General features: G+C 41.4%; 3 protein-coding genes and 1 pseudogene across 5 annotated transcripts; 2 read left to right on the top strand and 2 right to left on the bottom strand.

The window, feature by feature from the left end:
• Nucleotides 1-62,503: 62,503 nt before the first annotated feature.
• On the bottom strand, nucleotides 62,504-145,055 carry LNX2 (ligand of numb-protein X 2). 3 transcript variants are annotated; one of them, XM_053672833.1, is made up of 11 exons: nucleotides 145,007-145,055; nucleotides 144,125-144,581; nucleotides 95,059-95,571; nucleotides 82,145-82,392; nucleotides 80,770-80,969; nucleotides 79,688-80,056; nucleotides 75,634-75,774; nucleotides 72,074-72,251; nucleotides 69,172-69,403; nucleotides 67,324-67,482; nucleotides 62,504-65,505 (listed from the first exon to the last, which is right to left on the bottom strand). In XM_053672833.1, exons 3-11 carry the CDS (start codon nucleotides 95,463-95,465, stop codon nucleotides 65,370-65,372), a joined length of 2,070 nt encoding a protein of 689 aa, XP_053528808.1. In that variant the 5' UTR covers nucleotides 95,466-95,571; nucleotides 144,125-144,581; nucleotides 145,007-145,055; the 3' UTR covers nucleotides 62,504-65,369. The 3 variants fall into 3 exon arrangements, with proteins under 3 accessions (XP_053528808.1, XP_053528807.1, XP_053528806.1); XM_053672832.1 differs by lacking the exon at nucleotides 145,007-145,055 and adding an exon at nucleotides 144,892-144,985; XM_053672831.1 differs by lacking the exons at nucleotides 144,125-144,581; nucleotides 145,007-145,055 and adding an exon at nucleotides 143,684-143,774.
• Nucleotides 145,056-145,218: 163 nt separating this feature from the next.
• LOC119064937 (DNA-directed RNA polymerases I and III subunit RPAC2) lies at nucleotides 145,219-146,763 on the top strand. Its single transcript, XM_037166849.1, has 2 exons — nucleotides 145,219-145,302; nucleotides 146,190-146,763. The coding sequence occupies exons 1-2, from the start codon at nucleotides 145,277-145,279 to the stop codon at nucleotides 146,566-146,568; spliced, it is 405 nt and encodes a 134-aa protein (XP_037022744.1). The 5' UTR covers nucleotides 145,219-145,276; the 3' UTR covers nucleotides 146,569-146,763.
• LOC119064938 (protein POLR1D) lies at nucleotides 145,219-189,395 on the top strand. Its single transcript, XM_037166850.2, has 3 exons — nucleotides 145,219-145,302; nucleotides 171,909-171,983; nucleotides 188,308-189,395. Exons 1-3 carry the CDS (start codon nucleotides 145,277-145,279, stop codon nucleotides 188,573-188,575), a joined length of 369 nt encoding a protein of 122 aa, XP_037022745.2. The 5' UTR covers nucleotides 145,219-145,276; the 3' UTR covers nucleotides 188,576-189,395.
• A 35,665-nt stretch (nucleotides 189,396-225,060) lies between these two features.
• LOC119064941 (60S ribosomal protein L18-like) lies at nucleotides 225,061-231,971 on the bottom strand (annotated as a pseudogene).
• Nucleotides 231,972-250,174: the final 18,203 nt, after the last annotated feature.

Raw genomic sequence — 250,174 nt, 5'->3', positions numbered from 1 at the left:
TAAAGCTATAATGTGTGTACAACGCCTGTCCAGAAAGTACCCAGCCATGCACTGTGAAAAACAGAGGCACTTATTGAATAAGATGCCGGATACAAGGAACATTGTATACAGTACAAAGACGCCTCAGTCCCCTTCAAAGTAGGCACCTTGGGACATCACACGGTTCTCCCAATTGCCATCAGCTGCCCTGACATATTTTCCTGAATCTCATCGACAGTCTGAAATCTCTTCCCTTTCAAAGGTGATTTTAGTTTTGGGACAAGGCAGAAATTGCAAGCCACCAAATCTAGGCTGTAGAGGCGGCTGAGTCACCTGGGTGATTTCATATTTCACCAAAAAAACTCTGTACAAGATGTGATGCATGAGTGGATACATTGTCGTGAGGAAGCTGCCAGTCACCAGTTGCCCGCAGCTGTAGCCTTCTGAATCATCTGAATAGTTTCTGCAGAGGAATGTTCAAGCTTAATGCAAAATTTGATGCAGGTTCCTTGCTCGACTCGCTCATTTTTTTTCAATTTTATTCATTTTCAGAGAGGGGAAGGAAGGGAGAAAGAGAGGGAGGGAAACCTCCATGTGAGAGAGAAACATCAGCTGGGGTTGCCTCTTGCAGGCTTCCAACCAGGGACCAGGCCCCAAACCAGTGCGTGTGCCCTGACTGGAAATTGAGCCTGCGACCTCTCAGTTCACAGGCCAGTGCTCAGTCCACTGAGCCACACCAGCCAGGGCATGCTCAGTCATTTTGAATGTGTTGGCCACACAAGACACATGCTCACTCAACAGTGTCTACTGCCCCCACTAAATAGTACAGTGAAGTCACCATGGTTCACACATGCGCATTCCAGTCCACTCTCCTTGGCTGCCAGGTTACATAGATGTCCGCAAACTGTTCTCGTTATGTTAACAATGGCTGGACTTTTCCCAGACAGACCTCGTATGTACATTAGTAATGATATAACATACACATACACATGTACACAGCTTACTTTTCCAAGCACTTTACATGTATTGACCCAGTTCTCATGAAAGCTCTGGGACTGAGGCAAGAGTGGTTACGTCACTTGTTGAAGACCATAAGCTGAGAGCCGGCAGAGCCGGGGTGAGGCCCTAGGTCTGTCTCCAGGGTTCATGCTCTTACCTGCTGTCGATAAATGATTATTCAGATAATATCGTGGTCTGTTATTTATGTAGTAATAATAATAGCGATTTCTTATTATTCTCACATGGAATATATACTTAGGTCTTACTGAAAGTGAATTATTATCCCAGAATTTTCTTCACTTCTCAAAAACACTGCTATGAAGGCAATACTGAAAGTCACCTACTATGAAGGAATATTTATATTAGTATTTATTTAATTCTCAAAATTCCTTGTGTGAAGTGTGGAGGACAGAGCTCCACAGTGAGAGTCAGAGGACCTGGACTGTCTAACTGCACGTTGTACCTCCTGAGCTTCCTTGAGAAATTAATGTTGATCCTCTGGACCCTGGCCTCTTCATTCGTAAAGTGGAGCAGTAGCATCGCAGAATTGCAAGGATGAGAAAAAACATATTAAAATAATTGGAAACCTTAGAGCTATATACAAATGTGGGATGTGGTTAATCTCCCGACCCCTGGTCCCCTCAAAATACTTCTGAGCATTATTGTGGCTGAATAATCTGAATGGCTTTGATCCAGAAGCCCTATTTCGAGTGAGGGTTTAGAAGGGATCCCTAAGTTGATTCTGAACTATTTCCAGGTTATGGGGCTGGGGCTGAATGGGCAGTTGAGCTCCCTGCTCCAGGGAGGACGGACTGCTATTAGCTGCCTTTGATGAAAGTCCAGCTCCAAGTTCTACGCTTGGTGGCTGGACTCAGTCCTCACGACAACGTTGGCGATGAAGTGCTACCATCCTGTCTTTATGGATGGACATCAGCCCAGAGCACGAGCCCCTGAGCACAGACACGGATGGTGAAGAGGCTGCTCCCCAAACCCAGAGCAGAGCCAGGGGCGGGACAGGCAGCCCGGGCACCTGCAGTGCTGGGGCAGAGCTGTAGCAAAGGTGTCTGGACACACACTGGTCAAGTGGTTAACAAAAATTAGACACGGCAATATCATTGCCATTATTGTTTGAGGCTAACATGACAAAGTGCGGTAGGATGGGCAGGTTCAGGGTTTCCATAAACTGGCGGTATGGAAACACTGCAAACCAACCATTAATACTGGGTCTGCCCAACAAGACAGCCTTCTGCTGGCCGGGAGGGTTGGTGCCTTCACATCTGACGGTCCCTGCTGTCACGGTCACCTCGCCACCCCTGATCTCGTCTCACTCACTACAAAAACTCTGCATCCTCTCCCTGTCTTCATGCTGCCTTCTCACCTGTGACCTCTCTCCGCCTTCTTCTCCTCTGTCACCCTCCACCCCCGCCCCGGGGGAATTTCCGGTCCACGTGGGAGGAGATGGGGTTTTGACTGGTAGATCATGTGGAACTCTTACAGTTAACATCTTAAGCCACTGCTGACTTCCTAACTGCAGGGCTGATGCCACAGCGCCCTCTGCTAAGTGCCACATTCCTTCCAGAAGTTCTCAGCCCAGAGCCCAGCTGCTGGTGTGGACCTTATACAAGTATATTTGAGCTTTTCCCGCTGTTCTTTTGTGTGGAGGTGGGAAGTGGGAGGAAGCTGATGAAGAGAAGGGTGGAATGTGGAGGACGCGGGGCGGGGTGGGAGTGGTGATAAGATAGAATTTTGCTTCCAGAGGCACTGAGGCCTATTTGAAATACTGGTGCCTGCATGGAGGGCACAGCCCACCCTTTCTTGTGCTTTCAGGGGGCTATTTAAACATCATGGTCCCTGTTTCAGAGCTGCCTCCTATACTGGTGACACTCCTGCTTTGCAGAAGCGGTGCTTAAAAAAGAAAGTAGTAATTATTAATGGTACGCCCAGATGCGGGGAACAGAAGGAATTCTATTTCCACTGCTTCGGGGGGAACTGGAGCCCTCTTCATTTCTAGCTGAAGAAAGGTTTGGAATAATTAAATGAAGACTTTAAAATCAAACTGACAGTAACCAGAGGGGAGGTGGAAGGGGATAATGGGAGGGAAAGGGGGAAGCGGTTTCAGGAACATGTATAAAGGACACATGGACAAAACCAAAGGGGTAGGATGGAGGGTGGGAAGTGGGGTGGGGAGGATGGAGACAACTGTACTTGAACAACAATAAAAAATATGGGAAAAAAGAAAACAAAAAGACGTCCATGCTTTTGAAATCCCCCCCTAGCTTGGGTTTCGGATCCCTATTCTGACTTGGCCCCTTGGTACTCTAAGCCTCATCCTGCCCATGGAAACGGGGTGGGGAGGGGCAGGGAGAAGTTGTAGATGGAAATATTTGATCTTAAAAGCAAATGTTTCTTCTCAACCTTTGGAATTCATTGCCTTCTCCCTTGTGCCTAGTTCAGCAGTTAATCTACCAGAACCCGTAGATTTAATACCAAATTCTGAGGACCTGACTGCAGCTGAACAGCAGACCCCAAGCGAGACCAGCCTCAGGGTGGTCAGCTGTCCTGCTCAGCCTCTGGACCCACAAAACCAGGAGGGGTAGTGAGATGCCGGCCCTTCGAAGCCACTAACTTACGGAGCAGTGTGTTATAGAGTGAGAGATAACCAAAACATAATCATTATACTGATATTAAGGAAATATTACTCTTTTAGAAAGTATAAAGGTAACAGCAAAATCTAGAAAGTTATATATATCCTCTGAAGCAGAAATCCTACTCCTTTAATATTATCTGAAAAAATTATTCGACAAGCAAAAAAACTGTAAGCCTGAACACTGTCCATTGTAGCATTATTTTTGTTAAAACTTACAAATCATATAAGGCAGCAAAAATTCACGCTAGGCTTACTAAATTACGATGTACCAGTACTCGGGCCTATCCATCTGCTCTTTGAAATGACCCAGCCGGGTCCCTCTCCTGCAACGCGGCCACTCAGCGGGGAGCGGGGCTGCAGAAGCCGGCTCCATGGTCTCACCTCATCTGTCCCCGCAGCCCGGAGACCAGACGGCATCAGCCGGCAGGCGTCCCTGGGGCAGGCTCGGCCTCTGTGGACGGCCACACCGGGCGCAGGAGGCCCCAGATTTGCCCACCACCTTGTTCACTGGGGACAATGTACTCCCGAAGGGGCCACTCCGAGGCTTGCCCTGGGAGACTGGCTTTCTGGGCACAAAAATAGCCTTGTCAGTGAAGAAGACACTGGGATTGTTGGGTGAAAGGGGCCTTTGATGGTGTCTGAAGAAGGCCGGGCTGTGTACAGGTGCTGCCAGTGCAGCCCCTGTGCCTTAGATTACGGTCCATGCCCTGTTTTTGCAACTCAGAGCTCTGCTGGGCATCGCGACTTATGATTATTGTTCTCAAAACCCACTTGAAAACAAGAAGCCCCTCTTAACCTGTACATACAGCTATTATCAATTGCTAATAATTGCTAATATAATAATAACTCCTATGTAGTCCTTGTCAGTGAGCTCACAGCTAGAGGGGATGGAAGTGGACTTAAATCCCACTCTGTCTGACCCGAGAAGCTGAGGTTAACTACGTGCTACGGGCGCTGCAGGGGGTGTGTGCCTGGCTCTGTGTTAGGTACTTGCCATGCCATTTCTCCTTCTTACCATCACCCAGAAGATATTCTATGTCTCCATTTTCCAGATGAGAAAGGGGCTCAGAGAGGCCCACGTCACAAGGCTACAAACCGTGGGCCCAGAATTTGAACCCCGCCTCTCCAGCTCCTGTGCCGGCTCTTTTCCCGCTGCCCCACGTGGCCCTTCAGGCAAAGTCAGCACCAGCGTGGAGGCAGGAATCCACCCTGCACGAGCCAGAGGTGAAGTCATTTTGGAGGCAGACGTGGGATGTTGTAGCCGGGTGAAATGTTTCACTTGCAGGTTTTCCAATGCCAGGGTCTGTGGACAGCCAGCTGGCTTGGGGTGGGTAGTACACGAGCCCTGGATTTGGGGGTGCTCTACGACCCCCTAGATTTGTCTACAGATGAAGAAATGGAACCCCGGAGGTGACTTCTGGGTCACAGAACCTGGTGGTGAGGGACCGAAGCCCCCAGACACACCTCTCCTCTCAGCAAAATGAATCGTTCTCCCCTGGGAGCCCAGAGAACTGCTCTGATTGCTCCCTCTGCTTCCGTATCTGGTGGGCAAGCCTGCGTTTGTGCAACCTTGGCACCGATACACGAGCTCTGGCTTCTGGGACGGCGAGCCGGGCACAGGCTCCTGACGCCTGTGCTTTCCTGTGCGTTCACCATCCCAGAGAGAGCGGAATGGTCCCGTGTGAGTGAGTGGGTGCAGGGCTCGGAGGGCCGGGGTCCAGAAGCCTGTTCATCAGTTGGAACATTCTCCTTGTAGGAAAACAGGCCTTCTGGGTGTATTTACTCCTAATTCGGTAACTGCCTCAGTGCCAGGGAAGACATGTAGGGAGAGTGCAGCTACCAGGACCCCACACACCTGAGCAGCTGAGGTGAGGAGCAGAGGAGAGAAAGTCAGGTTTCCCTGGGGAGGGAGGTGTCGTCCTCCTGGAACTAGACCCGAGAAGGCCTGGGGACTCGTGGGGACCCGTCTCCCATGTGCCCACCACGTGTGGGGGCCTGCCCACAAACGGCACGATGTAGTCACTTCTGTATTTAAACAACCAAAGCCGAACACTGTAGAAGGGGCGTGCCCAGGAGATGCGGGGATGGCAGCCACATTGTTTAGCTTTCGCCCTCACGGGTCTGTGGTGATGGGCACGGGCAGGCCCGGATCCAGCCTGTTTGACATGGAGATGGGCAGCTGCTGAGAGGCTGAGGGCTCAAATCCCGCTTGTGCACGGGCTTCGCAGCACGGGCAGCCCCCGGTGGGCTGGCACAGGAGCTCTCCACAGCCCCCCTCAGGACTAACCACACCAGCCAGACGTCCTGGCAAAGGGAGCACATTCCCCTAGTTGCTGCGAGTGGAGCTATTTCCGTCGAGTGGTGTTCATGAAGAGGCATCTCGCACCTGCATTACCACCAAGCGCTGGATCTGGACCGACCCCTCCCTGTCTACCCTCTTTCTAACCTGTTCCCCACCTGGCAGCCAGAACGCGTGTGTGCGTGCGTGTAAAATATCACGTACGTATATCACCTACGATTCATCGTCATAACTGCCTTAAGTGTCCGGTTCGGTGGCATTGAGCACATTCACGCCGCTGTGCGACCATCACCACCATCTGCCCTTGGAACTTGTTCACCTCCAGTGGAGCCTCCGTCTTCACTGCGTGGCAACTCCCCACGCCCTCCCCACCCAGCCCCCGGCAGCCGCCTTCCTGCTTCCTGCCTCTGTGAACCTGCTGCGCTGGGTTCCCCACTTAGGTGGGGTCGGCCAGTATTTGTCTTTTTGTGTCTGGCTTGTCTCATCTAACTCGATGTCCTTGAGGTTCACCCACAGTCCCTGTTTCCATGGCACTGCCTCCAGGGTCCCTTCCACACGAGGAGGGCAGGTCAGCCTCTCCCGAGGCTCCATCCTCGTTCTTCCTGGCACCGCTCACATCTGTCACTGCGCATCTGGTTCTGTGTGTGAGACCTGCTCCTGCCACTCAGCTCTACACCTAGGGTTTTGCCCACTCTGTGTTCCTAGCACTTAACAGAGTGCCTAGACGCGTGACAGTGCGTGCCCAACAGATACACCTGTAATGAAATAATGAGTGTTAGAAATGGCACAGGGATGGAAGCAGCTGACTCAGATTTGAACCCTCGTTCCAAGGCCCTTGAGTGAGGCTCTGGGCTTTTCTGGGTTTTAGTTTCCTCACCTGCATCAGGGCCGATGGTATCAATCTTGCAGGTGTGTTGGGAGAAGGAGGGGACTCCAGCAGCAGCATGGCGCCTCACACATAGTTGGTGCTCATCAATGCCACTGCCCTTCTCTCTCAGCACCACCCCAGTCTGATGAGGGCTGAGGCTCCTTGTATGTTCCTTCCCGCGAGTGCTCCGAATTGCACTGCTCAACGTGAGGGAGCATGTGCCCTGGACAGAAGGAAGATGGGAAGGTTATGAGGCTCTGGGCTCCTCATGAAGCCCAGAGAGCCTCTGTGCAGGTCCTGAACCTCCTACCTTGTCTTCATCAGCAATTCTACTGCCTGACCTTATTCGGAGCCACAGATACTGAGGTCAGTGGGGATGGGGCGGAGACACAGAGGGTGGAGGGGCAGCTGGAAATCCTCGGAATTCAGGAACTTGGCCACTGAACTCTCCCATCGAGAGGAAGACTCACTATGATTGTGTAAAACAACCAGTGGTTGGGGACATCCTTTTCTTTCGTCCCTGTGCTATTCCCAGCCGGCCGAGCTGGGGCCCACAGCATTAGCCCCCCTCAGAGAGCGTTCCCCTGGGGCGGTCCTGGGCATCACCAGGGCAAACGTTAGTGCCAACACACAGTCCATGGCAGAGTGATTGCTCCCACTGGAAATGCTGGCATGGAGCCCAGCAAGCACTGGCCAGGTGGGAGGAAAACTATAAACTTGTTTTTCTAGATTTAGACACTTCTTTTCAGATGCAGTGCCAAAAATGGCCCTCAAATTATATGGGACACCTCCCCCAGGATTTCCTCTTCAAATATCAGCTGGGTCAGGTTCCATCTATGCAAATCGTTTTCAGCATTTATTCTGCTTTTCATTAACATAATGTCTCATGGGCCTTCACCCCAGCCTCTCTCTGAAACATTTCAACAGGCAAGAGAAAGAAGCTCAGCGGGGGATGGGAAATGCCTGCCTCTTTGTAAAAGAGGAAGACTTTTATCCTTCTCTGTTGTAGACCACTCTGCCTGGTTCTAGGAATTGTATCTCAACCCCTTGTGGCTAAGAGTGAGGGACAACCTCTGGAGTGCCAGCCGAAGGAGACAAAGCTTGTCTCTTGTAGCAAACGCTGCCTCAGTTTCCTCTCCCTGCCCCCAAAGCTTGGTCAGAAGTCAATGCCAGGTAAGACCCCTCACAGTGAGGGGGGCAACCTAAGCCAGACTCAATCACCTGGGAGGCCTTCATGGAAGGACTCAGGGGGCTGCAACAAAGAGCAATGAACTCTCACCCCCCGGCTTTGACAAAGCCCGAGTCCCCATGTTCTCTGGGAGCAGCACTTCCTGGCTCCAATCCCCTTAAGCCTGAATACCTGATGGGGAGAGGTGCAGCTCCTTGCCTTGCTAGAGCTGTGTCCTGGGGAAAAATCAGGCATCACAAAGACTTGCTGATAAACCTGTGAAATCTGCTCTGCTAAGAGTGCTTTCATTCATATGTTAAGGGTTCGAGCAAGAAACCCTAAAACTCTGTTTCTGACAGACTCTGACGCCCTCAGATTTCTTTGAAATGTTATCTGCTGTTTGATCCTTGCAGCCCTGTATTCCTGTGTATTACAACCCAATAAAAGGCCCTGGAGGAGGGGGCTTGAGGCCTTTTTCCCCTGAGAAACTGGCCACTGCCCACAACCTTTTTCCTCTGGGAAAGTGGCCACTTCTCCTCCCCAAGCAGATCACATCATGTCTCAGTCATATTTACTCTCATCCATGGCGGCTGGGGGGACTTGCGAGGAAAGTCGCCCCCACACTCCTCTCCTCTGGCTGCGGTATCATTGTGTGCAGTAGCCACATCTCAGAAGATTTATTTTTCAATTAAGAACAAAGAAGAGCTGAGTTTAACTAACCCTGGACTGAGAAGCCCTAGAACTTGAAGGGAGTTCTGAGTCCCCCCTGTAGCACCCTCTCCACAGCGCTATTGCCGTTATCTAGGAAAAGGCCCCCGAATGCCACTTTTTTAGTTTGTCACTCAATTTGTGTACACACATGGACCGCCTTGGATTCTGCACGGGGTGCCCTCAGCTGACCTGTCTCCCAATCCATTCTTTCTTTGTATCAACACCATCCCAACACTTGGTAGTGTGAACCCTGAGAGGAAAAAAAAAGACACCTACTAAGAATGACTCCTGGTGACTGACTGGACTCAAATTAAAAAACAAAACAAAACACACCATAAAAAAACAAAAAATAAACAGAGGCCACCAAACAAACAAACAAAACAAATCAAACCAGGGGTTACCAGCCATTTCTGCACAGGGGCCTCTCACTCAAATCATACTTCACCGAGAAGCCAGCACTCAGCTATGGGTCTGAACTGAGCTGCACGACTGCCCTGTGCTTCTGCTGGCTGAGCCAGCCCTTATAAAGGAGCTCCTGGAATCCTGTTAAAACCAATAGGACTGGAACTTTCCCCATCCAATCAGAGCTGTGCAGTGCCAACCAATCAGAGGAGCTCTACTCTGACCAGTCAGGACAGTGCCTTTTGGACCAAACTGCAAAAATGTGGAGTCTTACTTGCATGAAGATGAACCAATCAGGGACCAGGAGTGGGGACTCCTGTCCATACAAGCCAGCTCTCCTCTGGCTCCAGAGCACACTTTTCTTTATGTTGAAGATGGAGGACTTGCTCCTTGGCTGGCCCGAAACACTTAGGATGTCTCAGGGGAACAGAGTGGAGTAGACCATTGAGGAGCAGAGCAGAACTGTATACCTGCAAAGGGGCTTAATCCCAGGGCCTCCTGGCCAAAAAGCTGTGGAACACCCATGCTGTTTTCACAGCTGTGCTGTTCCATATTGAGTTGTTTTGCCCTGGATAGAGTTTCCTTCTTCACTGTACTTCAAATTGGAGATTCCCGTTGGCGTTGAATGGATGCCAAACACCTTTGGAACATACAGGGAGGCACTCAACCAACACTTGGGAAGTTGAATTAATCTCATGTTGTGGGTGGGAGGTGGGATTCTGGCTTTGGGGTGCATTTGTGTCTGAAGTGGTAAAAGCAAATGTATAGAACCACATAATAGAATATAATCTCAGAAACAAACACGCGTGCAAGAGAAAAAGAAAAGACTGCACACTCTCACTGTAGCATTCAAAGAGGTTATCTCTGGGCAGTGGCAATTATAATTGGTTTTCAGTTTTTATGTTTTTTCAAAACATTGATAGGAGCCTATATTACTTTTTTAATTAGAACAAAACAAGCATTTTATTTTCTTATAAAAGTACCCTTGAAACTGGTTAATTTTTAAGTATTCATCGGGCAATAATTCTGGAGGAATTAATGAATAACCAGCTCAGAGCGAGGCCTCGGAGAGATGAGCTCAACGTCTGCATCTGTGAAGAAGAAGGGGCCATGGTGCCTCGGGACGGCACCCCCAACATCACAGCTCTCCTGCTGACGGCTTTCTGAGCCTTTCACGCACAGCCTTCTGCCACCGCCAAGGTCTGACACAGAGAACTCCAGGCAGCCCAGCAGCTGGAAAAGCTCTGTTCCTAAGCTTTAAGGTGACAATCAAACCTCTATTATCAGTCCCCATTCAGTCAGGAAAATGGAAACATCTCCAAGTATTGAAAGTGCAGGAAACTGGTTTCACTGGTGTGAGGGCAATAGGGGTTGTGAAGCTGCAGAGAGAGCAGGCCTAGCAGGAAGCCACCAGCACCTCTAGGCAGGCAGGCAGGCAGGGACAAAGGGAGCGGACAGTGGGTGACCCTGTGGGAGCTGGGCCTTCCTGGTGAGCCCAGAGCTGTGGAGGAGTGTGGAGGACAGGGGAGGAACGGTCTGGCTTCTTCCTTCCTCCTCTAGTCTTCCACCAGCACTTCCTGTGCCAGACCTGGCTGGAAGCCACTGAGCCAGAAGCCCGTGGTGATGTGAGGGTGCACAGGCTGCCGGCCCACCCACTCCCTCCCTCCTTTCTTCCCCACATGCTAGCAGGACGTACTTGAAGCAACCAGGTAATTTTTTTCTAGTCTACAGACCTGCCTAACTACAAAATGGAATTATTAGCTTAGTTTAATTGGAACTCCTGGAGATGTTTATACATGAGGGCCCTGTGGTTTCAGCACGCAAGTCACTCACAGCCCTGCTTCCAAGTTCCACCCCACGGGGAATGGCCGGGGAGCCCAGGATGAGAGGATGAGCTTAATGACAGTGGCGCTGGCTTGAAAATCAGTCCTTGCCTGGACAAAATGTGGGCTTTCTCCTCCCTTTCCCCAAATCCCGAACTCAATGTCCCAACTTAGCAGCTGGGGAAGGAGCAGGGGAACTGCAGGCCCTCAACTCAGAATCCGGTGCGTGAGGGCACGACACCAAGACAGAAAGGACGCTTCTCCCTCACTCCAGGCAAACAGATGCGAGAGAGGAAGGCTGGAGCCTGGTTTTGTTCAGCGGCGCAGGGACCTTACCCCTACGGTGGATAAGGGTCTCACCAATCTGATTTCTACCTGTGCTTTGTGAGAGAGAAAACAGGGTGGTACGTAGATCTTACCTTATGAGCCAGGGAAGGAATTAAAGAAAAGAAGGAGAGGGAAGGCCTTCTCCACCCCACACTGGACAGCCCCAGCCTTGGAGCTGAAGCCACAGGTGAAAAGAAAGCCAAGGTATCTATTGTCTTGAGTACACTGAGTGAGAGAACGTAAAATCACCCAAATCTCTGCAACTGAGGCATAACCTCTAATTGACCTCTTGTTTACATTTATTTCCAGTTCCTCATTTGGTCTTATTCTTGATAAATATAATCATGTATATGTACAGTTTTATATTCTGTTTTTTAAAACTAACACTGTATCAAAAATATTTTTACTCTTTTTAAAAAAGATTTTATTTATTTTTAGAGAGAGTGGAAGGGAGGGAGAAAGAAAGGGAGGAGAAAGATCGATGTGAGAGAGAAACATCAATCAGTTGCCTCTTGTAGGCTCCCCAACCAGAGACCTAACTTATAACCTAGTTACGTGACCTGACCTGGAATCGAACCAGTGACTTTTTGTTTTGCAAGACGATGCCCAATCAACTGAGCCACACTGGTCAGGGCAATATTTTTACTTTTTAAGTGTTCCTGTAAAACCTTATATTAATAGGTTTTTAGCAGTTCATTTAATGGTTGTTCCAAAATGTAGATGAAATTGTGTTTCTCTACACTGTAAAAATACAGTCACATGTCTTCTATTTTTTTTTTTACTAACTGCCAAAGCACCCTAGGCTCTTCGAGCAGAAAGTCCATTTTGTCCCTTCAAGATTCCCTGCCTGCCCAACTTTCACTCAAGTTCTCCAAGGACATGCAATCCCTTTTTATCTCCAAAGAAGTCCATATACCAAGCCAACAAAACTGGAGACCCAGCTGTCCGGCACTGCAGTTTCCTGGGCTGGCCACAAGGTGTCACTGTTGAAGAGTAGTCCTGTTCACTCCACCAGGCAGTAATTGTCCATCCATCCAAGGAGGTCCTTGCTGGTCCAGCCCCTTGTAGCTCACCTTTCCACTCCCAGGCACTACTCTCTAAAGACATAGCCACTGGCAAAGACTTGGGGGTCTTGAGACACCTCTAAGGTCCAACACACTCTTCCAAAATCGATTCCACTATCAATGAGGCCCCTGCTGTGAGCTTGCAAGATGAGCCCTGACTCTCCTTTCCTCAGGAAAACTTTATTTCAGGTTCTTGCTAATTTCCTTGCCACTAGGTTTGAGTTCCCCTTTTGTACCTGATATACCTTTCTAAATTCAAATCTGGGGTGACAGCGGATGGACTGTCGACCCTGGTTTCTTAGGCAAACCAGTCTACTTCCTCCCTGGTGGACTGCCCTGCAAATCAAGAGGTATGTTAGCTTTGGCTACGTTGTTTGGGAAAACAACATGATTTGTGTCTTCTTTTCTTTGGGAGAGCGGATGCCCCCCTGCCCTGTGTGTATAGCAGACCACTGATACTTTTTTTCCCAGATGGATGATCTGCTTCAGCATGACTTTCTTGAGTTGTCTTCAAATGTCTCACTAAGTTCAAGTCTCACCTCCAAGCCACTCTGTGACCTAATTGTCACCTTATTGCTGGACTTTAGGTTGTTGACATCTTTTAAATATTATGATAAGTAATGTTGACTTAGGTTAAAAGATGGAAAATTGCCACGTGTTTATCTCCACTCTCTCCAGATGTGTTATTTTTTTTAAAAAAGAAAAGAAAACAGTAAGAAAAAATGTAGATACTGGGGAAACGTACCATCCACAGAGAAGAAATGTTGAGACATTCTGCCGCGATGGAAACAGTAGCAGTCTGGCTCTATGTTCCGGGCATGCGCAGTGCTTTCCCGTGCATCACGCCCGGTAAAACCGCGTATGCAGCAACCCTGTGAGCTGTGAGACGGGGGGAACTGGATGAAGGGAAAGTCAAGCTGCACTTAGTTAGCCTCCTGCTTCACACAGGGAGAGAGGAGGAGGCTCTGCTAATAAATCGCTGGATGCATTTCCCCAACCGAGTCTAAGCTCAAGCTGGTCGCTGGACGGTGGTGAGGGTGAGACGAGGGGATGCAGGACACCACCTCCAAGTGGGGCGGCCTTCTGCTGTGCGTGATGCACTCAAGGGCAGAGTCAGGGAGCTGTGGAGGCCCCCACAGAAACCGACTTCTGTTCTTCAAACCCCGAGAGTTCGGCCTCCCCAGAGCTCCTTCTGGAGGGAGCTGAGGGGAGAGGGGGTGCAGACCCTGCCCCACCCAGCCCCGACTGCAGCAGGGCAGGGGCTGGACAAGGGAGCTGGCAGGGAAGAGCCTTGCATGTTGTTTGCCGGGGTTCTCACTTGCGGTGACTCCCAGAGCCCACTGCAACCTCCAGTGGCACCAGGACCTACTGCCACCCCATCTTCCTTGCCTGTGTCAGGGGAACCCCTCTGGAGTGGGCTTGTCTTTTCTCCTGATGAGTGCTGGGGTGGAAAATTACAGGATTCCATAGATCGGTCTAAGGCTCTTCATGATTTTGTTTTTACTGCCTCTTTATCTCCAGTCCGGAGCAGTGTTACCCACCGCTGGCCATACCTGTACTGGCTCAGCCATCTGCTGGAGGTGGAGTGCCCTTCACACAAGGTTCTGGTAGCCCGCCTGCCAGACCTGGCTCAGAGGAGTAGCTGGCACCTAAATGCCTCAAAGTGGGCCGTGGTGTGGTCCGGCCATTTCTCCAGTGCCCAGCAGGGGCAGCTCTTGTGGACAAGCCCCTTTTTGTTCTTTAGAAGGGTCACTATGCAGTTGGCTGGTGATACTCTGAATCAGAAACTTTACAATCATCACGTGCAATTTGTCTGCTTGAAAGAGGCATACATAAACCTTGGCATAATATATGTTAGTTATTGTTATTTAGTTTTATCTCCACTGCAAAGCAGAGGGGAAGTTCTTAGATTGATGATGGGTAGCGGGATTTCAGGCTTATAAATAGGAGCTTCCTGAACACAATGAATGATACATACGAGGCAAAACGAGCCCTCTGCCACCTGCGGCCACACACGACCCAGTTGAGGGTGTCCGAGATGTGTGCCACGTGTAAACTCACAAAAACGACACACCATTCCTGGGTATTTGTGGAGAGGTAGCACCTCGAAGGAAGGAAAGGACCCCAAGCAATCAAAACAAATGCCTGCCTCCCTCTAGGACGGAACGGAGACCGTGCCCCTTCTGCCTCTGGACGCCTGCGCACAGGAAGTGCTCAGTAGGGAGAACCACGCAGTGTTATCTACTCGATCATTTCATGTCCTTGGGCCTGTCTTTAGGCTTTCTAGTCTCTTTTATTCTTTTATCATACCACTTTGATGTAGTTAATCTTATATTTTATGAGAAAAATCAGTCTCAATTTATAAAAGTGACTTTGCTATAAATGCTGAAGGGGTGGCTCATTTGAATAAAGTTGTAAATAGCATCATTGCTTTAGTATTTGTCAAGGTAGAAAATCTGGTTCACGTGGAAGCCACCTCCCCCACCCCACTTCCTTTTGTGCTCCAAATATATGCCAACAATAGACAAAACAACTTTGAAAAACAGCTGAAATGCATAACCATTTCAAAATCAAGGTAAACATGTTCTCACACTGGAACCGGATACAAACATATATTATCACATGAAATCACAGGTCTTCGGGGCTCGGGGTCCAGAAACTGGCAAAATTGGCCACGGGACTGCCCAGTAGCACCACTGTGGTCAGTCACACTGTGGTCTGTGTGAGTGGCCCCCTGGGGGAGCGCTCCCACAGGCCAGGAGGCCACCGCCTCCAGAAGAAGGCAGGGTCTGGAGCAGCGGATAGAAACGGAGAAAAGATTTAGAACACTGCTCGGGACTGTGGTCAGCATTGAGCTGCCTGTCTGCTGGAGTAATCATTTGTCATTTGTGGCTGCTTAATATTTTGACCACCTTCCTCACAAGGTGACAATTCTCTATATTGTGTTGCTTTTCCAAAGTGGAAGCTAGAAAATCTGCTTTCCTGGGATTCCTGCGATTCCTGGGAGCCGGACTCCAGCCTCGCATCCTCACCTCTGCTGGGCGCATGAGCTCCCATGAGGGTGTGCACTTGAGAGTGAGCAAGGTGCTATGACCCCCAAAATCCACTGGCTGAAACCCTAATGCCTAATGTGACTTGTTGGGAAATAGGGACTTCAGAGAGGTAATTAAGGTTAAATGAGGTCATAAGGTGGGATCTTAATCCAGTAGGACTGATGTCCTTGTAAGGAGAGGAAAGGCCATCTGCGGGTCACAGGTCAATGTTGTTACTGCACAACATTGGGCCCAGGGGCAGCGCCGCCCCAGGACCAGCCTGGCTGCCTCCAGGCTGGCTGGAGCAACCTCTCGGGCAGGCCTGTAGCCCATCTGCACACGGTGGTTGTAATGCTCTGGAGAAATTTGGCCATGAAGGCTGCAGGACCCAGCGGATGCCCCCATGTGCACACAGACTCCGGGGCTGTATCTGCAATGATTTGCAAGATGCAACTGCCAACCAGAATAGGAAACCTGGTTTTAAGCAAATGTACATTTTAAATTTCGATTGCAAATATCTTCACAAATAGGACAACCTTAGAACATTTCATAACATGGTGCGATGCTTATTCTGGTACTTACCAGGAAGCAGAGCTGACACTTCAAATTGCAGCTTATTCTCCAGAAACAAGGACTTCTTTTGCATCCCACGAGTGGCTGTGACATGGTGACAAGACACCCCAGCACTGGCCAAAACCACAAAGCTTCATATTTTTGGACGAGTGTGGATATTTTCAAAATAACTCCAAACCCGAAAAGTCTTCCCTCTGTCCATGCCCAGCTCATTTTCTGTGGTCCCTTTAGGTCCTCTTCGCCCTCCTGTACTCAAGCCCTTGGCTCTGTTTGCCTTGGGCTTCCTCCTTGTAAGTGAGACACGGCATGCATGTCCCAGAGCTGCCTTTGCCGTGACTAGTGCACAGGTGGCAACCACGAGGCCTGGGGACTGAATCCAGCCCTCCGCCTTGTTTCATCCAGCCCGGCACCTTGTTTTTACCCGATGACAGCACCGAGCTCTCCCTTAACTATTAAGGAGCAGTTACATTTGTACAGTTGTAACATTACATTGGGCCCTTTGAAGGCAACCTCGAGGCTGATGTGGCCCCCGGTGAAAGTGTGTTTGACACCCCTGCTTTGGAGGGACGCTTCCTGATGCACCTGTGAACAATTCCACCTGCCTGGCTTGTATTTGCCATCGGCTGCAGATGATAGAGTGTTTGCTAAATGGTTCTTAAACCAGAAAAGTAAGTGTTGTTTGCCTAACAAGAAGTCGGGAGGTGGGCAGCCTGGGGTTTGGTTAACACAAGGGTGCTGCCGAGGACCAGACTCTTTTCTGCCACCCTCAGTGGGACACACGAGTTTCCTGTGTCGACACGGCATTGGCTTCTCATTACATCATCCAAAGCATCAGGGAAAGAGGGGTCAGAGGTAGGTTTTCTCGCCCACCCATTGTGCTTCCCCACCGCACAGACGGCCTCGGGCCACGTGCGCAACCTTGGATTAGACAACGGCAGGGAGGAGCCTGGTTTTCGGATGGCCGACGACTCACCCCCATGACTGAGCACACCATCGACCGGATACAGTGGGGTTCCATGAGCAAGAAGAGGAGGGGCGGTTCCTGTTAGGTAACCAACAGCATCTGTGCTCTCCCCGTCAGCACCGTGAGTCGCCTTCCTTGACGCCTTTTCCTTACAGGTGCACCGCGCTTCCTGAGGGCAGCAGAGGCCCCGCCTTCTGTGTCCTTATCGTCCCCTTTTAGAGGCCACTACAGAGGCCTGTCCCAAGGGTGACTAAGTAGAAGTTTTTAAAAATGTGTGTTCAGCCCTGGCTGGTGTGACTCAGTAGATTGAGCGCTGGCCTATGAACTGAAGCGCTGCCGGTTTGATTCCCAGTCAGGGCGCGTGCCTGGGTTGTGGGCCAGGTCCCCAGGTCGGGGCGTGTGAGGAGCAACTGATTGATGTATCTCGCACACACTGATGTTTCCCTCCCTCATTCTCTTTCTTTTCTCCTCTCTCTAGAAAATAAGTTTAAAAAGCCTTTAAAATAAATACATAAAATAAAAATATGTGTTCATTTTGGAATACTATCTAGCAATAAAAAAGCTACAGGTATTGTAACAACATGAATGAATGCCACAGATGACCAGAGAATGTTACACTGAGTGAAAGAACCCAGACACCAAAGGCGCACCCTGCATTACCCCACTGATGGGAAGGCCCAGAGCAAGGGAGGAAATTTGACGGCGAAAAAGGTCAGAACAATGGTTGCCACTGAGGAGCGTGGGGACACCTGAGAGGGGTGAAGGGAAATGTCTATTTTGAGGTAAGTTGTGGATCGCAAGAGCACGTTATTTGTCCAAAGTGTACGAGAAGCGGCCGGCGCTCATTCCGGTGAGTGCACGTTTGACCTGCGTAACTGCGGGGGAGGGTTAGGGACAGGGAGGAGATAGGAACCGCAGTAATGCTGCTCATCGTGGGAGCTGGGCGGCGGGAACATGCAGGTCACCATCTTCATTCTGTTTGTTTACATACTGGGTTTTTAAAAATTCAAAATGTTCAGTATTTTCTCTTATCTCCTTCATTCCAACCTGACCTTCAGTTTGTATCTCCTCTCTCTGAGCCTTTTCTCCAGAAAAGGGCCTGGTCAGCAGCCCCTCGCTGCCCCTGGCATCCTGGGGAGGAGCCTGCGGTGCTAACTGAGAGCATCGGGGCTCGGCAGAGGCCCGGGGACAGGCTCCGTCCCCGCCGTTCCACGGACCCTGTCTTTGCAACTTGTATGCTTTGGGCTCCTCCAAGCGAAGATGGCCTCTCTCCTGTGTGCACAGCCCCTAGAACAGAGCCGAGAGTGGGTGCTTGCCAAACGTTTCGTGAGTGAACAAATTAACAGGAGAGTTAACCCAGTCAATTGTTGTCACAATGGTCTGTGAACTGTTTAAATGAATAAATGCACTGTAGGCAGAACTCAGTTTATAGATGGACTCTACTCCAGAGATTTGTTAACTGGACTTCTTTTTTTTTTTTTTGAGGTGTAATTGACACGAAACATTCAGTTAGTTTCAGGTATACAAGGTAATGGTTTGATATCTGTATACACCACAGTAAGTGTAGTTACCACCTGCCGCCACACAAAGTTACCAACTTTTTGGCATCTCTTGATGACCTTCTCCTGAGTGAAGTTTTCAGACAAGCCACAGGGATGGTGGCCTACTTTCAATCATAACGCACAACACCGTTGCCATGAAAAATGCTTCTTTGGTGCCTTGTACTTATCAACACTAAGGGTAGTTCCAGAACTTCTACCCAGAAAAGGGCTTGAAGGTCTTAGTTAGAAGCAGTACAAGTTTTTACTGAGATTGCAATGTAGGTAGCTCATGTTGGGTGTTGAATGGACACACTGATGTCTGGGAGCAAGGCAGCCGAGTGTGGTACGTATGCGGGTTGGCAGCTGCTTTTAGACCCAGCAGATACCCCTGGCCATGGCCGGCTGGGCAGGACATCGTGCGGGAGCAATGGAGGCTTGTCCCAAGGGTAGTAAAAGGAAGCTCTCAAAAACTGGAAGCAGGGCCTTTTGCCAACTGAATGTTCGCCGTGTGCTTGCTATGTCCCAGGGGCTTGATGTACGGTTCATCATCTCATTTTACTCTCCAAATTTTGCAAGTGAGAATGACGAAAATACTTCCTTTTACCGAGAGGGGGACAGAGGCTTGCAGTGTGGTCCTGCTCGGAGATGTACGGTGCACTCGCTCCCTGAAGACACCTGGTACCCTGTGGCTCAGGCCCTGAGCACCGTCCGCCAGCAGAGTCCCTCCTCTGCCCAAGCACAGTCGCTGCCGCACTGCAGTGTTTGCTGTGGGGGCGAAAACCCCACCCCACAGCCTTGGGAGGCTGTCGAAGGCAGCTCTGAGAGTGCCTTCCACACATGTGACAGGCCAGGCGTGGCTCCGTCACTGTCCTCTCGCGGAGGGAGACCCCGTGGATTCATAGCCTATGGCTGCTGTGACAAATTAACACAAACCAAGTGTTTTAAAACAATGCATTTTTTTCTGTGACAATTCTAGAGGCCAGAATCCATAAACCTGTGTCCCTGGGTTAAAATCAAGGTGCTGGGCTACATTCTTTCTGGAGGCTCCAGGGGAGCATCCATTTCCTCGCCTTTCCAGCTCCTGAGGGTCCCTTCCTCCCATCACCCCACCCCCCCTCTGCTGTGGCATCTCCCACTGCTGATCGTGACCTTCCTGCCTCCCTTGTAGGACACTTGTGATTACACGTAGGGCCCAGTTGGATCATTCAGGGTGGCCTTCTCATCTCACGATCTTCACCTCATTCGAGTCTGCAAAGCCCCTTTTGCCATTTAGGGTGGCTTTTGCAGGTTTCAGGGATTAGGCAATGGACACCTTCAGGGGCTATTATCCAGCCGACCCCACCCAGGGTCCATCCAAGGATCCAGGGCCCTGGGTCAGCGTCAATAGGCCAGGTAGAAAATTCACTTGGAAATGTAAACTTCAAATATCATTTGTAAAACTACAGAAGAGACAAACCATCTCTCTGCCACTTCAACAAACCAACCTTTGGCCTGGCTGGCGTAGCTCAGTGGATTGACCGCTGACCTTCGAACCAGAGGGTCATGGTTCCATTCCCAGTCAGGGCACGTGCCTGTGTTGCAGGCCAGGTCCCCAGCAAGAGACACTTGAGAGACAGCCACACATTGATGTTTCTTTCCCCTTCCTTTCCCCTCTCTCTAAAAATAAATAAAATCTTTAAAAAAACAGCAAATCAACCTTTGACTTTTTCCTGTTTTCCCTCCTATTCTTGGCTCAGTGGAGACATGCTCTTATGTAATTGCGGTGTTGGATGAATGCAACTTTCTGTGCTGCTTTTTCCACTTAATGTCATTATTAAAGATGACAAAGTATTTATAACTATAACTGAGAATCTACTTCAAATTATTTTCAATGTAAGGAGTGCATAAGACTTCTTTAAAACACCAAGGGCCACTGAGAATAATGGGGTGCAGTAAGAGTGCACCCCAGTGTTCTGATAGGATCTCTACCACCATTTCTCCCCTAAAGCCAACACTAGGGTCCCAGCCCCCACCCCCAACACCCTGCCCCCAGGACAGTGTAAGATGTTTTAAATAGAAAGCTTTAGAAGTATGTCTAATTTTTCTAAAGAGGACATACAAATGGCTAACAGACATATGAAAAGATGCTCAATGTCACTAATCATCAGAGAGATGTAAATTAAAACCAATGAGATACATCTCACGCCTATTAGAATGGCTTTCATCAGTAAATCAACAAACAACAGGTGCTGGTAAGGTTGTGGAGAAAGGGTAACCCTTCTGCACTGTTGGTGGGAATGCAGGCTGGTGCAGCCACTGTGGAAAGCAGTAAGCAGTTTCCTCAAAAAATTAAAAGCGAATATGCCTTTTTACCCAGCAATCCCACTTCTGGGAATATATCTGAAGGAACCAAGAACACTAATTTAAAAGGACATAAGCACCCCTATGTTCATTGAAGTATTATATACAATTGCCAAGATATGGAAGCAGCACAGGTGTCCATCAGTAGGTTAGTAAAACAACTATGGGATATTTACACAATAGAATACTACTCAGATGTAAAAAGAAAAAAAATTACCATTGTTACAGTATGGATGGACTTGGAGAACATCATGCTAAGTGAAATAAGCCAGTCAGAGAAGGACAAATACCATACGATTTCACTCATATGAGGAAGCTAATGAACAAACTGAATTAACAAGGAAAATGGGGAGAGACTCACAGACAGAGAGCAGGATGATGGCTGGTTATGGGGTGGAGAGATGGAGCAAAAAGGAAAAAGGACTCATGGACGTGGACAGCAGTGCGGTGACTGCTGGGGTGACAGGGGTACGAGGGGACTAAATGGTGATGGAAAGAAATACAATAAAGATTAAATTTTAAAAAATGGAACTGCCTTATGATCCAGCAATTTCACTTCTGGTTATTTATTCAAAGAAATCCAAAACACTAATTCAAAAAACATATGCCCCTCTGTGTTCATTGCAGTGTTATTTACAATGGCCAAGATGTGGAAGCAGCCCAGGTGTCCACCAATAGACAATTGAATAAAGGAGAAGTAGTGCACATACAGAACATTCCTCGGCCATAAAAAGAATGAAATCTTGCCATCTGTGACAGTATGAATGGACCTAAAGGATATTATGGCCAGTCAAATAAGTCAGACAGAGAAAGACAAATCCCCTATGATTTCACTTATGTGTGGAATCTAAAAGACAAAATAAATGAGCAAAGAAAACAGAAAGAAGCACATAGACACAGAGAACACACTGAAGGCTCCCAGATGGGAGGACGGGGCTCGGTGGTGTGGGCAGACGAGGTGAAAGGGACTGAGAAGTGCAAGCTGCCAGTCATACAAGTGGATGTGAAGTGCAGCCCAGGAACGCAGTCGACGACATTGTGGCAGCTCCGTAGGGTGCCAGGTGTGGACTAGACTTATTGGGGGTTATGTCGTACGTTACATAAATGTCCAATCACTATGCTCTATGTTGGTATTGTATACCAACTGGAACTGAAAATAAAATTTTAACGAAGAAATGCGTCTAACCCTTTCATGTCATTGGTAAGGTTTTTGCCTTCTGCTGGATGAAAGCATACATAGGAGGCACATGGATGGTGGGGAAGAGAAGGGGAAATAACTGCACTGGAGGAAACACTGAGCAGACACTAGTCTGTGTGCGAGTAAATGTATTTCCAAGCTCACGCCAGCCCAGCCGCTGAGCCTGGAGGAGGCTACAGGGCTGCCCGCTGTCTGGGCCTCTCAGACTTGAAGTATTTCTTGCTGAAATAGCAGCTGCGTATGCCTCCCACTGAGAAGAAAAAGACAGCTGGCTCGGAAAGTGCCCTGAGAGTTTACTCAGTTCTTGCAACCAAAGGTTATTCTGAATCTGCCATTTTCTCATTTTAAATCCTATACAGGTAAAGCAGGAGCAAATTTTCCTGTGATAGGAAAAAAAACAACAACCCAAACCTTGGGCCTGTGGTTTCAGTAATTAGCTCAATGTGCTAATGAGAGTCTTCAGGGAGAACAGCAATAATTAATGGGTGAATTTCACTTTAATAAATGTATAAGCAATTTTCTAAATGCAGGTGGTCGAGTCCGCCCTGATGGCTCCACCTAGAGCCACTCAATATCGTAAGTGTCTGAGAAAAGTGGTTAATTTGTAAAATGCTCCATGATCCTGATTAGAAGAGAAGTAATGCTTATGTTTGCTTTCCAATGTATTATTCATCTCGCAGCCTGAGAACTCCATCCCCACCCCCATGGTGTCCCAAGGCTTTTTGCTGCTCTATTGTCCTGAATGGGAAGACACCACTCTCCCTCCTGGGAAGGGTGTTGGGCTCCCCCATCTGCAGTAAGCTTTCTTTAGCGCTTTCTAATCCCAAGGCCAAGGCCAGCCCAGGGTCTTTATCATTGTTTTCTAAAACCCTAAGGGGTGTACTCCAAGCGAGATCACAGGCACTGTCAGAGAAGGTGCGGTCCAGGAAAATAGGTCACTGCACAGCCGTGCATTCTTTAAGAAATAACTTGCTAACCGTTAATTATAGATGTTTAAAAACACCTGTGAAGCCAGGGAGCTAAGAGAAGTGAATTCCTATCACCTTCTGACCAACCTGTGGGTTATGTTTGTTTTCCTAGTTTCAGGTGAGCCTGGGCTGATTGGAGTCGGGCTTTCTGGCCTTCAGAGCTGCTCTCTCCAGTGGACCGAGGACCTTCCTGCACGCAGCCGGTGGGCGGGAAGTCACAGCTGCAGAGCCGTCAAACTGATGGGACCAAGGGACCCGAAAAATGACAAGAAGTCATAATACACAATAACCCTTACCTTGATGCTAAAATCTCAGTTTAACAAACCTTCTATTAGCTAGACTAAAACTAACCACGAAATCCAGTTCAATGGAAATGCCTTGTCTGTGATTTGCCATTTTAAGAACCAAAGTGGGAGCCCTGGCGTGTGGGGCACAGTTGGTTGGAGCATCCTTTGGCAACAAAATCGCTGCAGGTGGGATTCCCCGACAGGGCACGTGCCTGGGCTGCAGGTTCCGTCCTCGGCTGGGGTGCCTGCGATCCCTGGGAGTGGACAGGACGTGATTGACTGATGTTTCTCTTTCCCCTCCTCTCCCACTTCCACTGTGTCTAAAAAAGCAATGAAAAAATGCCCACAGGTGAGGATTGAAAAACAAAGAATTGAAACAGGGAAGTGCTCCGGTTCATTGCTATTGCTTAGAAAAAAAGAGGGAAATGACAAGAGTCTTTGTACCTGGATTGAACTCCTACCTCACTGGGCGGTTCCCACCCTCACCGGAGGCCCAGTCCCCAGCAGGCCCACAGCCACCTGCGCTGATCTTCAGGAGGTGATTGGGAGACTGCACGTGCCTCCGAAGGGGCCCCACCCCACTGGTCTTCGTCTGACACTCCCGAAGGGGAGGCAAAGTGCCACCTTCTAAGGACACTTTTATGTACGTGAGGTGGGTATTTTTCCCCCTCAATACATAATGAATAGCAAACTAAGTGAATTAGATGTTAGGACCTAATAAGCAGATTCTGAATCCAGCCCAAATGTCCAGTACAGCTGCACAATCTGTGTGGTCCAAGAATCCCAGGGCTGAGCTAAGACCAGAGTGGACTTTGGACTATCAAGTCTTTATAATCCAGATGAGAGGGGAACGGCTCAGAGTGGCCGCATGAAACAGCCCCCAGTCCCCACCTACAGACGGAGCACACATGACCCAGGGGAAGCTGAGACCTGCGGCTGGCTTCTCCTTGCTCGCCCCCAGTGCTCAGCCTGCGGAACCGGCTGTCATCGCTGGGGGCTTGGCTGCATTCGCGCCTGGGAAGTAAGCAGTCTGTTCGAGGTAGACGAGCGCATCGGATGCAGCGAAGTGAGGAAGCCAGCGTGGCCATGTCAGCACACACAGCAGCTGTACTTAGATGTGACTTTGGGGTCCACTGGAGCGGCCCCCTGACTCATGAATCCTGGGAAGGCAGGGGAGAAGCGATCCATGTCTCATTGTATAAACGAGCAAAGAAGAGAAATTCAGGCCCGATTCCCTCCCATGACATTAATTATCGGGAATTAGGTAATTTAAAAAGTGCTTAGAAAATTCCTTCTAAGAGTTAGAAGAAAGAGTGTCTGAAGGGCCAGGAGCACATCCACCACCCCTGCCCTGCGCTGGTCAGATTTCCCTACCGACGCCAGGCGAGCCGGTCTTCTCTGTTAGGAGAGAGGAAGGGCCGCTGACAGTCGGCCTCCACTGACGGGCTGTGTCAGGTGCTTCGCGGCCCAGTCCAAGAAGCCCTCGGGCCCACGTGCCATTGAGACAGAGACCACTTACTAAGCTTCTCCTGGGGCGGCGCTGAAAACACCAGGGGAATTGTGCGGGCCCGGGACACCCTCCACCGGCTGTACCCAGATTTCCATCTCTTCAGCGATTCATTCATTTATTCAACAAATCTTTGATTGACCACCTCCTTTCTGCCAGGCACTAGTGTTGGGAATAAAATAGTGAGAAGAGGGGATGCGGGTCCTGTCTGCATGGAGGGCACCGTGTGGTGGTGGAGAGCAAATAAAATGGTAACGGCCACAGAAAATCGAAGGAGTAACTAAGGTCTCTGAGGTCCAGCTGAGGCCAGGACCAGAGAGGCACAGGGTCTGGATGGCAGAGAGACCTAACAGAGTCAGAACACCCAAAGCCCAGTCCTGTCCCTGTCACTCTCCAGCTGTGTGACTTTGGGCGGGTACACTGAGCGTACCTGCGCCTGTCTCCTCAGCTGCAGAATCGGTTATAAATCTGCCCTGTGGGGCTGCTGTGGGCCTGCAGCGAGTGTGCGGCATCCCGTGCCCATGGTAACCGTCGGCTGGCCGAGACTTCTTGGCCAGGAATTCAGTTTGTTGAGGGCAATTCAGTTTATTTGGTGAGCAATAACACCAATCTAAGCAGCAAAGAAGGCTTGGGTGTCTGTCATGGATATAAGGTAGCGGAGTTCAAGAATTAAAGCTGGTCTTGGGCAGGAAGGTCCTGCAGGTCAGTTGAGTGGTGGTCCCGGCCCCCAGGCCTGACCCCAAGGCTCCATTTTCATTTCCTGAGACAGCAGGTGGGGAGTTCCTGGGGTGGCGAGAGAGACAGTCCTGTGCTGAAAGCTGTTGGAAGTTCTGAAATCAGAAAGTTTTCCTAATGTTTCCGCCTCATCTCTATGCAGAACGAGGTCAATCCAGGTCACGTTCACTCTGTTTCTGAGCCCTGCTACTCAGAGGAAGACAGGGCCATACGTATTTTTTTTTCTGTCTTAATTCTCACTGGAAGCATAAGAAGTGAGGACGCCTATCCTGTGCATGTCTGTAGGAGAGTTTAAGTTCATAGTTTAGGTTTTAAAAGTGCAATCTGAGCCCATTAGCGAGAGATTGGGCTCCTCACATACACAGGAAAACAGTGCATTAGCCTATTTCCTTCCTGTAAAGACCTGTAAAAGCCAGTGTGATTTGTGCGGAATGAGGTGGTGCAGTCAGCCAGCAGCTCCAGCAGCCCCAGCGGCCCTGAAATAACCAGATGGGGTCAAAGAAGGGCTGGGGGTGGGCAGGTGGGGAAGTGAGACCCTGTGCCTGGTATGGGATGTGAACTATTTTATCTTAATATTCAGTCATCAGATAGGGTCACCATGATCCCCATTTTATGGATGGGGAAGCTGAGGCTCAGGCCACTTACAGAGCCAGAGGCAAAGGGGGTGGTGGAGCCCAGTTTCTGCTGACTCCCACTAGGACTGGAGCAGCCTCAGAGAACAAATGCCCTGGGGAGAGCACAGGGCCGCTCAAGCAGACACACCCGGCTTCGAATCCTGCCTCTGCACTCACTAGTGGTCTTGGGTATAGTTCTTGAACATCGATCTCGACATGTGTGACCTCGGTTTTCTCAGGTAGGTAACTTTGCTTCATAGGGCAGTGGGGAAAATGAAAACAGAAAATGCACCAACGTGCTTATCCCAGAGCCTGTGTCTTGGCCTAAACAAACAAACAAGCAAACGCAAGGGCCCCAGAGCCTTCCCCCGCTGCCCTGGCGGTCTCTGTGGGGAAGCTTCAGTCTGCTCAGCACAGGTCCAGGCAAGGCAGGTGGAAAACTCACGGAGCGGCAGCTTCCTGCTTATTCCCTAGACTTTTGCCTTCGGATCCTGATCTTCCTCATCTGGGAGCAGAAGTTATGAAGTGGCCCACCCTTTAGAGCACTTCGAACTCTCAGGGTCAGGGCTGATCATGATGATCGGCATCGTTGGGACCCTGGGTATAATGAACTCACCATATATTTTGCCCAGGAACCATGCCTTTGAAAACTACTATTTGTAATTTTGCAAATTGGATGGCTCCAGTTGGTCAGCAGCCAGCTAGGAGACTTTCAAAGGAAAGCCAAGAGGGCCCTGGACCATGAAGTCTGAGCATCCCAAAAGTGGAGTGGGGACAAACCACCTCCTTGAGCGTCCTTTGCTGCTGAGTCAGTGATACAGACTCTGGGACTGAAACAGCTCTTCTTAAGATGTTGAGACCTGGTTCGTAACTGCCTTCTCTCCCTTGTCCTGTTCCATGACCGGAAAGCTCACCTGGATGGTCTTTGAAAGAGCATTTATTTATCAAATGCTAACTCTATTCTAGGTGCTGTGGAAGAGAGAAAGGAGGTTATAACTTCTCTGCTGACCAGAGAGTCGAAGATGGCTGTTTGCTCCGGAGAAAGAAGCAGGCCATTTGAGCTGGGAGGTGGGAGAACAGCAGGGAGGGAAGAAGAGCGGGGAACTGTGTTGACTATGGCGTGGACTGAGGAGGCTGCTGAGGACCTCCTGTCTTCTTTCAGGGGCTCAGTGGCTCTCGGAGGCAGGAGGCATGCATTTTTGTGGAGGAGCACCGATTCTGCAGTCCCAATGCCCAAATGGTCTACCAACAACTGGTTTGCAGCTGGTGGATGTAGGAGAGTGGGGGACACCCACAGGGAGAGGAGTGGGGGCCACTGGTGCGTGCAACTACCGTGCATGCGCACACACACACACCGTGTGGTTGCCTGCACTGGTGCAGGGGGCAAAGCGGTCCTGCGGGAAGGACACAGGTGAGGGGCCTAAGATACCAGCAAAGGGTTCTCGCCTCTGCCGTTGGCCTCTACTCTGCTGGCCATGGGAAGAGCTCATCTCATAGATCCCTTCTGGCTGATGCGTACCTTGCTGATACCCCATGATGAAGCTGGTGCAAATTGAGAGTCATTGTGATGTGGATCAGAAGATGCCTGCAGCATTGCTACACATCCTGCATCTGTTACCAGTCGAGTCCTCTTTTGGGGTTTTTTTTAGTAATTTCCATGTTGCCTGAACTTCTTACAGGCTCTGCATTCTTTAGAGATCCAACAGATTCTCTCCTAACTGCAGAGAATCTGGGGGCTTCCTGAGGTAGACCTGAAGGCAGCACCCAGAGGGGAAAGGGTAGGGCTGGTTGATGGGCAGTCTTGGAGTGGTGTCCACAGAGCAGTCTGCTCACAGGCCCTGTGTCGGACTGCAGCATGGCCTTGGAGCCCCGTGCACTACCTCGTGAGGCCTCACGAAGCACCCACCTGATTATTCACTCAGCACACACACGGCTTCCCACTGGGCTGCTGCTTGAGGCGATGTTTCCAACTTACCTCCTGTCGTGAGGAAGCTCTAGGGAGCATAGTGTGGGACTCTTTCTTCTGAAAAGAAAAGTCACTGACTGCGTTGTAAGGGACAATTATGTCATTGATAGCTGATTTAGGAGAAGTAGACGACCTCTGCTGTGGACAGTCTCTTCATAATTGGGTCCTCAGTGACCCGGGAGCAATGCACGACACCCCTGTGAGGGAGGTGCCATTTCCACTGGGAGGCTTTGAGCAACACAGAAGTCATGGAGCCACGTGGTGGATGGACATTCAGGTTCAGACCCAGAAGGTAATCTGAGCACCTCTTGAGGGCACTTCTCTAAGCCCAGTGATGCTGAGGAAGACTCTCCCAGTGTGCTGCCTCCTGGGGAACCGGCACACTCCCAGGCTGTCCAGTTGGTAATTGTCCAGAAAATTTGAGGCTGTTGTCTGTGGAAGCTTTTCACCTGTGGGGTTTATTATCCTGTTTGGAGCTCCTTTAAATTAAGACAATCCATGCCAGCATGGTACTCTCATTGTTGCCTCTGGTCTGTTTACTCCCACTCTCTTTAGCGAGGAAAACGTTGTAAACTGCATCCTAATGGCCCAATTAGTCCTAATGCTGCGTAGTGTTGACTGTTTAGTTACCACCGTATTGTGTACAGAACTAATTGTGGTGAAAGCAAATGAATGGTCAGGAAACAAACAGGCTACTAGAAAATAATTACTTGGAGTGTCTCTCTTTAGTACCTGTGCAGCGGATTTCATTATAGTCAACAGCCTCTAAGCTGCTCGAAATAGTGGTATTTGTCATTTTCATAGAAACTTGATAATGACATTAATTTATCTTAATGGCCTGTTCTATTGTTATAAATAGTAAAATTAGCTTAAATTGTCTTGCTTTTGCTGGTTTTGGATGGCTGCAGAGGGCCTGCAGCAGCAGACGAGTAGATAATTTGGTGTGCTTGACAGATTTCCAATAATTTGTTATGTGGAGCATGAGTAATGCTAGTACCATTAATGTTCATTTTCCTCTAAATTCATTACTGCCCTTTTCCCTTTTATCTTTTTTAATGTCTGGGCCATTTTTCTATATTTCAAGTGGAGCCACAGAACCTATTCATATTCAGCTGGCTATTAACATTCTGCACATAGCAAACCTCCCACAGAAATGACTCCTCAGGAAATGATAAGCCTGGTTGCGGTTTCAGACAGAAAAACAGGAAAAATGGGGGCCTTCCTGGTCTCAGGGCCTGGGTATAATTAAGTCAAATGTAATTTTAAAGAAATTTAAATGTTTTTCATTTTGTGGCAAAGGTAAAACATACTCGAGGCAGAGTCAAAGAAGGCGCGGATGCATTAGGAACGCGCAGGCCGCCGGCCCGGTCGCTCCGGCTTCCACACCACGTGGCCTTTCATCCCAGGCAGCGGGCAGCGTTTCCTGCCCCTCGGACTCTGATCAGTCCCTGCGAAGGGTTACGACTAGTTTCATCTGTCTAAGCCGATACGTTGACAGAATATCTGGAACAAATGTAAAGACTATTTGTCACCAGCAAAACTGCTAGAATTGGAGTGTATTCACTCTCAGTTCCAAATCTTTGCGTAGATTGGAAAAGACCATGGAATCAGTTGCTTCCATCTCTCAGCATTTTTCCAAAAGTCTTCACTTTCTTTCATGTCATTATATGAAGGCTACCGAGTGCTGAATAGGCTGATTAGACCTTTCTGTCATCTCAATAATGTGTAGGTTTGGTGAACAAACATGAAAAACAACGTGTGCAGCCATTATCCTGGACAAGGGAAAGGCCCCTGGGGCCAAAGCTTTTTTTTTTTTTCCCCCAACTTGGCCAGAAAGGATGTGGAAGGTCAGCCCTCATAGATGTGAATTCTTAGCCTGAGAGCCACAAGCCACCTCTACCCCTGGTTAAAATGCCTCTCGAGGGACACAGTGAAAATATAAGCATGATTAGCAAGAAAACAGGCTTTTATATTATAAACTGTGTCTTTTTGAAACGTAAATGTAACAAAAAAGAAAAATTGACTTTCTTATGGTATTTTGTTCTCAAGATGAGGGTGGTTCTCCTTTGTGTAACTGAGCAGAACCGGTCCCAGTGAGGGGCGGCGGGGGGCGGGGGGCGGGGGCGGGGCACCGCTAAGGAAGGAAGAGGCGCTGAGTCCCTGGACATTTCTGTCAAACCAAAAGTCTCCAAATGACGACTTTCACACTGAAACAGCAAATAATCATTTAAATAACTTTTTCTGTTCATGAGACAAAATGATTTATTTTTTCCACGGATACAAACAGGTTTTAAAAGCAGCCTGTTCAATCAGATCACCCAAATGCACTCTCAAGTGCATGCCCAGGCCCTTCAAACCTTGGGGAGAAATGAAAGATAATGTACTAATAATGTGATGTATCGGAGGGGCAATTCATAAAATATTTACCCTAAAGCAGAAAATGTGGCTGTCTGCCTTGTTCATTTATAAAATAATAGTTTAGGGGAATTAGGTACCAGCTAAACCCCTTAGTCCATAGGGTGTGCTTCACCGAGAGTCCATTAGACTGGGTTATGCATCTGCTAGGAAGATGCAGCCTGTCAGAGGCGCATAATGCATCACGGAAGGTGAATGGAATTAGGCAATTGAATAATTAGAGTAGTGCCCACCAGCACAGCTCTCAGTAAAGGGTGCAGAAACTTCCATTAGAAACCTCCATTTCCATGGTTAGAAATCCACTGGGGAAAATTTGGCTGGTGTTGGAAGTTAGTGCCCATTGGGGAACTAAGAGGAAAGAATCTCCTGGGCGGGTATCCTGGTACCCAAAACCAATGTTGGGTGATTTGGGAGCAATGATACTGGAGGGACTTGAGCTCTGCCCCCTACCCTCACCGAAGTCAGTCTCCCAGCACCAGAAGTGTTGGAACCCAACGTCTCCCTGGAGAGGGGGCAGTCTGACCCGCTGCTCTGCCCTCAGGCTTGGAGCACTCAGAGGCGCCTCAGGAAAAGGCTGTGCTGCGTGCAGCCTGCACGGGCACCCAGCCGCCCCTGACAGCCACAGCCCCAGCATTCAGCACAGTGCCTGGCGCACAGGGCTGCTCAACAGTATCTGATCAGCCAACAAAGGAATTACTATGGCGTTTACTGAATTCAATGAGAAACAAGACAATACAGTAAGTTGCAAACAAAGGTGGCCCACCCTTCTGACAACGTTAGACAAGACAACCTGATGGACTTTGACAAGACAAGGTTAGAAGAAGAGCAGGCGCAGCTTTCTGCAGATCCATTTTGACAGGAAAGTAAAGTTTCTGCGGCTGCATTCTTTACTCAGCAAGTTTTTTTTTTTTTTTTTGAGTAGCTACGATGTGCCAGGCTGTGCTAATAATGGGAATACAAAGATGAGACACAAGAGCCTGTCTCCAGGAGCTTCGTGTGTGTGGAACACACCGTGCCAGAAGAGAGGGCTATTCACACAGAAAGCACTGTGAGCGGCACCCTCAGGGTGTCTGGGTGCCCACAGAGTCTAAGACATTTGCATGTGGTAAAACCTGCATAAACATTCTAATGTCTGTTTTAATTCAACAGCATCTCACTCTATTCTGAAAACTATTACTGGAAAGAAAAAAAGGTTTTTATTAAAGATATGTCTACATAGCCCTGGCTGGTGTGGCTCAGTGCATTGAGTGCCAGCTTGCCAACCAAAGGGTCACCACTGGATTCCCAGTCAGGGCACATGCCTGGGTTGTAAGCCATGCCCCCAGGTGGGAGCACATGAGAGGCAACCATACATTCATGCTTCTCTCCCTTTCTTCCTTCCTTCCTTTCTTTAAAAATAAATAAATACAATCTTTTTTTAAAGATATGCCTATGTAGAGAGGGAAATGCAAATTACTTGACCCTCTGCTCGGGTAAGTCTGAATTCATGGAGCTGACAAGAGCCACCTCACGGGGTTCCAGGGATTAAGTGAGAGACAGGATGCCTGCCTGTGCTGTGAACTCTAAATGTACACATTCTAGACGGGGCCCTCACTCTTTACTGGAAGTTCAAACAAGTTCGTGTAACTTTCAGTCATGAAACACACATGCATATATTTTACTGTACACCACACACATTTGAATTAGGTCGTGCTGGCCTATCTCACAGGGGAGAGTGAGACGTCATTTAAGAAGCCTCAGGTAATGCATTTGCTCTAATTCAATGACTGTAACTAGTGACACGGCAGGTCTCAAACTCAGGTCTGCCCTGCACAGAGGCCCTTGGGCAGCAGGCGCTGAGCGGCCCGCACAGAGGGAGGCCCTGGGAAACAGGGAGCATGCTGGCTGCTTGTGTGCAGGCAGGTTCCATGTTCAAATTCCTGCAGAGGTGCACTGAGGGCCAAACGCCTCACAGGAGATGCTGCTGGGGCCGCTGTGTGACAAACTGTCTTCAGAGAGCAGGCCCTGCTCTCAGCTCCCTAGGAGGTCCGATGGCCCCATTGTGGGGTAAGTATTTGCTTTATTAATGACTTTGCCCAGAATCTCTCCCAAGTGGTTCAATCACCCTCGAGGTCCTGTTCAGTATAGAGACGCACTGACATCTCAAGTTACCTTCACCTTTGGTTACCTTGCCTCCTCCCCGCTTCTCCTCTGAGTCTCCTGACCAGGTGCCAGCGCTCACTCTGTCCTGCCGCCTCCAAATCCTTGTACTGTCACCATTTCTGACTTCTCTGTTGCCAACCGTCTCATATCCAACTCCTTCAAGTCAGCTTACAGACATGCTCAGCCTACCCAGCCCCCCAAATATTTATCTTTTCCCTCAAAAAACAATCTTTCAATCATTCTGTTAGGTTCTCAGGTACTGCCTTAACTCTCTTACCTCTCAACTCCATTGCCTTTCCTGAGAGAATTCACTTCTGTTCTTCAACCCGAGACACGCCCGCCACTAGGCAGCCCCCACTTCTGCTGGAGTCACTGACTACTTGCTACCCCAGGTCCACTGTCTGCCCCCACCTTCGCAGTGGTGGGTATCGTTGCTCTGGCCCTCCCCTTAATTAAGGCTCTCTTCTTCCTCAGCCTCCCCACCCTGCTCTCTTGGTTCTCCTGCACGAGCCTGTCTATATTTACACTGATTCCTTCTCCAGCCCTTGACAATGGAATGTCCCCAGGACTTTGTCCTGTGGCTTCAACGCTATATGCTCATCAAGGGCCATATCGTCTACTCCAGCTGCCATCTGTCCGCTGATGGCCTCCAGATCTATGAACGGATCCCATTTCTCTCAGTTTCCCCCTTCTAGTATTTTCTTCCTTCCTTCTCCTAACATTTTCCAGTGCCTGCCATGTGTCTAGACCTGTGCTTGGCCCTGGACACAAAGAAGGAACAAAGGAGAGGCCACTCCAGTTCCAGACCGTAGTGTTCCTTGCTGCCTGTGTCACCGCCTCGTGATGTCCCTCCCACAAGTGCCTCAAAAGCAATACACCATCACCCAGGCAACCCAGCCTGACACTCTGGAAAGCTCACTTTAACCTCTCTCTCATACTCCACATCACCCAACCCCATCCAGCCTCATTTCGTAAACGTGAATTCTCCCCGCTGTCTTCCTCCCTTCTCCCATCGTTGCCTGTTCTGCGCCCTCCCGTTCCCAGAGCGGGGCTCCTGCAGGAGTCCGCCTCCCGCTGGACCTCTCGGCTCCAGGCTCACCCTGTTTTCCACATTGTTTTCCAAATATTCTTGCCTACTGCAAAAAAAGACGCTGCACGTCTTATAGGTGTCATTTGAGGGATATATATACGTATTTCTTCTGTGTATAAGCCTTACGGTTGAATTGCCAGGTCACGTTGTCTTGTGTATGTACAGCTTTAGTAAGTCGTGCCAAATGGTTTCTCAAAGTGGTTGAATAACTTTTCACTCTTATCAAACAATGTATTGGAACTTTTCAGTTGCTTCCTATTCTCATCAACACTTGACATTGTCAGGCTTTTGATTTCAATTATTCTATTGACTGAGCACAGCTTTTTCATGATATTTTATATAATTTCAAAATTTTCATAGCAAAATTTTCATTTGTATACTGATATTCTGAAAGTTATTCATCATGATAATTTCTTCTATTTATTAAATGCCAGTAATGTAGCCCCTTGTACATTTGAGATAGCTAAACATTTTTTTAAGTTGCTTTTAGCAGGGCTTTAAAATCACAACCATTTAAGCAACGGGGTTGGGCTCTGCCCTCACTGTGTCCTGAGAGGAAAACCGGCACCTGGCCAGGGCCAGGCGGGGCGGGGCGGGGCCTGGAGGGGCAGGGAGGGGCTCGGCTCTGCGCGGGTGGGGGTCGGGGTGGGGGGTGCAGCGAGCAGAGCCACTGAAGCCGCTGTGCAGCTGGGGGCACGTTTGCCAAAGCTCTTCGTAACTCAGTTTCCTCACCCATAAAATTGGGATAATAATAGAACAGCCCTCATTAGGTTGTTGATAGGATTAAATAAATTATTGTACTTTGAATAATCCCTGACAGTTAATGCTCATTCAATATTAGCTACTATTGTCACTGAATTCTTCAATGTATTAAAAGTTGCTTCCTTTCCATTGTTTTCCTATTCCAGGTTTGCCCTAGTAATAGCTCTCATAAGGTTAAGTACATATCTGCAATCCATGCTTTATTTTATTGCTTTTTTTTTTCTGTTCTTAAGCCAAACATACAGCCTTAAGACTGTCATTTGATAATATATTTTATGATAATCTCAGACGTGAATCTCCTGATTCTGCTTTCACTGCCTTTCCCCAGTGCAATACTCTTGCCTAATTATTTCTCCAGATGGATTTTTAGTGTAATTCCTGTGGAAACTTTAATTAGTTTTTGAACTCTAACTAACTGCAGAAGTTTTTTGATCTTCTCAGTTTCAAATCTTCCTAGCCTGAAACAGGACCCGACACCCCAATTTTCAAATCTCCTTTTATTTCTCCTACAAGAATTTTATAATTTTCTTTCAATAGACCTTGAAATGATCATACCAGGTTAATTGCCAAGTGTATTCTTTAAAACTTTTGTGAATGGTATTTCCTCATTCACTGTTTTCTGTTTACCCCACGTATATTAGAAAATGATTGGTTTTGCGGATTTGTTACAGCACATCACTTTTGGGAAGTCACTGATTATCCCCAGTAACTTTCTGGTTGGTGAGAGAGGTAGAAAATCACAGAGGGAAGAGCACGGTCTTTGGAGCCGATGGGTCAGCCTATACACACACCTTCCCCTCTCAGGACCTGTGACACTTCGGGGAAGTTTCCATCCTCTCTGAGCTGCAGGGTCTTCCTGGGTGATGGGGGTAGTAATGCCTGTGGAGGGCTTGTGCTGGAACTTCAGACCTTCTTTCTTTCTTACAAACCATGTAAGCCACTGGGTATATACCCAAAAGAATGGAAAGAAGAATCTCAGATACGTATTTGTACATCGACGTTCACAGCATCATTATTCACAATAATCAAGACGTGGAAGCAGCTCAGGTGTTGATGAATGAATGGCTAAATGAAATGTGGTGTATACATACAGAGGTATGTTATTCAGCCTTAAAAAGGAAGCAAATTTGGACAGGGGTCACAACATGGATAAACCTGAAGGACATTATGCTAAATGAAATAAGTCAGTCACAAAAACACAAATGCTGTCTGATTCCACTTACATGAGGTACCTAAAGTAGTCAGCTTCCTAGAGACAGAAAGTAGAATCGTGATGGCCAGAGGCTTGGGGAAGAGGAATGGGGGTTGTTTTATGGGGTCAGAGTTTCCGTTTTGCAAAATGAAAATCATTCTGGAGATGGATGGTGGTACTTAATGCCATGGCACTGTACGCGTAAAAATGACCAAGATGCTAAATTTTGTAATGTGCATTTTACCACAATTAAAATAATAATAATTATTTTTTAAGTCACGCAAGCTGGAGTTGGCATTCTGGAAGCACGTCTTTAACAGACAGGAGTTCTCAGTAAAACAAAACATACGCTATGATCACAAAATGTAGCGCACAAAGCCGCAAACAAGTTTTTAAAAAAATATACACATTTTACAGCTCTTGCTATGCAGGGAATCATATTTTCTCCTTTCTTAATTTAGCAAGTTGGAGAAAACATAAGTTTTTCCACGATCTATAGTCGGGTGGGGGTGGGGCTGAGTGAAAGGAGGGCATGACAGTACAAGTGTATTATAGTCTTCTTTATAACAGTAACAACAAAATCAACAGGTGGTATTTATTGAGTTTGTGTGCTGAAAATTTTGTAATCGTTGTTTTACTTAATATTCATAGCAACCATTGAGGTCAGAATAATAGCAAAAAACCTGAGGTTTAGGGACAGGGCCAGTGAGAGGGAGAGAGAGAGATATACCAGTACATTTCATAGTTTCTGAAAATAGGCTTCTTCACTCTGCAGGGTACCTGGGGTGTTACTCTTTCTTAGTGAACCTTTACAGTTTTCCAATTAAAGAGGAGAGAATGGGTTGTTCTCTCCCACATTTAGTTTGACAGATCCCATCAAAGAAGACTGCCGGTCCTGGCTTGAGCCACATGCCCTTTCTCGAAGCCATCACTATAGTCGAGAGAGGCAGAGTAATAGAATGGGCCCAGTGAGAGATGGGCTCTTAAATCAACAAACACCCTTGTCTAGTACCTGATTATAAGGGAGATGCATCTGATCTGTCACCATTAACATGCACCAGTGACAAAAGAAAAATAGATAAATTGAACTTGATCACAGTTTAAAAACTTTGGAGCTTCACTACAAAGTAAAAAGACAACCCACAGAAAAGTGGACAAATGTTTGTTCATAAGACATCTGACAAGAGACTTTATCCAGAAAATATGAACTCTCACAACTTAACAAGCAAAAGTTAACCCAAAGGATTCAAATATACATTTCTCTGAAAGATGCACATGGCCAACAAACATGAGAAAAGATGATCACTTCATTAGTCATTGAAGTAATACAAGTCAGAACCACAATGAGATCCACATCACACCCACTATGATGGCTATAATAAAAGACAGACAATAATAAATGTTGTCAAGGACGTGGAAAATTTGAACCCTTACATATTGCTAGTGGGAATATAAAAGGGTGTGGCTCTTTGGGAGAACAATTTAACAGTTCCTCCAAAAGTTAAACATGGAGTTACACAGGACCCAGCAATTCCACTCTTAGGTTTATACCCAACAGAATTGAAAGCATAAATTCACGCAAAAATTTGTACGTGAAGGTTCATAGCAGCATTATCATAACAACCAAAAAATGGAAACAACCTGAATGTTCATCAGCTGATGAATCAACAAAATGTGGGACATCCACACAATGGAATATTGTTCAGCCACAAAAAGAAATCATGTACTGATACATGCCACAGCATAGGTGAAGAAAAAAATGCACTTAATGCTAAGTGCAAGAAGCCAGTCATAGGAGACTACGTAGTGTATAACCATGTCATGCACAGAAGCATTTTATTTTTCTTTTTAGCAGTTTATCATGAAAGTTATACATAAGATTACTTTTTTCCCTCATTTTCTCAACTGTTTCTCCTTATATTTTTCCTTTTTATCTTCTCTTGACAAGATCTGGCTTTGTGTTCCAGGATGTTTTTGCAGTCTTTGTCCAGTATAATTTAGTGATAACTGCCTTGCTAGAACGGGTGCCATCTGGACGCTTGTGTCACTAGCCTCCCCCTCCTCATTCATTGTAAATGACATGTTTCTTCCTGTAAACATGAACTACATTGTCAGTGTGCTGACCTTTGTCATGTCTGCGCACAACCTGAACTTCATCATCCTTTTGGGTGGGTTTGGATAGAACCTTGTACTTCTGTCTGAACTCTTTGGAAAGAGGAAAATACATGATCTTCCTGCGATTTTGGCAAAGAGCGCTGAAGTGACTTTTTGTGGCTCGCGCTCTGGTCAGGAGTCACAAAAGGACTGACCCATGTTGGCTGCTGATGCGTCAGTGGTGGTTACAAAAGACCTGACACATATTAAAAAGACCCCGCAAAATATTGACTAAAGTTCATGGATAGAAAATGCTGTAAGTACATCAGTTATCTCTGAATGACCTCAATGCAATTCCAACCAAAATGCAAAAGGCTTTTTCAAGAAGTTTAGCAAAACTGAATCTAACATTATGTAAGAGTAAAGGACCAAGAGCTGACAAGTCATTCCTGAAGAAGGAAAAAGCAAAGCAACTCTGATATTAAATATAAAGTCTTATTATACAGCTGTTACTATTGGGGAAAAAATGGAATTGAATCCATGTGAGACACCATGCACAAAGACCAGTTTTGATGGAAGAAATATTTAAATGTAAAAGGCAAAACCTAAATATAGGAGAGTATCATAGTGACATAGGCATAGAAAGAATTTCTTTTTAAAATTAAATTTATTAGGGTGACATTGGTTAATGAGATTATATAGTTTTACAATAGTTTTCAATTGTATATGATCTATATGTTGCATTGTGTACTCAACACCCCAAAGCAAATCTTCATCCATCAATGTGCATTTCATCCTCTTTACCCTTTACTTTCCTACCCCCTTCTCTCTGGTAACCACCATACTGTTGTCTGTGTCTGTGAGTTTTTGTTTGTTTGGTTTCTGGTTTTTTCATTTGCTGCTCTCAGTTTTATATCTCACATATGATTCTTATGGGAAATCATATTATTCTTAACATTTTCTGTCTGATTTACTTCTCTCAACATGATATTCTCAAGGTTCATCCATGTTGTAGCAAATGGCAGTATTTCATCTTTCCTTATGGCTAAGTCATATTCCATTGTATATATGAATCACATCCTTACCTGATTAGCTAGCCGAAGGACACTTTGGTTGTCTCCATGTCTTGGACACTGTGAATAATGCTGCAATGAACAGAAGGGTGCATATATCTTTTTTTAAATCCACACCCAAGGATATGTTTATTGATTTTAAAGAGAAAGGAAGGAAGGAACAGAGAGAGAGAAAGAAAGAGAGAGAGAAATATTGATGTGAGAGAGAAATATCGATTGGTTGTCTTCCAAATGCACCCTGATCAAGGATGGAACTTCCAACCCAGGGATGTGTCCTGACCAGGAATCAGACCCACAACCTTTTGGTGTATGGGATGATGCTTCAACCAACTAGCCACCTGGCCAGGGAAGGGGTGCATATATCTTTGTGAATAAATGTTTTCAAATTTTGGGGGTTAGATACCCAGAGAAGGGGTTCCTGGATCATATGATAACTCTACTCCTAATTTTTTGAGGAGACTCCATACTGTTTTTCATAGTGGCTGTACCAGCCTACATCCCCAGCAGCAGTAAATGAGGGTTCCCCTTTCTGCACAACCTCTCCAACACTTGTTATTACTTGTCTTGTTGATAATAGTCATTCTAACAGGTTTGGGGTGGCATCTCATTATAGTTTTGATTTGCATATCTCTAATAGATAATGAAGTTGAGTCTTTTTTGGTATATTTGTTGGCCATTTATATGTCTTCTGGGGAAAAGTGTCTGTTCAGGTCCTCTGCCCATTTTTAAAATGGCCTGTTTGTTTGGTGTTGAGTTGTATAAGTTTTACATATATTTTGGATATTAACCCCTTGTTGGAACTTTTGGTTGCAAATGTCATCTTTTACTTGATTGGTTGCCTTTTCCTTTTGCTGGCAGTTTTTTGTTTTGTTTTGTTTTTACTCTGCAGAAGACTTTTAGTTTGTAATAGTCCCATTCATTTATTTTTGCTTTTACTACCCTTGCCTTTGGGGTCAAATTCACAAAAGTTTCTCTAAGATCAAGGTCCATAAGTTTTGACTTATATTTTCTTCTATGTAATTTATTGTTTCAGGTCTTATATATAGATCTTTGATCCATTTTGAGTTAATTTTTGTGTTTGAGAGGAAACAGTAGTTTACTTTCATTCTTTTGCATGTGGCGTTCCAATTTTCCCAGCACCATTTATTGAAGAGGCTTTCTTTTCTCTGTTGTATGTTTTTGGCTTCTTTACCAAAAATTATTTGCCAATATAGATGGGGGTTTATTTCTGGCCTCTCAATTGTGTTTTATTGGTCTGTGTGTCTGTTTGTCTGACAATACCATACTGTTTTGATTGTTGTCTCTTTGTAGTATAATTTGAATTTAGGGAGTGTGATACTTTTGATTTCATTATTTTTTTTCAGTATTTTTTTAGTTATTTGGGGGTCTTCTGTGGTTCCATACAAATCTGATGATATTTTTTTGTTCTGTTTCTTTAAAAAATATCATTGGAAGTTTGATGGGAATTGCATTAAATCCATATTTTGCTTTGGGTAATACGGACATTTTAACTATGTTGATTCTTTCAATCCATTAACACAGAAGATTTTTCCATTTCATTGTGTCTTTTTCTCTTTTAAACTTTAAAAATTTTTGTTTATTCTATTACAGTTGTCCCAATTTTCTTCCCTTGCCCTCCTCTGTCCTGCCCCACCCCCCACAGTCCAACCCCACACTGTTGTCCATGTCTATAGTCATTCATACATTGTCCTTTGACTACTCCCTTCTCTTCTTTCCATCATTTCCGCCCCCCCTTCCTCTGGCAGCTGTCAGTCTGTTTGATGTTTCCATGTCTCTGGTTCTGTTTTGCTCATTAGTTTATTTTGCTTATTAGATTCCACTTATAAGTGAGATCATATGGTATTTGTCTTTCTCTGACTGGTTTATTTCACTTAGCATAATAGCCTCCAGTTTGGTCCATGATGTTGCGAAGGGTAGGAATTCCTTTCACTCCGTCTTTTTCAATCTTTTAATAATGCTTTGTACTTTTCAGTATATGGATCCTTCACATTCTTCTTTAAGTTTATTACTAGGTATTTTATTCTTTTTGTTGTAATTGCAAAAGGAATTGCTTTTTCCATTTCTTTTTCTGAAATGTTTTTGTTGGTACATAGGAATGCAGTAGACTTTTGTACATTGATTTTGTATCCTGCCACTTTACTGGATTGGTTTATTGTCTCTAATAGTTTTTTGGTGGAGTCTTTGGCATTTTCTATTTAAAAAATCATGTCATCTGCAAAAAGTGACAATTTTACTTCTTGATTCCCAGTTTGGTTATTTATTTTTCCTTTCTCATTGCTAATTGCTCTGGTTAGGACTTCCAGTACTATATTAAATAAGAGTGATGAGAATGGGCAACTTTGTCTTATTCCTGATTATAGAGGAAAAGCTTTTAATTTTCACCATTGAGTGTGATATTAGCTAAGGGTTTGTCATATATGGCTTCTATTATGTTGAACTACTTTCTTTCCATACTCGTTGAGTATTTTAATCACAAAAGGATGTTTTATCTTATCAAATGTTTTCTCTGCATCTATTGATATAATCATATTATTTTATCCTTTAATTTGCTAATGTGGTGCATTACATCAATCAATCCTACTCCATTCTAATGAATTTCTTGCCATTTTAATGTTCAGAGTTTTGATTTTCTTCTTTTTCTTCAATAAGCCCCTTTAACACTTCACGTAATAATGGTTTGGTGATGATGAACTCCTTTAGTTTTACCTTGTCTGGGAAGCACTTTATCTACCTGTCCATTGTTAATGATGCCTTTGCTAGATAGAGTAATCTTGAATGTAGGTCATTGCTTTTCATCACTTTGAATACTTCTCACCAGTCCCTTCTTGCCTGCAAAGTTTCTTCTAAGAAATCAGCTAATAGTCTTATGGAGAATTCCTTGGTAGGTAACTCTCTTCTTTTCTTCTCTTTTTATTTTTTTAAGGATTTATTAATTTTTAGGGAGAGGGAAAGGAAGGGAGAAAGAGAGGGAGAGAAACATCAATGTTTGTTTGGCTCTCACATGGCCCCAACTGGGGACCCAGCCCACAACCCAGGCATGTGCCCTGACTGGGAATCAAACTAGCAACCCTTTGATTCACAGCCCATGCTCAATCCACTGACCTACACCAGCCAGGGCGGTAACTGTCTCCTTTTCTCTTGCTGCTTTTAAGATTCTCTCTTTATCTTTAAACTTTGGCATTTTAATTATGATGTTGTCTTGGTGTGTTCCTCTTCGGATCCAACTTGTCTGGGACTCCCCATGCTTCCTGGACTTGTACATCTATTTCATTTGCCAAATTGGGGAAGTGTTGTTTTATTATTTTTACAAATAAGTTTTCAATTTTTTACTATTTCTCTTCTCCTTCTGGCATCCCCATAATTCAGGTGTTGTACATTTGGAGATGTCCCAGAGGCTTCTTAAACTCTTTGTTTTTTTTAATTCTTGCTTCTTTTTATTATTCTAATTAAATGCTTATTTCTTCTTAATGTGCCAATTTTTTTATTTGAATTTTGCCTTCCTCCCCTTCACTGTTGGTTCTCTGTAGATTTTCCTTTAATTCACTTAGTGTAACCGTCATTTCCACCTTTATGTTTTTGCCATACTCAGTGAGTTCTTTGAGCATCCTAATCACCAGTGTTTTGAACTTCTGAGAACCTGATAGGTTGGTTATCTCTGTTTCATTTAGTTCTTTTTTGGGGAGGGTTGTTCTGTTCTTTCATTTGGGCCATATTTCTTTGTCTCCTCAATTTAGCAACCTTCCTGTGTTTGTTTTATGTGTATTAAGTAGAGCTGCTTTGACTCTGTCTTAGTAGCATGGTCTGTTGTAGGAAAGCATCTGTCAATTGTGTGGGGCAGAGGTTAGGTAATCGCCAGGGTGGGGCAACCCACTTCACCGCTTTGTGGCTCTGTGCAGGGGGAGGGCTTGGAGAGAGGACAGTGCCGTTGCCTGGCTTCTAGAGGCTTGCCTGGTACTGGCCCCTTTTCCAGCCACTTCACCCACTTCCCATATGTGACTAGCACCCTTCTAGCTGTTGCCCTGGTGCAGAATCCCAGAGTGGGTGGGTTTGCATATGTCAAAGACTCAGCTGACCCTTTAAGTGGAGTCTCCTAAATATGTGGCAGTTTCTTCCACTGTCCCACCCCCCACTGATTTTTACGGCCAGAAGTTATGAGGATTTATCCTCCCAGCACTGGAACCCTGGGTTGTGCAGTCTGGCCTGGGGCTATGACCACTCCTTTCCAAGGTATTTCCCCCAACTTTTATCTACCACGTGTGAATGTGGGACCTCCTGTTCTGTCACCGCCTCTGTGCCATGCCACCTGTGCTCACCTTTCTGCCTGTTTATTCATCTCTGCACCTCCTACCAGTCTGGATTAATGTGGCTTCTTCAAGTACTTTTTTGTTGGACTTCCATACAGTTGGATTTTCTCACAGTTCTGGGTGTTGTTTCGAGGTTTAGTTGCAACTCTGTGGTTGTGCAAGGAGGTGAAGCTTGTCTACCACACCTCCACCTTGACCAGAAGTCCTCTGTCTCTATATATCTTTTGATCTCACCATTTATTTCTTCTTGACCCATTCATTTTTAATAGCATTTTATTAGATCTTCACATATTTGTGTGTGGGGTGTTTACTTCTTTTTTGCTGTTGATTTCTGAATTCAAGGCATTGCGGTCAGAGAATATGCTTGGTGTGATCTCAACAGGGAAGAATTTCTTAAGTTCTCCATAGTACTAGTTATGAATAAAAAGAGGCATATGCAAAACTACATTCAAATTGAGAACTCCATCCATAAAGACAATATAAAAATAATTAAAAGGCAATTCCCATAAAATGCACAGTATTATCCCAAATTTGCTCTTAAAACAGCAAAGGGCATTCCTGGAAACACAAGTGAAATTCATATAAAGTCTAGAGTTTAGTTAATAGTCATATATAGCAATGTTGATTTATTTGTTATGGCAAATGCACCTTGTAATGTAAGATGTGAACATTAGGGGAAATTGGGTGAGAAGAAGATGGAATATTCTTTACTGCCTTTGCAGCATCTGTCAATCTAAAATTATTCCAAAAATTAAAAAACTATTTTATAATCTGGGAATCAATTTTTATAATATATGTAATCAATAAAGGATTGATTGTAAAGAACTACACAATAGCAAAAAGAAAAAGTCATATTACCCCCCAAAAGGGGCCAAGGTAATGAACAAACATTTTTCAGAAAAGAAGTAAACAGCAAATAAACTTAAGATAACAATCTTATCTTAATAAGCAGACAACTGTAAATTAATGCAACAGAGCCATCTCAGCTTAATCAACCCTCTTATGAGCTGCTGACAGGAGCATAAAGTGGTTCACCCACCCAGGAAAAAATATGGAGGCTGAACAATTCCTTTTCTAGGTACATGCCCTAGAGCCACTGGTACTCTTGCACCTGGTGCCAAGGGGCATCTATAAAAATGTTCAGAGTGACACTGCTCTTTATAGACAAAAACTGGAAGTGACTGAAATGTCTATCAACGGGAGAATGGATAAGGACATCATGGCATGATCACAAATGTAATATTACACAGCAGTGAAAAGGGGGTGATTATCGGCAATCTGCAAAATATGGGTGAATCTTGGGAACAATGTTAAATAAAAAAATCTCAGAAGAGCCAACACATAGCATAATATTTTATGAAGTTCAAAATCAAGCAAAATTCAACTTGATATTATAAAATTATAACTAAAAAAAAAGAAGGGGAGTTGGGAAACAGAAAATTTAGGATAGTGGTTGCCCCAGGGTTGAGGATGAAGCAGAGGAGTGGGCTCGAGGAGGGAAACTCAACTGCTTTTAATGACCTTGGAGACTTCATAGTTTTCAGGTCAGGTGGTGGGTTCATGGTTGTTTTTTGTTTTAATTATGCCTTACCTTTTTTTTTCTTTAAGATTTTATTTATTTATCTTTAGAGGGGAAGGGAAGGAGAGAGGGAGAGAAATATCAATGTATGGTTGCCTCTCATGCGTCCCCTGCTGGGAACTGGCCTGCAACCCAGGCATGTGCCCTGACAAGGAACTGAACCGAGGTTGTTTGGTTCACAGGCCTGTGCTCAATCCAATGAGCTACACTAGCCAGGGCTATGCCTTATCTTTTTAAAAAATGTATTTTATAATAATGCTATTACGGTTGTCCCATTTTTTTCTCCCCTTTTCCCCTCTTCCCTGTAACACCTCTTCTACCATCATCCCCCCATCATGCCCGTTGCTTAGTTTATGCCCGTGGGTCATATATACAAGTTCTTTGGCTTCTCCATTTCCCATACTATTCTTAACCTTCCCCTGTCTATTTTGTACCTGCCATTTATGCTTCTTATTCCTTGTACTTTTTTCTCCCATTATCCTCCTTTCTCTCACAGCTGATAACCCGCCATGTGATCTCCATTTCTGTAATTCTGTTCCTGTTCTGGTTGATTGCTTAGTTGGTTTTTGTGTTTTTAGGTTCATTTGTTGATAGTTGTGAGTTTGTTGCCATTTTACTGTTCATATTTTTGATCTTCTTCTTTTTCTTAGATAAGCCCCTTTAATATTTCATATAATAAAGGCTTGGTGATGAAAGTGCTTCCCAGATAAGGTAAAGTTAATTATGTCTTATCATATGAATTATTTTGTATCTATTAAATGTTACTCAATTAAAAAATTTTAAACATAGATTTGAAAAAACAAGCAACGGGCAGTCCACACATTTCCAAAATTTAGGATGATAGGGTTTTCATTTGTCAGTTTATTTTTTTAAGCTCCAGTGTTTCTAGAGGAAAATGGGAACCATTCATGTCTTCAGGAGAATATGTAAGCACCCACATGGCTTCTCAGTTGGAAGTTATGCCCAGAATGTAGAAAAGACTGCTGATCTCAGTCACTGTATGAAGAGGGAATGGTGGGTGGGGTATGCAAGTGCCACTGAGCTCTTACCAAACCTTCACCAGGAATGGCGAGTGCCCTGCTAGTGGTGCTCTGGGAGACACCGAGATGGGCGGGGCACGGCTTTGTCCACAGGGGTCTCCACAGGAAACCTTCTGGAGACACGGCTGCATACTGAAGTGCCTGGGATGGTCAAGAAGTGCTTCCACACGCTGAGCCCTGACCTGGACCCCTACAATTCCCAACTCGGCACCCACTCAGCCCTGTGTGGAGATGTCTGCCTCTTCCACACAGCCGCTGTGCGAACTGACGAGGACAGCAGGTGTGTACCTTGGGTTATCCCAGGATAAACACGCGGTTTTCTCATGCACCTGACAAGGACTCCAGAGCTCCTTTCTGGACACAATCCAGATTCTCATGTCAACCTTTAGGAGTGCCCACAGGAAGTGGATGTCACATGCTCACAGAACAGGACAATGGGGCCACTCCCTCCCTTCCTGTATATGTTCCGCTCCAGTGTGTTAATATAGTTGAAATCTGCACTAGCAACCAGGTTCATATTGAATTTGGGGCTGTCAAGAATTTCTAACTTTTCCCCCATCTTGTACTTATGCAATTATTTATTTGGACTTAAATGAGACAATTTATCTTTTAAAAGCTCATTATTTTAGTTCCAACTGACTAAGGTTTTTTTGAATCCTAATATTTGGTCACTTACCCTTTTAGCTCTCCTGCCTAGCTTTGTGCCATTTTGAGGTGAAAAGTCACCTAGGGGGACTCCAAGGACAGAACTGTGACCTCTGATATTAGTCTCTTCTCAGTTGCCTTGACTCCAGGTGCATCCATGTTGTTGCAAATGACAAGATTTCTCTTTTTTATGGGTGAACGTATTCAGTATTCCTCTGTGTGTATGTTTTCTTTATCCATTCATCCTCAGATGGACACTTAGATTGTCTCCATATCTGAGCTATTGTACATAATGCTGCAGTGAACATGGAAGTGCAGGTATCTTTTCGAGTTAGTATTTTCAAGCAGCCTCACATCCTTTTCCTTCATGGCTGCAACAATTTGCATTCCCATCAACCGTACACGAGAGTTACCTTTTCTCTGAATGCTCGCCAGCACTTGTTATCACTTGTCTTTTTGGTGACAGCCATTCTGACAGGTGTGAGGTGATATCTCATTGTGATTTTAATTTGCATTTCCCTGATGACAAGTGAGGTTGAATATCTTTTTAGGTACCTGTTGGCCATCTGTCAAGAGTGTTATTCTTACTAAGTGTCTGCACTGAGCCAAATGCCCACTACAGTCAAACCTTGGGAAGTCCATAAGAGCTTCTCACTAATTTCCCTGGAATCTTCTACTATGTTCCAGGTATATTTCTATGCCACTCACCCTCTTCCCGACATACATGGGAGAGTGAAATAAGGAGTGAATGTATGTGAAATGACGTAGCCTCAAATGGCACCGGGAAAGTGCCTGACACAATTGAGCTTCCAAATGAGGAGAGGCTGGGCAAGCTTTCTCCTCTTATGCCATCTTACTACTACCTGAACTCTTTTAATCTCTATCCCTCGTGGGTCTTTTCACCACCAGCACCTTGTTTAGACTACTTTTAAAATTTCTCCCTGATATCCAGACCCTATAAAGATGAAATTTCCCAAAAGCAGGTGATTTGGATTGGGGGGGGGAGAGTGAAAATGGAATGTCCTAAGCCAAAGTATTCCTAAAGTCCCCTCCCAGCAATGGGACCACACACAGAACTCGGGAGCAGGACTGAGAGGTGCCAACTGAGGGGAAAGAGTGGAGACCCCCCCATCATGAGTCAGTAATTTCCACTCCAGGTGTGTCTTCCAAGAAGGGGCCAAGGAGATGCACTGTGCACGTTACTTTACTTAATTTGTACACCTATAAAGTGAAAATGATAATACTTACTTTGTAGGGTTTGCTTTGCTCTAGGTCAGTAGACCAGATTCTGCTTTTATCTCTGTCCCTTTCCACCTTAGTGTCTGTAGAAAATGCTCCATCTCTCCGAACTTGAGTTTCTTCATTGGCAATAAGGAGGTCCACCTATACCTCCTCTAAGGACCCTTGCAGGGGCTGAATACCAGGAGTCAGGTAATTTACCAGAGTTCATTTTTTTATTAGAGTAACATGCAGAGGGAGGTATGGGTAACCGTTTGTTAAATAGCTGAGTTTTTATTTTGAAGAAACACCTACTGCACATTGTGTGTAGGAGGCAGGTTTGCTTTGTAAGAATTATTTTCCCATTTGAAACCCAGAATCTTGCTCAAATGGCTTTCCAACCCATATTGTACTGAAGTGCCTTGTTTGTTCCATTAACTATTCACAGAGTCAACTGGGGAACTGTTGTTATTAATTTCAATGGAAAGCTAAAATGCAGTTCATTTTCTATAATTGCAGGCCCGCGGTCTAAAGAGCCAGCAAAAGCTTTTAATCTGAGGCATTTTTAGAGGAGTATGATCAGAATTACACTGAACATCTTTTGAAGGTACATAATTATGAAAGCCTCAACAACATTGACATTCAAAGAGCTCTATACCATAGATGCTAAACTCACATGCAGCGAACAAGCCAAATTGCTGCCTTAGTTACTCAGGATGGAGAAATACCCACGTGAAGGTGGGCAATGTTTGCACACCTAGCTTTTCTAACGACGTGAGCTCTTCATACGCGGGAGGGTGTCCACCCACTCCCTTCATACATGTAGGGTTTGCGTAGCCTCAGAGAGCCTGCCCTCCTGCTTGGGCCTGCCTCTCTCAAACTTGCTTCCAGGGACAGGGAGCTAACTCTGGGGAGCACGAGAGGGTGGGCACGTCCTCCTCCAGCCACCAGAGGGCTGGAGAAGGCATCCAGCTCCGTTCCCCTCCCCTCTCCCCACCCCACCCCCAAGCACCTTCAGGAGGTGCTCAGCTCCTGGGTTTCTGACGCCCTGGCCACTGAGTGGCCCAGAAAAAACGAACCAGTCTGTCAGCTGCTATCTTCTTCCAGGCTACTCCTGAGCAGCAAGCATGTAGCCCAGGGCTGGCATTCGTGGTCACAATTCAATGGGGACAGAGTCCCAAAGGAAGAAGGGCAGGAACAGAGGGAAGGGGAGTGATTCTGGGCGACCACAGGGAGCCACCTGGGCCCCGGGCACCATTACCGTCGTCAGCTCCAGGACTCCGAAAGAAGGCCCACAGGTGGTGAGAAAGCACGTGCAGGAGAGAACATGTCTACTTTAATTAAAAAAATGCAAGCCATTTCACAAATACACCCGGCAGACAGCTGCTCAGCAAGGGGAATGCAGAACCAGCGAGGCATCGGCCTTGCCCCCATTCGGCACTGACACCTGGACCCCAGATGGAGGGATGACTGGCGTGCTGTGGGGCAGAGGTGAGGGAGTCAACATTCTGAAGGGGACAGTCGGAAAAGGCTGTAGGGAGGCAGAGAGCAGGGAACCGGCTTTAGCAGACAGAGGTCCAGGGTGGAGGGCACCGGGGTGTGGGAGGGGCTGACAGCGCAGAAGCAGCAGATGCAGAGGAACAGGGACAGGTCCCAGGTGGAGCTGGAGGGTAGTGTGAAGCTCCAAAGGCAGGCTGGGCCGGTGAGTGATGGGTCCCCTGTAGATATAAGTCTGACAAAAGAATCTGAACTCTATTCTGTGGCCATAATGAGCCAGCAGTGGTTTTGGAGGTCAGATGTGCAATTTACCTGGTCCATTCTGGGCCTTTGCGGTATCCATAGCCAGAAGAGTAGGAGGGGGAAGTTCTACCTCAGCGCGGCTGGGAGATGGGGAGGCAAATACACACCCCACCTGTGCTCCCTACTCCCACGTGGTTCCCCGGGCAGAGGGCGGGGAGGGGGAGGGGCACCCTCCTCAGTGTCTTTGGGTGGTGGAAAGAAAATATCAGAATTCTATTTCTTTTTCCCCCAAACTAAAAAAATTAAACTTTACAAGTAGTTAAAATACAGATTGATGCCGGCATCCTCAGTATACCAGATGGGCCATGAAAAAGAGAGGTGGTCCTCAAAGGGGTGTCAGAGGGGACCCTTACAGCTCCATTTGTTTTCCACATGTTGTGACTTAGTGCATTTTGGATGCATCCAGTGAAGTGGATTTCAGAATTTTATTATGTAGTGTTAACTAAATCAAACTTCTAAAATGGATGGGGGCATCCCTAAAAAATGATGACTGCAAAGAAATGGCAGATGGGCAATGTCGGTGACGAAGGCACAAGGGAGCACAGAGGACAGGACTGAGCCGAGACCTCGCTCCTCCGGAAAGAAGCCTTCATCAGCCGCACCGCAGGAAGGACCGGCGAGAGTCTCACCGGACCCGACAGTCTTAGGCCACCAGCACTTATTTTGGGAAAGCCAACAGGCCCATATTTGAAGGGAAAGATGCTTTAACAATAAATGGGAATGTAGTTGTGTGTGTGTGTGTGTTTCCAGAGGAAATGGATGCTATTGGGAAAGCATTTTGAAAAAGGAAAGTTTGGGGAAATACTCGCATCTGCACCCTAGAATGAAACGCAATTCTCTAATGATATGAAATTCTACTAAATTTCCTTACAGCGTTTTGAAACCACTTGTCCAAAATGTAAAATTGCAAGACCTCTGGATTAGCACGCAAAAATTGACAGCCATCAGAAAAGATGAAAACTTGCTAGCTCGATTTTAACAATAAGCTTTGTGCAATTGGTGGTTGGCCATAGAAGGGCATGTGTAAGCCTAGTTAACAAAGTCCTTCCACAGGAATTGAAGTCTCGGACAGGTGGCTTATTCATCTGTGACAGCCAAGTGCCAATGGAAACTAAGTTCTAGAACCAGTCCTTCCAGATTCTGTATCACAAAATGCAAAATTCAGGTGTAGAAAAGAAAGAATGATATGTATCTAATCAGATTGCTTCAACTAAAAGCTATTAATAGAGAGAAAAGATTTTTTTACACTTTTAATAAATGAAAACCATTAGAAATAGTATTTATTTAATTTTTTATTTTTCTTATTTTCATATTTTATTCTATAATGAGCATATTATGTATTAATAGAATTGTATATACTTATTCATGTTTTAGGGAAGGAGGGGGTGAGTGCTCCTAATTCTTTACTGAGGGAGGGGGTATACAATCTTAAAAGTCTGAAGAAACCTGCTTGGATGAACAACATAGCTCATGCCATTCTGAGCTCCCCTCGCGGTGTTCCTGCCTGTCCCCAGTGCCATTCTGCCCAGGTAGCAGGAACCCTTGAGGGAGCAGCTACCTGAGGCCCAAGCGTGGCCCCCTGGGGCACTGTTTCCATCTTCCCCTTGCTTCCTGGCCACATCAGATGGGGACAGTAGTATTGTGACCATAGGGAGGCAAATGTCAGACAGGAAGACAAAGGCAAAGGCAGGTGGATTTCTGACCCTCGGTCAGCCCTCACAAGCAAAGTCAAAGGGACAGGAGCCCCTAGCCGGTGTGGAATCTTCCCACGAGGGTGGGAATGTGGGATGGAATGTAGCACAGTGGATTTAAAGCCCCAGAAGCTAACCTCTGTGTGCCTCAGTGTCCTCTCCTTGCGGAACTGCAGAATAACTGCTGTATTCAGCCTGGGGGCTTTTGAGGAGCAAATGGATAGGTACGTGCATGTAAACACTGCTCAGCACATAGTCAGCTTCCAATAGCTGTTAATGTAATTTCTCTTAACCACAGACACCAAATAATTTGTTTTCAGGTTGAGATGTGGCATTTTTGGAGTTCTCCAAATCTTTACTGAATTTCAATGTCAAGTCTCAACACATGCAGTGTCTGAATCCCAAAGCGCCCTTGAGAATTTCTGCAAAGATATGTAATGGCAGTCAAGAGCAGGAACTGACAAGACCTCCCACGAAGTTCTCCTGTTTAGGAATTGAAGTGGAAAATTGGAAAGTAGCTCAGATAGAAAGGATGGGCTGAAATAAGCTAGTCTGACACGATGAACTGAGAATGCCAATCTTTTCCAGTCAAGGATAAGTAAGAGTCAATCAGAACACAGATTTCTCTCAGTTTGCAACCTAGCAAAATTCCTACTCAGTAAAATTTTAACTTCTGACTTCTCCAAAGGTCTGGCAGAGTCATACATATTTACTTATTTTCCATCTGACTTGGCTACTTGCACTGTACACGTCCCAAATGGCAGGGCCTTGCTGCTCGTGTTCGTGTTTGTTGGATGAGTGTTGGCTGCACTGGCAGAGGGTTTTCTCTCCTGTGTTTCCAGGGAGTGCAGCGTGGCCAGGGGACTGAAGTGCAGGGAGGTGGACTCTTGCTATGGGCAGCGGGGTTGGAAGGGTACGTGAGGGTTCTGGTTTCGGGTACGTTTTCTATTTGCCAGTTATGTGCAAATAAGTTGCTTAACCTCAGTTTTCTTCATTTATCAAATGCGACTCTACGCCAAACACACATCACATTGTGAGAATTGAATGAAAAGTTTGTGATGAATGCAAAAAGAGTGACAGCAGCTGTTGATTGTGCTGCTGTAGACGGATGCAGGGGTCATTGTGTCCGACAGTTGTCACTTGTGCTTCTTGAACATGTAGAGCAGATAAACACTAGCAAATCTGCCTCAAAATGAAGCCAAAATAGGTGAACAAAAATAAATAAATGACTTCCTTGTGTTTCTAGTACAGAATCATTGTATTAATTTCAAACTACAGGGGTTCTGGCTAACAATGGCCACTCTTCTCACCTGCAAACTTTTTTGCAGGTTTACTGCTATTGTGCTATGCTCTATGATGGAAATTTTCAAACACTCCCTTACTCCCGCTATTCCCTTACCCTTTTTTTTCCTTCTTGGTTTGCTGGGGTGTTCAAAAGCAGATACTAGACTTGTGTTTCTTCATCCACAAACACTTGCACATTCTGCCCAACTTCTTGCCACAGCAGCCTGCACATGCCTCAGCTGCCTCAGCCTCCACTCCTTAACCCTTCACCACGGGTCTTCCCCACTCTGTGCAATCTGTGCCCTTAAAAGTCACCAAGAACATTATACAGAGTCCGCTTCTCAATTTCCACCCTCCATGTCTCTGAAGCCTCTGCTGAATTTAAATCTGCAACAATGCGCCAACACCACGTGCTGAGTCTGGCTGGCTACGTACCCAGAACTCGGAGGAGGCTTCCAAGGTGCCCCTGGGCCACCGAGGGGCAGCCGCACAGGCTGCTGCCAGCGCTGGGGTATAGGATGCATGTGCAGAGGAAGGGCTGAGGGGGGAAGGATTCGGAGGAGTGGTGCTGGGAGCCCTGCTGCAGCTGGCATGCGAGCTGGGCCTGGAAGGATCAGAAGGGCTTGGCAGGCTGGATGAGACATTCCTGGGGGTGGGGGTGGCGGAGGAACCGCAGGAGCTGAAGTCCTGTTGCCAGAGCTTAGGACCACGTCTGGGGAAGGGAGACTCACTTCTGTGATGAAGGTGCATGGGACAATCTGCCGATTAGCGAGTGGTGTTTAGAACACACACACAATATCGGGAGTAAGTGAAAGTTCAGAGAAACTTTAAAGGTGGACAACTCACTTTTAGCACGATTCTTGATAATTCCCAGGGATGAGTAGGTGTAGCCCAGGTCTTTTAGGCTAGTAAGTGGCAGTACAGACCTAAGCCTGCCTGTCACTCGGCACTGTGCCACACAGCTGGCTTCCGCCTAAACCAGCACCGTGGCCCTGGCCGGGTGGCTCGGTTGGTGGGAGCGTGGCCCTGTGCACCACAAGGCTGTGGGTTCTATTCCAAGGCAGAGTACATACCTAGGTTGCTGGGTCCATCTCTGGTTGGGATGCTTACAGGTACGGCCCCTCCATATTTCTCTCCCATGTCAGTGTTTCTCTCTCCCCCCCATCTCTCCCTCTAAAATGAACTTAGCCTGGGCGAGGAATAAAAAAATAAGAAAAATAAAACAGTACCATGTGAGTAGGAGAAGCATCTACCAACGCTTTTGCTACAGAGCAGAAGGGACAGAGCTGGTGTGCTGTTACCAAGCAAGAGCTCACTGTCCACACGCATAAAAGCCAATGCTGTGGCACTGGCTTCCGAGTAGAAAGCCTTCTTGAGAAATCAGCCAGCAAGGAGACAAGGCTCAAATCCGTCTCCCCCATCCAGGGTCTCAGCACGGGGCCCTCCCGAGCAGCAGACCCTTGGCTTCTGAATGGGTGCTGGCACTCGGGCTCCCGTCACAGCCCGGTCTTCTGGTTCCATCGGTGTGCGGGACTTTGGCTCTGGTGTGTTTTGCAACATTTCCCCCTCTGCCAATGCTTTGACTGCTTGACTGGTAGTTTTGTTCTCTTGGCTCTGAAAAACACTCAGTATCTTATAAGAAACAAGACAGGGCCAGTCTGAGCTGGTTGGCAGTTACGGTGCCATGAGCCCGGTGCCCATCGTATTGGCCCGGCCGCCCTGGAGTGACGGCCTCCGAAGGGGAGAGAAGCGTCCAATAACCATTCAACAATCACGCACGGCCCCGCGTACCACTGACCTTGTGGTGCTGCCCTGGAGAGGCTGCGCCTGCGCAACCGTCGCACACATTCTCCGCCCACCTTGGTTCGCTTTCTCCATAGCACCGTCATCTAAAATTACATCACGGGTTGCTTGTTATTCTCCTCTTCAGGACGCCAGGTCAGGGGCCGCCAGTAACTCAGTCTTGTTAACCGATGGATTCTGGGCACCTAGAACAGGACTTGGTACATAGTAAATGCTAAATATTTACGGGGTAAATGGAAAAGATTAATCAGTGTTTTGTGCTTGCCTAACATTCATTTAAATATTAAAACAAACGAAGGGATACTTTTGTTCTTTTCACAGTCCGGTTGGAAAGAGGGACACGTGCTGACTCTTTCTAAAAAAGCAATCACATACAATTAGACTCACCCAAGAGTGGAAAAACCTGAAATGAAGGAGAGAGGCCCCCGTCATGGAAGCATTCAAGCAGAAGCTACGGGGCCATGTTATAGAGGTGATTCTTATATCAGAAACATGGATAAGGACCTTCCAACTCTAAGGGTCCATGATTTCAGACCAGTGCGGAAAAGACTGTGGGGACTAGGACATGAGGATATGAGGACATCATCCCCTTTGGAACGACTTCTGAATGACAGGAGACAAAAACTCATTTTCTTTAAACCAGGGGTGTCAAACTCATTTTCACTGGGAGCCACATCAGCCTCACAGTTGCCTTCAAAGGGCCGAATGGAATGTTAGGACTGTACAGATGTAACCACTCCTTAACTAGGGGCAAGGAGCTCAGCGCTGCCACCAGGTAGACACAAGGTGCTGGGCTGGATAAAACAAGGTGGAGGCTGGATTCGGCTCGCAGGCCTGGTGTTTGCCACTTTACTAATTACCCACAGAATAAGCTTTGCTCCTGTGAGCGCCCACCAGTGTCCACAGGTGCCCACCTGCCCCAGCACAGGCTGGGACCCTGGGAGCAGGAGCCTAGCCTACACTGTCAAGAGGCTGGGCGAGGAGCGAGTCTGACCCTGAAGGCCTGTGGCACTGAGACAGGAAACAGGCAGAGAAGGGGCAAATCCACACAACTGAGGTGTCACCTCCCTGGAAGGAGAGTCAGTGCGGCAGGTTCGCAGGGTGGGTGTGCTCAACACATCCTAGGACCTAAGGCACTCTTACATTGGTTCTAGAGTTAGTGGGCCAGAGAAGGCTTTTTGATATCTAGACAGTGTAAAGAAAACCTTTATTTTCAACAACTGCCTTTGCCTTCAGAACCTTGATACTGGACACTTGCTGCTTCGCATCCATCAGATCCTCACAATAGCTCTTTCTAACCTCACCTCTCTTGAGGTCACGTCTGCAGGCAATCCAAGGAGGGGCTGTGATTGGGTTCACCTGAAACTGAAAACGGCTCAGGAAACAAGGTGAGCACTCACAAAGGCTGGCAAAAGAGCCCGACTTCAAAGCAGTACTTGCAGGTGAGTGAATGGAGCACAGGTGCAAATCTCTAAGTGGCTGGCACATAGCCGCCGGGTGCAGACGCCTTCCCTGTGGGAGGCAGGCACACTGCCCCGCTCAGGGTGCTGACAGGTTTCCCAGGCTAGTCTGCTCCTGCGTGGGCTTACACTCAGCAGCTGCTACCTCAGGCCCATCACAGCCAGTAGGCACTGCACTGACGTGTACTGCTTTACTTCTAAAGAGTTTTTGTGTTGCCATAGCAATTCACTGGCAGCTTAGTTAAAGGAATAGATTTGTACTGTGAAATGGCAAAAGAGCTTTCGATAAGAACCCCGAGGAGTTGAGGCCCTTCCTTTAGAAGCAGAGGAGAGAGATTGAAGAGGGAAAGCTTGATCGTGAGTTCCTAGCCAGTGACCAGGCAGCACTTCACCAGGTTGGTGTAGTCTCTATGGCTTATTGCCAAATGTGGACAAATGGAAGAAAGTCTGAATTACGAAGGATAGAGTTTGGTGTTTTAAAGTATTCCAGAGCCCCTCGATGCACTGTGCACATAGTGTGCATACAGTTGGTGATGAATAAATTCTTGTTTAAATGGCTGCGTGGGAAAGAAACATATCAGTCAGTTGGACATGCCTGGGTATTCTTCAAGTCCTTACGGCAACCTGAAGACGGTACACTTCTACACGTAGCATAAATATCCCGACCTCTATTCATTGATTCTTCTTTTTTAAAAAAATCGTGACCCAAAGATACAGTTACTGGTTTTGGGGGGAGGGAAAGTGGGGGAGTGGGAGAGAAAAGTCAATTGTTTGCCTCCCATATGCGCCCTGACTGGGAATCAGACCTGCAGGTCTGTGCCCTGGTGGGGATCAAACCTGTAACATCGTGGTGCACAGAGTGATGCCCTGACCAACTGAGCCACGTGGCCAGGGTGTCAATTCTTACATAACATGCCAAGTTAACCTCTACTCTAAGCACTCAAATTCCCAGTGAGTTAAGTCTGAATCGGTGGGGCTCTGCTATACTGTAACATGGGAACTTCCGGTGTGATGAACTAGGTGACACACCCTTTAAAGCTGAAATTCAGTTTTGTTAACTTCAAATGTAATTTTGACCATCCACTTATCTGACGAAAGCTTCAAGTACTGGAGGGACCACAAAGCAATGGCCACTTTAATAAACAAGAGGATGGAAATCAAGTCTGGAAGTTGTAGCAATGGGATGTGCTGCTCCATGGTGTATCCGTGAGGAGAGTGTAGCGGCTCGGAGGCGGCCAAAGGGCCCTCGCTGTCTGAAACCTGCGGGCACCGTGCAGTATGTATCTTGAGAAAATGAACCCTCTAAGTCTGCCTTCCGGCTTTGTCTGTAAAACGTCTTTGGATTTGCAACACAAGTTGCATTTGCTCTAGAAAACTGGTGACAGTAAACTTGCTTGGACTGCCTTTTCCCTCCACCCTCCAGCCCCCCAAACGAGAAATTGCTTTAGCGACCCAGCTTGGAAATGGGTGACATGATGGTGATGATGTTGCTGCATCTCAGGCTTTTATGAAATCTTCCCTTGCATCTGTACTTCAACTTTATTGTGCAGGTTAACATGCTGCCATGAATCCATGAATCTCTGAGTTTCTGTGTCCTGCATGTTCTTTGTGGATGTTACTGTAATGTTGAGAACTACCACGAACTGTGCTTATTTCAGTTTTTCTGTATTTTACATAGTTCAGAAACTAAACAAATCTTGACTATTTAAAAAATGGAAATAACTAGTAGGGGGAAAAAAGACAAGGAGGAAGGCCCTAGCCAGTGGGACATCAACTCGCAAAGCTAAAAGTCACCGGTTTGATTCCGGTCAGGGCACATGCCTGGGTTGCAGGTTTGGTTCCTATTCAGGTGTGTGAGAGAGGCAACCAATTGATCTTTCTCTCTCTCTTTCTCCCTTCCTTCCCCTCCATAAAAAAAAAATATTAAAAAACATGTTAGACTGTAGGGTGCCTGGAGACTAAGTCCCCTGCATGGTGCAGGGAGCGGACAAACTCAAGACTTCATGTTAAGTATGCACAAAGAAAAACTGGGGGTAACCACTAAACAAACAGAAGCAGATTTATAATTCAGTGAAAGGAAACATAAAGCACAGAGAGTAAAGTAAGGTGAAGAAAAAATAAAACATAAGTGGACAAAAGAACTGGCAGAAGAAATTTCAAAATCAGATAGATTCTGTGTATATATTTGCCTACATTATAATGATAAACTTCAGTAAATCACATTGTTACAAATTTGAAGAGTCACAAATCACAAGAAGATATCTGCACCACAGATTATCCACTCAGTATTAATATCCTGAATTAAAACATTTCTAAATAAATAAGAAAAATGCAAACAGCCTGCTAGAAAATGGTCAAACAGGACTTCTGACCAAGATGGAGGCGTAGGTAGACACACTGTGCCTCCTCACACAACCAAAAGGACAACAAATTTAAAAACAAAAAACAAACAGAACTGACACAAAATCAAACTGCATGGAAATCTGACAACCAAGGAATTAAGAAGAAATATCCATCCAGACTGGTAGGAGGGGTGGAGATGGGCAGCCGGGTGGAGAGGACTCGTGGCAAGGCAGTGGCTGGTGGACTGGGCGGTCCCGCATTCACATTCAGATAAACTGGGAGGAACAACTAGGGAGCAAGACAGATTGCACAACCCAGGGTTCCAGTGTGGGGAAATAAAGCCTCAAAGCCTCTGACTGTAACCCCCTGTGGGGGTTGAGACAGCAGCATGAGAAATTCCCAGCCTCATAGGAGAGTTTGTTGCAGAGACCCACAGGGTCCTAGATGTACACGAGCCCACCTAGCTGGGAATCAGCACCAGAAGGGCCCAATTTGCTTGTGGGTAGTGGGGCAAGTGACTGAAAACCAGCAGAGAGTGCAGCAAGCAGCACTGTTCCCTCTCAGGCCCTGTCTCCCACACGCAGAGTCACACCAGTGACCTGGGTTGCCCCACCCTGGTGAACACGTAAGGCTCCACCCCTTACTACATAACAGGCAGGCCCAGACACCCCCCCCCAAAAAAAAAAGGCCTAAATGAAAGAACAGTTCAAAGCTCCAGAAAAAATACAACTAAGCAACGAAGAGCCAGCCAACCTATCTGATACACAGTTCAAAACACTGGTTATCAGGATGTTCCAGGAACTCACTGGGTATTTCGACAGCATAAAAAAGACCCAGGCAGCAATGAAGGTAGCATTATGTGAAATAAAGAAAGGTCTACAGGGAACCAACAGTGATGGAAAGAAAACTGGGACTCAAATCAATGCTTTGGATCAGAAGGAAGAAAGAAACATTCAACTGGAACAGGATGAAGAAACAAGAATTCAAAAAAATGAGGAGAGGCTTAGGAACCTCCAGGACATCTTTAAATGTTCCAACATCCATAGAGTTGCAGAAGGAGAAGAGGAAGAGCAAGAAATTGAAAACTTATTTGAACAAATAATGAAGAACTTCCCCAATCTGGCACAAAGAAAGATGTCCAGGAAGTACAGGAAGCTCAGAGAGTCTCAAAGAAGTTGGACCCAAGGAAACACACACCAAGGCACATCATAATTACATTATCCAAGATTAAAATTAAGGAGAGAATCTTAGAAGCAGCAAGAGATAAGGAGGCAGTTACCTACAAAGGAGTTCCCATAAGTCCGTCAGCTGATTTCTCAAAAGAAACCTTGCAGGCAAGAAGGGGCTGGAAAGAAGTATTCAAAGTCATGAAAGGCAAGGACCTACATCCAAGATGACTCCATCCAGCAAAGCTCTCATTTAGAATGGCAGATAAAGGGCAGATAAAGTGCTTCCCAGATAAGGTCAAGTTAAAAGAGTTCATCATTATCAAGCCCCTATTATATGAAATGTTAAAGGGACTTACTTATGTAAGAAAAAGAAGAGAAAAACTATGAACAGTAAAATGACAACAAACAGCTATTAACAACCACACCTAAAACAAAAACAAAAACAAACTAAGCAAACAACTAAACAGAAGCAGAATCACACAAATGGAGATCACATGGAAGGTTATCAGTGGGGGAGTGGGAGGGGGAGAGAGGGGGAAAATGTACAGAGAATAAGTAGCATAGATGATAGTACATAGAAAATAGACAGGGGGAGGGTAAGAACAGTATGGGAAATGTAGAAGCCAAAGAAGTTATATATATATGACCCATGGACATGAACTAAAGGGAGAAAAATGGGACAACTGTAATAGCATAATCAATAAAATATATCTAAAAAAATAAAACAACAACGAAAGAAAATGGTCAAACTAGTTATTCACCAAAGAGGACACTAGAATGGCTGCTAACTATGTGAGAAGATACCCCATTTCACCAGTGATCAGGAAAACTCTTCATTGAACTCAAATGAGTTGCATTTCACCGCCACCATTCTGGTGGGTTCTTCTGTGGAGCTAGTGGTGCATGAGCCGGGTCAGAGAGCAACTCTCCCAGGGGCACACGGAGGCTTATTTCTGAGGGATCACAGGAGCATTGTCAGTGATGGCAAACAAAAAAATAAAAGTAAAGGAAATAAATGCCCATCAACTAAAGAACAAGTATAAAATTGTCACTCATTGAATATACAGCCATAAAAATGAACTTGAACTACATACGACAAACACGAATGAATCCTACTGAAGCAAAAGCAGTTAGCTGCCAAACAGCGTACAAGCATGGTGTCACTTCTATCAATGCAGGCACAAAAAAACTGTATTTGAAGGCTACACAGGTCGTAGGAGTATGAAGACACACACGGGAAATCAGAAAGCCAGCGATCCGAACGCCAATGGGGCTTTAACAGCAGTGTCTGTTTTCCTTAGCTACGTGGTAGGTACACAAATGTTCATTGTGATTTTCACAACTTTTTGTGTTGGGAAAACTGTTATAAATTTTAAAATAGTGAAAAAAGGCAGAAAATGGAGACATCTATTCCAAGAATTTTACTATGAAATAGCAGAGTTGAGGGAGAGTTTTAAAAAATAAGCTCCTGATATTATTAGCCAAGGAAGGGTTCTACTTCCTCGCTGGCGCCCCTTCACTTCCCTGACAGTTCGAAAATGACAGGGGGGAGAACTCCCCAGCCCTTGAATCCTTGAATGTGGGCTGTACATAGTGACTTCTGTCCAAAGAGTACAGTACTGGGGGGGACTGAGAGGGAAGAGTGACTTTACTGTGGAGAATCCTGACAGGCACAACTAGGGCGGGTGACCAAGGTCAACACTGAATCCACAGTCACAGATTCTGTCGAGACATACACTTGATACGACACAAGGAAAACGGCACTTCACTGCCATCTTCCTCCCCCAAAGCGGGAACCACAGTCCAAGCATGAGAAAGAGCAACAGACAAATCCCGGCAGAGGGCCTTCCACACCCCTGAATGGTGCCGCCTCAGAGACCTGCGCCCCTAAGGGGAGTCTGGCCAAACGGCACAGCCCAGGGGAGCCCATGGAGGCAGGACAGCCAGGTACAAGGTGGTGTCCGGGGTGGGATCCTGGCACTGGGAACGGATGCTGGCCTAGATTCTTCCTCTGAAATGCCTCGGGCTCTTCAGAAGGTATAGAATCTGATATTTAATGTCTTTTAAAAACTGCTGAGAGTGGCCATCAAGCACCCACTTGACAAGTGTTTTCTGCCTCCTAGTGCACATCCATGAGCAAAAAACATGGATGTTTTTTAAACCTTAAAAAGGTTTTATTAAACCTCTTTTTCTCTTAAAGGTTTAATAAAACCTTTAAGAAAAAAAAAATGCTTGCCCTAAGAGGTAGTAAAGATTTCCCACTGCCTGAGCCAAGTCGGCCCCTATGGACACAGGAGGGCAGGGGTGGGAGGGGCGTGGGTGGTGGTTCAGATCTGAGACAAGGAGGGTGGAAGGTACAGTTAAAGAACAGGCAGGGGTCACGCCAGGAGCCTTTTATGCCATACCAAGCCCTTTGACCTCCTCTCGCACGGCGGAGAAGCTCTGACAAATTTTCAATAGTGCAAGGATATGATGAGAGTGATGCTCAAAGTCAGTGTTTAGAAAAGTTACTCTGATAAGTTTAGACCGGAAAATGGGAGAGAAAGTCGGCCAGTGTCTGAGGATACAGTGTTAGTTGGAGGAACTAAGATGAGGTACCTGAAAGCAATAGGATATGCAGACTGTGCACTGAGGGAGCTACAGCCTTAGGGCTTCAGTGGTATCCAAAACTGCCAATACAGCGGTAGTGATTAGGTAGGTGTCAGAGCCATTAAGACATATGAAGGGAGGCCCCCTAAAATAAAACTTATTTATAAAAAATTGTGTACTTATTCTTACATGTTTAAACTTCAGTCACCTTCAAAGTGCTCTCCATTTGACGCAGTACACCTATAGAGACGTTTTCTCCACTGCTCAAAGCAGTTTTTGAATTCATCTATTTTGATGTCTTTTAGTGCTTTGGCTGTTTTTTTATTCACCTCTTTTATATAAACAAAACATTTCCCTTGAGGACTTTTGTTCACCTGGGGAAACAAAAAAAAAGTTGCTCAGGGCGAGACTGGGTGAATGGTAAGGGTGGGGCACGAGGTCATACTGTTTTTGGTCAAAAACTGCTGAACATTCATTCACTCACTCAGTGCTTGGAAATCACCCATCATGAAATGGGCAAATGTGTTGAAAGAAAAAAAATTCACTGAAGCCAAACACAGCCTCCCACAACAATGCCAGCTGGTGCACTGATACAGATATACTCCTAGGACACTTGTCTAGCAAGGGCCCTGCCCTCCAGAAGATAATCCTGGTTTCTTGCACAACCGTGAGGGCTGGCTGAAGTTCCATCACCAGGAGGATAACTCTCTCGAAAGGAAAGTGGAAGTGGAGGTAAGAGCGAGCTGAGATGGGCCCACGTTCAGGCTACACTTCCAAATGCGGGCCGTGTGAGAGGCGCAGAGGGCGGGCACCGTGGGAAGTGGCAGAGGGTGCAAGTGTGTGCACGGGGGGCAGCATGCAGGTGTGGGCCGGGGTGCTGGGGGCTCGATGGGACTACAGAGTTGTCTGGAACCAGACTAGGAGTCAGACACAGTGGTCTTGCTTTGAACTCAATTTACGAAAAAGCCAGGGACAACTTTCTTTCTTTTAATTAAATAATTTCTTAATGAAGGGAATGATCAAAGTTCCAGAAGAGGAGCCACGTCAGGACCGCCTGGCTGGTCAGTGTGGTGCCAGGGAACAGGCGAGGAGAGCGCAGCGGCTGCCGTGCGACAGAAAGGCTGGGAGGGCCGCACGCCCCTCGGTCTCCTGGTAACCATGTTTTAAAAAGTAAAAACTGATGGGTGAAATGAACTTTAATAATATAGGTTGTATAGTTCAATATACCCAAGGTATTTTTTATTTCAACATAAGTAACTGGTCGCATTTTAGGGAGGTATGCGGTCGCCACATGCCTGGAGGCTCTGCACAGGCAAAACGTGCAGGAGTCAGCGGGGGTCACGTGTATTCTGCCTCCGCGAAAGAGGCCTGGAAGGTGGACGAGTGACCCTGAGATTTCAAGCTGGGGGTATTGTAATGATGACAGTGGCGCCACGAACAAAAACAAACATCACACACTGAGTCAACATCTACTGTTCAAGAAAAGATACAATGTTGCTATTATGGAACCGATGACTTTTATTTCCATGAAGAAAGATTATCACACCATTATTTAAACTTAACTGAAAAAATCCTGAAATAATTTAAACTGAAGGCACAGAACAAATTGAAATATTTAACTACTTATAAGCTTCAAATGACAAAATTCAAATTCAAATGTTTCAACAGTAACAATAAACTATAGACACATTTCCATCACCAAATATCATTCTGACCAAAAGCTATATAGTCTTTTGTAATAAAACCAAATTAGCTTAAGCTGATTTCAAGATTTCCATGATAAAAATACTGAATAATATTGAAAAAAGTTTCTTCTTTCAAAATACTTATTATATCATTGGATTCAATAAAAGTATTTTATATATAACAAAGTAGCAGTTTGGATATTTGTTGATGGATGACTACTCCCCAAGGAATGACACATTCTTACAAAATGTTTAAAAAAATAGCAAAGTGGGTTACAAAATTCTACTTGGAGAGCATGAAAAAAAAACTTGTTTGGTGTCAGGGCATCGAAACACTTCAATATCAAATTGCTTCCAAAGCCAATCACGACGCGACAGTAATGTACTGCACGGGGCATTCCACTGCCTCGGTCATCTGTAGGCTACAGTGTGGCGAAGGGGTGGAAAAAGCTGGCAACAACTATTGACAACAACATCTCTTAGTTATTCAAAAGAGATGTATTTTAAAAAATCATTATAAAACTAACTGGAATAATCAGTGACATGCTAGAATACAATGAGCCCCAGCAACGCAGCTGCTGAGTTAGAAACGAAGTCGCCGCGCTGCAGAACACAAAGCGGTGTTCGGAAACTTGTTCTCCAACCATCGACCACGATGCCATGTGTGACAAAGGTCACTTGTAAATTAGCTCAGATTCTGAACTCGGTTTCTAATGACACTTTTTTCAAGTATGCATAATATTAATACGGTAGGAACATTTTCCTCTTATTCACTCCTTTATGTGTTCAAAAGACAATCATACTGAATAAAGGACAAACAAAATGGGCTGGTCACAGTTTTCAAAAACATCTCAAAAATGAAATAGCCTAATGACCAAAAACTGATTGAAAGATATTCACATCTAAAACTTACTATTTCAGATTAAAAAAACACAGAGCTTTTTCTTAAAACAATTAAGTTCATAAGTAAAGAAATAATGTGGAAAAATGAGTTCCTACAACACTCAGGAATCTAAGCAGAATAAGATAAAAAAGGTGTAGCTTCTCTCTACTTAGCTGTGATATATATGTACTGAAAAGCAATATGGTTTTAGCTTTATCATCTAATTTAATTGCATAAATCACCGAAACATTTCCAGCTAAGTTTGCTGATTCAAGGATAATACAAACTCTAGAAAATTATTCTCAGCAAAAACTGCTTCAAACTTTTCCTATATAAAACATTCCTTTGGAAGGGAATCTTTAATGCTTTTGGACTGTTCAAGTAAATGCAGCTTTTAACCATCTCCAGCAGTAAACTATAATTATCTCCCAAATTCCCATTGCTGGGTAAAATTATCTTTCATTCTCTACTATTCTAATAATGGTATGTTATTTTTTATAAATCTCTTTTGTGGTGTTAAACTTGTATTTTCAACATCTATGAACACTGAGAGACTGAAGAAATAAACTGGAAAAATCACTTTGCAAGCAGCCTGAAGTTGTGAAATGTTGGCACCTACGAACAATGGGAGACAGTTACCACCTGCATTTAGAACGTATCCATTCGCAGCACTGGTGTATCAGCAAGAGCAAATGCTACTGCTAGTCTCTTCACCAACACTGGCCTTGGGCACGTGTAACTCCTCTGTGACTCAGTCAGCGAAAATAAAGAGGCACCAAAAGTCCTCTAATCTAGCCGGCTGGATCACAGTTTGGGCAGACTTCATTGTCGTTGGTCACATTTTGAAAATATGAACTCACAGGATTAGTGGAAGACTGTTTCCAAGCTGAATGAAATGTGGCTCACTTGGAAAACCACTTAAATAACAACGGAAGGACAATGTTAGTGGTTATGGGCCCTGTAAATACCAGCTTTGTCAGTGGCTCTGAACAACTGGAAACATAATAAAACTAAAGAGTTTTCTTTCCAAAACCTATGAAAAGAAAGATGTTTAACTCAGAATTAATTTCAAAATCTACACCAGGCTGCCAGGCCAGCAAATAACGGTCAGAGTGACTTTGTTCCTCTGCTCCTTCAACATGGGAACGAGTGCAGAATGGCTCATGCCCACTGTTGACAGGCCATTCACGGCCACGATCATATCTCCGCATCTAGAAAAAGACAGAAACAGAAAAAGAAACACTGTCATGATTTTCGTAGTATTAAAACCAACACCCTGAGATTTGTTTAGCAGGAAAATCCCAGTTTCACTGAATGTTAACCGCCAATGACTAAGGTGTACTATCTACTCTGAGACACATCTGGAGTGATCTTTTAATCCTGAATGGGTTTTCCATGGCCAATCAAAGACAAGCCTGCACCACCCTCTGCTGTAGCTGGCGGGTGATTTCAAGGACAAGAAGGTAACTTTCATATAAGAATAAACACAATATAACTAGGTGAATAAATCTTTTATGATGTTTTATTTTTAGTTTGTAATGTGAATATGCTATTTTATTGTTAGCTATCTCAATTTCCCTTTGGAAGTAGGTGTAATGCAAATTACGAACTAATTAACCAAGACCCAAACTGGTTACTTTAGCTAAGACAATGGTTAATTCATTTTCTCCTACTCTTTCCTCATAAAATAATGCTTTTTCCATTTTATAAAATAATCTGATAAAGGGCTGATCTGGAGCACACCAACTCTGATAGACTTTTCACAATATTATTTTGATGTCACTTGCTGTTCGCAAACACCGTAAATTCTCCAGCTGTACAGCATTTGATGTCACCATTTACTTTTTGACAACTGGTTCCTTCACCAAACACTAGGCACTAAAAACTTACAACCACCCACATCCTCTCTTGATACAATATCTTATTCTTCTTGCAGCACCTGAGCTTTGGAAAAAAAAAAGTGGCTGCATGTCGACCGAGCACGTCCGTTCTGCCCGGTGGTGACAACAGGCAGAGGGGTTCATGGGAAGGGTCCGGAGCCAGGCAGTCCTGGGTTTGAACTGCAGTCAGCCACGTTCAGCCATTTGATTGTGGGCAAGTTTCTTAACGCTTCTAAGCCTTAGTTACCATATTTATAAACCAGGACTAAACAACACTGTTTAAAAACACCTCAGAGGGTTAAGGGGGTGCAGTAACACATACAATCAATCACAAGCACTGGTACTGTGCCAGGCACACTGCCAACTACCAAACATTTGTTCGTCAAATATTTATTGAGCCCTGGCTGGGCGGCTCAATTCACTGGAGTTTCATCCCATATACCAAAAGGCTGTGAGTTCAAATACCCATCGGGGGGTGCATGAAAGGCAACTGATGTTTGTCAATCGATGTTTCTCTCTCTCTTTCTCTCTCTCAAATCGATAAAGCATATCCTCAGGTGAGGATTTTAGAAAGAAAAATGTTTATTGGGACTTTAGTACATATGCAAGGCACTATTCTGGCTGCCAGGGATATAACAATAAATGTAACAAAATCCCTTCCCCGTCGCCGAGTGGAGCTTGCATAAACACAGCGTTCGGCAGACCTCAGCGCTGTGGAGAAGGACAAAGCAGAGCCATCCAGTGACAGGACCGGTCCTGAGTGGGCCGTGGGGCAAGGCTGCTCCACACTAGTTGCCCCAAAGTGTGTGCGGGGCAGCGACTGATGCAGCTGCACCACAAGATGAGTGAAAAACGGAGCCACGAGTGGCCAGACGGTTTCGGCAGTGCTCCAGTCTGCATTTGAGCTGGAAGATTTTTTTTCTGCAGAGGGCCAGGCGGCAAACATATGTTTTAGGCTTTGCAATCACACGGTCTCTGTCACAGACTCAGCTCTGCCACTGAGGCTCAGGAGCAGTTGCAAGACAACACGTAATGAGCGAGTGTGGCCATGTTCCAGTAAAACTCCAAGTACAAGAACAGACAGCTGCATTTGGAGCTGGCCCCTGGCCTGGGCCATGTCTATCACATCAGCAATACAACAAGACTCACTTTAATCTTCCGTCATAATAAGCAGGTGTTCCCAAGACAATGGTTTTAATGAAGAAAGGCTGATTGGTGTGGTTCTCTTCATATCCACCAACAATGCTGAAGCCCCAACTTCCCAAGTTGCTCCGTCGTAAAACTATATCATGGCAGCTGTGAAGGGAACTGCAACCGAACACAAACATCGGGCAACAATTCACTTTTGTTAGAGCTGCTACACCACGTCATACTACCACCGACAGAAAAGGGAAAGGGCTCCTTCATTTCCTTCTGAAGGCACTGTTTAGCCCACCCACTTTCCAACACAGATGCAGTCCTTGAACACACACACACACACACACACACACACACACACACACACACAGAGGATTTAAATAAACTGGGTCATGAGTTACACCTCAGAAATTGTGTGAGATGGTTCTGAGCCTGTACTGTCAACAGGTTCTCTGATCTAATGCCCATTTGTATCTCCAAAATCTGCCTCCACTGAGAGGCGGTGGTGCGGGGTCCAGTCCCACTGCCTTTAGCACTCGGGTGAAAGAGATGAGCAGCGAAGCAGATACCCCCAAATGTAAGATCCCTCTTTTTAATCTACACAAGGAATTAAAAGTTGTGTCTTTTTCCTCCTTCACTTAAAATGCTTTCACTTTAATAGTGACTCTAACTGACAAAATAGGAAAATCAATCCAGGAAATAGTAACAAAAAAATCTATTTCAGTTTTGCTGCACAGAATAAACAGATATGAAGTAGTTAAAACATCTTGTCATAAAAAAAAAAATCCCTACAAGGTCCCCATACACAGCATCCCCACAGGTCCCTGAGACATGAATTCCACTACAATTTTAGGCCTCTTTTTTTTTTTAAACCAAGAAGATAAGTCAGCAAGCTAGATTATGAACAAATAATCTAATAATCCAATTGGATAATCCAACACTATGGAATAATCCAATGACATCCTTGCTTCTTTGTTGTTCTTTCTGTGAAAGTGCTTTATAAGCCATAGAGCACTATACAAATTCTAGTTATTCCAAATTTATTCCAAATAAAGCTAGATAGCCCAGAAACTGGCACATTTTTATTCTTTATTTTTATTTTAAATGAGTAATTTTCATACTTTGTTAAGAGTCAACATGTTTCATCATCGTTCAGGTTTAGGATTCTTTTATATGCTAAGACTCTAAATTTAAACTGATCTGAAAACAAAGACGGTGACGTGCAGTCCTCCCACCTCAATATCAAACTGTGCAATAAGCCCCTGGAGGCCCAGGTGCTTTCGGGACCAGACTCCGTGCTCCCAATGCCTTGGCCGGTCAGTCGCAAAGCAGTGAATTCTTCACAACTGTGGTCAGCAGCAGCCACTCTCAAAACCAATGACTGGACTTAAGATTCTTATGCCCAATAAAAACTGAGTTTACACCCTGCTATTTTAGGAGAGTTAAAAGGATTAGGAACATAGGGCTTTTAGAAAAATTTCTGGGATGGGACAAGGCCTGCATGGGAGGGCTGAGCGTGGGTCAGAGCGAACGCCCACAAGGGCAGCTTTCCTGACCAGGAGATGGAGAGTCCATCTCGTTCGTGGCTGCCCACTTACCAGCCTTAACATAAATTGGACAGATGGCTTCATACATTTTTATAAAGTTATGTCTTTTAGCTTAGTTCTTATTATTAAATTTATTTTTAAAACATAAGCGCCTAAGAAAAATGACCATTCTCTTTTGTAACTTGATTTGATGTTGCTACTTTTTTCTAACCAAAGCCTTCTTTCCCCCCTAAGTGAGTGAATTTACTGGGTTCCACACTGACAGAGGTTGTCATTATGGTTATTCCGTAACACACAGAAAAGCTGTCAGTACCTTGGAAGCCCAAGCCACATGACCCAGGATGGGGACCAGCTGGCATCATACTCGTTTTCACTGAACGTGCTTGGTTGCTCGTCCGTGGCCTGCGTGGCCTCCTCAACAACTTGCACCTCAAGTGCTTTAAGCGCAACAGTGGGGGATGCAGCACTGGCTTTCAGCATAGCAACAGCCTCACTGTGACTTAAACTGGTCAGATCAATGCCATTGATATTCAGTAATATATCACCTGTTGAAAGGACGAGACAAAAAAAATACGGTGAGCTACCAAGTGATTATTCTCCTGCAAATTCTCCTACTGGTAAACTAATCAACAAAAGCTGGTTTCAGTGTCTCAGATGAGATAACATAAAGGACCATTTTTTACTTCTTTGTGGTTTTTTATAACACTGAAAAAAATCTAATTCATAAAAAACACTCCACAACAATTTAAAAATTTATAATAATTTCATAGCATATAGAAAGAAGGGTGGCTTGAGGCACCGCGACTCACCCAGAAGTCCACACCCTGAGCCCTGGCGCGTCCCTGGGTTAGCTGGGTACAGGCCCTGGCCCGTGCATTTCTCTTCTCTGAGATTCCCTGATTTCTGCTGTTCTTCCCAACTCAGAAATTACTTGATACTTTGCATTTAGAAATAAATATTTATATTCTCTTTTAGGTTATATTTATACAGTCTTATACATAGAGACAGCCCTACACAGTTTACTCAGTGCAAACATGCTGCAACATGTAAAGAGAGGATGTCTTGGGCCCACACAGACGAAACTTGTGGTCTGAATATTTGTCTTGCTTGAGAAAGAAAAAAGTGTTTGTTCCTCTGTCAGGCAATATAACAAAAAGGCAGTGAGGACTAAAGAAAAGGTCGGGGAGGGAAGGACTCCTCCTCTGGGAGGCACGCTTTGTACCCAGACAGAGTCCTGAAAATCCTCCTCTCCTTAAACATCATTTATTTTTCAGATTGTTAAAGTAAAGCATATGCTCATGGTAGAAAATTTAGAAAACATAGTAAATAACAAGAAGGAAATAAAATTGCTCCCAACTCTATTACTGGACAAATAACTTTAAAAAACAGCAGCCTTATTAAGATATTATTCATATAACATTCAATTCATTCATTTAAAGTTACAGTTTTATGGTTTTTAGTATAGTCACAGAGTTGTACAACCACTGCACATCATTTTAAGATGAACCCAGAACACACGCACCAGTCAGCAGTCACTTCCCTTCTACCAGCCCTAAGTAATTGCTACTCTATGTTCTCTCTGTACACCTGCCCATTCTGGGAAGTTCACATAAATGGAGCCAACACGTGGTCTTTTGTGACTGACTGGCTTTTTTCCATGGGCATAATGTTTTCAAGGTCCACCTAGATTGTAGCCTGCGCCAACACTTCATTCCTTTTTACAGCCAAATAATATCCCATCATTTTACCACACTGTATTAATCCACTCACTAGCTAGACATTTGGGTTGTTTCCACTTTTTGGCTATTACAGAAAACACTGCTATGAAAGTTCACATACAAGTTTATGTGCCGTCACATTTTCATTACTTCAGGAACAGAACTATTAGATCACACAGTAACACTAGGTTTCACTTTTTTGAGGAACTGCTAAACTGTTTTCCAAAACAAGTGTACCATTTTACATTTCTGCTGGCAGTGTAAGAAGGTTCCAATTTCTGCATCCTTGCCGATGTTTGTTTCTGCCTGCCTTTTTTATTATATTCTCCCTTGCAAGTGTGAAGTGGCTTCGATATGCATTTCCCTAATAACCAATGACAATGAGTTTCTTTTCCTATGATCATGGCCATTTGTATATCTCCTTTGGAGAAACGCCTATTCGGATCCTTTGCCCATTTTTCAATTGGGCTATTTACCTTTTTATTTGTTGAGTTGTAAGCGTTCTTCATGTACTCTAGATACAAGTCCTTCATCAGACACATGATTAACAAATATTTTCTCCCATTCCTTTTGCTTTCTTGGTGGTATGTGTCTTTCATCAAATTTGTAATTCTGATGAAATCCAGTTTATCTGTTTTGTTGCTGCTTGCATTTTTGGTGTCAAGTCTAAGTCCAAGGTCATGAATATTTACACTTATGTTTTTCTCTGAACATTGCAGATCTTACATTTAGGTCTGAGACCCATAGTCAGTTAATTCTTACATGTGAGGCAGGAATCCAACCTTGCTCTAAAAAAATAGCTTTTAAGACTGCCTTTCTACGTGAACAAACCAAGTGTATGCAGAATGCTGTCCTTACCACTCCCACAATACAAATTATAGAGTATTGATGCACAGCATAAACTTGTAAATGCACCACTAATCCCTAAAACTACCACTTTTTTTTTAACTTTCGTTTTTTAAAGATTCAAGTTATTTATTTTTAGAGAGAGGGTAATGGAAGGAGAAAGAGAGGGAGAGAAACACTAGTGTGTGGTTGCCTCTCCTGCATCCCCACTGGGGAGCCAGCCCGCAACCCAAACATGTACCCCAAGAGGAAGCGAACCAGTGACCCTGTGGTTCGCAGGCTGGCACTCAATCCACTAAGCCACTCCAGCCAGAGCCCCACTACCTTTTAAAGTTTGTGGTCTGCCCCACTTCCTCTGTGAGCCCCTCCTACTTTATTTTGAGTCACGTTTGTATTTTGGACCTGGTCCTAGGCTGCCACAACATGGGCAACAGAAATCTCTTAAGAGTCTTTTCCAATGTAAAATAATCCAACACTTTGAATAACTTAGAAAACGCTAAGCTTCAGCATTAGGCATTTTTCTAACCTTATAAAGAGGCTTTTTGTCTACTTACACAAAGGACATTTGAAAGGAAAAAAAAGTCATGTCCATACGTACGAGGCTGAATTCAGGGAGAAGATGCGGCGAAGCTGTTGCAGAGCCTGTCTTACCTCTCTTGATCCTGCCGTCGCGTGCGAGGCAGCCATGAGGCGGCACGCTGGTCACAAAGATGGGCAGCTCGCCACTCTTACTGCCTCTGCCCCCAGCAACGGTCATTCCGAGGGACTCGTGCGGCTCCTTCTTTACAGTGATGTGTTTTTCCTGGCACGTAACACACTGGGTAAGATCCTAATTCATGAGAGAAAAAATTCATTGAATATATTCACTGGAATAAATAATATACAGCAAAGAGGACAGTTTAAACTAATGTAAAAACTTGTGTGGCCACTGCAAGTCATTTTATTTATCACTTACTATAGAACTGAAAGTAATACACAATCCCTCATAAGTACAAAAACTACAACGATCACTGCGCGTCACCATGTCAAACTTAGGACTAGCATATTTTTCTATGAGTATTTAGTTATGAAACTGAAGCAACTCAGGACTGTTGACACGTGCAGGTTAAAGTAAAATAGGCACATCATTTGTGCAGTTACCTAAACTCCAACATATGGTCAAGTCTATAAAAGTAATGCATTTGAGTTTTAAGATTCTAAAGATGAGCCAATTAACTTTTCTTCCATCTTTCTCCCATATTCTTTGAAAGAAAAATCGACAGATTAGTACAAAAGTAAAATGTTTTTGCCAACTGCAGAAACAAGCTACAGATTATCTTCTGATTCTTACTGATGAGGATTATCAGAATAATCTGTCATGAAGCAGCTGCAAATCCACCTTCAAAACCTTATGAAAAGCTAAAAGGATATGAAATAACCAAATTTTTAAAGAAGTTTCTGACAGGGAAATAAATTTCCAACAAACTACATCCTTAAGGTAAAGCTATTTTTAGTGACATTTGTTATTGCTCCTTATTACTGTGATACTCCTGGAAGAAAAGACCAATACATCACTCATATTTCTGAATTAGAATCCAATACAAAACAAGGAATACATATGCAATATTAATATTAAGATAACAATAGCTAACCTTTACTGAGGGTTTACTATGTGCAAAGCTAATGACTCTACACGCATGATTTCACTTCTGTCTCCCACTGTCCCCCTTTATAGACAGGGAAATCACCTCAGAAAAATCATGGAAGTTGCCCCAAATCATACAAGTGACTGCACTGGAATTTGAACTGATGTGAGTTTTACAAATATACATATTAATATAGGGTTTGTATGTGTTCATGTAGTATGATGCACTATGTATGTCTATGGTTTATACACACCCAAACCACCATCCCGCTAAATGTTGACAGTGCAAGGTAAGGCCTCGAAGGTTTCTAACACTTACCAGCTATAAGAGAATGTTAGAAATAATGAAATAATTATATTAATGTTATTAACAATGCTAACAATGGAAATATATGAATTATATTTCCAGAATTGTAACATTTCCTTTAGCAACATAAAGTCAGAGTTGACATGCACAGTCCTGTTACCCAGGTCCTGGAATTCTAGGCCAGGTGCCCCCCACTGGTCCTGGAATCCCTGCAGTCCTGAAATTTTATCAAGCGAACTGTCTGTGGTACATAGCACAGCATTCCTGGAGAATGTTATGACCTAGTAGAACACTTGTAAATGTCTTAGGTGGTCTCCTATATTGAAGTATCAAATCTGTTAGTATGCTCCAAAATTGGGCAAAACCATTTCATTATGAAGACAAGTCATGTGAACTCAGCCTTGAGTGCATTTACTGAAGCATTTCCACTCTCAGGTGTCTCACCATTTAAGGGTGGTGCTTTTATTCCTGAGAGCTGGCATGAATGCATCATTTTCCTCAGAACCAAACCTAACTTCAGGGATCACACCCAGTGAGCTTCAAGGAACCGCCTCAGGATTCAGCACCGTTTGAACGTCTGTCTGAGCAGCTACTAAGAAGCTTAGTAGCAGACTGAGGTATACTTTACTTTTAATGATTATAGTCACATGAACATGTTGTTTTGGTGAACTTTATGTTTGCTTCCCTAAGAGACTTTTATTTTTCCAAATCAGGATTTTACATAACAAGAGGAAGAGTAAATAGCCAAATTAACACTTAAAGTACTTTAATGTGGCTATTCTACCTAACTAGGTTTGCAGAGTACCTAGACTAAGAATAAATTCAACATTGCTATTTAAAACACCATCGCATAAAATTAAAGAGAAGAAAAATTAGCAGAGTTAAAAGAGAAAAATATATGTACCCCAAACAAAATGAAGTAAGCAGTTATCTATATGAATGTTGAAATGATTAAGTAGAGTTTTTAAAACTGTCCCATGCCTTAAAACTATGTCAGACATTTATATCTCAAATTATTGTAGAATTCAATGACAGAAAAGATTCAATAGTCAACTTATGGCTTATACTATCTATTCTTTGGAATATATATCTTATAAAGCAAGGAGAAGCTATATGAAACAACTCCTATCAAAAATTTCTATTCAAAACACAGATTCCTTTATCATAGTCTCCATTATGAATGCAAAATTATAGGTTTCCTTCATACATTTTGGTTTTTATTCAGAAATGAGAACAAAGTCTGTGGTTGTACTTTCACGTGAAGTATTAACTAAACCAAAGGCCAGTGAGTGACAAGTCTGTGCTGAAGCTCAGAAAACCAGAGAAGTCCGACGGCCCCCAGAGACTCCGGTCTTTAAGGAATGCTTTCCTAGGGCGCCTGTGACACTGCACAGGCAATTACTTTCTCAAATACCGAACTTAACATTAAAAAGCCATCTTGGCACATAGGGAATTTCTATGGTTTTTAAGCAGACTAACAGATAAGTTTTTGTTTGGTAACACAATTTAATTTTACTTAAGGAAAGTGACTGTCTTTGGAAGCTCACAGTAGCTTCTATGTTCAAATGGTTGGATGAATATCCTCGTTGAAAAAATCCTGGCCTACCAGAAACTTAAGTGAAGGATCAAATGAAGAACATAATATCAAAAACGCAGTAAAGTACCTCCCTTTTTTGCTTTCTGCAACTAAAGTTAGAGTATCAAAATTCTCAGTACAGATAAACATGTCTTAGGAATATTACACCAGTGAATATTAAAGAAGCTGTAAAAATGCTCAACATATTTTAAATAATTCCCATATAAACTATAACATAAAAAGAAATGTACTATACTAGTACCTACCAAAATGTATGATTCATAGGTTTAATAATCCCATATCTAATTCTGTTGTTGTAGGCAGCCTGTTCAATTGCTGAGTATAGACCTGTCCATCACTGTCTTCATTTTGCTTTTTTGGTCAGATAACTGTTACATTAAATGAGCAACCAAAACAAAGCCCACTCTCGAGCAGGACTACACACACAGAAAATTTCTTGTGGAAGATCAAACACTTCTTGTCAATCGCCTGGCTGAGGGACTCTCCTCAGAACCCGTCCCCACTGTCTGAGGACCTGAAACGACAGTTACTCTCCAAGGCAGCAAACATCCACATTTCACATCCTCAACACCCATGCTCACCTTCTCCAACAGAATAACGGCCCTCGTTTAAATTTTACCAGCTTGTAACAATGATCCTTGGAGGGCAGAGAGATTACAACACACACACACAGAACACCTCACCTTATGTGAGCTGGGCCTGCTGTAATATAGCGCCTGTGCCTGGTGCTGGCTGCTGCTCGGAACTCCGGCTTCTCGGACAGCGTTACCCGGCTGGGCCTTCCCTGGTCTAGCAATCGTTAGATTCACCCTCTCCCCACTAGCCTGGAGAAAACACAGACATTACCACCTGTCGTTAGTGACACTTCTCACTGTAAAAATTATAGGCAGTATAATTTCCAATGCACTATCGTTACAGCAGAGCCTCGGCTGGGTAGTGACTGCAAATACCTGGTGGTGAGAGGAAGAGGGTTTGTCTAATGGGTTAAATATGTGAAAACTTCTGCAGTTGAGTATCACACACATACAGCCCTTAGACAAGCCCCACCTGCAAAATAACCAAGCAAAGCAGTACAACTGCCTGTGTTCTCATCTCCCCTTATTTTCTTGATTTTTAAAAAATACTTCCCTTTCAATATCAGCCTTGGCATTGAGAGGGAGATGGCAAAGGAAAGAACATAGAAAGGAAGAACTGATTTGAAACTTGATTAAAATCCCTTGTAACTTTTGAAATCAATGTCATGGTGGCTACTTTGGAAGTAATAATCAACAAAACAACACACAGCTTTGTTTCTGCTTGAACAGATCTGAGGACAAAACAGGACATCAGCTTAGACCAGGGTGTCCAACTCATTTTCACCAGGGGCCACATCAGCCAGTTGTCTTCAATGGGCCAAATGTCATTTTAGGACTGTATAAATGTAACTACTCCTTAACGAGGGGCAGGGAGCTTGGCGCTGCTGCTGGGCAGACACAAAGGTGCTGGGCCAGATGAAACAAGGTGGAGGGCTGGATTCTGCCCCCAGGGCTTGTGTTTGCCACCTGTGGCTTAAACAGTCCTGAAAAGGATTATAGAGATCCTGTATGACAACCTATGTACGTCTTATTACACATATACACACTGTATTACATGTGACACAGCCATCCACATGTCCTTAAGTATTACCGTACTTACTTTAGAGGCTCATGACTATTGTTTTAAATTTAAAGGTCCATTATCTATATATTTATATTTTAAACACAGATTCATATCTAGTATATATTTTAAATGTTACTTAATATTTATTTAAAATTATGTTATCTTTGCATTTAATGTATAGGCCTAATTTATTTAATGCTGATTCTTGATCATGACCACAATTCCCAATTTTATTATTATTATTCCTATGGAAAAATATAATAGCCTACCTTCAAGGAATTATGGCAGAAAGAGGGGAACTCCCCCATAACTATAGTCAATAAGTTAAGAAATAAAGTCAAAAGTTAATAAATAAGTATATAGCCAATAAGTTAAGAAATATAGTCAAAAGTTAAGAAATTACTCTATTTTTAGTTCTTAAATTAGAAAATAAGTGATAAGTAACTTTAGGGTCTCAATGAAAATCACTTTCCTATTGAAGCATTTTATTAAACTAAATAGTTTCAGACAGGTTCTTTAGAATAACTGAAAGACAGTCAGCATGGCCAGATATCCAAAGCAGAGTGTAAGGACTTGATCTAAAGGATAAATAACAAAACAGAACAGTTAGAATCCTGATATTTACAGTACAGATTATTTAGATCACACAATGTGAAGTGGTGAGATGCTCCCCTGTCTGACTTCCTTTCAATGAATAGGATTATTTTCATTCAGCTTAATACCTCATAACTACCAAACACTTTATAATCAGTATTTCAACTTCACTGGAAAACCCGTTTACACAAACTTTAAACGAAAATAAATCACTGATCTTCCTAGATTGCTTAAAAGACAAAATTCTTTGCACATCATGGAAGTGGGCATTTAGGCTTCAAATGCTGAACAAACATTTGCATTTAAACTACCTTTATTATTATTATTTTTAATCTGTATTTTTTAAATTGTTGTTCCAGTATAGTTGTCTCCAATTCCTGCTCCCATACTCCTCGCAGTCCAGCCATCCCCACCTCCCACCCTCGATCCTACCCCCCTTTGGCTTTGTCCATGTGTCCTTTATACATGTTCCTGAAAACCCTTCCCACTTCCCCACCCCATTACCCTCTCCCACCTTCCCTCTGGTTACTGTCAGTTTGTTCTTAATTATAATGTCTCTTGGTTATATTTTGCTTGCTTATTTGTTTTGTTGATTAGGTTCCACTTACAGGTGAGATCACCTAAGTGCCCATCAGTAAATGAATGGATCAAAAAACGACGGTACATTCACACAGCGGAATACTACACAGCAGAAAGAAAGAAGGAGCTCTTACTGTTTTGCAACAGCATGGATGGAAGTGGAGAGCATTATGCTAAGTGAACTGAGCCAGGCGGTGAAAGATCAACTAAATTTAAATAGGCTGTACATCTCATACTCCAGGGTTTCAAACACAGCAAGAGCTGGGTTGAAGACAAGATTTTTTAAAATGCAGGATGCCTAAATGACAACACCCATAATTCATAAATAAGTAGCATGCCTTGTTGCTGGGAGGATAAATTGGTATGATATTTCTGAAGGGAAGTTAAGCAAAATGTCTTAAACTTGAAAATGAAATGTAAGTTACAGAACACAACATGCCAATTACACAGCTATTAAAAATCATGATGTGTGTCGCCCTGGCTGGTGTAGCTCAGTGGACTGAGCATGGGCCTACAAATTGAAGAGTCACCAGTTCAATTCCCAGTCAAGGCACATGCCAAAAAAAAAAAAAGAAGGAAAAATCATGATGTAAATCTACACTTATTGTCATGATAAGTCCACAACATACTGCTGACATAAAGAAAAAGCTGAAGCCCTGGCTGGTGTAGCTCAGTGGATTGAATGTGGGCTGTAAACCAAAAGGTCAAGGTTCAATTCCCAGTCAGGATACATGCCTGGGTTGCAAGCCAGGTCCCCAGTGGGGGACTTTCCAGAGGCAACCACACATTGATGCTTCTCTCTCTCCTTCTCCCTCCCTTGTCCTCTCTCTATAAATAAATAAAATAAAAATAAATAAATAAATAAATATCACAGTGGAAGTGTCTTCTCTGGACAGCAGCTGGAGGGTATCCACAGATGAAGGTCCAAATGCCGCCTCTGCTTTCAAGAAATTTCAAGGCATACAATTTCTTAAAATCTCAAGTCTATGAACTAAGACCAATAAATGAATCTCCTCTCAATGCAAAATGACTCTGTGTTTCTGTAAGAGTACATCAAACCAAAAAGTTAAAAAAAAGAGCAAGTTAAAGAGGATTGAGACTTGGGTTTTCTTATAGTCTTAAATTTTCATTGTCATTTGATTCTATGTAGTATGCACAATTTTAGTGACTATCAGCTTACTTAATTCCTTATGCTCAAATATATTAATGCTTGATTTCCTTTGCAGTGTTTTCTTGTGCTTTAAAAAAAAGACATTTTGTCTTCCACCTTGGTCTCTGTAGGCGGAACCCACATGGGGTTGAATTCCATGGCAGGTTACAGAACCTGAAATCTTCTTTGGATGGTTTCAAATTTATCTATTTCAATGTTCTTATGACAACATGGTTTTCTATAATAATAACTATCCTTACCTTCTCCACAGGGATACAGTCAGGAGAAGTGTTATGTGTTTGAAATGCTTTAAATTCCTTAAAATAAAAAAAGGAATTATAGAGATGAGTTACTCTTAATAAAAAATGACTTTCCCTCTATTTTTATGGATCCTGAAGTGAAGAAGGAAAATTAAGAGACAAGGTAAGTTAGAACCTTAATAATCAGAGCTTCTTTGAGCCTCTTTTCTCATCTGTTAAATGTGGACAACACCATCTGTTATGATGGAGCCAAGAGAGCAAATGAGAAAATGCACGTGAAACTTTAGACACTTTATAAATAACCAGCCCGAAAGTTCAGGGAACACCATATTTAGAAGAAATCCTATCTATAGTGAAGTTATACTACTGTGGATTTTGAAGAATTCAGATAGCCATGCTTGGTTTGTCCAGTGAAATATAAAATATGCCCTAGATTCTTATGTTATTGGCCAATGAAACAATCATTGATACACGGTAGGGAAGGCCAAGCACCTGGAAAGCAGGTCTCACGTTTACCTGAATGATCTGCGCGGCCAGCTCGGGAGTCCCGTGCTTCAGATCGTGCCCGTTGATGGCCAGCACGCGATCGTTGCTGCTGAGCCTCCCATCCTGTGCGGCAAGCCCCCCTTCCAACAGGTCAAGGATAAAAACTCCGGGCTCGTCTGTCCTTCGTACGAGTTTGATGCCGAGCTGCTCACCGGAGTCCCGTTTATGAAGAACCACATGGAAAATCTCTTCTCGTGGAGAGTTCCCATCAGAATGGTTATGTGCTCGGTTACCAAAGCGTCTCTCTCGAAGCACAGTGAGCTGCAGGGCGCTGCAGGGCTGCGAAAGGACAGCTCTGGCGTAATTGTGGGACACATTACTAATATCATAGTTGTTGACCTAACAAAAAGAAAAATTATGACCAAAATGTGGCAATCTTTTTTCCCCAATCTGTAGAAATAACATTTCCCAAAGAAACTAACATTGTGACATGTTATACAATCATTAGTTACAAGGAAATCTACTCTAAAAACACCCTAAAATTAACTTACAATGATTAGCATTAAGTAGAGAATAACAGTTAGGATCACGGGGTTAATGAGCGTCCTGAGTTGGCATCCTTGGTTCTGCCATGTAACTCGTTTGAGTGTGTGCTTCCCCGGGTGTGCAGTGTATCACACAGGTGGGGCTGAGGTGGGGCAGGAAGAACAAATGCACTCCTGTATATGGGGACACAGGCCACATGACAAAATCCCAACCTGCTTTACATATAAAAACCGCAAAACTTATTTTTATATCATTCGGGTTCCCCAGTATCACAATTTTCCAAGTTTTAAATTTAGAAATATTCCCTGGCTGGTGTGGCTCAGTGGATTGAGTGCTGGCCTGTGAACCAAAGGGTCACCAGTTCGATTCCCAGCCAGGGCACATGCCTGGGTTGCAGGCCAGGTCCTCAGTAGGGGACGCACTAGAAGAAACCACAACATTGATATTTCTCTTCCTCTCTTCCTTATCCTTTCTATAAACAAACAAACAAACAAACACAATCTTTAAAATTAAAAAGCATGTGAAAAAAATAAAAAGGTGCAAATTAACAGGATTAAAACTGGTACCTGAAGAATCTGGTCTCCAGCAAGGAGTCTTCCATCTCTGGCGATTATCCCATCCCGATAGACTTCCTGAATAACAATGTTAATCAGTGGTGTTTCATTGCCACCCACAATGCTAATTCCTAATTGAATATAAGGGTTAGAACGGTGAATTTCAATCGTGGTGATTTCGCCTTCTGGTAAACCAGGTGGCTGTTGTGTGGCTGCCAAGTTAAAAATGAGAGAGAAAAATAGATGGAAAGAAAATAAATGTTTTATATTTTGATGTTCTTCTGGTAAATAAGTCATCTTCTGTTAACAGATGATTAATAACCGACAATACCACTGGATAAGAATAACAGAATGACAAAAATATCTATGTTAAGATCATCTAAACACTTCCTCTTCTGAAGGTGATCAGTATATAACCAACCAACAGCTACTATGTAACAGATCACTAGGGAAGACATAATGATCCGATAAAAAAATACTAAGAGAATGTCATCTTGTCCTAACTGATAAGAGAAAGTCTGAACCATGAAACAACTGTAAACCACGCAAGGCAGTATGAAGACTGACTCTGCGGTATGTGATCACCATGGATGATGAAAGAGTCATCACGTCAGCTCTAAGAAGAGGTGGGTCTTGAGCCTTAGGAGGTGGAAAAGAATTATAGCACTAGCAGGGAAAATGGAGTATGTTCAGTAAAATCTGGAGTTTTGTAAGAAACAATCAAATTTAAAAGCCAGCTACTGAGATACACCCCAGATCTAGGACCCCAGGCTTCCTGCTCGTTCCCAGTGGGTTGTGCAGTCGGACGAGTGGCTGCTGCCAGGGGACTGCGGCGGTCACAAGCGAGGCCTTGAAGACACACAGGTACCCACCTCGCCACTTCTAGGCAGTATGAGCTAGACCAATTAATCTCTCAAGACTCAGTTTTCCCACCATTAAAAAACAAATTTCATATTATTATTACAAGGATTTAATCGCCTAACTTATATAAGGTGCTTGACACTGAGCCCAACACAGAGCAAGCACTTAATCTGAGGTATTATTTTTGTCATGTTTGACGTTATTGATTTCTTAGTCGAGAAGTGACAAACTTCTGAACACATGAGCTGACAAGAAGCATATTAGTGTTTAATGAATTCATGGACTACAACAGAAGAGGGGTAAGAAGGAGTACCTTCTCCCAGGGTAAGCTCCATGTTCTTTTTCTAAAATGCCAACTGTTAGACTTTTAAAGGGTGATTTTTGTGGCACATAAATTATATCTCAATCAAGTTATATTTTAAAGAGCAAAAATGCACGTTGGAAAAATCATAGGGAACAGAAGGAAAGAAGCAAATGTCTGATTTGAAAACATGAAAAATAAAAGAAAGAGGTAAATGGCACGTACTGTCGGCAACGGCACTCTCCTCAAAGGCAGGGTTGTCCAGGCCAGGCTCCTCGGTCCACGCAGGAAGAGAGGCTGAGGTCAGGCTCCGCTCGGCGGGCCCCGGGCCTGTCCCTGAGCAGTCTGGTTCGGGTGACAGGGTACCTGGGAGATCTAGTAGAGTGGTTCCATTCTCGTTCTCAGTCTCTGCCTGAGTTTTACTAGTTTTTCTTCTCTCTAGGGCAACTCTCCAATGAGAAGCTCCTGGACACCTACAAAGAGAGCATCAGACAGTTTCCATGCACAAGCACCAAGAGGTACCCACAGCAGTACATAATGCCTCTTGAACTCAATTCTTACCACTCCACACAGCCAACTTAAGACAAGGCATTGGCATAAACAGGGTTTGGCATATATCTCAAAGAATACTTCAACATAAAATTGTATTCAGCTATATGCTAGTACCGGAAACGCAGAGTATACAGTATGGTTGACTCTATACTGCAGGACTTATTCTGAAATTCTGATTACAACCCCTTTTTACACGTTAAATGGCTCAACCACAGCGGTGGAAACCAGCAGTCTTCCTCCTTAACAAGCCTTTAAATGCTTAGAATTTAAGTGCCAATATACCTCTACACTCCCATGGTCAATGTGACACATTTACTCACCAGTGGACAGCCATGCATGTGAAGTTTTACCACTCACAGAAAAGCACAGCAAAAGCCCAAATAACTTTATTATAGGCATGGAAGGAAGTTAAAAAAAAAAATATATATATATATAAAATCTCCTAGTTTGTAAAATTAGAACTGCAACAGTGGAATTCAGATATGCTATGTAGGTTAAAAATATATTCCAAGTACTTAGGAAACTTACATAAGCATCAAGAAATAAGAACTGTTAACTTGCTTGTTTTTATTTATTTACGGAAACAAAAGGGCAGATAGGTGCTTGCTTAAACATCTAAATAAAATTCTACACAGACTAGAAATGTCTTTTCCATTTGACCCTTTTACTGGACAGCATGCGGCTGCGCAGTCTGAAGGGTGGGAGAAGGACAGAGGATCAGTGAAGGGGTGTCAGACACACATTCCCACGGCCCAACACGACGACTCTGACACCACGTACTTCCATGTTGGGACAAGAAGGTACAAAAAGGCAACAGTTTTATGTCTAGGATTGTAGATCTTCATTCACTGACAATATTTTTTAAAATGTAAAATTTTGATAAAAATTGAGTATGGGATTCAATTCAATTAAAATTGAAAGCTATCCCTTAACTATAATAAGAATAAATTTTTCCTCATGAACTGAAGATTTAAGTTCTGGATTTCAAGTTCTTGGAAAGGATCATTGCAAAGTTTCTTTACTCAACTTTCTCTCACTGCTTATCTTCTCGTCCCCGTGCGAAGAAGGGGCCGACTGACTTTGCTCACTGCGCTGCAGTGCAGCACTCCAGGGGGTGTTCCTACAAAGATGCCACAAATAGTTTTGAAAGCTGCATCACCAAAAAAGTTATTTTTGTAAGTAGATTTAATCAGAAATGCATTTTGAAAATGTTTTACTCAATACAAAATTTGAGGCAAAAACTGGATCATAAAAAATATTTGTGACTAAACAGATAAAGATTTAATTCCCCAAATATATGAGAGTATATCATACACAAATATACACATGGCCAATAGCTAGTCTTCAATGGAAAACATGAACCAGGAACAGGAAATACAAAAACAAAATATGAACACCTGGGAATTAGCTTTGCTAATAAAAAAAATCCTACAAACTAAAAAATTACAAAGCCTAACATAGTTGTTAAGTATGCAAAAATAAATTTAAAAAGAAAACCTGAAGTTGTTAGAGAAGTAAAGAAACAGGTACACTTAAATTCCCAATGGGACAGCAAACTGCTAATAGGAACTAAATAAATTTACTTTAAAATGATATCATATAAAAATATGAAAGAATGATCTTAACCAGCATTGGAGGAAATTATAGAGAAAACCTTTGGGAATACCCATATTTCAGTAAGATGGATCAGCTCAGTAGATTGAGATAGAAGAACAAGACAAGAGGAGACGAAAAGAGAAATACTTCGAAGCAATCAAGGGACAGAGGAGTGCCACCAAAGAAAAAGTGACTGATAACACACACAAGGAGCAAATAAGAGAAGGAGCAAATAAGAGAAGGACCAAAAAGCATTACTTTGATTAAGCAATGAAAAGGTCATGGACAAAGCTTAGGAAAAACACTTTCAGTGATGAGGACAAAAGCCCAAGCTATGATACCAGCATTTCTGCTACTGCAATACGAGCATCTACAAAAACTATACAGTAAGAATTACAATGCTTAATGAATAAGAAGATTGGGAAAGACCATTCAAAACCTGTGCAGGGGAATGGCTGCTATCAGGGATGAGGTTTCTTTGGGGGATGTTGGAAATGTTCTGAAAATTAAGACTGTGATGATGGCTGCATACTCAGGTAGGGGCTGGCTGAGAACCCAGGGCAGGGCAGCAGAGCCTGAGGGTGGGGTTGGCTGAAAGGGCCTCCAGTGAGACAGCAGACCATTTGGGTGGGACTGGCTAAATGGGAAACTGAAACTCAGAGTTGACTGTGGACTACTGTGGGGGTTGCCAAGGTGGAAGAAACTCCCAGTCTCACACAAGGGTTTGTTGGAAAGTGGGGCTAGAGCCCAGCAAGCTGCATTGTTCCCTCTCTGCCCCCTCCCCTATAGACTGCACCACAGCACAGCACAGAAGGTTGCCCTGCTCTGGTGAATACCTAAGGCTCCACCCCCTTACAACTTAACAGGTGTGTTGGGATAAAGAAATATGGCCCCAAATGAAAGAACAGAGCAAAACTCCAGAAAAAGAGCTAACCCACAAGGAGATAGCCAATCTATCTGATGGAGAGTTCAAAACCCTGGCAATCAAGATGCTCACAGAACTGATTGAGCTCAGTCACAAAATGAAGAAATGAAGGCTATACAAAGTGAAATAAAGGCAAATGTACAGGGAACCAACAGTGAACGGAAGGAAACTGGGACTGAAATCAACAATTTGGAACAAAAGAAAAAAATAAACATTAAACTGGAACAGAATGAAGAAACTAGAATTCAAAAAAATGAAGAAAGGCTTAGGAACCTCTGGGACAATTTTAAACGTCCCGATATCCGAATTATAGGGGTGCTAGAAGGAGAAGAACAACAGCAAGAATTTGAAAACTTATTTGAACAAATAATGAATGAAAACTTCCCCAATCTGGAAAAGGAAACAGACTTCCAGAAAGTTCATGAAGCCCAGAGAGTCCCAAAGAAGTTGGACCCAAAGAGGAACACACCAAGGTACATCATCATTAAGTTACCCAAGATTAAAGATAAAGAGAGAATTCTAGAAGCAGCAAGAGATAAGGAGGCAGTTATCTACAAAGGAGTTCCCATAAGACTGTCAGCTGATTTCTCCAAAGAAATATTGCAGGCTGGAAAGAAATATTTGAAGTCATGAAAGGCAAGGACCTACATCCAAGATTACTCTATCCAGCAAAGCTAGCATTTAGAATGGAAAGGCAGATAAAGTGCTTCTCAGATAAGGTCAAGTTAAAGGAGTTCATCATTACCAAGCCCTTATAACATGAAGTGTTAAAGAGACTTATCTTTTGAAGAAGATAAAAAACTATGAACAGTAAAATGACAACAAACTCACAACTATCAACTGAACCTAAAAACAAACAAACGAACAAACAAAAACCAAATACTAAGCAAATACAACAGGAACAGAATCAGAGAAACAGACATATGTAGGGTTTTCAGTGGGGGAAGGGGAGGGGAAGAATGGGGGGGAAGATACAGGGAATAAGTAGTGTAAGTGATAGGCATAAAATAGACAGACAGAGGTTAAGAATAGTATAAAAAACAGAGAAGCCACAGAATTTATGTGTACAACCCATGGACATGAACTAAGGGGCAGGGGATGCTGGAGGGTTGGGTGGTGCAGGGGGGAAAGAGGATAAAGGGGGAAAATTGGAAAGACTGTAATAGCATAACCAAAATTACGAACAACTAAAACCAATGCAACTTATTAAATGGAATATTTAACAATAATAATACAAACTGCAATTGGCATTGGGGAATATAATTTGGATTATTCAAGCAGGTAACTCAGTGTAGCAGGAGGCTAGTGTACAGCATATTACCAATGAATAAAAACAATAGAGAAGAAATACATGCAACATTTAACCAGATCAGGGTAGGCGTGTGCTCACGCAATGCAGAGGGCAGTGGAGCTCTGAGGTGGTGGGCCACTGGAGGCAGTATGAACTGCCGCAGGCTAGGCTGTATATCTTCCCAGGGAGGGAGATCTATTGCAGGTGTGTTTTTAAATTTTCTTAAATAAAACCAAAAGGTTCTTGCAGCAACCTGAGCCAAACTGAGGGACTTTTCCTTTCCTGCTTAAGGCTATACTTCCATTTCCATTAGTCTCTCTCTCCTTATGGAGGAAAAATTACATAAAATTTATGATATAGTGGCATCATTCCCTGATACGACAATGATTCACATTAGGACACATACAGTGTAACGGAATATACTATATTATGAGTGGCAGTGGTGGGTTACAGTACTATAAGTAAAATAAAATGATGCATGGTAAGTCCCAGCACAATGAGAAGTACTTAATGAAACTGAAAGAATATGAGCATCCTAAAAATAAGACAAATGGTAAGAAATAGTTATAGATTAAAATATGCAAAAATCAATTCAAGTGACATCAGTGAAAATCGTAGATTAAGGGTATTTGAGAAGACTCTCCTCCATAAAGCAATGTGAAAAATTTTTCAAACACAACTATTTCTTAGCTTTTGAAATCAGCCAAAGTTCTATAGCAATCCAGAGCACATTTTTTTCAAGAAAAATATGTGAATCTCAGTAAAAGCAGTGAGCTTTACGGCATTTGAACTTGCCCTGCCCCCATCCCCCTCTCCCTAGCTCCACAAAAGCCTGGAAAAGCATTCACCCAGAGTCACAGTGATATCAGAGGTTTGGAAGCCACTGGAGGGGTCGACTGGCATGCCTTCAAAGCCTCATTCCTAGAGAACTGTCATTAACTGAACTTGTGGTTACATGAAGACCCCACTTGTAAGGCTGTCTTTAACTAACCTGACTTGGAGCCCACCTCTCCACTGGGGGAATTTGTTGAAAAAAAAATTAGAGGCAATTGTTTAAGATTGTGGCTGTCTGAGGGGGTCAAACAAAAGGCTAATCAAAAGCTTTAAAACAAACAAAGCCAGGGAAAGAAATGTCCACAGGGATTCTGATACGTCTAGGCTGTGTGCATGTGTAGGAAACTGATGGGAAGGCACTAAGCTCTCACTTATGGCTAATGCTGACACTCTGTGAAAGCCAAACTGAGGGCTAAGGAGGAACTGTCTATTGACTGAGTGTATAAAGTGTGCCCACCATGAACACAGAATTCTGCATGAAGATTGGGAAATTCATTGGTTACAGGCATTTAAGGAATCCTCTGTCCTACTTATTAGCTGAGCAGTAAACTAAGCAGAAATTATGTAGTATTAGTTTAAAAATGTTAGTGAACAAACAACAATATATAGCAAAACCAAATCCCGAAGCAAACTCACAGTTATAATAGAACCACACCTAAAACAAAAGCAAACTAAGAGGACAGCTAGATCAGGAGCAGAAACATAGAAATGAAGATCACATGGAAGGTTAGCAACAGGCGAGTGGGAGAAGGAGAAGGGGGGAGAAGGTACAGAAAATAAGTAGCATAGATGGTAGGTAGAAAATGGGGAGGGAAAGAATAGTATGGAAAGAATAGTAGGGAAATATAGAATCTAAAGAACTTGAGACACGTGGTCATAAACTAAAGGGGGGGAATGGTGGGGGAGGGAGTGTGCAGGGTGGATAGGAATGAAAGGGGGGAATAGAACAACTGTAATGGCATAATTAATAAAATATATTTAAAAAAGAGAAAGAAAGAAGAATATGATTTCCAAAGTTTCTACATTATATTATTTAAAATGTCCAGTGTTCAATAAAAAATTTAAAAACATGCAAAAAACCCAATGAGTACAGCCCATACACAGGAAAAACAGCAGTCAACAGAAACTGTCCTTGAGGAAGCCTAGATATTGGCCTTAGAACCAGACAATGATTTAAATAAAATATAAATGAGTTCAAAGAACAAAGGAACCATGCCTAAAGAACTACAGAAAAATAAGAGAATGTGTCACCAAATAAAAATATCAATAAATATAAAATAAATTATTTAAAATTTTATTATTTATAAAATAAATAATAAAAAACCAAATAGAAAGTCTGGATTTAAAGAAATACAATGAAATGAAGAACTCACAGCAGATATGAACAGGCAGAAGAAAGATCGGTGAATCTGAATTAGGTCAATTGAGATTATCAGTCTAGGAATAGAAAGAAAGAAAAATAATAAATGGATACAGCCTAAAGAACCTGTGGGATACTATCAAGAATATTAGATATATATAATGGTAGTCCCAAAAGGAGTCAGAGAGAAAGGGATAGAAATAATTTTTTAATACAAAATGACCAGAATCTTCCCAAGTTTGATGAATCTTGAAAGCAGCAAGAGAGAAAAATCTCATCACATAGAAATAACCCTAAATAAGATCAGCAGCTGATTGTTCTTCAGAAACCATGGAAACCAGTAGACCATGGAAGACACATTCAAACTTAAAAAAAAAAAAAAAGACTACCAAGAAGTCTATATCCAGCAAAACTATCCTTCAATAAGAACTGAAGACTTTCCCAGATAAACAGAAACAAAGAGTTGGTTGCTAGCAGACCTAGTGTACAAGAAATATTAAAGTCTTTCAGGCTTTAATATTTCAGGTATGAAAGGACTTTAGACAATACCTAAACCCATATAAAGAAATAGAGTACTAGTAAAAGCCACTATATAGATAAATATTTTTAAAAACAGCATAGAAATATTTTTGGCTTACAGATTTTCTTTTGCCCTACCTGATTTAAAAGACAATCACACAAAGTAATAATTATAATTCTGTTTTGATAGCTATATAATGCATAAAGATGTAATTTGTATAACAGCACAAAGGAGGGAGGAAGGAATGGAATTATATGCAAGTTAAGTTTTTATATACCAGTGATGGCAAACTAGTATTAATGTGAACTGTATTATTAAAAATCACAATGTTAATTGTAATCCCCAACACAACCACTAAAAAATAATTTAAAAAATCCCAGAAATAACAAAAGAATTAAGATGATATACTAAAAAATATCTATTTAACACAAAAAAGGAAGAAATGGAGGAATAAAGAAACAAATAGAAATGATACAGAAATAGCAAAATGGCAGACATAAATCTTAGCTGATCAGTAATTACATCAAATACAAATGAATTAAACACTCCAATCATAAGTCAGTGATTGGAACAGATTAAAAAGAAAACATGATCAACTATATGCTGTTTACAAGACATACACTTTTGATTCAAAGACACAAATAGGTTAAAATTAAAAGGAAAAAAAAAGATATACCATGCAAATAGTACCTTAAAGAGAGCTAGGTGAGTATACTAATTTTAGATATAATAGATTTAAAGACAAAATTGTTTCTAGTGATGAGAACATTTTACAATGATAAAAATTTCAATTTATCAAGAAGTTATAATTACAAACATAAACACAGCAGACCCTCAAATACATGAAGCAAAAATTACAGAATTAAAGGGAAAAATAGACAATTCAATAATAGTAGTCTAAGACTGCAATACTCTACTTTCAATAACAGATACAAAACTAGGCATACAAACAACAAAAAGAAGATTTCACATCACTCTAAATCAGGGGTGTCAAACTCATTTTCACTGTGGGCCACATCAACCTCGCAGTTGCCTTCAAAGGGCTGAATGTAATTTTAGCACTGTGTAAATGTAACTACTCCTTAACAGTTAAGTGAGAGTTTGGCACTGCCATCAGGTAGCAACAAGGTGCCAGGCTGGATAAAACAAGGTGGAGGGCCAGATTCCACCTGCAGGCCTTGTGTTTGCCACCTGTGCTCTAAATCAATAGACCCAGCAGATACCTATAGCAGTGGTCCCCAACCTTTGGCACTGGGGTCCAGTTTGGTGGGAGAGAATTTTCCCATGGACTGGTTGGGAGGGGTGGGGTAGGAGAACAGGAGGTGGAGCTCAGGTGGTAATGCAGTGAAGCTTTGCTTGCTCCCCCACCATGGATGGGTACTGGTCCACAGCCTAGGGGCTGGGGACCCCTGACTAACAGAACACTCCACCCATCAAGAGCAAAATACACATTTTTCTGAGTACACATGAAGCATTTTCCAGAACAGACTATATGTGCTAGGCTATAAAAAAAAAACCCAATAATACTGAAAAAACTGAGTCATACACAGTATGTTCTCCAGTCACAATTACTTCAAAATGGATCAAAGACCCAAATGTAAGAGCTAAAACAATGAAAGTCTTAAAGAAAACATAGGTATGAATCTTTGAAATCTTAGAGTAGGCAATGTTGGTTTTTTAAAAAAACTTATTTGAGAGACAGAAACATCAATTTGTTGTTCCACTCATTTATGCATTCGCTGGTTGATTCTTATATGTGCCCTGACCAGGGATTGAACCCACAACCTTGGCATGTTGGGATGACTTTCTAACCAACTGAGCTACCTGGCAAGGGCCAGCAATGGCTTCTTAGATATGACACCAAAAGCATACACAAACAAAGGAAAAATTTAGCTTAAACTGAGATTCATAAAAATTAAACTTGTTTGTCCTTGAAAGGACATAAGAAAGTGAAAACAAAACTGACAGAACAAAAGAAAGTATTTGCAAATCGTATATTTAATATGGGTCTATAACCAGAATATACATAGAATGCTTACAACTTAGAAAAACAGAACAATCCATTATAAAAATGGACTAATAATTTTGAGCATCTGTTCATGTTCTTACTGGCCATTCAAATATCACTTTTGGAGAAATATCTATTCAAATCCTTTGCCCACTTAAAATCGAAAGGCTTCACTTTTATTTGTTTTTCTTTTCAGGACCTTTATTTTTATTATTTTTGTTATTCAAGTACAGTGGTCTCCATTTTCCCTTCACCACCTCCCTCCTGCTCCACCATCCCCACCTCCCACCTACCCCCCTTTGGCTTTGTCCATGGGTCCTTTATACATGTTCCTCGATGACCCTTCCCTTTCTTTTCCCCATTATCCCCCTCCCTCCTCCCCCTCTGGTTACTGTCAGTTTGTTCTTTATTTCAATGTCTCTGGTTATGTTTTGCTTGGTTACTTGTTTTGTTGATTAGGTTCCACTTATGGGTAAGATCATATGGTATTTAACAATTCTGTACATATTCTGGATACTAAACTGATCAGATATATATATATATATAAATATACACATTTCACATCATATATGAGAAAAGAATGCTGATAAGAATGTGCCAAACTCAAACTTTCCTCTAAGCTAAAATGTGAATTTAAAAGAACAATCTTGCCTCAGACCACCCTGACCTATAAAGGCTCCACAACCATTTGATGACCTAGGAAAGATCTTGGCATGAAAAAAAAAAAAAAACCTGCTTTAAAGGGTTCCTCTATAGTGTACACACTTTTTAGAATACTGTTAAAATGTAAGTTTTTTCAGAGGAAACAAAATGGTTCTGAACCTTGCCATAAACTGGGACACAATTCTCAATTTAAGAACAAAAATATATCATTTACAATTCCCATAAGCTTTAAATGCTGAATTGTTGAGGGTGAGGCAGGAATGAGGGGTAGAGCAGGGGAGAAGGGATGTTTTATAGTTGATGGTACTTGGCAGAATTTCACAAAGTAATTACTAAAATGTTACATGCTTAGTACACAATATACAGAGTATTTCTTAAAAGTTTTAATTCTCCTTTCAAAGATGGGCACTTTCCCATATTTTTAAAAATTCTTCATGGTTTTTGTCTTTCAACGCCTGGCTTATTTCACTCAGCATAATGCTTTCCAGTTCCATCCATGCTGTTGCAAAGGGTAGAAGCACCTTCTTTCTTTCTGCTGCATAGAATTCCATTGTGTAAATGTACCATAGTTTTTGATCCATTCATTTACTGACATGCACCTAGGCTGCTTCCAACTCTTGGCTATTGTAAATTGTGCTGCTATGAACATTGGGGTGCACAGGTTCTTTTGGATTGGTGTTTTAGGGTTCTTAGGATATAATCCCAGCAGTGGAATTGCTGGGTCAGAAGGCAAGTCCATTTTCAGTTTTCTGAGAAAATTCCATACTGTTTTCCATAGTGGTTGTACCAGTCTGCAATCTCACCAGCAGTGAACTAGGGTCACCTTTTCCCCACAATCTCTCCAACACTTGTTGTTTGTTGCTTTGTTTATGATGGCCATTCTGACCAGTGTAAAGTGGTATCTCATTATGGTTTTAATTTGTATCTCTCTAATAGCTAGTGATATTGAGCATCTTTTCAAGTTTCTCTGGATCTTCTGTATGTCCTCAAATACCCTATGATCTCACCTTTAACAGGAAACTAAACAACAAAACAAACAAGCAAGCAAAATATAACCAAAGTCACTGAAATAGAGAACAGGGGGACAGTAACCAGAGTGGAGAGGGGAGGGAATTTCAGGGGAAAAAGGGGAAGGATTTACAGGAACTAGTATAAAGGACACATGGACAACAACTAAGGGGGGTGGAAATGGGAGGGAGGTGTGGAGCATGGGGAAGGTGGGCCGGGATGGGAGTAAAAGACAAAAAACTGTACTTGAACAACAATGAAAAAAACAGTAAAACTAAAAAAAAATAAAGGCAGTTACATACTTAAAAAATATTCTTCATGATTTAACCAACATATAATCAGTTAATAACTAAGAATTTTATTTAAAAACACATTCATCTTTCATAAATAGTTTACTTTTAGCTGTAGCCAAAAATGTCAGCTGTTCTCAAACTGAAGATTTCTTCAAGATAGAATTTCATTCCAACAGTGAAGGTAATTTTAAACACAAAATTACCTGATTTATGCAAACCACTCCTAATGTTATATTTTTACTATTAAGAGATTTCCAAATCATGAAAATTCCAGAAAAAAGACACATGATAGTCATAACTTTTATAGAAGAATCATTGTTGTTGGTATTGAAGTTTTATGCATTTCAACAAAAATTACCAATTCCCAAAAAATGAGTGAAACTGTGTACAAAGAGCCACATTCATAATCATATTCTGTGCCTCATGACATCACTCTCATTGCTAGTTTCTCTTGGTTTTAAAACATGGCTGCAAATATTTTTATGTCCTCCCATCACAAATTGAAGCCTATGCCCCCTCTCCTTATACCTGGGTGGACAACTTCAAATAGAATAACAGCGTAAGAGATGCTATGTGACATCAAGGCGAAATCATACAAGGCCATGCAACTGCTGCTTATTCACTAGAACACTGAGTGTCATGTAAGAACTTGAAATACCCTGAGGCTGCCAGGCAGGAGAAGCTACCTATAGGCTCTCCAGCTGACAAGTCCTAGCTGAGCCCATTCCTTTAGTTACCTCCATCGAGGTGTCAGACATGTGAATAAAGAAGCCATCTTGGAGGTAGCTTTTCCAGTTCCAACTGTTGCAGTTCCCTGTCTTTTAGTTTTTCCCAACTGTGGCCTAGATATAAGGAAAAAGGCAAGCCATGGCTGGTGAACCCTGCCTGCCTCCATGACTCACAGATGCATGAACAGAATCAAATGCTTGTTTCATGTCACTATATTTGGGGTGGTTAAGTTCCCAGCAATGGAGAACCAGAACACAGCTTAACAATGTTACTGAACAAACATTAGGTGAGTGTGAACTCTGGACAAGGGAATTCAAAGACTGGTAAAGACAAGGTCCTTGTCCTGAAGAAATTTACAACCCAGCAGTAGACTCTAACCTACTATCTATCAGTTTACAGAGACTGCTTAAGAACTAGAACAGTACCTGGCATATAGTAGATAATAAATATTTGCTGAATGGTCAAAATGAACTACATATTATTTAGCAGTAAGTGATGGATAATAATCATTTGTATCTGAATTTCCACATTTTTAATTGAGAAACTAGAGAAAGGTCAGGCCATTAAATACATATCTATTCAATGAGATATAAAAATTGTACTTTATAATTTACCTTTTTATTTATAATAATTAATAGTTACTCTTAGGTCTATATATCAATCAAGTCACCCATCTTTTCAAACCATTCATATTTTTCAATGTATCTTTCACAATATAGGCCTAAGACACTTTGGAAATGGTTAAATCAGTAGCTCAAATATTAATAAGCACACTTGGAAAATGGAACTTTCAACTAGGCAGAATTACTTAGCTTTTATCAGTCTATAACTGAAAGAACAGTTTGCAAGTTCTGAATTTTTACATCACCAACATAGATAGCTTGATGGAGGATACTAATGATACTTCAACTATATACTGGCAGACCTCAGAGAAACTGTGGGCTTGGTTCCAGGCCACCACAATAAAGCAAGTCTCACAATAAAGCGAGCTACATCTTTTTGCTGGTGGAGCATCCTGCCTTCAATTTGTAAAACAAAACAAAACAACAAAAAAACCCCTCATGACATCTGTAAAGCACAGTAAAGCAAAGCACAATAATATGATGTATGCCTGTATTAAACTCTTGTATACATTTTAGTAAAGAGAAATCCCTAAAAATTTATGAAATTTTTATCACTGTTATCAAAATAATTAGCAACTGAATTGATACTCTGCTCACTTCCTTTAACATTGCATGAGTGATGTTCATGCAATGAACAGACTCACAAAAGAGTCTGTTTGACCAACAGACTCGTTTGTTTGACCAACCTTTTAATAAAACCTAGAATTACTTCTCTCTCTTGCTTATTTTTCACTTACCTGTTTTTAAGATGTGCCTCCAGATCACAGCGTTGCATTACATCTTGGCACATGGAAGAAAATGGACATGACACTAATAATTTGTCCAGGAGTTTATGAACTAGAATACTAGACTTCTTACACAACTTAAAGTGAAGTCTTTTGCGGTCCAATGGACAGAAATCTTTCTCTTGCAAGAAGTTTCTGAGGCACTTGCAGCAGAATGTGTGTCCACAGGGGGTATCTAGTGGCTGGAGCAGAGGCTGAAGGCAAATATGGCAGACCAGGTCATCATCCACCTCATTCTGGTAATTATACAAGTGATTCTCTCTTGTCCAGTGCTGCTGGCCACATTCAAAACACAGAGGATTGAAGGAGGAAGAGCAGGTGTGGTCCATAGACACCATCTCATCACCTGTTGTTCCCATTTTGAATCAACCGAAGTAGGTTCTGTGTCTTCATTTGTTAGATTTCCACTTCCACTTCAGGTTTGTCTTCCTTTAATAGACGATATTTGACTAAAACCAAGGGTTTCTAAATGAACAAAATAAACCAAAAAAAGTAATTAATATCTATCAGGATAGGCTAAAAGTATCAACAGAATATTACTAGTCAACTTCTGTTTTAGTAAAAAAATAAATAAAATTTAGGTCCTGTTGGATTTACAGTAAAGATGATAAAGTAGAATATTAACTGTAATTTTAAAATATTATAAAAGTTTTTTCAAAAATCAAAGCAAAAAACAAATCAATAAAATTTATAACAGGTAATGAATTAGTCATAAAATGTAAAAATGAAATTAATTTACTAGTTGGCTAAGAATGCCTTACACTGCCAAGCTCTCTATGAAAACAAAATTGTGATTAAAAGCAAAGATGCCATATATAACCTGATGTAACATAAGAAACAATTTGCTTTACTAAGTGAAATCCCCAAATATATCACAGCTCAATATTTTTAAAAAATATTTTGATTATGCTATTACAGTTGTCCCATTTTTTTCTTCCCTTTATTTCCTTCCACACTGTAACCCCCTCATCATTCCCCCACATTAGTTCATGTCCATGGGTCATACATGTAAAGTCTCTGGCTTCTCCATTTCCCATACTATTCTTAACACGTTTTCCCTGTCTATTTTGTAGCCATTTATGCTTATTTACTTTACCTTTTCCCCCATTCACCCCCCTCCTCTTCCTCCTCTCTGATAACCCTCCATGTGATCTCCATTTCTCTGAATCTGTTCTTGATCTAGGTGTTTGCTTAGCTTGTTTTTGTTATTTTAACTTTGGTTGTTGATAGCTGTAAGTTCATTGTCATTTTACTGTTCATATTTTTTATCTTCTTTTTCTTAGATAAGTCCCTTTAACATTTCATATAATAAGGGCTGGGTGATGATGAACTCCTTTAACTTGACCTTATCTGAGAAGCACTTTATCTGCCCTTCCATTCTAAATTATAGCTTTGCTGGATAGAGTAATCTTGGATGGAAGTCCTTGCCTTTCATGACTTGGAATACTTCTTCCCAGCCCCTTCTTGCCTGCAAGGTTTCTTTGGAGAAATCAGCTGATAGCCTAATGGGAACTCCTTTGTAGGTAACTGTCTCCTTTTCTCTTGCTGCTTTTAAGATCCTCTCCTTAATCTTTAATCTTGGGTAATGTAATTATGATGTGTCTTGGTGTGTGTTTCCTTGGGTCCAACTTCTTTGAGACTCTCTGAGCTTCCTGGACTTCCTGGAAGTCTATTTCCTTTGCAAAATTAGAGTTGTTCTCCTTCATTATTTGCTCAAGTAAGTGTTCAATTTCTTGCCGTTCTTCTTCTCCTGGCACCCCTATGATTCGGATGTTGGGACACTGAAAGTTGTCTCAGAGGTTCCTAAGCCTGTCCTCATTTTTTTGAGTTCTTGTTTCTACATTCTGTTCTAGTTGAATGTTTATTTCTAACTTCTGGTCCAAACTGTTCATTTGAGTCCCGGTTTCCTTCTCTTCACTGTTGGTTCCCTGTATGTCTTCCTTCATTTCTCTTTTCATAGCCTTCACTTTTTCCTTTATTTTTTGACCATTTTCAACCATTTCTGTGAGCATCCTGATTACCAGTGTTTTTGAACTGTGCCTCCAATAGGTTGGCTGTCTCTTCAACACTTAGTTGTATTTTTTTCTGGAGCTTTGCTCCGTTCTCTCATTTGGGCCTTTTTTTTTTTTTGGTTTTGGCATGCCTGTTACATAGTAATGGGTGGAGCCCTGGGTGTTAACCAGGACGGGGCAACCCACATAGCTGTGCTATGGCGCTGTCTGTGAGGGAGGGGTCTGAGAGGGAACAGTGCTGCTTGCCCCACTCTCTTCACACTTTCAGTCACTTCCCCTGTTACCCATAAGCAAATTGGGCCCTTCTGGTGCTGACTCCCAAGAGGGTGGTTTTGCCTACATTCTAGGACTCTGTCTGTCTCTGCAACGAACTCTCCTGTGAGGCTGGGACTTTCTCCTGCCACCTCAACCTCCACAGGATTTTTCAGTGAGAGGTTTGAGGCTTTATTTCCCCATACTGGAACCCTGGGTTGCATGGTTTGTCTCACTCTCCAGTTGTTCCTCCCAGTTTATCCATAAGCAAATGTTCAACCTGCCAGTGTGCATGTGAGCCGCCATCTTGCTGCAAGTCCTCTCTGCCCCAGTTGCCTGTCTCCACCCCTCCTACTGGTCTGGATGAATGTTTCCTCTTCGACTCCTTGGTTGTCAGACTTCTATACAGTTCAATTTTCTGTCAGTTTTGGTTGTTTTGTTTTTAAATTTGTTGTTCTTCTTTTGTTTGTGAGAGGAGGCAAAGTGTATCTGCCTATGCCTCCATCTTGGCTGGAAGTCTCTAGACCTCAATGATTGTCTTAAAGCCAATTAATCTACATAGTATGCTAATAATGTAATTTGAGGTATATAGCATGTAATACATTGGCACTGGCAATCCCAGTCATGGTTCTTTGCTTCTGACTGATTTTATGCATTTATAAGACTAAAGATTATACCTTCAAAATGTAGTCTCAAGCATAATTCAGTGTATGTTAAAAAACTGACCTTTGCTCTGTTCTGCTCTATAAATGGGGATCAATGGATTTCAAAATATGTATGATTTTAATATTCTCTCCATATAAGACAGATTATAGAAAGATAAATCTGCATAGTGTATAAAAACAACATCTATGCAAACTTCATAAAATATAAGAGTATTTGGGTTGGGATGGGAGTAAAAGACAGAAAACTGTACTTGAACAATAAAAAAAAAAAAAAGAGTATTTAATACCACAAAAAGAAAAACCTGCTGTTATATTCCAAAGTATTATTTTGCATACAGGTATCGTTATGGTTTTCTAGAGTTGCACTTTTAATGCATAAATATAAATAAATGAATTGAAAACATTTATACAGATATGGAATTACTACTACCCATGTATAATGCACGTCCTTATTTTTCCTTCAAAAATTTAGGCAAAAAGTACTCATTATACATGGAAAAATACAGTAATAAGAACTCTGAGGAAGTTATGCACAGGATGCTATGTGAATAGAGAGAAAGGTGGGGAGAACTGGCATCTAAGTTTGGCTTTATGGCGGAAAAACTTTCAAAAGGGGAAGAATATGAACTGCTGAGTTGTGACAGGAATGGACAAGGGCATCTCAATGCTAAGTCACAGGAGCTTGAGAGTGCACATACACTCAGGGAATATGGAGCAGATCTAGACCCCTGAGGCAAAGAAAATGTAGCTGGGGCAGAGTAATTATAAGACTCAGTGTTCCTGTTTCAAGGACAACAAGGCTAGAATACCATGCTAACACCACTCATATTTGTTTTAATGCTAAAATTAAAAGTAGTATACGGTACCAAAAGAGGAAACCAAAGAAGTAGTATTTGTTTACATGCTAACACCACTAGTATTTGTTTTAATAATAAAACTCTCCTCCAATCAGATATTTGCATTTGCATTGGCATATTTATTGAAAAACAGCATAACATCTTAACAGATTTAGAAAGAACTGTTACGAATTATGACAGGGTGAGAGAAGATTCAGATGGGATGGGTGACTATAAATAAATTGTGTGTTTTTAAAAACTACTTAGTATAATGACAAGAGTAGCCTGTGATCAAGACTCCTACCACTGCCAACATTAAGAGAGTAGACACTCATTGTATTTTGCAACTGATGGGGATTCTTTACCCTCTGAGCATCATTAAATTTTAAACATCAGGGAAAGGTATGTGAAATTAAAGAGAGAAATATTATTTATCTCAGGCAGACTGCTGCTTCAACCCAGGTATTTAACACAAAATGTTTACAGACTTTTTTCTACTTGATTAGCAAAAAAATTTATATATCCTTTGGTCTTCTTTGTTTGTGGTTATTCTAATTATTCCTCTCCTCAAGAAAATGTACTGCAATTCTAGCCTCCCACATAATGACTAAGAAAGCATTTCTCTTTAGACTATTATGTTTTAGCTGTTTTATAAATCTCTAAATAACTTAGCTCTTTGATTATTTTCATGTTATCACAAAATCTTTTCAAGAGGATAAAGAATTTGCATGTTCCCATTTCAAATACCGAATAACAACTGCATGATCTCCAGCCTGAAATACCTCTGTTACCTCAAAACAAACATTAAATTAAAAGTTATCATGGGTAGACCACTAACACGTGTATATGAATATTGATTAAAGACCTGCAAGGCCATATAGCACAAGGATTAAGAACATACGCTGGTGGCTCAGGCACTCAGTGGGGATTCAAATCCTCCCTCTGTCAATGACTAGTTTTGTGACCTTACTAAATGTTACCTTCTCATCTGTGGAATGGCAGTAATAATAAATATATGTGTGTGTGCACCTGACACATCATAGGTGCTATATAAGTGTTAGCTATTATTACTATTATAAAGAGTTTAAACAGATTTTGATTTTCCCCAAGCCATACAATGTAAAATTACATACTAAGAGAAAACCAAAGGTAAATCCAGTCCTTTCTTGCTTCAAAATAACCCAATTGTAAATTCGATAATTACAGAGACAAGGTAAAGTATTTCATGAATGCCTTAGTGTGAGTTTGTCAAGGATAAAAGTAGCCGGACCCTGGCTTTCCTCCCAACCCCTAGTCCTAGCCTCTATTCCCAATCCAGGCAGATGGTTTTATTTCTGCCTTGTGTGCAAGTCCTCTGCAATACCCTATACTACTTCTCACACTGTAGCCCCCACTTCCATCCCTCTTTAAGAGCAGGCATCCCATATGGGAGAAGTTCAATAAATGCAGAATGACCAAGTGGGTGACAATATGCTTGCTCACTCTTGGTAAGTTCAGGTGACCAGAAATACATCTGTGTAAATTGAAGGATATGCCCATGTTTATATAATTTTGATTTCAGATATTCTATGAGCACAATTAGAAATATTAAAATACAAGTAAATAGTCTAAAATATTTTCCAAAATGTAAAATGTAGCTTAGTGTGTATCTTTACAAACTACATTATCTGTTTAGCTAATATTACAAGAATAGTAAAGACATGGAAATTATTAAATTGGCTGAGAATATTATAACACATTTTAAATAGTATCTTGAAATAGAGCCAGTTCAATGAAAAGGGAGTTATAAAACATGGTTTACTACCTAATCCAGTTATGAGTAACATGCTTGCTTTTCCTGGATTATGGTATAAGAAGATCTGGGTACATCATAAACTCTAAGAAAGAAGTACGGTTTTCACAGTTAATTTGCCCACTCCAAAACTACATACCATTCAGATCATTTCTCTTAATGTTATTTTTGATTCAGAGTGAAAGAGTCATCACTGGCCCTAACTTGAGAGATCCAGCCCAGGATAAAAGATGATGAGTCAAGTATTACTACCAAGTACAGTTAGATGGGAAACACCCTTTGACTCCCCAATGCCAAGAGTCTAGGACTACCTCCTGCTCTGGTGCTCCTCCTGATAAACTCCTATTCACTCTGGGGTCAACCTCCACCTGCTCTGTCCAGTCCTATGTGTCTCCTTCCTACTTTTGGGTTCATCTCCCTTAGCCTTCTGCTGCTCCTTACACACACCTGCATTTCAGCAATCACTACATTTGCATGCACTCTTACTATCTTCTCACTTCTTTGAGGGTAAAGACAAAAGTGTCTATTTTATTTCTTCTGTTCCCAGTTCTTGGCACATGTTATAATGCGTAAGCATTAAAAAAAAATTGTTCTCAGGCTCATACTTGAGTGTAAAATGTAGATTAGTTCTGAAATGTGCAACTGTATGGGAGGTGGGCAAAGGTAGGTTTACAGTTGTGAGTATACAAAAGTTTAGTCTTGTATTGTTATTTATTAACTATTGTATTATTTCCATACAGACAACTATAAACCTACTCTTGCCCCACCCTACATAAATATAGAAGAGAACACATTTACAAGCACATTTATTTGCGGCACTGCAAAACAGCTGACGTATTGGACTCTGCCCTGTGATTACAAAATATAACCTATCTATCACTCCCTTTAATCTTCAAATATCTGAGAAAAAATACTTGATATGAACACAAGAAAATGTTATCATATTATTTCATATCAGCTTTGATAGCTGTCTTTGCATAAAGCAGTGGTCATCAAACTTTTAAACCTAAGGGCAAACTTTTAAACCTAAGGGTTCCTTTATTCACCCTGGACAAGCTTGACAGTTTCTTTTTGCTTTCTTCTTTTTTTCAATCCTTACCCAAGGACATTTTTTCTTTGCTTCTAAGGAAACAAAGAGAGAGAAAGAGAAAAGAGAGAAACATCGATGCAAGGGAGAAGCACCAATCAGTTGTCTCCCATATGTGCCCAGATCAGGGATAGAACCTGAAACCTAAGCATGTGCCCTGACTGGGAATTGAACTTACAACCTTCGAAGGTTACAGGACAATACTTCAACCAACTGAGCCACACCAGTCTGGGTAACCTTGGTAGTTTCTTAAAAAAAACTAACCTGCAACCATAACACAATTCAGCAACCAAGCTCATGAATATTTATCCTAGAAAAATGAAAATTTATATTTGCTCAAAAACCTCTACAGCTCTATTTGTAATTTCAAAAACTAGAAACAATCCAGATGTCCTTCGACAGTTGATGTTTACAAAACTATGGTACATCCATATTATGAAATATTACTCAGCAATAAAAAGGAATGAACTATGGATACTCATAAAAATCTGCATGAATGAATCTCCAGAGAATTATGTTGAGTGAAAAAGCCAGTTCTAAAAGGCTGCATGCTATAATTGTTCCATTTATATAACATTCTTGAAATGGCAATGCAATTAATTTAATTAGTTAAATATTTAAAAATTCATTTGTTAATTAAACAATAAACCCATGTTTACTTTTTTTATGAAAAATAACTTTTTTCAAAATAAACCTAGTCAGGAGAGAGCCATTGTTTTACATTTTTGCAAATCTGAACTCTTAAATCTGTTTTTGTTTTCAGTCTGTTTTGAGATCACATGCCAGGTACCCTCTAAAAAACTCCACAGGATGAGAATGAGAGTGAAAAAGGCAGACAACGCCTTAGGAAAACAGTTTTGACCTTGTGGACCCAATGAAAGAGAACAGGGGGTCCTGGGACACAGTCTGAGAACCTGTACAGAGCACTAAAAAGTAACAAAATAACCAACACTATTTTCAAAAAAGACAAAACCAAAAAAGGCAAAATGTTGAGATGAGCCCACTTTGGAGGAGTCTGTCCCTCTTGGAATAAAGTTCTCCCCCTGGAATCTTTTCCTACTGGAAGAAGAGTATCTGGATATTTCACTGCATAGAAATATTTAGCATATTACAGGAGAGCCTTACATAAATTCTATACATGAATCAAAACTATTTCCTACTGCCTGTCACTTGGAAAACTATCAAATACCAGTTTCCAATGATTCCATATTTATAATCTATAATTCTCTCATTTCCACATAAAATTATAATTGAGCATACTTAGCTATTTATCTACTACCCCATTTTAGCAAGTGAAAATATTTGAAAAACCTTTAAAATTCTTAAGATGCTACTTGTGGTTAGATGTACTCTATTTAATAATCTAGGAAACTGGTAAGTTAGGCAAACAATGTTAGAAGCTATGACACTTAGGCTTTAAGCTCTATGCCAGTCGGACAGCTGGGTCACCACAGCTCATTCTTTCATTCACCATGTATTTATCCAATGTCTTCTATGCACTGGTATGAGATATATATAGTTTTCTGGTTTCTTAGTTACCTGGCTATACTCTACCAGCTATGCTTAAATAGTAACTGACCACACACACACACACACATACATATACACAGTTTAAATCTAGCTCTACAATTTTTACAATTCTGTAGCTTTTTACATGCAATAAAATACTGCAGAATATTTACTTTTTTCAAGATTTTATTTATTTATTTTTAGAGAATGGAAGGGAAGGAGAAAGAAATGGAGAGAAACATCAATGTGTGGTTGCCTCTCACATGCCCCCAAATGGGGGAGCTGGCCTGCAACCCAGGCATGTGCCCTGACTGGGAATCGAACTGGTAACCTTTTGGTTCACAGGCCCGCACTCAATCCACTGAGCCACACCAGCCAGGGCATGTATACTTACTTTGTAGTCTCAACATCTGTTAGGTATTGTTTTTGAGAACTTTAATAATCTCTTAAACATTCTATTAAAAAGTTGTGGCTAGTAGAGACATAAATTTCATAAATCTTGTCCTACCTTTAGTTCTTCTAATTTTGAACCATGAGATTATGGTAAAAAACTTTTTTTTTTAATGCAAAAAGATAAGGACAAAGACTAAACTGGATTACCTGCCCAATTCCTGTAGGCTGAGATAGTTATACTAAAGTTATATATTTTTAATTGTACTACATTATGTTACTTAAGAATAATTTTAAAACAATTGATATAAAACTATTTCAAAAGGAAATACACCATGTTAAATACTAAACATCTCCATATAGCTGACTATTCAGCCACACCTCTGCCAATTAAGGAGGACCTCTGTGAAAAGAACCATATTCCAGGAAGGACATTCCTGTAGCATGTGGGCTCTTCTCAGCAGCATTCCTCACCAGCCACCTGAGTTGGGGCCATTTCAATGCCTTAGAGAATGTCACATACCACATGTGTTGTACAATATGTAAAAGATACTATGTGAGTGGTGAGGGAAAATAGTTTTCGCTGATTTGGTTTCACTGCATGTGAAGTTTATCTGCTAGACATTAAATACATCTTCATATTCCATCCAGATGCAAGGCTTTATATTTTAATAAAGCAAAAAAGAATCTATTTTCTTTTCTAAAAGATAAAAATCTTTCAAACTTATAAAACACTTTAAAAAAAATTCCCACAGTAAATTTAGAAAACATCTGTTTTCCAGTAATTGATAAATGCTTATTTTCAAGGTCTTTTCACTAATTTCTACAACTGTGAGTCATAATTCCTCAATTAACTCTTAATTATGAAAGGCAGTAAAGGGCCTCAAAAAAGCACTGATTGTGCAGTAAGACACCTGAGTTCAAAGTGTGGTTCTGCCACTCACTCGCTAGCAATGTGACATCATAATGTGTCATAGCACGTAAATGTCTACAAATCTCAACTTTCTTGTGTATAAAAGAGAAAGGGTAGAATTACTGTGAAGCTAAAGATGTTAGGCTGCCAGAAAAACCTTTTATAAGCCACAAAGCCTCATAACACAATTTAAGATTAGACTGATGATGGTAACAAATGATATAGATAAGAATGAACAAGCTGGACTGTAGGGCAGACCCCTCCCACTAGACTGGTCATTAGGAGGCCTGGATTAGACTCTAAGCTCTGCAACCAACAGCCAGGCCACGCAGCTCAGCACTCCACCTCTTTAGTCATCCACTGTCTTAACCTATGTGTTAGTGGACACTACTAGATCAATTCTGAAGTTCCTTACAGACCCCAAATTCCATGATTCTTCCCCCGCCCCAAAATAGAACAAACTTTTTTCTTTATTGGTACCCAGCATTGTGATTACTATAAAAATTATCTAAATGCAAAGCTTATCAGGAGGGATTTTCTGTGAGCGTTTCTCTCTCTCTCTCTTTTTTTTTTTTGGTCTGTTTGATCTTCAAAGTACTGGACACATTAAATATCCTGACCTGAAATGTTTTATCTTTGCAGACAAGTGTATGCAGGAGAGTAGTGCTAGATAAATTGTTGAACATCTAATTTTTATTATAGTCTTATGACATAAGATAACAATGCTGTAGGACAAAAATAACTTTCTTTCCTGGTTCCCAATAAGATGCTATTTAGAAGATGCTGCTACCTTGTTCTAAGGTACTAAAATGGTTGGTTGGTTTGCTTTTTCTTTTTTTAAGATGAGCACAATAATTGTTAGTAGTATAGATAGTTTTAGATGGCAGATTTTGCTTCAGAGTCAATCTTATATTTTTCCATAAAATCCCTATAGCTACAGAAAAGTAACAAACTTTTCAGCCTTATTTCTCTCAATACATGCGAAGATATCAGCAAGACATTGCTATTCTGTGATCAAACCTACACAGTAAAATAAATGAAATGGAACCACAGTCAGCATAGGCTTTATGATGGTGGTACCACTAATAATTAAGATTCAAGGACTTCATTATCTTAACTATGGGAAAGATATAGGAAATTTAAATGCTGTGGTTTTCCAAGCTAATCAGTGACACCAATGCTTAAGACATGTATTAAGATGCTAAATTTGTTCCAGTTGTAACTGTACACACACACACACACACACACACACACACACATAAATTATCTGATCAAAAATGACTTTGGGCCAGACTTCAAAAGATCACCATTGAATGGATCCAATCTCTGCTTTCACAAGATTAACCTAAGCAGACATTGGCATCATGGGAAGAACCAAAGCCTACGTAGCCTTGGTATTTATCCAGAATGAGTCACTTGTGTTGCCAGAGGTCCTTCTAATTTATTAAAATAACTTTTCTGAGTTATGTACATTGTAGTTCTAATACTGAGAAAAATTAAAAGAAAATCCTTACTATATTGTTACTCATCACCCAGATTCAGATATAACACAAACAAAATAGCCCTTCAAAAATATAAATATCTAATGTTACATGACTAGAAATAAATATTTGTATTGTAAAGCCAGAAATACAAAGAGGCGGTATTATATTAAATCACTAGGATGATTAACGATGCACTGCAAATTATATTACTTCCCTATGTTTTACAAACTGATTGATTCAAACAAAACCTCAGGTTTTACATGTTATGTAGTTATTAGCTGCCTTTTTAACATATCCATTAGGAAACTTTTACAAACAAAATATATTCAAAATTAAACTAACTATTCTTCTTCCTAACCTTCAAACCTGACCTCCAATTCACCCTCCATCCTTCCTCTTTTCCATCCATCCATCCATCCATCCATCCATCCATCCATCCATCCATCCATCCATCCATCCATCCATGTGTCTGCTGTCCACATGCTTCTCCATCCACCCTCCCCCCTTTTCCCATCCATCCGTCCCTCCATCCACTCAGGTTGTTACGAATATCCTATGTGTCTGGCACTGTTATAGAGCTGGGAGTTCAGCACTGAACAATGATAAAAATCCCGGCCCTAAAGAAGCTTACATTTTGAGTGGGGGTGGGAGTCTCTAGAGGATAAATAGTACACATGAAAATGAAATGAAATATGTAGCATTTTATATGGTGAAATGTGCTACAAAGAAAAAGAAAGCAAGAATGGGAAGACAGTAGTGGGAGGACAGCTTTTCAAATAGGATGATCAGGGAAAAACTGACTGTGAAGGTGGCACTTGAGTTAAAACCAAAAAGAAGAAAGTAGAAAGCCACGCAAGTATCTGGTGTAAAAATGTCTGTTATAGACAAATGAAGTAAGTGTAAAGGCCCTGAGGTAAAAATATGGCTGGTGTGTTCAATAAACAGCAAGGAAGCCCGTGTGAGAGAACAGGTCAGAATGGTAACTGGGCCTTACTAAATCTTGTAGGGCTTCAAAGAACTTTGGCTTCTACTCTACAAACCTTAACAGGGTTTCTCTGGATGCTATGTTGACATTAATCTCAAGGGGCTAAAAGCAGAAGCAATTAGAAACCTACTGAAATATTCCAAGCAGGCGGTGATGATGGTATGATGATGGTAGATTGAACCGGGGTGGACAGAGTTGAGATACTGAAAAGTGACTCAATTCTGGGGAGATGAGATATCTATATATCTGTATCTATATAGACACACACACACACACACATATATATATAAATCACAGACCAATATGATTTGTTGATGAATAAACAGTGTGCATGGTTTGATGGTAGGCAGAGAAGTCAGGTATGGCCCCAAGGTGTTTGGTCTGAATTGGAAAAACAATTAACATAACTGAGATGCGCTTGTCTGTAAGAGAGTAGGCTGAGTGAGCATGCTCAAATTTGAACATGTTAAAGTTGTAATGCCTATTAGACCTCCATGTAGAAACACTGAGTAGGCATAAATATGCAGGTGCACGTCAAGGGAAAGGACTGGCCGATGATATAAATTTAGGAAGCACTGGTATACGGATAGTATGGAAAGCCATTACCTCATCAAAGCCATTAGTACAGTGTGGATGAGTGTAAGTAGAGAGGGGCCTGAGGACGGAGCCTTGGGACATTACAACATTATGAGCCCGGAGGATGGGGAGGAACCAAGCTGAGGAGGAGGAGTCTTTGTGGCTAGGAAGAAAATTAGGAGCGTATGTTGTAGAGAAACCAAATAAAATGTTTTAAGCAGGGGGAATGACTGACAATGTTAAATCCTGCAGGCAAGGAAAATAAGATTAGGCCTGAGAATTAAACATTGAATTTAATAACATGGAATTCACCAGTGACCTCACCACAGAGTTTTGGTGGAATGGTGAGAATCGAACCTTCCAGGAAAAAGTTTAAGAGAGAACTGGAAGAGAGGAATTAAAGCAAAGACAATTTTTGTGAAATTATGCTGTATGGGAAGGGAGAAATTTGTATTCTAAGAAGAATTGAGACTATCAGAGGTCTCAATTTAACAAAAAATTAATGCAGTGGGAATGCAGACTGGTGTAGCCATTGTGGAAAACATGGAGTTTTCTCAAAAAATTAAAAATGGATCTGCCCTTTGGTGCAGGGATTCCACTTCTGGGAATATAACCAAAGAAACTCAAAATGCTTATTCAAAAGAATATATGCACTCCTATGATCACTGCATTTTTGTTTACAACTGCAAAAATCTGGAAACAGCCCAAGGGCCCATTAGTAGATGAGTAGATAAAAAAGCTGTGGAATACTACTTGGCCATAAAAAAGAAAAATAAGATCTTACCTTTTGCAATGGCATGGATGGACCTGGAGATTATTTTGGTAAGTGAAATAAGCCAGTCAGAGAAAGACAAATACATATGAGCTCACATATATGTGGTATCCAGTGAACAACATAAACTGATGAACAAAAAAGAAAGAGGCATGGACACACGGAACAGACTGACAACTGTCAAAGGAGAAGGAAGTCAGGGGCTGGATGAAAGAAGGTGAAGGGATTATGCAAAAAAAGGTACATATGCATAAAATATACAGATGCAGACAATACTGTGGTGACAGCCAGAGGGAAGGTGGGTAGGTGGAGGTGGGCAAAGGGAGAGAAAATAGGGACAGAAAGAAACTTTGCCCGGGGTGATGGGCCCACAATGCAGTGTGCAGATGGTGTTTTGTTGAGTTATACACTTAAAACCTGTATGACTTTGTGAACTAATGTAACCTCAATGAATTCAATTAAAAAAAGATTAATTCACAAAATGCCATGGGCAATGTTAAGGATTTGGGTCTTCTATAAACAACAACAACCAAAAAACCTATTGGAGGATTTAAAGGAGAATGACAAGATGAGATATGTATTTCAAAACTTTTCTGGATATACTGTAAAAGAAGAATTAAGAGAAGTTTGAATGAACTGGGTGAAGTCCAGTTAAAAAGCCATTAGAGTAGTCCAAAGGAAAAATAACTCAAACTAGGACAGTAGCAGTGTGCAGGGAAGGATTTGAGTGTGATTCCAAAGGTTAAATAGATGAATTAGATATTGGGTAAGTGAGGGTGACAGAGAAAGGCTCCCCAAGCACTTGGCTTATAAAATAGTCAATAGTGCCCTTCACTAGGGATTGGTGACAGAGATAAAGAGTTGGACTTTGGACACATTGAATGTGTTGTGCCTGTCAGAGACGTTTATCTAGATAGAGGTCTCCAAGTCTGGTGATGAGAGGACAGGTCTGAAGTAGCGATATGTGTCTGGAAGTTAGTAATATAAGAAGGCAACTGAGGGTAAGAAAAGTAGGTATGAGGTCATCTAGAAAAATATTACAGAGTGAGAAAAGGGATAAGGACCAGCAAATGTTAATACTTATCCATTTCAGGTTCTGAATTGTACTTCTGTAACAATAAACATTCAAGGTAGATTTTCAGATATAACAAGATTAACATATAATACAATTTATCTTGATCTTAAACTTGTTAACCTAAATCTTTTGCCCAAGAAACAAGATCAGACTGATTATTAGGCAGATAAAGACCAAAGAGGTTCCTAAATTATACTAACAAGATTGAGATAATATAAAAGACCTACAAATGTAAAACTATTTGTGGGGAGAGGGTATTCCTTCAGAACTTGATAAAGCAAAACACATATCTCATTGTTTCAAAGACACCATTAACACGCCCAAAATCAAACGCAAGATCATTTCCACCCAAACATGGTCCTCCTGCAGTGAATGGAATCCCTAGCTCTGGTCACAGAGACACTGAGCCAGGAACTCAGAAGCAATCTTTGATACTGCCCTCCTGACCACCTTCTAATCCATGAAGTAATCTTGCCAATTTTCCTCTGCATCATATTGCTATGACTTAACTCTTTAACTTCTATTTCCTACCACCATCCTCATGATTTCACTTTACTCCACAGATTTTCTATTGGTTCCTTGAAAGAGCCATGCTCTGTTTTGATTCAAGACCTTTGCGAATATTCCATCTTCCTAGAATACTCTTTCCCACTATCCTCTCCGAGGCAACTTTTTCTCATCTTTCCGATCCTGGTTTCTTCAAAAAACGAAACAAAACAAAAACCTTTGACAATAGTACTGAAGACTAGGACTGATCCCCTCTTATATGGTCTTATAATAATACTCTATGTGTTTCACTCTTAGTACTTATCACAATAATTACTTACATGATTATTTAATATCTGTCTCCCCCACTAGACTGGAATCTCTGTAAGTGCTGGGCCTGAAATCTGCTCAGCATTATAATCTTAGCACGAAGCACACTGCCTAGCATGTATGGGGTGACAGATAATAGTTTTAAGTAAATCCTTAATTCTAAATTACTAACAAAGTACTCAGCATATCTAAAGGAGAGAAAGAACTTAGGCCAGGTCTCTGACTTCAAAAACCCTATGTCACACAGAATGCCTCTTTAGGTGGAGACAGGAGGGGCCTAGTTGACAGGACAGAAAAAAAAGGAGGGATGGAGGGTCCAATGGAAATATAATGTGCAGGATCTAGAAACCACATTAAGAAAAAAGAAACAGGTAATATTAATTTTATATTACTAATATAAGATTAGTAATATATTTTATTTAATCAAATATACCCAAACTTATTATATCACCATGTAATATCTTAAAAGTTATTAATGGGGTAGCTCACATTCTGATTTAAGTCTTTAAAATCAGTATTTTATACTTACAGAACATCTCAGCTGGGATGAACCACATGCCAAATGCTCAAAACCACACAAGGCCAGTGGCTACTATAATGGACAGCACAGATATGAGTATCTATATTTATATGAGGAGGAAGAGTATATATATACATGTATACATTTTTTAATTAATGAAAATTTAATTTTTTTATTTTATTGATTATGCCATTACAGTTGTCCTATTCCCCCCTTCATTCCCCTCCACCCTGCACACCCCTCCCCTACCATTCCCCCCCTTTAGTTTACGACCACGTGTCTCAAGTTCTTTAGATTCTATATTTCCCATACTATCCTTGCCCTCCCCCCTATCTATTTTCTACTTACCATCTATGCTACTTATTTTCTGTACCTTCTCCCCCCTTCTCCTCCTCCCACTCCCCTGTTGCTAACCCTCCATGTGATCTTCATTTCTATGTTTCTGCTCCTGATCTAGCTGACCTTTTAATTTGCTTTTGTTTTAGGTGTGGTTCTTAATAACTGTGAGTTTGCTGTCCTTTCACTGTTCATCTTTTTTATTTTCTTTTTCTTGGATAAGTCCCTTTAACATTTCATATAATAAGGGCTTGGTGATGATGGACTCCTTGAATTTGATCTTATCTGAAAAGCACTGTATCTGTCCTTCCATTCTAAATGAAAACTTTGCTGGATAGAGCAATCGTGGTTGTAGGTCTTTGGATTTCATGACTTGGAATACTTCTTTCCAGCCTCTTCGTGCCTGTAAGGTCTCTTTTGAGAAATCCGCTGACAGTCTGATGGGAACTCTTTTGTAGGTGACTGTCCTCTTATCTATTGCTGCTTCTAGGATTCTCTCCTTTATTTTTATCTTGGGTAATGTAATTATGATGTGCCTTGGTGTGTTCCTTCTTGGGTCCAACTTCTTTGGGACTCTGAGCTTCCTGGATTTCCTGGAAGTCTATTTTCTTTGCCGGATTGGGGAAATTCTCCTTTATTATTTGTTCAAATAAGTTTTCCACTCGTGGCTGTTCCTCTTCCCCTTCTGGTACCCCTATAATTTGGATGTTACAGCGTTTAAAGATGTCCTGGAGGTTCCGAAGTCTCTCATTTTTTTAAATTCTTGTTTCTTCATATTTTTCTGTTTGGTCCTTTTTTTCTTCCTTTTGGTCCACTCCCTTGATTTGAGTCCCAGTTTCCTTTCCATCACTATTGGTTTCCTGTGCAATTCCCTTCATTTCAATTAGTTTAGCCTTCATATGTTCCTCTAATTTGTGACTAAAATCAACCAGTTATGTGAGCATCCTGATCACCAGTGTTTTGAACTGTGCATCTGAAAGTTTGGCTATTTCTTCATCGCTTAAATTTATGGGCTCCGGGGCTTTGAGATCTTCTTGAGCCATTTTTGGTCTGTTTTTGCCAGTTAAGTATGAGGAGTAGAGCCTTAGATGTTCACCAGGGCGGGGCCGCCCAAGTCTTTGGGTTGTGATGCTGTATGTGGGGGTGGGGTCAGAGTGGGGCAATTGCGGCCCCCTCTGCTGCTTCCCGCTGCTGGGGCCTGCTCCTTCGTGGGTCTATCTGCGTGAATGTGTGACCAGTCAGCCTGCCGCCCTATGCCCTCGCTGGGTCTGCCCGTTGCAACCCCACGCCTGGGATCCGCAGGCCTGAGTCCGTCTGACCAAGTTTTCCTGTGCAACTCTGCTCTGCCAGCTGCTAGCTTCGCTCCTCTTACTGGTCTGGCTGAAGAATTCATTATCAGACTTCCAAAAAATTCAATTTTCTGTGTTTTGGCTATGTTTTCTGTTGCTATAATTTTGTTGTCTCTAAACTTGGTTCTGTGAGAAGGCACAGAGTCTCCACCTATGCTTGGCGGAAGTCCCAGGAGGAGTATATTTAACAAGGGTAAGATAGCGTCTTCTCTCAAAGAACTTACAATCTAACCAGCAAATACAACAACTATTATACAAGTAAAGTACACATGACACAAAGATATACTAACCAAACCTTAGAATCACTCAGGAAGTAAAGAAGTCCTAAAGCGATGCTATTGATGGATGCATACAGGTGAGCACCTTTGTGGAGGATCCTCTTGCAAATGATAGGAAGTCTGACTAGAACTGGTTTAACTGAAAAACATGATAGGTGTGACTGGACTCAGGGCTTTTTCACCCAGCTCTGCTTCCTCTGGATCAGGCTCATACTCACGCTGAAGTGGCAGCCAGTCCCCAGCAGTTTTAGGGTCACACAGTTATAGCCCTTAGTCAGCATCTACATTATGCCAACAAAATCCCTAGAATTACAACTTCCTATCTCTCATGGTTTGATTTAGGTCAGGTATGCATCCTTACTTAACCCATCAATGTAACCAGGGACATGCGATGCCTTAATGGGCCAGACCTGGGTTAGCTGAGTCAACTTCCCCAGAAACACACACACTGAAGTAGAGAAAAAGTAGATCCCCAAAAAGGGAAATCAGAGGCTAGATGTAAGCCAAGAGTAAATGTTATGCACCCCCCTGGCCTTGAGAGTCTACTACTTTACTTTTCCTGCCCAAGCACCATTCTAAACATTAAACCATTTTCACATTGGTCATTTTATACCAGCTGATGAATCCAATGTCTTTACAGAGGATTCCACAGATGTCCCTGGTCCTAAAAGTCAATCATACTTGTGGATTATTTTCATCTCACCATATCACCTTCCTGCTTTACCTCCTCCTCAAATAAACTGGAAGAGTTGTAGAGTTCATTTCTAAGGATTTAACTATTCTCTCCTAGTTTTGTTTATCCATTGTTACTATATGCCAGAAATCACATTTACTGTTTTACTTAATGTCAAAGGTTAGGCATTATTTCACTTAACCTTTGTAACAAACTCCATGAACTAGTTAAAAATTGCCATTTTACAGATGAGGAAAATAAGGCTCAGAGGGTTTTAAAACAAGTAGGTTGTTACTAACCAAGATGGGAGTCAAACGCTGGCCTACCTACTCTCAAAGTCCACATTTGGTGGTACCTGAAACTGGGAAATTTCTAACATTCTCCCCATCCCCATCAATAAGGAAAAACAATCACAACAACAAGAAAACACATTATAAGCAGACAAACCAAACAATTTTCAATAATATTTCTGAAGGCATTGACATTTAGTCCTACTCTTTGTTTAAAAAAAAAAAAAAGTGAAACTGTGATAACCCCAAAGACAGACAATTGTACTACTAAGGTAGAATATTTCTTTGTAATCTCACTCCTTAAATAAAGCTTTGATTTAGTATAATTAACAGCAAAGATATATTCTCAAACATTCTCAGACAGCCACAAGTTCACAGGTGAAATCAAGATAAAAATCAGTGCAGATAAGAGAAACAAGACATTTATAAGACAATAAATCATGCGTATACCAGTAGGCCACAAAAAGTTCCACTATAAATTTAATATTTTTCAAATAATATATTTTTTTAAAGCTTGACGTTTTACCGTGAATGCTTATATCTTATAAGTCTATCATTAACATTTTATTTTTTAAGTATATTTGATCGATTATGCTATTAGTTTTCCCAATTTTCCCCCTTTATCCCCCTTCCACCCTACACCCCCCAACCCTCCACCATTCCCCACCATTAGTTCATGTCCGTGGGTTGTACATATAACTTCTTTGAGTTGTTTCCTATACCATTTTTTACTTCTCCCTGTCTATTTTATGCCCACCAGTTATGCTTCTTCTTATTCCCTGTACCTTTTCCCCCCTAGTCCTCCTTCCCCCTCCCCACTGAAATCCTTTCATGTGATGTCCATTCACTGATTCTGTTCCTGTTCTAGTTGTTTGCTTAGTTTTTGTTTTTGATATTCTTTCTTTTCTTTTTTTAGGTTCATTTGTTGATAGTTGTAAGTTTGTTGTCATTTTACTGTTCATAGTTTTTTATCTTCTTTTTCTTAAATAATACCCTTTAACATTTCATATAATAAGGGCTTGGTGAAGATGAACTCATTTAACTTGACCTTATCTGGGAAGCACTTTATCTGCCCTTCCATTCTAAATGAAAGCTTTGCTGGATAGAGCAATCTTGGATGTAAGTCCTTGACTTTCATGACTTTGATACTTCCTTCCAGCCTCTTCTTGCCTGCAAAGTTTATTTTGAGAAATCAGCTGATAGCCTTATGAGCACTCCTTTGTAGGTAACTTTTTCCTCTTGCTGCTTTTAAGATTCTCTTTGTCTTCCAAAGAGGGAAGAAGCATAAAATGGAGCAAAAATAGCCTCTTCAACAAATGGTGTTGGGAGATCTGAACAGCTACATGGAAAAAAATCAAACTCAGTCACCCACTTATACCATACACAAAAATAAATTCAAGGTGGATAAAAGGCTTAAATATAAGTTATAACACCATAAAAGCCCTAGAGGAAAACATTGGCAGGAAAATCCCAGACATTCCAAGCAGCAACATCTTCATGGATATGTCCCCTAAAGCAAGGGACATAAAGGAAAGAATAAACTAATAAGCCTGAATCAAATTAAAAAGCTTCTGACTTCCAGCCAAGATGGAAGCATAAGTAGACACACTGTGCCTCCTTGCACAACCAAAATAAGGACAACAACAATTAAAAGAAAAAAACCCAGAACTGACAGAAAATTGAACTGTATCAAAGTCTGAAAACCAAGGAGTTAAAGAAGACACATTCATCCAGACCAGTAGGAGGAGTGGAGACAGGCAGTGGGGCGGAGAAAATTTGTGGCAAGGTGGTGGCTGGTGGACCTAGCAATCCCACATTCAAGAGGAGAGAAACTGGGAGAAATAACTGGGGAGCAGGATGGACCGCGTAACCCAGGGTTCCAGCTCCAGGAAATAGAGCCTCAAACCTCTGATTGAAAACACCTGTGGGGGTTGAGGTGGCAGAGGGAGAAACTCCTGGCCTCACAAGAGAGTTCATTGGAAAGACCCACAGGATCCTAGAACATATACATGCTCACTCACCTGGGAATCAACACCAGGAGGGCCCAATTTGCTTGTAGGGTAAGTGACTGAAAACCAGCAAAGAGCAGAGCAAGCATTATTGTTCCCTCTCGGACACCTCCCCCATGTACAGCATCACAGCACAGCCTTGTGGGTTGTCTCACCTTGGTGAACACCTAAGGTTCCACGTCTCACTACTTAACAGGTGCATCAAGACCAAAAAAAAAAAAAAAAGGGCCCAAATAAAAGAACAGATCAAAGCTCCAGAAAAAATACTACTAAGCAATGAAGAGATAGCCAACCTATCAGATGCACAGTTCAAAACACTGGCAATCAGGATGCTCACAGAATTGGTTGAATTTGGTCGCAAACTAGATGAAAAAATGAAGGCTACACTAAGTGAAATAAAGGAAAATGTACAGGGAACCAATAGTGATGAGAAGGAAACTGGGATTCAAATCAACAGTACAGACCAGAAGGAAGAAAAAAACATTCATCCATAAAAGAATGAAGAAATAAGAATTAAAAAAAAATGAGAGGCTTAGGAACCTCTGGGAAAACTAAAACATTCCAACATCTGAATTACAGGGGTACCAGAAGGAGAAAAGGAAGAACAACAAGTGGAAAAGTTATTTGAACAAATAATAAAGGAGAACTTCTTCAATCTGGCAAATGAAATAACTTCCAGGAAATCCAGGAAGGTCACTCCCAAAGAAGTCGGACCCAAGGAGAAACACACCAAGGCACATCACAATTACATTAATTGAGATTAAAATGAAGGAGAGAATCCTAGAAGCAGCAAGAGAAAAGGAGGCATTACCTACAAAGGAGTTCCTATCAGCCTGTCAGCTGATTTCTCAAAAGAGACCTTACAGGCAAGAAGGCGCTGGAAAGAAGTATCCAAAGTCATGAAATGCAAGGGCCTACATCCAGGATTGTTCTATCCAGCAAAGCTTTCTTTTAGAATGGAAGGGCAGATAAAGTGCTTCTTAAATAAGGTCAAGTTAAAGGAGTTCATCATCACCAAGCCCTTATTATAAGAAATGTTAGAGGGATTTTTCTAAGAAAAAAAAAAGATTAAAAATATGTATAGTAAAATGACAGCAAACTCACAATTATTAACAACTACATCTAAAGCAAAAACAAAAGCAAACTAGAACAGGAAGAGAACGACAGAAATGGAGATCACATGGAAGGTTATCAACAGGGGAGTGGGAGGGAGATAGAGGGAGAAAGGTACAGAGAATAAGTAGCATAAATGGCAGGTAGAAAATAGACAAGGGGAGGGTAAGAATAGTGTGGGAAAAGCAGAAGCCAGAGAACTTATATGTATGACACATGGACATGAAAGGAAGGGTATGTAGGTGGGAGGGGGTGCGCAAGATAGAGGGGTGTCAAAGGGGGAAAATGAGACAACTGTAACAGCATAATCAATAAAATATATTTTCTTTAAAAAAGCAAGCTTCTGTCTGTATGGCTATAGAAAACAGCATTACAATGAAAAGAGCCAACTGTATGGGAAAACATATTTGCCAATAACACCTCAGACAAGGGCTTGATTTCCAAAATATATAAAAAACTTACATGACTCCACTCTAGGAAGACAAAAAACCCAGTTAAAAAATGGACAAAAACCTTGAACAGACACTTCTCCAAGGAGGATATAGAGGGCCCAGAGACACATGAAAAGATGCTCAGCATCACTAGCCATCAGAGAGATGAAAATTAAAACCACAATGAGATACCACTTCACACTGGTCGAAATGGCCAACATAAATCAACAAACAAGTGTTGAAGAGGATATGGAGAAAAGAAAACCCTAACGCACTGTTGTGGGAATGCGGGCTGGTGCAGCCACTGTGGAAAAGAGTATGGAATTCCCTCAAAAAACTAAAAATGCAGCTGCCTTTTGACCCAGTGATTCCACTGCTGGGATTACACCCTAAAAGCCCTAAAACACCAATCCAAAAAAACCTATGAACACCAATGTTCATAGCAGCACAATTTACAATAGCCAAGTACTAGAAGCAACCTAAGTGCCCAACAACAAATGAGTGGGTAAAAAATCTATGGTACATTTACACAGTAGAATTCTACACAGCAGAGAGGAAGAAGGAGCTTATACCCTTTGTGACAGCATGGATGGAACTGGAGAGCATTATACTAAGTGAAATAAGCCAGGTGGCGAGGGACAAATACTGTATGATCTCCCCTTTAACTGGAATGTAATCAACAAAGAAAACAGCAAACAAAATATAACCAGAGACATTGAAATTAAAAACAATCTAACAATAGCCAGAGGGGAGGGGGCAGTAGGGAGAAGGGTTTTCAGGAACTACTATCCTGGAAACATGGACAAAACCAAGGGAGAGGGTAGAAGCAAGGGAAGGAGGTGGGTTTGGAGGGGGTCAGAAAAGGGGTGGGGAAAAATACAGACAATTGTAATTGAACAACAATAAAATAACTTTTTAAAAATAAATAGAAAAATTCTCTGTCTTTAATCTTGGATAATTTAATGATGATGTGCTTTGGTGTATCCCTCTTTCGGTCCAACTTCTTTGGGACTCTCTGAGCTTTCTGGACTTCCTAGAAGTCTATTTTCTTCGCCAGATTGGGGAAGTTCTCCTTCATTATTTTTGCAAGTAAGTTTGCAATTTCTTGCCTTGTTCTTCTCTTTCACGCACCCCTATAAAGTGGATATTGGAACATTTCAGGTTGTCCCAGAGGTTTGTAAGACACTCTTCACTTTTTTGAACTCTTGTTTCTTCATTTTGTTCCCGATGGATGTTTATTTTTTCCTTTTGTTCCAAATTGTTGCTTTGAGTACTGGTTTCCTTCCCTTCATTGTTGGTTCCCTGAATATTTTGCTTTATTTCACTTTGGGTATCCTTCATTTGTTTTTTCATTTTTCAATCAAGCTCAATCAGTTCTGTGAGCATTTTGATCACCAGGGCTTTAAACTGTCCATCAGATAGGTTGGCTATCTCTTCATTGCTTAGTTCCCTTTCTGAGGTTTTGCTCTGTTCTTTCATTTGGGCCATATTCCTTTGTCTTGGCACACCTGATAAGTTGTAAGGGGCAGGGCCTTAGGTATTAACCAGGGCAGGGCAACCCTCCTTGCTGCACTGGGGCACTGCCTGTGGGGGAGGGGCCATAGAGGGAACAATGCAGGTCTCTAGCCCACTTTCCAACGGACTCTGATGTGAGACTGGTAGTTTTTCTCACTGCAGCAACCACTGTAGTCCACAGCCTGCCCTGAGTCTGTTTTCCCTTAAGTCAGCACCGCCCATGCAGCCCACGGTCCTCTGCCTAGTTGTGGTTTCTCAGCCAGTCCTGCCCAAACTGTCCACTGCCTTACCATGGGTTCTCTCCATCTGCAGCCTTATCAGTCTGGTTGTTCTGTTTGACTCTTAATTCCGTGGCTGTCAGAGTTCCATGTAGTTTGATTTTCTGGCACTTCTGGTTTATTGATTTTAGATTGGTTGTTATCCTCCTTTTGGTTGTGTGAGGAAGCGAAGGGTTTCTACCTATGCCTCCATCTTGGCTGGAACTGTCATTAACATTTTGTATACTTGCTTTATCATATATTTACCCATCTTTCCTCTATTTGTCTTTTCATACACTTCAAAGTATATGCACAGGTCAGTACACTTCTCTTTAAATATTATAGCATGCATATCATTAACCATTTCCAATATGCCAATTACAGTTGACATTCAATATATTTTTTACATTCTTAAAATTTTTATGTATTTTATCCCATTGCCATCAATATTATTTTACATTAGTTTCAGGCATACAGCAGTGTTTAGACATGTACATAATTTATGAAGTGATCCCCCAGATAAATCTAGTACCCACCTGGCACCACACAGTTATTACAATATTATTGCCTGTATTGCCTAGGCTCTACTTTAAATCCTCATGACTACTTTGTAACGACCAGTCGTACTTCTTCCATTCTTTGCTTTTTTTTTACGCAGCCGTTATGCCCTCCCATCTGCAACCACCAGTTTGTTCTCTCTATCTATCAGTCTACTGCTGGTTGTTTTGGGGTTTGTTTCATTTATATTGTTGTTTAGATTCCACATACAAGTAAAATCATACGGTACTTGTCTTTTTGTCTGACTTATTTCACTTAGCATAATCCCCTCCAGGTCCATCCATGTTGTTGCAAATGATAAGATTTCATTCTTTCTATGGTCCAGTAATATTCCATTGTATATATGTACTTATTCTTTACCCAACTGTCTATTAATGAGAACTTAGGCTGCTTCTATATCTTGTCTATTGTAAATAATGCTATAATGAACAGAGATGCACATATCTTTTCCAAAGATTTCTTCAGATAAATACCCAAGTAGTTGTTTTTAATTTTTTAAGGCACCTCCATAATATTTTCCATAGTAGCTGCACCAATCTGCAATCCTACCAACAGTGCACAAGGCTTCCCTTTTCTCCACATTCTTGCCAAAACTTGGTAAGAATGCATGGATTTCATGCATGATACCTATTCCAACAGGTGTGAGATGATAGCTCATTGTGGTTTTTAACTTGTATCGCTCTGACGATTAGTGACATTGAACATCTTTTCATACACCCACTGCCCATCTGTATGTTAGGTCCTCTGGCATGATTTTTTTGGTGTTGCCTTATATGCATTCTTGCCAAAATTTGAATATTAACCCCTTACTGGATGTGTGATTGGCAAATATCTTCTCCCAATTGGCTGGTTGTGTTTTCATTTTGTTCATTTCCTTTGCTGTGCAAAAACTTTTTAATTGATGTAGTCCTATTTTTTTTTATTTCCCTCGCCCAAGGAGATAAATGAACAAAAATATTACTAAGAGTAATGTGAAAGAGTTTACTGCTTATGTTTTCTTCTAGGGGTTTTATAGTTTTAAGCCTTACATTTAAATCTTTAATCCATTTGGAGTTTATACTTGCACTGTATATGTGCAAGGAAAGTGGTCTAGTTTCATTTTTTTGCATGTATCTGTCCAGTTTTCCCAACACCATTTTTTGAATAGACATCTTTACACTTTGTACAGGGTGGGCAAAAGTAGGCTTACAGTTGTTTGGGAAAAGACTTGCAGGCTATAATTATTCCTTATAATTATATGGAATTCCATATAATTATTCCAATAGCTTTACTAACTCAAAAGAATGTCACAGTGGCACAGTGTACTTAGGTACAATCTCGTAAGTGCTGAAATTACCTGCCTCCATTACTGACACGTTCTTGTAATCTACTTGCTATACTCAAGAACACTTTGACAAAGTTCTTACCTACTTTGCCCAACGGGGTACGTTCTGGCCTCCTAGGTCATAGATTAATTGACCATAAAAGTGTGGGTTTACTTCTGGGCTCTCTATTTTGTTCCATTGATTTATGTGTGTTTTCATGACATTTTAAATACTATACACTTATAAAATAGTTTGATATCAGGTAATGTGATACCTCCAATTTTGTTCTTCTTTCTAAAGATTGCTTTGGCTATTCTGGGCCTTTTATGGTTCTGTAAAAACTTTAGAATTATTTGTTCTAGTTTTGTGAAAAAAATGCCATTGGTATTTTATAGGGATTGCACTGAGTCTATAGATTACTTTGGGTAGTACAAACATTTAGACAATTTTAATTCTTATCCATAGACAGGGCATATGATTCCATTTATTTGTATCTTCTTCAACTTCTTTCTTTAATATCTTAGAATTTTCCAAGCATGGGTCTTTTATCACTTGATTAAATTTATTTCTGGGTATTTTTTGATTAATTGTATATGGGATTATTTTCTTAATTTCTCTTTCTGCTAATACATTAGTGATATGTAAAAATGCAACCAATTTGTACATATTAATTTTATGTTCTGCTATTTTACTGATTCACTTATCAGTTCTAGTAGTTTTTTAGAGGAAACTTTAGGATTCTCTCTATATAGTATCATATCACAGGCAAATAATAATAGTTCTACTTCTTCCTTCTCAATGTGGATGCTGTTATCTCTTTTTCTTGTCTGATTGCTATGGCTAAAACTTCCAACACTATGCTGAATAAAAGTGGTGTAAGCAGATATTCTTGTCTTGTTTCTAATCTTAAGAAAAATTCTTTTAGCTTTTCCTCACTGAGTATGGGGTTAGCTATGGGTTTGTCATAAATGGCCTTTAGAGTCAAACTTTGGTTCTTGAACATCTATCATCTTGAACAATTTGGTTCTCCACCAAGCTGTTCATGGAAAAATGTTTTGGATGTTGATCCAAACTTAGGTTACTGACCCAAGAACCCTCAATCACACACCTCTCAGGTGACAGGAGAGAATGAACAAGTATAAGTCAGTTTACCATTAAACCTCCTGTTGTTAACATCTCAGGAAATTGTGCTGTGGATATTTTTGTGTGTTTTTTGCTTTTGTTGCTGCTTATTATTAAATATGTACAGTAGGTCACTATGGATCCTATGAAAGTTAGTGATAGTAGCAAAGTGAAAAGGAAAGTTGTGACAATAATGATAGAACTTTAAAAAGAAATAATTGCAAGCATGACATGGGTGTTTGCCTGTCTGATCTGGCTACAAGTATAAAAAGGCAAAACTGATGATTGGCACCATTTTAAAACATAAAGAGGCCAGCAAGAATGCTGATGTTGCTAAGGGAGTGAAAGTGCTCACAAAACAATCACAAGCAATTGAAAGGCAGAAAAATTGTTGTTGTCCTGGATAAACAAAATGCAGTTAGTTGGTGATAGCACTTCAGAGGCAATGATATGTGAAAAAGTGAAGATGCTTCGTGCTGACCTCCTAAAAGACACCCTGGAATGAATGCTAAAAGTGATGTTTAAGGCTAGTAGGGGGTGGTTTGCTAAATATAAGAAAAGAAGTGGCACTCACAGCATAGTGAAGCATAGGGAGGCTGCCAGTTCTAACAAAGTAGCTGCTGATAATTTCGTGACAAAATTTCAAGAATATGTGAAGGGATCTATTCCCCAACAAGTGTTCAATTATAATGAGATAGGCCTCTTCTGGAAGAAAATGCCAAAGAGGACCTACATCACACAGGAGAAATCACTGCCAGGACACAAGCCAGTGAATGACAAACCGATGTTTTATCATTGTGTGGGAATGTGAGTGGGGGCTTTAAATTGAAGCTTCTACTCATCTACCATTCTGAAAACCCATGAGTTTTCAAGAAAAATAAAGTCATGAAAAACAAGATGAATATGATGTGGAGGGCTAATAACAAAGCTTGGGTAACCAGACTTTTTTTTTTTTTTTTTTTTACTCAGTGGATTATGAAGTGTTTGCCCCAAGTGTGAAGAAATAGCTCCAGGAAAACAACTGCCACTCAGGGCACTTCTTGTAATGTACAATCCATTGTACAGACTACTGCTCACCCTCCAGGCGTAGAGGCCAAGTTGGCGGAACAGTACAGCTTCATCACTGTTAGGTTCTGCCATCTAACACAACTCCTCTTGGCCAGCCCATGCACCAATAGGTCATTTCTAATTTTAAGAAACTCTATACAAAGGCACTGTTTCTGGTGTTTCGAGGTGACCCCTGAAAAGAATTTAACCCTCAGGGAGTTCTGGAAAGAACGTTTTAATATCCTCACTTACTTGGGGGGAAGTACCTTCCAGGACCATGCAATCAGCACGAAAGAAATCGTGGCCTGAGTCTGCTGCTGAAAGAGACTTTGAGGATGAGCCTATCCCTGTTGTGGAGGATATTTTCTGGGCAAGTCCATGGGCTTGGAGGTGGATGATGATGGTATGGAGGAGTTGGTGGGGGAACTCCCAGACCTTCAGAGGGAGCAGCAACAGATGGCAGCTGAAGAGCTCTCTTCAGAGGAGGGAAAGGAGGATATCCCTATTTCACTAATCAAGAAAAAGCTTAGGAAATGGGGAGAAATGCTAAGTTTTATTGAAAAATATCACCCTGACAACTAAGTAGCAAACTGTAATAAGCTTTGCAGTACTGACACTGCATCTGCTGTACTGCACTGACAATGCAGTACTTCACTTGAGGCAACTGTTAAAACACAGGCAAAAACAAATATCATTGGATAGGCTGTAAGTGAGAGAGAGGCCCAGTGAGCCCGAAGCAAGTTCTAGTGGAACACAGACAAAAAAAAGAACCCAGAAGAGATACCTGATGTTTTTTATGGAAGGGGACTCCCCTTCCAAATAATAATATCCCTCCATCTCTCTTTTCCATATTCACTCCTCAACAGCTCTCAACATTAAAGGTAAGCTCTAGCGTGTACGCAAATTTTCCCATTTTTACTGTACATTTCCTTTTTGTTAAATTTTCATTTACATTTCATCTCCTTTTTGTTTTAGAAGTTTTTATAGTTTAAACATTACATTAGACATGTACTATATGTAAGAAAGGTTAAAACAGGGAATCATTTGGGGATCTAGACTGGATTAATTAAACTTACATTATTTCTAATCGGAATAATAATTCAGACTTTGAAATTGTTTCTGGAACAGCTTTCTAGAATGAATTAAGTTAAAAAACCAAGGTTTCATCGTTGAGGTATGTTTTTTCCATTGCACTTTGCTGAGAGTTTTTATCACAAATGGATATTGGATTTTTTTTCAAATGCTTTTTCGGCATCTATTTATATAATCATATGATTTTTATCCCATTTTGTTTATGTGCTACATCACTTTAATTAATTTGTGGATATTGAACCAACTTTGCATCACATGAATAAATCTCACTTGATCATGGTGTATGATCTTTTTAATGTATTGCTGAATTCAGTTTGCTAATGTTTCATTGAGAATATTTGCATCTATGTTCATTAAGGATACTGTCTTATAATTTTCTTTTTCTGTAATGTCTTTGTCTGGTTTCAGAATCATGATACCCTTTCACAAGAAGCTTACATGCTGCTGCCACCATGTTTCAAGTGATTCCTGAGAAGTCAGGGCACATTTTGTGAGTATTCAACAGCAATAGCAACAGCCAGTGGAAAACAGCATTTACCATCACTGCAATTAAAGGTATGGGGCAAAGATATGCTCGAGTGGTGTCGAAAAAGGCAGACATCGATGTCACCAAGAGGACAGGAGAGCTCACAGGATGAGGTAGAACGTGTGATCACTGTTATGAAGAATCCATGACAGTACAAAATTCCAAACTGGTTCTTGAACAGACAAAAGGATATGAAGGATAAAAATATAGCCTGGTCCTGGCCAAAGGTTTGGACAACAAGCTTCATTAAGTCCTGAATAGCTGAAGAAAATGTGGATCCACAGAGGGCTGTGCAACTTCTGAGGTCTTCATGTCCAAGGTCAGCACACCAAGACCACTGGTCACCAAGGCTGCACTGGAGTTGTGTCCAAGAAGAAATAAACCCGTAGGCTTTTTGTTAATAAACAGTTCACATATCTAAAAGAAAAAAGATTAGGGTAACAGTGTCTTCATAAAATGACTTTGGGAGTCTTCCCTCCTCATAAATTTTTACATAGTTTGAGATAGCCTGGTATTAATTTTTCATAGAATGTTTGGTAAAATTCATCTATAAATCCTTCAGGTCCAGAACTTCTGTTTGCTAGGAGTTTTTTTATTGCTGATTCAATATTATTAGTAATTATTGGTCTATTCAGATTTTCTGTGTCTTCTTGATTCAGTCTTGGAAGATTGTACAATATGTTTCTAAGAACTTACCCATTTCTTCCAGAGTGTTCAATTTGTTGGCAAATAGTTGTTCATAGTATTTTTTTTATAATCCTTTGTATTTGTGATGTCAGTAGTCAGGTCTCCTCTTTCATTTCTGATCTCATTTATTTGAGTCCTCTCTTTTTTTCTCAATGAGTCTGGATAAAGGTTTGTTAATTTTGTTTATCTTTACAAAGACCAGATCTTAGTTTCACTGATCTTCTGTATTTTTTTAGATTCTGTTTTGTTTATTCCCACTGATATTTATTATTTCCTTCCTTCTACTCACTTGGGGCTTTATTTGTTGTTTCTCGAGGTAGGCCTGTAATGCTATGAATTTTGCTCTTCATAGAACTGCTTTCACTGTGTCCCATAGATTTGGGGGTCATATTTTCATTTTCATTTCTCTCAAGGTATCTTTTGATTTCTTTTTTGATTTCATTGTTAATCCATTCATTATTTAGCAGCATGTTGTTTAGCGGCCAAGTATTTGTGTGTTTTTCAGTTTTCTTGTAATTGATTTCTAGTTTCATACTATTATGGTTAGAGAAGATTCTGATATGACTTCAATTTTCTTAAATTTATGGACACTTGTTTTGTCATCTATCCTCAAAAATGTTCTATGTACACTTGAAAGGAATGCATATTCTGCTGCTTTGGGGAAAAAGCTCTAAAAATATCAATTAAGTAAATCTGGTCCAATGTCATTTAAGGCTGCTGTTTCCTTGTTGATTTCTGTCTAAATGCTCTACCCATTGATGTCGATGGGGTTTTAAAGTCCCCTACAATTACCATACTACTGTCAATATATTTCTTTATATTCACCAATATTTGCTTTATGATTTTAGGTGCTCCTAGGTTGGGTATATAAATGTTTATAAGGGCTATATCCTCTTGCTGGATTCATACTTTGCCATCACATAGTATTCTTTGTCTCTTGCTATAGCTTTTATTTTAAAGCCTATTTTGTCTGATGTAAGTATTGCTACACTATCTTTTTTTGTTTCATTTGTATAAAGTATCTTTTTCCATTTCTTTACTTTCAGTATGTGTCTTTGGATTTGGAATGGGTCTCTTGTAGACAGCATACGTATGGGTCTTGTTTTCTTATCCATTCAATCACTCTGTCTTTTGATTGGAACATTTAATCCACTTACATTTAAAGTGATTATTGATAGGTTCTATAGTTATTGTCACTATATTAAGTGATACTTATATATTTTCTTCTTAAAAATTCCATTTAACATTTTTTGTAATATTGTTTTGGTGATGATGAATTCCTTCAGCTTTTTACTTTATCTTGTCTTCAGTTTTAAATTCCTGCTGAGTAGAGTAATCTTGGTTGCTGGTCTTTGCTTTTCATCACTTTGAATACTTCGTGTCAATCCCTTCTGGCCTGCAAAGTTTCTGTTGAGAAATCAGCTGACAGTTGTACAGGAACTCCCTTGTAGGTAACTGCTTCTCTCCTGCTGCTTTTGAGATTCTCCCTTTGTCTTTAACCTTTGGCATTTTCATTATGATGTGGCCTGATGTGGGCCTCTTTGGGTTCATCTTGTTTGGAACTCTGTGCTTCCTGGGATGTATTTTCTTATACATTCCATGTGTCTAATTCCTTTACCAGGTTAGAAAAACTTTCAGTCATTATTTTATTAAGTAGATTTCAATCCCTCACTCTCTCCTTTCCTTCTGCTACTCAAATGTTGACATGCTTGATATTGTTCCAGAGGCCCCTTAAATTACTTTCATTTTTTAAAATTCATTTTTCCACCACCTTGCCTTCCAAATCACTGATTCAACCCTCTGCTTCACTTATTCTACTGTTGATTCTTTCTAGTGTATTCTTCGTTTCTGATGGTTCTTTTTGATGGTTTCTATGTCTTTATGCTTTACTACCTCTTTGTTGAAGTTCTTTCTCTACGTTCTTTCAGCATCCTTATAACCAGTGTTTTAAACTCTGTATCTGGTAGATTGCTTGCCTCCATTTTGTTTAGTTCTTCTTCTGGAGTTTTCTCCTGTTCCTTCATTTGTTACATGGTTCTTTGTCTCCTCATTTTGGCTGCTTCTCTGTGTTTGTTTGTATGTATTGTATTAGGTAAATCTGCTATGTCTCCCAGTCTTGGTAAGATGGCCTTATGTAGTAGGTGTCCTGTTGGACCCAATGGTATAGTCTCTCTAGTCACCTGAGCTGGATGCTCCAGAAGTATCCCTTGTATGGACAGTGTGTGCCTCCCTATTATAGTTGAACCTTGACAGCTATTCGCTCATCATGGGTACAGATGACCCTCAGGCTAACCGGCTGTGAAGACTGGCCACGACCACAGCATGAGGTAACCCCAGAGTGGGATTCACCCCAGAGGGTCTCTGATGCCTGCCAAGAGCATCAGAGTGTGCTTTGGGTGTGCTGTTTGTGGAGATAATCAGGTTCTATTATAATCTGAGACTGGCCACCAGTATGTTGGTTTTGGGGCCTCTTGGGAGGGAACCTGGTGCAGGCTGAGGTCATTTGCTGCCTGTGCTTGGCCCAGTGCCACCTGGTAAGAATTACGAAGTGATCCACTGTTGGTAGCTGCCTGTGCTGGGTCCAGAAGTGCATGGAAGAAGCCAAACTGCAACCGGAGGCTGGCTACTACCCACACCCGGCTTGGGGCCACTCAGCCAAAGGCACAGGGCACACCAAGACACGCTGCACCTGCCCAGGAGTTGCAGACCTTGGTGAGCTTATAAGAAAGCCTGCAGTACAGGCCAAGGCTGTCCGTGAGGCACAGCCTCTGTGGTGTCTCAGGGAGTTACTTGGGTGGGATGAGTGGTGGGATGGGTTATTTGGGTGGGATGACATCTGCCACACCTATAGGCTTTCTTGAGGGAGGTCTCAACACAGGGACAATGGTGGCCTTCACCCTAAAACCACACAATTCAGTTTCTCTTTGTATGTCTCTGGTGCCTTTTAAGCTGCTTTCCTTTTGCTGGAGGCCAAGGTGAATTCCTGTGAGTGAGTCTGTGAATGGGCCCTTTAATAAGACACCTGGGATTCTAGTCGTCCTCTGTCTCAATGGGTCAGAATCCCCACGGATTTTCACATTCAGTGGCCAGCACTGGAGCCCCGTGATAGAGAGCCTGGCGTGGAGCTGCAAACCCTTGCTCCTCAGTGGGAAACATCTGTAGCCAAGACATCCCTCCTGATTCTCAACTGCTACTCATGGGTATGGGACCAGCCTATTTCACATCCCCACCCTCCTTGCAGTCTCAAAGTGCCCTCTGCTTTATATCCTTAGTTATAGGAATTCTGGTCAGCTAGTCTTCAGGTGGTTCTCCAGATTGAGTGCTCTATAATTCAGTTGTAATTTTGATGTAGTTAATGGGAGAAGGCAAGCACAGTGCTCACCTACTCCACCATCTTGACTGAAACCCCAAGGAACAATTACTCTTAAACCTCTTTACCCTTTCAAACATTGTACCGCTTAAGCTCTAAGACCACTAGCCAAAATTAAACAAGAAGTTGAAGCATTGTATTAAGAATACAATTATTCCTTTCTCCAGGTTTAACAGAGAGAGACAGATTGTAGATGGTCATATGATAGGTAGACAGGAAGAAAGACAGATATGGCAAGCAATCAGCTTTTCCCCTTTAGACGTTTCGATTTAAAACCATAATTTCTATGGGAAACAGTATGGTGGTGCCTCATAAAAATAACAATAGCCCTGGCTGGTGTAGCTCAGTGGATTGAGCGTGGGCCTGTGTACCAACCGTGGTTCGATTCTCAGTCAGGGCACATGCCTGGGTTGCAGGCCAGTTCCCAGCAGGGTATCCACGAGAGGCAACCACACACCGATATTTCTCTCCCTCTCTCTCCTTCTCTTCCCCTCTCTCTAAAAATGAATAAATAAAATCTTTAAAAAATAACAACAGAGTTACCATGTGACCCAGTAACCCCTCTTCTCAGCATCTACCTAAAAAAAATATCAAAAACATTTATTCACAAAGATATATGCACCCCTACGTCAACGCAGCACTATTTACAGAGGCTGAGACATAGAAACAAAGTATCCCTTGACAGAGGACTGGATAAAGACGGTGTGGTACATATACACAGTGGAATAGTACTCAGCCATAACAAATGATGGAATACTGCCATCTGTGACAACACAGATGGATCTTGAGAATCCATTGTGCTTATACTAAGCACAATAAGTTAGTAAGAAAATGTAAGAACCATATGATTTCACTCATATGTGGAATATAAAACGGAAACTCATAGACACAGACAGACAACAGCATGGTGGTTAGCAGAGGGAAGAGGGTGAGGGAGTGGAAAAGGGTAAATGGGGCCAAATATATTGACAGAACATGATCTGACTTTGGCTGGTGGGCACATATGCAATATACATATCATGTATCATATAAATGAACACCTGAAACCTACATGACCCCATGAACTAATGTTACCCTGATAAATTTAATTAAAAAAAAAAAGAATGTCCTAGAGCAGAGAGAGAAAGAGCAAAGAAAAAAATCATAGATGGTTATGATATATGTAGCAGTCTTAAATGAGTCTCTAAAAACAAACATAATTCATACATAGCAATGTCCCTACAGAAATATATGACCTAAATTAATACTGAAAAATATAAGGAGGCCAGGGTAAATGAAAAATCAGAATAAAATTAATAAAACCATAAGTTCTAGAAAATCATTTAACTGAGTTATCACAAAACAATCCCATTGAGTATTTTTTTGTTGGTTTTGAAAACCCATATTACTATGAGTCCTAGAAAAGGACTGCCTTTACCTGAGGGACCTGCCTCTTTGTTGGTCAACTCTATGGTTTAAACTAAAATGACCTTTAAAATCCTTTTCAGCAAGAAGGAAGAAAACAATTAAGACTCTATCAGAACTTTATCTTTTCAGAGAAACCACTCTGGAAAGAGTAATGACTTTTAGATCAAATGACTTTTAGGTCTGACTTTTTATCATAGGTGGCTACTGTACCTTGTCCAAATTGTTTATTCCTGAAATGCAAAATGCTGACTCATAGGATTACTGTGACAATATACTGCTGAATGAAAACTACAGCTGCTAACAGAGTACTCACTCAAATGGCAGTTACTACAGTGATTAATATTAGCAGTTCTATAATTCTAACATCTACATTTCACAACCAAAAGGAAGGCAGTGTATAACAGTGAAAATATGAAATCCTTCTAAGATGATAGTGATAAATTACTGAAAACAATTTACCTTTCCCCCCCCTCCACATCTAACATCATATTTTCACTGGATTCAAGGAAAAAACTGCTTTTCCCTTGCTCCCTTTTTGAATAAAAGGTATGTACTCAAAGCTTCTCAAAATGAAAGGTGTTCTGAAAGTGCCCAGTACAAACAATACTGTACAAGTACAATCTGCAAAATTGATGAACACTGTAAAATGCACCAAGACACTTTCGATTAGCAAGCAAATTTGTTAATCAAGTAATTTTTAATTCAGCATAATTTGTACCATAATATTTCCTAATAACCAAGCTTTTTAGCAAAATTTAAAATTTCCAAACAGATATTTTCCCATGGCTGTACTATATTTGCTAGATCAAAGAAACCTAGTAAATGTTCAACTTTCTCTTAAGTTATCATAAAAATGACTAAATTAATTTTTGTCATGTTTAGCATTCCCTGTGGAAAGAATACATTAGGGTTACGATTTATAGGTTTAAAAAAGTTCAAATAATATGATCATAGTCATCAAAGAAAAACCTCCATAAACATATTTTGCAAGCAAAGGAAAGGTGACTAAGTCGAATTTCAAAAAGACTAACAAATTAAATAAATTTTAAGCTAATTTAAGTCAAGGTACAGAACAGTATGTGTTTCAAAATATCTCTCTAAATAAATACACATGGGTTCATATGCACAAAATATGCCCAGAAGGAAATATAAAAACTCCTAAGAGCAGTCAACTCTGGAGGCATTGGACAGTTAGGGTAAAGGAGTAGGAGTGAGCCTTGTTTTTCATTAGGTATCTATCCATTTGTACAGACTGACTTGTTTGTGTATGAAATTATACCATGGTGGGTGGGATCATGGACAAAAGGAAATAAAGTAGGAAGCAGAAAGCAGCCAAGCTTGGTTCCTGTAAGTAATTGGTTCTTTTGTAAGTAATTAGAAAGGAAAGCAAACAAACAAGAAGTCCACATCAAACACAAAAACAATGTTATGGAGCACTAAAAATGAAGTAGTATGCCGAAATCAATACTTAATTGCTTCATCTTTGTTTCAAAACTAAGTAAGTAAATCACAAGTCTAAATATCATATCTACAAAGTGACTTCATACCATAAAAAATGGAAAAAATGCTGCACAATTAGTATCTTTTTGCAAGAAATACACAGTTTATACCTATTCTATTCAAACGCATTAGAATGTCCAATGTTGTAACACATTTCCAACAATCAATTTAACATACAGCTATGATAACATCAGAACAGAAACAGACAAATTTGTGTTTTCTTATATTTGCTTACTCTACTTCTGTGTAAGGGAAATCTGCTATCACATTTTTTGTTTCTAAAAATGTACCACAGCATCAGCTGATGAGTCATGGGACACGGGTCACACTCCAAATTCTTATTTACTAAAGAAAGCAGGGCAGAAGTCTTACACATCAGTTGTAAAGCCTGGCAAATCAGCTAAGCTACAAATCAGAAATTCTTTTTTAAGTATATTTTATTGATTATGCTATTACAGTTTTCCTAATTTTTTCCTTTCCTTTATCCTTCCTCTACCCTGTACTCCTCAGCCCTCCAGCCTTCCCCCACTTTAGTTCATGTCTTTATAAGTTGACAGACGGTTTTTTGAAGCGATGTGAGAAACTTCCAAAAACCCTGCAAATTCCATAAGGATTGGTAAAATTGTTTTCCCTTGGTCCCTCTCCTAATAGCTGATAGGGTTTTATTTTTCTTCATTCAGAACATATGAAAACTAAGTACTTTTGAGATACTGACAGATATAAACCCAACAAACTCCCAGCTTCATGAAAAGCCAAGAGGATTTTCCAAATGCCTTACTTCTCTTGATCCCTGCCTACTTTGCTATTTAGCTGTTCCACTGAGTAGAAGTCTCCAGGAGAGAGTACAAAAGAGCAAGAAACAAAGAGGATAGTGGGCGTTTCTTTTTGGCAGTATTAGTTAAAAGGTACCCTAATGAAGAAGACAAATGGCTGAAAGGAACAGGTGACCAGCTGCGGATTTAATCACCAGTACTATAGACTTGAGATATGCCTGTATTGTCTTATTTTCTTTCAGGCATTGGTCATCAGACTCTTCATTAATTTGCTTACCTGTTTATTATTTATTGTTCCTCCTGACCCCTAGCATGCAAACTTCCTAAGAACGGAGATCCCTCTCATCTAATTCACTGGTTCATTTTCACCATTGAAACACTGCCTGGTACATTATAGACAATCTATAAATATCCAGTGGGTAAAAAAGATACATAATCATGCACCTATCTGCCTCAGGACCTTCACAATCACAAAAGTGCTGAAATTTGTTTTCACTTCAGACTATTCTTTACCTATAATTTACAGTAATAAGCTTTTGCCCTGCCAAAAGACTCTCAATGCATTTAAATATCATTTATATTAAAATATAGCAATTGTAATGAAACTGGAATCTCACTAGTCTCAATTTCTGAGACCAAGAATTTCTCATATCCTAAGTATCTCATATCCTAAGTCACTCATAGCCTAAATATCTAGAATGATATACAGTATAGAGTAGTCAAATATTTGTTGAATATATTATTTTAAAAGAATTGTAATTGGTGGAATTATTTGTAATTTTTATTTTCTTTGCACAGTTTAGGATTTACTAAATTTTCTATATTTAGCATGTATAACTTCCATAATTTTTAAAAAAAGTTATTAGAAAATCTTATGTACCCTTATGTCCTCGTGTACTTGATAATGTACACAATAAAGAAAATCAAATAGCTCTGTTACTTGCTGCCCAGAAATTATCAAACAGAAAAATATTTAAACTAGAGATTTAATTATTGTAAGAACATTAAGCTTTGCCTTCCAGAAATATATCCTTCCATAAATCTTAGTAAACAGAGAGTAATTCTTTGTTTTTCAATAACAAAACAATTTTCTTTCAAAAGGTTCAAGTAACCAAAAAAGAACAATTCTTTACAACAAAGACATAAAGAATACTACATTGTGAATAAACATTTGAAGAACTACTTTTAATAGTCCATTTTGCTTTCTTCCAGTACCAGGTTTGATTTACTGCCTCTGAAGAGCCTATAAATAACAAAAATTTGGTCACATTTAGACTAAAATCATACTGAGCAACTTTATAACATGTAAACCTTTCAATAAGAAAAAGTGTTAATACAATATACATTAGTTGAAAGTTGACTTGTTTGATCCAACTTGATGTTTAAGAATATAGAATTTATCACCTGTACCCTGCAAAATGGATTTATTAAAAAAATTTTTTTAGCCTTTTCTCTAAATAGCTATGATAAAAAAAAAAAAATCCAGACCCAGAGAATAAATCCTGAAAAGTGTCTCAATGTTATCGACTGTATACCATTAAAAGTAGAAAAATTCAAATGTGCTGATAAATGTCCTCTATATACCTGGAAAAAGAATAGGTCAGAGAGCCAGAAAAATTACATCTATTTTTAACAAACTCTGAAAATAGTCCACCGAAGTATCAATTATCTCATCAATAATGAAAGCATAAAACCTAAAATAAGAGAAATTAATGAGGTTAATAAATATTTCATGTGAGTTCTAATTGCTATGGATACTTTGGAAATCTTATTAAATGTCCCTGACAGAATGGTCTTGAAAGAGATGCCCAGCAACTACTGACCACATGCATTACCTATTTAGTAGCAGAGGCAGAGGATGCAATCACATGCATGCACATCACATACCTGGCTTCTTCCCAATCATTTTACTTTTTAGCTCCAGCTAGCCCTAGACTATTGATTGCTTCCATATTGGTGTCTCACAACTACAAGAAACAAAAAGGACACAGAAATTTACACTAGAATATACTGTTCAGCACCATTTGAGAACTGTTTCCTAGCCGTAATCACTACCCTCAATCCCTACAAATTAAAACTTTTCTATGCATTTCAGATCTTTCTGTCTTGTTTCTGCAAGCAAGGTCTCAGAAATACGTTCAAAATATTTTGTTTGCCCTGGCTGGTGTGGCTCATTTGGTTGGAGTGTTTGGAATGTGTGTCGTATACCAGAAGGTTACCAGTTTGATTCCCTGTTGAGGCACGTGCCTAGGTTGTAGGCCAGGGTGCATGCAGGAGGCAACTGGTCAATGTTTCTCTCTCACATCAATGTTTCTTTCTCTCTGTCTCCATCCCCCTCTCTTGAATGAGAATAAAAAATAAACCTTTAAAAAATATATACTTTATTTGTTCCCCTACTTTACACCATTTTAAAAAACTGGCCCCAAATGGATTAAAGACCTCAACATAAGACATGAAACTACAAAACTCCTAGAAAAAAGATAGGGGAAAGCTTTATGACATTGGATTTAGCAAAGATATTACACTAAAAGCATAGGTAACAAAAGCAAAAATAGACAATTGGACTATATCAAACTTAAACTTCACATCCAAGGATACAACCAACAAAGTGCAAAGGGAACCTACAGAATGGGAAATAATAGTGTAAATAACAAATCTGATAAGGGATTCATATCTAGACCATATAAAGAACTCCTGCAAATCAACAGCAAAAATCAAATAACCCAACTTCAAAATAGGCCAACAACTTAAGTAGACATTCTCCAAAGATGATAGACAAATGGCTCATGATGAGAAGATGCTTAATGCAACTTAAAACTATGCAAATTAAATGCACATGCAAATTAAATGTCACCTCGTATCTATTAAGATGGCTACTGTAAAGAAAAACAACAAAAGAAAATCACAAGGTTTTATAAGAATGTAGAGAAATTGGAACCCTTATGCACTGTTAGTGAGACTGTAAAATGGTGCAGCTGCTGTGGACAACAGTAGAGAGGTTCTCAAGAAATTAGAGGAAGAACTACCATGTGATCCAGCAATCCCACTTCCTGATACATACTGAAAAGGATTTAAAGCAGGGTCTCAAAGAAATTTCCACACCCATGTTCACAGCAGCACTATTCACAACAGCCATGAGGTGAAAGCAACCCAAATGTTCATGGAGGGGTAAATGGATAAACAAAATGTCTATTCCAATGTATAAATACAATGGAACATTATTCAGCCTTGAAAAGGAAAAAATCTTGCCACAACACGGATAAACCTTGAGCTCATCATACTAAATGAAATAAGCCAGACATTAAAAAAAAGACAAATATTGTATGATTTCACTTATATGTCTAATCAAATCCACAGAAATAGAAAATGGAAGGGCAATTAGCAGGGTTAAATGGAGGGAAAATGAGGAGTTGTGTTTAATGAGTACAGAGTTTTACAAGATGGAAACATTGTGAAGATCTGTTACAAAACAATGTGAATACATTTAACACTATTAAGCAATACACTTAAAAATGGTTAAGATGATACATTTTGTTACATGTTTTTTACCACCACCACAACAAACAAAAACTGAAGTATGTAAAATATATTTCTGTTAAATTATTTTGGTAAGATTCCTTTTACTTTATCCACTGAAAATTTAGCATCTGCATTGAGATATGCTGTAAGTATAAAACATAAACAGATTTAAATACTTAATATAAAGACATCAAATATCTTACAATTTTATACTGACTACATGTTAATACATTTGAATATGTTGCTTTAAATAAAATATTTTTGTTATACTTCAAGAACAGTAACTTCAGAGGAATGTGGGGTTAATGGAGCTTTGGTGCATAAGGCTTAAGACTGAAGCACATTTATAGGCTGGTGTGAAAAAGCCAGCAGGGAGAAAGGGATTAAATACAGGAGGGAGTTAGTTAATAAAGCCTTTCCTTCCAAAGCCCAGATCAAGGGCACATGTGGAAAAGTTAGCCTTCAACAGATCTGAGGCTGATAAAGTTGAGGAGGGGAGGGACAGAAATCTGAAACATCAAACCAGATCATCATGAAGTGACCAGATTATGTGCAGACTGTAAAAGTGGGTGCTGGATAAAGGGTCTGTAAATAATGAAAGTTTGGAATAATACATGAGTGATGAAGAACAACATCCTTATATAGAGCCAAGAAGGCCTATATGATGGCCCTGTCTATCTCTCAACCTCATGCCTGGCCAATCTCCCAGCTCTCTCACCAGTTTCTCACCTTTTCCATCCACCTCTGGATGGAAGTGCCATCCACCTCTGACTGCTTCCTCTGAGGGCCTGCCTGCTCAACACCTACCCTGCCAGATATATCTGTTGACAGACAACCTTCTCAGGGAAGGCTTCAGTGACATCCTGCTCCCCAGACAGCACCCTATGCCAGCACTGTCCAACAAAAATAGAATGTGAGCCGTATGTCATTTTAAATGTTCTAGTAGCCATATTTTAAAAATAAAACTACTGAATGAGTCTTAATATTTTATTTAACCGAATATATTATCATTTCATATATAAACATAGAGTGTTTTACCTTTGGGGGGTATCACGTCTTCAAAATCTCATATGTATTTTTGACTTATGGCACATCGCAGTTGGGACGAGCCACATTTCAGCAGCCACATGGGCTACTGAGTCGTACTGGATGACATGGCCCCATACCACTTCTTCAAAGCACTTACTGTATTTTGTAACTATCTGTACTAATATTTGATAAGTGTCCATCTCCTTCTAGATTGTAAGCTCTAGGAGGATGCTCCATCATTCTTAGCTCAGTGCCAGAGCACCAGTTGACTGAGGAAAATGGAGGAAGGGTCGTCTGAGAGACAATTACTTGCACTGAGGGTCCAGCCTTTTAATAGTGCTACCAAAGCAACTCAGGGAGAAAAGGAGAGTTAACCAGAGAAGTTTTCTGACAGGCACAGCACAAAAACAAGTTCAAAGCAGGCAAAGGTGCCAGTGAAAGTGCTGAACAAAATGCTTTCCAAACTGGACAGGGAAGACCTCAAGGCCATTAAATGTTAATATGTAACATTAACAGGACAGGTAACAGGAGGTAGAGTGGAACAAAGGACTGGCAAATGTCTCTGTCAAGTGGAAGAGTGCTGTAATATAAAAAGTGGGTATGAGAGATCTGGAAGGATAGGAGGCTGTGGTCAGAGAACAAGATATATAACTAGGATATATAATTAAAGATTTCTATTGTGGAAATTTGAGAATGTTAAAATACAGAAGTGAAAGTCACTAGAGTTGAGGAACAAAGGTACTAAAAGTCAATTGTATCAGTCACCCTATCGCAAATGCTTAACTCTATGACTGAGTGTCTTTTAAGATTTTAAAAGACACAAGGGCAAAGACAATCTTTTGTGTTCCACACAGCCCAGTGCTGATGACATCATGGTTGTTTAGGTATTACTTGAATATAATTACACTGGAAGTCAAAGATCAAACAATAAAATCATGTGGAAGAAAACTGGCCATGGTCACAATAAAATAATGAAATAAGTAAGATATATGTGAAGGACTCCAATTGATTTGTTCAATAATTACTTATGCACTTTTTAACGGAACAGCATTAAGAATTCTGATAAAGGATTAACTTTTCAGATTAGTGACTAAATCTCAATACTCCCTAGACTGACTTCACTTTTACCTATAAACAAAGTAATGGCCAAGAGAACCTTGGAAAGCTTTGTTATAGCCAAGCATACCTTGTTTTACATAAGACATAGGTCCTCATAAATTGGTTATAAACATTCTTTACAGTGGCCCCTACTATATACTTTAGGCAATTTGTTATTTAAAAGAACTCTAAGATTGTGCTTTTAATAAAGAAAAAATATTGTGCTTCCAGCTAACATGCAGGCATAGGTAGAATCCCTTCCCTTCCTCACTCAACCGAAAGGAGGATAACAGCCTATCTAAAATCAATAAACAACCAAAAGCACCAGAAAATCAAACTGCATGGAACTCCAACAACCAAGGAATTAAAAAAACAGTTAACCAGCCCAAACAGACCAGTAAGGCGCAGGCAAACCATGTGGGCCGGCTCGGAAAAACCAAGGCAGGATGGTGGAGCAGGCTGGCCAGGCTGGCTGCAGCGAGGCAGCAGTGGGCTATGTGGGTGGGCTGTACAGGCCAGGATGACTTAAGGATAAACTGAGACTCAGAGCTGACTGTGGCCTATGGCGGCTGCTGCAGTGAGAAAAACTCCCAGTCTCACATCAGAGTCCGTTGGAAAGTGGGCTAGAGACCTGCATTGTTCCCTCTCTGACTCCTCCCCCACAGGCAGTGCCCCAGTGCAGCAAGGAGGGTTGCCCTGCCCTGGTTAATACCTAAGGCCCTGCCCCTTACAACTTATCAGGTGTGCCAAGACAAAGGAATATGGCCCAAATAAAAGAACAGAGCAAAACCTCAGAAAGGGAACTAAGCAATGAAGAGATAGCCAACCTATCTGATGGAGAATTTAAAGCCCTGGTAATCAAAATGCTCACAGAACTGATTGAGCTTGATTGAAAAATGAAAAAACAAATGAAGGATACCCAAAGTGAAATAAAGCAAAATATTCAGGGAACCAACAGTGAAGGGAAGGACCAGTACTCAAAGCAACAATTTGGAACAAAAGGAAAAAATAAACATCCATCGGGAACAAAATGAAGAAACAAGAGTTCAAAAAAGTGAAGAGTGTCTTACAAACCTCTGGGACAACCTGAAATGTTCCAATATCCACTTTATAGGGGTGCCTGAAAGAGAAGAACAAGGGCAAGAAATTGCAAACTTATTTGCAAAAATAATGGAGAACTTCCCCAGTCTGGCAAAGGAAATGGACTTCCAGGAAGCCCCAGAGTCCCAAAGAAGCTGGACCTAAAAGGAGCACAGCGAAGCACATCATTAAGTTACCCAAATTTAAATATAAAGAAAGAATTCTAAAACAGGCAAGAGGAAAGGAGAGAGTTACCTATAAAGGAATTCCCACAAGGCTATCAGCTTATTTCTCAAAAGAAACCTTGCAGGCAAGAAGGGGCTGGAAAGAAGTATTTGAAGTCATGAAAGGCAAGGACCTACATCCAAGATTATTTTACCCAACAAAGCTTTCATTTAGAATGGAAGGGCAGATAAAGTGCTTCCCAGATAAGATCAAGTTAAAGGAGTTTATCATCACCAAGCCACTATAACATGAAATGTTAAGGGGATTTATCTAAGAAAAAGATAAAAAACTAGGAACAGTAAAATGAAAACAAACTCATGACTATCAACAAATAAACCTAAAAGAGAAGACAAACAATGAAAACAAAAACTAAGTGAACAACTAAAACGGGAACAGAATCAGAGAAATGGACATCACATGGAGAGATTTTGGTGGGGAGGGGGAAGGGAGGAATAGGGGGGAAAAGGTACAGGGAAGAAGAAGAAGTGTCACAGTAGGCATAAAATAGACAGGGAGAGGTAAAAATGGTATAGGAAACAAGACTCAAAATACTTATATGTATAACCCATGGGTATGAACTATGGGAGGGGAAATGCTGGAGGGTTGAGGGGGATAGGAAGGAGGGTGGTAAAGGGGGAAAAACTGGGAAACTATAATAGCATAATCTATAAAAATACTTAATAAATCAAAAAATAAATCTAAAAAAAAGAAAATTTCATTTGTTTTACATATGACAGTGGTTATGTTTTCAAGTGGACACTGGAGCACAGTATACTTATATATATAAGCACATATGTATACTACATATTATACTTGTATATGTAGTATATATAGTTATACTTTTATTTGTCTGTTACCTATGTTCGGCATTTGTTTCTATTTTCATATCTCTTACGCAGTCCAATTTTGAGTGAAAAATCATTTTCCACCATATAATTTCTCTACCAATAGATTTTTAATTGTCAGAAATAACAGTCCTAAATCTTGAGCCTGGAAAGATAAAGGTGTGAAGTATGCCACACCTCCTCTGCCACAATACCTCTGCTTTTCAGCTTTTCTTATCAGGAGTTCAGAGAATCCACTCTGGAGTATTGCTAATACCCAAGAGAGGACAAAGTTACTACTTTGTCATGCAGGTATTTCTAGTTCCACTCTGCAGGAAGCAATGTCCTTATACAAGTCTGTTCCTCCCTACCACCCCACTTTATACATATATAGTTGTACATGTAAACATATATATACACATATCTTACACACACACACACATTCTTTTTTCCGATCAACATTGCTTCCTAAGTAGAGTGGAACCTATGAAATAAGAGCTTTGATTCTTCCAGAAACCTTGTTGGATTTTGATACAGAAAGATGGGGCTGGAGTGAACTTTCACCCCATATGCAGGGAAAAGTTACCATAAATGGCTCCACATAATAAAATTTTTTAAAAAGACCTGGAAGGGGAGGAGCAATAAAAAAAAAAGAGGAGGAGGAGAGGGAGAAAGGACCAGAACCAACAAGATTATGTGAGCCTGGAATTCCCTGTGATGGTGGCAAAAATGCATTTGAAGACAGAGATGCCTAATATTCAACATCAACACTCCTAGCACTGCTATAGCATAAACCTTGCCTCTGCTTCCTCTTACTCTAAAACCTCCATAAAATTTATCACATCCAAAAATGCTTGTGAACTATTTAATAGTTCACCTAGGTTTAGGTGAATTATTTTTTTCCCTTTCCATTCTTTCCTAGCTCCTGTTGTACATATCTATCCAACAACTTCATCACAGATATCTCAATCATCCATTGGCATCTTAGTGGGTTGGCCCAAAGCTAGTTTATCTTCCTGTCCTGGCTCCTACCATCAACTGTCTTTAATTACTCCTTTTCATATCTTCTAACATTCCATTAGCTCACTAATGTCATCACTAAAGGAACAACTAATATTTATTGAGCACTTGTCATGTGCTAGGTAGTCTGCCAAAAGCATTACATGCGTAATTTCACTTGATCTTCAAACCCTACTAGACAAGTACTATGCTTACTTCCTGAACATTAGGAAATGAAATGTCAGGTTAGTAATTCTAAGGGTGATAGAACTTAACCCCTGTTCTGATTCCACAGAAAGCTTAACCAGTACACTCCGATACCAGTCATATCAAGTAACTTATCTAGCCCAACCAATTATACCTCCTAAATGCCACATCATTTGTACTTCTACTGCCTTCACACAGGATAGCAACTTGCATCTACCAGGTCCTTACCATGTGCCAAGTGTTATTCTAGGTATACATGTTTTTCCAAGTTTCATCCCCCAAACACTCTGAAATGAAGAACCTAAGGGGAAAAAAGGTTACCCAGGGAGTGAGAGGGCCAGATTCAAACCTGGACATTGCGCACTGAAAATCCCTGAGTACACACCACCTACAGCAAACAGTGCCTACTTTAGTTTCCCCCACCTCCCACCTGGATGCCACCACCCTCCAGACAGCTGTAGATACTTTTCTGAAACACAGATATCATCATTACATTCTCCTGATTAAAATAAAGTCCAATTTTCTTAACTTGGCAGATAAAATCCTTCATGCTTCTGTTCAAGTCACTTCAATAAATATTTAAGTGCCTACTATAAGCAAGATAAAGTGCTAAGTACTCTGAAATGAATGCTACACCAGCCTCCAACAACTACGCCAACACCAGACACTGTGTGCTTTTTGCTGGAGTAAATATATGCAGATCTCAATGCAATACCCGACCTGTTAGTCCCTCTGCTCTGAATGCACCTGGCAAAACCCCACCCCAATCTGAAGAGTCAGTACCCACGTGAGGCCTTCCCTAACAAACTCCAGGCAGAAAACCTCCCTCTCTTAGGTTCCCACAGCACTTGGCTCAAATTACTTTCAGAGAGCCAGTGGAATAGAAGTTATGGATCAGCTTCCAAGTGAGACTGTAACAACTTAGGCAAAAGCTGACTCCTGCCACCAATGTCTGGCATGCAGCAGGCATTCTACCATTTGCTGAATGAATAAATAATGAAAAATACCTAACTTGATGAGGAATGGAGAGAAACAAGATACAGAATTAGGAATGTTAACGCACAAGTGGGTCAAATTAAAAGTAGTGTTTTTCTACTTTGGCTCTGATTTGGCCTACATTTTACCCCTAGGGAAAAACTCTCATGTGTGACTTGGACAAACTAAAAAGGCAAAACTTTGTTATTCATTGCCTAACAAAGCTTTGACAGACCAAAAAGGATATTAGATCAAAGTCCATTTTCAAAGGGGTATGGAGATGTGAATCAAATCTATCAAAATAAATAAAATTAAACAAGTGAGGTCCAAGTTCACTAGTGCTGCATCACGGTACATGCCAAGAAAAAAAAATTATCTGCCTTGAGACAAAAGCCAATTTACAAATAAGTACTACTGCTGCAAGAATAGGAAATTTTTAAAGTGCAGGCAGTTCCCATACACTGGAGTTCACCATAGTTTCCACTCAACTCCGTTTCTTGTTTCTGTGATTTAAACAGAAACATCTATACAGTTAAGCCCAGCCCGTGCATGAGTGTACAGTAGTAGCTCCTTGCCAATACGGACGTCTTGATTCATAGCCTTAGATGTAAACTTAAATGTCAGAAGAAATACTACATATAAGTCAAGTCCTTAGTCTAAAACATGCCATAAAACTTTGCAAAGCGAGGGATGTATTTCCTCAATGGTGCCTTGTTTGCGACTGCTTCCAAATCACTGTACTTATTTTTAAATCTCTCTTTGCCCCCATCGAAGACGTCAAATCTCTTTCCCACCCTCTCTAGTCTAAAGGGTAAGGTGAGATTTATAGGCAACAGGCTGGGTTGGAGGGTATGTTCTCTCCGCATTCCTTTCCAGGAGAACAAGACCCAGTGTAAGGCAGCTAGTGCCACTCTCACTCATGACCACATACACGCAGGAAAGAACTCAATCCTACCTCTCCCCTCCCTAAAAAAAGCAATGGACTCAAAGATCAGCAACACCGTCGCCAGAATCAGGCGGGGGCCGCTTGCCTCTCCCCGGCGCCCACGGGACGGCAGACACTGGGAGCAGGGCAGCCAGTCTCTTCCATCCCCGGACCAGGGCAGCCAGCCCCACACCTGGTCCGCGTCCCCCCGCAGCCGGGACCAGCGAGGAGGACAACCGCAGAGGACCGCTGTGGCACCCCTTCGGCTGCCTCGCGGGCGCAGCGCTGCCCCGCACCCCACCGACGCCCGCACCTGAAGCGGCTGCAGGGGACCCGGCGAGAGGGAGCGGAGCTAGGCGGGCCAAAGTTACTCACTGGGAGAGCGCAGCTGTCCGAGGCGCCCATCCGCTCCCGGAGCCGCAGCCCAGCGTCAGCTCCGCTCTTCCTGGCCCGCTGAGGGAGCTGGGAGTGAAGCGGCCTCCGCTACGCCGGGAATCGAGACTGCTGGCGACGCGTCCGCAGCCGCTGCAGATTTCCTGGCAAGAAGCAAAGTCTCGCCAAGACTTCACTTCTCAACCGCCCCTGCTGTCTTCCCGGGGGCAAGCGCCACGGCCCAGCCGCCCAACCCGACACGCACCTGGACCAATCGGTGACACAAAAGGCCGGAGGAGGGGGCGGGACAGAGCGGACCCACCTATCCCAGGGTTTAGGGGGCGGGTCAGCCGGGGCCGTCACTCCTGGGTTAGAGTGAGCCCACTACACCTCGAGCCGCCTGCCCTCCCCCCCACCCGCTTTCCCCAGCGTTCTTCGGCTTACCTCGCAGGGACGGGCTCAAGAAGTGTCTCTGCCCTCCCGGTCTTCGGCCGCGAGGTGCATGGAACAGCGGGGGAAAGCAGTGAATCTCTAGGGAACTCGGGGAAGAACAGGTGGCACAGGAAAGTGGAAGTGTGGGTGTGCTGAGCAACAGGACAACTAGGGTACAATGGTAGGGACAGGGGTTGGCCAGGGGGAGGAAGACGAAGAGAGCAGAAGAGCGAGGAAGGGAAGAAAGACTATTAGCGAAGAGTTCCTGAGGGGACGGAGAGAGGAGAGGTACTCCGGAAGAAGGGGACTGAGAGCGAGAGTGTGTGCAAAGGTTGCCGAGGCGGGGCAGGGCACCTGAGAACAAAGGTGAGGGAGGTTCCGCAGTGAGGAGGTTGAAAAAGCCAAAAGGATAAAGAGAAAAGGAAGTCCAAAGAGAGGAAGGACGTTCTTTACAAGGGTAGAAAAGATCCTAGGAGAAAAAGGATGGGAGGAAAAAGTTTACTTCCAAACTCTCACTGTTCCCGCAAATAACCAAGACTAGCTGAGATGTTCAAATAACGTCTTAAACCCATTCTATTCTATTGTGAAATTCGTCAAGATGTATTTATTAACTATAGATTAAGCCTATAGTCCTATGAAAGCCCCCCCAAAGGCTGGGGTCCTATGTGGGAGTAACACCGTCCCCCGCAGGTCTAGCAGCATAAAGTCAAAAAGAAGCCGGATTTGGGCCCTAAGAAAGTTATTTGGGAGAGTCGGGTAGTCCCCACCCCTTGGCCTACACTTGGAAAAAGGTGCCCAGGGCTGCGCTCAGGCGCCCACAGGCTCGTCTCCGCCTTGGGGTTGGGGCTGAAGCCCAGCTCCACCTCTCCCCGCTAGCTCCGGAGGCCGACCTACTCCGGAAGCGCCAGGTGAGCAGCTCCGGCCTAATTACCGCCCTCCTCCCGCTGCGCGGCGGGGGGCCTGTGGGCGGGGTCTCAAGGCGGAGCCCGTAAGTCCCGCCCAGTGGAAGGGCCGTGTGGCGCCGCTGCGGCTCCTCCCCCTTCCTTCCGTCCTCCGCCCCTTCCGTCAGTGGTTCCTTCCTTCCTCCTTGGCTAGCACGTTTCGTGTGATGGGGAGCCTTCCGTCCGTCAGCACCACCTGAGGATTCCGGAAGCCGCCCCCGCGATGGAAGAGGACCAGGAGTTGGAGAGGTAACGTCCGAGGAAACGGGCGGGAGGAGCGGGCCGCGCCCAGCACCGGCGCTAGCGGCGGTGGAGGGGTCCGCGGCCGCCCGGGACCTCAGCCTCTGCCGCGTCCCGGCCTGACTGGGAGTGCAGGGGACAAGTGAGAAATGGGCGTCTGGGCGGGAGTGGGGCCTCCGCTTGGCAAAAGAAGGTAGGAGAGAGGGATGTGTTTGAATAGAGACGCTCTAGGCACTAGATACCGAGGAGGGAAGAAGACAAGTTGTTGAGAAACCCCTAAACTGTCAATCCCCAATTAGAACAGCAAGAGTAAATCAAGCAAACGTATAAAATCACGCACCAGGCCATTGTCCCCAAGTGATAGTATTTGTGTATTCAGTCAGGCCTAAGGCCCTGTAACGGTGGCCCAAGTCCCTCTTCTGTGGTCGGAGTTATCTTTTCTCCCTCCTGCTGGATTGACTCTTCTCGATCGAACTACTTTCCTTACCTCCGCCAAATGGGCCTGCATCATCTGTCTGTAGTCTCCAATCTTATAATAATCTGTTTCTCTGTGCCTTCCAACTCCCTTTTCTTCCTCTAGCAGGGTCACCCTGCTCTGACCCTACCCTTTCTTGTGATTCTGTCAAAAGAATACTTTAGCAAACATTTAAGTTTGTGTTTTAAAGAGACTCCCCTGTGGCCATGTGGATGGTTAGATGGAGTAGGGAGAAACTGGAGGTTAGTTAGGGATTTATTGATAGAATATGTGGAGGCAGGAAAATAAGGGGCTAATGCTAATTCTGTATGATTGGAGTGCATTAGAGTATTAATGTGTAACAACTGTGATATAGTAAATGAAAAAAGGTAGTAACAAAATATTCAGTATAATCTCATTTTTATAAAAAATATGTGTGTAGAAAAATGTCTGGATTGAAGACCTCAATGGCTGAAGGCGAGGAGAGGAAGACAGCCCTGGAAATGGTCCAGGCAGCTGGAACAGATAGACACTGTGTGACATTTGTTTTGCACGAGGAGGACCATACCCTAGGAAATTCTCTTCGTTACATGATCATGAAGAACCCGGAAGTGGAATTTTGTGGTTACACTACAACCCATCCTTCAGAGAGTAAAATTAATTTACGCATTCAGACTCGAGGAGCTCTTCCAGCTGTTGAGCCATTTCAGAGAGGCCTGAATGAGCTCATGAATGTCTGCCAACATGTGCTTGACAAGTTTGAGGCCAGCATAAAGGAATATAAGGACCAAAAAGCAAGCAGAAGTGAATCTACATTCTAGTTCCTTGTGCATCATACAGGGAGGAACATCCTCTAACATACTTTCTTCGTGATCTCGCAAAACCCAGAGGGACGTAGAAGTTTGCAACATGATCTGTCCTTCAGAAAAGTGTTATTCTATCTTATCACCATTACAGTTGTTAGATTCCCTGCCATAACCTTTGTATTCTTCTAATAAATTCCCTCTTTAAATTAATTTGAGTGGTTTCTGTTCCTTGGTCCTCACAGTTGACTAGGGGTATTAGCATTTTTTTAAACTTTAATTGAGCCAACATTGAAAGGGAGGAAACTATGAGAAAAGCAGGGGCCTAGACCAGGACTTTTATTAAGGGAATTAAAAGAAATATACATTCGTGGCTGTGACTGGGGAAGAGGAAGATGTGCAGTAGAGCATGAGTGCAGATATTATGAGTGTTTTTTTTTTTAGGGGACAACAGGAAAGAAGGACGGGAGTTGCGGGGAAGGACTTGTCCTCTTGCTAAATGTTTTTTATCCTTTGCTGTGATTGGTAGATCGGGCAAGGGTAGGGATTAAATTGAAAGAATTGTGAGAATTCTGGTTTCACATGAGAATTTTAGGTAATATCAGGCTCCATTTTTTTTTTATAATTACAGGATAGATATCAGTTTACTGCTTTAATTTCAGGACACTAATAAAATATTTAGTTAGAAATTACTTAAGTAGGTCAAGAAAGTTTAATTATATTAGAAAGGAAGATTACTGGGATGGCCAGATTACCTTTTCAGTCCTTAGGTAGACACCTAAGTATAGTCCAGGGTTATATAAAAGAAGCAGTATTTGAAAGAAAGGACAGGGAGAAAGAAAATTCAGTGTGGGGAAAATGATTTTTTTTTAAACTTAAGATAGTGAGTCATCTAAGAGCTGTCCTATTTATCTTTTAAATATTGTCTCATATCTGTCCTACTCCAACTTGACTCTTAAATTTATCTGTCAACCTGTGAACCTGAGCACTACACACCCCAGTACTCATGCTTTGGGATTTTATTTATGTTAGTCCCTCTTTCTGGAGGACTCTTAACTTCTGCCATACTGTAGTGTAGGTAAGAACTTAACATGTTAGACTCTTCATGCTAGTTTGAGTAATTGCCTGTGCTTTCATTATACTCTGTTTCCTGATCTTGGATTTACTGTGTGATAGTGCTTACATTGTCTACCATTTTACTAACTTGCAGCACAGTGCCTGATATGTAGTGAACTCATATCAGACCTCTTCTACTGTTCTGCCATGGAGCTTGCGTTTCCTACATGCAGTCAATTTCTTCAGGTACAGTTCTGCATTTATTAAGCATGTGGCATATACCAGGCCCCAAGACAGATTTGTGAGACACAGGTCTTGTTCTCTTGGAGTATATGTGATAAAAGGAGTGGAATTTTTAAAGGTTGTATTTGTGTGGGACTAAATATATGGTAGAAAAGGGGAGAGGAGAATCTGCTTTAGATAATGGAACTCAGGGACTATCTTCCAGAGATTATAAAAGAGAAGGAGCCAGTTCTTATATATCTGTAGCATGGATTCAGTGGGAAGAAGAGCTGGAGTGGTAAGGAGCTGGGTTTTATGTACAATGGTAATGGCATCTGAATACTTTGATTACAGTGTGGGGAAATGAATTGGTAGAGAGGCCAGAGTAAAAGCAGAAACTTAAGAGGTGGCACAGCCTGGAAGGGCAGTAAGCTAGGGATGGAGAAAAGAAAGTGGATTTGGGGTGTATTTTTAAACCAAATTTGTACAGAATTGGTAGACCTCAGGAATTTGATGTGGAAGGTGAGGAAACAGAACGATGACTTCTACCTACATTTGGGGCCAAATTACTGAAATGGGAAGCTTAAGAGGAAGAATAGGATGGGAGATGGAGAAGGTGACTGAACTCAAAAGTTCCATCCTGAACATGGTAGATAGTAGATAGGTGAGTTGGAAGCCATGAAAGAGATCTAACAAAGCTAGAGATTAACTTAGTTCTTGCCATAAAGGTGATGTAAATCCATAAAAGTTCAAGAGTGGGGAAATAAGTGGGCCCAACACCAAGCCTTATCCACACCTAGTGTTTAAGTTTGGGTTAAAAAAGGAGCAACCAGTCAGATAGTAGGAAGTCCTATAGAAAGTAGAGTTGTGGAAGCTGGGGCTCTCAAAGAGGGAGAGTGATATTGAATGAGCTGAACATAAGGATTGAAAAATGTTAATTGGATTTAGCAGGAATGTTGTTAGGCAGGAGGCAACATTAATTTAGTGCCTACAGTTTGGCATTAATACTCATTTTACAAAAGAATGACTATTTGGGTTTTACAGTAAAGAAGATATGCTGTGGGACGTTGGAGAGCTAAATTTAAATGGCAGCAGGGATGAGGAAAGATCAAAGTCATGGGGCAAGCATAGAGAGCATTTTCCTAGAGTGATAGAAAAGATTCTGGAACCAATGAAGATGTAGGGAAGTCCAAAGAGGTAAGTGGGAAATGATAAAAAAAAACTTCTTTGCCTTTTCTAAAATTTTGCTTATGAGTAGTCCTGTGGGGATGATGAATAGAATTATTTTGAATTTTAATGCCTCTGAATGAAGACTTGTCAGGAGACGAAAGCAGAGTTCAATTAGTGCACATAGAGGTATAGAATGATGATAGTAGGCTGAAGTGGTGAATGACAGCACTCAGTGGTGACCACTGGCTGCAACTCATGGCTTTATTGCTCCTGAAAGGATTTATCGTCACTGATCATGTGACATACTGCCTTGAAACTGTTTAGGGTTGTCATAAAATCACAGGTTCATATAAAACACCTGAAGGCAGATAGGTGCAAAGAAAAAAAAAACTGAGGGTAAGGCAGGCAGAATAACCAAGAGTCCTGTATATGTAAGGGGAATCTGCATAAAATCGGCAAGGACCTGAGAAGGCTGGATTTGCCTATGAAAGGATGGAGATATGAATAATATCAACCTAAATTGAAAATAACTCGATCAGTATCTCTAATTTGCTCTCTAATGGCATTTTACTCTAAATAAACTAATATTAATGATTCAAGATCAGAAATTCTGTTTAGCTATAAAGTACCATGCCTTTTAAGGAACCCGTTATTAAATTAAATGATTACCTACCAAAGGCTTTTAATATATTATAATTTGAGTGCTCACCTAGCATTTTCCATTTTCAAAGCATTTTATAAACTATTCATAAATTGCATATAGCTGTAACATCTAAATGCTCTCATTAATTGGTGTAACACACAGGTGCCTACAAAATCTCTGTAGAGATAAAAAGATGTGTATATAAAAAGTCCATTCAGTACATTCTGACCCAGAGTGTCTTGCATTTCAGGAAATAGAGCATATCAAGTTCTGTGGCCCACCATTCCCCAGACTTCTTTTTGTTTCTTTTAAACATGCTATTAAGATTGTAACTAGTCTCCAGATCACTAGGCAAAAGTCATCATTTTTGGTTGGTTAGCATAATTTTAGAGTCAAAGACAATCTTTGTAATATCCTTCCAACCAGGCTCCTATGAAGTTTACCTGAGTCCACTAGTCTGCTCTCAAATACTTACAAAGATCCCAAATTTAGCCTTTTGAGCTCGTTTTAATGTTGGTTTTTCTTTTGCTATTTTGAAAGTTTATGAACTGTGCCAGTAGGGTTAATGTATTGTCTGTATTTTTTCCATAATGAAATTTCTTCCAAACCTACATTATTAGGTCTCTATACAACAAATAGGTACATAGTAGTGGCACAGTCCTGAGAATTGGTGGGAAAAAGAGAATATAAATAATAAAGGTCTGTCCTAAAAAGCCTTATATGGTTTTGGAGAGAGAAGACAGGTTGTGCACATGAAAAAAATTGCATTTATGATGAACTGCTGTAATGTTCAGTGCAGAGTATTACGTGCTGAACACAGAATAGTATCTCAGTGAGAGACACTATTGAAGCAAAGGTTGATTCATGACTACCCCTCTGCCACCACTGTGCTAAGCACTGGAAATAGCAAACAAAACAGGCATAGTCTGCCTTCTAGTAATTCATGGTGTGTTGAAGTTGGCAGACTTGTAAAATAGTGTTCCGGGATAAAGGGTTTCCTCTTTCCCAGTGTAAAGGAGCCATTTAAGATTCTTGAGCTGGGGAATTCCATAAAGGTTTTGTTTTTTTGCCCCATGCCTGTGCAGAATGGATGTGTGCAAGGAAGCATTGGGAGACAGCAGTGAATTAGGGGGTGTTTGTAATAGTCCAAGAGTAATGTAAGGAGGTAGAGTTGCAGAAATGGAGATAAAAGGATGAATACAAAAAAAAATAAAAAATAAAAAGAATTAAAATGACTGAGACAGATTCTGTATAGAGGTAAAGGTAATGAAAGGGTTGAAAATGGCCCAATTCCAATGTCTTTGACCTCTGTTTCCCTACCATCCCCTCACAACCAAAACCAGAATAGCAGGATTACCATCTCCACCCCAACCTCTCCTTACTAATGGGAACCAGAGGGTGCAACCACCTTTACTTAACTCATTTCCCCACCCATGTCAGAAGAATTCACGTATTAGATAATGACATGAATCCAGGGCTTCAGATGTGAAAGTTGGGGATGGGAAGAGGCAGTCAGGGCAGTAAGCTGACTGTTTTTATGACTGTCTTCATCAACTTGCTCCTCTCAAACAGAACATTTCATTCATTCATTCATTCCATAAATAATGTTGAGCACATACCATATTGAGGCACATTTAGAGATACAGCAGAACAAATTGCCCACATGCAGTTTATTTTCTAATGGCAGAGATAGAAAATAAATGTATAAATATATAATGTAATGTAAGGTAATGATATAAATGAGAAGTAAAAGAATGATGGCTGTGAGAAGGTTTTGAGACATTGAGTAGTTTAAAAAGGCCTTTTTGAAAAGATGGCATTTGAACAGAGAAATAGACTAAGAATAAGCGCATGCCCAGAATTTTCTAAAACATAAACCTCGATTATTCAGCGTAGAAAAAGCAAAATTATGAAACTTTTTAAAGGAATAAACTTTCGGCATTGTGTATGGGTGGTTTTAGTACCTAGATTTCTATCACTTTTTAAACTTATGTTGTCACCTAATAATTATAGAAAAGTATATCGAGTTCTGTGTGAGACACTAGGATGTTGTAGGAGTTTTGGATTGGCCAGTATACCCACGTATTAGGGGAGCTGAGTTTATTTTAATTGGCGCTTTTTTATGTGTGTATTTTTGAGAAAAGTATTATCTTTCTTAGAAGCAGAAGTTGATGTGCTTCGGATCGTGCACATCTTTTCAGGCTAAATAACTGCTCCTGTAGTATAGGAGCTAAGAGGATGCACTATTAAAGTCAGGACATTGCTTGGGTCTTGGCTCTAAACTTTTTAGCTGTATGTCCTTGGACATGCTATTTGACCTCCTTATGCCTGTTTCTTCATCTGTAAGATTGAAATAACAATAATACCACATAGGGAAGCTATGACTATTAATTTAGATAATATATTCAGAGTGCTTAAGCTATTATCTTTCCCATGTAGTGTGCTCTCAATCAGTGTTAGCTATTGTTACTATATCATTAATTGTGTCAAACAAGCTGGTTTTGTTTATTCTAGGTGAAAACTTGAAAACAAAAAAACCTTAGTAACCACTGTTATTTGTTTGTTTGTTTTTTTGTCTCTAGCTCAAGCAGCAGTAGAATATAAATTTGTGGACCCCAGTATGGAATGTTATCAGTATTCCAAGGCCATTGCTTTTAAGATAGGTTAAAATAGCATTTCTATTAATAGGATCTAGATAAAAATCAAATTCTTATTAATAGGATCTAGATAAAAATCTGGAGTGGGTTTCTCCTCTTCACAAAGAAATTAATATTCTGATGGAACATTTATATTCTCTTGAGCTTTAAGGCAAAGGGTAAGCTGGAAGGAAAAGCAAGTTCTATAGCAAATGGATACCTGGTGTGGTGCCAGAACGTCTGAATATTGCTTTGACTGGTGTGGCTCAGTTGGTTGGGTGTTGTCCTGCAAAGCAATTCCCTGTCAGGGCACATGCCTGGGTTGCTGGTTCAGTTCTCATTTGGGGCATGTACCAGAGGCAACTAATCGATATTTTTCTCTAATAGTGATGTTCCTCTCCCTCTCTTTCTTCCTCCCTCCCCCTCTCTCTAAAAGTAAGTAAATAAATAAAAACAAAATATCTGAATATTGATAGGAAGCCAGGACCGACACTAGGTCAGCTAAGCATAAAATTTCATAAAATATATTTGTTGATAATTTTATCTAATCATACTAATCCTCAGTTAATTCCACATTTGTTATACAAGGCACTTAAAATACGTCAAAAAGAAAAGCTACCTGTTTTCTAAATTTACCATGCTAATCTGGATCATACCTCAGAAAAATTGTATATAATACCTCAAACAATGCTATCAAAAGGCCTCCAAGAGAAAATCAAACTGCTGGGAGCATCTAATCAGACAGACTGAACCACCAGTTGGCTTAAACAGCAGTTTGAGTGTTGTTTGTTTTCTTTTTCAGGGGTGAAAGAGGCTTTCTGTCTTATGGGCCTCTTAAGACAGTACTGTGTAGAGATGAAGGGTAAGGACTCTGAAGTTAGAGGGCCTGTCTCCCACATTCCTAATTTGTGAGTGTGGGAGAGTAACTTAACCTTTAAGCCTCAGTTTCCTTATCTGTAAAATTGGACTAATAGAAATACATATTTTGTAGGGTTATTGTGAAGACTAAGTGAAATAAAGCACTTAGGACAATGCCTGGTGTTGTATATTTAAGTGCACAAATATTAGCTATTGCTATTACTGTTGTTACAATATATTGATTATTGTTGTTTAAGCCAATTAGTAGTGGTTGGAATTGTTGCCTCCGTATACTGGCTATGCCTCATTATCCACAGCAGCCCTCAAGGCAGGCTTGCTCTAACTGGTCTCTGTCTGACCACATCACCACCTGTGACTGTCTGCCGTACTTGCCTTCTCACTTCTTTCATACTGATATATGCCTAACTTGTCCCTGTTTCACAGCCTTGGCCTTTGCGTTTTATCTGCATCTTTACATGGCCTGTGTCTTTTCAATGTTATTTATTCAGAAAGACCATCCTTGACCACTTTATGAGCTATCCATTGCTGTATAACAAATTGTCCTAAAACTTACTGGCTGAAAAAGCATTTTTTTAATGATTTCTGTGGGTCAGGAATCTGGTTGGAGTGTAGCTGGATGGTTGTGACTCAGGATCTCACAAGACTACAATCAAAGTGTCATCTGGGCTGCAATCATCTCACGACTTGACTGTGGGATATTTCATGTCTAAGTTCATTCACATGGTATTGCCTCATGCCATAGCACCTGGCTTCCCCCAGATTAAGCGATCCAGGAAAGAGAAAGAGAACTCAGAAGGAAGCCACAGTCTTTTTTTTTTTTTTTTTTAGATTGTATTTATTTATCTTTAGAGGGAAAGGGAAGGAGAGAGGGAGAGAAACATCAATGTATGGTTGCCTTTCGTGCATCCCCTGCTGGGAATTGGCCTGCAGGGAACTGGCCTGCAACCCAGGAGTGTGCCCTGACTGGGAATCGAACCGCGATTGTCTGGTTCGCAGCCACAGTCTTTTTATATCCTGGTCTCAGAAGGGCATCTCATGACTTCTGCTGCATTCTGTTTGTTAGAAGTCAGTAGGTTCACGCTGACTACACTGCAGGTGGATTTTACAGGGGTGTGAATACCAGGAGGGGATCCTTAGGAGCATCTTGGAGGCTACTGACCACAATTGCCTTCCCCAAATGGCATGTGCACCTACATACAAACCACCGTTCTCTGTGCCTGACCTTGCTTCACACCTTTATGGTACTCACCATTAACTGACATTGTATTAGGTATTATAGGTTTGTTGTCTGATTCCATTTAAATGTAGACTCCGTGAGGGCAAGGATTTCATCTTTTTTTGCCTGTGTATCCATAGCACTTAAAACCCTGCCAGGCACAGAGCAGGATTTCATTAGTATTTATTCAATGAAATAACGAAAGCATGAATGACTGATTGTCAGTGTTGGTATGACTGATGCAATAGGGAGGACAGACTTCAGAGGACTGATTTGTAATGACATTCGTTTGTGAGCTCATCAGATGACATTTACATACCCACCACAGTAATAAGCTTTGAGAAGAAAAAAAATTGGGGGTGAGTAAATGAAGCACACCTTTCCTGTGGTTTCCATGGGAGGGAGAGCTATAAGTATTACAGAACCTTGATAAAGGTGGTTTATACTTTGGAATCTTTCATTTATGTCTTCTCTCTCCCTTAGGCTCTCTTATGTCTTTTTTCTTAGGCTCTCTGTCCCCAAGAGCCTGTATAGTGCCATCCCTACCACCTTTATCCCATGCTACCTTTGTTACCTTTGCTCCTATTAGTTTAAAATAAAAGGTAGCATATTGCTCACTTGAAGTTGAAAAAAAAAGACATTTTTGTTTTGCAGCAGCAGCAATATGAAACAGTGATACTGATTATTCTTGGCATCTGGTCTGCACAGCATTCCAGTAGGGCAAAAGTTGTAGGCTTATTGTTTTGGGTACCATGAGGTAGAATTCAAAGGATTTGACTCTTAAGTTTTGCCAATGCCAAATAACACATTCATTTCCAGACCCCCTCTCTGATAAATTGATGGCATTTACTACAAAAGTAGCATTGCTTTGGGAAAATATAGGATATATGCATTTTTTTAGCAGCTCTTTTGAAGTCCTGCTGTGTCCCAATACTAGGCATGCAAATATGCATTTCATTTGGTTCCTGCCTTCATAGTTTGTGATCAGGTTGGACCAAAGAGCTGTGAATAAATGCGTCATTTTTTCTTGCTCTTTCACCTTGTTTAACATTATAGCCCCTCTCCCAACACCTTCATCTTGCAGTACATACAGCCCCTAGAACAGTGCCTGACCCATAGCAGATGCTCAAAAAATACTTATGAATGAATGAATAGTTGGGTTTTTTTTCATTGAATATCCTAAGAGCTGAATTTGAATTTGAAAGGCAGAAATAACTATACTATAAGCTTTGGAGTTGAAAACCACAAATTTGTGATAGTAGGTCTTTAGCTCCATAGTCTGTCACGTATAAATGACAACAGTCTGGGACTTTCAGGGAGGAGACAGACTTAGAGGAGTTCATTTAGCTAAAGGTGGTCATGACCAGAGCTGGCAAAGATTGAGTGCCAAAGAAGCAGCCTGCACAGTGGGAACTTAGTGAACCTTACAGATGGATCTGTTAGGGGGTCTGTGAGTAGAGAGGTAACCTGAGCTAAGAAGAGGTGACTGAACTAACCTAAGCCAAGTTTGGCTGTCAGTATATCTGTACTGTACTTTGTACTTATTGTATACCCTGCTGTGCTTTATACTTATTGCATAGTTTCAGATTTGGGGAGTTCATGGGTCAATAGTATTTCAAAAAATAAACTTTAATAGAGTGAACTGTGTATGCTTACTTAGGTTTTATTTTGCCCTTAAAAATATACTTTACCTTGTCTTGGAAGAAAATTGTCAGTAATCCAGTCTTTATATGGCCTGATAGCAGGTGAAGGCCTCCAGTGTTTTCCTCCACAACCAGGCAAGCAATTCTGACAGTGTCTGCCTGGAGATAACAGAGATCTCACAGCTTATAGGCTTAGTCCTGCAAGACCTCATACCACTCCCCACACACACCCCTTCAGAGGCCAATCTTTCAAGTCCAGGTTGTTGCCTGTACTTCGGGGAAACTGGCTATAACTTGGAGATTCCCGTGCCCCCCCCCCCTTCTGGATCCATTAATTTGCTAGAGTGGCTCAAGGAACTTAGAGAAATATCTACTTAGGTTTATTAGTGTATAATAAAGGATACAGATAACCAGATGAAGAGGTACATAGGGCAAAGTTTATGGGATAGGGTGTGGAGTTTTTACGCCCTCTCTTCCCCAATCTCCCCATGTTCACCAACCCTGAAGCTTTTGGCACCCCATCCTTTGGGGTTTTTAAGGAGGCTTCAGTAAGTCAGTGGTCGTTGACCATTGGTGACTGAACTCAATTCTCAGCTCCTCCCCTCTCTGCTGCAGATGAAAGTGTGGGAGTGAAAGTTCCCTCCCTTCAATCAGCTGGTTGGTTCCCCTGGCAACCAGTCCATAGTTAGGTTACCTAGGGACTTTCCTAAAGTCACCAGTAACATAACAAAAAACAGCTTTATCACTCTAATAGGTTGCTTCCAATTTTCTCCTGAGCATTTCATCCATAACTCAATTTCTCACTGTTGTGTTTGGTAAATTATATGGGATCTCAGAATGAATTTTAATTGGAACTTAGTATTACACATCGTTGAGATTCTTCACCTAAAGTTATTTCAGATCCTGGTTTGCTTGCTAACTCTATCCTGCATACTTAAGTGTAAGTCCTGGTGTTTGGAATACTTCACAGGGTTTTTATTCAAAGTGATTAAAATTGGAAATATAAGCATCTATTATCATCTCTTTCCCTGAAGTTGAAAAATAAAGAGTACAGTCATCATGCTCTATGTCAAAGTAAATGAGTTGGATTATGTTCTGCATCAGACTTTATAATCTAAACTTTCCATACTTGGTTTTAGAGGTTTTTTCCTGCTTTTTGTTTATTTGTTTACATGGCAAAGATTACACTTTTCCCTTAAGTGGATGGGAAAATTGGGGATTCTAGGGCCTTATGATTGGATACTATTCTGCTGAAAATGCCTGTCTTTCAAAGTGTCAGCCTACAGGTGTGTCTCAGTCTGCTGCCCAGACTTGTAGCAAGCAAGCCAAGAGTTCCCTTTCTATTCTAGTATGTTGGTCCCCATCTGTGAGCACTGCTTCAGAACAAGCCAGGACATGAGGAAGCCAACTGGGTTTATTCTTAGTCAAAAGCAGACAGCTTAACAGATACGTAACTGTGACTGTTAAAGTAAGAAGACTGATTCCCCTAGTAAAGTGGGAAAAACCGGTTCATTCCTGCTTCAAGGTAGATAGTTTTTTTCACATTTATAGAAAAGGAAACTGAGGTGGGTTTGCAAAAGTTAAGAAACCAGCTTAAGGTTATACAGCTTCTTAGTAGACATGAACCCAAGCATGCCTGACTTCTTAATAGGCTTAGCTTTTAATGTCCACAATGTTGGCTATGTTTCCTCCCTCAGGTACATATGAAGATATGAAAGCTTTGCCAGGCATGTGCTCCAAATAGTTCAATTTGAGTTGACCGGTACTTCTTGTTTACAGCTAAGTTCAGGTTGAAACATGTTGGAAATGGGGCTAATATTTATACATCTGAACCATAAAAAGAGTCAATGAGTTAGTGAGTATCTGGTTAAGAACCCAGATATGGGTTTATTAATACTTCGTTCATAAAAATACCATTTTCCATACTAGTAAACTCCATTCTTTCCTTGCGTATCATAGTAAAAAGAGTCTTGTAAATACTTGGACTTGGGACCTCTCTGGAACATTGAGTGTGTAGGAATCCATATAGAAGTTTGGTATATGGCCCAATTTCTATCAGGTAAATGCTAAGGGAAAATTGTGAACTTGGGGATTGGCTGCTTCAAGTCAGTTGTGAAAGTATGCTCCCAAACATTTGTATTTTAACACAGTGCCCTTTTTGTAAGTATAAAACTATCAGACCTTGGGAGCAGGCCCAGCTATGCTGTTTGGGTAATCGGAATGGTCTGTCTCTCAGAATTTCCCCCGCTTTCCCAGTTGGGTGTCCATTCCATGTATAACACAGTCTTAAGTTCTTCATTAGCATTGCTCTAGCCAGTCCAATAGCTGCAGGCATGGGTTGTGCGTCAATAGTAAACGAGATTGTTCTAACATGTGTAGCAACCTAAAGTATAGCAATAATACAGGGGCAGAAGACTGTGTTTAAGGTTTTTGATATATTGTAAGATGAATCATGAAACATTTGCTCCAGAACATGCTTTCATATTTCCTTTCTTGGTTATATCATAACATGTCAGTAGTTTAAAACCTGAATAGTAAAGTCTACTTCAGAGTTTGCTGGTTCTTGACTGTGTTGCATCAGCTTCTGATGCCCAAGTCACCAATTGTATTACTCTCTGCAGTTTCTTTTGGCAATTCATATGTTGGTGTGATATACACTTAAATGTTGGATTGATCAGTAATGGAATTTTTCATGCTTTGGACTTTTCTCCTGTGGTGGTTAGTTAGTCCCATGTGCCGGTTCTTTCCCTTTAGTTATCTCTGCAGCCTTTCTAGTGGTCTCTCCCTGGCTGCTGAATTTAGCATCTATAAGAATATGTCTGCATTGCATCAGAGCTCTATTGTTACCAAACCAAAAAAGGGGGATTGTCTGCCTGCCACAGAAAAAGCCAAACCCATTAGGCAGGGGCTTATGCAAAAGAAAAGAGGTTTTTATTCAGGTGCTGAGCTCTCCAGGAGAGTGGTGGACTCCCTGTCTCAAAGCTGATCTCCTCCACAAAACCAAGACAGGGTCCAACCATCCTCAGCAAGACTAAAACAAAAGCCAGTTGCCCACAGTTCCTGCTTCATTTTAAAGTTTCGTCTTTTGGAGCCCACAGGCAGCTCGGATGCTAAGCAGTCATCCGCTTGTTCCCAGCTGCTTCCTGTTTCAGACTCCCTAGAAGCCATGGGCCATGAGGCTGTTGGGGCCACAAGGTGCCGTGTTCCTGGGGAGAGCACACCAACGCAACTGGCAAATGCATGACCAGGTGGCCAAAGAGTAAGAGGTTCCCTCCTGAAGGCCATGGGTCACGTGGCTGCTAAGACCACTTGGTCCATGGATAGAACAGGCTAGGCCACCATCCAAGTGCAGATCATGAGCGAAGAGCCATAGCAAGAGAGCCTTCTTTCTTCCCCTGGGTGTTTTCTCAAAATAACCAGTCAATTAACCAAACTTTTGAGAGCTTCACGTGGGTCCACCTCCTAACCACCAGGCTAGATTGACAGGCCTTTTTGGTCCAGCATCTCCCCCTGTGCTGTTTTGATTTGTGTGATGCATGTGCCTGCCTTCCTCTGGCCCCACACCCCATCTGATATGGTGGGGCTTTTCAAACACTCAGTGTAAGGACCCCTGCATCTTGGCTAGTTGGGGATACTCCCTTAACTCCGTAAGCCTTGGGGTTGCCCAGATTCCTGCCCTAGGGCCTCTGGCCACAGTAATGGGGCTCCATCTCAGGGCAAGCGCTCCACTGCAGCTGAGCCCAACCACTGGTCCCACAGGGGGAGGAGGCGGGGGCCCTGCCACTCTTGACACAACTGAAAAAATAGCTTCAGTGGGCTGACGAGACTTTCTGCTGAGTAGGCCATTCTTGGGGCTGAGAGCCAAAAACTCTGAAGCATTGTTTAGGACAATCTGCAGAAAACTGCACACCATTTGTATGAAATAAAGCTCTTTTTAGATTGAGAGTATAGTTTATAGCCTATGCTTTTGGTGAGGTGGTTTTCTGGTGTGTGGTATGTTTATCAAAGGATAGAATGTCAAACTCCAGCCCTCATTTAAAGGAAGCCATAGAGGCCAACTTTAGAGGCCTCATATTGCAATATTTTCTTTTATACAAATGATTGTGTCTTTTTTCTTTTTTGAATTAGATTTTGAATTTTATTTGACATTTCTGCCATATTTTTGTCCTTTACTAAATTCAAGCAGCCACCATATTAGCTTTTCTCTTTTGTGATATTAGCTCCTTTCCACACCCATCTTCCTAGACTTTAAACTTTTTTTTCTTCTTTTTAAAAAATATTTTACTTATTTTTCGAGAGAGGGGAAGGGAAGGAGAAAGAGTGGGAGAGAAATATCAATGTATGGTTGCCTCTCATGCATCCCCTGCTGGGAACTGGCCTGCAACCCAGGCATGTTCCCTGACTGGGAATAGAACCGCGTTACTCTGGTTCACAGGCCCGCGCTCAATCCACTGAGCTACGTCAGCCAGGGCTAAACTTTTTTTTCTTTTGCAGTTTTGTTTTCATCAGTTTTGTTCTTCAAAGTATCTGTCTTTTTCAGGATATTACAAAATACTTTCATTGTGTTAAAGAGCTCAGTAATTATTTTGACTTTATATTCTTTGGTTTTATTTCTCCCAACTGATATTTCAGTAGTTTATATATGTATACATATATATGTGTGTGTGTGTGTGTGTGTGTGTGTGTGTGTTTATATATAAATTAAGTTTAAATTTATATATATTTAGTAAATATATATATATATTTAAACTTAACAATTGACCTATCAGACAGATATACTATTGCTGGCATGGTGTTATTCATGGGCTTTTCTAGTTAGAGCTTACTATTTCTGAGTTAATTCCTTTATCATCCACATTTCACCTCCACAAAGTTTTTTTTAGTAATAGATGCTTTTCTGCATAACTTGTAAAATTTACCATGGCACATTTAGTGAGAGGTCTTATAATGTGAACTGAAATGAATCACTGTATTTCTGGGTGCTCCTTAATCAGGATTTAAGAATAAATATTTGTAAAAATACTGCTTTGAACATGATGCCGTTTCATTATGAGGTCTTCCCTATGGTGAGCTGTATTATGAACTGGGAAATAAGGTTTTCCTCTAAGAGCTAAACTAGTATGAATCAACTGAAGAAGTTATCTCTCTGTAAGAATGGCCCACCCTCAGAGGTCACTAGAAAAGGGTAGCTGTGGACATGTGAGAATGTCAGAATCCAGGTGAAGGGACTATCATGTTATCTTCATTATACCAGTTCTTGTCATAAATACAAACAAGTAGAGTAAAATATTGCTGCCATTTCTTTACCTGCCTCGCTCACTGCTAGACTGGGTGTCTTAAGGGTTGGAGTCATCCATTTTAGTACAGCTACAGGGTTAACTAAGTATAAAAGTTAATTAAGATCCTGGGTTTACATCACAGCCCCATCACTTACTGGCTGTTGTGGCCTTGGTAAGTTTCTTAACTTTCTCTTATTTTCTTCTTATCTCTTTGTCTATAAAATAACAGTTACATAGAAGAATTGTAAGAATTAAGTACATAGGCACTGTTGCCATTATTTTTCACCATATCTCAAGTGGTGCATATTAAGTGCTTATTATATTGATATTCAAAGGAGAATTTTCTTAAATCTGGGCAAGAAAGGCAGCCCCCTATGTATACAAACATGAGTGAATTCTTCTGTCACTGGGGATCCTGTGCTCAGTGCAATTCAGAACCCAGGAAACATCCTCCTCATGTTTTGACCTGCATCCTTGAATAACGGGAAGCTTGGATACATGGAGACCGGTGGGTTATACCACTGTTGACTTTGGAGCTGATACTGTTTTAGAGTACAGGAAGGATTTGAGCTGTGGAAGTGGTTTAGAACAGAAAAGACACATTAACTTGTCAAAACGGTTTTGCCATGAATACAATAGATTGTACTATAAGAAAATACTGGTTCCTGGTAGTACTAAGCTTCCATTTTCTTACTTGTCTAAGGATTTCAGTTCATGGCTCTGGAAGTTCTCGTGACTTAGTACAATATTAGAAATAGTTATAATTGGAAGGTAATATTTGTAATGTTAAATCATATTACTCATATGTGTACATGTGTAGGTTTACATAGATCCGACAAGAAGTTTGATAGTGATTCATTAACCATCTTATTACTTTACAGGGAGATTTTAAAACATGGAACTTATATTTTCAATTTTTTATATTTAAGGTAATTTACAATTTGACAAATATATTCAAATTTTGTCCACATTGAATATAGTTACATTTTTCTTTTTAATATTTTAGATTATTACAGGCCATAGAACATAATTTGTGTAAGAATCTTGATTATAACAATATAATTGGTGATTTTGCTGAAATCAAACAAGTAAAGAACATACATCTATGGAATATATATGAGTTACGTGTCTTTTTTCCCCATTCTTAATTAATTAATTTTATTTTTTAAATTACGATTTACTTTCAGTATTATTTTGTGTTGGTTTCAGGTAAATAGCACAGTAGATAGACAATTGGGTAGTTTATAAAGTGTGTGTCCCCCCCCCCCCCAGTATTTCTAGTACCCACTTGGCACCATACATAGTTATCACAATATTATTGGCTGTAGTCTCTGTGCTGTGCTTTACATTCCTGGAACTCTTCTGTAACTACCAATGTGTACTTCCCAATCCCTGTACCTCTTTACCTAGCCCCCCAAATCCCCTCCTTTCTGGGAATCACCAGTTCGGTCTGAATTATATGTCTCATTTTATTTGTATTTATCCAAATATTACCAACTCATTAACAGAATAACCAATGTGTGCAATTAGTTAATTCTGTCATCTTTGATATTTTGCTGACTTTCAATCTTTTAAATAATCATAGCTTTACACATGTTTTTATTTTTGTTGTGTATTTGTCATAATAGCAGGGAGGAGTATATTTTATTTAATATTTTTTAGTTTATGTTACAACTTTTAAATACTTAGAACTATGGTGTGAGGAACTTTATTTGCCCCTTGGTGGGCCTGAGAGAAAGGAGCAGTTCCATCCATTGTTGGGGAGTGTACAGGGAGATAATAAAGGCTTGTAGAGCAGTGAGCATCTGATCCCTGCCCAGTGATAATGATGTGGCTAAGTGGAGAACTACTTGGACAGAGAGTGTAGCCTAAGCAAAGTTCTACGTGCAGTGGCAGCTGTGGGTCTGTAGTCGGGCTGAGTGTCCTAGCCAAACTGAGCTTCGATCCGGACTAGCCAAGCTAAGGCCATGGAATGTGGTAATACCACAGGGCCTACAGTGTCTGGCTGAGGCCTGGCAGAGACAAGCCAGTAGCCCTCACTCTTGACATCTCCAGGTTTCTGTATTAGCATCCTTGGACTCCAACACTAACGTACTTTCATTTCAAAGAACAATGAACATCTTCACTAAAAGATGGAGTTCAGGGAATGTTAACATATGTGAATGAAATGGGCTTTTAACCATTTGCATAATGAAGCAAAAGAATGGTATTTCAAAGCTAAACAAAGGCAGTTCATCTCTGATTGGTAATGTACTGAGGGAAAAGTATTTTCTAGATCTGAAATCTTGCTCAGATTTTCCAGGAGCTCTAGAGGATTAAAGATCTCAATCCTGATAGGAAAAATCCTAGCTTTGCCTCATTTGACAGCTGTTTCGGTGTCCTCAGCCAGTACTGTTCATAGTGTCCCACTATGACATTTTTGATGTGGGATTGTCATGGTCCTGCTCAAATTTGGCCATGCCTGGAGATTGCACAAGAAACTGATGGCCACCAATTCCTTTGTCACATTTCTTTGCCCGGTGACATGTTCTTTCTTTTTCTCTCCTGTCTTCTTCTTTGTCTTGCCTCTTCCATCTGGCTATAGATAAATATTTTTATTTTTAAATCCTTGCATTTTTGGCATGTTTCACTCACACCCTGAACCTGTTCATTTCCTCAGATTTTTATTTAATACCTACCATATGACAGGCATAGGGAAAACTAAGATGAAAAAAACAAGTTCTCTGAACTCTAGTTCAGTCAAGTGAAAAAAATATCTATTGCATTTCTTGTGCTTCTGATAAAATTTAGAACAGTTGTATCTAAGTAAATACCTTGTTTTATCTTTGTAACAATCCTGTGAGACTATTATGATCATAGTAAAAAAATAAGAAAGAAAAAGCAAGCCACATCTTTGACTGATTTTTCCAGCCTTGCTTTAAATATCACTTTCTTTTTTTTCCCTTTGGTCCATGTTAGCATGAAGTCAAAAAGTCTTGTTAATCCTCCGTTCAAATTCATGTTCCTCTGTCATCTTCCAGTGTGTTATTGGCATAAGTTGTTTTTTAAAAATTAAGCAACGTTTTTTTACGACTCCCCCCATTTGTTATGTAATAAGTATTGGAACTTCCTGCATTCCCCTAGGTAATCTAGTTATTTGTTTCTAAAGCACATTTATTAAAGACATACACAGTCACCAGTAGTAAAGCCCTTCAGGGAAGGGCCTCACTCACAATATAAACCGTCATACCTTACAAAGCAAGTGCTTGATAGAGGTTGGCTAAATTTAACATAACTTACAGAATTAACTTCTCATACCTCCATCTTTTACCTATGAATAATTCTCTTCATTTCCCAAATGACCTCATTGTCCCTAAGGGGTTTTACTTCATAAACCTTTTCCACAATTTGAATTTTCTTACCTTTCTTTATAGGTGATAGGTGGTGACCCCAGACAGTTTGATATTTTCTGAAATTAAATAAGGATGCCCTGAATTTCTTCATCTATATTTACACCTGAAGTACTAAGTTATACAGCACCCAGACTTTGTCCTATGGGTTCTGCTGATCCGCATGATCACAACCACTAATGCTGCCGACTGGTCAGAAGCCTGTAGGCAGCTGTTTGCAGATACCAGCAGGGATCCAAACCATCTGTCCATATTTTTTAATCAGAATGTTTTGTGGTCTGATAGGAAATCCTTACTGAAGATCACGTAAATTGTTCAATTTCTCTCTCAAGCCTTAGCACTTCATTATAGGAGGAAATTTAGATCATTATAAAGTTCCTCTTAAATTCTGCCCAGTGCTTTGATGGGTAGTGCACGTGGACAACGTGGATGTAAGCATTGGTGATGTGCTAGGCCTGTCAGATGCCTCCCAGTCACAAGCAGCCAGTGGTGCTGCACTCAGTTCTCCTGGTTTTCTAAGTCTGTGTGCTTGTCACCCAGTCACATTTGTTTGAACACATTGAGACCTTCAGAGTAGTCTGAAGTGGCTTAGTGTCATATTTGAACCTCTTTTTCCATCTATCTTATGAACAGCTACTTCAAAGATGACTTTTTAAAGACTAAGGGAGTCACAATGTAGAAAGCATCTAATGTTCAGTCTTATGTTCCTAACTATCTTAGTCTATCCAGGCTGCTAGAACAGATACCACAGACTGGGTGGTTTATTTTTGACAGTTTCGGAGGCTGGAAGTCTGAGACCAAGGTGCGGGCAGATTCAATGTGTGGTGACAGCCTGTTGTCCGGTTCTTGGACAGCCATCTTCTCACTGTATACTCACATAGCAGAAATAGCCAGGGAGTTCTTAGGGGTCTCACTAACACAGTCCCAATCATCAGAGCTCCACCCTTATGATCTAATAATCTCCCAGAGGCTCTAATACTATCATATTGGGTTTAGGATTTTAATATATATATATTTGGGGATGACACAAACATTCAGTCCATAACTTTTCTTCATTTCTCAAGAAAGTGTATGTAGCCCTGACTGGTATGACTTAGTGGATTGAGTGCTGGCCTGAGAACCAAAGGATTGTGGTTCGATTCCAAGTCAGGGCAAATGCCTGGGTTGCAGACCAGGTCCCCAGTAGGGGGCATGTGAGAGGCATCAACACATTGATATTTCTCTCCCTTTTTTCTTCCCTCCCTTCCCCTCTCTCTAAAAAATTAAAATAATAAAATCTTTTTTTAAAAAAGTATATGTAGATCCCTTCTCTATGTCTCTTTGAATAGTTACTTGATATTTAGCTTTTCTAATTTTATTTCTTTAAAAATCTCTCTATTGTTCTTCCTCTATTTACCTTGAGATTTCTGTTGTAGCACTTTAGTAGCCTTAAATTTCTTGCTCCCTTTCTATATCCTGATATATTTGACTTTCAGTTGGTTTGTATGAATAGAAAGAAACACAGACCCAGATAACTCAAAACTAATTTGTTAGACTCTGGATTTAAGATGATTTTGCACCAGATTTGCATTCCAACTTGGGTTTTATTTAAGCTGCTATTATGATTAGTTTACATTCCTTAAGCATGTACCAGCTGGCTAATGTAATAAATAGGCAGGTCTGAAGAAGCCGAGCTAGGGTGTATCATTGAAAACTGATTGTACTTTGTTCCTGTGCCCAGAAAAATGCCTGCTCAATGACCTAGCTTTCTTGGACTTCTTATTTGCATTGAACTTGATATTCTAGTGCAATGAATTGTTTTACAAAGAAACCCTGAATATATTTAAAGGGTATAAGTATAAAAATTAACTGAAACTAAATTTGTCTTATGTTTTCATTGTTCATGTTCACTGTGTACTTAGTTCTTACATATTTTTCTACTGTTTTGTTTTTCCTGTGTTTTAATTTTAGTTTACACCCTGTTTCATTATCTCATTGAAAACAATCTTATTTCATGATGTCGATGTTTCATAAGCTTGATAATTTAAGTATTTATCCTCTGTGAAAATGTGCAGTAGAAATTGGACTTGCTATTTCCTTACCCAGGAATTCATTAGCAAAAGTACCAGGCTACAGTAGTGAGGAAAACTACCTGACTTTCTATGTTTCCTCCTTAATTTTGAAGGTGATGTTGTTATTTCAATGAGAGAATACATGGTTGCTAGGAATTGTTGTTTACATTCTTGGAAGTAAAGCTTTGCAGAGGGAGCTCGTACAGGAGAATCTGGGCTGGGAGGTGGTGAAGCTCAGATGTTTAGGACAAAGCATTGAGCAATCCTTCATTCCTTCTGCCCCTCCAGGATCAGCGCATCACTCAGTTCTCCATGAATGAGTACAGAAACAGTGGCAACCCTGTTGGGCCTCTTTTTTTTCCCATGTGTTTTAGTTTTTGCCTTTTTTAATAATAAAGAGAAAATGCCTTCTCCAGGACTTGCTGTGCAAATGTTTGTGAAAGAGACTGGAAGTATAATAGATCAAGAAAGAAATTCATAGCCATAAACACATGGAACCTTGTGATTTGTTCCTCTGTGATTATTAGCAATATTACCTTGGGTAAGTTAGTCAAACCAATTACAAATCCGTAACTTTGGGTCTACCCCTTCCATGGATATGGTGCACTGCTTCCCACGTTTGCTGTGGGCTTCACCCATGAGAGGACTGGCTGACTGAAAGCCATCTCCACCCAATCTGAGCCCCACCTGTTACCATCTTTCAACACAGTTGAATTCATTTCACCCCAGGCAGTCTTTCTCATATACCTTCTTTTCCCTTTAATTGTAGTTGTAAATCAGAAGGTTTCCTTAATCATGACAGATAGTAACAGTGCTGGAGATAGTTTTAAATAAATCAAAACTGCAGAAGAATCTCTGTCAAACTTAATAGCACTTGACTGTGCCTAGAATGTGCCTTCAGGGTCTTCGCAAGGTTCCTGACTGAGTATTGTTCCTGTGGGAGAGCAGCATTTCAGCTGTGTTACAACACAAAGTGGCTTTTGTGGGCTGGTCCAGAAAGCTAGCCAAAAGTTTTAGCAGAGTTTTTATGAGAAAATGCATTCTAGTTTATTTGTACTGGATTCATAGTTTGTTTATATTGGTGAACTGTTCAAACAAGTTTTTCCCTAATGATTTTTTAACTGCTTTTGTTGTCAAGAAAGAGCACATGGGTGAAGGCGACCATGATTGATTGCCTGTTTTTATTTGGAAAACCACCACACTAATTCATGGGAATAGGGTATTTGGAATATTTCTACCCTTTGATATTTTACACTCACATTTATAAGGGTGAAGAAGGACCTCTGTTTTGGAGCTGGATAGGATAAATTTTTTATGAAATACTGTATAAGACGAAGCCTTCAGATCACGTTGGTAGGTTGTATTATTATTATTTTAAAGAGGTAGAAGGAGAAGCATGTGGTAATCAGATGCATTTATCTACTCATGATACGAGCAGGCTGGCCTGTGAAACATAATCCAATTGAGCGAGTCCAGGGTAAGAAAGCGCTCTCAGTTGGTCAGTGTTTCAGTTCCTCACCCGCTCTGTCAGTGGGCCCTCCCAGGATGGATTAGGAGTGTCATGCTGCTGCCCTGACCAGTGTGGCTCAGTTGGTTGAGTGTTGTCCTACAAAACAAAGGTCACTGGTACAGTTCCTGGTCAGGGCACATGCCTTGGTTGTGGGTTGAGTCCCCAGTAAGGGCATGTACTAGGAACAACTGATGGCTGTTTCCCTCTCACATCAGTGTTTCTTCCCCTCTCTTTCTCCCTCCCTACCCCTCTAAAAATAAGTAAAAAAAAGATTTTTTTAAGTGTCATGCTGCCAAGTTAGCTGAAAAGGCACTATTTAAAAATCTCGCTATTATTAAAAGTTTTTAAAAATGTTACAGAAAAATAGCCACATGTATGTATTAAAGATTAAGAGGGTAATAAAATAGCTTGAAAGCATACTGTTAGAAATATGGAAGTAAATACCAAAAGAAACAGATAAAAAATAGTTTAAATTGTTTGGGGTGGGTGGATAAGAAAGGATAACGCACAAGACTATATACTGTATTTTATTACAAGTCTTTAAATAATTTTCTTTTTAAACTATGTGCATGCTTACAATAAAAATCAATATAAAATAAAACAGTTTATAATTAACAAGATGTTAATATCATTTGAGAATTATGTAAGCAATATAATAATACTGTAACAGTGTAATTAAATGTTTTTATACAGAATCAATATATAGTTATCCAGTTTCAAAACATTCTGATTAGAGTCATACTTCTGTCTTTGGATTATATTTGTTTGTACCTTTATGCCTCTTTTTTTCTTAACTTTATTATTTATGTGTCAGAAGTAATAAAATCAGGGATGATCATCTTTGTATTATACTATCCATAGTACCTTGCATAGTATCTCAGACATAGTAAAGTCCCAGAATATGGTTAAGAAAATAAGTTTTCAGGTTTTTAAAATCTCTTTATAAAAATTACACAGATAATACAGATTCATTCTAGAAAAAATAAGACATTTAGAGAAGCAAACAAGAAATAGAAAGCACCCCAAGACTCCCCTTAGTATATTGATTACATCTCTCCAAATGTTTTTTCTATGTAATATATGCATGTAAATTAAATTTAAAATAAAATTACATACAGGGATGGCAAAAGTAGGTTTATAGTTGTTCATATTCAATAATAGTACTAGAATAAACTGTTTCTTCTACTCACAACTGTAAACCTAATTTTGCCACCCCCCGTACATTGTTTTGTATGTTTTGTTCCCAGCTTTGTTTACTAAATATCTAATAAATGTCTTTGTGTGCCATGTATTTTTAAAATATATTTTATTGACTATGCCATTACAGTTGTTCTATTTTCCCCTTCATTTCCCTCCACCCTGCACACCCCCCTCCTCCACCATTCCCCCCCTTTAGTTTATGACCACCTGTATCTCAAGTTCTTTAGATTCTATATTTCCCCTACTATTCTTGCCCCCCATCTATTTTCTACCTACCGTCTATGCTACTTATTCTCTGTACTTTCTCCCCCCTTATCCTCCTTCCACTCCCCTGTTGCTAACCCTCCATGTGATCTTCATTTCTATGGTTACACTTTTGAATGAGCTGTCCTCTTAATTTGCTTTTGTTTTAGGTGTGGTTGTTAATAACTGTGAGTTTGCTGTCCTTTCACTGTTCATCTTTTTTGTCTTCTTTTTCTTAGATAAGTCCCTTTAACATTTCATATAATAAGGGCTTGGTGATGATGAACTCCTTGAATTTGATCTCATCTGAAAAGCACTTTATCTGTCCTTCCATTCTAAATGAAAGTTTTGCTGGATAGAGCAATCTTGGTTGTAGGTCTTTGGATTTCATGACTTGGAATACTTCTTTCCAGCCCCTTCTTGCCTGCAAGGTTTCTTTGGAGAAATCCGCTGACAGTCTGATGGGAACTCCTTTGTAGGTGACTGTCCCCTTATCTCTTGCTGCTTCTAGGATTCTCTCCTTTATTTTTATCTTGGCTAATGTAATTATGATGTGCCTTGGTGTGTTCCTTCTTGGGTCCAATTTCTTTGGGACTCTCTGAGCTTCCTGGATTTCCTGGAAGTCTGTTTCCTTTGCCAGATTGGGGAAGTTCTCTTTTATTGTTTGTTCAAATAAGTTTTCCACTTGCTCTTTCTCTTCCCCTTCTGGTACCCCTATAATTCAGATGTTGGAGCATTTAAAGATGCCCTGGAGGTTCCTAAGTCTCTCCTCATTTTTTTTGAATTCTTGTTTCTTCATTCTTTTCTGTTTGGTCATTTTTTTCTTCCTTCTGGTCTACTCCCTTGATTTGAGTCCCAGTTTCCTTTTCATCACTATTGGTTTCCTGTGCATTTCCCTTCATTTCAATTAGTTTAGCCTTCATATGTTCTTCTAATTTGTGACTAAAATCAACCAGTTATGTGAGCATCCTGATCACCAGTGTTTTGAACTGTGCATCTAAAAGTTGGCTATTTCTCGGTCACTTAGAGTTATCGGCTCTGGGGCTTTGAGCTCTTCTTGACCCATGTTTTGGTATGTTCACACCTGTTACATATGAGGAGCGGAGCCTTAGGTGTTCACCAGGGTGGGGCCACCCAGGTCGCTGGGTTGTGATTCTGTATGTGGGGGCAGGGTCAAAGAGGGGCAATGGTGGTTCCCTCTGCTGCTTCCCCGCCACTGGGGCCTGCACGGTCTGTCTCACTGCTCACTCCTTCGCTGGTTTATCTGGGTGCGAATGTGTGACTGAGGTCAGCCTGCGCCTTGTGCCTTCACTGAATCCGCCTGTTGCTACCTCACACCTGGGATCCGCCCACAGCTGCCTACAACACCTGGGTCGGGGATCTTTCCTGCCCAACATCACTCAGCTGCTGGCTCCGTCCTGCTTACCGGTCTGGCTGAATGGTTCGTTGTTGTCGGACTTCCATATAGTTCAATTTTCTGTGTTTTGGCTGCATTTTTGTTACCAAAACTTTGTTGTCTTTAAACTTGGTTGTGCAAGGAGGCACAGTGTTTCCACCCATGCCTCCATTTTTGGCAGAAGTCCCATTTGTCTTCATTTTTAACAACTGCATAATCTTCTATCTGGATCTGCCATTATTTTTTAGCTAAGTCTTTCTTAGTAAACATTCAAGCTTTTTATTGTTTTTCTTTAGTTGTTAACAAGTTTAATGAGTGTCCTTGTACATATGGTTTTGCATACTTATTTGAATATTTCATAGGATAATATGGAATTTTTAGGTCAACGGGTATGCATCATTTTTAAGGCCCTTTATCAGGTTGTCAAATTGTCCTCCAGAAATGGTCCAGCTTTGGTCCCAAATGGTAGAGAAAAGAATATCTATTTTGCTACTCCCTCACTAACAGGTGAGCAAAAAACAGATTCATCATTGTTGGGTTAATTTGTATTTCTTAGAATAATAATTCATTTGGACATTTTTAACATGGATGTGTTTTGTTATTTTGTCTTTAGTTTTCTTTTCCGTGTTTTTCCCCTTCCCATAAAAAGTGTATTTTTTAATTTTTATGTATTCAAAACTATCAACATTTAAAAAAATTTCTTCTCCAATTTTGAAATTTTGTGTTTCAGAGCCGTTTATTTTTCAAGATCACATGAATGGAATAAACTGATTTCAGAATTTAGTGGAGTGACTACCTCTCAAATTTCTTCCTTTTTCCCATCAGGAAAGCAATAGAAGAACTGCTTAAAGAGGCAAAACGTGGGAAAACAAGGGCAGAAACAATGGGACCCATGGGCTGGTAAGTGCTTGAGTAATATTCCTTAAAACTTAAAATAAATACTAAAGAGAAAAGCATTAATTAGCAAATAGAGGGAACATAAAACCATGGATTTGGAGGAAATCACCTGAGGCAAGTACAAGAGAAAACCACTGAGGCTGATGATGAGAAACTTTAATAACAAGAATAAATGGGCAGAGGGATGTTTATAAGAATCCCTGTCATGGTTTTATCCCTTTGGTTCCCAAGTCCCCAAGAGACATATAGGTACTACTGTGCTTAAAGGCACCTATGTGAGAGTAATGTTATGTCAGTGTTCATTATTTAAGAATTCAGTTTTAACTTTAGTTATTAGTAAATTAAATTTTACTTAAAATAATTCTAATTGTATTTTGATTATGTGACAATATAGCCATGTAGAATTAAAGTTTACCTTTGCAGTATCTATACAAAATAGAGCTGGTTAAAACTTAGTAATACTAAGCAAAGGAAAATTTAGTCATAAGAATCAAGTCTCCTCTTTTAAGCATTACTTTAGCAGTAGCATTCACATTCAATAAATATGCTGACTTTAGATCTCTTACCCACAATTTAAAATTTACTACAGTGGAGTGCTGTGAACCATTAAAAAGTAAAGTATAAAAATAGAATTACTGTCAAGATGATAGATTAGGTAAAGGCTGTGCTTGCCTCCTCACATGCATATCAAAATTACAACTAAACTACAGAACAACCATCATTGAGAACTACCTGAAGACTAGCTAAATATAAGTCTTAAAACTAAGGATATAGTTCTGGTCAGTGTGGCTCAGTTGGTTGGAGCATCATTCAGTAACTGAAAGGTTGTAGATTTGATTCCTGGTCAGGCTACATATCCAGGTTGCAGGGTTGATCCCTAGTTGGGGTGCATATGAGAAGGCAGCCAACTGCTGTTTCTTTTTCACATCAGTGTTTCTCTGTCTCCCTTCCTCTCTCACAAAGCAAAGGAACAAAAGAAAAACTAAAGATATTCAGAGAAGCCACATGGACACTGGCAGGAGGGGCAGACATTCAGAACAGGCAGGCCCCACAGCCATGGTGTGGCCATTAAGAAAAAGAGGGATATCTTTGTTGTGGAGGTCCCCCCTGAGGATTGAGGGGTTCCAGCCTCACATCAGGTCCCCTAGCCCTGAGCTCCAGTGCCAGGAAGAGAAATCCCTGTAACTTCTAGTTGTGAAAACCAGCAGGGATTGTGGCTAAGTTAGATGGAGGGCTTCTGGAATCCCAGGTGTTCCTCTAAAGAGCCTGTGCATGGACTGACTTCACTTACTGAGCCAGTAACTCACACATGCACAATGATTGACTCACTTACTCTAGGCTCCAGTACTGGGGCAGCAGCTTGAAAAGCACTGTAGACATATAAGAAGAAACTGAATTGTGTGGCCTTGGGGCGAGGGCTGGAGGGGCAGCTTTCTCCCAGACAGAAGTACTAGCAGCTTCTTTATCCTTTGTTACTCCCCTCACAGAGCCTGCAGATGCAGGTATGCTCCAAGTCTGAGTTTCTATCAACCTAGGTAACATATTCATCCTGCCATGATGATTCCCTGAGACCCCACACCATCCAACTTGCAGGTTTCCCCACGCAGCTTCTAGTGGCTTTTCCATACAAATGACTACACTTGGCTCACCCTGGGGACTTTCCTAAAATGTCTTAAAGGTTCATAAACCCCAAACAAGCAGCAGCTGGCCTCAGCCATAAATAGCCCTGAAATTGGCAATAGTGGCAGCTGGCCTTGGTTCCCAGCTTAGCCTCTCCCAGGCACCTCTCAGCCTAGCACGAGTGACAGCCTTCTGCAGATCACTTTGTAGTTCATACAAAGTGACACCAGGCACAGGCAGCAGCTGACCTTGGCCTGTACCAGATTCCATCCCAAGAGGACCCAGAACTAACACACCTGGTGGTCAGCTTCAGACCACACCAAAGCACTATACAAGCACCTCCATAAATAATACACCCAGAGGGCAGGCTCAGCAGGCATCAGACCCCTGCTAAAGTAACTCCTGTTCTGTGGGGTCAGTGCCTGCCCAATAGTTCCTCCACTATAATCATGGTCATTCCTCACAACCAAGCAGCCTAAAGGTCAATTCCTCTCACTGATGTGCCAAAAGTAGTCAAGTCTCAACTACAACTGGAGGTGACACATAACCCACGCAAAGGACACACCTGGAGCACCCCACTCAGGTAACCAGGGAGACTGTATCACTGGGTCCCGTACAGCACCTCCTGTGTAAGGCCACTTTACCAGGACCTGGAGACATAGCAGATCCACTTAATACATAGAAGCAAACACAGGGAGGTTGACAACTTGAGGAGACAGAGACATGTCCTAAATGAAAGAACAGAACAAAACTCCAGAAAAGAACTAAACAAAATGGAGTCATGCAATCTACCAGATGCAGAGTTCAAAACACTGATTAGAAGCATGCTTAGTAGGGAAGATTAGATGAATTAATTGAGAACTTTAATAAAGACGTAAAAATGAGATAGAAAACATAAAAAAGGGCCAGCCAGAAATTAAGAATACACTAATAGAAATGAAGACTACATTATAGGAAATAGGAAGGTAGATGAAGCAGAGAACCAAATCAGTGATTTGAAAAAAAAAGGAAGCAGGAAATACCCAATCAGAACAGCCAAAAGATAAAAGAATTTTTTTAAATGAGGATAGTTCAAGGGGCTTCTGAGACAGCATCAATCATACCAATGTCCATATTGAAGGAATACCAGAAGGAGAACAGAGAGCACAAGGGATTAAAAACCTCTTTGAAGAAATAATGACAGAAAACTTTTCTAACCTGGAGAAGGAAGTAGACATACAAGTTAAGGAAGCACAGACAGTCCCAAGTAAGACAAACCCAGAGAGGTTCATACCAAGGTACATCATAATTAAAATCTCAAAGGTTAAATACAAAGAGAGAATCTTAAAAGTAACAAGAGATAAGTACTTAGTATAAGAGAGCTCCTATAAGACTGTCAGCTGACTTCTCAACAGAAACTTTGAAGGCCAAAAGAGATTAACATAAAATTTTCAAAGTGATGAAAAGCAAGGACTTACAACCAAGATTATCCAACCCAGCAAGTCTATAATTTAGATTCAAAGAGGGATAAAAAGCTTCTTAGACAAGAAAAAGCTAAAGGAGTTCATCTCCACCAAACCAACTTACAGGATACATTAAAGAGATTTCTTCAAGAAAAAGAAGAAAAAGTAAGATAAAAATATGATAATAAAATGATAACTACATAATGTAATTCTTAATTAAGAGACAATCTCATTTAAAATAGACAAAACATTTCAGTAAACACTTCATCAAAAATGATACAAGATTTGTCAGTAAGCATACGAAAAGGTGCTCAAATCATTAGTTACCAGGAAAAAGCAAGTTAAAAATGATAGCTGCCATAGCATATCCACTAGAATCACTAAAATAAAAAAATTAAAAAACTTCCAGTACCAAATAAAGGTGAAAATATGGAACAACTAGTTGGTGAAAATGTGAAATTGTACAGCCACTTTGAAAAACAATTAACAATTTCTTACATACAGTATTCTAACCAATTACCAGAGAATTGAAAACTTAATCCCGTACAAAAATCTGTACAATAATGTTAATAGCAACTTTATTCTTGATAGCTCAAAATTGGAAATAACCCAGATGTCCATTGGTTGATGAGTAGATAAAGAAATTGTGGTTCTATCCATACATTCACCACTACTCATTAATAAAAAGGGAAAGAACTATTGATGCTCACTGCATCAGTAGTGGTGGGAGCAGCTACTGATGCTTCCAGAAGCATTGTGCTAAGGGAAAGAAGCTAGACACCAAACATCATGGAGATTTCATTTATATGACATTTTAGAAAGGCCAGAATGGATCATCATTTGCCAGGAAATGGGGGTAGAAGGAAGGGATTTACTGCAGAACTTTTATGGATGATGGAACCATTCTATATTTTGACTTTCGTGGTAATTACATGACTTTATATATTTGTCAAAATTAATACTACTATTTAAAAGGATAATTTTTATTCTGTATGAATTATACCTCAGTAACGCTGGTTTAAAAAAAGGAATGTCAGCCCTGGCTCATGTAGCTCAGTGGATTGAGTGAGGGCTATGAACCAAAGGGTCACCAGTTCAATTCCCAGTCAGGGCACATGCCTAGGTTGCAGGCCAGGTCCCCAGTAGTGGGGCACATGAGAGGTACCCACACATTGATACTTCTCTCCCTCTCTCCTTCCCTTCCCCTCTCTCTAAAAATAAATAAATAGATATATTTTTTAAAAGAATGTCATCATTTTACCATCCCTAATGATAGATTAAATCTAGGTAAAGGTCACCAATGACTATTTATCAGATGAAAAATTGATGGGGAACTTCCTGGGTCATTCTGACAACACCTGAATTCATTGATCAGCCTTTGCACTACAGTAAGAAAGGCATACTACCACTTAACACATCCTCGTCAAAAAGTTGAACTCAAATCTGGTCAATTCTCCAGTAGAACTACTAGTTTGCAGGAAATACAGAGGGTAGAGCAACCTGTCAAACAACACTAGAGGAATAAAGTCACAAAAATCCAAAATGTTGTGACATTCTATGGAAAAACAACTTAGTTTAACAATTGAATTGCAAGGAGAAATGGAGGAGGAAGAGGAGGAGTACCCTATGAATGAATAGGTTTCAGACACATCTAGTAAAACATGTAGCGTATTAGAATTCTTACTCAAACTAACTAAAGTTGGAGGTATTTGATGCTATTAAGGAATTAATATTTATTTTTATATGCAAAAATGATAGTGCTGTTATTTTTAAAAAGCTATTTTTTTTTAGAAATTCATTCTGATGTATTTATGGACAAAGTGATATAATAAAGTGAAATAATCCAGTGTGAGTCAGTCCGTATGTAACAGATTCAAAAAAATACCTACCTCCTGGAAGGATGGTTGTAAAACTTTGGTGAGATAGTATGTCTGAAAACACTTAGCAAGGGTCCTGGCATGGAGCAGTGAATATTATCAGTAGTTAAATCTGCTTTTATCTTCTTTCTAGTCCTCTGTCCTTTACTGAGATAAGTTCCCTGTGCTAATGGGAGTCACATTAGTACAAACTTTGTTAGGGGCAGGCTGCTTTGGTTTTTGATGTAAGTCAGGACCTTCGTTAGGTTGACATTAGTCATTGGTCCAATCTAAAGAATTAGCATAGAGTGAAATCATAAATTCAGATGATTTGACAAGTGAATAGGAAAATACCAGTCAGAATTCTTGCTACATGAGAAGTGTTCAAGAAGACCAGTTAGTTGTTTCTAGGCAGCTAGAAGTCATTTATTCTGACCACCTTCATGCCACTTTGCTTACTAGAATTTCCAGGTAGTGAAATAACTAGTATGTCAATATCAGCTTTTTGCCCCCCGGGACAGTACCATATGCCTAAGCCATCTTGAGATCTATGGAAATGTTGATGTACTCTTTTGGTATCATATCAGTTAGATTGGCAGTTCCATAAAGTTATTGAGGATCCAGGTTCTTTCCAGTTTCCAAATATCCCAATCATAGGTTGTTATTCTTTTCCACATGGTCTAATATTGTAGCACCATTAAATCTGCTAATTTCAGTTAGCAGAAAGGAGGAAGAAAAGGACGTCTGTGTCCTACCATCAAAGACTGTTAATTTGAGGTACGGCTTGGGTTTTGGACTTTTAAAAAGATTCCCAGGTGATTCTAAAGTGCACACAAATTTGAAAAACACTATACTAATCCCTGTTTATTAAAAAGAATGATACCAACCCGCTCTGCAGTGTCCAGAGTTTCCCCACACCTTTCCTGGGCAAACAGCCTGACTATACTTGAGTAGCCAGGTGTCAAATCCTGGTATCCCCAGATCCATGGCTGTCCAGTGGACCTCCTTGGACAGATCTGCAAGGAGTAGACAGTTTGTTGTTTACTAGTGGGTCTCTTTTTCTAAGCATCTAGGACACAGGTGGCAAACACATGGCCCACAGGCCAGATCCAGCCCTCCACCTTGTTTACTGGCCCGGCACCTTGTTTCTACCCAGCAACGCCAAGCTCTCACTTAACTGTTAAGGAGTAGTTCCATTTGTACAGTCCTGAATTTACATTGGGCCCTCTGAAGGCAACCTCGAGGCTGATGTGGCCCCCAGTGAAAATGAGTTTGACACCCCTGATCTAGAAAACCTTTATTTGTGCTTTAAAATTTAAAATAAAACTAGAGTGACATTTCTTTTTCTTCTTCAATATTACATAAAATGGTCTTGGTGAGGTAATTGAATCATCGCCAGAAAGAAATGGCTGAACTAAAGGGAATGCAAGTGTAAGGCCATTTTTATTTTATAAAGAAAAAGACCATTTGCTGCTCTATACTTGAAAATATTTCATCAAAAGAATGTCTTTAAAAGTGTTCTTGACAAAGGTTTCAGAGAAGCTGAAATATTGGCCCATGTGACTTTTGAGTTGACATTAAGAAATTTATAAGCATAAATTTTAGAAACACACTCAACTTCATTGGCTACAAAACTGTTTTTATTCTGGTCACATTCTTGAATCTAGTGCCTGTAGAACTTCAGCCTTATACTTGGAAAGGCTTATCTTTTGGTACAAAAAGTTCCAAAGGTCTAATCTGGCATAAATTGATTTTTCATTTTTTTATCCTAGTTGTTTTTATAGAGCATGACATTTTGGGGTGCTTTCTCTTTGGCATGGGATCATAAGGGAGACTGTCACTTACATCATTCTACTTTCTGTCATCAGCTTTTGACTATCTAGGCATTGCATTTATACTCATTTGAATATTCACAGAGCACCAGTAGGTATGGTAAGAGGCCAAACATAGGCAGCAATAAAGAAGGTGCTTTCCTTGCCTTAAAGTTGTTAATCCATTTGTGGAAAGTGACGAGTGAGCAGGTGAGCCCAGTGCAGCAGCTAGAAAGAGAAAGTGCTTGAATTTCAGAGTGAGGCTCAGCATGGCTGAGGCTCTTGGCAGTATTTCAGGGCCACAGAAATCCAAAGCTTTTTCTTTACAGTTTAAGAACACGGGTCCCAAAGAGGTTTCCCAGGCCGTGGCTAGCCAACTGCTGATGGGCCTAGAAGTTCGCTTTCTTGTCTCTAGCTATGTACTACCTCTCTTCTGTGGATTATTGTTTGTTAACATCAAAACATCACCGATGCTTCCTGCCCCAGCTTCCCACATTCCTTTTCTATCCAATTCTGAAAGTGCATCAGAGAGCCCAGAAAGTTTCCATTGGATCCTATGGCTGCGTAAATGTTTTTTGTTGCTGAGGGAACAGGAGGCCAAGGACATAGCCTACTGTCTACCTCATTTCACCACTATGTACATATCTGCTTCTGAATTTCATCTTTCCAGAGCTTCTTTCCTCTCAGTAGTGCCCCAAAGAGCAGAAATCCAGAGACAGAATCTGGTATTTGTCTTTGCCTCAGGACCTAGCATAATACCTTACATATGAAACATGAAATATTTGTAAAAATAACTGTATCTATGTGCATCTGTGTCAACTATTTTTCATTACTTTGAGGTATGGTATGACATACAAAGTGCACTGAAAAACCTGTGGGCCTCAGGACTGTTGTATGCAGAAAAATTAAGGATGAACAGTTTAGTAATGGGGACCATAACACTGTAAAAGAATTTCTCATGTGGTCACTGCTGAGGCATTTGATTGTCAGATTATAAACTAGCCGCATGGGGGGTTATGGTAGTTGTGGCAGCATTAAACAACAAAATGAGTTGTAATCAAGACTTTAAAATAGTGCCCTTATTTCCTGGCATGTTGGAAGCATACTTGTACTTGTTTCTGAGAGGGTACAGACATGTAGAGAATGGAAGATAAAGTGCTGTCTGCCGCCGGTGTGGGCATGAGTTTGGCCATGGCATGAAGGAATGAATTGGGTGGGATGCATTGGCTGGAACTTTGCTTCCATGATCACAAGGACTCATTTTCCCAAACCCTAAAAGTTAGAACCATAATTTTCCACTGCCTATTGTACTTCCAAAAAGCAAAGTCAATTCAAGTGTGTTTGACAAGTTCTCTGCTTGGGCTTGTGAGTAGACAGCTATTCTTAGATGACTTGATGCTGCGGACAGATCTGCTTCCTGGTGCCTGTCCTAGGCAGTAAAGCCTTAGCTATATGTGTGCTGATGGGCTTTTCACCTACAGTTTCTTTCCCTAACTGCTCTGGAAATTGGCCATCTGATTAGACGGCAGCACACCTTTCTTCTGCTCCTCTTGGTTCATCTAAAATGGTGTGAGGAGGGTGGGCTCTAGCATCAGACTCCCTGGTTGCAATTCCAGCTCCATGTCCTGTGGTCAGAGAAATGCAATGAGTACAGGGTGACTGTTTCATAAGTGTTAGCATCACTAGTGCTATTACTATTGGCTGATGATCATGTGTCACTACTGGATGGGTCATATTCATGACACTACTTTATAAACCCAAAGTGGCAGGTCTAAATCTGTAGAGTACTATCTCCATCCTTAAACAGCAGAGAGACAAAAGTATCAAAATCTGAAAAAAAGATTACATATGTCTTTCTCTTCTTGTTCTCTAAGTTTGTTTTACAGTTTACTGTTTTACCTGAACTTAGTGTGATAACTACAGGAAGAATGCACCTTATTTTTGCAATTATGTTCTACAGTATACCTATTGAAAAAAATAAATAAATAAAGATGAAAGGCTCAGTCTCTCCAATGGCAGATTCTCCGGAAGTCTGCCCTTCCTGTGGTGTGCACGAACCCTCAGCACAGCTTCTGGGCTGACAGCTTTGAAAGTGAACGCAGTGGCTTCATTTTTCAAGTTTAATGTAGGTAGAATGCTGGATCTTCAGTCTGCTGGTGCTGTCAGGCCTACTTTCCAGAGTAGTATTAACCAGTCTCATTATATTTAGAGTTTTATATCAGTTTATGTTGTTAGCACCTTAAATCTGGCTCTCACGCATGAGCTAGTATAACTTTATACCAAAAGTAAAGATAACTAGCCAGGGTGAGAAAGTCAACATTGCATGGGTCAGAGCTACAGACAGGAATGCAGCTGCCCTGTCCTGTGGCCTCCTTCGGTCCCCCACCCTAGCACCCTTTTGGGCATAGACAGTGCCATAGAGCAGGCACATGGAGCAGCCATGACTTGAGCCTTTATTGCAGGGCTCAGGGTTCTACCTCAGTGCTGGCTGAAAAGGCAGTACAGCAGTTGAGTTAGATAGTCATCTAATGCTGGCTTGTCATGTCATTTGAGACATGGGAAAAAATGGCACTAAGAGAAACAAAAAGACAGAGATCAATGAAATGAGGTCATATTCTGACATGATAGATGAGAGCAGAGTAATTTTCTGAAGGGTAAACACAAAGAACATGAGTAGAAAAATTTAAATCTGCAAGCAGCCATGGAAACCACCTGCCTACCCAAAATATTAGGAAATACAAGTTGTAAGCTCAGACGTAATACCCAGTTACCATTGACCTTGGTGTTCATAGAAAACTGAGATAGCCTAGAAAGTGAAACTTTTCAGATATAAAAGTCTAATCTTTCTAAATACTGAAACTTTTTTACTTTAACTATTTTTATGAAAATTTCCATAGAATATCTCATTAACTTTTTCTTGGTAGCTCATAAATATGTATGTATATGTGTGTATGTGTATATATACACACACACTAGTATATATAATTGAGAAACATCAGATATTCTATTCTGTTCTTGATTAACTTATCATCCCAAGTGATTTGAAACTGGAATGTTCTGTTGAGTTGTCACTGTGGAAAAAATCCCTGGTAAATTAAGTGATTCGAGGGCTATATATATTCTTTTTCATGAAGAGACAGTGAATAATAATAGCATAGGTTATTTTCTGCAAGGAATTTATGATTTCTTGTTTAAACCCTTGGATCCAGATTACTTTCCAAATTTAGGTATAAATTTCACACTTTAGAAAGGAACTGTAGCACATATGGTGTGCACCACAAGTACCCCCCGTGATTCTTGCTCAAAATGTTATCATTCCTTTAGCAAAACATATGCTTGCCTGTCCTAAATGGAACAAAGACTAGATATGAATATCCACGTGTGAGCTTAGGTCAGATTTTGCTGCCAAATGAGTTGTGGCATCATAAAAAGAACTTGATATGCAGATGATTTTAAGTTTTGGAATTGTGAATAAGAAATTATAGGGCCTTAGGTAACATGTATTGAAGATTTACTGTATGTCAGGCACTCTGCTACATGCTTTATGCATTATCTCATTAAATCTTCACAATAGCTCTACGAGATAAGTACTTCTGACTCTCACTTAAATGGGGAAAACTGATTTACACAGGAGTTATGTAACTTGTCCATTGTCAGACAGCTAATTTAGTAGAAGTAGGATATGCACCAAAGCTAACACTTACTATTATTAATCAGGTATTAGTCTCAGCACTTGACATGTTCTCATTTGCTCTGCATGCAGCCCTTTAAGATAGTCACTATTATATCCTTTTAACTGATAAGAGGTAACAGGCAGATTATATAATATGTCTCACATTCAGTCTTTTTTTAAGAGTATTTTATTTATTATGCTATTAAGTTATCCCATTTCCCCCCTTTATTCCCCTGTACCCTACATACCCCCTCCCATCCACATTCTCCTTCTTTAGTTCATGTCCATGGGTCATACATATAATTTCTTTGGTTTCTACATTTCCTATACTATTCTTAACCTCCCTGTCTATTTTCTATCTACCATTTATGCTACTTATACTCTATACCATTCCCCCCCCACCTCCCCCACTAATAACCCTTAGTGGGGGATCTCCATTTCTGTGATTCTGTACCTTTTCTAGTTGTTTACTTTGTTTTTGTTTTTAGGTTTGGTTGTTAATAGCCGTGAGTTTGTTGTAATTTTACTGTTCATATTTTTTATCTTCTTTTTCTTAGATAAGTCCCTTTAATATTTTATATAATAAGGTCCGGGTGATGATGAATGCCTTTAACTTGGCCTTATCTGGGAAGCACTTTATCTGCCCTTCCATTCTAAATGATAGTTTTGCTGGATAGAGTGATCTTGGATGTAGGTCCTTGCCTTTCATGACTTGGAATAGTTCTCTCCACCCCCTTCTTGCCTGCAAAGTTTCTTTGGAGAAATCAGCTGATAGTCTTATGGGAACTCCTTTAACTGTCTCCTTTTCTATTGCTGCTTTTAAGATTCTCTCCTTCTCTTTAATCTTGACTAACGTAATTATGATGTTCCTTGGTGTGTTCCTCCTTGGGTCCAACTTCTTTGGGATTCTCTGAGCTTCCTGGACTTCCTAAAAGGCTATTTCCTTCGCCAGATTGGGGAAGTTCTTCTTCATTATTTGTTCAAATAGTTTTTCCACTGGTCGTTGTTGTTCTCCCCCTTCTGGTACCCCTATAATTCGGATATTGGAGCATTTAAAGATGTCCTGGAGGTTCCTAAGACTCTCCTCATTTCTTTGAATTCTTGCTCCTTGACTCTTTTCTGTTTGGCCATTATTTGGTTTCTTCTGGTCCACTCCATTGATTTGAGTCCCAGTTTCCTTTTCATCTCTATGGGTTTCCTGTGGAATTCCATTCATTTCCCTTAATTTAGCCTTCATATGTTTCTCTAATTTGTGGCTATAATCCACCAGATCTGTGAGGAAGCTGATGACCAGTGTTTTAAACTGTGTGTCTGAGAGTTTTGCTATTTCTTCGTCACTTAGATTTATCTCTGGGGCTTTGAGTTCTCCCTGCGACATTTTTGGTCTGTTCTGGCCCTTTAAGTGGGAGAAGCGGCGCCTTGGAGTCCCAGGTCGCTGGGTTGTGACGCTGTATGTGGGGGCATGGTCAGAGCGGGGAAATGGCGGCACCGTCTGCCGCCGCCGGTCCAACCGCTCACTCCCTCACTCGCGCGCAATTAGGCAACCACAGTCAACTCGCTGCACCGCCTCCCCACTGTCTCCTCTGTAGTCGCTCACCCGGTGGGTTGCTCGGTCGCTCACTAGGTCCAATCCTGGGTTTGGAACCCGTTCCGCGCCCGGGTCCGACCGAGCCCTCCTTTGTAACTCCTCACCCGATGCCGGTTTCGCCCCTTACCGGTCGGGCTGAAGAATTTGTTGTTAGCGGACTTCCGAAAAGTTCAGTTTTCCGTGTTCTGGTTGTGTTTTCTGATGCTAATATTTAGTTGTCCCTAAACTTGGTTGTGTGAGGAGGCACGGCACATCCACCTAAACCTCCATCTTGGCGGAAGACTGAATTCTTGTTTCTTCATTGTGTTCTGGTTGAATGTTTCTTTCTTCCTTCTGCTCCAAACAGTTGATTTGAGTCCTGGTTTCCTTTCTGTCACTGTTGGTTCCCCATAGATTTTTTTTTTTTTTTAATTTCACATAATGCAACCTTCATTGATGCCTGGGTCTTTTTTATGCTGTTGAAGTACCCAGTGAGTTCCTGGAGCATCCTGATAACCAGTGTTTTGAACTGTATCAGATAGGTTGGCTAGCTCTTCATTGCTTAGTTGTTTTTTTCCTGGAACTTAGAACTGTTCTTTCATTTGGGCTGTGTGTGTGTGTGTGTGTGTGTGTGTGTGTGTCTGTGTGTCAGAAGGCCAGTTATGTAGTAAGAGGCAGAGTCTCAGGTGTTTACCAGGGTAGGGCAACCCACATCGCTGCGTTGTGACTGTGTATGTGGGGAAGAGGTCTGAGAGGGAACAGTGCCACTTGCTCCACTCTGCTGGTTTTCAGTCACTTCCCTGGCTACCCAGAATCAAATTGGCTCCTTCTGGTGCTGATTCCCAGGTGGGTGAATTTGTTGTTGTCCTTCTTTTGGTTGTACTTTCAGGACCCTGAGGGTCTCTCCAACAAACTGTCCTGTGAGGCTGGGAGTTTCTCCTGCTGCCGCCTCCACCCCCATAGGTGTTTTCAGTCAGAGGTTTTGAGGCTTTATTTCCCCACACTAGAACCTTGGGTTGTGCAGTCTGTTTAGTTCCCCAGTTGTTCCTCCTGGTTTATCTGCACCGAATGTGGGACTGCCCCATCTGCAAGCCGCCACCTCACCTGGCTCTGCCATCTTACTTTGAGTCCTTTCCACCCAGCTGCCATCTCCACCCTTCCTACTGGTCTGGATGAATGTTTCTTATTTAATTACTTGGTTGTCAGACTTCCACACGGTTCAATTTTCTGTCAGTTCTGGTTGGTTTTGTTTTTAAATTGGTTGTTGTCCTTCTTTTGGTTGTATAACAAGGTGAAGTGTATCTACCTATGCCTCCATCTTGGCCAAAGTCTCAAATTTATTTTTCAGTCTTATAGATAGTATGATTCAAAGACATGTGTGCTCAGCTAGTATACTGTGTTATATGAGTTCTTAGCAATAAAACAGCTAGCTGTGAGATTCAGCAAAATTCATTACCACATTAAGGCCACAATAGCTCTTTTTCAATGGATTTCCGCAAACATCAGCATTGATGTTACTCTCCTTATATTTTAACATCCTTAGTCCAGATTTTTTCATCATATGGAATCATTTTCTACATGTACCTTTACATCTGCTCACAACTACCCCCTTATCTCAATGCTGCACCTTATTTGTTAATAGAGGTTGAATGAGCACTTGTCATCATCTCTGAAATATGTCTTGGCATGTTTGTGAGAAGTCACTTTTGAAGCCTCCCTCCTGTTGCCCTCAAGTAAATCAGTTCTGTCTAAGTCATCTATGACATTTCACCTGGAGTAGAATGTTAGGCAGAACCAACATTAAGAATGCCAGCCTTCTTGTGGATATTCCGCAAAACTATCTCATTCTTTAAATAGCTCTTTTGGTCACTTGCTGAGACTGGGAAGCGGGTCCTGTGACAGCCCTCACTCCATGGACTCCACCACTCTCTAACAGAGCAAGCTTTGGTCATTGCAGCCAAGCAGGAGGTGTTACACACAGTCTTACATGGGAGATAGCAAAGTAGAGTGGAACTCACTGGGAGTTACAAAGTCTTTGTTTAAGATCATGTTCTGTTTGGCAATAATCATATTGCCACATTTGTTTAATCCAGAGAAGGAGCGATTGGTTATGCCAGCACTGAAATGGCCCGCTCCAGTGAAAATACCCCAGAATTCTTCTGTGCCTTGGTATTATTCACCCCTGTTCATAGCCTTCTATATCCAAGAGATGTATGTGGGCCATTTATTCATAAAAAATGGGCCACAGTTGGCAAAACTGTAGTAGTAGTAGTAGCATTTTGTATTTTGCATTAAAGGACAGTGTTTCCTGCAGGCTAGCACTGTTGTGCTGCTTCATGATACCAGTGTGTCATACTCTTCTGGATCTTTGCTGAGTTGGCAACTGCAGTGGTTCAAGTTTCTTCACCAAAGCAGTACCTGAACTCAGTGATGCCCTGTTCAGCCACTGAAGTAAGAGCTCGGCCTGCCCTTTCATCACATGCTCTTATTGCATAGAGGGCCCAGTGCTAAGGTACCTTCAGGAGGTATAAATGGCTTTGCCCTCTTGCGACTGAGGCAGCATGGTGCTGCTGTGCTTTTTCTGGAAGCTTGTGAAGCCCTACAGGGCCACAGGGAGCTAATAGCTTTCCCCCAGTACTTGCAAAACTTTTTCTTTGATCTTCATTATCACCTTTCCTCTTTGTTCCTCATCTCATTCACCATGGCTGTAATACTCCTGAGGTAAAAGAAAACAAACCCCCTCAAGAAAAAAAACCAGTGCCATCACTACCTCTAAATGTTGCCTCTGACTCTACTGCATTCCATTGTCCTCTTCTCTACATTTTCTTCTAGCTTGTTCTGTTCCAGTTCATTCCACAGCCACTTTTCCTTGTCTGGGCAGGAACCACACCTGGCACACTGAATGGATACACCGTCTCCGATTCTTCTCAGAAGTTTTCCCTGTTCATGCAGGCTCAAGAGTTGCTTATTTGCAGCAGGAGACTTTTTGTCTCCTCCTTTTACTTCCAGATTCAGTGCCATTCTGGTTGCCTCAGGTGGTCTAACCTCCCTGTAGTGACACTGAGCTGATGAGGGTTTATACTTCACTTACACAGTAATAGCCTACAAAATTACTACAGTGCAGTGTTGGTGGGGTGATCTGGAAGTACTGTGTGGGATTTTCTTTGAATCAAAGTTTGATACAGAGGTGGAGATTATAGAATCCTACATTCATTTTAATACCAGCCAGCCTGATATTGGGGATCAATATCCACCTACATTAGCTCATCAGACAGCAGGCGGCTCAAGGCCAAAAGAAATATATAGATTTTCATTTGTATGGGGTTTTCTTTTCCAAAATGAAAGTTTGGCTACACCTGGAAATAAATATTGTAGTACATAAGTATAACTTAGCACATTAATTAACAGTTTAATTAATTAACATCTTCCCTCCTGCGAACCGTGAATTGTGAAGCTGCACAAACACACACAGCAGAAGTACACCCAGAGGGCGGGCGCATGTGTACTGGTCCCCAGCAGAGCACAGCTGCAGCCCCAAACTGAACAGTGCAAGAGATTTTTAAAAGTTAAAAGGTGATTGTTGTCTTTTTATAGATTATCTTTTTATCAAATTTATTGGGGTGATATTGGTTGTTTTAGTGCATTCTTTAGACAATTTTTTTCTAGATTAAATCATCTAGCTCCAGTATTTAAGATATAGCAGGGAATCCTTTTTTGTTCCTTGGAGAGGTACTTATTTTTTATTTTTACTAATTGGTAATTAAAAGCAAACCACAATATATTTCACTCAAAACGCAAATTGTACCCTGGCTGGTGTAGCTCAGTGGATTGAGCGCAGGCCTGCGAACCAAAGGATCATGGTTCAATTCCCAGTCAGGGCACCTGCCTGGGTTACAAGCCAGTTCTCAGCAGGGGATGTACTAGGGGCAACCATACATTGATATTTCTCTCCCTCTCTCCTTCCCTTCTACTCTAAAGATAAATAAATAAAATCTTTTTTAAAAAACCTGCAAATTGTAGTCAAATCAGGTGTTTATTGTTTAAGGAGAAATATGAAATGATTCAGTTATTTGGCACTGCAGTCAATACCTGTACATACAAAGGAGTAGAAAAGTTAGTCCCAATGAGGAAGAAAGAGGTCCAGATGAGGCCCAGCCAGTCGGCCGCAAGAATTCCAAGTGTCTTGCTTTTCCCCCTTGTACTCCGAGTTTACACTAGGTGGCATGCAAGGAAAGCAGAACAGGTTCAGAAACTTGGTGCTGTGCACGCAGAATTCTTGGGCACCAGCCATGCTCCTGGGCTCAGCTTTGGAGTCAGCTATTTGATTTGCGATTGTTTGCTTTTCCTCTCACCCCCAGGATGAAGTGTCCTCTTGCTGGCACCAATAAAAGATTTCTCATTAACACAATTAAGAACACCCTCCCCTCCCATAAAGAGCAAGACCATGAACAAAAAGAGGGCGTTGAGGAACCTGCGAAGAGCCAGAACCAGAAAGAAGACAGCCGGAAGAAGCACAGAGCCCACCCATACAAGCACAGCTTCCAAGATCGAAGCACCGTCAGTCATTCTCCACCGAGGAAGCGGAGCAGCCAGGACAAATATGGAAAGCGGTCAGACAGGCGATGAGGCAGGGGCGGAGCAGGACCAGCCACAAGTGCTGTTACATGTGGTAGACTGGGGTGTTCGGAAAAGGTTATTGAGGACATGCCCTGAGCTGGCAGAGCGACCTCTCAGAGCAGTTTTTACGGTAGGTCCTGTGTGCCATGACAAGCAGAAAGGGACCTAGAAACTCTTCAAGAAAGTTAGTACAAAGGGTCTTGCTCTTAAGATGTCCTGGCAAGTTTAAGCTACTTTAGCAGTATAGTGTACATATGCATTGTTTCTGTGTTAACTTGTTTAGAAATTGGTTTCAAAATAAATCTAGAACAAAGGTTTTCAGAGATTGTTAAACTAGTTCTGGTTTTTTGGATGGGCTGCAGTTGTGGTCATTTCTCAAAATTTCTCCAAAAAATGAAATACTTGTAAATCCAACACTTTACCTTTTGGAGTGACAGATTTAAAATTTAGAAATCATATTTAAGGAAAGTTGTAGCCTTCCGAGGGCTAGAAATTTACCAAGAAACTTTGATAACTCTTCATTTGTTTTCCTTTAAGTGAGCAATGTAGGAAGCTCTTAAAATGGCTTTGAGTCATGTGCTCCCTGTCATAAGCAGAGGTTAAAGATTGGTCTGTTGTCCCTTGTGCATCCCCAAACTCATTCCTGAGACAGAAGAGTTTTCTATATTTAATTTTTATATGTAAGCTTTAAGTGGTGCTTTAAAAAGAACTCTCAAAAGTTAAAGTGTACTCAATTATTTTAATGTTATGTCTTATTTAGTTAAAGATCTATGAAAACCACTCTTAGTATAGTTGTTTCAAAAGTTTTAATTTTAAATAAAAGTTTTACAATGCCTTTCTTTTTCTTGTTTTTTTCAATATTGGTATGACTTTAACATACAATTACAAACCTTCAAACCTGTATTCTTCCTTTTATACTAAGGAAAATGTCACTAGGCACCCTCTTCCCCAGCCCACAAAAGGAAGAAGAATCTGTCTCTCTGTGCCCCCTCCCAGTTTCCACAGTGGCCGAGCTTATGCCTGGCTGCTCCCAGATAATCACTCTGTCGCAGTCCCACTCCCTGCTTCCTGGCAGCCAAAAAAAGCTCTTTCCAAAAGCTAGAAAGGAGCACATCTGAAAATGTTGCTTTGGTGTACTTCTAGAGAAACCAGAATAGACTGTACTGCTCCCTCTACCATGCTGCTGTACCACACCCTCAGTCTGCTCTGAGCTGAAAGCCCAGGGGTAACACACCCAGAGCATCCTTGGTCCATCCACCCCTCCTCCCACCCAAGACCCAGGGACTCATCCAGTCACTTTCAGACACACGAAAGGAATAACTTGGTTCATATGACTTTATCCCAACCTAGTTATCATTAGCCTATATTATTTGTGCTGTTTGAAATGTTATATATTTAAATATTTATCAGAGTTGTGAAGGTTTTTAAAATTCCTGTTAAGTAAAATGAAATTGAATCCTTTGCCTATCACTCTGTATTTAAAACAAACTGGCAAGTTTATTTTTCTTTAAAAGGGAATGATTTTAATGAGCATATTCTTATACTCGAGTAAAAGAAGCTCATAACTAATCATACTTACCTTTCCTATATAATTGTGTTAAAGGATGAGTGTTTTACAAAATCATTTTCCCTTTAAAAAAGCTTTGTTCCATTTATGAAATTTTTATTAGAATCTTTAAAACCTTCATTAAGGGTAGCCACAGTTTCCTGTATATAAATGTTAAGAGCAAATTATCTTTTCTTATTCCATATCTATACAGTAAATGCTAGGGAAGGATTGGTCCTAAGATATACACACCAGGCACCTTCTACTTCTGTGGTTAACATACTGGCCCAACCGAGCTTTTGTTCAGTGTTACTGTTCACTCCACAATATAACTATATTTAGAGATCACACAGCCCAGGATAGACGTTAGAGAAGTTAAACCTTAATCCTTCCTCTGCTTTCTGCTACTTGCGGGCCCTTCCTTATCTGGGTCACTTTTCCAGTCATCTTCCTCATCCATAACTAAGATGTTTGGACTGAGTGTGTAATTTTTAAATAAGACAAAAGCAAAAGATGTTTAGCCCTAAATTTTAGGAACTGCTTTCCAAGCTTTCATTAGAAAGCAAACAAGACAGATACAAATGTGACTTAGCAGAATTTATTTTATTTTACTTCATTTTAAAAAACACACTGTCTAAAAAAACTGTCTAAGAAATAGGAATGAAAAGCTGTGGTCTCTGCCACAGCCAGTCACCTGTTAGTAGCTGGTCTTTCCAAATAGCTCATGCGTGATGGGGGAGGGTCCTGGGTGGGTAGGTTTACTTAGAGTAGGCTGAGTCCGAAAGGGCATTTCCTCAGTGCAATTCTGGAAGATGGCCCTGAAGTTTTTAATTTCCCTGTGATTATTATTATTTTTTGACTGGGTGGTGATGGGAAGCAGTAGATCTACCCCTTACTAGGTAGAATTTATCATTCTTTCATTGATTTTTGATGTGACTTAGTATAGAACTTATATTTTTATATTATAATTAAAATACCTATCACTCCTGGGGGTCATGCCATGGTCTTTGGGTCATTACATGAGGTGAACTGATAAGGAGAAGCCTCACCACCTTCCTAAGGATTGTTAACCCCACAAGTAGTCTTACCACAAGGTAGGCTGTACTAAACCTTGTGGACAACAACATTTACTGTCTACGACTTCTGGACCAAAAACTTTTAGTCTCTTCCCCTCAGCTCTATTGAGATATATTTGTCATATAACATTGTGTTAAGTTTAAAAGACAGTGTGATGACTTGGCATGTTATATGGTAAAATGATTACCACAATAAGGTAAGTTAACACATATATTACCTCACATTTACCATTGTGTGGGCAGGGGTGGGGGTGAGGACATTTATGATAACCCTTTAACCTGTGTTCACATATGTAATTCACAGTCCCATGAAGAAGATGCTATTGCTCCCATGTGACAAATAAGGAAACAGGAAAGGTTAAAAAGTTTGCCCTAAGTCACAGAGCTTGGAAGTAGCAGAAATGCTATCAGAAGCCAGGATTGTATGAATCTAAAACCTACGTTCTGCCCTGGACCATTGGCCAAACTTGGTCCAAACTTGACCAAATGATCCAAATTCGGCTTCCTCGGAGCCGAACACAGGATTGGTATATCTCAATGGCCCAAGGACCCCCAGTTTAAGAGCTTAATAAGGAACTTTTATAACCAATGCATTTATATTGGTTGACATTTACTCCTAGAAACCTGAATGCAGAGCCCTGTCCAAGGGACATTTGCTGTGGGGCAGGGTTTTCCTGTGGTCCAGTTTAAACAGCCATCCACATCCAAGAGACAAACTCTTACCATTCTGCTGTTAAGTTGTGAAATGGCAGCTGATGGAATATATCTAGGAGGAACTAAACTCTCATGTGAAGCAAATATTTTAGTTTATTTTATATGTAACCTGTTGTTTTTCCATCCATGAGAATAGCAAGGTTTGGGAGTTAAGGAGTCTTAGAGTCAAGGCCGCTTTGGTACTATGAATGATATCCTATGATTCAAGGAAAGTATGTCACCCCTCTCCCTTCCCCACCTGGGGAAGGTGTGTGAATACATCATAGACAGCCCTGCCCAGTGGCCCATCTGAGTCTGGACGATGAGAAGGCCACTTTGCTAAATGGAAACTCTTGTTCTCAATTTGGAAAAGACTGACAAGAAGCATGCACTCAGACACACAGAAACACATAAATAAGTAAGTGAATCTACATTAAACTGGCAGGAAACATTATAAGCATAACTTAAAAGAATTTTATAAATAATTTTGATTTAGATAAACATACTATAAATCTCATCAGGAGACACTGGGCATTATCACTAAAAGGCCAACAGTAAACATAGATTTGAGCATACCATTACTTGTGGATTAGATGAGTGATTTCTCCCATCTATCTAGCCTTATAATTTTCACCTTTGATTTTTATAACCTAAAAATTTTCTATATGAGATGAACTCTAAATATAACATATCCTAAAAAGGTAATCTGTCCTTCATAAATTGTTTTTTCTCATTAATTCCTTAAGTGTTTTAAGATGAACTAGTATGTATTGTCCAATTACAAGGCTCCATTTACTCCAAATTTCAGACCTATTAGCCTGATGGATAGTCTTTCAAAGCTCAATGCTAATTTACAAAGGAAAAACTGCAAGACTGACTTTTAATCCTATGCCCCACATGAAGAACAAACTGTTCAATCACTCACTCATTGAGTAAACACTTAGAGAACCAAGCACGTATGACAAAAACATCCTAGGTTCAGACTTGAACAGTTTTGCTCCTGCCCTCAATATCTTCTAAGCCATGTTGTATCTTCTAAATTTAAAGCTGCACAGTATTTATACAGCACAATATTTGCTTCTCAAAATTGTCTTTGGCCCGGCCTGGGGTTGTCCAGTCTTCCACACTTGGGAGGTAGTTAGTTGCTTGGTCTGGGGCACAAAAACACACAGATGCTATCATCTTCATTTTTTTTAAGTCAAAAATTTTATCTTTGTGAGTTCTAAAAATGTCTCTAATGAATCTTAAAAATATGTATGTAGATTTCAAAAATAACCAACACAGAAGGCAAAATATAATATATAACCAGCTCATGTAAAAGTGTTAGAAACACACTGAGAGCACAACAAAAAAACTGGCAAAACATGAACTATTCACAGAAAATACCAATGTTCATTCAATGAGCATATGAAAAAATATTCATCTCACCAGTTAACGAAAAATGCAAACTAAAATGATTTTCTTACCTTTAAAAATTAGAGGGTTTCTATAATTTGGGTGACAACAATGTAGTGATGCAAATTCCCTTGAAAAACTATTGGTGATAGGGTTAAATGTCTCAATATTTCTAGGATTCTTTAAAATGGTCTCTTTTGTTAACAAAAATCCTGCTTCTAAGAGTTTCACAGGTTTTGTGTTAAATTTATAGTATTGATATATATCCTTATCTAGATATTTTCTAAAGCTGTTTTCTTCTAAATTATGTCCCTTTTCTCGCCCTTGTTTTAATAGTTCTGAGTGAACAAACTTAGCAACAATATCAATATAAAAATGTGAATAAATCACAGACTTTCTTACATGTTAATTACATTCATTTTCCCATGTTCCTGTATAGTGCTGGTCACACACTGTAAGGTTGTCTTTTACAGGTTGGTCTTTTACAAGTTGTGGTGTCTGCTCTGAATTAGTGACCAGTAAGTGATTCTTTTTCTCCTAAAGCCAGAACACACCAGGTCTGGAAATCAGAAGGAGGATGTGACAAATCTCATCCTCATTCTCAAAAACACATGCTCCCTATCCCTAAATCTCTGAGCTCTGCAGGTCAGTTTTAGTGTCTTGTGGAGAAAGAGCACTAACTGATGTAGTGAGACCAGTGAATTGAGAGTTAAGACTACCCCAGGCCTGTTTCAATCACCTCTTAGCTCACCCTGCTAAACTGAGAGTTTGACCATAAATATTAAAAGAAAATTGCTACTACATCTTGGGAACTGGAGGAAGCTTAAGAGGAATTCTGGTACACCTGCATGAGTGAGCATGCTCAGGGGTAAAGGTTAGTGAAAGATCACCACAGCTTCAATCAGCCATGGCCACATAGGCCAGAGTGATGCCTTAGTTCACATAACACCTTTACATGAATGAGAGCAAGCTATTCACTTTCAACTGCTGAAGTCTGTAGCTTATGTGTTGGCCCCCTGAGTGCAAGCTGGATTTTGCCTTCATTTGCACCCTTTATTGGCTGTTCTATAGAACAACACCCTAACTTCACAAGGTGTCACCTCCCAGCCGGTATTATACTTTAGTCTTCAATAGGTCATTCCATCATTCTATAGGACCAGCTGCTTTTAGCTGATGGGTTTGTGATAATAACAGTGAATCCCTGGGACATGTTGTCTCACTTCTATGGCTATAAAATAAATTTTTGTCAGGAGCAAACTTGTAAGGAAAACATGATATATAAGACACTCAGTCAATCCAGGGATGAAGATACTCAAAGCATGGTAGACTGGAAAGAGAAATCTATATCCAGAATAACTCTCTGCTCCAATAAGGAAAAATGATGGTCATTTTGGAAGGAATCTCATGGAATTAATCAGCCACAGTAGGTCGGCTAGTCCTTTCAGGCATCTATTCAATGGGGGTATACATTGATCTCTGAGGTTAGCAGGTTGGACACTCAGCAGTGGCAGTGAAATCAGCCTTATTGGCAAGATCCAAGGTCCATGTGGAGCTCACGCATAACCTCTGCCCCTGCCACCATGTCTATCTGATGATACACCAGCCCACTAGGTGGCAGAGGAGAGGTGCTTACTGAAATCCACCCAATGAGTCATCTTCTCTTCCAGGCTCTTGAGAGCCTCTTCTGCTATGGACTCCCTCTGGTGAACATTCACACAGGATACTGATTTCTTATTGTTTGCATTCTAAGACATTCATCCAGATACCTCTTGCCCAAACTTGTCTCTAATTCTCTGATCTTGTTCTTGCCATGTCTCTGACCATCTGACCAACCCTTTAGTTATTGCCCATGTCAATGTAGCACCTCTGACTTTCTCCCATTTAAGCTAGACAACCAAGTACCCAGCTAGAAGTTCTACCCATTGGGAAGTGTCCTCTCCTCAGTATTCTTTAGGGCCACCCATGAGTGGGACTAATAGCACTGTCGTTGTCCCTATGACAAACAGAGGAAACTTGTAATGAAGCAAGAGAGGTAACTTGAAGGAGGAGAGGGGAAGGGCAGCAGGAATATGTGCATCGGAAGTCTAAGCCATTTGTTTACAAATCTTACCTATACCTTCATTACCTACTTAAGCCTGACCTCAGATTAACACTTCATTTGAAATTGAAGTGCTAGCCCTGGCTGGTATAGCTCAGTGGATTGAGCGCAGGCCTGCAAACCAGAGTATCGTGGTTTGATTCCCAGTCAGGGCACATACCTGGGTTGCAGGCCAGTTCCCAGCCCAGCAGGGGATGCATGAGAGGCAACCATACATTGATATTTCTCTCCCTCTTTCCTTCCCTTCTCCTCTAAAGATAAATAAGTAAAATCCTTAAAAAAAAAAAAAAGAAATCGAAGTGCTGATTCACATGTATGACTTTTGGATGACATCTAGCTCATAATGGGCAGTTCTGGCCATGTTGTCACTTGGTGTCTCATGACCAGGTGTTTAGTCTCTATCCAGACCCATTAGCAATGCTGAAGCCTTTTCTCAATAGGAGATTTGGTATTTTCCCAGGAGAGTATGACTCTTCTAGGTACCATGACCTAAACTGTAATGCTCCCATATGAGTTTGCCTAAGCTCTACAGAGTATCTCCATCTGCTACAGACGAGCTGAGTGAGTCTCATTGGGTCTGCAGATCATGAGGCCTGGGGATGACAGCTACCTTACAACCTGAACTAGTTTGAAAGCATTCCCTTGTTCTTGGTGCCACTCCTATCTGCCAGCTTCACAGATTTCCCAGTGTATGGATAGAAAAGCATACTCAGACATGGAGAAGCAGGATACTACTTGATTTATTGTTCAAGCCTAGCCACTTTTAAATGAACAAGATGCTATTTAAAATTACATCAAGTGAACACGCATAAACTTGGACTGTTCCAGGCAAATGAGTCACTCTAGATATATGTTGCCTCCATATTCAAAGAAGCCCACCAAGCATTTTGATGTTTTCTTAGTGACGGGAATTACAAACTATTGTGTTATATAGTCTATGGGCTATGTCCAGGTTTTAGATGTAGTAGGCCTATTCTTTTTGGCTCAAGTGCTCTCCTGTAGGAAGGAAGGCAAATGCAGACTTAGTGTGCAAAGAGTAATGGGTGTTCACTAGTGACATCTATGACAAAGTCAAGACAACAATTAAGTTTTGGAGAACTGCATGGAGATTCCGGATCCAAAACATCAGGACTACTTGTATGAACTGAAGGTCACTTGGCTAATAGGAACTATATGATACATAAGTCTTTTTCTTGCAGTGGAAGTTTATTGTTGCTCTGCAAGAAAATCCCCCTTCCACGTGTATACATACACATAATGAGGTCTGTCCAGAAAAAGTGCAACCATTGTTAATATAACAAAAATGGTTTGTGGACATCCATGTAAACTGGCAGTGGACTGGAATGTCCATAAGTGAAAAATGATGGCTTCACTGTTCTAGGCACTGGGGGCAATAGATGCTGTTGAGTGAACTTGTGTACTATGTGGCTGTCACATTCAAAATGACTGAACAAGTAGAGCAACAAATCTGCATCCAATTTTGGATTAAGCTTGAGCATTCCTCCATGGAAACTATTCACATGACTTCAGAAGGCCACGGGTATGGGAAACTGGTGACTGGCAGCTTCATCACCACAGCATGCCCACTCCTGCATCACGTGTCATGTGGAGTTTTTTGGTGAAATATCAAATCACCCAGGTAACTTAGCCCCCCTACAGCCCAGATTGGACACCCTGTGACTTCTGGCTTTTCCCGAAACTAACATACCTTTGAAAGGGAAGAGATTTTATTTTATTTTATTTTTTTTTGGCTTATTAGCAAAACTTCTTTTTTTTTTTTTAAATTTTATTTAGTTATTTTTCAAGTACAGTTTCGAGGAGATTCAGGAAAATATGATGGGGCAGCTGATGGCAACTTGGAGAAATGTGTGAGATCCCAAGGTACCTGTTTTGAAGGGGACTGAGGTGTCATTGTCCTGTGTGCAATGTTTCTTATATCTTGCATCTTCTTCAAGAAATGTCTCTATTTTTCATAAGACATGGCTGGATACTTTCTGGACAGACATGGTATTTATAAAATAGTGTTATTTTCATAATATATACTTTTATTTTAATTATATTTTATTGATTATACTATAATAGTTGTCCCAATTTTGCCCCTTGACCCCTCTCCACTCAGCACCCCTCACTCCTTCAGGCAATCACCCCAACATTGGTCATGTCCATGGATCATGTGTATAAGTCCATTTCCTATACTGTACTTTATATCCCCATGGCTATTCTGTAACTACCTGTTTGTACTTCTTAATCCCCTTACCTCTTCTCCCATTCTCCCCCTTCTCCTCCCATCTGTAAACCTTCTTAGAAAAGAAATTATCTTCTTTTTTCTTGCTTTGAAAAGTCTCTCTTTACTTTTAGCCTTTGGCCTTTTAATAATGATGTGTCAAAAAAAATAATAATGATGTGTCTTGGAGTGGGCCTCTTTGCATCCATCATAATTGGGACTCTCTGTGTTTCCTGGACTCGCACGCATGTCTATTTTCTTCACTAAATTAAGAAAGTTTTCTTTCATTATTTTTTCAGATAGATTTCCAATTTCTTGCTGTTTCTCTTCTTCTTCTGGCACCCCTATGAGATGAATGTTGGACCTCTTAAAGTTGTCCCAGAGGCTGTTTATACTATCTTCATTTTTTATTCTTTTTTTCTTCCTACTGTTTTGTATGGTTATTTTTTGCTTTCTTATATTCCAAATAACTGATTTGATTCTCAGTTTCATCCACTGTACTGTTGTTTCCCTGTAAATTGTTCTTTATTTCAATCTGACTAGCTTTTTCTTATTCTGTTGAGATACTCACTGAGTTCCTTAAGCATCCTTATAACCAGTGTTTTGAACTCTGCATCTTATAGATTGCTTATTTCCATTTCATTTAGCTCTGTTTTTGGAGTTTTGATCTGTCCTTTCATTTGGGCCATGTTTCATTGTCTCCTCATTTTGGCAGCCTCCCTGTATTTGTTTCTGTGTATTAGGTAGAGCTGCTGTAACTCTGTGTCTTGGTAGTGTGGCCTAATGTAGTAGGTATCCTGTAGGGTCCAGTGCACAGCCTCCCCTATCACCCCAATGGGATACTCGAGGTGCACCCTTTGTGTGGGCTGATTACACCCTCTTCTTGTAGTTGAGCCTTGGTTGTGGCCAGTTAGCTGCAAGACTGGCTGTGACCACTTACCGTGAACCTCCACTGTCCGTGGAGGACCAGCTGTGCAAGGGCAGGGTTGTGGTGCTCTGATGTGGTCTGTAGCTGTCTACTGAGTGTGCTGTCTCTGAGATTTCCTAGGTGGTGTAGGCCAAGGTCAGTCCTCACTTGCGTTTTTCCCAGGGCACCCTATCTGAACTGTAAAGCAATCTGAGATGGCTGCTACTTGTGCTAGGCTTGGAGATTCCCAGGTGAAGTCAAGCTGTGACTTTAATCTGGCTGCCACTAGGGCTCTGAAGTCAGCTGTTGCTTATTTGATAGGATTTTAGGAACCAAGACTGCCATTCATATGGAGAAGTAATTTGGGTGGGCCTGAAAGTAACTTGGGTAGGGTAGAACCTCTGTGGATCTCCAAGGTGGGTCACACAGTGTTAGACAGGTTGATGGAGTCTCACATATGGTACCAGCCTACTGGCTCTGTGGGGAGGAGGGCTCAGCAAAAGGACAACAGCCTCTCCTTGCCCTAAAGCCAGAAACTTCAGTCTCTCCCTTTATACCACTGGTGGCCTTCAAGCTGCCACCTTGGTGCTGGAGCTCAGAGGGAATGAGTCTGAGTAGGTAAGTTCATTTGTGGGTTCCCCAAGAGGAACTGCCTAGGGCTCCAGTAGCTTCCTTCACCAACTCAATCCCTGCTGGTTATTGCAGCCAGAAGTTATGGAGACTTATATGCCTGGCATTGGAGTCCTGGGCTGGGGGACCTGGTGCGGGTCTGGGACTCCTTGCTCCTGAGATAACTCTCCTGAATTTTTATCCACATGGGTGTGGTACCAGCCTGTTCCTCATCATGCCCCTCTGACAAGTCTGAATGAATGTGGTTTCTTCAATTCCATAGCTATCAGACATCCATTCAACTCTATTTCTGACATTTCCAACTGATTACTGTTCTATATTTTAATTGTGATTTTGATGTGGGTGTGCGAAAAGGCAAGCCATGTCTGCCTACATTGCCAACTTGACCGGAAGCTCAAAGTATTGTGGATTTACATATCTGTGGATAGAGGAAGAATGATGAGAAAAACTATTATGTCAGATATTCTAAAAACCTAAAAACTCCGAAACAATATTTTCATTCCCTTTCTCTACAAGTGTACATTTTATCTGGCTTATGATTATGCTGCCTGTTTTCAAAAGCACACACTTGAATTGCTTTTCAAACTCATACTATAAGTTTATTTACATGTGAGTTGGCTTACCTTCAAAAAGACGAGGTGGAAACCTGAGGTTGTACTCATGTATAATAGAACATGTATGATTAATATATAAAGAACTGAGGTGAATATCTGCTTTCGTCCAAGATGGAGTAACAGAAACCAGATTTATCTTCTAATATGAAATAACTAAAGAAAAGATATGAAAGAACTGTTCTCGATATATTGGACAGCAGGCAACAAAGGAAAATGATTTATGAGAGAAAGCAAACAAATAAGATGAACCCTATGACTTCCCCTGAATGGATAAATTTTCTAGGCTGTTGAGCAGGGAGGGGGAGATCCAAACAGAGCCATGAGATTCTATATTTAGAGACTATGGAAGTACGAATGACTTTTATATATTGATCTTGTATTCTGCCACCTTAATAAGATAAAGTCACATGTTCTTGTAGATTTGTTGTTGGTTGTATATTCCATAGGATTTTTTATATACATGTTCACATGATCTGCAAAATTACATACAATTTCAATTTTTTCTTTTCAATCTAAATGTTTTTCACTCTTATTCTTGCCCTATTGCATAGGCTTGAACCTCTAGTGTAATGTTGAATAAAAGGAATGAGATATGACATACTTTTATTATTCCTAAACTTAAAAAAAGCATTCATCATTTCACCAGAAAGTATGATGTCAGCTATACATTTTCAGGAGGTTTTTGTAGATTCCTTAATTCCCTTCTATTTATAGTTTGCTGAGAGTTTTTAAAATCTAGAATGAATATTAGATTTTTTCAAATGCTTTTTCTGCATTTATTGAGATGACTGTATGGCTTTTGTCTTTTATTTGGTAATATGAAGAACAAAATAAATTGATTGTTGCAAGTTAAACAAACCATGTACAATCTGGTATAAACTTCACTTGGTCTTGACACTTTATCTTTGTTATACGTAGCTGGATTTGATTTGCTAGAACTTTGTTTAGATATCTATGTTTGTGGAGGATATTGGTCTTTAGGATTTTTTGCCTATTACAATGTTTTTGTCCAGTTTTGGTAATAGCATAATGCTAGAGTCATAGAATAAATAAGAAAATTGTCCCTATTTTTAAATTTTCTGAAAGAATTCGTATAGAACTTGGCATTATTCTTTGCTTAAGAAGTGCGTTTTTAAAACATATATTTTTATGGCCTGGCTGGTGTAGCTCAGTGGATTCAGTGCGGGCCTATGAACCAGAGGATCGTGGTTTGATTCCCAGTCAGGGCACATGCCTGGGTTGCAGGCAAGTTCCCAGCAGGGGACGCACCAGAAGCAACTATACATTGATATTTCTCTCCCTCTCTCCTTCCCTTCCCCTCTAAAGATAAATAAAATCTTAAAACTATATATATATTTTTTATTGATTATGCCATTACAATTGTCCCATTCTCCCCCTTCATTCCCTACCACCCTGCATACCCCCCTCCCGCCACATTCCCCCTCTTTAGTTCATGTCCATATGTCACAAGTTCTTTAGTTTCTACATTTCCCATACTATTTTTGCCTTCCCCTGTCTATTTTCTCCCCTCCATCTATGCTACTTATTCTCTGTACCTTCTCCCCCCTTCTCCTCCTTCCACTTCCCTGTTGCTAACACTCTATGTGATTTCCATTTCTATGGCTCCACTCCTGATATAGCTGTCTGGTTAGTTTGCTTTTGTTTTAGGTGTGGTTGTTAATAACTGTGAGTTTGCTGTCCTTTCACTGTTCATCTTTTTTGTCTTCTTTTTCTTAGATAAGTTCCTTTAACATTTCATATAATAAGAGCTTGGTGATGATGAACTCTTTGAACTTGACCTTATCTGAGAAGCACTTTATTTGCCCTTCCACTCTAAATGAAAGCTTTGCTGGATAGATCAATCTTGGATGTAGGTCATTGGATTTTATGACTCTGAATACTTCTTTCTAGCCCCTTCTTGCCTGCAAGGTTTCTTTGGCGAAATCAGCTGACAGTCTTATGGGAAATCCTTTATAGGTGACTGTCCCCTTATCTCTTGCTGCTTCTAGAATTCTCTCCTTCATTTTAATCTTGGCTAATGTAATTCTGATGTGCCTTGGTGTGTTCCTCCTTGGGTTCAACTTCTTCAGGACTCTCTGAGCTTCCTGGACTTCCTGGTAGTCTGTTTCCTTTGCTAGATTGGGGAAGTTCTCCTTCATTACTTGTTCAAATAAGTTTTCCACTTGTTGCGTTTCCTCTTTCCCTTCTGGTACCCCTATAATTTGGATGTTGGAATGTCTAAAGATGTCCTGGAGATTCCTAAGCCTCTCCTCATTTTTTTGAATTCTTGTTTCTTCCTTCTTTTCTGCTTGGTAGTTTCTTTCTTCATCTGGTCCACTCCATTGATCTGAGTCCCAGTTTTCTTTCCATCACTATTGATTCCCTGTACATTTTGCTTCATTTCACTTAGTATAGCCTTCATTTTTTCATCTAATTTGCAACTAAAATCAACCAGTTCTGTTAGCATCCTGATCAACAGTGTTTTGAACTGTGCATCTTTATAGGTTAGCTATCTCTTTGTTGCTTAGAAGTATTGGCTCTGGGGTTTTGAGCTATTCTTCTGCTTGAGCCATAATGTTTTGGTCTGTTCCTGCCTATTATGTATGAGGGGCACAGGCTTAGGTGTTCACCAGGGCAGGGTGACCCAGCCACTGTGTCATGACTGGGGGTGAGGTCAGAGAGGGAGCAATGGCATTTGTTCCACTGTCTCGGATTTCAGTCCCCTCTGCTGCTTCCCACAAGCAAATTGGGCCCTTCTAGTGCTGGTTTCCTGGTGGGTGGGCTTGTGTATGTTCTAGGACCCTGTGGGTCTCTTCAACAAACTCTCCTGTGAGGCTGGGAGCCTCTTCTGGCACCTGAACTCCTGAAAGTTTTTTCAGTTGATGCTTTTAGGCTTTATTTCCCATCACTGGGGGCCTGGGTTGTGCGGTCTGTCTCACTGCCGTTTTTTTTTTTTTTTTTGCCTGGTTTATCTGCACACAAATGTGTGTCCTCAGTCAGCCAGCCACCTTGTGAGCCTTACTGGGTTTGCTCATTTTGCCCTGCACCGGGTCTGCTAACCACCGTCTTTTCTGTGGGGACCCCTCTCCACCCTCTGCCGACTCCACCCCTCTTACCATTCTGGATGAATGGTTCATTGTTGTCAGACTTGGTACAGTTCAATTTTTTGTCCGTTTTGGTTGTGTTTTGTTTCTAAATTTTTGTTGTCCTTAAATTTGGTTGTGAGAGGAGGTACAATATTTCCACCTACACCTCCATCTTGGCCAGAAGTCCTTAAGGAGTGCATTAATGAAGGCATTTCAACCTGGAGTTTCCTTTGTGGAAATTTTATTAACTAAGAGTTTGATTTATTTTAGTAGATATGGAGACATTCAAGTTATCTATTTTGTCTTGACTGAGCTTTGCAATTTCTTAAATTAATTGTTAGTTGTTCACAATATTCCTTGATTATGCTATTAATTGCCATAATAATGTCACTTCTCTCATTCCTGATATTGGCAAACTTATGTCACTTCTGTTTTTTTCTGAGCAATTTGGGCTAGAAGTTTATCAATTTTCTTGATTTTCTAAAAAAAAAAAAAGCATATTATTCCAATCGCTGTTTCCATCATCAATTTACCTTCTCCTATTCTGTAGTCAACTCTCCTGACTTCATCTTACAAGGACTCTTGTGATTATATTTAGGGTTCATCTGGATAATCCAGGATAAGTTCTCCATCTCAAGATCCTTAATCAATTATGCAAAGTTTTTTTGGCAGGCAAAATTCACAATGCCCAAGGATTATGACCTGGACATCTTTAAAGACCATTATTTACCCAGCATGGCTCTTTTACATAGTTGCAGTGGCATTCCATATAGAATTGTATATCTTGATTTTTTTTCATTTACCATAATTTATTAGCAATGATTTATTTATCATGAATGGCCTCCAAAGTTATAGAAAAGGTTTATTCTCTTTTTAAAAATATAAAAGAATTCCCAGTGTTCTCAATGCAAGGTAAAGGTAGACATTCTTGGGATGATCTGTGAAAATATAGGCATCCTATGAAAGGAACCCACATACTCACAATGGAGATAATCTTTGCCTGGTCTAGTAGGGTTCGCCATGAAAATAAAGTATAAAGCAAGAAAGGTAAGTTACAATAATTAATTAATTAGTGTACTAAGCAAACACTTGTCAAGCATCTACTATGCACAGAGCATGTATCAGGTGTAGAGGTAAGAGTGAGTGGAGAGGAGGGGAGAGGGAAACTAACGTGAATAAGATAAGGTCCTGCTCTCAGAGACCTGCATTTGGGGAGACAAGTTCAGAAATGACATTACAGAAAGCAAAATTAGCTAAGTGCTGGGAAAGAGGTTTCTATGTATAGAAGGAGGGACATGGTCAGCAGGGTACAGAAAAAGTTTCATAAAAGGAAACAATATTTGGTCCAGGGTTTGAATTTAAGCCTTTTCAACTGTGTACAATGGAGGCACAAACTTAAAGTTAACCATGTATCCCTCCAACTGAGAAGTACTAAAACTTGGGGCTGTCCTGATAATGTTATCATAAGAAGAATGTCAAGATGATTTCCTCAGTTATACCAACTTGAGCTTCCTCTTGACAGCCCAATGAAGAAGCAAGAAAAAGGAGAAGGTGGCCGATGAGGCATTGGCAAGATTGGAGGAAAATTCCAGGGGAGGTTTCCTACTGGATCAACTTAGCAAATCTAAAGCTGTGTTTCCCATAACTCCTTTCCTGTATAATTCCAGGTAAAGAGTGGCCACGGGGACTTACTCAAAAGGTGAAAGTGAAGCAGAATCCGTTAAACTCAAGATTGTCACAGGGTATGTGTACCACTGCAGCTCATGCACATGGCTGCTGATGTGTCTGCCTCCTTGTTGGTGTGGGGCAGCAGATGGATGGCAGCTCTTCCAGTTCACACCAGATCTGCTCTTTCAGCTAATTTGAGTTTCAGGCCAGACACAGGTGTAGCTCCATAAGAAGAGTGCCAGCTTCTTCTATAGGATGCCCATGCCATCCAGGTCAGAGGTGGTTCAAGACAGACAGAGGTCCCAGTTTTCCCTGTGGTTCTGGTTTGTCTTGCTCTATTGTGTTTCATGTATGTTTTTTTTTTCTTTACTGCCAGCCCCGCTAGCCTACAGCAACTATATGCCCACTGCCAGACTATAGAGACAAGGGCTTCTTTGACGTCTTCACCAGCTCACGACTGGTAAAAGTCAAATGCCCAGAGTCCCTTAATGCATATCACTTGGCGTGGTTCTGCTTCCCAGATTGAATTCTGAGTGACAGAGTGTGGCCTACTGCAGTGACCCTGTCTGATTACAAGGCATAGGGCAGGGCAGTAGGAGGAATGCCTTATTTTTTTTATTACTTTAGAAAAATCCAAGACATTGCTTACTTTAAAAATTTATAGAGCAGGGACTTCTGGCCAAGATGAAGGCATAAGTAGACACACTGTGCCTCCTCACACAACCAAAAGAAAGACAACAACAAATTTAAAAACAAAAAACAACCAGAGCTTACAAAATCAAACTGCAGGGAAATCTGACAACCAAGGAATTAAAGAAGAAATATTCATCCAGACCAGTAGGGGGGGCAGAGATGGGTAACTGGGTGGACAGGACTCATGGCAAGGCAGTGACTGGCAGACCAGGTGAGGCAGCAGCTGGCAGACCGGGCAGTCCCACATTCAATTTCAGATAAACTGGGAGGAACAACTAGGGAGCAAGACAGATCACACAACCCAGGGTTCCAGTGTGGGGAAATAAAGCCTCAAAGCCTCTGACTGTAAACTCCTGTGGGGGTTGAGACAGCAGCAGGAGAAACTCCCAGCCTCACAGGAGTTCATTGAAGAGACCCACAGGGTTCTAGAACATGCACAAACCCACTCACCTGGGAATTAGCACCAGAAGGGCCCAATTTGATTGTGGGTAGCCAGGGATGTAACAGAAAATCAACAAAGAGCAGAGCAAGCAGCAGTGTTCCCTCTTGGACTCCACCCCCACAAACAGTGACCTGGATTGCTCCACCCTAGTGAACACCTAAGGCTCCACCGCTTAGTACATAACAGGCAGGCCCAGATCCAAAAAAAAAAAAAGGCCCAAATGAAAGAACAGTTCAAAGCTCCAGAAAAAATACAACTAAGCAATGAAGAGCTAGCCAACCTATCTGATACACAGTTCAAAATACTGGTTATCAGGATGCTCCAGGAACTCACTGGGTTCCTTTTTTATGCTCAACAGCATAAAAAAAGACCCTGGCAGAAATGAAGGTTGCATTATGTGAAATAAAGAAAAATCTATGGGAAACCAACAGTGATGGGAAGGAAATCAGGACTCAAATCAACTGTTTGGAGCAGAAGGAAGAAAGAAACATTCAACCAGAACAGAATGAAGAAACAAAAATTCAAAAAAAACAAGGAGAGGTTTAGGAACCTCCACGACATCTTTAAATGTTCCAGCATCTAGATCATAGGGGTGCCAGAAGAAGAAGGATAAGAGGAAGAGCAAGAAATTGAAAACTTATTTGAAAAAATCATGAAAAAAAACTTCCCCAATCTGGCAGAGGAAATAGACTTCCAGGAAGTCCAGGAAGCTCAGAGAGTCCCAAAGAAGGTGGACCCAAGGAGGGGCACATCATAATTACATTAGTCAGTATTAAGGAGAAGGAGAGAGTCTTAAAAGCAGCAGGATGAAAGGAGAGAGTTACCTACCAAGGAGTTCCCATAAGACTGTCAGCTGATTTCTCCAAAGAAATATTGCAGGCAATATTGCAGGCTGGAAAGAAATATTTGAAGTCATGAAAGGCAAGGACCTACATCCAAGATTACTCTATCCAGCAAAGCTATCATTTAGAATGGAAGGGCAGATAAAGTGCTTCTCAGATAAGACCAAATTCAAGGAGTTCATCATCACCCAGCCCTTATGATATGAAATATTAAAGGTACTTACCTAAGAAAAAGAAGATAAAAATGTGAACAGTAAAATGACAACAAACTCACAGCTATTAACAACTGAACCGAAAAGAAAAAAAAAACGAAAACAAACTAAGCAAACAACTAGAACAGGAACAGAATCACAGAAATGCAGATCACGTGGAGGGTTATCAGTGGGGGAGGGAGGGGGGAAAAGCACAGAGAACAAGTAGCATAAATGGTAGGTAGAAAATAGACAGGGGAAGTTAAGAATAGTATAGGAAATGTAGACGCTGAAGAACTTATATGTACAACCCCTGGACATGAACTAAAGTGAGGAATATGGGTGGGAGGGGGTGTGCAAGGTGGAGGGGAATAAAGAGGTGGGGAATGGGACAACTGTAATAGCATAATCAGTAAAATATATTTTAAAAAAGTAAAAATTAAAAATAAAAATTTACAGAGCTATCAACAAATAAATGAGTCTTTTTTATTGCTGGGACTTTTCCCCACAAAGTATTAAAACCACAAACTGTGAAATCTAACACATATCTCTTGATAAACATAGCTACTGAATTTTCTTTTAATATTTTTCAGAAATTCTAGACTTTTAAGTAAATGAAAGAAGTCAAACCACAATCAAAGTAAAACATTGGTGTTGATCTCAAAATATTTTTACTTAGTTAAATCCCTTTTCCCCCTCTAATAGAAGCCTCTTGAGAAATCCCATTTGACAAGGGATATTATTACAGTTTGTAATGGCCAACATCAGGGCAAGAGGTTTTTTTTCTTTTTTGTAAAATCAATTTGAGTTATTTACAATGAACTTAAAAACCATGAACTTTAATGAAAAAGCTTGACAGATTTGATGTATGATAGACTAAAGTTTTTTCAAAAGCTAGAAAAAAGATTTTTTCTTTTTGGCTGTGGAATAAAAACATGGTTTAGCCACTCAGAGTTGATTCTAAGAGAGCAGTGAAATGGAGTTGCCACTGATTATAAAATATCTACAGAAAACTAGTTAACAAAGGAGATGTAAATGTTTTTCCATCAGTGGAATAATGTAACAGGAGGGGGGTGCGTTTCTCCCAACAAACAGAATCGGTTTTGTTGTGTGTGTATGTGTGTGCAAGCTAATTACTGATTATATTACTTATTTTATTCAATTAGAGTAGCTTATAATAACTATTTTTCAGGAGAACCACAAAATAGATAAGATATGTAACATCCTTGTGGAAGAGTCTAGATTCTGGTCATTTATGGCCTGATGTTCGGGACAGACACTTTTCAACACATTCCTTCATGCCTCCTGGTGTCTTTGCACCCCAGCTCCTTGTTTTGTTAATGCCTTCGAAGTAGTTGTAAGCAGTTTCTCAAATATAATCTTCAACCGCACGTTTACTTTGACTACTGACTTGATTTAAAAGGAGCTCCCTTTTCAAAGGAAATTCATCCACTCTTCCTGTGTCTACAGGCAAGAGAGAATGATTGTGTCATGGCACCCAGCTTCACGTGTTTAGAGCTTTGAAATGATCACAAAATTACTTTTCCCCTTTCATTTATTTTCTTCTTAAATCCTGTTTTACAGTAATCATTCAAATGACTTCACTACATGGTCAGCTAAATAATGGCTTTAGGAGGCTGGCTATTTTAAATAGTGGAGACTAAATAGCTACTTCACAACCTTTTAAGAAGTGTTTTTTTAATGAACAAGAAAGGCCTGGAATATGAATGAAAATGTGTCAGAAATACAAAGCATTTTTTGTAAAGCATTTTAATGCAAGAAAATGTAGATTTTATTCCTTGTCTGTAACTTTCTTCAAGACTCTATTGCAATGGTCTCTGTATGAAATAAAGAGGAAAAGAACAGGACAAAAACTAGAAAAGAAAACATCTTTTAAAATTATTAATGACATCTACCTAATGAGTTACTAATTAATATTAAATCAATGATTTTGCAATATAAATATCAAATAAGTTATTGAGTTCAGAGAAATGGTAAACCAATTCTATCTATTTCATCAATTCCTTGACTTTATTAAGTTTATTCTTTGTGATGAGTTCATTATTTGGCTAAATTTAATACTAAACTACAGAAAGATTAAAACTTGACTTACTCTATATTAGGTTTGACCTTCCTTTTATTTGGTAGTTCAACAACCTCCCACCCCAAATGATGACAATATCACACAGCAATGGGGATACTAATTGAGAAGGTGCTTCGTAGTTGGGCTTGGGAACGGAAGCCATTAATTGCTGAATTGACTCACAAGCTCTATTGTGTCTAATGAACTGGTAGACTTTTAAAAGAATTGGTGAACTTTGTCATTTAAAAATTGGATTAAAAAATCTCTTAATGCTGTTCTGGAAGATGTCAGGATGTAGAGAGAATGATGGAATTAGAAAATCACCATTTGCCAGTAATTGTTTGAGTTCAGATTCATCAATTGATGCTGAAATTCATGGGCAAAAGTAACATTTAAAAAAAGAATATTTGTGTGGCTTCAAAATATCTCTCCATAGCACACTGGTTAATTACAAAAGAGAAAATAGTTAAATTTAAAGTAGAGAAACCTGGCTTCCACCTTAACCAAAGGTCGAAGTTAACAACAAAGCAATGGAGTGCCTCCAAGGACACAACAAGGACACTCCAAGGACACAGAATTTCTGTGTTATCATAGTGTGTAACCTGAACCTTGTCATGAGGAAACCAGAAAATTCCAAACTGGGGAATATCAGACAAAATATATGGCCTGTACTCTTCAAGAGTGTCATGAAGGACAAAGATCAGCTGAAACGGGTCCCATTAAATGGACACCAAATTGACATGACAACAAAAGACAATTCATTATGGAAATTATCGTCTGCATTGTATAAAGGGGAAACAAAGTCAGAGTGTTTCAGAGCCTTGCCTACAACACCAGCTAATGATGACACAGTGATCCAATCCACTGAAATCAAACAAAGGACTACAGATCAAAAAGGGCAGAACAAAAATGATTTCTATCAGAGGTAACTCTGTGTCATGGAAACCTATGAATTTCATGGAACAAAGTCACAAGACTATTGAACAAGAGATTCTCCAATACACAGGATGACCAGGGAAGCAAAAAAGAAAAGATGCACACTGGTGGGGAGACATCAGAGGAACTTTCCAAAGAGCCATTCCATCACCTCTCCACTCGCCCTGTGGCTGCTGTGATGGTTAACCCTGGAGCAAGTGAGGTTCCCACAGCAAACATCAACCCATAAATAAATGGTGTTACCTGTATCTTTTAAGGTTTCTGGTTTGGTTTTGTTTTCTTTCTGCATCAAACTCTTTCAGTGGGCATTTTAAAGGAAATGAGGGTGCCTCGCAAATTCAGGTGTTTGGTATTTTGGAAAATAGATACGCAACATATATTGTTGACATTTATGGCATTGAAAATATAAAGTTTGCATAAATATTTTTAATTTTAAGATATCCTCAAATTATTTTAAATGATGTAAGACAGCTAATAGTTCTACAAATAATGTATTAACATACAAGATTTCAAAAAATATATAAAAGATTTTAAGAAGCAAGTGCCTTTCCCTGATTTCCATACTCTGCCATGTGTGTTCTAATCATCTTTTTCCAGGAGGTGGAGGTCCAGCGTTTACTTCTTTGCCAACTTCACTCTTATGGGACATGGGGTCAGGGTGAGGGGAGGAAAACCATCAATAGCAGCAGAACAATGGTCTTGTTTACCACTGGGCCCCCTACCTGCTCTACCTGGAACCACCCTGTGCCCTTTGTTTTGGAAGTGAGCTCTTTCCCAGGGCCCATCTCCTGTCCTGATGAGGTGCACTTCCTGTGTAGCCCTCTCAGTCTAACTGACATTTTTCTGTCTGTTTCTTATACTGCTGGAATTGGTGGTGGGTGACAAGGCTGAACAACAACCCTGTGTCAGCCTAACATTCCAGGCCATTTGTTCTATGTCCTCAAGCTGATTCATCTCCTGGGCTTTCTTGAAAAGTCCCTGGCTGTAGGAGTCCTGTTTTGTACCCTTCATTCTTCTTGGAAGGAGGTATGTGCCTTTCTCCATGATCTGGATGGCTGAGATCTTATTCTTTGTCTTGCCCTTTCTCTATGGGGGGCTCTTGGGCATGTCCACCCCAGGTCAGGGTGAGCCCTGCTTTGGAGACATCTTTAATTATCTCTGGTGGACTGTCAACTCTCACCACTGTTGGCTCTGAAGGTGTCTACCCCCTCTCTGCTCTGGGCCAGCTCACTGCTGCTGTTGCAGCCACTGTGGGCGTGCACACCAGTGTCTTGCTGGTGCACATGTTCCTGGTCCATTTCCAGCGCTATTATGCCATAGCCCTGGCCTGCCAGAAACAGGCCTAGTGGGATCCTGTGATAGGCCTATTGGTCTAAAGGGGTGGATTCCACCTTCCCTTCCTTTCTCTTGCCAGTTTTTGGTTACAGATAAGGATTTCTGGCCTTAGATTTGGCATAGAATCCTTGAAGAGTAATCCCAGGTCATGGCAATCTCTGCTAGTCAGTTTAGCTAGCCATGGCCTGAAGGGGTGGGAAGAATCTGAAGGAAGAGGATTAGGGGCAATGCCAGCTAGGCTTCAGTTTCCCTCTGCCCCACCCTAGGCCTTTCTCTTAATCCTGAAGTGACCAGAAATGATAAAGTATAGTTCTTCCCGAATTCCTGGATTGGTGCTAAGTACCCCTCTCAACCAGTTGTCCCCTCCCATCCCCTCATCACTGTCCCCTATACCTCCAACTAGACCATAGTTTAGTTGGGGGACTTTTAGTGGTGGTTGCAGTGAGATGTTAACATGATTCACCTATGGATATCAATGATGGTTGGCTGTATGTATTAATAGCAACTGTCTGTGGATATCTGACAGCAATTGGTTATGAGTATTGATGGTATTCAGTGCTAGCAGTGCCCAGGTATAGCCAGATTGTAGCACTGATCCCCATACTGGCCCCGAGACACATGCTCCTTAGAGTCATAAGGAGGCTTTTGCATATTCTCAGAGACTCTAAACAGAGGCAGGTCAGCCAGGTCTGAACCCAGGAAAGCACTCTAACCCTGCAACATCCTCTTTATCCCATTGTATCTTTCCCTACTCCTTCCCTCTTTTCCCATCTCTGTGACTTTTTAAAATAATATTTTAGATATATTGTTAACCATCATTAAACACAATATATTAGTAAATATTAACCACACTATCTCAGCTACAATAACACTATATAGTCACTAATAGACATGAAATGTTATTGCTGTACATTGCATAAACAGGATTGAGGAAATTAGATTTGTTGGCAAGAGTAGGCAAGTGATATCCTCTTCCAGATTTTTTAACATATTTTTGGGTATACTCATTTATAATTCTTTTTTCATAAAATATATGTTATTGATTATGCCATTACAGATGTCCCATTCCCCCCTTCATTTCCCTCCACCCTGCACACCCCTCCCCCCACAATCCTCTCTTTAGTTCATGTCCATGTGTCATAAGTGCTTTAGCTTCTACATTTCCCACACTACTCTTGCCCTCCCCCTGTCTATTTTCTCCCCTCCATTTATGCTACTTATTCTCTGTACCTTCTCCCCCTCTCTCCTCCTCCCACTTCCCTGTTGCTAACCCTCTATGTGATCTCCATTTCTGTTTTTCTGTTCCTGTTCTAGTTGTTTGCTTAGTTTGTTTTTGTTTTAGGTGTGTTTGTTAATGATTGTAAGTTTGCTGTCATTTTACTGTTCATATTTTTATCTTCTTTTTCTTAGATAAATCCCTTTAACATTTTATATAATAAGGGCTTAGTGATGATGAACTCCTTTAACTTGACCTTATCTGAGAAGAACTTTATCTGCCCTTCTATTCTAAAAGAAAGCTTTGCTGGATAGAGCAGTCTTGAATGTACGTCTTTGGATTTCATGAGTTGGAATATTTCTTTCCAGCCCCTTCTTGCCTGTAAGGTTTCTTTTGAGAAATCAGCTGACAGTCTGATGGGAACTCCTTTGTAGGTGACTGTCCCTTTATCTCTTGCTGCTTCTAGGATTCTCTCCTTGATTTTAATCTTGGGTAATGTAATTATGATGTACCTTGGTGTGTTCCTCCTTGGGTTCAACTTCTTTGGGACTCTGAGCTTCTGGAACTTCCTGGGAGTCTATTTCCTTTGCCAGATTAGGGAAGTTCTCCTTTATTATTTGTTCAAATAAGTTTTCCACTTGTTGATGTTTTTCTTCCCCTTCTGGTACCCCTATAATTCAGATGTTGGAACATTTAAAGATGTACTGGAGGTTCCTAAACCTCTCCTCACTTTTTTTTTTTAATTCTTGTTTCTTCATTCTATTCTGGTTAAATATTTCTTTCTTCATTCTGGTCCACTCCATTGACTTGAGTCCCAGTTTTCTTTTTTTATCACCATTGGTTCCCTGTGCAATTTGCTTCATTTCACTTAGTGTAGCCTTCATTTTTTCATCTAATTTGCAATCAAAATCAGCCAGTTCTGTGAGCATCCTGATCACCAGTGTTTTGAACTGTGCATCTGATAAGTTGGCTATCTCTTTGTTGCTTAAAATTATTGGCTCTGGGGCTTTGATTTATTCTTCTGTTTGAGTCATAATTTTTTGGTTAGGTCATGCCTGTTATGTATAAGTGGCGAAGCCTTAGGTGTTCACCAGGAGGGGCGACCCAGCCGCTATGTTGTGATGCTGTATGTGGGGGCAGGGGCGGAGAGGGAACAATGGCACTTGCTCCTCTCTCTCAGGTTTCAATCTCCTCTGCCGCTTCCCACAAGCAAATTGGGCCCTTCTGGTGCTGGTTCCCAGGTGGGTGGGCTTGTATATGTTCTAAGACCTTGTGGGTCTCTCCAGTGAACTCTCCTGTGAGGCTGTGAGCTTCTCCCGGCACCTCAACCCCTGCAACTTTTTTCAATTGGTGATTTTAGGCTTTATCTCCCATCCCTGTGGCCCTGGGTTGCACATCTGTCTCACTGCCAGTTTTTTTGCCTGGTTTATCTGACCGCAAATGTGTGTCTATTGTCAGCCTACCACCTTGCGTGCCTCACGCAGTCTGCTCATTTTCTCCCCTAGTTTGGGGTCTGCTAGCCCCGAGCCACCTGCGTGCCTGGGTCTGTCCACCACTGCTTTTTCCTGCTGCAACTCCTCTCTGCCAACTGCGGACTCCACCCCTCTTACCCATCTGGATGAATGGTTCGTTGTTGGATTTCCATACAGTTCAATTTTCTGTCTGTTCTGGTTGTGTTTTTGTTTCTAAATTTTTGTTGTCCTTAAATTTGGTTGTGCAAGGAGGCACAATGTTTCCACCTATGCCTCCCTCATGGCCGGAAGTTAGTGTGTATCTACAATTCTTTTTAATTTTTTCCAAACACTTATCAGTATCCACAACAGGTGTACCTCTGATCCTTGCTGCTATTGAATATTCCAACCTTTCCATGTCCTCTTCTCCCTGCCTTCCTCCTTTTTCTACTGCCATCACGCTCTTCCCTCTGGCATTTCCTGTGGTGCCAACAATCATATACATCTCCTGGAACTGACTTCTAGGAGGGAAAGAAGGGACCTTCCTTAGATCTGACTTCAAGTGAAGCCACTGGGGTGTGTGAGGAAGTGCTCCAGGCAACTGGGCTGAGCAGGGAGGTAGAACTGAACTCTCACTGTTGCTGAAGCTGTGAGTATAATTCTGTTTACAAAACTTTTAAATGAAGTATTTTTGAACTCTCAAAAAATAATTAACCAACTAATTAATTACAACAATCTATGTGTAGATAATAATGACTGTATCTTGAACTCTGGACTATGGCTAGTTCAATTCTGTGTTTCTGAGGTCCAATGTAAAAATAACACATGAATATATGTGTTCAATCAGTACTTTTTTATCCTAAACATTTAGCAGTTAAGTTTTAAAAAGAGGGTTTTTTTTTAATTTTTGCAAGATAAGGAATTATAGCTCTAGGAATTTACATGTACAAAGCTGATATGGATAAAATATATACAAAACCTTACAAAAGGTGAATAAATACATGAAAATTCATTAGCCTGGTATAAAAATTGAATTTCATCTATTTCTATAATGCCCAATGATGAATTTTTAAATGGGAATTATTTTTATTCATTCATTCAACAGCTATTTATGGAGGGCCTACTATGTGACAAACCTATTCTCATAGAATAGAGAATAGACCATTGATTGGGCAATGTGGAGGTCATCGGTAACTTTGACAAGAGCAGCATCGGGGAAAGGTAAAGATGAGCCCTCATCAGAGTAGTTTCAAGAAAAGGAGGGCAAAGGGATAAAAATTGGGACAACTGTAATAAAATAACAATAAAAAGGGGAGAGAAATGGGAGATAGCAAAGTCAGGGCAGTGAGTCTAGGAAACTTGATATCATCTACAGAGGAAAACCAATGTTGAATTATAGTTGGAAGAAGCATGGAGTCAAGTAATTTTTTTAAGTTGAAGATATTACAGCTTATTTGTAGCTTAAAGGGAGTGGACCACTAGAGAAAAAGGAATTGATGATGCAAGAGAGAAAAAGGGATATTACAGAGCCAAGTTTTTAAAAAAGTGAGAGGGAGTAGAATTATGGTATAAGTGGAGGTGTTGGCTTTAGGAGTAGAGGAAAGGCAGCCTTTGGAGATACATATAGGGGCCTGCTGAACAATTTGGTAATGGGAATATGAGGTATTCTTTTAATCTACTACTCCTCTTCAGTGAAATGAAGTATGGAATAAGGTCCATATCTGGGTTGATATGTGTATGGGATTGCAGGAGAATGAGTGAAACGGCAGAAATCTGTTGATAATTTGATAAAGACATGGAGTGAGATGGCTGGACAGTGCCACTTGTGGTAGTAAACTGCATGGTGTGTGCTTTCTTAAAGTCACATTCAACTGCTAAGATGACAGTCCAAAGGAGGCATAAACCCAGGGCTAACTACAGTTTGCTTCCCAAGCCCTTGTCCCAATTATATATGCAATTATAAGGGAGGAGAAGAAATCCAAGGGTCTATACTTCAGAATCTGCCATAAAGGAAAACATTCAGGGTTACCTGACAAGGAAGCACTGTAGAGTAAAGATCCTGCTGGGTTGAAAATGTCAGTGTGAGTGGTACTAGAGCTGCAAGGGAGGAGAAAAGTGAGTGGAAACAGGATTTAGCAAGTAGTACAGCACTTGGTGAGGACAGGAGAGATCATGGGATGTGAAGGAACTGAGAGGTCAAAGCACTGAATGCATCATTTACTTGGATGTTGAAACAACTCAGAATAATGCAGGAGTTCTTTTGAAAAGAAAAACAGTGTCCTGGGAGCCAAATATTTAATAAATGAGGGGAAGACATGGGCAGATTGGTGGCTGACAATAATAAGGAGGGATGGCTGATGACAAAGACTTCTGGAAGGCAAGTCAAAGGAACTGGGAGGTTGAAAGGAAGATGGAAGAAAGAGCTTGGCAGGGTCACGAGGAGTGTGTGACACATGGTGAGCAGCAGAGAAGTCACCAAGAGAAATAGATGAAAACAGTGTCCTTAGAAGAAAGCCAGGTTTCAGGTACAGCAAGGAGGGAACTTAGTAGATTATGAATCAATTTAGTGTGACACGATTGAGCTTTTAAAAATTAAGAGTATATATATAATAGAATAGAAAATGTAAGAGCAGATCTGAAACTTTTGATAAACATTGCTTTGTAATTTTTTTGTTTTTGTAGGTGAGTGCATGTATGTATGTGTATAAGATACAGATAAAATATTCATTCTTTACTGTAAGTTGGAGTGGAAAGGTTTAAAAGCCATGGCATTAGATGACTATAAAACCCTTTGGAAATAAGAATCTTTATGGTGATAGATGACCTGGATGGCTTGGAAATGAGAAGAGAAGTGAGGCACAATGAAACTAATGTTATCAACCTGTAAGCAAACCTGAGTCCCGAAGTACCAGGCTCTGGTAGCCTGGCCAGGACCTGTCTTTCCTGTAGGCCCAAGTTCATGTGACATCTTCAAAATCCAATTGAGTAGCACCATCAAGAGGTGATATATAGCCTCCTGGCACCCAATCTCTTGTGCAGAATGGAGGGTGCCTCTTCTGCAGCCCAGGCAGCTATGTTGGGAGCATGAAGCACACCCAGGCCCTAGAGGTTTTATGATCAGGTGCAGGAAGGCTGGTGTAGATTTGCTTAGTCCAAGGACTCTTTATGGAGAGGTGATCTCAAGAACTTCAAGTGAAATAATCTGTGGTCTTGGCAATATAGACTCCTCAAGGAATGCTTGGCTCAATTTCACCATAATTAATCAAAGAGATAAATATACAAGAATACCAGCAATGTAGATATGAGCTCATTTGTTTTTCCAATGATTAAAGTCAAGATATACAATAGTTCATGCTAATTTTTGATGAGCTAGTTGGTCATTTTAGTTCTATTAGAATAATTAATTCAATATCCACAAATATGAGATTTTTTTTAAGTGACACAACTGTTTGGCTTGACCTGTAATTCTTCCTTTAGCCACAATTATCTCAGCTCACATTTGGTCATGATCACAAAGAGACACACCAGGACTTGTAAATGCTTCAGGGCAAATTCATTCCCAATAATTAAGTTTAAGAAAACAGATTAACATCATCTTTGAATATGAAAGTCAGAACATTATGGAATTTCCTTCTCTTTTTTAAGAGAAGATAATAACCCGACTAGTGATCAGTTTACCCATAAAAATTCTGTAAGACACAGAAAGTCTAATGACAAGACTAGTTTCTTTCTGTTATATTGGAGGCCTTCATCACCATAAATAAAAACTCACATTTAGGTAGTCTTCTCTGTGCTCGGTATGGGATGTTCACATATGTCATTTCTTTATGTTTTCATGACCACATTCAGTGACAAGCTTCACCAATGACTAAAGTAAGGCTCATATAGGTTCTTTCATCATTCAGTCAGTCTATATGACTGTTCTGTGTCACGTGCCACATGTCACATGCTGTATCATATGCTAGATGTTGTTCTGTAGCTAACAGAGAGAAGTTGCCGCTGACTTCTCCCCAGCACTCTGCAGAGTGAGCACTTGCCATAAACTCCCCATGAGAACTCACTGGCTCTGGTTCCAGTGTTTCTCCTCCTGTTACAGAACAGAAAAATCCATCTACCTGGCACTGGCAGAGGTAAACACTCGACATCAAAAATTGCAGTGGAGAAAGATTGTCTATTTTATTGATGAATGGAGCCATCCAGGAAAAGAGGAAGATGATGCTCAAGAGCCCAAATTACCTGGTGACCTGTAGATTTCAGATTATACAGGGCAAAAATCACAAGACAACCTGTGGGTTAGGGGCTCAGGATCTCAATGGGAGCTGATTGGTTGGAGGTGAGGTAAAGGTAATGAATCATTTTCTTAGGTCTTGAGGACAGCTCTGAGTTTTATTCCTGTGTCCCTCTGTCCACATTCGTGGAAAAGCCTATTTTCTTTGCCAGATTGGGAAAGTTCTCCTTCAATATTTTTTCAAACAAGTTTTCAGTTTCTCGCTCTTCCTCTTCTTCTTCTGGCACCCCTGTGATCCAGGTGTTAGAATGTTTAAAGTGGTCCTGGAGGTTCCTAAACCTCTCCTCATTTTTTTGAATTCCTGTTTCTTCATTCTGTTCTGATTGAATGTGTATTTCTTCCTTCTGCTCCAAACTGTTGATTTGAGTCCTGTCCTTTCTTCCCTTTACTGTTGATTCCTTGTATATTCTTCTTTATTTCATGTTGCACAGCCTTCACTTTTTTTTTATTTTGCAATGATACTCAATCATTTCTGTGAACATCCTGATTACCAGTGTTTTGAACCCTAACATCTGATAGGTTAGCTATCTCTTTGTTGTTAGTTGTTCTTCTGGAGATTTGATCTGTTATTTCATTTGGGACATATTTCTTTGTCTCAGCACACCTGTTATGTTGTAAGGGGTGGAGCCTTAGGTATTCAGGAGGGCAGAGCAACCTACATTGCTGTGTTGTGATGCTGTATGTGGGGGTGGGGTCAAAGAGGGAATAATGCCTCTTGTGTAGCTCTTGGGCTGCTTTCAGTCACTTCCTCTGACAAGCACTTGGGCCCTTCTGGTGCTGATTCCCAGGTGGGTGGGTTTCTATATGTTCTAGGACCCTATGGACCTCTCCAGCAAACTCTTCTGTGAGGCTAGGAGTTACACCTACCACCAAACCCCCAGAGATTTTTTTTACAGCAATAGGTTTAGAAGCTTACTTTTCCCATACTGGCACCCTGGGTTGCATGGTCTGTCTCACTCCCCAATAGTTTCTCTTGGTTTATCCGCATGCAAATGTGGGACCACCAGTCCTCCAGCCTCCACCTTGCTGCACATCCTCTTCACCCCAGCTGCCCGTCTCCGCCCCTCTTACCAGTCTGAATGTATGTTTCTTCTTTAGCTCCTTGGTTCTTGGACTTCTATACAGTTCAAATTTCTGGCAGTTCTGGTTATTTTTTGTTTTCAAATTTGTTGTTGTCCTTCTTTTGGTTGTATGGGGAGGCAAAGTGTATCTACCCATGCCTTCATCTTGGCCATAAGTTCTGAAAATTATTTTTTTAATATTATCTTTAGCCTGCCAGAGCCCTGGACCATGTGATAGTCAGGTCCTGGCTACTGTTTTCTGCTGCCTCTGGAGTTGCTAATTATTGAAGGGAAAGCTAGGTCTCTGAGGGGAAGAAAGAGAGAGAGAAAATTTCTAGAAATAGAGCTGTAAATTTAATCAAAGTCACAAGGACCCAGGGTTTCACTCTCTCACCATCTTTCTTGGGAAAACTAAACAACAAATCCTATGATTTTCCTTTGACTTGCATGGTGTTTTTTTTTCCCCCAACATGGAGATGTAAGGAAAAAAAATGACTTTCCCACAAACCTTCAAAATGAGCATACACATTAAAATTCTCACTTTGCCAAATTTAGAAATCACTTTTTCATGGCCAGAAAATAGAAAAATTGGGACTTGAATGCTTTTTTGCTTTGAGATTACTATTTTAATCAATTAAATTTTGACTGAATTTGACTATATTGTGATATTTATGTGCATTGGATCACTTTAATTCCTCTGGTTTTTTTATGGCCTCCAACCCAGACACTTCCAAGCCATCAGTGTTGCATTTCTGATGGAAAAATGTGCATGCAGAGGTCTAAGTCCATGCAGAGGCCATGGCAGAGATGCAGGGATGCTAGAGTCAGAGAAAGAGAGAGGATTCCAACCTGTGGTCAGGCTTTTCTGTAATGCCCAAAAGCAAAAATACTTCAAGTGACAGCATTTCATAGTGGCTGTTGAACCAGTATTTGGGAGCCCAGATGTCCTCCAAGCTGGAGGACAGTGACTTGCAGTTTTACATTTATGCTGGGCAGGAACCAGAAAAGGTTGTTAGACACATGCTGATTTGGTTCCATTTTAGTCACTTTCTTCATTTGTGCCTAATTAGTACAAAGTTCCCCAAAGGAGCTAAGGTTCACTACGGCTTTTCATTCACAGCAGAGAGTGTAGGAGGCGAGAAGCTGGCGAAGGGAAGCCTGACAGTGAATTGTTCCAACTATATCTCTGTTCACTGTGTCAAATACATTCTTGAGGCAGGTGCTTGAATTCACAGGCTCTTTAGAGAGAATTTAGCAACCCCAGGAATATATTGGTTAAGAAGAAGAAAGGAGGGGTGGTGGGGGGAGCTCACAGCATCAGCTGCTACAAGGGAAAAAGCTAATCGTAGAAACTTCTCTGCCAGAGAGAGAGAGAGGTGCAGCTGTCAAAGCAATAAGGTAAATGAGTCTTAGACTAAAATGGATTTTGTGGGGGAACTGTGTTCTCTGATAAATAGGGGAGATTGAACTCCAGCACCATCCCGCTATTCCTTGGTAATGCCCCATTTGGGCGCTGACTGGGTGGTCTTAAGCCCACTGCCACCCTGGCTTCACCGGCCACACCAATCAAGGCCCTGCAGCTGAGACCCTGGGTGACCTGCCTCAGGAGCCTTTTACAAACTCTGATTCACTCATTTGTGTGGGATGCTTTTTTTGCTACTTTATTTATGGGATTACATAAATGAGCCATTAAAAATGTAAATCTTCAGAACAGTGGAATAATACAGATTTAAACAATAACCCCCGGCGGTACAGTACAGAAACGGGCTATCGCCCCATCGTGACTATGGCAACAATAGGGGGTTAAGGGAAGGACAGAAGGGAGAGAAATAAAGCATCCCGCACTGTGGTAGTCATTGGCACCAGAGAAAGATTAGGGTGGTTTTTTAAAAGGAGTATTAGAACAATAATGAAGATGAGTCATTATAACCAACAAAGGAGCTGGGGCATCCCTCACACAGTGCAAGCCTGGGGACAGTCAGGCCACCACAGATTGGAGAAGTCGATCCCATCTCATGGCAAAGTATTTAACCCTTTTTGTGGCTTTTTGCAGAAGCAAAGAACCAAAACAAAAGAAAGAGGGAAGGAAGTGTTGAGGACAGAATCACTGTCATTTTCTTATCTAGTTGTGAAGATTTTAGGGTTATTTTGTTTTTAACTGTTCCTACTTGTGAATGGGGTCCTCCCATCCACAAGACAGGCCAGAAAAGGTGCTGCTGTCTTTCTGTGCTGAGCAGGCAGGCCATCCTGAAAGGGGGCTGTGGGCCCTTATGCCGTTTACAATAGCCAGCCACCTGGTGAGGGGAATTTGGGAGCAAAACACAGGAGGAGGCACCACCAAGCCTGGCCTGGGAAATGCCAGGGGAGGAGATTTACCCCAAGGTCCTCTCTCTGTGCCCATGACACTGGGAGAGGAAGCACTCAGTGCACCATAAGCAAATTAGCAGAAAAGACCCAGCAGGGTGAGGAATAGGGGCACAGGGACTTGTAGAAATCTACATAAATAGTGAGTGTACATGCACCCATGTTCAGAGAAGCACTCTTCAGTCACCAAAGGTAAAAGTAGCTCGGTGTCTTTTGAGAGATGCACGGATACACAGAATGTGGTCTGTCCAAACAATGGAATATTATGCAGCCCTAAAAAGGAAGGACATTCTGACACATGCTATAACATGTATGAGCCTTGAAGATATTATGCTAAGTGAAATAAACCAGACACAAACGGGCAAGTACTGTACGATTCTACTTAGATAAGGTTAGTAGAGTGGTCAAATTCACAGATACAGAAGCTAGAATTTGAGAAGTCGAGGGGCTTTCCTCAATAGCTACAATAAGCGTCTGTGTCTTGTGTGATTAAGTGGAGTGGACACCTTAGGGTTTCATACTTGTACTTAGCATAGGAAGCCTTTGTAAATATGAGATCTAACACAGACCCTGACAGATGAGATCATGGAAGTTGTGATGCTCTGAATTATTAGACACTGGGGATCTCCCCACTCAGCTTTTCCTTAGCATGGGCTATCCAGAACTGTAGTGAGCCCCAAGGCCCCTCTGCAAAGTTGAAAATTGTTGCCCTCTGCTAATGTCATTGCTCCCATCTTTGCCATGACCACACTGCAGCTCTGACATCCAAAGGGACAGCGTACTAGTGAGGGCTCCTTGGTGGGTACACAGCATGATAGAGAGACACAGGTATTCCTGAAAGAAGAGGTGCCCCAGAAAGAATAGACTTGCTTCTGAGCCCAGGTGAGACTCCCACCCTTGATGCCCAGACATCCCAGTCATCAGATAGAAGCAGTTAACCTTTCCCACCATTTCCTGTTACAGTGACCTCATTAGTACCCACAGCCTGAAGAATCCAGGTGAGATAGGTTCAATTAAGTATAGCTGCCTCAGGTCAACAAGATTAAACAGGTCAAGGTATGAGTCCTGGTGTCCTGTGCAGCCTTTCTCTGAGAGCTGCTTATCTTGTTGCCTCTTTGGCTTTTTCCCTACCCTCCCAAATTTACCCTCCACATCCACCTTCCTCAGTGGCTGCTTCCCTCACCACTTTCTTGGAAATCTCCAGCTGCTATCCCAAAGAAGTGGCTTTAAGCTTTTGTAAGGTATAATCATTTGCTTCCCAAAGCAATCCAGGTTAGAGAGAAAATGTCCAATTCATGGCTCTTTGGGGAGGCCTTGAGGAGGGAAAGTACAGACCGCATGACCCTTTGCATCCCAACTCACCAAGAACTTCTGATCACAGAATCTGTAAAACTCCAAATCCAATAGGAAGAGTTTATTACAACCCTCCAGATGAGAGATTGTTAACCTTTGCTACATGTTGGAATCATTTAGAGGACATTAAAAAAATATTTAGTCCTGGATATGGCCTCCCAAAATCCTGATTTGATTGGCCTAGGGTGCAACCTGGGTGTCCAGAGTTGGTTAAGTGATAATGTGCTTCTGGGGCTGACAGTGCTGCTCTAGAGATACTGCAGATGGGTAAGAATTGTCAGAATCTATACAATGCCTTTATCTTAGATGTCACTGACCTATCACAATTTAGGGCAGCTGGGAACAGAGTTGCAGAGGGGTATGCAGAGTATGCAGAATGGGAAAAACCATTTACTTTCTGAGTAGACTAGGAAATGAGGATGGATGTTGCCTTTATAGCAGGCAATGTGGGTGAACCAAGCAAGACCTGGGTGAGTAACTGTTATGTCCAGAGACAATCTCAATGGGGATAAGAAGCAGCCGCATGGCTGCAGGAAGGGAGTCTGAAACAGCAATGTTGCTGGATGCATTCACTGTCTTATTGGCACTTTGCTCAGCCCTGGAGATATAGCAGAAAACAGAAACCTTCCCTCATGGAGCTAAATTCTAGCAAGGGACACAGATGACAGAAGCAATAACCCAAATTATTAGTTACATTACAATTTCTGTAAGTGCTCTGCAGGGTGTTGTGAGGGTATGACACGGGATTGTGTCCGCACCTCTCCGAGTCCCTGTCCAGCCCTCCATCCCTTAACCTGGACTCATCCTGAGCACAGTGTAGGATGTATTACATGACACTATATTCATATGTCAAATTGTTAAGCCGACATGAATTTACAAATTGAGAATTAGGGTCACATAGGTTGATTTCTCTTTTTTATAGGGAAATTTTTTGTTTTTTATTTGTTATTATTTTTATTGAGTATAATGAATATATCATATTAGTTTCAGGCATATAACATAATGATCTGATATTTGCATATATTAAAAAATGATCATCACAGTAAGCCTAAGTAAACATCCATTACCTCATTTTGTGTTTTTTTCCACCACTCCCACCCACCCCAGCCATCCTTACCTGCCTCCCTTGATCCTACCCTGCTTTGGTTTTGTCTATGTGTCCTTTGTACATGTTCTTTCCCCTGCATTATCTTATTGTTTCTCCAGTTCACAAATTGGGAAAGCTTTTGGTAATGTGATGCTAAAAGTGTAAAGAACTAATTAATATCTTCTGCCCTGATTGGTGTCGCTCAGTGGATTTAGTGTTGTGCTGCAAACCTAAAGGTTGCCAGTTCAGTTCCCAGTCAGGGCACATGCCTGGGTTGCGGGCTAGGTTGCTGGTAAGGAGCATGGAAGAGACAACCAGTCAATGTTTCTCTCCCTCTATTTCTCCCTCCCTTCCCCTCTCAGAGCCCTGCAGAGTAACACTGATCTAGCTGGGCTAACTATGTGAATTTGAACTAACAAAAGTGATTACAAAACAACACACCAACAAATTAGGAATAATACTGCTTATTCTAAGTTCTTGAGGAGTAAAAAGGCTTTGTTTGAGAATGAGGGGTGTGTGTGTGTGTGTTGGTGTGGGGAGCAGGGAGGATAGGACATGGGAAGTGCAGACAGAGAGACATTAACTGGAGAGGGAAGGCTGGAGCTGGCTTCCCAAGCTCCCCATGGCTCTTGCTGTTTTTCACCTTGGGCCTGGGCATGAGCTGCACCCCTACCCCGTTCTGTCTCACCACTGTCCTGGAGGCTTCCGCAGACCCACAGAAATGCAGTCCTGCCCAAGGCTTGTCCATAAGGCCCCATCCAGAAGATGTCCCTGGGGTCACGGATGATCCTGTGTTACATAGCCCAGAGGGAACCCAGGGGACATAACACATTTTCAAACTGCAGGTAGCAAAAGTTCGGCCTACTTAGGAGTGACCATAGTTAATCCTCAAGCTTTTAAGTGAGGGCAGGAAAGCCAGGTTTAAGAAAATCCAAAGACAGTTTCCTCTTAGTTTCAGAATGTATATTTTTACCTTGTTAGACTTAAAATGTTAGATTGCGAGTCTTTCTGAGGGCAGAGAATGTGATTAATTTTTTATTCTATTAATAAAGTAACTTGCTTATAGTAATATGAATGCAATGAATATTTGCTGTTATTAAATAAATGATTTATTTTAAAAATTTGTGGAGAGGGGGAACTAAGGAATACTTCAAGTATCCTGACTTTTTTCCTCCAGCATACAGAATTTTTTTAGTAACAAGGTAGGATCTGGGGTTAGTTTCTGAAGCCTTGGCTGGCCCGTGGGCCTCCTGTGCTCTGGAACTTCTGGCCCTTGAGGCCCTTGGATGTACATAGGGTTGGTTCTGAGGGGTTCTCAGGGCCTGGTGGAAATGCCTGTGCATCTCTTGGCCCTTTCGAGGATCAGGAAGAAAAACAATGCCACAGCCCTTGGGGGAGTCCAAGGCCTGCTGGTTGCAGGTGAGGATCTTGCCCTGGCCTTGAGGATGTGGCTTCAGGCAGGGCTCCTCACACCAAGGGCACACATCTTCAGTTTGGGCACCTTCTGCCTATGCATGTCATTGGTTATAGTCCCTACAAACACAGCAGTTTTGCCCTCTTGACCAGGAAGCTTCATCTTGTGGATTGATCCATCCAGAAAAGGGACAGAGGCGGCCAGTTGGTGAGACTTATGGACAACCTCTTCTGCACCACTTAGTTGAAGGAGGAGTTGGTTTGTCTGGCCAGAAACCTGTGTAGCTTGACCAACAACCTTAGGTAGATATCCATGCTCTTGGGATCCTTGTGCTAAACCTCACAGTCTTTGTTTGGCACATGTGACAACAGACTCCCATGAGGGCAGAAAAAGCCTGACTTCTTTATCTACAGGCAGCCTCCCATCCTCTCAAACCTTCATGCTTTTGTACATTTGGGTTAATCTTTCTACAATCCTTATTCAATCCTAGCCTCTCTTCCTCCCCAACAATTCAAATTCCAAAGCATAGTCATCCTCTGGCTTTAACGGAGTGATGTCCTCCCGTCTTCATAGCCAGGCATTTTCCTTACACCTTGAATGTGCTCCACTCACTGATGCCACACTGCTGCGAAGTGTGGTCTTGTCTAGCTGTCTACCGTCTGTTCTGCCATCTGTTCAGTGAGTCTCGGGGATACTTTCATCATTTAGCCTCAGTGCCTAGAACTGTGCTTATATATACTAATATATATAATATATTCAGAGAGAAATACTTAAGTCTATAAAGTTTCAGCACAAATGAATGAGTGGCTAAAGAAATGTCTATTCTTTAGTGTGTGCAGTTAACATTAACTTTAAGAATCCCATTGGTTCTTAAGTAAATAAGTTATTGGAGAGTTTACATTTTACAAGTGGTGTCCATCTCAAGTTAGTGTCCAGTGAATTTTGAATAAGTGAATGAACAGAAGTACTAGGACAATAAAAATCACTAGCACATTGTGGTCTTTACTGTGTGCCAGACTCATCACTTAAAGCACTTAAGATGTAGAATGTTTTCTACTTCAGACTTTACACGTGACTGTAATCTGGGTACATTGTGTGCGTGCTTACACCCGCACACATCTGCTGATGAGTGGAGGCTTGTTTGCATATTGTTGCTTAAATATATTAATATACCTAATTATTTTCTTGTTAATCAAAACCACCATGTGAGTTTAGATTTTCCAGCCTAAATTTATACCTTGTACTGATACAATGACTTTTTCTGTAAAATAGATAACTTCAAAAGAGTTGGCAAACATGATGTTGGTCTCAAAGAAAGATAGTTTCCTTTGAAATTTGTCCTATTAATTCTGCTTTTCATTCTTTTTAAATTTAAATAATTTTTATTTTTTAATTATAGTTGACATACAATATTATATCAGTTTCAGTATATTATATCAGTATACATGCCAGTGATTAGACATTGTATAACTTACCAAGTGATCACCCCAATAAATCTGACTACCATACATAGTTATTACAATATTATTGACTTTATTCCTTATGCTGTACTTTACAACCCCATGACTAGTCTGTGACTACCAATTGTACTTCTTTATCTCTTCACCTTCTCCACCTGTCCCACCATCACCCCCCCATCTGGAAACCATCAAAATGTTCTCATATCTATTAGTCTGTTTCTGTTCTGCTTGTTGACTTATTTTGCCTTTTTAGATTCACATGTATTTATTGATTTATTGTCACTTTATTGTTTATATTTTATCTTTCTTCTTTTAATTTTTTTAAAGACTTTATTTATTTTTAGAGAGAGGGGAAAGGAGGGAGAAAGAGAGGGAGAGAAATATCAGTGTGTGCTTGCCTCTCATGTGCTCCCTACTGGGAACCTGACCTGCAACCCAGGGATGTGCCCTGACTGGGAATTGAACCAGCAACCCTTTGGTTCCCAGGCCGGCACTCAATCCACTGAGCCACACCAGCCAGGGCTCTTCTTTTTAAAGAAGAACTTTTAACACTTCATATAATACTAGTTCGGTAGTGATTAATTCCTTTAGCTTCTTCTTGTCAGGGATGCTCTTTATATGTCCTTTTAGTCTAAATAATGGCTTTGCTGGGTAGAGTAATCTTGGTTGTAGATCCTGTCTCTTCATCACTTTGAATATTTCTTGCCAATGTCTTCTGGCCTGCAAAGTTTCTGTTGAGAAACTAGCTGACAGTTTTATAAGAATTCCCTCATAGGTAACTGCTTTTCTCTTGCTGCTTTAAAGATTCTCTCTCTGTTTTAACTTTTGGCATTTTGATTATGAAATGTTTTGGTGTGGGCCTCTTGGGATTCATCTTACTTGGAACTCTCTGCATTTCCTAGACTTGTATGTCTACTTCCTTCACCAAGTTAGGGAAGTTTTCCTTCATTATTTTTTCAAATAGGTTTTCAATTTCTCGCGTTCCTCTTCTCCTTCTGGCACCCCATTGATGTGAATATTGATATGCTTGAAGTTGTCCCAGAGGCTCCTTATGCTATTCTCATTTTTTTAGATTCTCTTTTCTTTTTGCTGTTCTAATTGGGTGTTTTTTGCTTCTTTATATTACAAATTGCTATTTGAATTCTTTGCTTCATCTACTGTACTGTTAATTTCCTATAAATTATTCTTCATTTTAGTTAGTCTACCCTTCATTTATAACTGGTTCTTTTTTATGGTTTTCATGTTTTTTTAATGCTGTTGTTGAAGTTCTTACTAAGTTCATTGCTCATCCTTATAACCAGTGTTTTGAACTCTGTATCTAATAGATTGCCTGTCTCCATTTTGTTTAGTTCTTCTTCTGGAGTTTTTTATGTTCTTTCACTTGGGACATCTTATTTTGCTTCCTTATTTTGGCAGCCTCTCTGTGTTTGCTTCTATGTGTTAGGTACAGCTGGTACATCTCCTGGGCTTAGTAGAGAGGCCTAATGTAGTAGGTGTTCTGGAGGGTCCATTGGCACAGTCTCCCCAGTCACCCAAGCTGGGCGCTCCAGGTGCAACCCTCCTCTCCTGTGCGGATTGTGTACATCTCTTTGTTGTAGTTGAGCCTTGATGGCTGTTGACAAGTCAGTGACAGAAATTTAATCCCAGGCCTATCAGCTGCAAGAAGTGGCTGTAATCACCAACCACATACCATCATGAAGGATCAGCTGTGCAGTAGCCCATCCCATAGAGCTGGACTTATTTCATCAGGGCTCTGGTGCCTATTGAGTCTGCCCCTTGATTGTGTCACTTGTATAGGTGGTTGGGTGGTGCTCCAATGTGGTCTGAAGCTGTCCACTGGGTGTACTTGGCTCTGGGACCTCCCAGGAGGTACAGGCCAAGGTCAGCCTCTGCCTGTGTTTTTTCCAGGACCACCCAGCAAAAACTACAAAATGATCTGCAGATGGCTGCTATTTGTACTGGTCTTAGAGGTGCCCAGGTATGGCCAAGCCTGTGAACCAAGGTCAGCTGCTGGTAATGCCAGGGTTTGGGCCAGTTAAGGAGAATTATGGAGCTTGCTACAGTTGGATGCTGCTTGTTTGAGTGATTTTAGAAAAGTCTAAAGTATGAACCAAGACGGGCCATCCATATGGAAAAGCCACTGGAAACAGCTTGGGTGGGCCTGCAGGTTGACTGAGGAGGGTCTCAGGAAATCACCCAGGTAGAGCAAACACTATTAGCCAGGTTGATGGAGACTCAGACATGGCTCCTGCCTGTCTGCTCTTTGTGGGAGGGCAGGAGGTGTCTCAGAAAAGGAACAATGGCTTCTGCAGCATTTTGTCTGGCAGAAAGCTGCACTGCACCCCCCACCACCACCGAGCTTTCACCCTGATGCCAGACAATTCCATGTTTCCCAGTGTGTCTCTGATGTTTTTCAGACTGCCCCCGTGCTGGAATTCAGTGCTGGAACCCAGTGCTGGAACTCAGAGGGAGTGAGTCAGAGTCAATCAGTGCATGGGACCTATAAGAGGAACTGCCTAGGACTCCAGAAGCCTTCCATCTCACTCAGCCACAATCCATGCTGGTTTTTATGGCCAGAAGTTATGGGGATCTCCCTTCCTGACACTGGAACACTGGGCTGGGGGGCCTGGTATGGGCTGGAATCCCTTGCTTCTCTGGTGGAACCTCCACAGCTAATATATCACTCTCAATTTTCAATCTGCCACACATGTACATAGGACTAGCCTTTTCTGAGTCTCAGCCCCTCCTACCAGTCTCAATGTCTTCTTCTTTAAATCTCTAGTTGTAGGACTTCCATTCAGCTGATTTCAGGTGGTTTCAAATGATGGCTTTTCTGTGGTTCAGTTGTAATTTCAGTATGGTATGGGAGGATGTAAGTACCATATTTACCTATGCCACCATCTTAACTAGGAGTCATCATTCTCATTTTCTACCAACTGGGGTAAAAGAGGGAAAATGGAATAACTTGTCCAAATTTTGTGACTAGAGACAGATATTTTAATTGTCTAAATGTTTTTACATGTTGAGAGAAATTAAAACTTCCAGATTATAAAAATCACCCTTTCAGACTCTTTTTATTTTTTGATTAGAGGGGCATTTTTAAGTGGCATTGAACTCACAGGGTCAAATTCTTGTTGTTAGCTGAATGATTTACAAATTGGCAATTAGGCTCAAACAGGTGGATTTTTTATTGCTTCTCCAGTCTCAAGCTGAGATAGAAAACTTTTGGTGACATGATATGGAAAAGTGGTATCTTCTGCCAGAGCTTACTAAACCTGATGAGGAGGAGAAGGAGTACGATGGTGATGACAATGGTGATGATGACGAAGAAGAAAAAGGAAAAAGAGGAGGAGGAAAAAGAGAAGAGCTACCAATCTAGCTGTTGTTCACACATCACCGGCATTTACTGGTTAACATTGTGACAACACTGATCGTTTTTCTTAACACTAACAACATTGTCAAACTACAGAGTAGTCTGGAAGCATTGCCATTTGGTCTTTTGAGCTGAATCAGGCATTTTCACCTGCATAATGCCCTGCAGTTTTGTTCATTTTTCTGGGCCCTGAGCACTTGGCAAGCAGCACAACAACTCAGAGCTGTAGTTTTTCAATGACTTCAGACAGAAGGTTCTGCCCAAGACTCTCTGGCCCTTCCCCACTGAGAAACTTGGATTGATGTTTTTAGTTGTTTATCCAAAATGAATAAACAAAACCTGGTGACAACATTGCCTCTTTTTTCATTTTGCTTGCTATTTTGAGGCAATCAGCATTTTTAAAGTTACCATCAATTCATCTTCTATATTTTGCTTTCTTAAAAAAAAACTAAAGCCTACTAACTAGTTTAAAAGAGATGATACGAACAAAGCAGTCTTTTTCCTCCTCATGAACTGTGTATATAATTACTTGAATCATGTTGAATTTCACCCATATGCTGGGGAAGGGTAAAAAAAACAGCAAAAATAACTACTGTGAATTCAAACTGCAAATGAATGGAACCGGCCTCATTCATAAATGTCATATGAAGCTTTGGTTAAAAAGGCAAGTCTGTCATTCCAGGGACAGCAGCTGTTGTTATGTTGAACAAAATGGATACAAATGGGTATTATTTTAAAGTGAAATGCTTAATTTCAGGCCTAACAAGCACACTGTCCTCTGTGGAACCCTGTGTCACACGAGCCATGATCTCCAGTAGAGGGCTTGATTGCACAGGAAATCAAGCTCACAGGCTGTGGCCGGGGGGACCAGCAAACACACTGGCAATGTTTGAGTTACTATGGCAATCACAAAATAGGAAGGCCTTTTCTTCTTTTCCCCATCTCTGCATGCAGCCACAGCCTGCTCCTGAATAGGCCACATCTGCAAAAAGTTTTAACACGGTACTCAGATAAAGAAAAGGATCCCAAAAATGGGCACTGACCCGTCTCAAAAAATGTTGCAAATTTTACATACAAGAATTGGGGAGCTGGGCCACTTTGCACAGGTTATGTCATAATGCAAACACAAAGGGATAAAAGCACATGAAGGCTTTTGCTGTCAGATATTGAGAGGAGGGAATGGCAGAAGTAAATGACAGCTTAAATGCAGATGTAAGGAGAAAAGTCAAAGATGGGTGACAGAAAGTTACTGGTCAATGAATAAGGGAGAAATTTCAAACACAAAAAAAAACAGACAAAAGGGTAAAATACAATAAAATCCATCTATAGAGATTTACTGAGAAAACCCCCCAAAGCATATTTAGCAAATCTTAGAACTATGAGACCCTGTGAAACCAACACATGGCTCTTTAGACGGGGTCTTTGTAGACTTTTCGCATCCCACCACTGTTTCCATGCAACTTACCAACAGGCTAAGGATGTTTTCAGACAATGGTGGAGGCCCTTGGGAACTGGTATTTAGATATAGCTTCAAAAAATGTATATTTGCTGATTTAAAAAATACACACACACACAGGGAGAGAGACAGGTATAGATAAATGATCCTTGGTAACAGCCCTGCCTTGGAATCAGGGCGACTGGCTCACACTAATTCCTAAGGCATTGGTTTAGATGAAGAAGGCTCTCTCCCTACCCCTCACTTCCCTACACACATTTTTAAAATTTGACTTCTAGTCAGATTTTATTTGAGTGTCCTCTTCTCTCCCAGTGATTAGCAGTGCCAATTAAAAGTGATTGGCAGTTTTCTGGAATGGACCTACCTGCCCATGCCCTTGGCATGAAGAGGACCATCTTTAGGCTTTAGAAGAATGTGGTTCATTCCCCCTCCCTCTGGGATGAGGTGGCAAGTTCAGTCCACCACCCTTCTACTCAGCCAAAGAGTGAGCGAGGATGCATTCCCCCTTGAAAAATCCAAGCATAAAGAAGAAGCAAAAATTGTGAAATTAATCATCACTTCTTTTAACTTAAAGAGCTATTCATGGCATAAAAACAGTTGGAATAGACTTGCGTGGGTAGTGAACTAAGAAGTCACCATTTGCAAGAGTTGAAACTCAGAGAGAAGAATACTTTTAAATAGCATGAACTCACCACAAAAAGTCCACAGGGCTCAAAGGCATCCAGAATCCAGTAAAACTGACACTACATTTCACATTCATTGACTCTTGTTCCTTTGGGGGAGTTTTCATATGAAGAGAAAGAGACAATGGAAGACAATAGTGCTACCTTATCAAAGTTCATTCATGCAGCTATTTCAAATACTTTAAACTGCTTGTCAATAGGTCTTGCAAGTCTCTAAGATTCTAAACATTCTGTCACATTTGTGTACTAACCACTTAAAGTTCTGCTAAAGCTTTGTGACCTGGACTGCCTCCCCTTTCTGTGGGTCAAAATGCAAGGCAAGGCCATTGTGTTAAACGGCCTTCATTAAATTCATTGATTTGACCTGTATTTTAAAGACCAAAAGTCAAATGAAATGGGAAGTTAAAGTTCCCATACAAAGTCCTCTCCTGGGCAGATTTGGCTCCCTTGAACTATATAATATGCAGGCAGAGAACATTTTAGGGATGTTTAAAGTCTGTCTTGCAGCTAGACAAGCTTTTGGGGAAAAAGTTGGGGTTTGTTTTCAATTTTATGCAAAGATGAAACAAATGTTAAAGGAAGTGGTTGTCTTGAACTTGATTTTCTTTCTTAAGAGGTAACTTTGTCCCCTTCTACAAGCAGCCTCACAAGGCTGAAGCGGGGGCTGCCCCATCACTCCACCAGCCCCTGATCAGAACTCTATGAGGGTGAATTGTCACCCTTATGCATTTTGGACTTGAAATGAGCTTGAATTTCCTTTTGGACATATTGAGGGATGTTGGCATTTCTTAAATCCCTATCTTTTTTGGGGGAGTAAGGGTTTTTATGGCAAAAAAAAAGTTCACAAACAGTACTCATTTATGTATGGGGGTACAAGGGAAGAAGAGGAATTGCCTAATAAAAAGCCAGGAAAGTGCCCTTTAGCTATTAGTCCACTACCCTGCTGTGTTTTTTTTCTTTCTCTTTCCCATTTTGAGCCTTAATCATTCTCCTATGTTTTCCATTTGAAAGGAGTAGAAAAACCATCCATTCATTTCTTTGTAGAAAGACAGCCCAAATCAAACTATTGATACCACTTACTAAATACCAGATACTATTTCCCCACTAATTCTGTCAACACAATTGGGCCAGGAGAGAGGATGCAAATGAGATGTGGTTAAGGAGTCAGAACCTCAAGGAGATGAGGTTCCCTGAAGAAAGCAGCATTGAGTGAACCCCAGAAGGCTCTATCTCTAACTGAGAGGATACAAAAAGCCCAGGAGGTGAATATACTTATAGAAATCTCAAAACTCCTGGGACAGAGTTCTTGAAGTCAAGAACAAGTACCTTTGTTCCCAGAAAGCTCCTTCTTAATTGTTGCTAGGTACGATGACAGCATCATTGTTGAGGGACTATTGTTATCCTCACTTTATAAATAAGGAGATTGAAAGTCAATGGCCAAGTAACTTTCCAAGGTCACGTAGTAAAAAGATAGCAAAATAGAATCTAGATCTATGTGGTCATAAAGCCCACACTCTGAACAAAACTTCCTTCCAATGACTGGTTGCTATGCATCTGTGAAACTGGCAGAGAGGTGTGAAAGAATATGTTAAATTAAGTGTTGGTGAACACTAATGGGGGTTATTGCTGTAAGATAAGAGGTATTTTCCTGATGTAAAAATACGTCTCTCGGGAAAGATGTAAATAGTAGAAGTCATGAAGCTAGGCCAAGAAACTGAACTGTTAACTCTATGCTCACCCGAGTAGAAATCACACCCAGCTAAGCAAGCCCCTTCTTCACGTTGTCCCCAGAGTGTGTTTCCTAAGACTGAGACAGGGGATGGAGAGACACATCAGGGAGGGCATGATCACACCCACCATCCTATACCTCCTACTTTGTCTATTCAGCTCTGCTTACCTGAGGATTGTGGTCTCTTGGGACAAAACCTGTATTAATATTTAACATCTCTGGAAAGTTACTACCTTTCATTTTATTTTTTTCTGCAGATCATATTTTTTCCTGGAACAGAATTTTGAGTTCAATCTCTTATCTATCTCTTAGAGGTAAGGACATTAGAACTTAGAGACCTTTGAGTCTTAGTTTATTGTCCTCTATGGTAAGCATATGACCTTGTGTGAAAAAGGCATTTTTTTTTCCCTTCCTGCAGCTGAACTTTTAACATACAGAAGGAATCTTTGGATTTTTGACCATTCTTTTTATTATCATTATTCATTATTAATTCAAGAAACCCAGGGCCCAGGTTGTTTCCTTCTCAGTTCCAGAGGGGTCAGCTTTCACCCCAGTGGGCACAACAGTAAGACTACCCTAATAGGCATGGAGGACAAAGCAGGAGACATTTGAGGAGCAGCTCTACCCCAAGACCCACACTGGGCATTTGCCCTCCCCAATCACAAAAGAAGACTGGAGGTTTGTTTTTTGAAGAGTACCTGTGGACAAAAAGACTTGAGACTGTGCCATTCAAGGAACAGAAGGATTAGGCAATGATGGGCTTAATGCATGCCCAATCTTGACACAGCCCCTGCTCCCGTCCCCACCCCAGCCTTAACAGCAACATTTTCCATCTGGCTCCCAGAACATGAACAACCAGACTCTTATCCTCCATGAAGAAGATTGGGAAATCTTTCAGCCCAAGAGACAAAAAACAAATAGATACTGAAATTGGAGATTCTTCAACAGTAAACCCACCAAGAACACTGTATAGTGAAGCTCAAAGTCAACTAGCTCACTCATTACAGCCAGAGCTTCCAAACAGCTCTATAGACCCAACTCTAAAACACTAGCAGACATCAAGGATTAATGAACATCTGACAACCCCCAAAATAAGAAAGCATTTGGAATAACCCAGAGATCAAGAATAGAGAGGAATCCCACAAATTTATCTGAGAATAAATAGTAAACGAAACTGACAAGACCCTTGCCCTCATGGAGTGTACATATTAAACGCCTATTGAAATAATCCAGGAGAGATTATTGGCAGGCTGGTCAAAGTGGAGGCAGGGAACATGGGGAAAGGTCAAATTTTGGCCATAATCTTAGGGTGGGGCTAACAGAATTTGCTGACAAATTACATGTAGAATATGAAAGAGCTGAATTAATGAGTTGTGTATGACCCCATGAGAAGAAAGATTAGAAAATGGTTTGATACCTATAGAATTTGATGTGCTTATTACACATTCAGGCAGAAATGTCATTGAGCAAATGGATGTATGAGTCTGGAGTAAGGGAGAAGTTCAGGCTAGAGAAAACTGAGGAATCATTCTTTCTTCTCTACTTTTCCATGCCCTACTGTCTGGATCTGCTAAGGACATTGATCTATACCCTATGGTGAACTTGGAAGTAGAAAATACAGAGCACCCAATTCCTGTGATGTTGTCCTGCTGGGTACCCAGTACCTGGTCCATACTAGAGGCCTGCCAGGTGCCCTGTAGGAAGCTATGGCCTTCTGCAAATTCACAGGGAGACTGACACCAGTCCGTTCTCCCTGGAGCCTTCATCTAACAGTGACAATATTGCCCTTTGCTTACACAAATAATTTTGTGCTTGCGCCTCAGTTTTTAAAGCTAAACCAATATATACTTTGAAATACATACATAGACATTAAAACCTCAGAAAAGCAAGGACATGATTAACCTAAAAGTCAGGTTATGGATAACTCTGGAAGGAGAGAGAAGCAGGCAATTGGGAAAGAGCACAAGGTACTGGCCATTTCCTAGTCCTTAATCTGGTGAAAGGCATCTTAGCAAATAAATTCAACATATGACGTCAGGGTGGACACAAATATTCAGCCTACATTATCTCGTCATTTGCTCATGTTATCCTTTATATCCCTCAATAAAGTTGGTAGTTTATTATTTTTCATATAAATCCTAAGATTATACAAAGGTAGTGGATGTTTGTGTGTTGGGGGAAATTTTATTTCTAACATAAAGGTATGTTTTCTTCTCATTATATGATCTAATTGATTATTTTTGATATGAAACACTTCCCCTCGCTCCTCTCCAGCTGGTGCGGCTCAGTGGATCGAGTGCTGGCCTGTGAACTGGAAGTTTGCGGGTCCGATTCCCAGTCAGGGCACATGCCTGCGTTGCGGGCCAGATCCCCAGTTGAGGGTATATGAGAGGCAACTGATTGAAGTTTCTCTCCCTTTCTTTCTCCTTCCCTTCCCCTCTCTCTAAAATTAAATAAATAAAAATTTTAAAGCACTATTTGTTTTTTATATTTATCTTACATCATGTGACCTACCTAAATTATTTTGATAGTTTTTCTGTTTTTGAATTTTCTAAGTGAAAATTACCTTATCTACATAGTGATCATTTTTCTTCTCATTTCTAATAATTCTATTTTTGTTTCCAGGGCTGCCATGAACAGACACACAGGCATAACCACACAATTCCAAAAGCATCATTCTCATAGATTTATATGAATATATTTCTTGTAATAGTGCGATATAGTGTGTTGGCAGTTTTCAACTTTCCAATTGTGTTAGCCAGAAATTTCAGAATAGTGTTGAATAATAACACATTTTTGGTTATTATTCTTTATTTTGATTCCTTTAGTGTTTCACCATCAGGAATATTTTGATGGAAGTTTGAGCAAGTATACAATCATTGGTTAACATTAATCTAGGGCTTTTCCACATGTTATCACCTATAATACCTTTTACAACTTAGCCCAGTCATTCATGTCATTATCTCCCTTCAGCCTTGGGTTACATCCTAGTTTTCTAGGTCCACCACTATGTCTCCATCCAAGATCTTGATTAAAACTGTTGAATAGGTTATGGCAGGATTTGTTACCAGAAGCTCCCTTCCATCTTTTCAAGTGGATTTTGTTATTTTTACCAACCTGGCATTTGTTTTTCCTTTTTTTAAACAGTATTACACAATATACCAATAAGATCATACAACCTATTCTATACATGAGAAAAATTAAGGCCTGGACAGAAAAGTTAAGAAATATATCTAGGATCAGTGCCAGTGCAAAAGCCTTCAGCTGGCCAATATAAATAAAAAGGACTAATGATCCCCATTGGTGACCTGCATGAGAGACCTGCTTTAGTCCATTTAAGCAGCTATAACAAAAACAACACAGACCAAGTGGCATGTAATCAACAGACATTTATTTTCAATGATTCTGGAGACTGGAAGTCCAAGATCAGGCTGCCAGTTCTGGAGAGGCCTCTCTCCCAGGTTGCAGGGAGATGACCTATTTTTGTCCTCATTTGTCAGACAGCAGAAAGAGGAAGCAAGCTCTCTATGACCCCGGTTCATGGCTCCACCCTCCTGAGTTTGTGTAATCCTAATTAGCCCACCTCCTAACGCCACCACATTAGGAATTTGAGCTTAAATATATGAATTTTGGGGGGACACAAACCTTCAGTCCATGGGCCCCAAATAAACATATCAGTTTTATTTGTTAAATAGTATAGGAAAAATTCATAAAGATTGGTAATAGAAAAAAATCTCTGTTGTAAGGGGAATGATAGATATAACATGCATTAGAATGCTAAAAGAAATTCTGAGTAATATAAAAATATATCTATTATTCTCTTTTTAAGATATGTGATTACTCCCTCCTAAGATCCTTGAGGATATATGCTCTCTGTGGAGTGGAGCAGCCCAGGGCCTCAGAATCACCTGACACAAGCTCCATCCAGGAGATTTGGCACTTGAACCACAACTGCTGCTTATCTAGTGTCTTCGCAAAGGTACACAAGACCCTGTAGTGCACCCTGGCCTCTAAATACAGTTTGAAATGCACCCACCTCTTGGGACAACTGGGGAATCCTCAGCTTCAAAGCAAAGCAAACAAAATTCATTTTTCTCTTTATCCCTATCACCTATTGCTATCAGTAAGATGCAATAGGTTTAACACCTTGAAACACTAACCCTTGTAAGTAAATAACCCAGAATAAGTGGCTCCTATGAGTGTGTCCTGTTCAGTCTTAGTCCAGCTAAGTGTGAAATCTATGCACATTTGGGTCTTTCTGATATTTTTTCTCTAAATGTGATCATTGGAGAAGCCTAAGGACCAAGAGGACTGGATGATGCCATCAACAAATACTACACACCTCTGTGTAAAGAAAACACAAAACACAGACACTGCTCCCACAGCCACTGGCCTCTCCTTTGAACTCTCTTCTGCTTGTTAGGCACTGAGGATCCTGTCAATAAAAGCTATTAGGGCTCAGACAGTGGAGTTCCCTAGAATAAAGCATTGAAGAGAGAAGTAAGCTGGAATTTGCTTGCTTTTTCCCTTTCTGGACCTATCATATGAGGATCCTGGTGAACTGTCTAGTTGTAGCCAGCCTTCTACCAGCAATAAAGAAAGCAACTGGGCTCAGTCCTCACAAGGGCTATCACCTCTATCATTTCTGCTAGATCAGAAACTGTTTCATCCGTAACTCACACAGCCTTCTCAGGACATTCCCTGCATATGGCAGAACCATGGGAGACCCCCATGCTCTACAGTTTGGCCTTTCCAGGTCCTGAATTTACAAGTAGAACAAGGGGTGACCATAGAAAAACTTGATTTCATTTTAGTAACCTGGATCTCATCTCTTAGAACCACAAAGCATGTCCATCCTTCTACGTGGATCTCCACCATGGTGTGGTGCCATTACTGCTCCTGGGGAAGAGTGAGATTTCCCTTCTAAGCAGAATCAATTCTTTTAAAGACATGGTGGCTTGTCCTAAAGTCCAAGGGTCATTTCTCAGCTTTCCTTATGCCAATTTCTGATTTTTCAGGACAAACATGCTTTCTCGGGCCCTGAAACTTTAGCTGAGAGACACACAGTTTGGGACATGGGGCTTGGCCACTCCCAAACTCTTAAGGACAGCAGATGTTGACTCAGTGTGGTGACATCTGCCAACAAAGCCAGTACAAGGGATCCAGTTGCTAACTTATATTTTTCTACAGGCTTGTAGAACTATGTCCTTATTGTACTCCTTCTCCAGAAATGGCTTTGTTAACTACAAAAACTCAAGAGGTCTCCCTGTGCTCCATGTGTTCGAAGCCCCACAACAGCCTTTTGCTGTAAATGCCACCTGCTGTCACTTGCTCCATCGGGGCCTTTTTTTCCAGGCTCACTTCTTTAAGCACCCTCTTCCACTGACTTCAGCAGCCTCTTAACACCAACATACTTGCCACAGTTTGTTTTTTCCTTCTGAAGGATTTGGAATTATTTTCAGTTATAACATGAAAGTCTCTGCCCCTCTTCACACTACCATAGACCTCATTGGAATTGTAGGTCACTGGTGAGTTTGAACCACAGATGACTTGGGACTTCATGTTTGCTGGTGAAGAGGTATGTTCTAGCCACCACTCAAATCCTTTTCTCTGGGAACAAGCCTTGCACTTCTGGAAAAAGAGCCCCACACTTTGATCCTTTGTGGCTTCCACCAAGAGCTGGGGACCACTGACAAGTAGTTGGTCCTTCCCCCCGACTGCCATTCCAAAAGCATCTTCCAGAGCTGCAAAAGACAGGGTGCTGGAGCAAGCAAATGTTATCAGCATGAGTAGACCCTCTTCTCTTGTTTGAAGAAATATTCCACTTTCTTTGGATACTTGATATGTGAAGGTGCTTCCAAAGTTCTATGGAGTCCCTTTCAAAACTTCTAACATCTTCTTTGGGATATTTTTATGATCCCAAAACTTCTAACATCTTCTTTTGGGACATTTTTCAATCCCACTTGAAAAACTTGTGCCACACTAGTTTGCACATGCTGGCCTTTATGTCTGATGCAATGAGACCAAAAAATGGGTTCTGTTAGTGCTTCTAAAGCATTTTCAACATTCCTTCCTACATTGAGGGGGTGCTCCAGCTGCATCACCTGCAGCCTGGCTAGGAAGTGTCTTGACCCTCCTTAAGACACCATCTAGGTGATTCACTAGGTGAGTGTAGGGCCAATTGAAGGTGAATTGCTGAAGAGCTCCAAAAAGGCAATTCAAATTTGCTTGGGAAAAGAGAAATGCCCAGGAGATTTTAAAGTGTTATCAATACTTTTTTCTTACTCCTGGACTGATATCAGGATAAGTTGCTACCTAACTAGAACACTTTCACTGACTAACCTTCATGTCCAACCCAACAGTGACTCTTTGATCCTTCTGAGCAGTGGCTGAGTCCTCTTGCCACCCTTCCATTTCTTGTTTTGCAAGCCACCAAGGAAAAGAATGTCTCAAGCATCTCTTCCTCAAATGCTAGCTCGCTTTGCCCCCTATACTCAGGTTCTGCTCCCACCACCAGCTGCTCCAGCACCAGGCATCGTTTCCTGAAGGGTAACCTTGTTTCAGGTTTTGGTGAAGGTAGAGGTACCCTGTGGTGAAAGGCATTAATTCTTTACTATTTATAATAGGCCTGTGAGGTAGTATTAGGATCACTCCCCTTCTGTAGAAAAGAAAACTGGTGCTTAGGCAGGTTAAATAATTTCCCAAGGTCACCAAGTATCAATTAGTGGGATGCAAAACCTGGGCAACTGCCTATGAAGTATGTACACTTAACAACATGGCTACAGGATGTTTCTCTTCCTTCAGAAGTGAACCCCTGTTCCTTTGGGCCAACCTCTTAGCCAATGTCAATTCTACCATCTTCGTCAGCATTTTTTGCCAACACCACCACCCAGCCACCCCTATAACCAGTGCCAACGACTCTTTCAATAGCAAGAAAGACTTTCCCTATACCAGGGTTTCCTTATACTTGCACTATGAACATCGGGGATTGAGTAAGTCTTTGCTGTGGGGACCTATCCTGTGCACTATAGGAGATTTGGCAGCATTCCTGGCCTCTATCCAGCAGCATCCCTTACCCCCCAAAATATTCCCAGACATTGCCACATGCTGCTGGGAGGAGTGGTGTGAGGAGGCTGGCAAAATCACCTCTGGTTGAGAACCTCTGCCCTAGGGTACTCATTCTGCCAGTTCTGTCCCTGCTTTTGAGCTAGAGTTCCTGAGAAACTAAGGTCTCTGCTCCAAACCCTGTCCCCACTATGGCGCTCTAAAACACTCTCTTGTGGACAGGTGCCTGAGCAGGCTTTCTCTCCCGATCTCTGTCCTGTGTGCTCCATGATGAACAGCTCCTTCTTGGGGAACTCAGATGGCCCCAGTGGAATTAGTTCGACCATTGGTCAGCTCCATTTCAAGACAGTGAGCACCTGAATTCCCCACTGCACTCCCCCCTCCTGCTTCCTCCCTCACCGCAGCCTTCCGAGAGGGAAATTCCTCCCCACCTTGGTACAACTGACCAAGAATCAGATTCAGAATCCTCCAGCTCACCCTGCCTTGCTCTCTAGAATGCTGGCTTACTTGTCCTCAGTGGGCTGTGAAGAATTATCTCAGGTCTTCTCTGTTTTTATTTTTGGTTTTTTTGGCATACAGTGGAGAGCAATTCCTGTCCTGGTACCAGTGCCCACTGACTATCTCAAGGGAAGCTAGCTCCAGGTCTCTTGGGTCTGCCTACTCTTTCTCTGCTTGATTCTTGAGGAATCTAAAAGTAAAGAGTGAGGAGCATCAACATTTTCTTCTCTCTTCCTTAAAATCAATTGAACCTTTCTTTTTAATTATTTATAATGCTCATTATATAAAGGGTGCTTTACAGGCCCTGGCTGGTGTAGCTCAGTGGATTGAGCACTGGCTTGCGAACCAAATGATCATGGTTTGATTCCCCACCAGGGCACAAGCCTGGGTTGCAGGCCAGTTCCCAACAGCGGCCAGTTCCCAGCAGGAGATGCACCAGAAGCAACCATACATTGATATTTCTCTCCTTCCCTTCCCTTCTAAAGATAAATAAATAAATAAAATAAAGGGTGCTTTACAAATATTAACTTATTAACTCTGGCAGCCACTTTTGCCCCACCCTTCCCCTAGATGATGAGGTAAATAAATTCTTGCTCCAAATGAGACACTCAAAAGTCCCTTCCCTCGCCCTGGTTGGAGTGTCTTCCTGTATAAATGAAAATTCTCGAGTTCGGTTCCTGGTCAGGGCACATACCCAGGTTCAGTCTTAGGTTGGGGCACATATAAGAGGCAACCAATTGATGTTGCACTCTCACATTGATGTTTCTTTCCCACTCTCTCTCTCTCCCTCCCTTCCCCTCTCTCTCTTTTCACCCTCTCTCAACAAGCATGTCTTCAGGTGAGGATTAAAAAAAAGGAGTCCCTTCCCTTGGGTTTGGGATTAGAATCATCGAGTATTTGGGTCTTCTCTCCGGATGCCTGGACCTCTAACATACCAGCATGGCAGCCTTCTGAGGCTATGTGTTCCACTCTGTACACCGCAGCAACAGAGGAAGCCAGTATGCTCTTTCCCAGCACGTTCCCAAAGCCAGGGAGCATCCTTGCCTCTGGGATCCCCGACCCCCTTCTAGATCTTTATAATAACCTCTTGTGCTTGGCCTAATACAGTTAAGTTTTTTTTATATTTGGAAAAGAGTGAGATAATGCTTGTTACTACAAGTCAATGTACAGACATTCTAGTGAAGAGAAACATTTGTTTGCATTTATGTGGAGTAAATGTTCACACTGCCAGTGTCAAGAGACCCTTACAGTTACATGTAAAATAAAGGCTTAGACATAAATCAGGATGCATTTCATGAGAGCTGATTCCCGGTGCTTTCCTTCCCCTTTTAGGTGGGAGCAGAGAAGTTAGAACTGAAACTCTGGGGCAGGGAGCTGTCTAGTAAACCAAGCTCACCCTGTTGGGGAGACCAGGCCTGGGGCCTCCCTCCAGGGCTGGTGGTAGTGGGGAGGTGATCAGTGAGGTCAGGAAAAGGTGAACCTCAAGGCCAAAGACCACGTGGTTATCAGTGCCCAGGGATTAGCACCAATGGCAGGGAAGGGTCCAAAGTACAGAGTCAACAAACAAGAACTAGCCCCAGTCATTGGAAACGTTACTTCAGTACAAGGCATTCAACATTCTCAGACATGAAATGTTTTTTATGTAGTCTATCCTACTTGCTTTCAGGTCAGAAAATCAGAGCAGATCACGAGTAATCCTGAGTTGATCCATTAGATCTAACAGCTGGCAGCAGTTGTTTGGAAAAGAGAAAGCCTATGATCAGAAACGAGTTCTGATACCGGCTGGAACAAGGAGCTGCCTGACCGAGCTCGTGGGTGGACGCTGAGGGCTCGGCTCCATGAAAAACCCTTGTCTCATTCCCCTTCCGTATTGTCCAGTCCAATCATGTGCTTATTCTTTGACACTTGGTGTTTTATGCATTTATTAATCCAACACTTATTGGATGTCTACTATGTGCCAGGGATCTGTGGGCATCAAAATAAGATGGAAGGACACCAGTTATTTTTATATCGACCCATTTTCATTGAGCTGGGAGGTATTTGTTCTTAAATATTGAAAGAGAATGTTCATTTAACAATAACAATAGCTGCTGTTTATTTGGCCCTCCTTATGTTTCTGGCCCTGTGCTAAGCCCTTTCTGTGACTTATCCCACTGCAGATGCACAAGGACCCTGAGGCAAAGTACTATTACTATCTCCATCTTACATCCAAGGACACTGAGGTGCAGAGGCAGGCTAACTTACCCAGGGTCACACAGCTAGTGATGGACAGAGCCTGGATTTGCGTGCGGACAGCCTGACCCCACAGCCTGTGCTCCCCATTCCAAAGGTCATGCATGATAAGGTATGAGTGTCACCTGGATGAGAACAAACCCTCAATTGAGAGGGACTAGGTGGGGACAAACCCTGGACTCACTCCCCCAGAGGGCCCAACCTTCAAGATTAGGGCAAAAAGCAATGGAAATGCCAAGCCGGGCACCTCGGTGGCTGATTGTTTGGGCTCTCTTTAGAAGAGATGGACTGCGAGGGCAATCGATCCATCATGGGCTGACTGTGGCGCCGGCTGCTGGCTCTCCCTGCCTATGCTTGTCTCCATCAACATATCCAGTTTTTAAACTTTTCCTAATTAAGAAAGGTTCCCACCAGCAACAGCGAAAATCCTCACCACCTCTTTCATTATCTCAGCTTTTCTTCCCCTTAATTACTATTGAGTTCCTGGTTGATTAAATTAGTTTGCTAAGGTCCTTTCTGAAATCTTGGGGAAATTATCTAAAAATCATGAAATCAATTCCCTTACGCTGTTTTAATCTTTTATGCCCCAAGCTCAAAGAAGGATGGGCAGACAAGTGCAGGCCCTCTGAGAAGTGTGCAGCCCTGCACTGCTTGCCAGCCTTCTAGGGCCTTTGTGGACCATCTGGGTCAATTTCCTTCCAAGTAAATGAAATGCAAATAAAAATTCCAGCAGTTTTTCAGCTGCCGGCTGCCCAGCTGATTAGCATGACAGAGGCTGGGAGATGAGGCCTGACCCGGTGCACTTCCCCTCATCTCATTAAGTTGTAACTCCACCGCCGCTGTATTCATGGTGTTTATTGACGCTGAAAGGCGTCTTTATCCAAAACTAGCTAAATTCACATTCAGAGTTTTTACTTGGAAGTCTTGCCTACTGCAGCATCCACATGAAAGTGAACCTATTGTGGCGGGTCCATGTGTCCTGCTGATTCTGAAACAAGCTGGAGGTTTCCCAAAAATGTTGATTTCACAAGTTTGTCTCCTTCCACCCTCCTCCCACAGCCGCCAAGTGCACAGGGGTGCTCAGGGCAGGAAGAGGTAGGTGAGCGTGGGAGGCTTTCCTAAGTGCAAGTTTGGTGACTGCTGGAAAGTGAGGTCTGTGAGAGGCTTTGGGTCTGGATGAGTCCCCCTCCTGCAGGTACTAAAAGCTGCCACAGCTCACAGGGTTCATGAAAACCTTTTTTTACTGGGGACTAGCTTCGCAGAGACCTCTGGCCAGCCACACAGTTCACCAGATCACATCTCTGGGATCTCCACCTTCGACAAAGCATTGGAAGGGCAGTGTCCCTCTACCTGTGTCTTTTAACCACATATAAACACATATCATGACAGTGGCCTGGGTTTCCTGTGCATTCCTCACAGTTTGATGACTTGGACATTTGCACACCATGGGACCATTATTTGCTTACTATCCAGGCTGGGAGGTCAGGTCCCAGGACCTGGAGACCTTTTGCCTGTTTTGTCTGACAGAATGCCTGCAGAAGGCATACCCTACTTCACTGAAGACAAGGGATGTTTATCCTTGGAAAATGAGAATGAGGTTCAAGTAAGGGAGGAAGTTGTCATTATCTGTGACTCTCTAGTTGTCCCCCCAGATAAAGAAAATATGGTCAAACCCTATTTCTCTGACCCTGTTGGAATGATACCCAGGGAGAGAGCTTTGAAACTGAGTTGAATGAATGATCTGGGTGATAAGTGACTTTTTTTTACATGAAAGCAAAGCCTGAAGCTTTTTATAGATTATGATTAGCATTTAGCAAATTGGGTGTGCATGGATTTCTTTAGGAAAATGGGCTGGTATCCTTCAACGCATGCCAGAGATGACCAGCAATCCAGAGAATGGTATTTTAGCAAGTAAACAACACCGGACCTGTCTCAGTGCTTCACAACTCTGCAGAGCCATCTTAATCTTTTGTTCACAGGATCTGTGCTATGTTTTATAATACTTAACCATCTCCATTAAAATCTTTCCTACACTCTGTTTCCTTTTAGGTCCAGTTTAATAACTCAGCAAGTTGGTCACTTCGTAGGTTGGCTTGGATTTCCCTGACTTTTGATGAAAACATTTTGTTTCCTCTTCTGTTGGCCAAGAGGAGGGAGTGAGTGAAGCAAGGGCTGAGAGTGAGTGACCGTCCACAGAGACTATGTGGAAGGTTCTCAGATTTGCTTAGCTTGCTCAGCTACAGATCCCACCTAATCCCATCAGGTTTGTCACAGGACAGCAGCCAGAGAGAGTCCCAGGGTGAGACTTTGGTTGGAGGAATGGCCCGCGTCAGGCCACCTCACTGAGGGCTGCAGTGCAATGCAACCTCAGGACTCAGAGTCAAGATAACATCTGCCGAGTGAGTGTAGAAATTATATTGAGGGACAGTACGGGAGTGAGACTGCCTGCCTGACAGAGAGGAAGCTTCTGCCTACCAGAAACTAGCCAAACACATAATATTAAAAGCACCATTTTATAAAGGTGCCATCTGATGACACACTGTCTCCTTCATTCCTCACAGTGCTCCTGCAAGTTGTGTGTTGCAGCCCCATTTCACAAAGCAGAGAACTGAGGCTCAGAAAGCTGCATGTTGCCTGCAGCCACACAGGTAATCACTGCTTTGGGAGCTGGGGTAGGAAGCAGCTTCTCACTGACCCCAGAGTCCCATATTCTTTCCAATGCACTTTCCTGTCTCTTCCACACTATATATGCCACACATTTTCCATTTCTGATTCAAATGGGGAGCAATTATATCTCTCAAAGAAATACAACCATGAACCATGGGTGCTACACACAGACATTTAGCAGCCCTGTGGGAATCTCTTTGATGCTGCCTGTCACAGGTTGTCAGGGCTGCCTGACACATTGTCTGCCCAGCCATTTCCACTGAGTGTCGCAGCACCCACAGTGGGGATGAGGGGCTGGCCTGAGGTCTCAGGACTATAGTCTAGGTTCTGGCTTTTCCCATCTGCCCTGCAATCCAGGCTACACTGGGACCCAGCTGGCCAGGCCACAGCTCTGCTGCCCTGAGTCACCTGATTCCCTCTCACTTCCAAGCCTGTGGGAGGAGACCACGGAGTGCAGTAGGCTGACCACTCTCCCCACAGTGGATCTGTGAGAGCCATCACCTGTTATGTCCTTGAAGGCCAGAATCAAATTTGCCCCAGTTTTGATTGTATGAAACCATAGAGTATTGAGAGAAGTTTTCCAGGTTATCCCTACACAGATAATAAGGTAGTAACAGCGAGAGGCTGACTAGATACCAGGCACCATATTAAATATGGTACAACCATCTCATGCTTTAAATAAGTCAAGATTATCACTCCTGGGTCCATCACCAACGGGTGCATGGTCTTCCTTGTTCCATAAACTATGGTCCACAAACCAACAGCATCTGGTCATCTAGAAGCTTGTTAGAAAAGTAGATTCTTGGACCCCTCCCCAGTTCTACCAAATTTAAATCTGCATTCCAAGTTGCTTGGATGTCCCAGTTGCCTGGACACCCAGATGTCCAGGTGATTCCTATGTGCCCTAGAGCATGAGAAGCACTGGTAGAGGCTCTTTTTAAGATCATGATAAAGGAAGGAGCATGGTTTTTTCTCCTTGGGTTTTATAATTCAAATGAAATTTTATGCAAATTTTTGATATCAAAATAAGTAACCACGCAAAATGAATGTACTATAATCAAATAAGGATCTCTATAAAAGATGTTTTCCTTTAGGATATTGGCAAGACAGCATGGGTATTTCATATAGACCCTGCTAAAATTCTACCAAGCAATTAAGAAGTATACTATTTTCAAACGAACTTGTTAAAATATAATTTGATGGGGAGATGAGAAAAGGCTGCTTCCTGACATTTGCCAGGCCATGAATATTGCATCCAAGGGGATGAGAATCAGGGACTTAAAGACCCTGGTTTCACTATTCCACTTAAATTCCAGCTTAGAAAGTTTCCCCATCTCTCTCTATGTTCCCTTGTACCTATGCCCTACTATTCACCCCATGCCACCCTCCCTTCCAGGGTCCCAGTACCACCTGGTGTTTCCTGGTCAAGGGGAGATTCCCCAACCCAGAAAACCCCCAGTCCTCTTCCACTAAGTGCTCCAGGGCACAAAATATATTCTCCCTCCTTCTCCTCCTCCCATCCAAACTCCTGTTTGGCAGCAATGCAAATCTCAGTTAAGTATTCAGGAAAAATCAGGCTCACTAAACTAATTCACTCTAAGGTGTGAATGATTGATAGTCCCATAAACATCCCATAGCTATTTGCATTTTAAAAGATCTTCTTTGCCCTACTGAATTTCTGTTTTCATGCATTTCAAGCTAGGAAAATAGAGATTTTTTTTAAAACCACATAAGCAACTTGGAACCTATCTTATAAAAGATCAGGTTTTCTCATTTGTAATCACTCCATTGACTCAGTTAAAACCATTGAACCTGCCTCATTCTCGATGCCTCATGCCTAGTTCTATGCTGGGTCCTGCCTGGGCCAAAACAACCTAATGAGATGAGCAAGTTCTCTGCACGTGATCCCTGAAAGTCTCGAACTAGACTAACAGGGTCCTGCCTCACTCTATCCTTGCCTGAACTACATAGAAAGTCCCCCAACAAGCAGTTGGTCTGCACATAGGCCACTTCTTTGAAGGCATCTAGCAAGATGAGAAATGAGACGATCTCTGACTCTTTTAAGTCTTCCTGCTGCCTACTCTCCACCTCCCTGTAGATTCTGCTAAGGTCTCTTAACCCTCTGAACTGCGGGTTGAGTTCCATCCACTGTCAGAAGTCTGGGTTCTGGGTTAGGGAATGAAAGAACACCAAATGAGTTACACTTTGAAGAACAGCACTCAATGGAGTGTTTTAGCATCGCTATCATTCTGGTTACTGAGCGTTTCCTGACTGACAAGCATTATGTTAAGGACTCAATCTTTACATTGAACCTACTGAGGAAATATTTTACAAGTGACAAAAGTGAGATTCAGAGAACTTGTAACACATCCAAGGTACCAAAGCTAGTAAGTGTAGAGCCACAAATCAAATCTAGATCTAACTCCCAAATTCCAGCTCCTTGCTGTAATATACATTACAGTGTGTGCAGTAAAAGGAACGTCATAATCTCGAATCCCTTTGTAATCAGGGCCAACTTCTCCATCAGGTGTAGCTAGCACACACCGCCTGCTATGTGGGCCACAGCGCTTTCAGGGGCCCATGAAAATGTTTCAGTCACTTTTAAAGTCAAAAGAAAAAATTAACTTTTAGCTCGAAAAAAGTTTTAATATACAGGGTGGGGCAAAAATAGGTTTATAGTGGTGAGTACACAAAACAGTTTATTCTTGTATTATTATTTATTATTGTATTATTTTTCATATGAACAATTATAAACCTACTTTTGCCCTATCCTGTAGATTAGAATACTCACTTTTATACTGACACTGTCATAGAGTAGAATTTCAACCGTTTTTATTGAGGAAGAGACCCATGAAGGCAAAAGTGTCGTACAGCCCATGAAAGTCCTAATGCAGCCCTGCTCTGAGGTGGCCTCCTACAGCAATTTCTGCTCCTCTGCCACCTGCATCACGGTCAACTTTAGGAGCAACCTTACAAGATGGATGGTATTATTATTGCTCGTATCAGAGAGGAACAGAGGAACACAGAAGCTGAGCAATTCTCTGAGTCCTGAGGTCAGAGGCTGCCTGACTGTGGCCTGACCATGACCTGGCAGACTGATGGAGCAGTGGTCAGTGGCTCTCAAGTCAGTCTGCACATTACATCTCTGGGGTGGAGATGAGTGGTGTGCTCCCCTTCCCCAACTCCCCATAAGTTTTGCCCTATTCTATGATCCCCAGGCTACGAGTCTCACAATCATGAAATTACAGATGCCATAGAATGAGGTAAATGGCTCTTCGCCAACAGAGCTGACCCAGTAGCAGATCAGAAATGCTTTCTGCCCTTTCAAGATGCTGGCGCAGGTGAGCGTTGGCCATCCAAGCCAGGTGAAGCCCCACCAGAGGGGTCCCATGGAATTCCCTGTGCTTTGGCTTTCTTCCGGAATAATTCCTTTGATGGCGACAGCGGCCTGGCAGTTGCCTTTGAGAACGCTTGGCCAACATGAAGGAATTTTCATGCAAACAATAAACTCTGGCCTGAAGAGAGCCAACTTTAGCCAAAACCATTCATCTTGTATTCCCTTCTCTCTCCCTTTCTTTAACTTAAAAGGTACTGCTGAAAGTTAAAAATGGCAGTTTCAGTGGTGTATAATAAGAGATGCTGAAATAAGGGTGATGTGCCCACACTGATTCACTGACACAAGCAGCCACATAAAATATGCACACAGTGCATCCCACTTTACATGCCATCGAGTAATTGTAAGTCAGGATTTT

The sequence above is a fragment of the Artibeus jamaicensis genome, unplaced genomic scaffold (assembly GCF_021234435.1).
Source record: "Artibeus jamaicensis isolate MK-2021 breed Jamaican fruit bat unplaced genomic scaffold, CSHL_Jam_final contig_793, whole genome shotgun sequence".
NCBI classification, from domain to species: Eukaryota; Metazoa; Chordata; class Mammalia; order Chiroptera; family Phyllostomidae; genus Artibeus; species Artibeus jamaicensis.
Note: the sequence above shows the minus strand (reverse complement) of the source record. Positions and strands in the feature narration are given on the sequence as shown.

What these genes read in the sequence shown, in the direction of transcription:
- LNX2 (XM_053672833.1), bottom strand. Translation starts at nt 95,465, where the DNA reads ATGGGAACAACAGGTGATGAGATGGTGTCTATGGACCACACCTGCTCT. An exon ending in TGGCCGCGCAGATCATTCAG is followed by an intron (nt 75,775 to 79,687) that starts GTAAACGTGAGA and finishes TGTTTTCTCCAG; the next exon opens with GCTAGTGGGGAGAGGGTGAA. An exon ending in GCAGGCCCAGCTCACATAAG is followed by an intron (nt 72,252 to 75,633) that starts GTGAGGTGTTCT and finishes CTCATGAATTAG; the next exon opens with GATCTTACCCAGTGTGTTAC.
- LOC119064937 (XM_037166849.1), top strand. Translation starts at nt 145,277, where the DNA reads ATGGAAGAGGACCAGGAGTTGGAGAG. An exon ending in GAGGACCAGGAGTTGGAGAG is followed by an intron (nt 145,303 to 146,189) that starts GTAACGTCCGAG and finishes ATATGTGTGTAG; the next exon opens with AAAAATGTCTGGATTGAAGA.
- LOC119064938 (XM_037166850.2), top strand. Translation starts at nt 145,277, where the DNA reads ATGGAAGAGGACCAGGAGTTGGAGAG. An exon ending in GAGGACCAGGAGTTGGAGAG is followed by an intron (nt 145,303 to 171,908) that starts GTAACGTCCGAG and finishes TTTTCCCATCAG; the next exon opens with GAAAGCAATAGAAGAACTGC. An exon ending in ACAATGGGACCCATGGGCTG is followed by an intron (nt 171,984 to 188,307) that starts GTAAGTGCTTGA and finishes TCTCACCCCCAG; the next exon opens with GATGAAGTGTCCTCTTGCTG.